The following is a 271,430-nucleotide window of genomic DNA, read 5'->3' on the forward strand; positions in this document are numbered from 1 at the left end:
CTCAGGGCAAACCCCCAGGTACAGTGGGTGCGGGTGTAACCCCAGGGGGGTGCGCAGGACCCCCCCCAGCTCTGCTTTCCCTCACCTCTAACCCCGGGGGCCGCCTGCCCCGGCCCCCACTGCCACCCCCCACCCTTCCCGGGGGGGGGGGGGGGGGGGCAGCACCCCCCGGCAGGGACCAGCCCCGGCCCCCCCCCACCCCCCACCCCCCCGGGCCGGGGACCCAAAGCTGCCACCTCATTAATATGCATTAAAATTTATTTAACAGCCGCCACGCCTGACTGGGGGGAGGCTGGGGGTGGGGGGCGGGGGGGGGGTCCCTCTGCCTGCTCTGGCCTGGCCTGGGGTGGGGGGGGGTCTGTGCCCCCCTCACCCTGTGCTGCCACCGGTGGGGCAGGGGCTGGGGGCACCAGCTCCCTCCCAAAGCTGCTTATTGGGGTGCAAACGGGGGGGCTGTGGGGGGCTGCAGCTGCAGCCCCGGGGCTGGGGGGTGTGTGGGGAGGGGGCTGTGCTGGGGGGGGGCAGGGGAAGGGTCTGCGGTGGGGGGGGGCAGGGGTGTCCCGGGATGGGGGGGGGGGGGGGGCGGGTGTCGGGACTGGCAGCCGAGGTGCCATACGGGTTCCCCCCCCCCCCCCCTCCCCCCGAGGGGCTGCTGGGACCCCCGGCTACACAGCGTGGGGGGAGAGGTCCTCGTCCTCGGCGGGGGGGCTGGTGCCCCCGGGCAGCTGCGGGTGGGGGGCGTCGCGGGCCAGCAGCAGGGCGAAGCCTGGGCAGAGAGAGGGTTGGGGCTGAGCCCGGCGGGGGGGCGCGGGGGGGTACAGGGGTGAGGGGTGGGGTTGGGGGGGTACCTGGCTTGGTTTTGTGCAGGGGCTGCGGCAGGAGGATGCTGTCGCTGGGCTCGTCCCCCTGCAAGATGGGGGGGCCCTGAGGGGGTCCCCACGACCCCCCCAGCCGTGCCCGTCCCCCCACCCAGAGAACACCCCCCCCCCCCAGCCCCATCGCCCAGCCCTGCCCCTGCCTCCAGCCCCGTCCTGCCCCCCAGCCTTGACCCCACCCTGTCCCCCCCGACCTCGGCCTCCAGTCCTGTCCCGTCCCCCCCAGCCCCATCCTGACCCCCAGAACCAATACACCCCCCCCCCCCCAGCCTTGTCCCCCACCCGCCCCCTCCCAACCATGGCCCCCAATCCCAAAACCGTCCTCCCCCATCCTCAGCCCCCAGCCCCGCGCTGCCCCAGCCGGTGCCGTACCTCCCCCGGGGGGGGTCCCGCTCCCAGGGGGCCGGCCAGCCCCCCTGCTCGTGGCCCCCGATGCCGTTGTGCCCCAAATCGCTCCGGGCCGGCTCCCGCCCCGGCTGCCCCACAGGCCCTATGGGGAGAGGGCAGGCTGAGCCCCACGCCAGCCCGGGCAGGGGTCTGGGGTGCGAGACCCCCCCCCCCTCCTCCTCCCCCCCAGCCCCAGGCGGGGTGTCCCAGCCACCCACCTGGCTGCGGTCCCCCGGCTGGGGGGCTGGGGCTGTGTGGGGGGGTCCCGGTCTGGGGCATCGGGGCGGGCGCCAGCCCGGGCAGGGGGGACCCCCCCCAGGGGCTCAGGACCCCCTCGCCCGGCCCCGCCAGCAGCCCCGGAGACCCCCACGCCGGGGGGCTGGGGAGGGGGTAGGTGTCCAGGGGGGACCCGTCCTCATCCTGAGGGGTGCCGGGGGGGCTGGGGGGAGGCAGAGCCACAGCCTCCTTGGTGCCCGGGGGGGCTGCCAGGGGGGGCTGCCGGGGGACCCCAGCCCGGCAGTGCTGCGGGGGAGCAGGGGCTCTGCTCCACAAGTGCTGTCAGGGGACCCCGACCGGGGGGGGGCCGGGGGGGCACCCCGTCCTGGGGGGGCTGGTGGGGGGCAGGGGCCTGGCCCAGGCACGGCGGGGGGGACCCTGCCCTCGCCCCCGCCGGGCTGGGGGGCTCCCAGGTGGCGCAGGGAGGGGTCCCCCTCCCCGTGGGGCTGGTGGGGGTCCCAGTGGTGGCACATTGAGGGGTCCCTGTCCCCAGGGGGCTGGGGGGCTCCCCAGGGTGGCACAGGGAGGGGTCCCCCTCCCCGTGGGGCTGGTGGGGGTCCCGGTGGTGGCACATTGAGGGGTCCCTGTCCCCAGGGGGGTGGGGGGGCTCCCCAGGGTGGCACAGGGAGGGGTCCCCCTCCCCGTGGGGCTGGTGGGGGTCCCGGTGGTGGCACATTGAGGGGTCCCTGTCCCCAGGGGGCTGGGGGGGCTCCCCAGGGTGGCACAGGGAGGGGTCCCCCTCCCCGTGGGGCTGGTGGGGGTCCCGGTGGTGGCACATTGAGGGGTCCCTGTCCCCAGGGGGGTGGGGGGGCTCCCCAGGGTGGCACAGGGAGGGGTCCCCCTCCCCGTGGGGCTGGTGGGGGTCCCGGTGGTGGCACGTTGAGGGGTCCCTGTCCCCAGGGGGGTGGGGGGGCTCCCCAGGGTGGCACAGGGAGGGGTCCCCCTCCCCGTGGGGCTGGTGGGGGTCCCGGTGGTGGCACATTGAGGGGTCCCTGTCCCCAGGGGGCTGGGGGGGCTCCCCAGGGTGGCACAGGGAGGGGTCCCCCTCCCCGTGGGGCTGGTGGGGAGGGGAGGCTGGGGTCGGTGGGGGCTGGGAGGGGGCGCAGCCCTGAACGCCCCGGGGTGGAGGGGTCCGGGCGAGGGCGGGGGGTCCGGCCGGCGGAAGATGAAGGCCGACTCCGTCAGGCTGCGCTGGTACCGCAGGAATGGCCGCCGGGCACCTGGGGGACAGCGGGGGGGGGGGGGGGGTGTCGGGTCAGCAACCGCCCCTGCCCACCCCGGGGGGCAGAGACCCCCACCGCTGCCCCGCACACACACACACACACACCCCCCACACCCCCCCGATGGGCAGCGCCCACACGCCCGGACCCGGCATCGTCACCCCCCGCCGCCACGGGGGCACCTACCGGGCCTGGTGCCGAGGGGGGGGGCGGGCAGCGGGGTGCCAGAGGTGGACCCCGAGCGCTCCCGCTGCCGGAAGAAATCCCGCGGGTTCTGCGAGCGCTGGGAGACCAGGACGGCCGCCTCCTGCCGGCACCCAGAGACCCGTCAGCGGGGCCACGGCACGGCCACGGCCACGGCCACGGCCACGCGGCACAGCCGGGGGGGGGGGGGCACAACGGGGGCGCTCGGCCCCGGGGCACTCACGGCCGCCTTCTCGATGGACTCGCTGCGCCGGCCGCGGTCCCGCATGGCCTCCTCATGCTCCCGCTGCTGCTGCTCCTGCGGGGACAGGGCACGGCCGGGCAGCCCACGGCCCCCCGGCACCCCCCCCTCGGCGGCACCCCCCCCCCCCCCCCAGACCCCCAGACCCCCAGCCCAGCGCCCCGCTCACCCATCGCGCCTTCTCCTTCCTCCGCTCCTCCGCCTCCAGCCGCGCCTGCTCCTTCCTGCGAGGGCAGGGAGCGTCAGGGGGGGCACGGGGGGAGCAGCAGTTGGGCACGGGAGCCTCTGGGTCCTGCTGTGGGTCTCCGTGCCCGGAGCCACGTAGGATGGGGGGCACTGGGATGGGGAAGCTGGGGGTGCAGGGGGCTGGGGGTCCCACCGTGGGTGTCCACGGTGGGAGCCCCCATGGGGCTGGGGGCACTGTGGGGTGCAGGGGGTGGGGGGTCCCACTGTGGGAACTCATGGTGAGAGCGCCCATGGGGCTGGGGGCACTGTGGGGTGTGGGAGGCTGTGGCTCCCACCGTGGGGCTGGGGGCACTGTGGGGTGCAGGGGTGGGGGGTCCCACCGTGGGAACTCATGGCGAGAGCGCCGATGGGGCTGGGGGCACTGTGGGTGCGGGGGGCTGGGGGTCCCATCGTGGGTGTCCACGGTGGGAGCCCCCATGGGGCTGGGGGCACTGTGGGGTGCAGGGGGTGGGGGGTCCCACCGTGGGAACTCATGGCGAGAGCGCCGATGGGGCTGGGGCACTGTGGGGTGCAGGGGGCTGGGGGTCCCATCGTGGGTGTCCACGGTGGGAGCCCCCATGGGGCTGGGGGCACTGTGGGGTGCAGGGGGTGGGGGGTCCCACCGTGGGAACTCATGGCGAGAGCACCGATGGGGCTGGGGGCACTGTGGGGTGCGGGGGGCTGGGGTCCCACCGTGGGAACTCATGGCGAGAGCGCCGATGGGGCTGGGGGCACTGTGGGGTGCGGGGGGCTGGGGTCCCATCATGGGTGTCCACGGTGGGAACCCCCATGGGGCTGGGGGCACTGTGGGGTGCGGGGGGCTGTGGCTCCCACCGTGGGCACCCGTGCCGGGGCCAGGCCCGTGGGGCCCGTCCTGCGCCCCCGCCCTCACCGCTGCTCCTCAATCATCCGCTCCTTCTCCCTGAAGCGGAGCTCGCGCTCGGCCGCCTCCCGCCTCTCCTCCTCCATCCGCTCCCGCTCCCAGCGCTTGCGCTCCTCCAGCGCCCGCCGCCGCTCCTCCTCCTTGCGCTGCTCCTCCTCGCGCTGCGGCCGCACCGCGCTCAGCACCGGGACCCTCGCTGGCCTCGGCACTGGGCTCGGCACCGGGACCCCCACCGGGCTCAGACCCCCGGCACCCCCCACGGCCCGAGCCAGCAGCCGTGACCCCGGTCCCGGGGATGCCGGGGGGGGTCGGGGGGGGGGTCGGGGGGGGGTGTTGCCGGGGATGCACCCAGCACCCGTGCCCACCTGCGCCCCCCCGCCCCTCACCTCGGCCTGGGCCCAGAAGGAATCCCGCTTGGTCCGGCGGATCTCCAGCGCCGGGTTGGTCTTGCGGTAGTTGGTGCCCTGCGGGGACCGAGCCGGGGTCTCAGGGCAGGACCCCCGGGACACCCCCCCCCCCCCCCAACCAGGGACCCCCGGGAGGGCATCAGGAAGGGTGGGCGAGAGCCCCATCGTCCCGCCGGGTGCCCTCCCGGCCGATTCCCATCCCCGCGGGCATGACCCACACCCCCCCCCCCCAGGACCCCCCGCTCACCACCAGCTCCTGGGCATCCGGGGGGGCACCCTCCTGGCGAGGGCGGGGGCGGCAGCGGGAGCCAGCTGTGCCAGCGCCCGGCTCAGCCCCTCCTGCGTCACCTCCTCGGCGCAGCGGGCGCTCAGCACCACGCTGGCCTCCTGCCGCCGAGACAGGACAGCGTCATCCCCCGCCCCGAGCACCCATGGCCCCCCCCCCCCCAGCTCTGCTCCCCCCCCCCAGGACAGATTTGCAGCCTCCCCGGGGAATCCTGGCGCCATTCCCTTGCATGCGCTCGCCGGCTTCAGATGTGGGGCTGGCTCCAGATGTGGGGGCCAGATCCAGATGGGGAGCCGGATCAGATACAGGACCCAGCCGGATCTCCAGGGGCTGGGACATGGGAGCGGGGGGGGACGGGACGGCAGGATCCCACCGAGCAAGGGCAGGATCCGGCTGGGGGGGGGCGGGGGGGGGGGGGGCAGGGAGCCCAACCACAACCCCGGCTTGTCGGCCAAGGCTGGGAACTGGGAACGGCAGCGTCTGAGTCAGCAGAGCCAGGAATGCACCCGGCGCAGCAAGCAAAGGTCGGGGCTGGCCGGGATGGGGGGGAGGACACGGCGGGGGGGGGGGGGGGGGCGTGGGACTCAGTCCCCAGCCCCCATAAACTCACCTTAAAGAAGGCTCTGATGGCGGGCAGATGCCCGGCACACGCCTCACGTTGGGACTCCGGTGCCTTCTCCCCCGACCTGGCACCGGCACACGCTGCTTAAGCTGGCACCCCGCACCACGTCCCTGTCACTCGGGACCCCGGGTGGAGGGGTAGGATGCTCAGAGCCCCCCCACCCCCCCCCGCCCCCCAAGCCCTGCACTCACCCAGCTGATGAGGACGATGCGGTGAGCGCTGGTGCCGGGGTCTTGGACGCGGCACAGCCCGTACATGATGCTGGTGATGGAGAATTTTTCGGCCAGCTCATCCGGACCCCCGGCTACAAGGAGGGGGTGGTCAGGGGGGGTGGGCGCAGTGGGACTCCCCCCCCCCCCCCCCCCGCCGGTACGCCCCCCAGCCGCCCCAGAAGCGGGCCGGCAGCATCGCTCCCCGTTACCTCCGGAGTCCAGGAGCTTGAGGTCATGGTGCTTCTCATAGGCAAAGACGGCCCTGGGGGGGGGGAGAGGGGGGGTCGTGGGGGGGAGCAGCGGAGCGGCACGGGCAGCTGCCCTCATCCTGGCAAGGTCACCTGCGGCAGGCAGCGTGGCCGCCCGGACGTCCCTGGCCGTGGCAGGTGGTGGCCACCGACCCGCTCCGGGCAGCGCCGGTCGGCGGGTGCCCCCCCCCCCCCCCCGCCAGCCCAGGGCAGCAGGGCCGGTGGCAGTGGCTCTCCCGGGGGAGGGAGCTGGGAGCTGCCCCGGGGGAGAGCCTGGGGGGGGGCGGGGGGAGGCAGCCTGGGGACCTGCCAGCTCGGAGGCATCCCCTGTGCCCCCCCGTGCCGCCCGCCCGGGCTGAATTCGTGGAAGTGCCGCCGGCAGCATCCGCCCCGGGGACAATGGGGCCGCGGGAAGCGCCGCAGCGGCACGGCCCCCCCGGCCCCCCGGGCTGCCCCCGGCCCAAGCCCCTCAGGGCGATGCTGGCGTTGCCCAGCACCGGGCTGGCACCGCACACGGTGCCCGGGACCCCCGCCACTGGCCACGCAGACCCCGACCCGCTGGCCCCCGCCGGCCTCGTCCTCCCCCTGCCTGCCCGGAGAGGGGGGAGCAGCCCCGGCCCCCGGCTGTGTCGGGACCCCCTGCCTTGGGGCTGGGGGGCCGGGGGGGGGCTCCGGGGCTGGGGACCCCTCGCTGGCGGAGGCCCTGGCCGGGCATTCCCCACCGGCACTGCTGCCTCTTTGTCTCCGCATGGCTCCGATTACACACGCATGTGGCGGCACGCTGTGCTCCGCGCCAGCCGGGACACGGCGCGGCATGGCGCAGCTCTGGGAGCACGCGTGCAGCATGGCACGGCACAGCATGGCACGGCAGGGGGTATCACGGCACAGCATGGCACCGCATGGCACACCACGGCACGGCACAGCGTGGCGAGACACGGCAGGGCATGACTGGCTGCACGCGGCAGCCTGGCCGGCAGCAGGAACGGGCGCTGGAGCTGGGCCAGCCGAGCTCCGGCACCGCGGCATGCCGGCCGGGACAGCGGTTCGGGGGCAGAGGGCAGTGGCCGGGCGGCCGGCGGCCTTCCGGCCGAGCCGAGCGTGCCGCCGCAGGGCCGCGAGGCGAGGGGCGGCTGCGGGTGCCGGTGCTGGTGCCGGTGCAGCCGCAGTGCCGTCGCCCCCGGTCCCGCCGCCGTCGCCCGCCCCGGGCTGTGCCGGTGATGTCAGCCTGGCGGGGCGAGGCCACACCGGCCCAGGCCGCAGCGCGGGGTTTCGGGGGGAAGCCGGCTCCAGCCCTGCGCCCGCGGGACCGTCCCGGGACAGGCGCCCAGCCCCGGTGGGGCCGGGGACCCCCACGCCCCGGGGGCAGGGCAGGACCCCACTGCCCCCCGCGGGGGGGGGGGCGTGCGGCCACGCACCCCCCTCCAGTCGTGGGGTGCAGCCGGGCGGGGCACCCCGACCGCCCCGGGCACCCATGGGTGCCCCCGGCCCCTTCCTCGGTCCCGGCCCACCCGGGTCCGGCAGCAGGAGCCGGTGCCGGGGCTCGGCTGCCCCCCCCCCTCGCCCCCCCGGTGCAGCCCCCCCGGTGCAGCCCCCCCCCCCGCGCCGCGCCCCGTGCCCCGGGCGGCGGCGCCGCTCCCAGCCCGGCGGCGGCGGCGGCGGGACCGGGCGGGGCGGGGCAGGACCGGGCGCCCGGTTCCCAGCGCGGATCGGCGGGCGCAGCGGCGGGCGGGGCTCAGCCCCGGGACGGCGGGCCCGTCCCGGCACCCCACTCCCCGCGTCCCGGCCGGGACCCCGGTGCACCCCGGACCCCCCCCCCCCGCCCGCCGCGTCCCGGTGCCGGTGCCCGGTGCGTCTCGGATCCCCCCCCCACCCCCGCCCGCGCCCCGCTGAGCCCGGAGCCGCCGCCCGCCCTGCCCGTGCCGGTGCCCGCTGCCCGGCGCCCGTTCCCCTTCCCGGTGCTGGTTCCCGGTGCCGGTGCCTGCCGCCCGGCGCCCGTTCCCGGTCCCGCTGCCGGTGCCGGCGCCCGCTGCCGTCCCCAGCCTCACCAGTTGGTCCCGGCCCGGGGGTTGCCCACGTCCTCCTTGGCCGCCAGCAGCGCCAGCCGGTGCCGCTCCAGCCCCGGGGCCGCCATCCCGCGCCCGCCGCCCCGCAGCCCCGCGGCCCCTGCGCCCGCCCCCGCCCCCGCCCCGCCGCCCACGGGCGGGACCGGGCGGCACCGGGCGGGGCGCGGGGCGGCGGCGGCGGCGCCAGCCGGGCGGGGCGCGGGGACGCGGGGACGTGGGGCGCCGCCGGGGCCGGGGCCGGGGCCGGGGCCCGCCGCCCGGGAGCGACCGGGGCACCCGGCGCTGGGACGTGCTGGGACCCGCACTGGGACGTGGGTGCTGTGCAGGATCCTGCACCGGGACGTGGGTCCCACACCGGGATGTGGGTGCCGTGCAGGGTCCCACACTGTGACATGGGTGCGGTGCAGGATCCTGCACCGGGATGTGGGTGCTGTGCAGGGTCCCACTGGGACGTGGGTGCGGGTCCCAGGGTCCCCTGTGGGTCGTGGGTGCTGTGCAGGGTCCCACACTGGGACATGGGCGCGGTGCGGGATCCTGCACCGGGACGTGGGTGCCGTGCAGGGTCCCACTGGGATGTGGGTGCTGTATTAGGGTCCCACACTGGGACGTGGGTGCTGTGCGGGGTCCCATGCTGGGATGTGGGTGCTGTGCAGGGTCCCACACCAGGACGTGGGACCGGCACGTGGGTGCCGTGCAGGGGTCCCGCTGGGACATGGGTGCGGGTCCCAGGGTCCCCAGCGGGTTGTGGGTGCTGTATTAGGGTCCCACGCCAGGACGTGGGCGCTGTGCAGGGTCCCACTGTGACGTGGGACCGGCATGTGGGTGCTGTGCCAGGGTCCTGCACTGGGACGTGGGTCCCACACCAGGACATGGGTGCTGTGCAGGGTCCCACACCGTGACGTGGGCGCGGTGTAGGATCCTGCACCGTGATGTGGGTGCTGTACCAGGGTCCTGCACCGGGACGTGGGTCCCACACGGGGTCATGGGTGCCGTGCAGGGTCCTGCACCGGGACGTGGGTCCCACACAGGGTCATGGGTGCCGTGCAGGGTCCCACACCGTGACGTGGCACGGTGCGGGATCCTGCACTGGGATGTGGGTGCTGTATCAGGGTCCCATGCCGGGACATGGGTGCCATGCAGGGTCCCACTGGGACGTGAGTGCGGGTCCCAGGGTCCCCAACGGGTTGTGGGCACGGTGCCGGATCCTGCACCAGCACGTGGGTGCTGTGCAGGGTCCCACTGGGACGTGGGTGCAGGTCCCAGGGTCCCCAGTGGGTTGTGGGTGCCGTGCAGGGTCCCACACTGGGACGTGGGCGCGGTGCGAGATCCTGCACCGGGACGTGGGTGCTGTGCAGGGTCCCACTGGGATGTGGGTGCTGTATTAGGGTCCCACACTGGGATGTGGGTGCTGTGCAGGGTCCCATGCTGGGATGTGGATGCCATGTGGGGTCCCACACCGGGACGTGGGACCGGCACGTGGGTGCCGTGCAGTGTCCCACTGGGACATGGGTGCGGGTCCCAGGGTCCCCAGCGGGTTGTGGGTGCTGTATTAGGGTCCCACGCCAGGACGTGGGTGCTGTGCAGGGTCCCACTGTGACGTGGGACCGGCATGTGGGTGCTGTGCCAGGGTCCTGCACTGGGACGTGGGTCCCACACCAGGACATGGGTGCTGTGCAGGGTCCCACACCGTGACGTGGGCGCGGTGCAGGATCCTGCACCGGGATGTGGGTGCTGTATCAGGGTCCCACGCTGGGACATGGGTGCCGTGCAGGGTCCCACTGGGACGTGGGTGCAGGTCCCAGGGTCCCCAACGGGTTGTGGGTGCGGTGCCAGGATCCTGCACTGGGACGTGGGTGCTGTGCAGGGTCCCACGCCGGGACGTGGGTGCGGGTCCCAGGGTCCCCAGTGGGTCGTGGGTGCCATGCAGGGTCCCACACTGGGATGTGGGTGCTGTATTAGGGTCCCACACCGGGACGTGGGTGCTGTGCAGGGTCCCATGCTGGGATGTGGGTGCTGTGCAGGGTCCCACACCGGGACGTGGGACCGGCACGTGGGTGCTGTGCCAGGGTCCTGCACCAGGACGTGGGTCCCACACCGGGACGTGGGTGCCGTGCAGGGTCCCACTGGGACGTGGGTGCGGGTCCCAGGGTCCCCAGCGGGTCGTGGGTGCCGTGCAGGGTCCCACACTGGGACGTGGGCGCAGTGCGGGATCCTGCACTGGGATGTGGGTGCTGTGCCAAGGTCCCACGCCAGGACGTGGGCGCTGTGCAGGGTCCCACTGTGACGTGGGACCGGCATGTGGGTGCTGTGCCAGGGTCCTGCACCGGGACGTGGGTCCCACACCGGCACGTGGGTGCCGTGCAGGGTCCCACTGGGACGTGGGTGCGGGTCCCAGGGCCCCCAGCAGGTTGTGGGTGCTGTATTAGGGTCCCACACGGGGTCGTGGGTGCCGTGCAGGGTCCCACACCGCGACGTGGGCGCGGTGCCGGATCCTGCACCGGGGGGCCGTGGGTGCCGTATCAGGGTCCCACGCCGGGCCGTGGGGCGCCGTGAACGGCACCGCGGGACCGCGGCCAGAGGATACGATGGCCGGGCAGGGCCGTACGGCCAAGACGGGGGTGCTGGGACTGGCGTGGTGGTGGTGGTGGCGGGGTGTGTGGGGGGGGGTCCGGTCCCCCGTCCCGTGTGTGTCCCCCCCCCGCCGGCCGCCAGCTGCCCCGTCCCGGCGGAGCCACGCTCGGCCCGTTCCCTTATTTGGTCACCGCGGCCTCCAAACCCCAAAGCCCCAGAGAGGGAAAAAATTCGCGGCGGCTGGAAAATGGGGCCCTGGGGCTGGGGGGCGACCCCGGCACCCCCCCCCCCCCGCCCGTGGGGGGGGTGCCGGGGTCGCCCCCCAGCCCCAGGGCCAGGCACCCGTCTGCTGCGGCCACCAACCCTCCGTGAGCCCCTGCCCCCAGGGCCTGTGCCCACACCCTCCCCCTGGGGGGTCCTGGGCGGGGGGGGGGGTGGGGTGGGGGGGGTGTCCCCTGGGGGGGGGTCCCGGAGGAGGGCTGTGGGCTTTGGTGTGCGGGGGCTGGCACGGGCTGGGGGTGCTGGGGGGGGGAGCCCCAGGACCTGGCAGCACGTGGGGGGGGCTCAGGGTGGGACCCACGGTGGGAACAACCCGGCTCCCCCCCTCCCCCGGCTCCCGCCCTGGGCCCTGGGGTGGGGGGACCATGGGGCTGGGAGCGGTGCTGGGGGCACGGGGCAGTTTTGGGGGGACACGGGGCAGTGCCGGGGGACATGGGGCGGTGCTGGGGGGTGCACGGGGCAGTGCTGGGGGGGCATGGGGAGTTTTTGGGGGTACAGGGCAGTTTTGGGGACATGTGGCGGTGCTGGGGGGCACGGGGCAGTTTTGGGGGGACACGGGGCAGTTTTGGGGACATGTGGCAGTTTTGGGGGGACACGGGGCAGTTTTGGGGGACACGGGGCAGTGCTGGGGGGGCATGGGGCGGTGCTGGGGGGTGCACGGGGCAGTGCTGGGGGGGCATGGGGAGGTTTTGGGGGTACAGGGCAGTGCTGGGGAACATGGGCAGTGCTGGGGGGCACGGGGCAGTTTTGGGGGGACACGGGGCAGTGCTGGGGGGCACGGGGCAGTGCTGGGGGACATGGGGCAGTGCTGGGGGGTGCACGGGGCAGTGCTGGGGGGCATGGGGAGGTTTTGGGGGTACAGGGCAGTGCTGGGGAACATGGGGCAGTTTTGGGGGGGCACGGGGTGGTTTTGGGGGGACACGGGGCAGTTTTGGGGGGGCACGGGGCGGTTTTTGGGGGACATGTGGCAGTTTTGGGGGGGCACGGGGCGGTTTTGGGGACATGTGGCAGTGCTGGGGGGCACGGGGCAGTTTTGGGGGGGCACGGGGTGGTTTTGGGGGGACACGGGGCAGTTTTGGGGGGGCACGGGGCGGTTTTTGGGGGACAATGGGCAGTTTTGGGGGGGCACGGGGCGGTGCTGGGGGCTGTCGGTGCCGCCGGTGTCGCTGGTACGCACCGGGGCGCTCTGATGTCACCGCTTCCGCTGGCGCGTGCGGGCACCGGGGGCTCCCGCCGGCGTGCACGGGAGTCCCGGCCGGCGCCGGTGAGGCGGGGGCGGGCGCTGGCTGCACCGGGAGTCCGGCCTGCGGGGGTGGGCGGTGCCGCCGCTGCCGCCGCTGTCGCCGGTCTCTGCCCGCCCCGGTCCCCGCTCCCGGTGCCCCCCCGCTCCCTCCCGCCGCCCCCGCCGCGGGTGGGCGGGGCGCGGGGAGAGGGCGTGTCCAGGAGAGGGGCGGGGAGAGGGGCGTGTCCAGGAGAGGGGCGGGGAGGGGGGCGTGTCCAGGAGAGGGGCGTGTCCGGGGGGGCCTCCTCGGGAGGGGCGGGGCCGGCCGCCGGGGGGTGTGTGCGCGCGTCGGGGGGGGGTGTGTGTGTTGGGGGGGGGGGGGGAGGGGGGCGGTCACGTGGGCGCGGCGCCCCCTGGCGGCGCTCCTTTGTCCGCGCGCGGGCGGGGCCGCGGCGGGGGCGGGCGCGGATTGGCGGCGGCGGGGCGCGGCGGGGCGCGGCGAGCCGGGCGGCTCGGTCTCGGATTGGCGGGGCGGGGCGGGGCGGGGCCGGCGGGGCGGGGCCGGCGGGGCGGGGCGGGCGCGGATTGGCGGCGGGGGCGGGGAGGGGCGGGGCGGGGTAACGGGCCCGGGCGGCGGCGGCGGCGGCGGCAGCGGCGGCGGCGGCCCGGGGGGGGGGGGGGGAGGGAGGGAGGGGGGGCGGCGCTGAGCGCGGCCGCTCCCTGCGGGGCCGCTGCCCGGGGCCCGGCTGTCCCGCGCCCCGGCGGTGCCGATGGACCTGGACGTGGACTACGAGCGCCCCAACGTCGAGACCATCAAGTGCGTGGTGGTGGGCGACAACGCGGTGGGGAAGACGCGGCTGATCTGCGCCCGCGCCTGCAACGCCACGCTCAGCCAGTACCAGCTGCTGGCCACGCACGTCCCCACCGTCTGGGCCATCGACCAGTACCGCGTCTGCCAGGAGGTGCCGGGGGGTGGGGGGGGGGGGGGGGCCGGGGGGTGCAGCCTCCCCCGGGGCGGGGGGGGGGGGGGGTCGCCGGGGGTGCGGGGCCGGCGGGTGCGGGGCGCCCCCGGGGGTGTGTGTGTGTGTGTGGGGGGGGGGGGGGGTGGCGGCTCTGGGGGACCCGGTGTCCGCGGCCGTGGCGGTGACGGCGGCGCTCCCTGCCCGGGCAGGTGCTGGAGCGCTCCCGGGATGTGGTGGACGAGGTCAGCGTCTCCCTGCGCCTCTGGGACACCTTCGGGGACCACCACAAGGACCGGCGCTTCGCCTACGGCAGGTGGGAAGGCCGGGGAGCCCCCAGCCCCGCCGCCGGCCCCCCAAACCCCGGCCCTGCCCGCCCCGGGGGGCACGGAGCCGAAGGGGCCCCTTGGGCTCCTGCCAGCACCCGGAGAGCCGCTCTGGCACCCCGAACCCTCGGGGGGGCCGGGACCGCCCTCACCCCACCCCCTCCCCGACCCCCCCCCCCCCCCACACACACACACACCCCCGGCCGGGGGGGGCTGCTTTCGGTGCCCCAGGGGCACCGTGGGCCACGGCTCGGGCAGCAGCGGGGCTGTGCACCCCGACGGCCCCCGGCCCCAGGCAGAGAGCAGCTTCCCCTGGGGGGGGGGGGGGGCAGCCGGCACCACCCGTGCCGGGGCTGCCCGTTTGGGGTAGGGGGGCAGCCCTAGGGTGCTGGTTGGGGTGCCTGCCTCCCTGGGGGGCTGGGGGCTGCGGACCCTGGGCAGGGGTCCCGTCCCGGCAGGCACTGAGCCCCCCCCATGCCGTGGGGCAGAGCCGGGGGCTCTTTCAGCCGAGCAGGGGGTGTCCGGCCCCACAGGGCCCTTCCCTCGGGGGTGCTGGCCCGGCAGCGGGAGAAGTCCCCAGTCACCGGCCCCCCGGCCCCCCCAGGCTCCCCGGGCTGTAAACAGCCCCCCCGCCCCGTGGCCACTGGCACGTCCACGCTCTTATCGCCCGCCGCACCGCGCCAGCACCGCTCGGCAGGCTCTAATCTCCCCTCCGCCGGGGCCGGGGCTGCCCCGCGGGTTGGGGGCACCCCTGGCCAGGGGGATGTGGGGGGCTGCACCAGCCCAGGGTGCCCGAGGTGCTCGGTGCCGCCTGCCCTGCCGGGGCTGCCGGCTCCGTCCCCGCAGGGTGGTGGGTGCTGGGTCCCGGGCCGGCATCGCCCGCGGGTGAGCGGCGGCTCCCGTGCTGGCCGGGGGCCCGCGGGAGGCGGCGGGTGGCGTCTATCTTGGTCCTGACACGGGCCTGGCTCCAAACGTGCCTTGCGGTCACGTCTCGGCAAGGCGCAGACTAAAAACAAACCAGGTCTGGGGCCACGTGGCTGCTCCCAGCCGCCTTATAAGGCCCGGGGGCTGCGGGGACCTGGGCGCTGCTGGCACCTCCCGTGCGTCCCCTGTCACCTTGCCCGGGCAGGCTCCCTGAGCCGCTGGCAGTGCCGGCGCAGGGCTGGGATGGCACCGGCGGCGGGACGGCACCCTGCCGGGCCCGGGGGAGGGAGCCGAGCCACATGCCGGGCGCAGGGAAGGGGCTTGGGGTGGCCGGGCAGGGACGGTCCCTGCAGCCCTGCCCGTGCCGGGGACTGGCACCCGCTCTGGCGTTCGCCCGGCCGCTCTCCGTGGCTTCTCCTCGCACCCGCTCGCGTTTGGTCGCTGCCCCGGTGCTCTGCGGGGGTGTTTCTGGGGCCAGGACAAGCCCTGTGCCGTGCCGTGCCGGTCCTGTGCCGTACCCGAGCTGGGGCAGCCCTCGGCTTGGCTGACTGTGGTGACCCAGAGCCGGGTGCCCTTGGCTGCCTCCTCGGTCCCGGCTGCCCCCGTGCGCGGCCGTGGGGCTCCCCAGGGCCGTGGGGCAGAGCCCCTGCCGGGGCAGGCACGGGGTCCCCGGGGTGGGGGCAGCCGGCTCCAGCGATGGGTGTCCCTGGAGGGGGATGGGACCCCAGTGCTGTTCCCTGAGCAAGGAGGGGTGCAGGGGGTGGCTGGGGACGCAGGGTGACAGCGGGTCATGCTGGGGCAGGGCTGCCCTCACCCTCCTCCTCCTCCTCCTCCTCCTCCTCCTCCTCCTCCTCCTCCTCCTCTTCCTCCCGGCCGCAGGTCAGATGTGGTCGTGCTCTGCTTCTCGCTGGCGAACCCCAACTCCCTGCGCCACGTGAAGACGATGTGGTACCCCGAGATCAAGCACTTCTGCCCCCGGACGCCCATCGTGCTGGTGGGGTGCCAGCTGGACCTGCGCTACGCCGACCTGGAGGCCGTCAACCGGGCCCGGCGCCCCTTGGCCAAGTGAGGCTGCCGCGCGGCGGGCGGGGGGTGGCGGCGGGGCTGGGGGCGGATGGCGACCGGGCCCCTCCGCGCGCGGTGACGCGGCCCCGCTCTGTGTCCCCCCCCCCCCCCCCAGGCCCATCAAGCCCACGGACATCCTGCCCCCGGAGCGGGGCCACGAGGTGGCCAAGGAGCTGGGGGTGCCCTACTACGAGACCAGCGTGGTGGCCCAGTTCGGCATCAAGGACGTCTCGACAACGCCATCCGGGCCGCCCTCATCTCCCCGCCGGCACCTCCAGTTCTGGAAGTCCCACCTGAAGAAGATGCAGCGGCCGCTGCTGCAGGCCCCCTTCCTGCCCCCCAAGCCCCGCCGCCCGTCATCCAGGTCCCCGACCCGCCGGCCAGCCGCGGCTGGGGCCCCGCCGCCCTCTTCTGCACCCCGCTCTGCGCCGACGTCGTCTTCCAGCTGCAGGGCGGCCAGCGGGTCTTCGCCCACCGCGTCTACCTGGCCACCTCCTGCTCCAAGTTCTACGACCTCTTCACCCTGGAGGGGCCGTGGGGGGGCCCAAGGAGCCGGCCGCCCGCACCAAGAGCCTGGACGGGGAGCGGGGGGCCCTGGCCGAGGGCGCGCGCGCCCGCTGCGGACTTCGCAGAGCGACGCCGCCCTGCGGCCGGCGGCGGGGGACGGCGCGGTGCCCAGCGGCAGCCGCGACCTGTCGGCCTGGGGCGCGGCTTCGTCAGCTGCGCTGGAGCTGGTGGCGGACCCGGTGGCCGGGCGGGAGAAGCGGATGTCGGTGGTGTGCATGGACCGGCGGGTGCAGGCAGAGCCCTTCCGCGCCGTGCTGGAGTACCTCTACACCGGCGGGGCTGGACCAGGCTCGCGGGGACATGATGCAGGTGGCCACCATTGCCGAGCTGCTGGAGGTCTTCGACCTGCGCATGATGGTGGCCAACGTGCTCAACAAGGAGAGCTTCATGAACCAGGAGATCACCAAGGCCTTCCACGTCCGCCGTGCCAACCGCATCAAGGAGTGCCTGGGGAAGGGGTCTTCGCAGGTAGGGGGGTCCCTGGCAGGGGGGGAGAGGGCAGAGGGAGGGCCGCGGGCTGTGGGGCTGCCCTGGCCGGGGAGGTCACCAGGCTCCTTCCCCTCCGGCTGGGCGTCCCGGCTCCCGCAGTGCCCTGCGTGGAGCCGGGGTTCCCAGCCACCCCGATCTCCCTCCCTCTGCCGAGGCCATCATGGTCTGGGGTCCCGGAGCCCTCGTCCCTTCTCCGTGCCGTCCCCGGCACCCATGTGGCAGTGCCACAGTCCCCGGCTGGGTCAGCCACGGGGGAGGCTGCAGGCGGTGCCTGGGGTGCGTGTCCCTGGGCCAGCCGTGTCAGGGGCTGGGGTGGCCGAGGGGTGACCGTCCCCGTGTCAGGGGGCTGGGGTGGCTGAGGGGTGACCGTCCCCGTGGCAGGGGCTGGGGTGGCCGAGGGGTGACCGTCCCTGTGTCAGGGGGCTGGGGTGGCCGAGGGGTGACCGTCCCCCCACTAAGCCCGTCCCATTGCCGTCCCAGACGTGGTTTTCCGCGTGGACGACGGGGCCGTGCCGGCGCACAAGCCCCTGCTCATCGCCGGCTGTGACTGGATGATGGCCATGTTCCGGGGGGGCTTTCCGGGAGAGCTACGCCGCAGAGGTGAGGGGTCGCGGGGGGACGGGGACGGCGGGAGGGGTGTCCCCGCTGGCTCTGCCACGAGGCTGCCGGGAGGACGGGTGTCTCTTGGCAGCGCCGGCTCTGCTTGGGGGCTGGGGCTGGCTCGGACCCCCAGCCCTGGCATGTGCGAGTCCTGCTTTCCCTCTTGCCAGAGAGAAAGTGGGGGGGGGGGGCTGTGCCGAGGCGGGGGGAGCTGTGTGGGGCAGGCGCTGCCGGCAGCCGGGCAGGGTCCGTCCTTCCCGCTGAGCCCGTCCCGCTGCCACCGGCGGCTCTGTGGGCCGGGCCCCCCCAGACCCCCCAGACCCCTGTCCCATAGGTCTCCCTGCCCGGCACCAACTGCGCCTGCCTGCGCGCCGTCCTCGACTTCCTCTACACCGGCGTCTTCACCCCCACGCCCGACCTGGACGCGATGGAGCTCCTCATCCTCACCAACCGCCTCTGCCTGCCCCGGCTGCAGGCGCTCACAGGTGAGGCCCGGGCGTCCCCGTCCGTGTGTCGTGTCCGTCCCCGTCCCCCCCCCCCCCCCGGCCCCCATTGACGTCACCTGCCAATATGATGACGGCGCCGCGGGGACAGGGGATCGATGCGTCCCCAGTGTGTCATTAACGGGGTCCTTATGTAAGAGCCGGACGAGCCCAGCTTAGCCCCGGGGCGCAGCCCGGCTGCCGGGGCGCACGTCCCCGGCGTATGTGGCCCCCCCCCCCCCCCGGCGCTGACAGCCCCCCCCCCCCCCCCCCCCGCCCCCCCCAGAGCAGTACGCCGTGGACGAGCTGCTGCGAGCCTTCATGCAGCGGGTGGAGATCGACGAGCAGGTGATCATCTACCTGGAGATGACGCAGGTACGCGGGGGGGGGGGGGGGGCAGCCGCCGGCGCTGCCGCGGTGCGAGCCCTGCGGCTTGGTGGGGAGGGGACATGTGCAAATCCCCCCCCGGGGCAGGCGGTGGCGGGGTGCGGGCAGGCGCCCGTGCAGCCCCGCCGTGCCCCGCTCACCCCCTCTGCCCGCAGTTCCACAACGCCCGGCAGCTGGCCGCCTGGTGCCTGCACTACATCTGCACCAACTACAACAGCGTCTGCCGACGCTTCCCCCGGGAGATGAAGTTCATGTCCCCAGGTACGGCATGGGGGGGGGGGGGGTGAGGGCAGGGATGCGTTTGGGGGTGGTGGTGGGGGGGCTGTGCCACGCTCTCACGCGCCGGTGCCGTTCCCCCCTCCCCTCCTGCAGAGAACCAGGCGCACTTCGAGCGGCACCGCTGGCCCCCGGTCTGGTACCTGAAGGAGGAGGACCTGTACCTGCGCTCCAAGAAGGAGCGGGAGCGGGAGGAGCAGCTGCAGCGCAAGCAGCACACCCGCAGCAAGTGGTGCTTCTGGCGGCCCTCGCCCCCACGTCTCCTGAGACGGGGTCCGGCCCGGGGCTGCCCCGCTGAGGCGGGGGGGGGGGGGGGACGGACGGGACGGGACACGGGACGGGGGCACGGCTGGGCTGGGGGCCGTCCGCTCAGCCCCGAGGGCTGCTGTCCCCCCCCCCCCCCCCTCGGCCGCTGCCCGTTTACACCCCTCCCCGTCCCGGCTGTTTACAGGTGCTGCCCGCCGCCGCTCGCTGGGTCGCGGCCCGTCCTCCCCGCCGTGCCTTTCCCTGGCGCGGGAGCGGGGCCGTGCCGTGCCGTGCCGTGCCGTGCCGGCAGGGCCCCCTCCGCCCCGGCCAATGCTGGTGCTACCTCTGACCAAGCAGTATTGTGGGGCTGGGGGCGGGCAGGGCGCAGGGGCTCTGCCGGCCCCCTTCTCCCCCCCACCCCGTACCGGGTGCTCCCCCGGGCAGGGCTCTCTGGTGCCTGTATTTCCCCCCACACACCCGGCCCTGATGGAGGCGGGGGGGGGGGGGGGGGCCAAGCTGTGAGTGGGGCGGGAGGTGGGAGGGTGGGGTGGGCGCGGGGGTCCCTGGATGCTCGTGTGGCTGTAAGAGCTGCTCCTGCCCAGGGGGAGGGGTCCTCGTCCCCCCCCCCCCCCAAGCTCATCTCTTGTGCCTTGGACGGGCCCCTGCGTGGCCACGGGCTGCGTCCCTGCAGCGGGGGCCATCGTCCCTGGCCCGGGGGGGGGGGTCCCGGGGTCCCGGGCTGAACTGCACAACTGTTTTTACACTTTTTTACCCCCGCCCCACAAGCACACCGGCCCTTGGGGCCCCCGCCCCGGCCGCCCCAGCACTGTGAGCGGGGCTGCCCACGCCTCTCAGCATCGGCTGTTTTAACCTTTAATAAAGCCTTTTGTAACGGGTCTGGACTCTGCCCCCCCAGCCCCCCACCCCAGCCGTGGTGCTCGGCCATCACCCACCTGGCTCTTCAAACCCCTGCCCCCCCCCCCCCGAGGAAGGAGCAACACGGGGGGGGGGGGGCTTAATTCAGGTACATTTATCATGGGTGGGGCGAGGGGTACACAGCATATGGAGGGGGAGGGGAACAGGAATGTGGGGGTCCTGACCCATAGCTGGGGGGGGTGGATACACAAAAGCACACTGGGGGGGGGGTTAGCATGGGGGGGGGCTGACTCCACTTGGGGGGGGGTGGGGGAATGACGGGGATGCAACAGGCACACAGGGTTGGGGAGGTGGGGGGGGGGTCTGTGCCCCGTAGCTTGGGGTTGGGCAGCACAGGGGGAGCCGGATCCCCGGCCACAGCCTGGCAGGAGGGGCTGGGGGGCCGTGGGGGGGGGGGGGGGCAGCCTTTGGGCAGGAGCTCTCCCCCCTCCCAGGCTGAGCTCGCCTCTACGGTGCCAGGGCTGGGGCCCTCTGTGCGCCCCCCCCCCCCCCCCCCCCCAGCCCCGCAGGGCCTTGGCGGGGGGGGAGCTCGTCCCTGGGCTGCATCAGCTCCCGGCCACGGGAAGGGGCTGGGGCAGGGCAGCCCCAGGGGAAGGGGGCAAGTGCTGCTGGGGGGGGGGCCAGGGCAGAGCCGGGGGGAAGCCCAGGAACGGCATCTGCCCCCCCCCTGCTTCCAGCACAGCCTGGTCTGGGCAGGAGGTAGGGTCAAAGCCAGCCGGGGAGGGGGCGCAGGGCGAGAACGGGGGGGGGACGGAGCAGGGGGACAGCACGGCAGGAGCGTGGCTCCGCCGGCGGTGACCCGCGGGACTGTCCTTGGGGTGTCCTGCCTCTGCCTTTTCCAGCCCCGGAGCACAGCTGCGGCCCCGCACATCTGGCCAGCAGCCGTGGGGACGCAAGGTCCCACGGGGACCCCCCCCACGGCTCCCTGGGGAGGGGAAGAGGCTCCTCTCCTCCGCCCGGGTACCCGTGCCGCCCCGGGGGAGGGCGGCCCCGGCTGGGACCGGCTCCCGCGGCTCTCCCGGCCGGAGCAGCGTGTAGGACAGGTTGCCCTGGATCCCTCTCCCGTCTGAACAGAGCTGCCGCGGGGAAGAGGGGAGCCGGTTCTGCTCCCAGCCGCGCTGCCTCCTTCCCTCCAGAGGAAGGGCGGGGGGGCGGGGGACACAGGGGGGAGGACAGCGCCTGGCCCAGGGACCCGCTCGGGGTCCCGTGTAGCCAGGGCAGCTCCGAGCCCACGTGCCCCCACGCGTGGACGTGCCCCGCCGAGGGCAGGTTTGCTTCTGGAGCGAGCTCCGCTTTCGCACTGATTTCTACCCGCTGGGGGCACAGCCCTGTGCCGCTGCTGCCCGGGTCCCAGGGAGCAGAAGTCAGGGGGCTGTGCTGAACCCCCCCCCCCCTTTGCTTACGGTGCCTCGGTGCCGACGCATCGCGGTGCCGGGGTAGCCCGGCTCACCCTGCACGGCCCCGGCGCTGCCCCGGACAGACCCCGCAGCTGGCAGCCTACGCCCGGCTGTAGCGGAAGATCTCGCTTAGGTCGTAGCCGGTGACGGCGAAGGAGTTTCCCTCGGGGTTGCAGAAGCGGGCACCGCAGACCTGGGTGTCGGTCACACACTCGGCGTGGCAGTGCTCGATCTGCAGCGGGGAGAGGAGCCGGAATGGTGGCACAGGCTGAGTAAAGTACAGCCCGGCACAGCCAGAAGTTCGGGGACCCGCCTCGGGTCCCTGCCTGCCCGCAGAGGCGTTACCTCGGGGCAACAGGCAGGCAGGGACCATGGGCGCACGGCTGGGCTAGCGGGCCATTGCTCCAGCTTGCCATTTCATTGGCACAAGAACCACATCTTGGTCAGACGGAGCAGCCTCCCCAGCTTGTACCTCCACCGGTCCCAGGAGAGGAGCGGGGATCCCAGCGGGAGGAAAGAGGGAGCTGTGCCGCCCCGCGGCAGCTCAGACTGGGCCCGGCGGGGTTTCTGCCGAGCAGCAAGCCCCTCTCCGTGGCCACGGCACCTCACCGGAGGCTGCAGGACAGAGCAGCACCCGCGCCGCGGCCCCACGGGGCAGCGATGGCTTGGAGTGCCGCGTACTCGCCCCAGGCTCCCCACCGAGGGCTGCCGCTGCCCAGACTCACCTCGACGTCGTCGGTGTCCGGGTTCCTGCTGAGCTTCCAGACGTGAACAAAGGAGTCCTCCGCGCCCGACAGCAGCTGCAAAGGGAGCGGGACAGGGGCCGTGGGGACCGGGAGGCCGGAGGGATGCCACGGAGGTGGCAGCGCCATGTGCCGGGGCAAGGGAGCAGCCCCTGCCTGGCCATCCACAGGCTGCCACGCTCCAGGCCGGGGGGATGCCGGGGCGGGATGCCACGCGCAGGCCGAGGTGCCCCGGCGCGGCCAGCCGTACCTTTCCCGTCTGCGGCGCCAGGTCCAGGGCGTAGATCCATCGCGCGTGAGCGTTGACCTCGGCGCGCAGGAGGCCCGTCGCCGCCTCGTACAGCCGAATCTGCCCGTTTCCGTAGCCGGCAGCCACGATCCCGTTCCACAGCTTCACGGAGGAGCAGGTGCAGCTGGGCACAAGGGCACGTCTCACCTCCTCCCCTCCCGGCTGCAGACCCGCACGCTGGGGGCTGGTGCCGGGCGTCCCCCCTCCTGCCACCCTCCCATCCCTCGCGAGACGCCGACGCAGCCCGGCCGGCGATGTCCACCACCACCCGCCAACGGGACCCCCCGCTGCGTCGCTCCATCCGCCCCCTCGGGCTTACCCGAAGGCCGGGATTTTGCCGAGCAGGGTGAACTCCTCTCCCGCGCCCCAGACGCAGAGGGTCCCAGCGTCATCGGCGGTCACCAGGTCACCAGCCCCGTCCTGCGAAGCAGAGGCAGGTCAGCCTCCGCACTGGCACCGCTCGCGGGGCAGCCAGCTCCGCCGCCGGCAGCGAGCGGCTGACTCGCACCCGGCAGAAGGTTCTCGCTGCCCCAGTCGCCTGCGCCGCTGAACCTGCCGCGAAGCAAAGCCAGAGCCTGCAGCAGAACAAGCTTAAAGTTTAACGGCTCACAGAAACTGCCGACACGTTTTGTGAGCGAGCGAGGCTCGGCTGTGACCACACACGGGCACCGCAGTTCAAACGCGTTGGCGTTCGGCAGCGCTGATTACACACGGGATAAACTTCTAGGAAGAATCGCTGCGTCCCCTCCCTCTGCGCCCGAGTCTCGGCACTCTTCACCTTACAGGCACCCGGGATTTCACACGCCGGGCCCCGTCTCTCGCTCGCTAGAAAGCCTTTAACAACCCATGGTGCCAAGTCCGAGAGAGGCGCGTTAGAGGACAGTCGCCGCAGACAGAGGTGGATGGCGGAACAGCTTTCACCTAAACAGGCTCCGTATCCAGGCTAATTGGGAACCAGTTCTAAGCCATTAATTGTTCAGGGGAGTCCCAAACGCCGAGAAAGTTAAACGTAACCAACTAGAGAAAGTATAAGAAAGCGTCCTCGGTGGGAAGGAGGCAGCCAGTAACGAAGCAGCCAATTAGCGCGTCGGCAGAGATGTCAACCGGAGTGAGCCGAATGGAAGGAAGCCCCATCCTGGTCCCAGACTGTGCTCTGCAATCGGGTGAAGGTCTCTCATCTGCCACGAGAAAGGTGACCGGTACCGCTGGGTCGGTGACCTCCCTCCACCGGGCAGGGGGAAAGGCTCGTCCCTTCAGCCAGCGCGCAGGCACGGCTCTGCCCTCGGCTTCCTCGTCACCCCCCCCGGGCCTGGCTTGGGGAGGAGAAGCGGGGTCCTGTACCGGCAGCCAGCACCCCGGGACGGCTCCGGCGACACGGGCCATGACGTGTCCCGCGCCCTCCTCTCGGGGTCTGCTGTGGTAACCCACCGCTCTAACGGCGGGAGCGTTAACTTTAGCGTGGGTTTATTCGTGGCCAGTTTTGCTCGTTCGCTCTTGCACCACAACTGGCCTTCAGCTTCCACAGCTCTTCTGTGCTCCGGCACTCAGCCCGAGGGATCACGGGATACTCTGGGCCGGCAACGCGCCGCGCTCCCGCAGCCACGCTGCGTGCCGGGGTGGGGGATCAGCTCCTTCGCCACCTCTGCTTCGGCATTTGCGTCCCCAGAGCCGGGGTGACCAGGACTGAGGTTCAGTCAGCTGAGAAACGTGGTGGAGACCGAGGTGCTAAGGCGGCGGCGACCGGCTGAACGCCAAGGGAAACTGGGGCAGTGGGAAAACTGATGGGGCGGCTGCTCCCAGCTGCCCGGAACGGCCCTGAAATACGGCAGTGTACGAGTGCAGCGTTTTAAACTACATTTGACTTCAGCTTGCCTTAGCTCGAGACGCCACGCCGAGGCGCGGCAGGACGGCTCACAGGCTCTTTGGAGCGGGGGCCGAGGAAGCGGCCACCCCACGCCACCTCCTCCCCCAGACGCATCCCACCCTGACAGGGGAGATGCCCCTCGTGCAGAGACGGCCACAAAAGCCAACGTCCCCGGTGAAGGGAGGGACGGCGGAGCCACCCGCTCTCCTGCACCGTGGAGGGCGGCCAGCTCTGCCACCTGGCAGCCTCCCCAGACCTCGCCTGCAGCGGGGATCGGGCTGACCACGGAGACCACCGGCTCCCAGGCTGAGGGGCTGCACCCCGGGACCGGCTCAGCCACGCCAGGGCCTGGGTAAACCTCAGCTCCCAGAGCCGGCACCTGTGAGGCGTCCCCGAGCCGGCCGCGGGGCGAGGGGACGGCTGGAGTCCCCACCGCACACCCCACCCCTCCCACCCCCCCCTGGCACCAGGGACCCCACCGGCTCCTCTGGCCCAAGCGGCTGCCGGCAGCGCTGACCCCGCACGTACCGGAGCCTGGCCCAGCTCCGCCGCGATGTCGGTGATGGCGTCGCGGTGCTGCTCCAGGACCTCGCTCACCGTGATGTTCGTCCCTTTGGGGGGGATGTCAAACACCAGCACCAGCCCAGAGGACGTCCCTGCGGGCGGGCCGGAGGAGGCATCAGTGGGGGCTTGTCCCGCCCTGTCCCCGGAGCGAGCCTCCGGCGCTCGCCGTGCCTGCAGCCGGGCTCCTCGCTCCCCCCGGGGCCTGCTGCCTACGCGGGGCTGCTCCTCACAGAGCCCGGTCGCAGACCTGCCCCTCCGTCCAGCACAGAGAGCCGCAAGGCAAACCCAGCCCCTCCGGCTGACCCCACGTCGTTACACCGCCCCTGGGCCCCAGCGACGCGTACGCGTCCCCGTCCCCGTCCCCCCTCCAGCACCACCGTCCCTTCACGTCCTTCCCCGAACTCCCGGGCTTGGCTCACCCACGCAGATGAAGCGTCCCCCAGCTGCAGCGATCCCTCGAGCGAACACTGCTTGTGCTGAAAAGAAACCACGAGCTGGTCACGACCTGCGGCAGCTCCCAGGAACCGGGAGACCGTCGCGGCGGGCGTGAGGCACCAGGGTGCCCGTTCGAGTTTCATCTTTAGGGCTGGTCCCGCAGCTGGCCCGCTGGGTCCCTTCCGAGCCCCTTTGCAGCCCCCCGTCGAGCCGGGATCGAGGAGTCAGGGTGACGCCATGACCTTTTCCGGACCCTTCTGCTGAGCTGCCGTGCAGGACTGTCCTGGCTCGGTCCTAACCGGGTCCGGGAGCAAGGCCGCTGGGGGTCTCTAGGCCGGGAGGAACTGGGCCGCGCCACAGGAATCGCGCGCATCCGGGGAAGGAGAGCGGGCAGAGGGGCCGGGGGGCTCCTCGCTGCGCTCCCACCGCGGGATTTACCTGGAGGGTGCTCCGTGACGTCCAGCGCGTGCCAATAAACCATGATGGAGCCGTCGGACTCGTACATCTGGAGGGAGAAAGCAACAGGGCGAGGCCCAAGAGGGTGGGGGAAGTTCCTCTTATGGCTTCAGGCTCAACCGCTGCCCCAAGAGGTCTCCAGGAGGGAGCGACAGCTCTCTGGGTACGCAGCAGGACCTCCAGAAGGTTCCCCGCGCCCCCAGGAGCCCGGCTGTCCTCACAGCGACCTCATCCTCCCGGCTATTGCGACTCCGCTTCCCACCCTCCGCGGAAAACCCCCTCACCTGGATCCCTTTCTGAGAGGTCAGCACCAGCAGGACCCGCGACGGCAGGACGCACCAAGCGGCCTGGAAGGGAAGGAGGCTCGGCAGGAGCCGGGAAGACGGGGCAAAAGCCCTCCCCGCCTTCCAGGGGAGGGACAGTCCGCAGTCGCCCACAGAGGCGTGCGTGTTTCTGGCTCCCGTCAGGGGTTACAGGAGGCGGGTCCCTGCCGTCCTCGGAGACCCCTCCAAGGTCTCACAGACCTTCTCAGGAGGCTCCTTCCCTCTCCCCCTCCCCGTAACCGGCACACCGCGGGCTCCTGCTTCTGTCCCGGCAGCTCTACCGCCGCGTGCCACTCGGCTGGGGAGGCCCTTCCTCCCCGCTCCGCAGCTCCGCTGTCTCCCCCCCGCGCTTGGCAGCCGGCCCCTTTGGGCCTCGCGGTCGATGGGCCCCATCTACCCGGGTCAGAGCAGGCTGGCACCAAAGCACAGGCCTCCGCTGAGGCCAAGACACCCCGCCGGGGCGAACGTCCTCCTCCCTCGGGGCACGGAAAGCCAAAAGCAATAGACCGAGAGACGACGTCAGGGCAAACCCCTGGCGCCCTTTGTCACGCTGCGCTACCCCCCCGTCCCGCTCCCACCGGCCCCGGTGAGCCCGCCGGTGGCACCGCGCTCCGTGCAGCTGTCCCTCCCCGTCGCCACGTCACGCTGGGAGCCGCTTATCGGTTTAGGGGGTCGCCCCGGCCCCACTTTGGAGGCAGCGGGGCGCAGCTCACGGCCCAGGCTGTGGGACCTGCTTTCCGTTAGGCTGCTGGGGGGGGACGGGGGGACGGGGCAGAGCTGTCTAAGCCACCGCGTATCGCGGCCCTGCCGGTGTCGGGTCCGCTGGAAGGCTGGCGGCGGTTAAGGAGCCCGCCGGCTCGCTCCCTCCCTCTCCCCGAGAGCCCGGAGGACCCGTCGGCCCAAGGCGGGTCGCGGGCGGCCCGGCAGCCTTTACCTGGGTGAGGACGGAGGTGCTGACGGCCATCCCGCCCTCCTTCGCCCGCAGCTGGCGGTGGCAGAAGCCCGGCCCGTCATCGTCGGCGCTGACCACGCTCAGGCTGGGGCCGTGCACGGCGCCGAAGCAGGCCAGCCGCCGGCCGGCCGGGCGCAGCACGCTGAGGTTGTTGTACAGCGCCGCGCTGCTGCTCCTCAGCGGGACGCTCTTCTCCTTGCGGTACATCCTGCGGGGGCCACGGCAGCTCCAGGGGGGGCCGGCCGCCCCCCCCGACCCTCCCGCTGCCCTCCCCGCCCGGGTCCCCCCCCGACCCTCCCGCTGCCCTCCCCGCCCGGGACCCCCCCCCCCGACCCTCCCGTTGCCCTCCCCGCCCGGGGCCCCCCCGACCCGCCCGGGACCCCCCCCCCGCCGCTCTCCCACCCGGGCCCCCCCCCGACCCTCCCGCTGCCCTCCCCCCCGGGCCCCCCCCCCCGACCCTCCCGATGCCCTCCCCCCCCGGGACCCCCCCCCCGACCCTCCCGTTGCCCTCCCCGCCCGGGGCCCCCCCGACCCGCCCGGGACCCCCCCCGCCGCTCTCCCCACCCGGGCCCCCCCCCGACCCTCCCGCTGCCCTCCCCGCCCGGGTCCCCCCCCGACCCTCCCGCTGCTCTCCCCCCCCGGGGCCCCCCCGATGCCCTCCCCGCCCGGGACCCCCCCCCCCAACCCTCCCGCTGCTCTCCCCGCCCGGCCCCCCCGCCGCCCCCGGGGCCTCCTCCCCGCTCACTCGCTGTCCGCCGCAGCCATGGAGACGGCGGCGCGGCGTGATGACGCGAGCGGGCGGCGCGGCGGGGGCGGGGGCCGGCGTTGCCGTGGAGACCGGGACGCCTCCCGCCTCCGGGGGAGGGGAGATGGCGGAGGTTGGGGAAGGGGGGGGGGGGGTACGGCCGGGGGGACCGGGGGAACCCCGGGGGGGGGGGGCCGGGGAGACCCCGGGGGGGGGGGCGGGAGGAGCTGGGGTGTGCTGGGGCGTGGTGAGTGGGGATGGGCTGGGGTGTACCGGGGTGTACTGGGATGAACTGGGGTGTACCGGGGTGTATCGGGACGAGCTGGGGTGTACCGGGGTGTACTGGGATGAACTGGGGTGTACTGGGGTGTACCGGGACGAGCTGGGGTGTACCGGGGTGTACTGGGGTGTACTGGGGTGTACCGGGACGAGCTGGGGTGTACCGGGGTGTACTGGATGAACTGGGGTGTACCGGGGTGTACTGGGGTGTACCGGGACGAGCTGGGGTGTACCGGGGTGTACTGGGATGAGCTGGGGTGTACCGGGGTGTACCGGGACGAGCTGGGGTGTACCGGGGTGTACTGGGGTGTACCGGGGTGTACTGGGATGAACTGGGGTGTACCGGGGTGTACTGGGGTGTACTGGGGTGTACCGGGACGAGCTGGGGTGTACCGGGGTGTACTGGGATGAGCTGGGGTGTACCGGGGTGTATCGGGACGAGCTGGGGTGTACCGGGGTGTACTGGGGTGTACTGGGGTGTACCGGGACGAGCTGGGGTGTACCGGGGTGTACTGGGATGAACTGGGGTGTACTGGGGTGTACCGGGACGAGCTGGGGTGTACCGGGGTGTACTGGGGTGTACTGGGGTGTACCGGGACGAGCTGGGGTGTACCGGGGTGTACCGGGGTGTACTGGGGTGTACCGGACGAGCTGGGGTGTACCGGGGTGTACTGGGATGAGCTGGGGTGTACCGGGGTGTACTGGGGTGTACCGGGGTGTACTGGGATGAGCTGGGGTGTACTGGGGTGTACTGGGGTGTACCGGGGTGTACTGGGATGAGCTGGGGTGTACTGGGGTGTACTGGGGTGTACCGGGACGACTACCGGGATGAGTTGGGGTGTGCTGGGGTGTATCGGGTGTATCGGGGTGTACTGGGGTGTACCGGGACGAGCTGGGGTGTACCGGGGTGTACTGGGATGAGCTGGGGTGTACCGGGGTGTATCGGGACGAGCTGGGTGTACCGGGGTGTACTGGGGTGTACTGGGGTGTACCGGGACGAGCTGGGGTGTACCGGGGTGTACTGGGATGAACTGGGGTGTACTGGGGTGTACCGGGACGAGCTGGGGTGTACCGGGGTGTACTGGGGTGTACTGGGGTGTACCGGGACGAGCTGGGGTGTACCGGGGTGTACTGGGATGAGCTGGGGTGTACCGGGGTGTACTGGGGGTGTACCGGGGTGTACTGGGATGAGCTGGGGTGTACTGGGGTGTACTGGGGTGTACCGGGACGAGCTGGGGTGTACCGGGATGAGTTGGGGTGTGCTGGGGTGTATCGGGGTGTATCGGGGTGTACTGGGGTGTACCGCGGTGGGTTGGGGTGTCCTGGGCGTGCTGGGGTACGTTGGGGCGCGCTGGGGTGGGTTAGGGTGATTTGGGATGTACTGAGGTATATCGGGGTGGGCTGGGGCGAGCTGGGGTACGGGGGGGGGGGTGCCGTGGGGAGCACCGGGATGCCGTGTCAGAGACACCCCTGCCTCGGGACGGAGCACGGAGGCTCCCCCCGCTCCCCCCCGTACCCCGGTGTCGCTGCTGGCGTCGGGGAAGCAGGGACGACCCCCCCCCCCCCCCCCGGGGCCGCCCGCGACGGGGGGGGGGTTGTCTTGTCTCCGGTCCCCTTTCAAGCCGAGGGGGTCGGCGGGCCGTACCCACCCCGGGCGCGGCGCGGCCCCGGGGCCGTTCCCGCCTTACCCTGCCTCGGGCTGCGGGGGTGCCCGGGCCGGGGGCTCCCCCCCCCCCCCCCCCCCCCCCGCACGCCCCCCGGGGCACCGCGCGGAGGAGAGGCGGGAGCTGCGAGGGCTGCCGTGTCTCCGTGCAGAAAACGACCCCCCGGGAGCGGGCGGCCCCCTCCAAAGGGACGGGGGAGAAGTCCCAGCCGCCCACCCCGGCCGCCGCCCGAGCCGGGCTCGTCCCCGGGCGCCTGCCGCGGGCGGAATGGCTCTCCGTGCTGGCGGCCGAGCGGGCGGAGGGGGAGGCCGGGGACATCCTCGCAGAGCTCTGGGCCGCCTGATGGACGAGTGCTCCAAAGCCGAGGCGGCCCGGCCAGGTGAGCGCACCCACACCCTGCTTTTTTTTTTTGGGGGGGGGGGGGGGGGGGTGGTGTGTGTGAATCCCGGGCGCCCGGGGGCGAGCGCGGGTCCCCGGCAGCCCCCCCTGCTCCGCGGCGTGGGACGGGGCCGCGGGGTGCCGGGGGGGGGGGGTGGGGGTGGGGGGGGGCTCAGCCCCGGCTCTGCCCGCAGAGCCTGCCCTTCGCCCTGGGCCGGGCGCGGGACGCCCTCCTGCGGATCGTCCGCTGGCGCTTCCCGGCGAGGGACGAGGGGGAGACGGGCCCGGAGGGAGACGGCGCCTGGCGGGAGGACGAGGAGCCCCAGCCCCGCCACCCGGACTCCTGGGCGCAGGGCTCCGTTCCCGTCCTGCGCCTCCGTCCGTCCCCGCGCCCGGCAGAGGTGAGACGTGCCCCCCCCCCCCCCCGCCGTGGGACACCCCCCCCCCGCCCCCAGGCAGCCGAGCTCTTCCCTTCCCCCGCGCCTGGGGCCGGGGTGGGCGAGCCCCGTGGGGAAGGGCTGAGCTGGGGCCGCGGGACACCCGCTGAGCCCGGCGGGGGGGGGGGGGGGGGGTGGGGGGTGGGGGGTGTCCTCCGGTTGCACGGCCCTGGCAGGGCACAGCCTCCCCCGAACACCCCCCGAGGAGACGGGGGGGGTCCGTGCTGAGGTGGGCAGCGGGGGAGCACGCGTGGGAAGGGGGGAAGCGGGGAGCTCTGCCTTGTTCGTTGGGGCTGCCCTGGGAGGCGTTTGGTTGTCGGCGGGATGGTTCCCTGCTCCGGGCGGTGCCGAGGGCCGAGCCGTCGCCTCCCGCGGGTGAGGAGCAGTCCCCGCACAGCTCCCGCGCACCGAGGGGTCCGGAGCTGCACCCTCTGCCCGTGCTGGGCCAGGGCGGGCAGCGCCGCCGGCACAGAGTCACCCCCATGGGGCACCTCGACACCCCTCGCCCACACCAGCGTCCCCCTTTGCCCCCTCCCGGGCAGGTCTCCGGTGCGCGGGACCCGCGCCAGCGCGGAAAGCAGGACACCCCCGCAGCGGCCGAGGCCGGAGGTCCCCCTGTGCCACCCCTGCGTCCCGGCCAGGTCCCCGCCACCGGCGCCGTACTGCCCGTGCCAGGGCCGTCCCGCCCGGAGCTGCTGCTGGACGAGGTGGACATCCCTCCCGGTCCCCCCGATGGAAAACCTCCCCGTGCCCGGCCCCCGCTGCCTCGGCCAGCCCCGCTCTGCCCGGTCAGGCCACCGGCACCCTGCCCGCCCCAGGGCCCAGCCGAGCCCCCGGGGCAGCCGGAGGAGGGACGGCGTCCGCCACGGTCATCCCACGGGGACGTGGAGGGGAGCGGTGCGGCGGGGGTCAGCAGCCACAGGCCGCCGCTGCTGCCTCCCTCCTGCACCAGCCTGGTAAAGATCCGGCCAGGGATGGCCCCGCGCGGCACGGGGGCGAAGCGAGAGGGGTCTGGCACCGTCCTGGGGGTCCCCAGGCTGGGCTCCGGCAGCCGTCCCGAGCGCTGGATCAGGCCCCAGGTGGAGGTGCTGGACCCGGGTGCGGAGGCCAAGCCGCCGGCGTGTCCCCAGGGTGCCCGCTGGCGCAGCCGGGGGCCGGAGCTGGGCAGCTCGCGGTTGCCCCGGGGGCTGGTCACCGTGGCGGGGGGACAGCTCCAGCCGCCCCCCCCGGGGTCCCTGCAGCCCCCAGCCCCGTGCCCTGGCAGCTCGGCTCTCTGCTGGACTCCGCTCGGCTGGCCCCCGGCGTGACCATCAGACAGGGTGGCAGCGTGAAGCACGGGCTCTGCATCCCTGCGCACGGCGAGGAGGAGGAGGAGGAAGAGGAGGAGGAAGAGACAACGGGGGAGGCCAAGCGGGACCTCAGACCCATCCGCCCCGACGTGCCCTTCCCGGCCATTGCGGCCAGGCAGGTCACGGGCGATGGCGAGCGTTGAAGGCAGCGCACCCGCCACACCGCCCCGGGGCCCGTGAGCGGTGTGCGGGGTGAGCCCCCCACTCGGTGCCAGCCCCCCCCCTCGTCCCTGTCGCCCGGGGAAGTCCTGCCTGGCTCCCCGCCGTGTCCCACGCGTTTCCCACGACCGGCCCCGCTGCTCACGGCAGCCCCAGTGTGAGGGCGCAGCCGGGCCGGGTCCCCCCGGGGCTCCCGATGTGCCGTGTCTCCGCTCTGGCAGGGCAGCCACCGCTCCGGGCAGGAGCTGCGGTGCTGTGGGGAGGCTGGCGGTGCCCCGTGGGCTTCCTCCCCGTCCTCCCCCTCGCACCCCGGGGAGCAGACCCGCCTGCTTGGCCCCCGATCCCGGAGCTCATCCGCTGGAAAACCGGCTCCAGCAGCTCCGTGGCTGGGTGCCCGGCTGGGTGCTGCCCTCGCCCTGCAGCTCGGCGCAGCGGCTGGGTGCTCGAGCTCCGGGAGAGACCCCCTGTCCTAGGCTGGCTCCTTGCCCACTGCTTTCGGCACGTTTCCGCCTGACCCTGCATCCCCCGCGAGTTACCGCCGCGAGCGCCAGGTCCGGCCCACGGCAGGGCACCGATGTGGCGCCGCGGGGCAGGGTGGGCTCTCCGGCTGTTGGCGAGGCCAGGAGCTCGGTGCCCTTTGCAAGCTCTGCTAAAGAAGACAGAAATAAAATAGAGAGTTTTCTGTCGCTCGGCTCTCGTCCCCTGCCGAAGACCAGCCCTGTGGCTGTCACACCGCGAGCTCCTGCACCGGAGCAGGGGCCGGGAGCACAGTCCGCAGCAGCCCACGGAGCCGCCAGCCCTCGTCACAATTCACACAACAACCTGCCATCTGTTTTTCGTGCAGCCCGTACCCTGCCGCTGATTTGCCACCAAACAAGAAACGAGAGGGATTTAACGGGGTGAAATGTCTGTGTGGCTTTACCCCGTGAGCTCTCCCTGGGGTCTGCCGCTGCCCCGTGTCCCCAGGCTGCGGCGCTGGCCCAGGTCCCTGCCCTCGGAGGCATGGCCACCTCCAAGCCGCCCTGCCTGCGCAGCCCAGCCCGGGCTGCACCTCGGTGCAGCCAGTGCCTCCGGCTGTGTCCCTGGCGGGTGTCCCCGGCTCTGCTCCCTGCACCCAAAGCCACCGGGGCTGGCGGGGCCGAGCCACCGCAGGGCTGTTCGCCAGCTCCAACAGTGCTCTGGCTGCACAAGCACCCCAGTTTTTTCTATAAAGAACCCATTTTTGGCTGTGACGGTGTGGGGCGATGCTCAGGGACAGCTGAGCTCAGGGACGGCTCGTCCGGGGTGGGAGCCCAGTGCCGGGGAAACACTGGAGGCTTTCGAGGCCGGAGTGGCCAGGGAACGGCAGCAGCTTAGAATCGCAGAATCATTTAGGTTGGAAAAGACCGTTAAGATCATCGAGTCCAGCCGTAGCTTGGGGCCAGTGAAGCTCGTCCAGTGCCGGAGGCTCAGAGGCTGCGGGAGCCCCGGGAAAGCTGGATCCGTTCCTGGGGGAAGCATCTGTTCAGCCGCCGAAACCCCCAGAAGGGGCCGGCCGGGAGCGTGCCCGGGGAAGGGCCGTGCCTGCGTCCCCAGGCTGCCAGCCTGGTCGGGAGGACGGGGACCTCGAGTCGGGGCTGCACCGGCGGGACGTGGTGGGCAGGGTCTGCCTGGACGCCCACCCTGCCGTGAGGCCACCCCCGGGCTGCAGCCTCCTCCGTCTCCCGCGTGCTCTGGGTGCAGCACGGCACCCCGGGGTCCCTCGCTGGGGCTGCCCCCCGTCCCGGTGATCCCCTCCGGCAGGTCCCTGCTCCTGCAGGGCCGTGGCTCCAGCCCTGGCTCGTGGACAAGTGTCCCCGTGCGGCGGGACGGGGACCTTGGGGCTGCCCAGTGGGCATCGCCCCTCCTGCAGCCGCTGCCCCAGGGCTGGCGGGGGGCTGCCTGGCCGGCGTGGGCGAGCAGCCCCGGGGTGGCACAAGGGACGCGTGGCTCAGCCTCCTGCCTGCTCTGTCCCTCCCAAGGTACGAGCCCAGCGAGCCACTTTCCTGCCGGCTGTCCCTCCTCCGCTCCCGGGGGCTCGGGGAGCAGGAGGGGACTGTGCCGTGCCAGGGCTGCCGGGCTGGGCGAAGGTCCTCGGCTGACCTCCGGCCCCAGCTGGACTCTGTCCCCCAGCCACACCCCGGTGCCCCAGCCGGACCCCGCACCCCAGCCATGGAGCTGCTGAGTGCCTGCAGCCACCCGTGCTGGTTCCTGCTCACGCTGCTCTTGGGGCTGCTCCTCTGGGCCAGGAGGAGACGTGCCTGGGACCCCCGCAAGTGTCCCACCGACCTGACGGGCAAGACGGTGATTGTCACCGGAGCCAACAGCGGTGAGCGGGGACTGGTGGCAGGGGAGCGCATGGGCTGCAGGGGTCGGGGTGGGGCTGGGGGGGTTCAGGACCATCCGGCTGCAGGGCTGCGGGGCGGGGGAGATGCAGGACACGGGTGCAGGGCTTGTGGGTCCTGCCTGGCCGTGGGACCCTGCCACCCTTCTTTTGTGTCGGAGCCGGGGGAGGTGGCAGCTCCCTGCTCCCCAGGGATGGAGAAGGGGCCGGGGGCATGTGCGTGGGTGATGGCATGATGCCACCGTGCTGTGGGGCAGCCCACAGGGGACACGGGCCCCCCCTTCTCCAGCGGCTGAACCACAGCCCCTGCTTCGGTGGTGCAAACGGCTGCGGGAGTGGCCGGTCCCTGGGCGTGCACGATGCGCTCCCGGCGCCCCGTGCCCACGGCACATTCACGCCGGGTGCCCTCAGATGTCTTCTGCACCGCACTGACCACCGGCCTCTGTGCCACGTGCTCGGGAGCCGGTCCCTGGCGAGCCACCCCCGCTGGCCGGCGTCCTCTGCCCAGGAGCAGCTCTGCCTCGCTGGGCTCTGGCCAGCCCCGCGCCCGCAGCCCCTGCCCAGCCGCTGTGGCCAGACTCTGCCCCAGCCGGGTTAATGACTGACAGCCAAGGCCACCGCGCTGCCGGCTGCCCCGGGCATCACGTTGTGCCGGAGCTGCACGCCGGGGACGGGGTCGCTGCTCCCACCTGCGTCCTGCTGCAAAGCAACGAGGTCAGGGCCGGCACAGCCGGGGGCAGCGGGGCCCGCGGGGCTGGGGATGCAGCGGGGCCCGTGTGTCAGGGTTGGGGTGTCCCCTTGCATGCAGGGCACTGGGGTGTCCCCCTGTGCGCCCAGGGACAGGGTGGCCCCACATGTGCTGGGTGCCCCCCCCCCCCCCCCGGTGCCCGTCATTTCCCACCGTGCGGGAGCACTGATGCGGAGCGGTGCTGGCACAGCGTGGCTGGGTGGGTTCGGTGGCCGTGGCAGTCGTCCTGCCCGCGTGGTCCGGGCTGAGCCACTGACCGAGCTGCGGTGAGCTGCCACTGCCAGCTCCTTCCCGCACCTTGCGGTGGCCGTCCTGCCTTGTCCCTGTCCCCGCACAGCCACACTGCGCTGCAGAGCCGAGAGCCCGGCCCCGGGGTACCTGCCCCACTGCCCCCCCGCTGCCCTCCCCGGCTCCCTCACTGGGGCACCCTGGGTTCGGCGCTGGGCTCCTGGCAGTGGCTGAGCTGCCCGGGACAGGGTCCCCCTCTGTTGTCCTGCCCTGCTCCCGGGGCTGCCCGGACCCTGGGGACGGGGGCACGGACCCCCGGGGACCTCTTGCCTTGGGGACCCGGCGGGGATCAGCCCATGCCCGCTGCGTCTGCTGCAGGGATCGGCAAGTGCGTGGCCCTGGACCTGGCCCGCAGGAACGCCCGCACCATCCTGGCGTGCCGGAGCCGGGAGCGAGGCCAGGCGGTGGTAGAAGCGATCCGGGTGGCCACCGGCAACCCCGCGGTGCTGCTGCGGCTGCTGGACACCAGCTCGCTGGCCTCTGTGCGTGCCTTCGCCCAGGCCGTGCTGCGGGAGGAGAAGCGGCTGGACGTGCTGGTGAACAACGCTGGCCTCACCGGTACGCACCGGGGTCGGGGTCAGGCGTCTGCCAGCCCCGTCCCAGCCCCGGCCGGGGTCCAGCTCCCCGTCCTGCTGTGGTGGGCGATGCCTGCCTGGCTCCCGGCCCCACGGCGCCCCGTACTCCCCTCTTCCAGGGCTGCCCTTCGCCATCACGCCGGAGGGGCTGGAGCAGACCTTCGCCACCAACTACCTGGGCCCGTTCCTGCTCACCAACCTGCTGCTGGGTGAGCGCAGGGGCTGCCGGGGCCGGCGGGCTGTGGGGACCCCTCCCTGCTCACCCCCCCGCTCCACGCAGACCTCCTGAAGGCGTCGGCGCCCGCCCGTGTCGTCAACGTCTCGTCCTTCCGGCACAGCGCGGGCACCGCCGACGGCCGCTACCTCACCGGGCAGGAGCGGCTCAGCGGCTCCGACGCCACCTACAACAGCACCAAGCTGATGAACGTCCTCTTCACCGCTGAGCTGGCACGGCGCCTGCAGGGCACAGGTGGGTGCCGGGCCGAGCCGTGCCGGGCCATGCTGTGCCTTGCCGTGCCAAGCCATGCCGTGCCATGCCACGCGGTGCGGTGCCGTGCCATACAATGCCCAGCTGTACCCCGCTGAGCCACACTGTGCCATGCCGTGCCGTGCCGTGCAGCTCCCGGGGAGGGCTGCACCCTGGCGCCGTCTGCCCATCCCAACCACCCTGTGCTGCTGCGCCGTGACAGAGGGGCTGCACGATGGGGCTGAGGGGTCTTGGCCCTGGTAGAAACTCCCCGGGACCCCCCCACGTCCCCCGTGGGTGGGAGAGCCCTGGCCAGGGGTGGCCGCGTCCCTTGGGGTGGCCCCGGTGCTGGGGCACAGAGGAGCCCCCGCTCCAAGACTGGGCTCGGGGCTGCTCCCAGTGGGATGGCAACGAGGGATTCGGGCCCCGGAGGCAGGGACCGGGGCGGGAGCAGGGTCCTGCCCGTGCTGGGGCCCCCGCAGCCCCCAGCCCTGCCCCCCGGCGCGGTGCTGACGGTGCGGCTCGGCAGGGGTGACCGCCAACGCACTGAGCCCCGGCGTGGTGAGCACCAACATCATGCGCCACTTCGGCTGGGCCGTCCGGGCGCTCTTCATCCTCATCCGCCCCTTCATAAAGGTGAGTGGGGGCAGGGCGGGGCCGGATCCTGCCTGGACCCCCTGTCCCACGGCCCCAGCGGCGGCGGGGTGGGCGGCTGGGCCCCCTCCTCACCCCCCTTCGCCCGGCAGTCAGCGGAGCAGGGGGCTGCCAGCACCATTTACTGCGCTGTCTCGGAGGAGGTCTCGGGCATCACGGGCAAGTACTTCGACAGCGACTGCGGGCTGGCGCTGCCCTCCGTGTCCGCCCGCGACGCCGGCCTCGCTCGCAAGCTCTGGGAGGAGTCGGAGCGGCTGACGGGGCTCACCGACGGCCCCCGGCACTGAAGCCGGCGGCAGTTCTGCCTGGGGACATGGCGGCGGCTGTGCCACCCGGCGCTGCCAGCCGCTGTGCCGGGGTCCCCACAACTCCCTGGGACACGGAGCCGGACGCTGCCAGGGGGACGCCGGGGCCGGCGCCATGCCAGCGGGGGGCAGCCAGCGCCGGGGTGTGGGGAGCTGCCCCAGCCCCAGTGGTGCCAGCACCCTGAAGCACAGCAGAGGGGGGTGGTCACCCTGCCTGAGCCAGCCCCCGCAGCCCCTTCCCAAAAGAGAGAGCAGCCACGGGGCCCAGCCACGCCAGGACAGCCGCCGGGACGGGGCATAGACCGTGCCGCCGGCGGCAGTGTAACTCCTTTATTAAAGAGCCCGGTGCAGCCAGCGCCGGCTACTCCCAGGCGATGTCCAGGTCCAGCCGCTGCTTCTGCACTGCCTGCAGGAAGCTGTCGTAGTCCCGCCGGTGGATGTCCCGGCAGCGGGACAGGTCCAGGCGGCACAGGCGGCCCTCGGAGGCCAGCAGCAGCCACGCGGTCCGGCTGGACACCCAGCTCTCGGCCAGCGAGAGCTCCTGCAGCTCGAGCAGGGGCGGCCCCGGCACCGCCAGCACCGTCTCGAACACCGAGTCCAGCGGGAACGGGATGCTGAGCAGGTGGAGGGTCTGCAGGCGCGGGGCGCGGCACAGCAGCGAGGCCAGCGTGGCACGCAGCGCCAGCCCGTGCTGGGCCGGGAAGACGCCGGCGGTGCTGGCCAGGGCCAGGGAGAAGCTCTGGAGCTGGGGGAGGCTGTGGGGCAGCAGGTCGGTGTCCCAGCGGAGCGGCTCGGCCGGGGTCTCCCCGTCGGGGTCGGCGTCCGTCGGGGCGTGCAGCTCGGCGCTGAAGGTCTGCAGGCCGGGGCAGCTGGCGAGCAGGGCGGCCAGGGAGAGCTCGTCCTGGCAGCAGAAGCCGTGCAGGGCCAGGGTCTGCAGGCGGGGGCCCAGGCTCCGTGCCAGCGGCAGCACCTCCGCCAGCACCCGGCCCCGCTGCCCGGTGCAGCCCAGGGTCAGCCGGGCCAGGTGGCCCCAGCCCAGCAGCTCCCAGCCGCCCGCCGGGCCCGGGCTGTCCCCCAGCCACACGCCGGCCTCCTCAGCCTGGGGACAGACGGCGTGGACGGCGGCCAGGGCGGGCTCCTCCACCTCCTCCACCCGCCGCAGGGGCAGGGTGAGCTGGGGGCCCCCCGGGGCAGCCCCCTGCCGCCGCGCCAGCTCCTCCAGCGAGGGGAAGCCCTCGGCGTCCCCCGTGCCATCCAGCTGCCGCCCGTGGAGGAGGCGGAGGGCGTCCGGCACGGCGCCGTGGGCCAGGAACTCCAGGCGCGGCAGGGCCAGCAGCAGGAAGGCCAGTGCCGCCACCATGCCGCCGTCCCCCGCGGGCTCCAGGCCACGGGCCAGCAGGGTGCGGAGCGCGGGGCAGCAGAGGGACCGCGCCAGCGGGTCGTAGGCCAGGTGCCGCAGGGCGCGCGGGGACACCTTCTTGCAGCGGGACACGTCCAGCTCCTGCAGGCGCCGGCAGCAGGAGCCCACGGCCGAGAGCACCTGGACGTTGGCCTGCGTCGCCGCCAGCCCCAGCCGGCTCAGCTGCGGCAGCCCCTCCGCCAGGTCCACCAGCACATCCGCCGACAGCCGGCTGCAGCCGTGCAGGTCCAGGGAGCTCAGGCTCTGCCGCCAGCACACGGAGCCCCCCTCAGCAGGGTGGGACGGAGGGGACCCTGACACCCCTCTTCCCCCCCCCCTCCCCCAGCACCCACCCACGGAGGGTGGGTACCCCCAGCCCCACGGGGGCGCGCGCCCCCAGCCCCGCTCACCCAGCCCCATGGGGGTGCACGCCCTCAGCCCCGCTCACCCAGGCCCACGGGGGCACGTGCCCCCAGCCCCGCTCACCCAGCCCCCCGGGGGCGCGCGCCCCCAACCCCGCTCACCCAGCCCCCCGGGGGCATGTACCCCCAGCCCCGCTCACCCAGCCCCCCGGGGGCATGTACCCCCAGCCCTGCTCACCCAGCCCCCCGGGGGCGCGCGCCCCCAGCCCTGCTCACCCAGCCCCCCGGGGGCATGTACCCCCAGCCCCGCTCACCCAGCCCCCTGGGGGCGTGTACCCCCAGCCCCGCTCACCCAGCCCCCCGGGGGCATGTACCCCCAGCCCCGCTCACCCAGCCCCCCGGGGGCGCGCACCCCCAGCCCCGCTCACCCAGCCCCATGGGGGCGCGCACCCCCAGCCCCGCTCACCCAGCCCCATGGGGGCGCGCACCCCCAGCCCCGCTCACCCAGCCCCCCGGGGGCGTGTGCCCCCAGCCCCGCTCACCCAGCCCCCCGGGGGCGCGCGCCCCCAGCCTGCTGACCTGGCAGCGCAGGGCGACGAGCTGTCCGATGGCGTTGCTGACGAGGCCGGGGCAGGGGCGCAGGCTCAGCTCCCGCAGGTGAGGCAGGAGGAGCAGGTGGAGCGCCGCCCGCGTCAGGCGCCGGCTCTCGCCCAGCAGCCGGATCAGGTCCTGCACCAAGCTGCCGGCTGCGGGGGGCCGGGGTTCAGCCGAGAGAGCCCCAGCACCGCTCGCTCGCCCGTCTTCCTCCTCCTCCTCGCGGAGGGTGTCCCCGGACCCTGCGTCTCACCCAGGTCGTTAAAGGGGCCCATGACGAAGCGGAACTGGTACTCGTCCAGGTAGTTCTCGCTGTAGTCCTTCACCCAGACGCTCTGCATGTGCCGGGCCAGGCTATGCAGGCAGAGGCTGCCCAGCGCCGGCACCTCCTTCCTCCTGGGCATCTGGCTGCTGCGGGGGAAAGGGACGGTCGGGCACGGTGCTCCCGGCCAGCCAGCTCGGAGCTGCCCACGGGCCCCAGCAGGCACCGTGACTTGTCAGGGCCCCAGTTTATTTTGGGTGCGCTTTAACCGTTTCCGCAAAATTGGTTGAGAAAATCCCGCCCCAGTGCGCGTGGCCTCAGCCAGCCCGGCTGTGCCGCAGCACGGCCCGTGGCCGGGCGTCTGCTCTGCCCGGGGCTTGTCTGGGGTCAGTGAACTGCGCGGTGCCGGTTTCGGTTTCGCTTGGCTTCGTGCGCCGGCATGGTGGTTTACCCCCCGGGGGAAATCCCACCGCGACCAGAGGGGACTAACCAGCACGGTTCACTGCGGCACCGCGAACCCGCCGGCAGAGCGGAGGAGGGAGCGGGACAAACAAACTACCCCAGCAGCCCCCTCACCAAGGGGGACGCCCCAAACGTCCCGGCAGGCGGGTCGGGCACCGGCAGCCGGCCGCGGCGGCACCGAGGCCGGGAGAACACGGCGCCAGGAAAGGGGCAAGGTGCTGGGAAGCTGGGGAGAAGCGTTAATCGCGGTGCTAATTGGGACTGGCGACACTTGGGTAGCGGCGCTGCGTTAGCATCCCTGCAGTCGGACGAGAAACGAGGGGCCGTATCTCGACGAGACGACGAAAGCGTCGGCCGGACTAACGCCGAATCCCGGTCCCTGGATCCGTAAACTCGGGGAAGACGCCCCGGTGCAGCCAGCGGGCCGGGGAGAGGTTAACGGGGCCGGGGAGGGCTTCGGACGTCCCGGTAATTGGGGAGGCTCCCGAGGACCCGAGAAAGGCAGAGATCGGCCCTGCCCCGCGAGGGGACCGGGAGAAGACCCCCCCGGGAAGCCGCACTCCGGGCGCGCAACGGGCGAACGTGTGCCGGGAGCAGCCGGCACCGATGGACGGCGGGCAAAACCCCCCCACCCCCCCCCGCCCCCTCCAGCCGGTGGACGGCCACGGTGAGCGGGGCAAGGCGGGAGGGCGGGGGGACGCGTCGCACCGTCCTCACCTTAGCAGAGCCCTGGACGCGGCCTCCCGGCGGCAAACCGGCGAGATGCGGGCGAGCTTCGGGGGCAACGGGGGCGGGAAATTCTCCCGGGCTGCCGGGACCGGAGCGTTGTCACCCCACGGGATCCCTCCCGGGATCCCCACCCGCAGGGATCCACAGCGGGGCCGGTCGCCGCCAGCCCGCCGCCTGCTCCGCAACCCCCCGCCCCCGTCGGCGTGGGGCTGCCGGCCGGGCCGACCCGGTGCAGGAGGGGACGGACCCGTCCCTCCGGCGGCACCGGGCCGGGGGGGGGGGGGGGGGGGAGGCAGGCCCCTCTCCGTGGCACCGGGGCCTGGGCCGCCGCCGGGACCAGCCCTCCCGGCTCCCGCGGGCACCGGGCCTGGGCCGCTGCCGGGCCGGGACCACTTACCGGCGGCTCCGCGTCCCGTCCCGCTTCTTCTTCCTCCTCCTCCTTCCTCCTCCTCCCGCCCGGCCCGGCCCAGCCCGGCTCGGCCCGGCCCCACCTCCCCGGCGGGCGGGACCCGGCCCCGCCGTTACAGGCGCCGGCGGCCCCGCCCTGCCGGGCCACAAGGCGCTCCCCCCGCCAGGCCGCCCCGCCGCGCTGCGGCCCGGCCCGGTCCCCGCCGGGACCGGGCAGAGCCCGCTCCGCCTCCCCTCGCCGGCGCCGGGGGCCCGGCCCGCCCCGCCGCCCTCCTGTCCCTCTCTCCCCCGCCATAGCGTGCCCTCCCGTACAGCGCCCGGCCGGCTTCGCTCCCCTCGCTGCGCATGCGCGCTGCCGGGAGGCCCCCTTCCGCCCTTCTTGCCCCCCGGGTGCTGCCCCGTGGCGGTGCCTGACGCCAAGCTCGGCCGGCGGCGCGGCCGGGCGGTGAGGCGGGGCGCGAAGGGCAGCCCGGAGGGGCCTGGAGGGGGCCTCGCGGGCGGGCGGGGGCCGCTGCCTTCCGAGAGCGGGAGCCGGTGAGCGGCGCTGGGGAGCGGCCGGGCGGCAGGTACCGGGCGCGGCCTCGGCCGGGCGGGGGCCCCCCCTTCGGGGGTGGGGGCCGGGGCTCCTGACGCGGGGAGGGAATTCCCTCCGCCCCGGTGCGTGTGTATTTGGGGGTGGGGTTGAGGTGCCGTGTCGGTGCCGGGGTGCGGAGCGTCCCCCCCCCCTCCGTGGGGGTGTGTGTGAGGGGTGGTCGGTGCTTGGGTGGCGGGGGTGTGGCCCCCCCCCCCCGTGGGGTGTGTGTGTGGTTGGGGTTGGTGCTGGGGGGGGGATGGACACACACGTTCCCTCCCCTGGGCTGGGGGCGCTCCCCCACTGGAGCGGAGGCCGAAGGTCGGTGCTGGGGGACCCCCGGCCCCGTGGGGTGTCTGTCGGGGGAGGGCGGTGCTGGGGGACCCCCGCCCCCGTGGGGTGTCTGTCGGGGGAGGGCGGTGCTGGGGGACCCCCGCCCCCGTGGGGTGTCTGTCGGGGGAGGGCGGTGCTGGGGGACCCCCGGCCCCGTGGGGTGTCTGTCGGGGGAGGGCGGTGCTGGGGGACCCCCGCCCCCGTGGGGTGGCTGTCCGGGGGCTGGGGGACCCCTACCCCCACGGGGGGGGGGGGGGGGGCTGTCAGGGGGCGGTCGGTGCTGGGTGGGAGCACTCGCAGGTACGGAGCAGGGCTCGGTCCAGGCTCTGCTGCTCCCCCCCCCCCCCCCCCCCCCGTGGGGTAGCTCAAGGCTCCCCATTGCCTGGGCCCCCACCACCGCAGAGGCAGGGAGCAGCTCTGCGGGGAGGGGGGCGCGCCTGCCCCGGTGGGCGCTGAGCCCCCCGCCCCGGCGTAGCCGGGGGGGGTCCCTGCTGCCAGCACCGTGCTCGCACAGGCAGCGCGGGTCTCGCAGCGGTGCTGCCCGCGGCCTCGCTGCAGGCAGAATCTCTGTTCCCCTTCTCCGCCCTGGAGCCCCCCCGGGCCCCTCGGTGGGCTGCAGCGCGGGCGGGGGAGGCTGGGCAGCCATTTGCAGTGGCACAAGCACCTACGGCCGTGACAGCATTGCCCAGCGGCGGGGGGCTGGGCGGTTTGGAGGAAGGAAACCTTTGCAGGTAACGGCCTCGAGACCAGCGACTAAGCACGCGAGCCCTCTGTAGAAACAAAGATTCTGTTTTATGCAGCTATTTCCAGCAGCAAACGTAAAGACAGACGGGAGCAGGTCCGAGAGGCCAGCGTGCCTTGAGGAACGTCACAGAAGCAGAGCTCTCTGCGTTCAGAGACACTCGCATTAAACACTTTTTTTTTTTTTTTTTTTGGGGGGTGGTGGTGGTGGAAAGTAAGCGTCGTCTTTCACTTTGATCAGCTGCTGTTTGTAGCGACAGGTTTTGGGGTTTGTTTCCAGTGTAATTCACCTTTTTCCTCAGTGTGGTGCTGGAAACCTTCAGTCCGTCTGAGAGGCGGCGGCTGGCTTCCTTGCGCGGGGTGTGGCGGAACAGTTTCGCAACGGGCTGGTGCGGGATGAGGGAATCTGCACCGTAGGAAGAAAATAACACAGTCACTCTGGATTGCCTGCGGAAACTCCTCTGCTAGTACAGTAAAGACAGAACTCGTTTTGCGGTCGTAACGGCGTTAGCTTTAAACGTTCGCCGAGCTGTAGCTTCTTGAGTGGTTAAACATTGGAAGAGGCTGCCCAGGGAAGTGGTGGAGTCCCCACCCCTGGAGGTATTTAAAAGACGTGTAGATGAGGCGCTTAGGGCCATGGTGTAGTGGGCATGGTGGTGTTGGGTCGACGGTGGGACTCGATGGTCTTAGAGGTCTTTTCCAACCTCAATGATTCTATGATTCTATTCTTGTTTGTGAAACACGAGAAGAATCTCGCTTCCGAGCAGAGCGTGGTTTCCACCCCTTCCCGGCAGAAGCTGTTCTGACCTGCGAAGGTTTCCGTGCTGGGGGACGGGAAGTGCGTGCAGAGAACCTGCATCTTCCCCATCCGGACGGGATTTTGGTTCTAAATTAAAGCTTGAGCCAAAACGTTACTAGAAATGAAGAGAAGATTTAAAAAATAGCATTTAGGAAGGACCGTGAGTTGCACAAGCTGAAGGGGTCAGCTATTGGGTTGGAAAAACTTGGATTTGGAGGAGGGGCGGGAACGACTCAGCCTTTGGATAATTGATAAGTGGGCTAATTTGCACGTGTGCATGATGGCTGTTTAGTGGCCAAGAAGGAAAGCAGAATTGTTACGGCCAGATATTTTCTTTCATCTAGTCTAGCGAAGGTACGGTATAGCTCTTCTGGCTAAGAATTCTGTCTGTTGGGTACATGAGAGTGCAAACTGGAGCCCGCAGTTAGTCAGCAGAATATTTGAATAATCAAATTAAGACTGGGCCACGTACCTCGGTTTGTAGTCCGTGATGTTGTAGGTTGTGTGTGAAGAGCTGCGTGTCTGCCCGCGTAGAACACTGGCACTCAGCGTTGCTGTGTTTAATCAGTATCTCGAATTTTTCCGATCAGCGCGTTCGCTTTTGCGTTCGAAGGAATTAATTCTCTCCTCTGCAACGCGAGGGACGCGAGCCCCGCGTTTGGACACAGCTGGAACGCTCGTCCCGAGCGTACCGTGGCTGCGGCGGTACTGCCTCGCTCCGCGCCGCTGGCACTGCCGTGGTGCGGCCCCACGCCTGCGGTGGCCTTGTGCTGGGGCGGCGGACGGCGGCGGACGGCCCCGTGCCCCCGGCAGTGCAGAGAGGTGGATACGGAAAGGGAGAGAGCCGTGTCTTTGCTCCAGGGGTACAGCGGTGCTCCAAGAGGGTGCGAACCCTCGGAGGGGAGACCGGTCCCGGCGCTGCCGTGTTCCCTTCCCGGAGGCACCAGCGTGGCACCCGGAGGCACCCTCTTCCCTTCTCGCCAGCGCCGCTGCCCCCTCCGCCAGCCTCCCCCAGAGGAGCTTCCCAAAACATTTGCCGGGTGCGTGTGAGCTGAGGGCCTGCGCCGGGCTTTCGCTATCGGATGGGCCTTTTACCGCGCCGAGGCGGTAAGTTTCGGGTGGTGACGTGTTGCAGCTGAGCCGTCTGGGGGTCGTCCCCTCCGGCTGCACCCAGCGGCTCTGCCAGACGCGAGCCTCTACGGATTCTAAACCTCTTCTCGATAAAGCAAGTCTGTCTTTGTGGCTTTGCTGACAATAGACTGTGTCAGTAGATCGCGGCTGGTTTCACAGACGGGTTAAGCTCCTGCAACGTGCGTCAAGCGAAACCTCTCTGCGCGTAGACTCGTCGCATTCTGCAGCGTTGCAGAGGCGAGCACGGAACTCGGCACAGCGCTTTTTGTTTTCCCTTTTTGTTGACAAAAACCTCCCGGTCCCTTCGTGTTCGGCACAAGAGGTTCCCTGCGCCTGCCCGGTGGCGCTCGCTGACATTAGCCATTGACTTCACCAGGGAGGGCTGGTCTTTAAATAGGATGCGGGTGTTATGTTTGGGTTTGGTTTTGGGTTGGTTTTTTTTTTTTTAAGATCTTGTCAAGGTCTCGCCGTGTGACCTTGGACCAATTTCTTCTTTCCTTCTCTTTCTCCCTCGGTTCCCGAACGTGAAGCTGAGACTGCCTGTGACCTACTTCTCAGGCGCTCGGGAGGGGGTTCTGCTAAATTGAACGCAAGGCGCTTTTAAGTTCCTTTGAAATGTCTGAGGGGGAGCAACGAGCAATTTTTATTTGTCTGTTTTTAACAGAAGGGAGGCTTCGGGAGCTACAGCAGTGGGAGCTGAGGCTTTCCTTCGGGTGTCGTGTTGTACTGACGCACCGTAAAGCCCCAAATCCCAAGCGGGACGTGCGGAAGCTGCATCGTGTGGGCTGTTGCACCCGTTCCTAAGGAGTTTGCAAGTCTGTCTTGTTTGTTTGAAAAATACCTAAAGGATGCAGAACAGTAGGGCAGAAGATGGACGGTAAACACGCAGGGGCTGTCGTAGCTAGGCACGCGGCTCTTCAGCTTGATCTTCCCCTCGGCACAATGAGGAATGCCCTTCTGCCGGGTTGGTTTTTACGGATTGTGAAATGGCTCGCAGCTAGTGCCACCACAGAGCGGTGAGAGGTGGCGGCGTGCCTCGCTGTGGGTGCCCTCAGCTACCTGCCCTCTGAGGGGAAGGGGGGCTTGCTGGCCAGGAATTCCGTAACAAGTGGAGAAGTTCGTTAAGGACGATACTTGCTCAGGAAAGAAAGCGAAGGCAGCTGTAGAGATGCTGAAATGCACCAGCTGCTTTTCCAGCAGTTGATCAAAGTCTCACAAGGAATAAACGGTTTTGGTTGCTCTCAGTCTTTGAGCAGCAACGCAGAGCGGGCGTATATTTAAATCAGCTTTTCCTGGTACACGTAAACCCAGCGGAGGCTAAATGACATAGACGCACCGATGGCTGGGACTCGGTGGCGGTGGAAGGGTGCTCAGCTGTGAAATAATGAATGAATCGTTTCGATGGAGATGAGCTAAAATCGACTGACCTCCTCCTGCTACCGGGGAGCCGGGGCTGGTCCGCAGCATCCTTCGCTTGTCAGTCCGTTGCCGTGGTTACCGCCTCACGGCAGTGCTGCTGCTGTATCAATTGCAATCCGGCGAGTCGCGGTTTTAGCTAAAAAGAAAATCATTAAATTTGTGGTGTAAGAAACGTCAACCGGAGCGTGCTGCCGCGTCCTGGAGCGGCGGCTGCCTGGCTTGGCTGCGGCTGCAGTGGTGCAGCTGTGCAGGGCGCAGGCTCGCAGCGCCCGCCCGCCGGGTCCTAGTGCCTTGGATCGATCCTCGCTTGGGAAATCGGGGTGGGCGCCCTGCGGCGAGCACGGCGCCGGGCTCGGGCGACGGCTGCGTCCCCTCCTCCAGCGGCCCCGGGGCTGGCGTCTGGTCGGGTTGCACCGGACACCCGCTTCCGACGGCTTGTTTTTAAATAGGCGAGGGGTCCGGAAAACTTTCTCCTGGCGCTTGGGCGGCGGCGTGGCCGGCGGCAGGAGAGCTGCTGTCGTGTCCCGGGTGCCGTGCCAAGCACCGGGGCGCGGGGGCACGAGGTTTGGGTGCGTTCTGCTTTCTCATCCAAGGTGTCGCCTGTCCCTGCAAGCCCCGTCTCTTATCGTCAGGCAGTCGTGGTTCAGGCACCAAAACGCCTTGGTTTATGTTGTTTGCGAGCGACACAGGCTAAGGTGCTTCATTTTAGGTGGTGAACGCCTCTGACGGAGGGAGGGTTGCGTGGCGCTGCGTGGTCAAGCGCCTGCATTTACTGCGGTCTGCAGCAGCCCCAGCTGCGGGCGAGAACCTTCCTGTGCTGTAGGCGTACGGGGACAGGACGAGCGATACTCCGTGCTCCGAAAAGATCACGGTCTAAATATAAAATGGGACACGGGCACGTGGAAAGCATGAAGAATTTATGGGGCGGTACTGGTCAGCGTGGTGGGCTTCAGTCTCGCTATAACGGCACAGTATCTGTCATTCCTTATTGGATGTCATTGCAAAGAAGAACTTTAATTAAGGTTTTTAATGGCTCAGCAGATTTTTCTCTGTATTATTGGCCTCAAATGGGTGGCTCTTGGGAGACAGAACTAAGATTGTACTCCTACTAGCAGTGCTGGAGCAGGAGCTGGAGTTGAGATTTGCTCTGGCTCTTGCACCAGCTACAGGGCTAAGATTTGCCTTTCGTGCGCCTGCCCGTAGCGCTGAACAGCGTCGACGTTCGTAACCCAGAACAAACTTGGAAGAGGAGGGAGCTGGTACAGGTATAACTGGGCAGATCAAGTTCTCCTTGCAGTCCTTCCACTTCTCGGGCGAGAACAGAAAAGAACCCAGGCTGACTTTCAGGTCACCTGGGGGAGTATGCATAGCTTAGAGTTTAATTAAAAAAGTCTTAAACTTGGCAAACTCGGTCTGGATTTATATTGGCACAATACAGACAGAACCCTGAAGTGTCGTTTTTAGAATTTACTTTCTGAACAGAGGTTTGGTGGAAGACTAAGCTGCTTATAAATCAAAAAGAAGCTTTGCTGAAGCAATTTCATGGGGAAATGTGTGTGTATATATTAAAAAAAAAAATATATAAAAATACACTAAGATGGCATTTTCCTCTTCCTAAATAAATAGCGGGGGGTTTTCTGAAGTTTTTTAAACTTCCTGCTCAGTTTTCTTAAACTGAATAAGCTGTTAGTGTTGAAGCTACTTGCCGTGTGGACCGTTTCTTATCCCGGATTTCAGCAAAAAGTCTGAAGGTTTTAAACTGAGTATTCCTTGCCCTTTTTATGATAGTTTATCTGTAATGGTGAGTATCGCTTCGAGAGTTTGGGCAGCTGCCAGGCAATCATTGTGGGTCCTAATAAAGCTATGGCTGCGAACGGCCTGCGGGGTGGCCGGGGTCCCTGGGGAGGAAGGGCGGTGCGGCACCGGTGACGTTCCCGTAAGGGCTGATGCGTGGAGATCCGTTAACGTTTGCCGCTTTTTTTTTTGCAGGTGAATGAAGATTGCCCCAAACTCGGGCAAGAACGACCTTGGTGTGTGAAGTATGCCCCGAGCTGATCTAGTTCAGTCCCCCGTGCGGCTACACGTCTCCTGAGATCCCCTGAATTGGGTTTGTGAACAAACACACAGGCAGCTTTTACGGTACGTGTTATTGCCTAGAAAATTCCTAAATGCCTGAGAAGGGGCAGCGCTGGGGTTACGGCTCGCTGCCCTCGTCCCTTCCCTGGAGTGCCGGCCCCTGCCCAACGCACCACCTTTGCCTGTCCTTGTCCTTGCTCTCGAGTCTTGTCTTTTCAGCACCAAGGGTGCAAGGAGGTCTGCTAGAACCGTCCCTGCTAGGGGCGCACAGTGCCCTTTTATGACAAGAGATTTTCATGTCGGTACTCTGAGAGGTGAGGTTGGGTCCAGAGGCACCTGGATAATCTGCTTGCCCAGCAGCTGATGTTGCTTGGGAATAAACTACGCCCGTGCTCCGTCAGAGGCCTGGGGTTCATCGCGTGCCGTTGTGAGACGAACGGGGCAGGAGCTGCCCTGAGCGCAGCTGGGGATCGGGCAGTACGAGGTGAGACCGTGGTCTGTCTTAAGGCTGACATTTCCTATGATTTGCTAAACTAAATTCGTTAAAGGATGTTAAAACAGTAAATTTATTTCAGAGCTTTAACGTGAATCGGATAATTGGGTATGTTTTTGTGGGAAAGGGGATGCGGTGGCTTCTGGTAGCTGTGGCAGCCTCTGGAAGTGCCAGGAAGATTTATTCATCTTAGGTATTTTGTTTGGTTGGAACAGCAGTTCATCCAAAAATGACGGTGTCTGAGTTTGGGGAAAAAACTAAATTGTTTTCCTCTCTGTAGAGCAGGCTTTGGGCCGAAATCTACTGGCTCTACAGAGGCTGCAGCAGCCAACAGCCAGCTTCACCTTACGGATGTTTTTCTTGTTTGCGCCGATTGCTCAGGACTGTCTCAAAGTGCTTTAATTACGTGTGTATGTAATACGTAGATAAGCTCTACGTATCCCCGTGTAATGCAGTTTCAGTTAACTAATAAAGCTACTGTCTAACCTTGGCTTCTTGTCTTTCCGTCAAGTTTTAATTTTCATCCAAAGTCCGCGTAGTAAATGAGGAATGAGAACGGAAAATGGTGAACGGTGCTGCCTAACTGTTAGGCCATGAAATGGTGCCTCCTTGAGGGTGTCGATATCGTATCCTCCTGGTCGGCAAAGCAGTGATTTTAACGCTCAGCCTACATCTCTTCACAAACTCATTTTCAAAGGCTCTTGCTTTTTTCTTTATGCTTACTTCAGTGTGGGTTTAGGAAATCTCAACGCAAAGGGCTGGAGTTGCTACGTTTTACGTCCTTGTTGTGGTCTGGGGCTGTAAAGACCCTCCAACGCTGCAGCCGAGCAGCCCCCACCTCCTGACCACGGAGTTCCAGCTGTGAGGGTGGGAGGAGGAGGATGGGGAGGCGCAGTGCCTTCGGGCAGACCACAGACCCGCCGGTAGAGTGGGGAGAAGCAGGGGTCCGGGCTCGGAGACGTGTCCTCCGTCGTCGTGTGGGTATGGGAAGCTGGGGTCCCTGAGCGGGAGGGAGCGCAGAGCCCTCGCGTGCTGCGGGGACGGTGGTCCCCGGGTGGGCTGGGATCCTGGCAAGCCCGCTCCAGCAGCGTGCGTTGGCTCCCAGCGTGGTGCTCCCGGCCGGCCGGCAGCCGCAGCAGGAGGGGAGGGCGGCAGCGGCTGCTCCCCCGGGGCCCCGCGGGCTCCGGGTGCTGGGCTCCGGCGCTTTCGGGTGCTGGGCTCCGGCGCTTTCGGGCGCTGCTGTCGGGATCTCTTTCCTGCGTCTTGCCCTCGGAGGGAACAAGCGTTTCTTGCCGCTGTCGCAGCTTTTCCCTGGCGGCCGCCTGGCCGCTGGCTTTGGGGAACAGCCGGTTAGGGTGGCTGGGGGGGTGCTGAAGTTCGGCATCTCTCGAGGGCAGGTGTCTTTGGGCGGCAGAGGTGCTCCGTCGGCACCACGTGCGGGTGGCTCTGCTCTCGTTCTCGACCTGTTTCAATAGCTGTAGGATTTCTGCGTTCCGTGGGAAGCTTTCAAGGGGCTCTGGTGGAGCATCGCTGGCAGTCGTTGCCGTCTGCCATAGTTCCAGCCCTTCTGTAGCGCTGCGTGTTTTAAGAGGCTCTTCTGAAAATGAAGGCAGGTTCCAGCCTTGGCACTGTAGTGACGAGGAGGGAGTGTGCTCTGATCGCTGTGAGCTTGCCCATGCTACAGCAAGTAGCTTGAATGTTCTCTAATGTTTTAATTTAGCTTGAAGTGACCTGAAATTGAGGCTTCTTCCCTTTTCTTTGTTTGCAGCTTTTGTATAGGCTGTGGAGGCTTAAAATTGTCATGGACTTATTGTCCTTGGGGTTAATCACAGGCTTGTTTTTAACGTAAGATGTTTTCAAGTTTTGCATAACTGTTTTTAGATTTCCAGTGAAACTATAACGAGTCCCTAATTGGATATTAGAAATTCAGTATGTGTTCTTACTGGAAATACCTCCCTTGCATACTCCTTCGCGTTGCTTCATTCACCCGGGTTTGATTTCCATCACTGCTGCGTTTGTGGGTGACACTGTGGGGAAATGGGGCAATTTGATGTAAGTTCGTTCACGGATGCCGGCGGCGGGAGCTCAGGCGGGTCTGCGGTGCCCCACCGCCTGCCGGTCATTAGGGTACCGGCTGCTGAGCTGACTGGTGGAGCAGGCTCTGTGGGGACGCTTCGGGGGGAAGAATTGTGTGTGCATGTGGGGAAAAATTCCCTTGCGCTTCAGGTTTAACGTGGAAAACTCTAGGACTGGGGAGGAGGGAGAAATTAGCCGTGTAGCATTTGTAATTTTCTTTTTAAATGAGAAAATACTCTTCCAGCTACAGCTGGTCTTGCTGGGAGGAAAGCCTTCCTGATATTCACTAGTTTTTTGCTTGTTTCAGCATATATCCTGTTATTCCTAGGGCTCTGCAGGAAGAACAGCGGTAAGTTCCCGTCCCTTGAGAGCGGGCAGTGTCCCATGTCACCCGTTCCCAGGCCGCTGCAGGACTGTTCCCCCTTCTGCACTTTCTAAAGTCCCTGTGAAATTCTGTGGCTGTTTCCCAGATTTCTTCGTACTTAGAGGAAGGGTTTCTTTTAACTTGACTTCCCTGTTTGTCGTTCCAGCCCCTCCTTTGAATGTAAACACCGCCGTCGCCCTGCTGGGGTTAGCAGCCTTCAAATATTTGTGCAAGGTGGCTGTGCCCTCTGTTTGGCCAAGGGCTGTGTCCACAGTTCTCGCGCGTCTCGTGCCGCAGCCAGCTGTTCCTCTGCCTCTGCCCCAGCCTCCGAGGCCCAGAGGTCACGCAGGAACGCAGAAAAAACCTTTGCTATTTAGATTCCAGATTTCCTGAGTCTGTCCCGTGCCTTGAACCTTTTTCCCCTCGTATTAAACTAAACGTGGGAAAGCAGCCCGAATCAGCGCTTCCCCCGGGGCTCCTCCCATCCCCCAACACCATTAACAGGTTTCTCTTCGTACCGGGGGCGCAGCTCCGAGTTACCCTGCGATCGTCCCATCCCACGCAGGTGCTGATCTGCTGACCCCCGCGGCGGGCAGCCCCTGTGGTGGGTGACCCCCCCGCGGCGGGCAACCCCCCCGCGGCGGGCAGCCCCTGTGGTGGGTGACCCCCCGCGGCGGGCAGCCCCTATGGCGGGCAATCCCCCCTGTGGCGGGCGACCCCCTGTGGCGGGCGACCCCCTGTGGCGGGCACCCCCCCTGTGGCGGGCGACCCCTGTGGCGGGCGACCCCTGTGGCGGGCACCCCCCCCGTGGCGGGCGACCCCTGTGGTGGGCAACCCCTGTGGTGGGCACCCCCCCCGTGGCGGGCAACCCCCCCGCGGCGGGCGACCCGCGCCTTGCAGGAGCACGGTGGGTCCCCCGTGCTCCAGCGGCCCCGCCAGCCCCCCGGCTCCTGCCCAGCCGGGAGGTTTCCTGCCCCTGCAAGCCCCGGCTGAGCAGGAGGGACGGTTGGCCGTTGGGGCAGCTCGCTGGCAGACCCCTCTCGAGCTCGTTTGCCGCTGTTGCTCCGGGGCAGACGAGGGGCAACCTCTGCTCCCGAGCCGGGGCTGAAGCCGAGCTGTGCGCGGGGCTCTGCGGTCAGGCACCTGCCAGGCTTCCAGTCTCCCGGAGACTCCGAAGTGCGCCGCTGCATCTCCCGGGCTGAGGGAAGAGGTCGGGGCTTGCCTGGCTCTGCAGGGGTGCAGCCAGTAGATAGCTCCCTCGTTGGTAAAATCCAGTGGACCTTGGCTAAAAAGGAAGGGGAAAAAATACCCAACTAAACAGAGCCGATGTAGTCCGTGCTGGAGAAGAGCATGGCGCACTGTCTGTTCTGGGTCAGAGCGAAAGTCCGCCTTGGCCAGGAGCCTGTCTTAACGGTGGCCGGTAGTGGCTGCAGAGGAGAAGGATATTAGAAAAAAGGTGAAACACGGTGATGTTTTCTCCAGCGTAACCTCCCGGGTTCTGGCAGTGAGTTGCTGGAGACTTCTGAAGCCGGAGGGGGTACTTCCACCTGTGGTTAAAAGCACTTGATGGATTTCCTAAAAGGGAAAAATTTGGGTGTAGTATTTATTAGAGAGGAACCAAGAGAGTCGTAGTCTTGGGAGGCCGAGCGGCGTAGGGAGCCCTAACGCCTGCACAGTCCTTGTAGAGGAATGAGGGGAAGTTGACAGAAAGGGTATTTTTAGCCTAGGGATTTTTTTGACCCGCAACTGTTGGATTTGTCTGCGATGTGAATGGGAGACCCCCCCGTGCTCCGAAACCATCTTCACTGCCGGGGGCCGCAGCAGCGATGCCTCCTACCCCTCCTTCGTTTCGTTTATGGATCAGTGCAGGGGGGGGGGTACCGTGATCCTCCTCCCAAAGCGGTCGGCCTTGTTCGTATTACGGTCGGTAGAGAAAGACAGAGTGACCTGATCTGGGACAAACCGCCCGCTTCCGATCAGCCAGCACGTCCCCGTCTGGTCTTTTCCAGCTCTCTTTGGCGCTGCTTTGCATTCCTTCTCCTCTGGTGATCACTGTGGTTTGGCCTGTCCTTCTCCGGGCTAGAGGTTTTCGTGAAGAGCTTTGGGAACCTTCGCCTGGCAGGTCGTGCAGATGCCAAAAATATTTATAACGCGTGGGAAGGCTGATGCTGAGAGAGGCTGGAGGCCGGGCTCCTCCTGCCGCGCTGGCTGAGCCGCACGGGCGCAGGGCTAGCTGAGCTGATGCTAGTCTCGCTTTTTCATTAATTTCATCGTGCTCAACTAATTTTTGGTTGTGTTTGACTTGGGTTTTGTTCAGGTACTGCAGGGTTTGGCATCTGCCGTCCTTGATCTCTCCCAGAGCTGGCAGAGTTGAGGGGAACGGGGAGATACTCTTGCCTTTTTGTAAGTTTCTCGGAGACTTTTGGGTTGGATTTCTGTGTGTGTAACTGTTTCCTTTAAAGCAGCATAGAGAAGGGGAAAAATGACTTCAGCTCAGACATCCATACCTCTGCAGAAGACTGCAGTGACGGACAGGTTCTAACTTTCCCTTCGTGCTGGCCGTCTGGAGTAAGGTGGAGTAGGTTTGTTGACTGCAGCGGGCTTCTCTAATGGATGGTTTAACCTTTGCTTTGCACGAGAAATAGAATTGTCCTTTGACAAAAGGCCTGTAGCTTTTCAAAGCGGGCTCATGGAGCTGCTGGAGCAGTGGCAGGGTTTTCCCGTCCGGCGGGGAGTCCCTCTCCCCGTTTGCCCGGCGGGTGCGGTTATTTTCCCGTTTGCCCACCCCGGGCAGTTTGTAGCCCTCTGGTGATCAGCGGGTGTCTGGGGGTTGCTCTGGTTGAGTTCTTGGTTGTTCCCGTGATTGATAAAGGCCTAGTTTCTAGTTGAGTTTGTTGTTGCTCATCCCCGGGTGCATGCATCTTAAAGTTCGTTCCCTTGAATGCGACCGCTGTATCCTTGAAGGCCACCTACTTCGTTCTGTAAGACGTTCTGGTCTTCCTCTGCCTGACTGTGCCAGCCCCTGGTCAGTGCCATGCTCTGCTTTTTTGGTGTGTATCTGTGGTTTCAAGCTTTTCTGACTTACAGTTCCTAGAGCGAAATTTCAGCACAGGTGCGGGCATTAGGACGGCTGATGCGAAGCTTGCATTTCTTGTTTGCCTTTCGTAGAATACTCGGGAGTCATCCGCAGCCGTGCAGGAGATAAGGGACCAGAGGATACGTTCGTTAATACACGTGTTTTTCAAAACTCAGCCCCCGTATTGACCCATCACGAACGTCCCTAGCAGGTTCCTCTTCACCCTTTCAAAAACTTCCCGATGACGTTGGTTTTTCCCTTCAGGTAGTTCATCGCCTCCTTTGCGGTCGCTGCAATCAGGTGCTACAACAGGATGCAAACAGTCGTAAAAATTCATGGTGCGGCCCCCGTTTCGGAGACGGCCGCGTGCGTTGGCGTCCCGGGGTGGGGGGGGGGACGGGACGGCTGGGCGCAGGGTCCCAGGCTGCTGGTGGGTGCTGGTGTCTCGCAACCGTGGAGGAAGCTGCAGCACAAGGTTGGCTGGGCACGGTGGCTTGCCAAAGCCCCTCCGTTAGCCCCGCTTGCCGTTTCACAGGCAGCAATTAGCGCCGCAGACAGCTCTGAGAAGAGGGGCTGATGACTTTAATTAGACATCTATTCAGATCAACCGGGGAAGGAGCAATTATTGATTTTAAAAAATGCCCCCTGATTAACTCTTTGCTCTCCGTGCCTCCCATCTGCCTGCGCCGCGCGCTGCGGTTGCGTGCGCACCTTTACCTGGCGGTGCCGTACGCGCCGCGGGGTGTTGGGGAGGCAACCTGCATCACGGCGTTATTCTTCCTCAAACTTTGCTATGGAGGGACGCGGTGCCAGGGGAGACGGGAGGAGCAAGGTATGGCTGATGGGGGCAAACCTTGGCGCTAGGCAAGGGGGGGGGGGGGACAGGAGGGAGCGTGGGCGGCATGCCGAGGGGTGGCATGCCGAGGGGCGGCATGCCGAGGGGCGGCACGCCGAGTGCTGCTGCGGTGGTGTCCAGGGGCGTCTTGGTTGGCTCCGGGCGGGAGGAAATTCGGGTGGTCCCTGCCCAGCACCCGGCGGTGGGCGCTGCCCGCGCGGCAGGACAAGGCGGGAGGAGGCTTTGTCCTTCCTGGTGCCCCGGTGCGGGTGGGCGAGCGGCGGCCGTGCCGGGGGCCTTACGGTGGCCCAGCCGAGGCCGGTTGGCTTTCCTCCTGCGGCTCCGGCAGGAGCCGGGTAGCGTTAGGACCCAGCGAGCTGGCAGCGCCGGTGACAAGTCTGGAGCAGCACTAGCGCAGAGTAGTCTCCATCAGCTGGGCTGGATTTTTGTATATCCCTGTATTAAAGAATCCTCTGCCAGAAAAGGGCTTTTTCCCCTTTCTCTGCGACCCCGCGGAGCCTCGCCGGGGGGACACAGGGATGGTTAGATCGGCTGGAACGTGAAAAACCTCTGATGACTTACTGCTGGCCATGAACTGAGACCATTATCTAAAAATAATAAATCTTTAAAATAAAGAGAAAAGCCAGCGGCAGCATGGCCCAGAGCAAGAGACACACATACAGCCGGGTAAGCTGGGGGCAGGGAAACTTATTTACAAACTCCTGGCTATGCTGTTAGATAATATTGTAATGTATCTTAATGCTATCTGTTGCAATGAAAAATATATCTATTTTTATACTGAAATCTAGATTGTGTTTCCTGTGCTTTCGTATTTCTGGAATTTGATATCTTCATCACTAACAATATCTGTTATGATATACGGTGGGTGGGTAAACAGTCTGAATTATATTAGCGGACGTGTCCTTTTGATTTAAGTTAGTCTGTCTTTGCTGTTAATTATCACTGATAATGCAATGAGGCGTCAGCTGAGCCTCCGGTGATGACAGAATCTTTCTAGGGCTTTTCAGCACGAAGATTCGGGGATGTTTTCCTTTCTGCATCGTGTTTTTCCTTCCTCTTTGCTTATTTTCCAGGTTGCATGGTGAGATACTGAGCTTCCGAGTGCCTGAAAATCATTTCCAGGTTTTACCATATTGCAGTTAACCCTGGGCTGTGCGGTGGGCAGCAGAACCGGAGCCGGGCACCGGCCCTACAGCGAGGCCTTTCTTTGGAGTTTCTTTCTTTGTCGTTTTGTTCTTCCTCGCCAGCGTGGTGACATTGTGTCCCAGACACTCGCTGTTTTGGGGACCAGGCAGCGCATTTTCGGCGTCTCTGTTACTCGGTGCTTGCCAACTTGGCAAAGTGCTTTGTAAACTCCCGGGCCAGTTGCAGGGGCGGGAGGGCTGCGCTTCGGCAGAGCCGGGGAGGGCAGACCCCTTCCCACCTCCCCCCTTACGCCAGGTCTGTGTCCAGCCCGGGGGCTGCCCGAAAAAACCCCGAGGAGGAGCGTGACCTGCGACTGCTCTGCCTGCCCGGGCAAGGGCGTTGTGCGAGAGCACCGAGCCCGGAGCCGCCCGTCGCTGGTGGGGTGTGCGTGTGCGAATCGGTCTCTGGCCGGAATGATTTGCTTGCGTAGTCACAGGCTGCTGAACGGAGCGGCTGCCGTTCAGAAAAAGGCTCGGGGCTGCCGGCGATAGCGTGCGGCTGGAAAGTTGCTTTACCCACCCTGTGCAGGGTCAAAGTGTGTTTCCGTGCGGGGATGCGGCTGCGGAGCGCTCCCCTGGGCTGGGAAATGGTGTCTGCGGGCGTACGAAGGCAGACTGCTCTAGCTGCCAGGACTCTGTCTTTGCTAGATGTTGCTGTTTTCAGCGGGGGGGAGCGGGGTGAAGGAGGTGAAATTTCAAACTGAGTCTTGACAATCCTCTCCTGATAGCTGCATTGAATTTCGGTCAGGCAGGACGGCAGCTGTGTCTCCTGGAAGCAAGCAGGCTTATCTGCGTTTTACTGAAATTGCATTTTGAAATGGGTACCGCGGGGACCAGAGCTGCGCCAGCCCTTCTGGCGGGGCTGGACCGGCTGGCTCTCCTGGCGGTGTCCGTACGAGGGTTTCGGGGGCGTGTGGTTGTACGGCAGCACCGTAGTCGGTGTCATTGCAGTCAGAAACACCCGAACCGTTGGCGTTTGACTTCTTGCTCCCCAGCCTTGAGCACGATGAATCCAGTCCCCCGGCGGGGTTTGCACGGTGGGGGCTTCGTCCTGGCTCATCTGCAAGTCTGACGGCGGCAGACCCGCGCCGCTCCGGCTTCTGCTGGGTGAGATGGCAGCCACCCCCACCGTGTCACCGGCTGACGGGTCCGCTCTTAATCCTGGGGTAATCCCCTCCTTTCAATAGGGACGGTATGGCAGCACCACACGCTATCTATTCGGTAATAACTAGACTTAACAGAAACTAGAGTTATTTCCAAGGCTTTCCTTATTCCGGCCGTGTTGGGTCACGTCTTGCATTTGAGGCTAAGAGCGTTTTAGCCTGCGGTTGTGAATCTCGTCACCGGAGCTTTTCAGCGGTGGTTGCTGCATTCAGGGTTCGCCTGAAACTTTTGATCTGTACTTTAAATGACAGTTTGAGGTTCAATTAGTCGTATCTGCACGGAGGGAGGCGTCCCTGTGTGCCGGCGTAACGATGTGAGTCTGGCTTCTGGAAGGAATACAATAAATATTCCTTGGGTTATCCGCTATAATGGAGCGAAACACTGAAACCGTCATGCTCAGATGAAACATGGTAGTGACCCAAATCACGCTGGAATCACAAGCCACTTGGAATTGCATCCATTTTTTCAGTGACTAATAACCAGTATCCTCAAATAACTGAGGAAATGGTCTGTAAACGTGTGTAATAGTTTAAACAGGGGTAAAAATGGGAAAACGCCGTATTTCTGAGGGGTGCCAGGTAGGCAGTTGTGCGGAGCAAAGTCTCCTGTTACTGCAGCAGGCGGGCAGTCGAAGCGCAGCCCGCGTGCCTCGCACCTCGCCTGGAGGAGGTTTCTTCTCCAGCCCTGTCCCTGCCTGTCCGGTGAGCGGGGTGAGGAGCTCCTCCTGGGCCGGTGGCTTCCTCCGAGCCACCCGCCTAAGGACTGTCCTGCCGGAGACCGGCGACGGCTGCTCCGGTGGGTCAGCGTTCCTGGTTGCTTCTCTGGCTGCCCGATCCCCACCGCCTCCCCTGTGCCCCTTCTCGGGGCTCCCGAGCTGGCCGTCGGTACCCTGCGGCGTAGGTTTGGGAGAGTGGGGGGGAGGAACGCTGCCTCCGCTATCAGAGTACGCCGATTTCTCATTTAATGTAATTTAGCAGCTTATTCACCCTTTAGACCATCGCTGCATGGGAGTGATGACTGAGCTGTTACGAATTGCCCGCACTGATGCTTGCACAGATCTCCTGAGGGCTCCTGCCTAATTCGGAGTCTGTCAGTGGGTGAGCGGCCTCGGGGGGGTGACTCTGGCCTCGTGTGCGTACCCCTTTTTCTCTCCTCCCGTGGGCTGGCGTCTCTGGGAGCTTCCTACAGCTCTCTGCTCCTCTGTCCTCTTTACTCACCATCAGCATATCACCACCTTGCCCAAAATTCGGGTGTCCAGAGCACCGGTGTGGCCTGCTGGAAAGGCTGGCGTGACCAGAGAGGATGCTCACGCCTCCTCTGTTCATTGGGCACTGGCAGAAGACGACCCGTTGGTCACTGGTGGCAGGGGAAGAGTTCCCGAAACTCAGCCCCACCTGAAATTTTGTCTGTCGGTTTTCCTGGAGTCGGAGCCCGCCAGAGCCGAGGGCAGACCCTGCAGCGTGTGAGGTGCAGCTCTCGAGACAGGCTCCGCTTCTTGGGAAGCGATCAGCGAGGAGCTGGCACGTTGTGCTCTCTCTGGAGACCCGAGGAAGTTCTGGGTTGCGTCACCAGCTGCTGTGTCGGGCTCTTGTGCCCTGGTGTCCCCAAGGGTGACCGTCCCCAAGTTTGCTGTGTCTCTCGCCCCCGCCTCCTTCCTCCGCAGCTGGTAAGGGACGGTGACCGCAGCCTCCCCGGCCCACCGCCGGCCTGGCTCTGCTCTTCCACCTCTGCTCGGGACGGCCATCGGGTGCCCAGCCCGCGGTCATCTGGCTGGCAAGGTAGATGGGAATGCGCTATTTCCAGCTTGGGCAGTTTCTCTCCTTTTAAAATCTGAAATTGTGGTAATCACGTTGTTTTGAGCCTTCATGAGGATACCGGTCTCGGGTTTAGCCAGGCAGATTAGACGCTGGCTCGTCCGACAACACTGGAGAGCTGAGGCAAGATGGAGTCATCAGAGAAGTCAGCTTGATCCTTGCTTCAGCCTGACATACCGACAGCAGTGCGGGTCACGGCAAGCTGCAACGCGCGAAAAAGAAAATACTGATCCTGGTGCGTGGTCCTGAGGCAGGGACAGCGGCGATCCCCGGCCGGGGAGCTGGCCCCGTGGCTCACCCGGCTCTGCAGCTCCGGGTCCGAGTCGCTGCTTACGGTTTTGGTCAGAGCAAAGCTGTGCGTGTTACCTACGCTGTGCTCCCCGGCACTGGGGGAAGAGCGTGGTGAGCTCCTGAACTTAAGACCATGGAGATGTCGGTGAACGGCGCGCACTGTCGTCCTGACGTTGGAGCAGTGCAACTTGTTCTACTGTCTTACGTCTAGTTAATTAGAAACAAAAGTTAGAGAGCCGTCGCCTTAAGAGCATGAACGTGTTAGAGGCTTATTCTGCGCTCTCCCTTCTGTCCTGGGTGTTAAGGATTCGCGAAATGTTTCTGTTAAAATTAGCGCTGATTGACAAACGGACCTTCAGCGCGTAAGTTTTGATGGATTTCTGTATTGGCCAGATTTAATTGCAGAACGTACAGCGCTACCGTAATGTTATCTGTGCTCTTTAGAGGCATAGTTTGGTGTTAAGCTCAAGAAGAGTTACTGAATTCGAGAATGGATATCGCAGCAGCCGCGTGCGTGTTTAACGGGATATCTGAGCGGGGTGGTTGGTGCGAGATCTGCTTTGATGCCGAGGAGCGCGGTGCTTCTCAGTTTGAACTGCAGCGGGTGGCGCTGGGAGAAGCAGGTGAAGCCCCTGGTGCGACGCTGGTGACCTTGTGGAACGATGGCTGAGATCCTGCCCTAAAAACAAAGACGTGTGGGTGAAGGTCTGCGGACATTCCGTGGGAGCATGCTGTGATAGCGCTGTACTCTGTAGACTTGGCCTTTCTGCTTGAACTCTGTGGTCGTGCAAAGAGCCTTTCCCAGGAGTAGGAGGCGTTTCGGTGTTGATGTGAGCTGGGGGAAATGTTCCGTTTGTTCCCTTTGTAATGGCCGCGACCGTACCCGTCACCCCACCACGGCGTCCGTTCTGAACTGCTCTGCCCCTAGATGGGTGGCAGTCTGTCCTTCCCCTTGAGAGGCGGATGGACTTGGGATGGTCCTGTTTCTGGTGGGTCCTGGGAAGTTGCAGCCGTGGTGCAAAGCTGCCTAGGGTGGACCTCACTGAGCCCCTTCAAGCCCTTTTCTACCCCTCGTGCTGTGTCCCAGCAGGCTCAGGGAGTACAGAATACTCACGTACCTTCACAGGCGTTGTAAAGTAGAGAAACAGACCTTTTTTTTTTTTTCAAGTTAGCACCACGTCCACCCTGCTGACCCACCAGAACTCCCTCGGTTAATGCAGAAGGGCCTTTTGTGTGACCACAGAGTGACGGAAAGATGTTTCATCATTGCATCAAGTTGACCGCATAAGGATGTGTGAGCTCGGGCTCTGCACCCTGATTTATCCACCGTGTGATTCGGAGAAGATCGTAAAACTTGTAAAAACTGCTCGTAGGAGGTGGGGGGCCGAGGTGCTCTTGTGCAGGGGCCGCTCGCTCGCTTCGGGCTGCCCAACTGCCTGGGGAAGCTTGGTGCCTCCTGCTCAGGATGAGGAGGAGGAGGAGGAGGAGGAGCACATCACAGGCAGGTGCTGCGCGTTGCCCGGATCCTCCGAGCCCCATCAACCCCCTGCCCAGCCGGGGCTCACGCTGGCTGTCCGTATGCGGAATGGGAGTGGAAGCGTGTTTGAGCCGGCAGAGGTTTCCTACGAACGGTTTCAGGGAGCTGCACCGATCCGTGCCTCGCGTGCACGTGGCTTTACAGGAGCCAGACCGTGTGCCTCGCGTCTGCCCGTCTAGGAATTTCATTCTCCCCAGTGACGATTGCACCTTCTTTTACAGGCAAGGCTCTGTTCTCAAACTCCCGGGCTGCCCTTAACTTCTCTACCTATTCTTAGCAGACTTATTTTTTTGTTCTTTACTCTCAAGTGGGGCTGAGCAGTAACTTACGTTGGGAAACTTACTCACATAGGGACATGGTTTAGTGGGCACGGTGGTGTTGGGTTGACGGTTGGACTCGATGATCTTAGAGGTCTTTTCCAACCTTAATGATTCTATGAAATGCTTGCTATGAGTGTATATGCAAGTTATGAATTTTCCTTTTTAATCAGTCTTATTGTTGCCATTCTATTCAGGATGGGTTTTGTATTGGTAGGAGTTGTCTTTTAGATTCCCCGAAATCACGATGCGCCAGTGGAGAAGGAGCTTCTGGGCTTTTGAAGTGTGATTTGTACCCTCTCAATTTTGTGAATAGTGAGTGTCCCGGTTTCAGCAGGGATAGAGTTAATTTTCTTCCCAGTAGCTGGTACAGAGCTGTGTTTTGGATTTAGGACCAGAACAATGTTGACAACACAGCGGTGTTGTAGTTCTTGCGGAGCAGTGCTTACACTAGGCAAGGGCTTTTCAGCTTCCCGTGCTCTGCCGACTGAGCAGGCTGGAGGTGCGCAAGAAGCTGGGAGGGGGCACGGCCAGGACAGCTGACCCAAACCGGCCAAAGGGACATTCCATACCATGGGACATCATGCTCAGTACCTAAACTGGGGGAAGAAGAAGGAAGGGGGGAGACGTTTGGAGTGATGGCGTTTGTCTTCCCAAGTCACCGTTACGCATGATGGAGCCCTGCTGTCCTGGAGATGGCTGAACACCTGCCTGCCCATGGGAAGCAGGGAATGAATTCCTCGTTTTGCTTTGCTTGCGTGCGCAGCTTTTGCTTTACCTGTTAAACTGTCTTTATCTCAACCCACGAGTTTTCTCACTTTTACCCTTCCGATTCTCTCCCCCGTCCCACCGGGGGGGAGTGAGCGAGCGGCTGGGGGGGGCCGAGTTGCCGGCTGGGGTTAAACCACGACAGTGAGGTCCCATTTAGGAAGAGGAACTGGGAGACAGGGTTAGGGCGGGACGCCCGCCTGGGGCAGGACACTACTCCAAAAGCTCCTTGGCGAGACGTTGTAAGCAAAGTGTGTTTGGAAAAAGTTATTCTGAAATGCTTTTTTGCTGATATTACAAATTAAGGACTTTCTTGGGAAGGGAGGACGCTCTGCACGAGAATACCATGAAATTAATAAACTTCCTATCTGTTTTTTAAAATGAAACCTTATTTGATAGAATTACAAATTTATAATTTGAGACTGAAAACGTGTGTACCTACTTTTGCCAGATTTAGTTGCATTAACTTTCGTCATTCAGCACTAATGAGATCGCAGACGAGAAGGATGTTAACGACTTGTTTTACTACTTTCTTGTGGTGATGCATACCCATATGTTATTAATTGGCTACTGTGTTAATTATGGCATCTAACTAATGACTTGAGTGACAAACCAACCCTGAGACTGACCCGCGTTCATACAGGCCGAGGGGAGTCACGAGGCAAACGAAGACAGAACTTTTTCGAGATGTCGCTATCGTTAACGAGATCCATTATCTGGAGCTGAAATATCGTTAGACAAACCTATTGTCTGGAGGTGGAAAGAGGCTCGCGGGGCGGCGGGGGCTCGCTCCAGCGACGGAGCTGCAGGTCCCGCGGCCCTCCCTGAGCCTGACAGCCAGGACTCGGGTGACGTTTTGGATTGCGTGCTCACGCCTTTCCTGGAGTACGGAAACGCACGTGGATCCGTCGGCTCTGTCCCTGCACCAGCCTCCCCCGTCCCTGGGCTCGGCACGGGCGGCCGCGGCTCTGGTCGATCGAGGGAGCCTGTCCACGCCGCTGGTGGGACTGCGGGTGCCGGCGCCGCTGGCTTTAAATCCGGCGGACGTGGGCAGCAAAGGTGTCGTGCGTGGACTGCCGGGCAGCTGAGGTCCCAGCTGGGCTTACACAGACCCGGTGAAGTCCTTACTGCGCCCCTTTCGCTGCTGGCCCCACTTGGGTAGGCGAGAGAGCAGCGTTGCTTTGCAAATGCTCTCGCCCCGTTGGGATACAGGCAGTGTCTGCAGGGAGATGCTCTCTTCGGTCTGGGCAGGGCTTTGCTGGGAAAGAAGTAGGGAAGTGAGGGAAAGGAGCTAAGCAATAGCTAACGCTAGTTTGGCTCTCGTTTTTGACCGACGCAGTGTTTCGGCCCTAAGGTACGCTCTTCTTAAGCTTTTTTTTTTTTTTTTAAAGCGGTTTAATAGTGCTTTGCAGACTTTAGTTCTCTCCTTCTGAAGCGTGCAAATGTTAGAGATGGGAACGGATGCCAAGGGCCGAATTTCCTTGGTTTTACTGACCAGCAGCTTTGGGTGAAACTCTGTTGTTCTTGGGACAGAAACACAGCGATGTGCCAAAGCCAGCCGACACACTGCAGGAGCAGGCGGTACGATGGAAAAAGGGTCCTTCGTCCGGGCTCGGACGCGTCGTGCTCATCGCAGCTAAGTGCCTATCAGGATTTCTGGGGACGCAGCAGCTGGGACAGCTATCTATATACGTGTGTGTTTATTTTTTTAGGTCAACACCCCCAGTACTTTAAAGCCGTTTTATGTTTATGACTTGGAGGCTTAGTCCGAAGCTGATGCTGCAGCGACAAATTACCTTCCAGCGCGTACCGAAAGCCATTTATTTACCCAGCGGAGGTGACCTGGAGGGCTGAGCTCGCCTGCGGGCGCCGGGGCGGCCACGCTCACCGGGGTACGGCACCGCCGCCCTGGGGCGAGCAGGGGGCCGGATTGCCTGGGAGGGAGGGAGGGAGGGACGGACAGGCGCCCAAAATAAAGGACAGAAAATACCCGCGGCCCCTTCTCCTGGCTGTCCGTGGGCGCCTCCGGAGAGAAAACTGGGGATCCTAGGGCATTTTCAGTTGTTTTACCATGTGAAAAGTAACCTTCAAATGCTTTGCCTGTGTGACTGTGTGCGTAGGGAAGAAATACAAAGCCCTCTGCCTTATTTGCTAATGAAAATGCTAGAACTCATTTCAAATGAATCTTTAAAAGGGAACGCTACCTGAGTTGGCATTTTTTTTCAGGCTACTCAGCAGATTTACAGTAATTTGCATAATTTTGTGTTTTGCTGTGGTAATGTAAATTATTTTCGTCTACCCTTTCATACCACTGCAGAGAAGAATGCTGTGCTGGGTCGGGAAAATCGCACATCCTGGAGGCTTTTACCTGCATTTTGATTTTTCCAGTTGCTTGACTGCAGAGCAGAGGCTTTCTGGTGCCAGGACGGCTGGGGTGTGAAGAGCTTGCCAGGCGCTGATCTGCATGATGTTTTCACCAGGCTTTACTGAAAGGGAGAGCGTTAGTTACTTTCTGCTGCACTAATTGGGTAGCTCGCTGCAGTCTCAGGGTGGTTTGATGCAGGGAAAAGGTCTTTTCTTTCTGTTAAAGGACTGCTCGCCCCTCTGTAGGCATGGAATGGAGTCACTGTGGCAGAAAATCGGTGCCGGAGCATATTGCGAGTGAAATGTGGTGGGACTTCCAAACAGGGCGATAAGGCGATTCACTCGTTTGACTCCGCTGCTAATTCTTCGGGGATGGGCTCTGGAGACGGTTTGGCAAGGAACAAAGATGTGCTGCTTTCTTTATTGCGCATCTCTGCTTCATAATTTGTAAAACAGGCCCTGAAGAGCTTTTGTAGTTTAAAAAAAAAAAAAAAAAAAATCAGGAAATTCTTCTTCCATGTGAAGTCCCAGTTTTTCTTCCCTGGAGGATTTATGCGACTGCTGGCGAGGAGGAAAGCGGCGCTGAGAAGGCCGGTGGTGCGCTCGTCTGCTGTGGCTCCTCCGGTAATTGCCCCAAACTGGCAAATCTGGCTTAGGAGACTCCTCACCTCCACCTCTGCTGCCTTGTCCCTTCCTTGTGGCGGGCGTCGTCTGCCCGCGGCCGCATCGAGACCTGCTCGAGAGACGGCGTTTTTAAAGTTGGTTGGGGCAGCGCACTGGGGGAGGTCGGCCATCCCCGACGGAGAGCGGGCGAGAGGCTGGGGGGGGAAGGACCTCAGGAGCCTCGTCAATTGGCTTTGCTGTCAGAAAAGCTGTAACGTGGAGCCACGCTGTATCTGATCGCTTAAAACTCTAGGTGTTTTGGTTACTGTTAGTATGTGCTTTTACTCGCATTATGCTTTGGAAAGGAAGCAAGGAAGACGAGCTCTCCCGCAGCTCCCATCCAAGTCCTCTGCAGAAAGCGTTCCCCAGACGCCCACGTGCAGCCCACGACACTAAATGTGATGTTGCTGCAGCAGAAACGGTGAAATACTTGATTTTTTGAGGCCGGCTTATCTGCTGCTGCTCTACAGACTGACGCTATAGAAAAATAAAAATGAAATCATTTGAAAGGCGAAAGCCGGGCAGGGTTTATCTCTGCTCCGAGGCTCTCGTCCCACTCAGCGCAGGCGAGGGGTTGGTTCCTGCAAGTCGTGTGGCTCGTGCTCCGCTCCTCCTGAAACATCCCCCTGGGCTTTTGGCTGCCAGTTCCTGCCCCCGGCTGCCTCCCTGCTCGTGAGCGTCCGCTCCGGCTGGCACAAGCGTTTCTGGGTTTGTCCTGCTTCGCGGTCCGTGCTCCTGTCCTGGCCAGTGCAGCTGTGAGAGGGTGTCCGGGAGCACCTCCAGAAGTTAACCTGGCAGGCGTGCCAGTCTCGTGATTTGGAAAGTCACCCCTGCAAGCTGAGCCTAAGCTGGAACGTGTCGGCATTAAAATAACAAAAATCTAAACGCTGCGATTGGGGGGAAAAAAAAAAGGCTCTGCAGGACTGGAGCTGAACTTAGCCGCAGGACGACAGCGTGACGCTTTGACCTTACGAATTAGCAGTAAACCTGCCTGCTTTCTGTTAAATAGGTACATTATTTACCAAATCGGCCGGAGACGACGCTGTGATGGTACAAGTCCGGCATCTTCAGTTTATAATCTTGCTTCCTTACTTCCTCTGTAAGCACGTTCTGTGTTTTAACCGTAGCCGACCCGTGTTGAAGTCGTGCGTGAACACTCCTAGGATGGATCGTCCGCCATCACGCAGCTGTCAGTACACGTGTCAGAGCCCTTACCCCCGGGGCAGCGCGTGTGCCCGGGGAGCCTGGCCACGAGGAGAGCCGTGCCCCGCTGCCGGCAGGTGGTACCCGCAGGGGTGCAGCTCTGATTTCCAGCCCGTGGCGTTTCACACGCCTGTAGATCTTACCTGGGCCGCAGCCGCCCGCGGCCACCAGAAAGGGAAAATGGCCAGTGTAAACCAGGACGGATAAAAAGGGAAGCGGTTGGTTTTTAAAATCGCTGAGCAGGGAGCTTTCTGTTCAAATGGTGAATCTTGCTTTGCCTTTAGGCTTCTTGTTTTCTTAGAGTTTTGCTCTCATTTTTTATAACAAGGGGGACATGTTGATTTAAAGCTGCAAGTGTTTTGCAGAATGTTGTTGCTAGTCCTTCTGACAGCTGAAAGGATCCAGCATTTTGGTAGACATTTATTTGAGTATGTAGCGTAAGTTTTTAGATTTGAGGTCTTGGTTTTGTTTATTTGCTAGAAAATGGTGATTGATTTTGTTTTTTATGAAAAGCTTATTTTGTGCTTTTCATTTCTGCCAATTGTATTTGGATGACAAGTGGAATTCAGTTTTGTGTGGAAAACTGGCGTCACAAAAGCTCCTGAGCACGACGGGTATATTCTGCCTCCAAACCCAGTACATCAGCATGCAAAGGAAGGCAATAATTTGTTGGTTTGTCTGCTAACAGTGGTGATTCGGGTTTCTGCGTGTGCCAGCCAGAAGCTTTCAAAATACCCTTGGTTCTTCGTGCAGGCTGAAGCCTACCTGCTGCTGCAACTGCTGAAAACCCCGCTTGGCGTCTGGCTGCTGCTGCAACTTCTCTTTGCATCCATCAGCTCGCGAGCACCCTTCCTCAGCTGTTTTCTGCGTCGCGGTTTGGGGGAGTGAAAGCAGCCTTCTGTTCTCATCTGAATAAAGAGTATATTCTTTCACTTAAGCCAAGCCCAGCAGCAATCAAAACAAAATATTTCCTACACAATAAACAGAACTACTGGCAAGCGGGGTGATGTAAATGCCAAACGTGCTTCATTTTAGAGGCCGCTGTAAGGACAATGCCGCAGTGTCGGAGTGAACTGCGGGACTTAAACTGAGCAAGGCAGTCAAACGTCCCCCTCCCTTCTTAACTGTATTTAAAAGCAGTAGCCTTTTAAAGGCGTCAACATTTGAGGAGGGACTATTAGTATAGCATTACTTTTTAAACAATTAAAACTGTATAGTTAATTTAGCTCTATGGCAATATAGCATAAACTTCATCTATTTTACCTGGGCTTATTTCAGAGGAGGAGGCATTGGGGGTGGGGGGAAGATCCCAACGCCTCGCTTGTCTGGCCCCCCCTTATAAACTTCATCGGTCTTTCTTAAATTGTGGTGGTCTCCAGTACCTTAATTGAGTTCCTCACACCCATCACCTTACTGATGCTCTAAAAGAGTTGATCAACGTGGTTAACCGTACCTAAAGAGAGAGGTACGTATCAGGGATGGCAAGCTTGAAATCTAATGACGCACACTGAAATTTAAATGTGGATTAATGTTTACGATGACAATGCCTTGAAAGCTTGATGAATTTACCACCGATATTTTCTGCTCATCAGCATCCCGATGGGAAGCGCTGTTACAATCGGTACCCCGGAGTCCTGGCGCAGAGGGGGGGGTCTCGTGAATGCAGTGGGAAACTGGTGTGGGTGGGTGGTCTAACTCGGGCTGGTGCTGGGCCACCAGGTCCTCTTAAATCCTGGCAATAAAACGGGGTAGGAAAATAAACTGCATCAGAAATGGGTTTTCTGTTCCTGAGCGTGTAATGCAAGAGCCTGGAAAGCTGTGGGCAATTTCTGATGTGGTGAAAAAAGGACGGAGCAAGTATAGCTGAAGGCAAACGTGACTGCGCCAACATCTGCTGCTTCACAGTTTTGTTTTTTATGAGTTTTTTTGGGAAAAAAACCAAACCCAAACTTATAAATTGGGTTTGTGAGTCCAGTGTGTCTATTAGAGCTGAAGAGTGGTAGTTAATGGTGGTTTTGCCACTGTTTGCGATTCCTGTTTGGCAGCTGTAACGGAAGGAATTACCTTTTGCTGGCTCCCGAAAAGAAAGGGCGGCGGAGGTGAATGGGGACCCACCCCTCGGGCTGCGGGTGGCCCCCTGCAGAGCCCGGGGTGTGAGGGGTGCTGGAGGGGACGAGACAGCCGACGTCCGAACCGTGGGTCCGTCTGTCTGCACCAGCTGTGTTTAATTTGCTGTGCTTCTCCTCTCTGTCGTCAGGCATCCAGCACCGGCACCAGGATGAGCGTGGAAGCGAGCAGCAAGCCCCTGAAGGTGGGCTCCAGGGTCGAAGTCATCGGGAAGGGGCACCGCGGTACCGTGGCTTATGTCGGTGCCACCCTGTTTGCCACGGGGAAGTGGGTCGGCGTCATCCTGGATGAAGCAAAGGGCAAGAACGATGGGACCGTGCAGGGCAGGAAATACTTCACCTGTGAGGAAAACCACGGCATCTTTGTGCGGCAGTCACAGGTACGCTTCCCTCTGCGCGTGCCCTGCGATGGCCTCTGCTTGCCGGGCTCGTCTCGGGCATGTGTGGCTCGTGGGTTGCTTGGTTAAATAGAGGAAAATGGCCCTTTGCACCCTGACGGGGAGAGATAAAAGAAGTTCCCTTCGCTCCCAGAGAGAGCAATGTTTCTGGGACTCTCCATCTTCCATCGTGTGAGGGAACAGAACAGCTCCACAGACAGGCAGAAGCCTTGCCCGGAGGCTGTGCTCCTGCCGGAGCTGCGGTTTGTTCCAGTCTGACACGCAGCTTCTCTGCACGTTTCACTGAGTGTTTTGATTAGCCCAGTTTATGGGGTCATCGTGAAATATTTTCAGATTAATTGGGTGAAAAAAAGCTCGGTGAATTCCAGAGAGCGTGGAATGGTTTTATTTTGCCTCCAAAAGGAAGAGTAAAGTCTGCCTGCTGTCTGCTGCCTCAGAGAGTTACCGGCTACATCATCTGTAGGAGTCAAAGTTTGGGACCAATATCTGGGTGTTTACCTGGAAGTAAAGTCAGAGAATTTTAATTAAATAATGTTTACCTCGAAGTATATAAAATGCGTCACTCGGGTTTAGTTGTTGAGCTTTTGCGATTCGTGTACAATAGGTAGGAACTAGGAGCTTGTTTATGTGCAAACAAGTCTCTTCCATTTTAATTTCCTCCGTGTAATCTTCAAACGGCACAAGCGCGGAAAAGCGATGCTGCTCTTGAGTCCCACAGCTTGGTGTGCTCCAAGCACGATGTCACGGTGAGAGATGTTCAGCTCCTCTCCTCCTGCCTCGGCACAAAACGACTGGTTTAGGTTCGACCCTGTAGCATCTCGGCAGCAGAGCGGGCTCCTTTCCACTCCCGCAGACCCTCCTGCTGCCCCACCAGACGTGGTGGCTCGCTTCCAGGACGTTGGCAACGGGCGGCTGAGGAAGCGTGGGGGAAGCTGAACGCGAAATAAGGGGTTTTAGGAGCAGGAGTCCTGGGGGTGGATCCCAGCATCCTCCGTCCTGGCCATCAGAAGGGCCTTCAGGCCACGCGTGGTCAGAGGGCTCACCGATGAGAAGTGAATGCTCTCTGCTGGCTGTTTCGCTGGGACTCACGGACCTGGCTTCCTTGGTCCGTCGCTCAGCCTCGCCTGCCAGCTGGAAAAGTAAATGAGTAGTTTACAATTAAAAGCTTTGGTCTGCAGGACCGGGACGCACGGCTCCCAGACCGGGTGGCTGGAGAGGAGCTCAGCACACAGGGCAGCCTGTTGGCAGGTCTCTGCCCGTCAAGCACTCGTGAAATCCCAGCGCTGGCAGACCAAGGGGGGGGAATACGCAGGCAGCTACTGTGCTCCGGGCGTAGCGTGGCCCTCTGCCACCCATCGGACGTCTGGTGATGTGCAGCGGTACGAACGTGACCCACGGTGCTGGCGTGGGCAGGTCAGCGTTGCTGTGCTCGCCTGGGGCCTTCGGAGGAGCTTCCATCTCGTCTGCTGGCGACGGCAGGGTGGCGGTGGAAAGGTTCCTGTGTACGGCTTCGCATGGGGGTGTTTGCGGGTCAGACTGAAGGGTGCTCGGTAGCGTCTTCTCCTGGGACTCGAAACCTGCTGGGCTGCAGGAGCCGGCCCGAGGGAGCTGTGTGCAGGAGGGCTGGGGCTCGCTGCGGGGTCCGACAGCCGCCTCTCGCTGCGCTTCCCCTTTCTCGCTTTGGTTTTGGAACGGCTGGGGGCTTCGTCTTGCGTGTCCCCAGCTGAGGAGCACACAGTTTGCTTAAAAATAAGCTGCTCTTCCACGGCGATGGTAAGTAGTTTGTCTCTGCCCGCTCTCCCCCGCGAAAGAGCAAATCCCTGGTGTGCACGTGCAGAGAACGTGCACCAGGGCCAGTAGCACTGACCGTCCCTCTGAATCTGAGACCTGTGTGGAAAGGTGAACTTGGTGAGCACAGGGGAGCGCAGTCTTTGAGGAGCATATCCAGCACGGATTGCAAATCGCAGCGGTTCCTGTGCCTGCCTCGTGCAGCAGCCGCCGAACGGGCGCAGGGCCACGGCTCTGCTCTCCGGCCTTTTTCTCAAGCTCTTGCTGCGGAGCACGGCTTCCCAGGGGACTTCCAGCACGAGGGCTTAGCGAGCCGGTCGGTCAGCCTGCACCAAAACAGAGGACCAGCAGAGGTGGTGGAGGAAGCTGCCCAGGCTGTGGGCGGCCGGTCACCTAAGTGACCATTACGGTTTGGGCATTAATTTTTCAAGAACCGGCTTTAAGATATAAATGGAAAACGGCAGGATTCCCTCTCAGCAGAGTTAATGCTCTGCTTGTGCTCTCCGCTGTAAATCTGTCTACTGCTTCCTCCCGTATTTCATTCCTAGGTCTCCCCAGCATAGCGGGTGGCTGTCCTGTGGTTACGCACGGTGTCAGACCACTGGATGTCAATAATACATCATTTTTTTTGGGGGGGGGGGGGGATTTGTAAATGAGAAATGCCTTTCTCATTGCTTATGGAGCGGATCACCTGCATCAGTACAAGCACATCTTGCTAAACACTTGTAAAGTGTTTTTAAGAATTTCCAAGATTAAGTAACTTTCTCTTCTCCCCTGCATTTAAAAGTATATCTCAAAAAATGAGCACCAGTAATACCAGCATCAGTAAAGCCTAGCGGTGTTCTTAGTCTTTTAATTTATTGTGGCGTTTCAGCTCTAAAAATGTACTGATGGGAAAATTTCAAAGATTTTAGGTAAATTTTTTTTTTCCTATTTCGTGCAATCATCAAAGTAGATCCCGCACAGGGATTTGATGCCGTGCTTTAGCTATAACTAAGTGCTCATCTCCTGGGGAAGGATCAAGCCCATGCGATGCATCTGCTCCAGGCCGCTCGGGTTATTGCCAGCTGCGGCGGCGGTGGGCGTCCCAGCAATGCCTCGCCTTGCTGAAAGGGAAGCAGAGAGCCAAAAGAACTGAAATAACCACCAAACCATTTCTCACTGCTACGCCCGTTCGTGAAGCAGCATCCCACGGGGGAGCAGGGTGGGTATCTCCAGCTGAGTCGGCAGAGAGTTTCAGGGTGGAGACCCTTTAAGCGTGGCAGCTCTAGGGACGTTAACGTCTCCTGGTGGAATCGCCGTCCCGTAGCCGTCTCGCACCGTCCCCTCGGTGTCCTGGCCTCCCACCCGCAGCCTCCTGGGTGTCCTGGCCAGCAGGAGGGGAGGGAAGGTGGCTGCGGCAGAGCTGTGACGGAGGCACTCGCCGCCTCGGGCTGCGGGACTGAGCCGGGGGTGTTTCGGCTCGCCGTGCAGAGGGTGGGTGCCGCGGAGGGGCTGTTGCCTCTCTGCTTCTGGCCATCCCCTCCCTGCTTGTCTTCCAGTTGGCAGAGGGCTGGAGCGCTGCTTCGAGCAGCCGTGTCAACACGGACGGGCGTTTCCGACCGAGTGTTTGCTCGATATCTTTTGGCAGCCTTAACATTTTGCTTGCCCGGGACTTGTATTTGGGCTAGTAATTTTGAACGTGAGTGTTCTTTTATGGTGTGTGGAAACATTATCACTGATTTTGACATCAAGTGGAGCTGCTTTTCTGCTCCTGCTTGGCAGAGGAGCTCATCAGCTTAAATCTGCTGCTGCAGGACATCTTGTACCTTGTTGCGCTTCTCCAGCCTGACCCAAAAGCAAGCCCTGTTCTGGTTCCTGCCACCTTCTTCTTGTTAGCCGTCTCCCAGCAAGTCCGGTGTTTCCACCTGAGTCGTACCTGGTGAGGAACCCCGAGACCGCTCAAGATCCCGCCCTCGGTTTGGATAAACTCCTGTGTGTGACCTGGTGCAGCAGATCCCCCGGGACCCCGCTTCCGTAGTCCTGGGGTCTGGTTTTGTCGTGCTGCTGCCTTTAGTGAAAAGTTGTGAAATTCTGTGCGCTGCCGAGTCACTCCGAAGATCGGGTGCGCCTGGCTGTGCCAGATACCCACTTTCAGCAGGATCCGAGGGGCACTCGCCTCGTCCTCACTTTTAAAACCGTGGTTTGAGTATTCTCAGCATTGGTGCGGCTGTCGTGATTCCTGTGGCATAGTCTTGCTCAGTCTCTGTGCTTCTTGTAATTTAAGAGTATGGTCCTGGTACTTGGGCATCTTCCCGAAATGGAAACTGTGGCTGACAGGTTTACAGATTATTTTTATTTTTAAACTGAACTCCCAGGCTTAAGGTTTTCACGGAATGGATCAGGCAAATACCTGTCAGGAAACGATTCAGGCAGTGTTGATCTTCTAAGGTGAAGGGATGGCTCTCAAGAAGTGATCTAATCCTTTCCAGCATTGTTTTCTATATTTATCAGGCAAAAATGTGTGCAAAAATAGGTAACAAAGAGATAGCCCTAAACCTCCAACCCTTAGGTAGCTTAACACGGCTCAAACCTGAAAGTATTCCTGTCTGTGCCTCCTGGGGTTCCCTAGAGAGCTGGGCCGCTTCCAGATTGTAAAACCAAAACAAACCCCCCTCTGTTGGCTGCGCTGCATTTTGAGTCACTGAAGTTCTCTGTTTCGGAGAAAAGCGGTTTTCCTTATGAAGAGAAAGAAGAGTTTTAAAATAATTTTTGCTAAGACCACACACAAAAAAAATAAAAATCGAGCTTTCTGTCAAGTGTCAGTAACTTAAAATAACTGTCAGAGCAGGGTTCGCGAACTGATCGCTCTGTGGAGTGATCATGGAACTGTTGAAGATGTTCTGGGCTGTCGAATCCCGAGTTTTGACTTTATTTACTCCTTACGTGAATATTCTTTATTCCCTATGTGAATAAAGAATATTTTGGTGTTTTCAGGAAGCCTGTGGAAGGAGGATGGTCGGATAGCTGAGCGTGAATGACTAAATTAAAGATCTGTGCCAAAAAAATGCAGTCTGCGCTGTTTAAATCTGCTACCGAAACGGACCTGTTTTCTGATCACATTCTGCTTATGGGTTTTTTTGGTTTGTTTGGGGTTTTTTTGTTTTTTTTTGTTTTTTTTAATGATAGTTGTTATACTTTTTCCAGATCCAGGTCTTTGAAGATGGAGCTGATACAACGTCCCCAGAAACACCAGAATCTGCTGCCTTGAAAGTCCCCAAAAGAGGTACGGCTGGTCCGTTTTGCCCCGAAACCTCCTCTCTCCCTTGGTCTGGACCAGACGAGGTTCCACTGCCGAACGGGCGTCGGGGTCCCCACGCTGGGGAGGTGGGCGCCGGCTGCCGAGGGGTGATAGCCTGTATTCCAGGGCTCTGTCCCTGGTTCGGGTACATGCTCACCTCCCCCTGGCTCACCCGCCTCTCCCGTTGTCCTCTCTGCGAGGTCCTACGTAGTCTTTGGCGATCACAGAAGGAAGCACCGCGTGCAAAAGCTGCTCCAGGCAGTTCTGTCCTTACCGTGAAAGTCTGTCTGGTGGGAAGCAAGTGGGAAATCCTTCCTGGAGGGGTGGGAAATCCTTCCTGGAGGGGTGGGCACGTGGAAGGAAGACTTGAACTGCTCTGTCGCTGTGAAATCGCAGCTTACAGGTCACCGGCCGCTCGAGGCTGTGCCTCGTTCCCACATCTCTGGCAGTGGACGCCTTCCGCTTGGCCTTGAGCATTCCTTCCACTTCTCCCCTTGCCAGGCCGCTCTGCCACAGCTCGCTTTGTTTGGCACCTCATGGGTTGCTCTTTTTTTTCTTCTGACAGGCTTGCCTTCCTTTGAGGTCTGTTTTTGTCGAGTATTTATTTAGTGGTGCGCTTAGGGATCCTAGGAGCTTGCGGAGAAAGCTCTGGTAGCTTCCTGTCCTGGACGGTCCGTTGGCAACGTGTGCCAAGCTGGGGATTTCTTGTGTGCGAAGCGTTTGTTGAACACATGCTTAACGGTTCAGAGTAGGGTTGGGTTTTTTGTTGTTGGTTTTTTTCCCTCTCCTAGCCAGCAGAAGTTAAAATTCCCCTTTGTTTGGCAAAATGAAATCTACCCTTCAGCTGCACAAAACGTGCCCGAAGGCGTCAGAAGGGGGTGATGATTAGCCCGAGAAGCGGGGTGTTCCCATGAGACGTTAATTTTGTCGGTCCCATGAGCGGAAGGGAAATCTGAATTGGCATTCACGTCCCTTGGCATTCTGCCTTCACCTTCTCCTGCAGGGAGCTCCGGGCCTCCAACAGCCCGCTGCCGCTGCGGAGAGCTTGGGTTTGGTACAGCCCAGCCACTTTAATTCATCTCTGCTTTGGATCCGCCAATTAGCGTGTGCAGCTGAACAGGGAAACATTTAAAGCGAGCCAGTTTTAATTTAGGGGTGGGGTTTAATGCAAAAAAAAAAATGGAAACTCTTCTGCTTAGTATACTAGCGTGAGTGGTTTTTTTCCCAGAGTGCTAGAAAGCCCAGCCTTTCATGTGCAACTTCAGCCTGTTCTTTGTATGTACTTGATATCAATAGTAAGTGAAAATATTCCTTCATGTTTATATGATCTTTTCACTTTTTCTCAATTCAGACTTTCCAGCTGAAAATTCGGTTTTCCTTGTCACAGTTCTGTACTCGTTGAGGATAAGGTGCTTGCGTGGAGCTGTGCAAGCATTTTTTTTTCCCCGCTGCCTCTGTAGGTCTGGGCTTTCTGGATGTGTGTTAGTGGACGTCGCCCCTTTGAGCGCTGAACCTGTGCAAAAGCCACAAGCCTTCCAGCGCCGGGAGTCTGCTGTCGTTCTTCTCATCCCTCAGTTATTAGGAGCTAGGGAGAAAAGACAAGTGCTCTTTAGACCCTCACTTAACATCCTGAGAATTCAGTAGCAGCTGGTGCTTCCTTGAGCCGGCAGACGGGAGCGAAGAGACCAGAAATACCTTAACTACATGGAGACGGGGTAGCCTTGGAAAAAGCAACGAACCAAACCTCCGGGTTTAGCGTGGCTCTTCAGCAAATGTTGCTGCCTTTTAATTTCACTACATCTGTGTGTGCCCGTACGATGAATCTTTAAATCCTGTGCCATCTCCCCTCTCGTTATCTGGAAGTCTTTCCAAGGCTCTAATCTCCGCTGTCTACTGCAGCGTTGTCTCTGCTTCTTCTAAAACCCTTGTCTGGGGCGACCAGCAGTGCCTGCAGCATCCGGAGGTGTACGGCTGCTTACAGCGCGCCGCTGCGACACTTTCAGTACCGTCTCTCCTTTCTCAGTACACGCTGAGGTTTGTTGTTGCTGCCCAGCAGCGTTCACTGAACTTCTGCGGTGATGCTCTGGCCCCTTTTCCCCAGCTGCTGTTTCTTCCACTCAAATACAGAAATGAATAAAACACAAGCGGTTCAGGCTGCCCCTCCCGGTGTGCAGCGTCGGCGTTGCTTCCTCTGCCCCTTGCCGCTCAGAGCCCATTTCAGGGCGGGAGCCCGCGAACGCCATGCAGGAGGGGAAACGGGTGCGTTTAGCTCAGGTTTGGGGGTTGCAGGATGGGTGTCACCAGCGTTTCCCACTGCTGTCTGCAGGCAGCAGCGCGGCTGGCCTTGAGTACCATGAAACGCACACACGAGCTGGAGTCAGTCGTTGATGGTTGAAGTGGTGAGCGAAGGGGTCGTGCCAGAGCAGCGCCGGGTCGGGACAGGCAGCAGCGGCGCGGCGGGCGGACGCTGGCCAGGTCCGGGGGGGCCAGCCCCCTCGGGGTCCCGCGGCGGGAGGAGAGGGAGCCCAGGCAGGCAGGCTCGGCGTTGGCCGTGATGCTGGTTGGTAGGGATGCAGGCGCTGGGATGCGGCTGCTTCCAGGGAGTTTCCATGGAAACGGCAGTGCCGGCTGCTGCAGTCTGACTGCGGCGGGTGACGCAGAGATTGCTCTTCCCATAGATCCAGCACCTTCCTCTCCCAGACTAGCAGAGGTGTGAGGTACGCAGTGGAGGCGGCTCCTCTCTTTCGTTTATGAGACGCTTCTGCAGCATTTACTGTTGGGGTGATCAGTGCCACAGCTGGAAATACTGAACGCTGGTGGAATTGCAGCTGGGAGAGGAGGGGGCAAGCAGCCCCCCCCCCGTGGCTGTGAGCTGCTCGTGGACCCACCAGACACCCAGAAATGGAGCAAAGGATGTAATTTAGCCAAACCTGCAGTGGTTACCCGCATCTCTGATGCACATAAGCCAAGATCATGCAATCTGGTTCCTCCACACTCATGTACGTGGCACTCACTGTGCTGTCCAACTGTGCACACCGATAATCCAGAGAGCAAGGGAGGAATCCTGAATTCGGGGGAGGCGGGTTTGTTTGAGCACTGGGGTTTAGCCCGGTGCTGACACCTGACATCCAGGCTCTGTAACGGGGTGCTGCTTCGGTCCTCTGTTGGGATGATGAAATGGGAGCAGCTCCTAACAGCCGGCACCCCCCCCCGAGTTTAGTGACCTGGGGGAGGCCAGCGGCTGAATTGTCGGCAGATGTTCCCGGTGGCCGCCCATGCGTAGGAGGTTTGCTCTCTGAGAAGCGGGAAGGACCTGTCTGCTGAGCTTGAGACCTGTCGGGGCTGTGGGCTTGGGGCTGCGGATGCCCCTCTCGGGGAGGTTTCCTGGGCTGAGGCGGGGAGCAGAGCTGCAGCCGGTCAGTTTGGGAATGTTTCTGAGTGGTCTCGTGTACATCTACCTCGTGCGTGTTCAGATTCCTGACCGCATACGGACCGGGATGGAAACCTTTTATTTTGCTGCCTGAAGTAAATGGTCTCTGGACCTGTATTTCTGTTGATACTCACGTTAGATTCTCATTTGGAATCCAGCTGATCGGATGTGGTCGTATGGACAGCTAGACTGCCGTGCGTTTCCGATAGAGAGCGCGCTCTGAAGGTGACTCAGGGTTCTCTGAATGGCAGTGATTTAACTCAAGAAAAGCAGCGTAGCCTGACCTAGTTCTGATGCGTGTGTCTGAATGTTTGGCTTTCTCAAACTGTGCCAGCGGGTCTAATAAGGGAGTCCCTGTTCCTCCAAACCCGTACCCCATTGTACCACCGTTTCCTGGTGTATCCAGAGCTGCACGGTCTCTGCTTCACGCCCGCTTCCCTAAGAGCATGGGTAAATGGTCCTTTCGCTATGCCTCGACACTTGCTGGACTGCAGAGACACTTGGTGTGCGGGTCGGGCCAGAGGCGTCCTTTGGGCCAAAGCTCATGGTTCTGTTTCTGTTTTCCTTTACAGATTCCCTGGACGCCGCCAAAGCCAGCAAACTGGTGAGTGCTGAGCCTGTGACTCTGCAGGCTGCTGAAACAAATTCCCTTTGCAGCGTATGATTAGTGGAAGAGGCAGACTTGCACGTGCTGCTCTTCATTTTTCTTTTTATTAACTTCTATCACCTCTCTAAAAGCTCCATTTTTCAACCCTGCAGGAAAAGTGCACGGAGACACACGCATACACCGAACGTACAGAAAGGACAGAGTTTTGCCAGCCTGTCTCTTATTTAGTCCTTTTCAGTTCTGTGCTCTGTAACAAAAATGCCCATGGTAAAGTGCATTTCTTCTGAAGCCCGTGGGAAACAAGGCCGTATAAAAAGTAATTTTCAACTAATGACCAGAAACCAGTAAGTTACTGAGGAATAAAACCCCAGCACGGTTTCCTGTATTACACGTTTTATCCAGGTTCAATCAGTATTGCACCATTCACACCCTGCGTGCCCCTTGGCTGTGTTCCTTTAAATAATGACCCTTACATCCTGCAGGAAGAGTCTACTCCTCGGGATATTTGAAATTGGCTTTCTCTGACTTATACGTACGGCTTACAGAGAAACGGTGTATACTTCTGAGTATCTTTATCCAGGAATCTCAATGGCTCTTGAGGCATAAATGGGTACATGTTGTATCCAGAGGTGATGGGTGTTTCCTAAGGAACGGAAGATTGGAGCAGGTACCCATCTTCGAATACTTTTGACCCCAGACAAGCACAATTAAATAAGTACTTAAGGTTAAAAATGCAAAAACGGCCACGCGTGTGTATAGAGACCGAGGAATCCGTGGTGGTGCTGGGCAACACAGTGAGTTTGGTTTGTGCGTGCTTTGGGATAGAAGCTGGATGTTTCTCAGGGACAGACTGGTCCATCTCGCGCACAGGCAGCTGTGGAAAAGAAAACAGCTTACCTGGAGATAAGGGGCTTCTCCACGTTGCGTGACACCTGCGGTTCTGCGTTAGGGCAGCTTGCGAGCCCAGTCTCATGCCTTGAAGTTTCAGATAATTTCCAGGAGCGGGAAGACTTTTTTTCCCCACCTCGACGCAGAGCCGTGCGCTGGGTCCTGGTCAGCCTGTGCGGCGTCGGGATCTGGCTGCAGCTGGAAACGGGCGACGGGCCAGCACTTCGAGGTGCTCCGGGGGGTTAATCGGGCTCAGGTGCCTGGGAGGTTGTGCCTCGCCTGCACTCTGAGTCAAGCTGACTGCCAGAATAGAAGGTGGAGGAGAAATTCCCCATCTCGTACTGAAGGGATTTGGAGAATTTTGCAGGGATTGCCTTTTTCTGCTGAGCGGGGCATGACTTACCCACCAGCGTGTCTGGTCCGATTGGCCTTTTCCATTGCAGGGCCTCTGGCACTGGTGGCATCTTTTCCCCTTGTGTTCTCTGCCTGTGACGCATAAGAGTTAGTCTCCTGGTTTAATTATACGCTGGAATTAATATGCGAGTTGCTAGGTGAAACTGAACAGTGCGCCTTGTAAAGGAGGTCAGACCAGACTACCCTTCCTCAGAATAAAGGCTGCAAAAGGGAGTCGTGAAGCGTTGGAAGAAAGAATTTTAAAATTGTTTTAGAATGTTTGTACTAAAAGACAAATATAATATTTATGAAGTGAAAAAAATCTTAGCGTTCATGAAATCAGGATGCTAAAATAGTAATTGTTCTGTAAATTCTTTATGCTGCTGACATTCTGAGAAGGTTGCAGGAAAGGAGATGAACCAAAAGGGCTTGCACCCAGCACGTTTAAGAAACCCCAGATTAAATATCTAATGGTACCTTCTGCCCGCAAGCATCACATTTTTTTTTCTTCTGCATAAGAGGTTGAGAATTTGGTGCTGGCCACTGTCGGAAGCAAAACGTTTTGGTAGACGGAGCTCCGTGCTGTTCTGGGCTGGGGATGCTGCTGCTTGACATGCTGCTGTGCTGTGGGGCATTCGGTCTGGTTTGTCATCATGGAAAACGCTAGAGTTCAAAATTTAACATCCTGCCACCTTTCAAATACTGATCGAGGTGTGACAGGCTGCCGAAGGTGACTTGAGTGATGCCACTGTGATGGGCATTCGCAGATTTGTCTTCTGCCTTGCGTGTTGGAGACAGGCGAATTCGGGCTTTGCTGTTTGCCTGCCTGGATTACACAGCTCCTCCCAGGAGCTGCTGTGGCTGCCGCGTAGAGGCGTGGAAATTAGGTGCCGGAAAGCGCTTTGAGCCACTTGCCCAGTATTTCAGCCCAAACAGGTATCTTTGTTGAACGTGCGGCTCGCAGGCTGGCCGCCTGTGGAACGCAGGGTCCGCAGAGCGGGTTGGGGTTAGTCCTGCAGGTGACGTGCCGACACCGGTGAAGGGTCCCGGTTTCCTGCGTGCAGGTCTTGATCAAACGCTGGGGAGTCTGGCTTCGAGCCAGCGTAACGGCAGGCTGCAGAAGGGAACAAAAGCAGCTGCCGCCTCTTGAGGCGCTGCCGGTGCCAGGCAGAGAGCCTGCTCCTTCCCGAGAGGCTGCAGTGACGGGAGGCAAACGAACACCCGAGGTTACAGTTTTACCTCGTGCAAAGCCTGAGTTCTGGGGCAAGCGTTCTCCAGCATCGCTTGGTAACCTCAGCGCTCTTTAATAGGTCTGGATATTTGCTGAAGGTGATGCCGAAATGGTTTGTAAGTCCAAGCAGCAAGAGTCTGGGGAGGTTAGGGTGAGTAACTCCGGGGGGGAATCCTGTCTTGTGGTGGGTGAACCCCTCTGCGTGCAGGCTGTGGCGTTAGTGGAGCCTGAGCAGTCCGGAGTGGAGAACTTCACGGCAGCGTGACAGCAGCCTGCCCCTTCCCAAGAAGGGCTATCTCCTGCCCCTCGAAAACCAGCCGAGCTCCCCAGACCCCGAGGTGGCTGCAGGAGAGCGCTGCAGTTGGTTGTGGTCCTCTCGATCCTTTTTTGCCTTATCCATATGTGCGTTGGCTTGACTACATAGTGACCATTGCCACAGTTTGTCTAAAGAAGAGCTGCTATTTTCTCAGAGTAAAACCTCTGCCGCGCAGTATTTTGGGTGATTTCCATCTTGAATGCGTACTGCTGCAAAAGGTTCCCCGCGCCTCCTTCGAGACCATCATCCCTGGCGCCCTCTCCCCCTTCCTCCCGCATCCTGGAAGATCCTGGCAGCGAAACCCCAACTCCTTCACGGCTGGACCCGAGAAGCTGTTACCTCTGCTCCACCGGTGTCGTGGTTTAACCTCAGCCGGCAACTAAGCACCACGCAGCCGCTCGCTCACTCCCCCCCGGTGGGATGGGGGAGAGAATCGGAAGGGTAAAAGTGAGAAAACTCATGGGTTGAGATAAAGGCAGTTTAATAGGTAAAGCAAAAGCTGCACACGCAAGCAAAGCAAAACAAGGAATTCATTCACTACTTCCCATGGGCAGGCAGGTGTTCAGCCATCTCCAGGACAGCAGGGCTCCATCACGTGTAACGGTGACTTGGGAAGACAAACGCCATCACTCCAAACGTCCCCCCCTTCCTTCTTCTTCCCCCAGTTTAGGTACTGAGCATGACGTCCCATGGTATGGAATGTCCCTTTGGCCGGTTTGGGTCAGCTGTCCTGGCCGTGCCCCCTCCCAGCTTCTTGTGCACCTCCAGCCTCCTCAGTCGGTAGAGCATGGGAAGCTGAAAAGGCCTTGACTAGTGTAAGCACTACCTAGCAACAACTAAAACATCGGTGTGTTATCAACATTGTTCTCACCCTAAATCCAAAACACAGCACTGTACCAGCTACTAGGAAGGAAATTAACTCTATCCCTGCTGAAACCAGGACAACCGGGCTGTGGCATCGGGACTTCTGAAAATGGGGAGACGAGCTGCTTTCCCGTGGGTGGAGGGGGCCCTGAGCGGCAAGAAACTGGAGACAGTTTCCAGCGCGCTTTGGATGAAATGCAATTTCTTCCCAGCACGATTGCATAAACTCCCTGCCTCCATGAAAAACCATCCCTAGGGCAGCAGCCGATGCAGGGCTTTGCCTTGGTGTGATCAAGAATTGCATTCTAAAAGCAAAACATCGTGTCACTCTAAGTTGTGAGCAGTCTTCGTGACCTGAGGCGTGGTGGAAGCGCATCCACAAGAAATGTGGAAAGGAAGAAAAAAAACCAATAGTCGGGTACAGCACCTTCTTCCCTTCGCAGTGCCTGATCCAAGGCGGGTCAGCGTGGGAAGAGAGCGGTATTTGTGAGAGCTGGATTTGGGGTGGGATCCCTCCTCCCCGGGGATTCCAGGTTTCAGTCAGCTAAGCACGTTGGTTAACTCTTCTTTGCAAGTGCTGATGGCTACCGTTAAGTGAATTTATTTTCCTTTGAATATGTCCTGGCAACGCAAAAAGATTTTGTGCTGGAGGAGTGGAAAGTGGATCAATCATACTGGAGTAAAGCTCGTAAATCAGAGGGTTGAAAACAAGCTCTGCTGTCTGCTTTCCTCTCTTAAGCCATCTTACGGTTGTTTAACTTTACCTGAATGTATTTTCCTGTCTGATTGTACGTACTTTTGCAGCCCAGTGACTTCACTGAGACACGTTCTCTTCCATGGATAGCTAGCTCTGAAACGTGCGATGTTTGAACAGAAAGCCGATCGCTTCTTATCACCGCTGTCGATATGATGTGAGCTCTAACTCTGTACCCTTTTGTTTCCTCTTCATGCAGCGTGGAGTGAAACCTAAAAAGGTGGTGCTTTTTTTGACAATTAATCTGTGTGTTGCCGAGTCTCCTGGCCGCATGAAAGGCCCTCCAGTGCATCCCAGTTCATTGTCACCCATCGCTGCTGTGCCTCCCATCGCACCGTTGCATGTTTCCTCATTGCATGTGCTCCCCTTCGCCAGCCCCCAGCTTGCTCAGAGGATGGGAGGTAAATGCAGCAAAAGCGATTGCTGCAGAGCCCAGACCACAGCGTGGCGGAAGGAGCTTGCATTGCGGTATTGCTGCCCCGCCGCTGCTCGAGGGAGGCATGGAGGCTGGCAGCCCAGCTCTACGCTCAATTGTGAGGTTTTTCCGCTGTTCCGGTTAGTTGCAGTCGGGTTTCCAAGTCAGCGCTGGGTGCCGGTTACTGCGTTACCCGCGGGCTGCGCCCAGCATCGCTCCCGACACGTCTGCGCAAAGTTCTTGCATCACCTCACTGTGAGTCTCGGACACCGGAGAGCCGGCGCACACGTCGCTGCTTCCGCCCGAAGGACTGACCGGCACACCTCAGCCTGGCTTTCGCCGCCTTCTGCCTCCTCTTTCCTTTAACAAACGTTTTAATGTGGTGTATGTTCCCTGACCCGTGGGTGTGGGAAGCACCAGCTACACGCTAAGTGCTTTACGTGCTGTGGGACGCGTAAGCTGTGCTCCCTCACGCTCGCTGTCTGACGTGGAAACGTTTACAGCTACATTTGTTTCGGTAACCGGGTGTGTTATCACAGGGCCGTTAACGTGGCCCGTTATTGACCAATATATAGCAGTTTCCAAAGCGATACGAGGTGATGCTACATAAAGAATTTCCTCACGAGCGGTTTTAATCTGTCGCTGAGCGGTGGTAAAACAGGGAGCTGCTGCAGCGAAAGAACAAACCCCAAGAGTTTGGAAAAAGATACCGTGCTGCTGAGAAATGCGCTTTGGTGACCCGGAGGCAAGCCAGTGTTTTGCTTATACGTGGTACTTGTCCTCTCCTTGGGCTACGGCTTCCCATGCTTCTCCCAAGGTAAGAGCACCCCACTACCAGCTTGTTTGTAACGCTTACCAAAGCCAAAGATCTTTTGTATCGCTTATTACCAAAGTGAACTAAAACTAGAAAGGTCTTGGCAAAGAATCATCATTTCCTGTAGGCTGTTTGGGGAATATTTTTCTGCCATGGAAATCTTGCCAAGAGAAAAGCAAACCTGGCCACTCGAGACTTGGAACAGGCACAGTACGAGCGCTAGAGGGAAAGTGATACGGTACCTGCTTAGTCCTTGGCGTACACGATGCCAGTCGGTGGTATCTTCAGCGCATCTTTTGTTTCCAAGAAGTTTCGTTTCGATTTTTTTGGGCGGAGAGATGATCCAAACAGCAGCGTTTCTCCACAGAAAGTCCACAGGCGAGGAGCAGTGCAGAAGCGTAAGGAGAAGCTGCTGAGACGCACCGTAGAGGGATGGCCGGGAGCAGCTATTACCGGGTGGCCCCTCTCTCCTGGCCCCCTCCGTGGCCCCTCTGGTCCGAGGTCTCTGCATGTCTCTGAGGCTTTACGGGCGTGCGTGCGTGCATCTGCCCCGCGTCTCGGTCCCGCGAGCTCTCACCGCTGCCGCTCTGCATGCGACTCTTGACTTGTGACCCAGCTGTCTGTCGTGGCTCTGTTAACGTGGATGGGAAGAACTTCCAGTTTTGAATGTTGTGCTTCTTTACTCCCCCGTCCCCGTTCCCCGTGGTTTCCAGGCAGTTAGGTTGATCGCGGGTTGCCGTACGTACGCTGCCACCTGCTCGGAGCTTTAGCTGTGTATTGCTTTTAAGAGGAGTGGTTGTATGACAATAGCTGTCCAGAGAACCCTTCCTGACTAGCGATGTGTGGAGATGGGCTCAGACAGGTACGTCACAACTCTTTTCAGAGGGACAGGCCGGTGCCCTGTTTTTGCTGATGTCACCTCAGAATTTAACTTTTTTGGCCTGTAATAAACTTGTCAGCTCTCCACCCCCCTCCTCTGCAGCTCTGGACCTTGCACAAGCGTGTGAAAATTGCAGTCCCGTTGGTATGATCACAAAATAACTAACATGATTAGCAGATAAATCCTTATTCATGAGATTAAGGTAGCTCTTTGCATGTTAAATATAGATTTTAATCGTATTAAAAGCTGCTGCTGGCTGCTTTTTTGTGCCAGATGGTCCTTATCCTCCCAGCTATTGTCCCCCTCTGTTTGCCTTGGTTTTGCTACTGCCTTTGAGCTCGCCAGGAGCAGTGGAGAGGGCCTCTTGCCGTTGAGGTCGTGGCCGTTCTGGCCTTTGCTGTTGGTCGCGTGGACCGTGCCGTTGCCCGGGGTGGCAGCCCCCGTTGGAGGGACCCCGGCTGTGCCATCTCGGGGGGGGGGGGCTGCACGAAGCCGGGAGGTCCTTCCCGTTAGCTGCGACGCTGCGTAGGGGTGCGGGGTGTCAGGGGGTGTCCTCGTTCCTCATGCAGGCATCTGCCGTGCGTACCTTGCTCAGGCTCTCTGCGGGGTGCCGGGGGCTGCTCAGGGGCCGGCGGTCCGGGCTGTCCCCTGGCACGCAGGGAGCTGCTGGCCTGTCTCGGAAGGGTTTGCCAGCCCCTGCCTGGGCCAGGCTGCTGGTACGCCGGGTGGGGTGGGGAGAACACCAAATGTCTGTTTAAAAAGCAGTAAGAGGGTGTTTCCTAATTTTTGGGGCGAAATGGGTTGCGTGCTCCTTTATCTCCTCTGCGCTACCTGGGTCGACGTTTCACTGGCCCTGTGGTCAGCGAGCCTGTCTCCTCTCTTGCTGAAGTGCCTGGGATTACACCGGCTCACACAGCGTCGCCCTCCAGTGAGACGGAGGTGCCGGGTCTGCTGCCCAGGGCTGTGGTGGGAGCTGCCTCCCCAGGCTGAGAGCGGGCGGAGGGGGGGGACTTGGTCATCCCCGTGAGTGACGAAGCCGTGCCACTCTCGCCCCGGCATGCTGCGGGTGGCAAGGACTTTCAGGGATGCAGAGGAAGGCTGGACAGGTTCTCTAAAGTTAAGTCTTAAGGAATACGAAGTGCACGTGGATTATATTTGGCTTGGGGAGCCCCTGGGCTTGCGGGTGTTTGGAGCTTGGGAGAGCAGCCGGAGCAGAGCGTTCCTCGGGTGTCCTTCCCGCTCTGCCCTGCGGTCGTATCTGCCGTGGCCACTGTTCTGGTGCAGGCTGCCAGCCTCGGCCCGGGTGCGGTGGCTCCGGCTGGCACCGCGGCGGCTGTTTGTTTGTGCGAGGGCTGCCAGCTCAGCCCCGGGGTCCTGCGGCTGTGGGCTGGGAGCAGGGGTCCGGGGGCCCCTTCAGCTGGTCCGTGTTAACGCACAGGCTGGTGGGATGATGGTGGAGAGCCGGCTTCCTTCTACCCGAAACGCACCGCTGGATTCCCCGTTTCACGGCTCCTGCGCCGTGAGCTCTGCCTCGCTGGTGGGGAAATCGGGGGTAGGGTGCCAGTGTCTGAACACACTCTGCCTTATCAGCGGGTCGCCTCTCGTCTGTCTGCTTTATCTAGACTAGTCCCACCTTGTCGGTCTAATGTGGCTGTGCCGGCTGCCTGGCTCGGCCTCCACCGTCCCATATCGGCACAGTTTGGACAGTTGCTCCCCGGGTCCTGGTCCCACTGGGCAGCATCATCCTGCCCCGATTGTGCGGTGGCGGTTGAGTTGTGCAGAGCTCCAGCTGGAAGGGGACGGGCCCCGCAGACGTGTCTGCAGCCCGCAGGTGAAATGGGCTCATCTGCAGTGCCTGGTTGTATCTGGAGACCCTCAGAGACACGGAGCACGGAGAGTCCCAGCTCAGCTGAAGCAGGGAGCAAGGTCTTAACTGGTGGCAGGCTGGTCCCGCAGGGGGTTTGTTGGTTGCGTTCGCGGCGAGCTGCAAGCGTGAGCGGCAGCGAACCCTTCTCTGGAGTGGGAACACGCGTCCAGCACCGTCCCCATACGCCTGAGCTCTGTGACCATAACTCTCTTGTCCAAGGGTGCTGCCTCTCACCACAGGTCACCTATCCTGTGACAGCATAAGCTAAAGCCAGTTTGATGCCTATTTTTTTTTCCCCCCTCTAATGGATTGGCTTTGTCCCAGCTCCAGTAACATTCCCGTTCCTTTCATCATCCCAGCTGGCGTTCCGTGTGCCGGAGCTGGATCTCAAGTGTTTTGTTTTGAGCTCTGTAACGAGCATGGCTTCATCTCCCTCTCTCTTGGGCACCTGATCTCGCTCTGATCCTCTCTTGTCCTCCCGTTTGTCGTTGTGCCCGGCCGTTAGCCGGCTTCGGCGGCAGTGTCTCCGTGGGGGGAGCAGATGGCCGGTTTCAGCCTGCTGAGGGCACGGAGCAATCTGGTTCCACATGGCTTCTTTTTAAAGAAGAGGGGCCAACCCAAGCCCTATTAATCCTTTAAAGGAAAGAGTAATCTGATTATCTCATAAAACGTGCCTTGCCTCTCTGAACTGCCAAAAACACGTCCTACAAAAGGGTCTAAATGAACCTGTGCGCTGATTTTTACGTGGTTAGTATTCCTCTTGGCCGGCTGACAAACTGTCGCGGCAGTTCTTCGTGCCTCTAAGGGACCTTCACGGGAACTTGCGGCAAGGTCCGTGCTGCAGAATGGTGGTTATTTTGCTGTTAACCAAGGGAAGGGCCAGCGAACCTACGGAGCTGTGAGCTGAGCAGCGTCTGGCGCCGCAAGCTGGTGGTACCATGTAAATGAGCCGGAGTTAACCCTGGCAGCATCACAGGCTGCTCCTGCTCCAACCTGAGATAAGACTCAGCAATCTTCTTATCTGTGTTGATGCTAAAAGCTCCTTGTGACTTTGCATGGCTTTAAGATAAATAACATCTCTTACATATCACTGAATGTTTTTAAAGGACGGCTCTAAAGCATCCGACACCTGTTTTTTCCGTTGTGAAATCGCATTTTCTCATCTGCTGCTTCTGCTTAAGAGGGCAGCTCTGGAAGGTGCGTGGCCAGCCCCATGTTGGTGTTCACTGAATGCTGGACGCAGAAAGAATGTATATATTCTAGATTTAGAAAACCGAGGTGTGCGTTAGGAGAGGAGTTGGTTCATTAGAGCAGCTCCTGCCCTGCCCCCCTTACTGTAATATCCTTAATTCTCTTAACTGAATGTTAAATCTGTGTAAGCCTTTCATGTGACTCCTTCGGCAATATATATGTGGCACTTTGTCCACTAAGGGGCTTACAGCCGCGAATTGAGGTTGCTTTCGTCTGAGAACACTTGATACGAAAGTGGGCCTTTTGCCTGATGAGTTTGGGTAACAGTTGGTTGAAATTGGCACAGTGGGGGAAAGCTCCGTCCTCTTGGGCCGACCCGGAGTTGGAGGGAGTTTCTACTGGAGCTTTCGAATGCCTTCAGATAACTTAAAAGCCGCCTCTGTTACCAAATCGGCTCTTGATCCAAAACAGACTTTACTGTGACATGCTCAAACTAATGAAACGCGGTGGTTCTTCATTAACATATGCTATTAGTGCTTTTAAAAATGCCACTTGGAGACCCTTCCCCTGCTAACACCACTAGCCTGTCTGTGGCCAGCGGAGGAGCTGTGGGGGGAGAGGGGATGCTGGTGGGACCCTGACCTCAGCTCTTGAAGGCGTCCAGATTCGTTTGCTACCTTTTACTGTCTGTAGGGGCTCTGCGTAAGAGTCGTAGCCAGTTACAAGGAACCAGAAGGCAGTTAGGTTTGGGCACTGATGTGTTTGTCTTATCCCCAGAATTGTTCTGTGGACGCAGTACCATCCTGTCTGACAGTTCAGCCCTTTGTGGACCGATGGGCTGACTCCGCTGACCCAGAATAAGCTCTTTCTCTGCGAGCCCTGAAGAATCATCGTCAAAGCTGAGGAGGAAGGAGCTGTTTGGCGACGGGGCTGGTGAGCCGCCCCGGTACTGACGGGCTGGGAGTGTAATTTGGCCTCCAGGTTGGTTGTTACCAGGAAGGTGTGAGCCAACTCAGCCGAGCAGGCAGCCCGAGCGTGGAAGGCCAATGCAGATCCCCAAACAGAGCTCTGAGCGTCCCTGAGGAGCAGGATCAAACCCGATGGCGAGCAGATCCTTGCACAAGACTGTCACGGCAGCGGGTGTCTCGCAGAATGGTTTGCCAAGCTCAGGCGTACTCACCAGCAACAGGTTTGGCAGCTGCAGTCTGGGAACAGGGCTGAGAGCGAAAACCCAAGTGCAAGGCGAGAGAGGGGTGACCACAGCCAGCCTGAGAGCGGAGAGCTTGAGACCCATGCTCCCTGCCTCAGTGCCCCAAGTTGGTGAGTGTCTGTAACATCCCTGGACGCTCGAGGATTCGTTATAGGAAAATCTGCTTGGCAGGGGGAGATGGGAGGCACCCCTGGGACTGAGAATAGTCTGTGCTTGGACTGGTGATAAAGTGAGTGCTCAGGGATGGCGCGAGCGGGTGACTGTCCCGACTAAGCCACCTCTGCCCTTCCACAGCTTGTGGCTCCTGCCAGCTCAATGCTTCGTGGCGTATTCGTTGATTTTTCTCATGTGGGCTGTGGTCAAAGCCTTGTAATGTTGAGCTCTGATTTTCCGAGGACAAATCCAGTCGGGCTCCGGGTTCAGTTTGCTTTTGCCGGCGTGGAAGTTGCGGCAGTGTGCCTCTGCACGAGCTGTCGGCTCTGCCTGGAGGCAGATGGTAAATGGCGGAGTCCACATTGCCTTGGGGAGCAGGGCTGTGCTGCAGGACGCCTCCGGTGCGCTGCGGGTGTGCAGAAGGCATAACGTGTCTTTAAATCCCCCTGGGGAAGCCTCGGCAAGCCTGCAGCAGCAGTTTCCTTTGGGGTCACCCACTGCCGTTCTCCTTTGAACAACAGAAAATTGTTAATTGCTTGAAAAGGTTTTAATCTAGGCTTACGTGAAAGATAGTACCGTAAAAAATAGACTAACTTGGTATGTATAGCTCTCTGGATAAATAGAACTGTTCTTAATTAACTTTGCAAATGGGAGCAGCGTCTGTTTGCCTATGAAGATGCATAATGTCCCCCCCCGCCCCCGGCTACCCGAGAGGCAGCACTCTTAGCTCCTCTTCGCTGGACGTTTGCACAGGGCTTTCGCTCCGTGGAGGCAGGGGGCATTCCCTGCCGCCGGAGGGTTCCCACCCCTCGGACATGGCTGGCAAGCTGCTGGGCGGAGGGTTCCCCGCTGGGTCTGGGGCTCAGCGCTGCCTTTGGCACAGCCTGCGCCTCTTTCTTCCCGGCTTTTAGTTACCTGTTGTTCGACACAGGCAAAAACATCTTTGCTCCCGTCCCCGTGCGGGGCACGGTGCAGGTCTGCGCTGCCCGTAGCTGTACCTGCAGTGACGGCGTGGAGTGCTGCGGTGTCGGGACTCCTGAAACCGCTTCTCTTGGTTAATTCCTGAAATCTGCTGGTTTGTCTCAGCTCTTGAGAGCTTGCCTAAGCACTTCCTTTCGGCTCTTGATCTGAATATTTTCCCACCTCTCAGCTCATTAGAACGTTATCTGGCTTGTTTTAACAAATTGCTGTGGGATCAGAGGCGTTTGCTTGAGGATGATAATTTTTTTTTTTAGCCTGTCACGCACAGAAAGTACTAGAGGCCAGTGTTTCCACAGCTGGAAGCCACTCCATGCTGGAGGGGCCAGTCTTTCCTCAGTGTTTATCTTCTGTAGCTGTTTAAAATTTTTTAAAATTATTTTTTTTTTTTTTTTTGCACTTTAGGAATTCTCAAAGGTTGAGGCAGCCCCATGTGTTGGCCAGGAGCACCTTTATATAAACTTATGTCTACAATTCATCTAGAATACAGATGTCACGTACTTTTTGCACCCTAACTTATTTTGCAAAGCTGGCACGTTTTTGCTGTGCGGTTAAAACAGTAGAAGGAACGTTTGTCCCTGCTCCCGGCATCTCTACACGGGGTTACCGTCGCTCGCCCTCCTGGTTCCCCAGGAGAGCCTCATGTCCGACATAGCGGTGGCTGGGTAAGAGGCCGCAACGTGTGGGGGTTTGCTGTTACCAGGATCTGGGATGAACGTTAGGCAGGATTTTTGACAACCATCTTCTGCAGCAGAAGGGGTTGGAGGTTGCTGACCTGACTCTGGCTCTTCAGCCGGGCCAGGAGATCCTACATGCCAAAGACACAGGTCAGCCTTAAATCTGTGATCCTCTTAGATCTGTGATCCTCTCTGCTGTACGAGAGATGCTGCCTAGAGGGGAAATGCCAAGAAGGATGCTTCCAGGCTCGCCAGATACCCAAAAATTCTTGATGCTGATTGAAGAGAGACAGTCTTAACTGCTTGGAGGCTGGTGAAAGCCCGCCTATGCTTTGGGGACAGAAATTGATGGGGAAGTAGAAGTAACTCGCACATGAAGCAAAGCTCGCGTGTGCTCCCTTCCGAACGGCCGGCGCGGCCATTCACCCTCGCTCAGGACGCTCTGCGGCGGCAAGCGAGACGGAAGGACCCTCACCCCCTGCCCAGCTGTGTCACCTGCAGGAGTCGTCCCCTGTCCCCTGCCGAGCACCGCTGAAGTCCTGCCTCCTCCACCCGTGCGTTCGGGCGAGGAGCGCGGCGGATGCTCTGGCAGCCTTCTGGGAGCCGGACGGCCACGTCTAAACCGTGCGAGAGAGAGAGGACAGCAGCCTTCATCCTGAACAGAGGAGTCACCCGCGGGTACAACCGACCGCGTGCGTTATAGAAGATCTTGACTATAAAATGTGGGCAGCTCGGGTCCTGGGGCCAGTAATTCTAGAAGGTCTGACGTCGGGTCGTAGATCAAGAGTCGGTGCGTCGTTGAAGACACCGGTGATCAGTATCAGCTGCTGGTAGAGAAAATGTTTGAAGTATTAGAATAAAATGACATACCTTGCTCCCTACAGTAATTATCTTTCTCGCTCTTTTTGTGGGATATCCACATTTGCTCTATAACTTTAACCCACTGGCATAATCTTTTATCCTGCGGGAAAACCTCACGAGCTGCACCCTTGTTCTGTGTTTGGCACCCAACCGCGTGCTGTTTGAGCTGCCAGTTAAATGATACTTACGGGTCTGGAAGGACTTCACTGGTTAAAACCAAACCAAAAACCAGGACTTGGAGGGTCTTAGAGGAACCGAAGACCCAGACTGACTAACCCCCCCACCGGCGTGGGAGTTGCTGGTTGTAAGTAGCGTGGAGGGGGAGTGGGCTCCCACCGTGGCCAGTGTTTCTGCACCGCATTTACTGGAGCCTTGCACCGTTTATTTTCCTTTTGGGCCTCGGACAGCGTTTCCCCGCGATGGAGATGAACGAAACGGGACTGCATCTGGCCTCAGGGTAGAAGTGCTGTCCAGGTCGGACACGGGGAGTTCTCACCCTTTCTTTCAGCCAGGTAAAATCCAGCAAGACGACAGCTTTCCCCCCGTTAAGCGGAGCAGCCGGCAGCGATCTGTCCCATCAGGCCCAAAGGCTTTTGGGCCGTGCTGGGCGGTCCGGGGGTGTCGGCGTGCAGCCCGTCTCCAGCCAGCGCTAATCAGTTTTAATGTGTAATGAAACCCGGGCTCTGCCGTCCTTTTTAGTTGATCGATTGGAGTGTGTAACCTGAACTCGGCGCGCTAAGTGCTTTTCAGTTACCCCAAGGACTTCGGGTCGAGTCCGAGAATAAAGCGAGGGCGTGGGCTGGTGTGTGTGTGATTCAGCTCCTGGCCGTGCAGCGTGTGCGATGCCATTGCAGACGGTCGCCGTGGTTGGTCTTCACAGCGGTTCGGAGCAGCAGTGACGGAGATATTTTGGGCAAATAGATGATACTCAACTCCCGGGGCGGGTTTTTTGGTGAACTGGCGTGAAATTTGTGCAGACTTTCAGTTAAAGTCTGTAGCAGTCTGTATTTCTGTAGCACAGTTGCAGCCCACTTGCTATGAGACTGGAGGACCCCAGAAGGGTGGATTTTGGAAAGCATCACTGTAGAGGTTGGACGTGCTGTTTTTACTGACAAGTATTGAAATCGCTTTCAGAGCAAAAATACTGTGAGAGTTTTTAGTGTATCAAACAGAATAAAAACCCCGCTCTGCATGTTTCGGGCATGAGCCTTATAGGGTAGGAAATTCCACATGTATAATTAATTACTGAATATTGGGCTATCTGAGGTGTCCCTTGAGTCTCTTACGAAGTGTTCCTGATTCTTGAACTTTGGCTGGAGGGAAAGGGCAGAAAAGTTGGAGGGGAGCCGTGGTCTGCTTGGCCCCTCTCCCCACTCCCCAAACCTTGTCCGCTTGGGATGCGGCTGCGGCGCTCAGACCCCTGTGCTGCGGCCCCTCTTGTCAGCGTGTGCCTGAAACCGGGGTGTCCTGTCCCCACGGCTGCTCTTGGGAGGCTGTCTCCAAACTGTCTCACTCTGCTGTTAAGAAATCTCCTAATTCCCAGCCTAATTACTCCTGGTCAGTCACTACCCGACGTGGTTCATACGCCAAATTGCCCTTTAGCTTAAACAGCTTTCCCCTTTGCTTGTGTCTGCCCCTCGGATGTAATTACAAAGCAATTGAACCTTCACTTAGCCTTTATTTTGCTACCTTGGGCAGGGTGAGTGTTTTTAATCTCTTGTCGAGTCATCCTGGAGGCTTCCTGCGGCGTAAGAGGAACGTAGGGCTGAGGGGAACTGCGAGGGCTCTGCTCTGCCGCTGTGATGGGTTAAATAAGGTGATGCTGTTCCTCCGGCTGCTGGCTGCAGCGGCTGCCACCTTCCCTCCTTGCCCGGGTGCTGCTGGAGTTGGAGTTGCAGCGGGTCCCTGCGCCCGGGGACGCCTCGTGCAGGAGGTGGCTTTCGTGCCGTGGGCTGGCGCCTGCGGGAGCTGCAGCCGTGGGGTGTTTGGGGGGGGGGGGGGGGGGTGTCCTGCAGCAGCGGGGGATGCGGCTGTGCCAGGGGGAGGATGCGTGGCCGGCTGTCCCCCTTGGGTGGGTGGCTGCCGTGCCCCCCCCCGACGCCTCCCCGGAGCAGCGTGGGTCCATTTGGGTCTGCTCAGCCCCGGTTCCCCCTCCCACGGAAACACTCGGGCGCCTGGAGCACACACAGAGTCATCGCAGGGGTGGCAGTTTTCTTCTTCAGCTCTTTCTGATTGACTCCAGCTTCTCTGTCCCAAATGCTACTTTTTAGTCCGAAACTTCCCATCCTCCGTCTCTGGAGAAAATTAAGTTAATGGGCCCTGGGAGGGGGTGGCTTTTGTTTTCTTAGAAGGCTTTCGAGTCTCACAAAACCATAGGTTTTGATTTTTAGAATATGTATTTATACACACACGCACACATATACACATATATCTATATATATTTTAATGCTCTCAACTTTCAAAACCTCAGTCCAGGGAGAACATCTGTGCAAGGCACCACAGGTGTTCATTTTCCTAATTCAGAAGTTATTCAGAAATCGAAACCTGCTGCAGATAATGGCCCTTGCGGTTGGGTGCAGACTGTCCGTGGTATGGCAAACGGTGGGACCGCCTCGAGTCTCCAGGACATTTAACCTGCTGGTGAAAGTTGCCTTTAAGGACTTTTTCCAAGGGATTGCAAGTATTGCACCGAGTGCCCATAACTACTGGAGCTAAACATACGCTTTGTGTGTAGGTGCTTGTGTATGCACCGTGCTATTTAAGGACAGTTGCCGCTGTGGGCGAGCCCGGGTCAGCTTGAGCGCCGCTCCCTCCTGCTGCCTTAGTGTGGAAGTATCGGAAAATAACGGAACCGCAGTGGGAGTTGTCAATATTGGAAAAGAAGGACCGTGTTCACACAGATCTAATGTGACGTACAGAATAAAAGACGTGCGTATATGGAAAAGGAATGGATAGCCGAAAGGCTGGGGTCTCCAGCGTGCGCTGGGGTCAGGGCATTGAGATTCGTAAAGAGTTTGCGGTGAGATCTTGCTCTAAGTGTTGCCGGTTGCTTTGGCGTTTGAACCCCTGTGTTGCAGTTCTGCTGGAGCGTTGGTCCAGGGACAGAAAGGGTGCCAAGCAGGAATTCGGGGTTTGAGCTTGGCGGCGTAGTAAGGCTCGGCCACGGCCGTCTGGCTGATGTGCCGGACGCCGCGCCAGGTGCTAGTGCTCGCCGGCGGGGGGGGTTTAGGGCAGGGGCTTTTTTGGGGCAGGGGTTCTCTGAGGCCGGTCCTGCCGTGGGGGTTTTGCCGGCGTCCTTGGCTGTGCAGGGGTGCATTGAGCTCCTCGAAAATGAATCTCCTCGAAAATAAATCCCCTCGTTGGCAGGAGGCGCGTGGCTGGGGCCGAGCTGGGCGGCTGCGAGGGTGGGAGTCGGGCTGGGTGGTGAACGGCAGCGCCACAAGATGGAAGCAGCTCCGCGTAGACATCTGTCCGTCTGTCCGGGCTTAGCTCCGTCCATCTGTCCGGGCTCAGGGGATTTGCTCGCGAGGTCCCAGCCACCTCTCGGGCCGGCGTGGCCGCGGCGGCGCGTAGGCACGGGGCGGGCTGGGCTGCGGGCAGGAGAGGTTTGTGGGGCACCGCGTGCATGCGTGGATGCCGAGCGGAGGGACGGAGCCGGCTGGACCCGCCGGCGAGGCGGCCGAGCCGGGGTGTTGCTAAGCTACTGAGGACCCCTCGCCCGAGAGGAGCATCGCCCACCGCCGCCGGCTCGGTGCAGCATCCCCGGCGCGCGGCGCGGGGAGGAGAGACCCACCGGTGGTGATGTAATGAGCCGCCGGGGCGGTGGTTGGAGACACCGGCAGAGAGAGGACGAGCGGCCGTGGCTCTGGCGGCTGGCATGGGCCCCCGCGGCCCCGGCGTACCGCAGCCCTGCTGAGCAGCCGCGGCCGTAGCGGCCGGCGCTTCGGGAGAGGCATTCGCTGGATTATCGGGGCGGATGGCGAGCGGATAGAGGGAAGCTGCAGCCATTTGCAAGCGCTGCCGGGCAGCCCGTGCTCCCGAGACAGAGCCGCCGAGAGCCGCATTGTTGTGACCGAGTGTGCTAACAGTCTCTCTCTGCCTCCCTGTTTCCCTTTCTCTCTCTCTCTCTCCGTCTGTCTTTTCTGCAATGATGAGGCAGGCCCCAGCAACACGGAAGGTACAATCTGCTGCTGTATCCACACCGTCATTGCTAATGCTGCTTCTGAACGTACCTTGTTTTGCTCTTTTTTTCCTTTTTTTTCGTATGTTAACGCTGCTGGGCTTTAATTGCGAGTTTGACTCGGTTTCAGGTGCCTGTGGACAGACAGGGTGGGGGGAGGTTGCTGAATGAGAAAGCAGCATCGTTTAACGTCTAGCTTTTTCCTTTCAAGTTTCCGCTCAAGTCATTTCTCCATTTCACCTGTCTGTGCCTGTGTTGCATGCAGCATCTCTGCAGCTCGGCTGGGCTCCGGTGGCTTCCCTGCTGCCGGAGGTGCTGGTGCTTGCCTTGTGGAAGTTGCATGTTAATAACAACAACGTTTTTCCTGCCTTAGCGATGCAAGCCGTGCCGTTGGGTTCTGCCTGCTTTTAACATTTCCAAATGTTTGTCGTATCTGGATTTTCCCTGTCAAGCTGAACGTTTCTGCAGGTTACAGCACGGACTCTGGTTTGTGCTCTGGTAGTGTCCTATATGTTTATTTTTAGTGTAACCAGGATGTCACCGTTCAGCTTACAGAGAAATCCTGAGAATTTTTTGCCTGATCTCAAAGAAGAAGTGAAAATAAAAATAACCAAAGGCACAAACGTGCAACTTCACTGGCCGTGCTGTGTCAGCGAGAAGACTTAGTTTTATTAGCGTTACAGTAAATGCTCCTGGTTTATGTATGTGGTTCCTCGAGCTCACCAAATACAGCGAAGCACTTTGTTACATGGTGATTACTTTAAGAGCTCCTGTTTTAATCCACTTCCAAATGGAAAGTTTTACAAATGCTGATTTCCCTCTGCCTCCAGCAGAAGGGTAGAGCGGTGGGGCCAGCCCAGTGCTCAGCGCCCTGCCTGGCCAGGGAGCTTTACAGATCTGACAGCCGCTTGATTTAATCCTGTTTTTCCTGTTGTTGCTTCCCCTTGCACGTGCTGTCTCTGCAGGGGATCACGCCTGTGAGAGAGTGCGTGTGCAAGGTGTTGCCGGTTGTTTAAAATGCAAAATTTCTTGTAGCGTACGCCCAGCAATAACGCAGGTAACATCGCCCCGGGAAAAACACCCCGAGGGAGCTTGTCCTTCTGCTGGTGGAGTGCCGTGGGGGTCAAGACAGCGTTAGTGCCAACAGGTTTTGTCTGGAGAAGGCTTGGTTCCTCCGAGAGGCCGAGCTCCCTGATGGCGAGCGGGATGGCGTCCTGCCCGCTCGGCTGGGCAGTGCTGACCTTCGCTCGGTTAACGCCTGGGCGTCAACTCCAGGAGCTGCCAAGCCCCGCTCAGGGGGTGCACGCCGGCCCCCTCCACCCGCTGCTGGAAACCCTTGTGGAAACTACGTGGGAAATCTCTGCAGCAGTGGTTGCAGTCTGAGAAGTTCTGCTTTTCTGCATCAGGAGCCCTCAAACTTTGTCCAGCAGAAGCGTTCAGCAATACGGTACCAGTCCTGCCCGGCGTGAGGTGATGTTGATACAAGTGTGCTCGTCCGTACTCACGGCGGTGCCGAGGTTTAGTGCTCCCGGCTGGGTCTGGGTCGAGGCTCCCGTGCTCGGAGCGGAACCGAGCTAGGAGGGACCTGCAGGACCTGCGATCTGCAGCCCCGCGTTCGAGGCGTTCGAGACGGGTGATGCCGGCTCCACCGCAGGCGGTTGTTGGTAGCCAGGAGGACTTTTGCCAGATTTCTTTCTGCTAGAAGTGAAGTTTGTATCTGAGCGTGCCTGTTCTGAGCCCCAGATGCTCTCCTTGCTCCTGAGTGCAGGACCTGCCAAAGGAACAAAGGTTGTGTAATGTCATCAAATATTTATGCAGCAACATTACGCAGCAGAGTTCAGAACTGCCAAATGAAATATTAATAGCCACAGATGGGTGGTGCAGAGCACCCCGGGATCCAGGAGGGCCCAAAGTTTTTGTATTAAGCCACTGAGTGGTCTGGAGCCCGGCAGAAGTTCGACCGTCTGCTCCCAGCTCCCAAGCAGGGCTCCTGGATGCTCCCGCAGCCGTGAAGAGCTTTTGTTGGTGGAGTCCTGCTGCCTCCCTCCTGCGCGCCGTCTCCCCGCCAGCTGGATGCCGTACCCCAACGGCTAGAAGGGGGGAGAAGCCAGTGTCCCAGCCCAGCCGCCTTTCTGCCAGCCGCTTGCGCGTGCTTCGTAGAGCACAGCGGGTGAATTGCTGACACGAGGCATGCTGTGTGACAGCCGGGTGGAGAGGAGGACGGCCGGGGCGGCGGGGAGCCCGGTCACCCTCCGGCCCTGCCGGAGAGCAGCAGAGCATTTCTCTGCCCCCCTCGCCAAGGAGCTGCTCGCCCAGGGGATCTCGGAGCTGACGCTTCAGCTTTTTATGGTCTTCACGCGGCGTTACATGGATGGGGACCGAAATGGCCTTCCACCTTACACCAGAGGAGGCATGAAACCAGGATTAATCTCTGTCATTTAGCGTAGCTAGCTTTTAGAGGAGGTTACCAAGAAGCTTCTCCCTTTTTTTAAGGGTTCGGTATGGTTTGAGTCGGGGAAGATGCTCAGCTTCTCCCCACCCCATAGCCCAGTAGGGAAGGGTTTCAGCGGTCGCTTCTTGAGTATTTCCCCCGATGTCCGGCTGCTGCCACGGGCAGTGTTAAGCTGTAGAGACTTGGTTGCCGGTGTGAAACGCCCCAGCCCTTGGCTGCTTGTGTCTGCCACGCACCGGGGTGCTTTCGGTGCTGACCGCGCAGAGCAGGCAGCAGGACGGCAGGGAGCACCGTGCCCGGCGGTGGGGGCTCTGCTGAGTTCCCCCCCGACGTGCTGCGCTGGGAGCCACATGCTTGGCAAGGAGTGGAAGCGTCTCCCTGCGCGTGGCTTGCAAAGTCCTCGAGGGAGGGTTTTTTTTTGGAGCGGTTTTCAGATTTTTAGTGCCACTCAATGTAATCTTTATTTAGTAGGACTTTTGAAAGATGCTGGAGTATTCCTGAAGAGCTTATACTACTGCTCCTAAATCAGCCCTGTATTTGTCTCAGGGTTTTAAGCTTTTACTGTTGTCATTACGTTTTCCTGGCAGATTTTGCCAAGCAGGAGATGTTATGGAAGATGGGTATCTTCCCCTCAGATTTGAAATGGGCCTCCCGTTGAGTGCAGCCTTTTAGAAAAGGCTGGAAGTGAGCAAATAGGGTTCAGCCTAGGTAATACAATAGATGATCAGCTATTTTGAACTGATAACTGGTCCAGTTATAAACTATATTTAAAAAAAAAAAAAGTAGCTGCAAGATCTCTCAGCTGGTTTCCCAAGGCCTTGGGTGGGAATATGGCCATTGCTTCTGAATATCGGAGAGAAGCTGTAGTGGTGGATGCGATGCTGCGCTGGTCTGAGATGGGGGGGCTGAGCGTTTGCCGACGGGCTTTGCACGACCAGATGTCTCGCTCGTGGCTGCATCCTCGGGGAGTGTCATACGGCAGCGTTTTTATTGATCTTTTTCTGTTCTCGGTTACTTTAAGCTGTGGATTAGGTAATAGAATAAAAAATGAAGCAGAACGTGAGAAGCTTTAAAACGTGCTCCAGTGTTTTAAAGCTGCAGCGGGAGAGCAGATGCCCCTGCCAGCGGTTCCCTCTGCCCGGTCCGATAGCTTCCAGCGCCCGGGGGCTCCCTGCCCGCACCCAGGGCGCTGCCCGTCCAGCTTCCCCCGCTGCCGGCTGGCAGAAGAGTGCTGCCAGCTTCGCTGTTACCTCTGGTTATATCGGTTTGGGGTGGAGTATTTCTTAACGGGAAGATTGTCCTGCTGATGCCTAAGTGCACAGCAAGGACGTGCTGAGATACGCGGTGTGGCCTCCCCACCTTTCGACGTGAGAGCACCGACTGGGTGATGGTTGTGTTACTGCTGTGCTGCATGTGCAAACGGTGGGTGTGTTTGGGGGTTGGGGGGAGATATGGAAGCGTTTATTTCCAGAAATGAAAGGAAAACGTGGAAGTGTTTGAGAAGAAGCTCCACGTTGTCCGTGCGAGTTTTATGACCAAAGAGAAATAGAGCCCGGGGGCTCCAGCATCTCTGTGGGCAGCTGGTTCGGTGTTGCTCTCGTCCCTTCAAAAAAACAAAGGGGTGAGGGGAGGGGGGAAAAAAAATTTTAAAAATAAAACCGCCTCAACCTCACACTCCAGTGACCTCTCGGGAAGGTGTGTTGAGTTAAACCCGCTCCTTGTCAGCAGAACCGGGTGAACCCTGAGCAGCTCTGCAGCAAGGTGGCTGCGCGTTTCCAGGCTGACTCCGGGCAGCCCAGATTTTGCCTTTGAAGCTAAAGGTCTCTCAGACGTAAATGGTGCATCTGCCCCCAGGGTGTCTGCTGGAGTCTGGGGTTGGCTCCAGGTTCGGGACTGAGGCAGTCGGCCTTCTCCCCGGCTCTGTGGTCCTGCACCTTGCTAAAGGGGGAGAAGCGGGGCTGGAGCACGATGAGCGATCTCTGGTCTAGGCGAGAGAACCTGACCGGGGGGCTGAGCTGCCGCCGGGCTCTGTTCCTCTGTTTCCGCAGGAGCTCTGCTAGCAGGGTTCCACCTGGAGCTGCCCTGGGAGCGCGGGTTAATGAGCTCGTACACCTGATGCCATGCACACTAATTGCCGTGATGTCTTTTGTTTCCTTTACCTTGTTCTCTGCTGCATCTGCTGCTGTGCTGCTGCGGTCTGTATCTCTGCTCCTGTCTGTCCCTGTATGAATGTCTCTCCTCCTCTGCCTTCCACTCCCGTTGCCCTCCAGACCACCGCCCGGCGGCCCAAGGTGAGCAGCTGCGGTCAGGGGGCACTGAGCGTCCCCTCTGTGTTAAATATGAACTCGATGAGTGCTAACCCCAGCGTGCGTTTTCTCTTGTCCTTCCATCTGGTCGTGCAGAGCCTGGAGGGGCTCACGGGAGCGATGTGCTCCTCCGGAGTGTGCCTAAATCGCTGGGGAGAACCTACCTGGGCAAAATGTCTATAGAAAAGCTTTGTGCTCTTAGCCGGAGCTCATCTAACAGAGCGGAGCATAAAAGCGGTGTAGTAATGCCCAGTCTGGCTGGCTGGCAAAGCACGCTGCTTGGTGTCCCTGTTAATGTTAACTTGCTTCTCACTGACTGCCATTTTCCTAGCTTATGTGGGGTGCTTTTCAACGGGATCTTGAGGGTGTCTGTTGGAGGAGAGAGGTAAGAGCCAAGAGGTGTCATCCAGGACAGTACTGATTCCAGCACAGAGAATCGCTCACGTTTTGAGGTCTGCCCCTAGCCAGCAGGACTTGCCTTGCAAAGGGGCACATGGTTGGAGGAGAGCAAACAGGGGAGATAAATCCTCAAAGACCTCTATAATAGCCAAGTTATTGGCTAAAAAAACCCAATTTTTTTTCTCTTGTGTGCAGGGGGTACACTGCAGGGAGGGCTTTATTTTCACTGGCTTGTACAAGAAACTCAAACCAGAGCAGCGACGGATTCGTTCAGTCCCAGGCCAACTGGGATCCCAGCTGCCAGGCATCTAGCTTTCCCCTCTGAAAAACATCTTGTTAACTGTCATTTTGGCACTGTAGGGCCAGAGCCCAGGCTGAGGTAGGACCTCATGGGGAAGAAAAAAGAGTGACAGAAGTATATGAGCGCAGTGTGAGGAGGAGAGTCCACCGCTCCTTCTGTAGGGGTAAAATTTCCTCTAAAATGTCTCCTCCCCAAGCGCTTGAGACGCGGCAAGGATTTTGCTGTGAGTCCGTGGGATGCATTTGCGGTGAGGCAGAGAAGTGAGCTCAAGGTAGGCAGCTTTTGCGTGCTGGCGTGGATTTTAAGCCAGTTTCCAATCCCAGCTGGAAGCTTACCCTTTACCAGGGCAAGTCCTGGAGAGCTCTCGGTGGGTCACGTACCATTGCCCTCGGTTTGAACGATGTTCTTGTTCTCTGCAAGCTGTGCTGGAGAGGAGCAGTGAGTGGGTGTCCTACGTGACCTCCTCCTACTCCTTTGGCCTCACATCTACACTGGGCAAGAATTAGATGGGGTTGAAGACACCCCTGCATGCGTGCTGAGGTCAGAGCTGTTGCCAGTATTGACCAGCTGCTCTGGCATTCTGCAGCGTTGAGGGCCCCCCTCGAGCCGTTGCATCCTATTCTGGTCGGGCTCACAGATGCGTCCACATCCGATGGGGTCAGCTGGTAGGCCGCCTTCTCTGGCGGCTGGGACCTTCCTGGGTTCCTGGGAATGGATTTTCAATAGGAACCATCAGTGAAGGTTGTCCAGTAGCTGTGCAGAGGGCTCTAGGGGATGCCGTGCTGCATTTTTGGCCCTTTCTAGAAGAAAGTACGTCCCTTGGACCTTCCCTGACCCTGCCTGCCAAGGCCAAGTTGCGGGTCTCCAAAGGTTTCTAGCGCTTCGGATGCGATAAGCAGTGGAACCGTACCAGGTGTGTCCCTGGCGATGCTGCTCTGTCCCCACAGAAGCTGAAGGCTCACTCTGTGAAGGGTTTTTAATCCCTAAAGCAGCAGGAACAAGAACGACGTCCTTGTTTTCGAGTAGTTTCTTGGAGATAGCGTGTGTGGCTGGGTGCCACGGAGACTGTTCCCAGGCAGGGGCTCACGCCGTCCCTGGGAGAGCCCGGGATCGCACCTGGGAGGGGGAGGCTGAGCTGCCTGCCCGTCCGTGGGGCGTTTTAGCTATTGCAGTCGAGTTAGCTCAGATTTGCCTAAAAGAAGCTAGGAGTCGGCAGGAGATCCGGCTACAGCATGGCAAGTGAGCGCCTGGTTTCTACGTCCTGCTGCCGCTTTAGCAGGCGGGCGCAGGGGCGTAGATGCTGCGCCCGTCTTGGCTGTGTCCGCGCATGTCCCCGGCCAGCCTGGGGTGAGCCATGCGCTTTGCGAAACTGCAATGCACCAAAAAGCCAACCTTGAGGAGTAAAACAAAGAGTCAGGAAATTAATTTACACAGCGTTAGATGCCACAGAGGTGGGTGCTCCAGAAATACAGGTCCGTGAGGACAACAGCAGAGGTTTCTGATGGACCTGGTGCTTTCCTCCAGGCGTCAGCTTCCCTTGGCCACCTGGGTTACATGGCCAGCCTCACTGCCGGGTTCCCAGCCAGCAATTAACAGCCTCATAAGCACTGATGAAGCAGCTCTCTGCTGCTCTGGTTCCTCCAAGCTCCACTGGTTTTTCCCTGGACTCTGGTTAACTCTTGCTACTCTTTCATTTTCTCCTTCTGTTCCCCTAAAATTCGGTGCTTTGTCCCCCCAGCCGGTGTAGTTGCAGACAGAGGGTGCAGGCTCGGGCGCCTGCCGCAGTGTGTCCCCAGCAAGCTGCCGGTGGCACTGGCACGCGTGCGTGGGCACAGCAACACCTGACTCGGATTCCTCCAAATGCTTAGCAGCAGATGTGTCCCGTTGTTTTTCCAGATGTGGAGGATGGACAGGGGCGAAACCTTCCTCGCTCCCGTCTTGGTCTGCTTTCAGGCTTTGCTGTCTCATCCTCTGGAGCTGGAGCACTAAAACCTCGGAGCGTGTTTCCACTCTGCAAACACTACCGAGGACCCGCCTTAGTCCCTGCTCTGATCCCCTCCGACACGCTCACTTGATAGGCAGGGTCTGCCCTCAAGTCCTGGGACCTCGGGGTGTGCGCTGGCCTTGCTGTGAAGAGCAAGGAGATGGGTCTCTACCTGCAGCAGCAGCGTAGGCAGATGTGGTAGCGCAAGGAAATAAATCGGCACGGTTTGTAGGGAGAGGCAATCTTTTATCGTCCCTGCTACTGCAGGAGGGAGGAGAGGGACTCCTCCTGTCTCAGGCCTGAAGCAGGGCTTGTGTGCTCAGAAAAAGACCTGGTTTGGTTTTTTAACTATGTCACTGGTGTAATAAAATTTTACCTTTCCCTTCAACAATTGATTATCTGTGAATTTTGGCCAAGCCAGCGTCCTCCCGGAGCAACGTAAGACCACAGCGTTCATGCTGCCGGGGAGTCTCTGCAGTAGTGCCGGTCCTCGGCACGCTGCAGGTCTGGGTACGGCGAGGGCACGGATGCGCTCCCTCCAGCCAGGGCTGTTTTGCCGTTGATGTCCCCCCTGTCACCGTGCTCTCTGCCAAAACAGAGGGTTGTGCCTGACTCAGCCCTCTCCCGAGGGAAGGTCCCCTGCTGAGGCTGGACCGTGGTCAGTCCCAGCTCCCCTCTGTCCCTATCCCAGCGGGTAAGTACCGACCCTGTGTGAGAGGCTAAAGCACCTCTGGAATTTTACTCTGGGTTTCATTTGTGCTGGAAATGCAAGTCTGGGAGACAGTGGTTGGCCTGGAGAGACACCCTGGTGAAAGGAAAACACAGTGACTGAAGTGGTGTCGATGAGCTCGGGGAGATGGATCGGTCGTGGAAGCGTTGTCTCCCTTGAAACATGCTCATCTGACCTTTCTCCCTTGACGTGTTGTTTCGCAGCCCACCCGGACCCCCAATTCTGCAGCATCCAGCGGCACGGCTGGGCCCTCGGGCTCAGCCTCTGCCTCCGGCGGGGAGATGAGCAGCAGCGAGCCCAGCACGCCTGCTCAGACGCCGCTGGTGGCCCCGGTTATTCCAACTCCCTCCCTGACCTCTCCAGTGGCACCTCCGGTTCCCTCGCCCACAAAGGTAAGCTGTGGGCTCTGCCGGTGTGGAGGGTGGTAGCTCCTAAGGGGAGGAGGAGAGAAAACCTGCCACCAGTACTGGTAGGAGGAGGATGAGGAAAAAGGGAGCTAGAGGTCCTCTGACGGGTCCCGGTGGTGGTCACTGCGCAGGGCTTGTGTGACCGCCCGTAAGGCTGTGCTGGGTTTAGGCACCAGGGTCTGCGGGAGGAGCAGAGCAGCCAGGCGGCCGGGGGACAGAGAGGACCGTGCACGGCTTGGCGGGGAGTTGGCCAGGGACAAATGCAGAGGCCGACACACCAAAGCTGGAAAAACACCTCCAAAGAGAAGAATGCCGTAGCTTAACTTGGTTCCCAATGCACGTTCTGCCTTCATAGAATCATAGAATCATTACGGTTGGAAAAGACCTCTAAGACCATCGAGTCCCACCGTCGACCCAACACCACCATGCCCACTACACCATGGCCCTAAGCGCCTCATCTACACGTCTTTTAAATACCTCCAGGGGTGGGGACTCAACCACTTCCCTGGGCAGCCTCTTCCAATGTTTAACCACTCTTCCAGTAAAGACATTTTTCCTCACGTCCATTCCAAACCTCCCCTGGCGCAACTTGAGGCCGTTTCCTCTCGTCCTACCGCTTGTTACTTGGGAGAAGAGACCGACCCCCACCTCGCTACAACCTCCTTGCAGGTGGTTGTAGAGAGCGATGAGGTCTCCCCTCAGCCTCCTTTTCTCCAGGCTGTCCCGGGTCCCCGTGGGATACACGTGGCATCAGAGCAGTTTGGCAGGTGAACATGCTGGGGGTCGAGGCTCTGAGTCGGAGCTTGAACCTGCCGGTGAGGGGAGAGCTCAAGTGCATTAAATCCGGAGGAGGACCCGAGCACTACCCCCTCCAGCCACTGGTGTTGGACGGACTGGAGCGGAGGGACCAGCGGTGGATGCACTTTGGGAACGCTCCTGCCTTCAGATGCAATAAACCGCTTAGAGAGGTCCACTCTTCCCCAAGCTTGGGTGTTTCTAGTAATTATATCAGCATAGTTATTCCATTTTTGATCTTTAAAATAGTTTTTCATTACTTCCATCCTGCTTTGTATTAATTAGTTACAATTGGAGCTCGTGAAAGATTTAGGGCACGAGGGCAAAGAATTAATAGCATGAGGGGACAAAGAGCTCGCTCTGAGGTTGCGTGTTGAGGAAAAGGCTGGAAAAGCCACCGCCTGGTGGGAAGAAGGGACGTCCCCGCTCCCCCGAGCTGCCCACGAGGACCCTGGTAACCGGTTTATCTAATGGGTGCAAAAACCGTTCGCTTGATAGTATTGGTGGCATCTGTGTGTCCGGGGTTGAGAAAGCAGCAGAGGAGAAATCTGTGTGGTTTTCCTATGCTGCTTGACATCGCGTAGGATTTTTTTCAAAATCTGTTCCTTAACGTCACCCGGCTTCGTGATTTTTAAGCTTTAGTCATGAGGCTGCTTTAACCCTGTGCTGCTGCCAGGAGAGGGGGGGTCGCGTCCCCTTCTCCTGCCCTTGCTCGCAGCCGTTTGCCCAGGTACCGCTGTGCTGGCATCAGCCTTTCTCTAGCCGTGGGAGCTGATCTGGCCAAAAAAGAACCGGCAAGTACAGGATCAGTTTTCCCTGGTGGGAGCTCACTGGGGGATTACGTGGCCGCTGCTGTGGGATCGAGCGGGCACTGGTGAAGAGCACAGGGCCATCTCTGGGGGGGGGCTGTCTGGACTATGCCACTTAAAGACTGAATCGCCCTGGCTTCGGGCAGCTGCCCTGCTCTTCGCGAGGGCTCTCGCGGCAGCTGCGCGGGCTGCAAGCCAGGGGCAGTGGGACCGTAAAGTCCAGGTACCGGGGGCAGCCTGGGGTCTGTTGTACAGCACCGACGCTTATTTACAGAATTAAAAAAAGGTGGGACCTCGGGTGGAACGGGGGTTTTCTTTAAACGGCACGGACACCGGGCTTTCCTCAAAGGCACGTGGTGACGGGGAACGGGGCGACAGGCGTGAGTGGCAGCACAGGACGTTCCGGCTGGTGTTAGGGAAGAGTTCTCAGGGTGAGGGTGGTCAAACACCGGGACGGGTCTAGAGGGGCTGCGGGACCTCGTCCTTGGAGACAACAGAGCTTGACTGGATGAGGCCCCTGATCTACTCAGCACAGCTTCGAGCAGGGAGGTGGACCAGAGACCTCCACTCACCTCTCCCAACCTCAGTTATTCTCCCGTTCTGTAAAACACGAGCGTACTTCAGATGTATGATTTGTGTTCAAGACAGGCCAGTGTAACTGAAGGTATTCTCTGTCTCCAGAACAGCTCGGCAGCATCTCAGTGTCTCCATGAAGGCCAGGTGACCGCTGCCCCGAGGCTCTGGTTTGATGAGCGTGCACGTGGAAATCACCCCGTCACCTCCGTAACGGGGAGCTGAGGGTTTTGCCTCGACCTAACTCACTCTGCAGTAACAGCTCGCGTGTGGCTGTGCGACACCTTTGTGCTGCTTGAGTGGTGTTTCCCTTCCTGCGTGGGCACTTCTCCAGTTACAGCACAGCATTTAGAAACACGGTGCCCACCCTGCCTGTGTTTTAAGGAGAGTCAGGTGTGCCTTTCCCCTTGGAACGTAAGAGGCTTGTGAAAGGGAACCCTTACAGCCCGGGGGGGGGGGGGGGGGGGGAGGGATGCGTTTGCATCTTGCTGAAAATCTCAAGCCTGTGTCCCTTTTCCATGCGCCAGCTTTCATTTCAGCCACCGTTGGCTTTGGTCTCGAGATAACGCTGCAGGACCCAGCTGCAGTGCTGTGTCGCTGTGCAGCCGCTCCTGGACCGTTGCGTACTGGCGTTAGTATCCTCCTCAAGCTGTGCCTTTTACTCCGGGTAAAGCCGGTTTCATGGTGAAGCCCAACCAATGCGGCCCAAATGCACTTAGAGCAGAAGGGGGTGAATTCAGAGGGGTGCTGGTCAGCCACCGGCGCTGCAGGAACAGCCCGAGGCACCCGCCTCTGTGCGGGTAACGGGCTAGAAAAGCCTCGGAGAAGGTCTTGGGCCGCCCGTGCGAGCTGGTCTGGGGTGCACAGCAGAGAGCATTTTAGGACTTGATCTGCCGAGGCAGGAGGATTCCCGGGTTTTAGGCTTGTGCCTGGCTCGCCCTCGTAGAGCTGCACCGGGTCTGATACACCGTGGGTTACAACGCGCGCCGACCCCCCTGGTAGGGAGCGTGGGGGAGACACCCCCCCCCCCCCCCCCCCCCCCCCCCCGTACAAACGTCTGCTGTGCTCTGTAGGGTGGGTACTGGGGGAGGACCGAAGGGGAACAGCTCACCCGGAGCGCAGTGAAGTTGCGGCATGAACGCACGGTTTGAGATGCAGCCTACGTGTGTGTGTCGGCATGTTTCTGAAGTACACGCTAATAACTAAAACCACTGGCCGCTGTAAGCCTGTACCGTCGTGCACGTTGTTTTGATAGAGCCTTTCTGTAAGATCTGGTTCTGTTTATGAAAACGTGTTTCTTGCATGCCATTGCTCTGCTCTGACCCTAGGGGCAGGAGAAGAGTTGCCGAGGGGTGAATTTGGACCTGTTAGTGGTGGGGGTTGTTTTTGTTTCGTTTTTAAGGGATTTAGGCATCCGTGGATCCCAATGAAGTCAAAAGCAAGGTGCTCGGGACCTCTTGCCAGCCGAAAGGTTTTTTGCCAGCGTGTCAAGGAACGTTTATCACATGTTGTATTAAAATGACAGACGGACTCTGTAGCTGCGAGTGTAGAGTGATGTGTTCTTCTAAAACTGCCCCAGTAACGATGCCAAAATACAGGCTAGCTGATGGATCAGGTTCTGTGTGGGTTAAATTAACGTATGTGGAGCTCTCTCCAAAGGATGCCGCTGCTCCTTTTGGTAATTCTTGGTTTGATGTTGTAGGAGGAGGAGAATTTGCGTTCTCAAGTCAGGGACCTGGAGGAGAAATTGGAGACTCTGAAGATAAAGCGAAATGAGGACAAAGCAAAGCTTAAAGAGCTCGAGAAGTACAAGATCCAGCTGGAGCAGGTGCAAGAATGGAAGAGCAAAATGCAAGAACAACAGGCTGATCTCCAGAAACGTCTAAAGGAGGCCAAAAAGGTGAGCATCCCTGGGGAGCTGGGCAGCTCTGGTGCCGGGGCTTGCACAGGGAGACGTGATTCCAGGGCTAATTAAATTGCTGAAAATGTGTGTGGGGTTTTTTTATGCAGTACCAGCTAGCATTAAACTGTGTGCTGTCCTGACTCCTGTCTTCTGAATACACGCCAGGTCCTAAAATGGCCTCTGGCCTCACATATCGCTGTTCTCTCCGATGTAAATACTGATTTAGGTATCGAGCTGCCAGTGCAAATCCCAGATACAGTCAGGCTACGCTGCATGTTTAATGCAGCATGCGAGCGTGGGTCTGGACCGTCATGGCAGTAGCACATGCAGCTTGTCCTGGAGCTGAAGTCACAGCTTCGTTCTCTAAGCGCACTAGATGTCAGAGCAGACAGAGCCTTTGGATGGGCTTTGCACAGTCCTGCCAAGGTACCAGAGATTTTGTGCGTCCTAGGATTTGCTTTGCTTTTTGCTGCCTGCCTGCCCCATCTGTCCGACAGCCTGGCCTTTGGGGCAGGAACGTCTGATCTATCCGTGAGTCGATTCCTCTATCGGTGCAACTCTCAGTCTTGTGCAGGGTAAGACAAGCTGACGTTAGAGGTGGTTTCATTTAATAGATGGGGATGAAGAATGCGATAGTTGAGGAGCAGGTCGCACATCTCAACTTGCAGGATGGGTGTCCGAGTGTGGCAGCAGCCACCTTTCTCCAGTTTAATCTGCTGTCGCGGGTCTGCCAGCGCTGTGGGAGGGCCACCATTCACATTCCAAACCTGCTGATAAACAGCCAGTCCCACCTTCAAAAGCTTAAGTAAAGCTCCTGGAGATCTTGCAACTGACTTCAAAAATCAGTGGACCCCAGCAGCTTTAAGAGCATTGCCGTGTATTGAGGTTTCCGATCCAGCTGGGGGAGCAGCCCTGTAGGAAGAGGCTCACTGGTGATGCCGCGGGATCTGTTCATCTCTCCCGAAGCTGACCGTGCAGCCTAAACCTTCCCGCTGTCCCAATGCCTGGACGTCTTGAACGGGTTTTTTTAAAACCGCCGCACCTGCGCGGTGGAAGTTTTTTTGCCCTGCGCTTGTCTTTGACTCTCCAATATTTGTGAAGCAGCAGCTTGTCCTTCCTCTCGCTTGCTCCTGCGATATGTTAAGAGCAATATACTCGGGAATTGAGCAGTATGTTCCTGTACAGTACTCATGGCTTAAAGCAGTCACATCCCAATGTGGTTTCGTTTTAAATACGGCATTAATATAAGCTTTTGCTTTGTTGGACTGAGTTGATAATCAGCATTGAGTCTATTTGGGAACTGGGCTGAAGCAAGCTGGAACATCTCAGGAGCTGTTCTCCAGCAGCGATTAGATGACCCAGTCCTCTGGAGCCTCGTCTGAGCTAAGTGCGTCGTTAGCTCAGAGGGGGGTTGCGAGGGCTCTCATCGATGTGTATACACACCTGACGGGGGAAGTAAAGACTCTTCTGCGTGGTGCCCACTGAGAGTGCAAGAAGAAAGGGGCACAAACCGAAATACAGGAAATTCGGTTTAAACGTAAGAAAAAGCCTTTTTCCTGTGAAGGTGATCAAACACTGGAGCAGGTTGCTCAGAAGTTTGGAGTCTCCATCCCTGGGGATGTGTGAGACACGACCGGACCGGGTCCTGGGCAGCTGGCTCAGCCGCCCCTGCTTGGGCAGGGGTTGGAGCAGACGATCTGCAGGGGTCCCAGCCCACCTCAGCCCCTGCGGGTGCTGGGCGTGCGAGTCCTCCCTGCTCCGGTGACGGGGGTGTAAGCGGGTGCTCCCTTCCCCACGCGCTGTGTCTTTCCTGGCCTGCTCTGGAGCGGGTTCCTCTCTCCGGTGGCTTCCTGGGGGGGTCCTGATCCTGACTTTCTAATGTAGACTTTAGTTTGTTAAAACTCATCTCCCTTTAGGTAAACTAATGCATTTTGAGTTCCGGCCCTGCAGGGCTGGTTGGTATGAGTCACTGCCAGCGAAAGCCACAGGGCTTTGGAGCTAATGAATCTTAGTGTCGCTCGTTATCGAGAACATTTCTCCTGTGGCCGCTCTGCTCTTGCTGGGCCCTGCCTTTGGGTGTCATTCGAAGTGTCTGCTGCCGGTTGCTGCTCTCCCTCTTTCCCTTCTCCCCAAGGACGGGTTACCTGCTCTTGGCACCCGTGCCTGCTGCTCCCGGGCAGACGGCAGGACTCCAGCCCTGCTGGCAAAAGAGCTTTTGCTTCTCTCTGCCCTGGCTTTCCAGGGTGGATTCTTGGTTTGTTTCCCCAGTGATTTATGTGATTGTCTGCTCCGGTACAAGCCTGCATCTTTTCTGTCTTCGTACCTGTCTCTCCTCACCTGCAGATCGTTTTTCTGCTGGGCTCTTTTGTGGATGGGAGAAGGTGTGAAGCAGGGGAGAGGCCTCAGGGAGCGGAGATGGGCACCCTGGAGCACTGGCAGTGGGCCTTCCCCTCTCAGCTCAGATAAGCTGCTGCTAATTGGACTTGATCCTCCTGTGAGAGAACCATGAGAGACGTAATTGTCCGAGGCTCAGTTTTTCATGAGAGGGGCGTCTCTATCGTTGGCCTTGGGCTTCCAGGGTCTTCTCACTCGTGTGTGCTTGGCTGCAGGAAGCCAAAGATGCCTTGGAAGCCAAGGAGCGCTACATGGAGGAGATGGCAGACACCGCTGATGCGATTGAAATGGCAACCCTGGACAAGGAGATGGCAGAAGAGCGAGCAGAGTCCCTGCAGCAGGAGGTGGACTCCCTGAAAGAGAAGGTGGAATATCTCACGATGGACCTGGAGATCCTGAAGCACGAGATCGAAGAGAAAGGTAGGAAGGCGTCGGCTTTTGGGCGGTCTCAGCCTGGGTCCCACTTCACAGGGGAGCTCCTCGCTGGGGAGCAGAACGCTTGACTGCTTCGGAGCAGTGGTGGCTCCTCGCTGCTGGTTGCGGTAGGGCTGAGGCTTTGCCTCTGCGATTTCCCCCGGCAGCCGTTGGGGCTTTCTGCTGCGTCCCCAGCCCTGCTCGGCAGGCGCAGGTACGACCGCCACACGTGGGCAGGTCAGCAGCAGGCAGCAGCTCAGCTTCGTCTTCACTTGGGTCCCGGCCTCACTGAGAAGGCAGAGATGGAGCTGCTGCACTTTTGAGTCTGGGGACAAGTCTTCCTGTCCTGGGCTTAGAGGAGCTCAGGCTTAGTTTTAATGCTTGTCATTTTCCCTGGGGACAGTGGATCCCACTCCAAAAGATGTTTGACTGGGACAGACTTTATGTGGGAGGTCACGCAGCTGCTTTTGTTGCTTACTGATCCAAGCTCCCAGCTTTGCACTGAGCACAGCTTCAAAACCGGTGCATTACCCTTGTTTTGATTCCCCTGGGGCCTCTCAGCTCTTGCTGTTCAAGGTGAGCTTTAAAAATTGCACACAGCAGGAAACGAGCCAGCCTTTAAACACTTGCAGTATTGGCATTCACCTGAAGAAAATCAAACCTGCGGAAGCCGCGGATGGTCAGGCAGGCAGGCTGAGGGATGTGACAGAAAGGTAGACCTGTCGAGGGGCTGGGAAGAATGTTGGGAGGACAGGAGTGGTCTGCAGGGAGATGTGGAAATTACTGCGATGAGCAAGGTCTTTGATTTGAGTTTGCTTTCACTGAATTGTGAGGGCCGGGAGGGCTGGGAGCTGAGAGCACTCACGGTATCCAGCGACGCGTTGCTCTGCCACAGCCCAGCGGCTGCTCGGGTACAGTCTGCGGGTTGGTACGGTGGCTCTTCATCTGCGCTAACTGGCTTTGGTGGCATCGGGGGGAATCTCTCAGCCTGCGAGCACCAGTGTTACACACCAGGCTTGGGTTTTGCTCAGCTGCAGGAGAGGAACCGATGAGTTTCCCCTTGGTATGATTTAGCTGTCCTCTTGCTGGTGTTTGTAATGTCACTTGGTGTTAAGAGAACTGGATCTGTTTAGCAGCTGCCATTTCTGCACAAGCGGAATAATGCTTCCTTTCTACCGCAGGCTCGGATGGAGCAGCATCGAGTTACCAAGTCAAACAGCTGGAAGAGCAAAATGCGAGACTCAAGGAAGCTCTTGTAAGGTAGGAGACCACTTGTGCTCCCCAAAGGCTGCCGATGAAGTTCTCTCCTACGAGAGCCCATGCTGCCTTGGCCTCATAAGAGTTTGTGTCAGAGCACTGATCCAAATACTTCTTTTCCAGAGCAGCCGATGTAACACGTGCTAGCTGGTCTTGGGTTGTTTCTGAGCTCTGGTGCTCCTTTAAGCATGCAACAGGGAAGGGAGAATCTCTTGTCACTGGAGACCAGTGTAGATCAGGAGAAAATGAGCCGCTTCAGACAGCTTCTGTATTTCATTTCTCTGCGTATGCAGTGCTCTGCTTCTCCAGCACAGCTGCAGGTTTATTCAAGCAGCCTGCACAGGGCAGTTCTCCAGACGCCTCCTGCGCAGGTCCTGCTCGAGGTTTCTTGAGCCTGCTCAGCACTGGGACCTGGTTCCTGCCTTTCCCTGGGCAAGCCCATCTGCCAGGGCTCGGGGCTTTGGGGCTTTTCTTTCTGGAAGCCACATGTGCTTTAGCCTGGAGGTTCAGGTGGGGTCCCTCTGGTAACCACACCACTGCTCACTGTCCCACCTCACTCCTCCCCCGTGGCTGTGGTTCAGTGCGCGCAGGGTGCTGTGTTGCCTTTGGTGCAGAAAACAGCCTGTGCTTAAAGACAATTACTCCTGTAGGCCAGGAACAGGTAGAGGAGGTGGAAGCATCCCCTACTAATAGGAAACACAAGAAACTGCCTTGCGAGGACTCCCAAACCAGTGCATGCTTGGGGTGGGAGGTATAAAGAAGGTCCAAGCGAGAGAACCTCCCAGCACTTGCACTCCCTGGGCAGAGCCCCTTTGGGGCTGTTAGCAGAGCTGGTCACACAGGGGCCTCAATATACACATAAGCAAAGCTCTGTTCTTTGGCGTGCCGAAGCACCTTTCCTTGTCTGTGCTTTGTCTTTTTGTGCTGCTGACCTTCTCTTACACTGTGAAAGGCTGTGAATGTGACTTATTTTTCTTTGCTTACTGGGTTCTTCCTTTCTGTGCTTTAGCCTGTCCCATTTACAGCTATTCTTCCCTGCCTATCTCTGTTGTCTATTTTTCTATGTTCTCCTCTTCTGTTCTCTCCATCCTCTATCGCTCTGATTCTTTCAAAGCAAGGTGCCGTCTCGGGCACCGATTCACGCCCATCCCTCACTGTTAATGAGCTGTTCTCTGGGGACGCTGCTCGTGTCCCCCCCCAGGGAGGGGCTGCCAGAGGCTCCAAAGGAGCTCTGCTCGCGCTGCCGATGGGCAGCCAGCACCAGCGTGGGTGTGGGGGGGGTCTTGACTCTGCTGGTGCCCACCAAGAGCAGTGTCTGGGAAGGGGATGGCTCCTCTTGCTCTGGTACCTGGGTCTCTGCTGGGCTTGTGATGGGTCTGGTTGCTCTGTCAAAGGATGCGGGACTTGTCTGCATCAGAGAAGCAGGAACACGTGAAGCTTCAAAAGCAAATGGAGAAGAAAAACACAGAGCTGGAGTCCCTGCGTCAGCAGAGGGAGAAGCTTCAGGAGGAGGTGAAGCAGGCGGAGAAAACGGTTGATGAGCTAAAGGAGCAGGTGAGTCCACTGGGGGGAGGATAGGCAGGGAGGGGAAGCTTGGGGCCGTTTGGAGCATTGAGCAACTGCTGTCGGGCAAGCTTGGGTCACCCCCTGGCACAGAGCGCTTTCTGTCAGTCACTCTTGGAGAGCCGCGCTCGGTGATACCACTGCAGGGACTAATACTTCTGGGTCCCTGTGCAAAAGCAAACCCTGTTCCAGCAGTGGAACTGTGCTGGCCGTAGGGTGGCTCTTGAACATAGGACATGGATGATATGTCGTGCTTTCCAAGGCTGATCTGTGTTTGCTGCTTGCTTAGTGCTGATCCATCACATCTTCCTGCCTGGGTGATCTTCATGAGGCTTGTTCCTGGCCAGACTGAGACATCGGTGCTGGTGTGGGGCAGCCCTTAGGAAGCCCTCAGGAAGGATCATAGAATCATAGAATCATTGAGGTTGGAAAAGACCTCTAAGATCATCGAGTCCAACTGTCAGCCCAACACCACCATGTCCTAAACCATGTCCCTCAGCGCCTCATCTACTCGTCTTTTAAATACCTCCAGGGATGGTGACTCCACCACTTCCCTGGGCAGCCTCTTCCAATGTTTAACCACTCTTTCAGTAAAGACATTTTTCCTCACGTCCATTCCAAACCTCCCCTGGCGCAACTTGAGGCCCTTTCCTCTCGTCCTACCGCTTGTTACTTGGGAGAAGAGACCGACCCCCACCTCGCTACAACCTCCTTGCAGGTGGTTGTAGAGAGCGATGAGGTCTCCCCTCAGCCTCCTTTTCTCCAAGCTAAACACTTGCGATCTACGTTCGCTGCAGAGCAGCCTGTGCAATTCCTCCGAACTGCTGTTCTGGAGGGACGCTGGCCTCACGCTCTCTGAGCATTAGCCTGAGTTACGTAGAAGGTGGGCTGTTAGCAGAGGTGATGCTTCTTAATGCAAAGAGACTGAAATGCCTATTCCTCCATTAATACTGTAAGTGTATAACCACTCCCCTAGGTCCTCAGGGGGGACAGAGAGCTTGGAAAGCACTGTCACAAGCCTGCGAAGACTCAGCCTGAAGGTCAGCATCGTTTACACTGACCTGAAACTGTTCAACCTTGTGCCCTGATGCTGCAGCTAAAGAGCCAGTACATCTCTAAGAGCCAAAGCCAGGCCTCTCTTTTTCACGTGGGGCTGCTGGCTGTTCTGGTTTGAGTTGTTTGCTCTCCTGAGGCATGCTGTTCTCTGCTACCAGGAGGGAGCTTATGCACTGTCTGGCAAACCCTCACCCCAGGATGGGGAGATGGATTTATCAGCCACGTCCCACAGCTTGCCGGGGTGATCCCACGGTGGTATAAAAGGATTTTTGAGCTGCGTGCTGCAGTGTGTTGAGCTCCAGGTTGGAGCGTGATGTGGTGCGTGCTTGCAGGTGGATGCTGCTTTGGGTGCTGAAGAGATGGTGGAGACTCTGACGGAGAGAAACTTAGACCTGGAGGAGAAGGTCCGGGAGCTGCGTGAGACTGTTGGGGACCTGGTAAGACGGACTCCTCTGGAGTAAGGGCTGGTACTGGAGGGCTTGCGCCACTTGCTTCGTGCCTGCTGTGCGGCTGGGCTGATGCGAGGGCTGGTCCAGCCGACTGCCTGGCAGTGAGGCTGCCCGAGGCACCGGGAACTGCCTGGCAGCGGTGCCAGAGGGGACTGGGGAACCTCTCTAGAGGCATTGCACTCGGTGCCGCTTCCGAGCGGTGCACTCTTCCGCTCTGCAGAATATGCCCCTTACACCCTGGGGTGCTGTCGTGGTTTAACCTCAGCCGGCAACTGAGCCCCACGCAGCCGCTCGCTGGGTGGGATGGGGGAGAGAATGGGAGGAGTAAAAGAGAGAAAACTCGTGGGTTGAGATAAGAACAGTTTAAGAGTTGAAATAAAATAAAAGAGTAACAATAATAGCAACAATGATAAGAAAAGAATATACAAAGCAAGCGATGCACGATGCAGTTGCTCACCACCCGCCGACCGATGCCCAGCCAGTCCCTGAGCAGCGGCCCCCCCGGCCAGCTTCCCCCAGTTTAGGTACTGAGCATGATGTCCCATGGTATGGAATGTCCCTCTGGCCGGTTTGGGTCAGCTGTCCTGGCCGTGCCCCCTCCCAGCTTCTTGCGCACCTCCAGCCTGCTCAGTCGGCAGAGCACGGGAAGCTGAAAAGCCCTTGCCTAGTGTAAGCACTGCTCCGCAAGAACTACAACACCGCTGTGTTGTCAACATTGTTCTGGTCCTAAATCCAAAACACAGCTCTGTACCAGCTACTGGGAAGAAAATTAAAAATATACCAGCCAAAACCGGGACAGGTGCCCCTCTGCCCTGCTCCGAAAATGCCCAACTGCTCTCGCTTGCTCGGCTGTGGTGTAACCGCGTGCCGTGCTGCCTCCTCCTTGCCAGGAAGCCATGAACGAGATGAATGACGAGCTGCAGGAAAACGCCCGGGAGACAGAGCTGGAGTTACGGGAGCAGCTGGATATGGCGACGGCGCGGGTCCGCGAGGCAGAGAAGCGCGTGGAGGCTGCGCAGGAGACCGTGGCCGACTACCAGCAGACCATCAAAAAATATAGAGAGCTGACCGCACACCTTCAGGTGCGGCCCTTCGGTGCTCCTCGCGTGGCAGCGGGGCAGTTCCCGCTGGAGCCGTGCTCCTCCGGGAGCCCACCTCGGCGACGAGGAGACCGAGGGTGTGTAGGCAAGGGCATTCCCAGAGGAGGTGGGCCCTGGGGGCAGGGGCAGCACGCCGCCTCCCGCTCTCGCGGGAGATGGGCATGGCAGAACACAGGCGGCGGGTGCCTGGAGAGCGGGTTCCTAACTGAGCTTTCCTGGGGACCTCCAGCAGTGCCAGACTGCACGTGCTTCTCGTGACCTCTGACAGCCCTGCCTTGTCCTGCCCGTATCCGGATGGGGCTCGCTGGCAGAGCCCCCGCTGAAGTCAGCACTGTAAATACTTCTGAACACGTGGCCGTTTCGGCCTTTTACTGCGCTGTGCTGCTTGTGCTCCAGGCTTGGGAACCGAGTCCTGGAAAAGACGGAACAGTGTGGGGTTGTTCCAGCACTGGGCTTGGTTCTCCTGGGCTTTGCTGGCGGTGAAAGGAGATGGGTAATGAGTCCGTGTGGATTCCTTGGCTTTAATACAGCCTGCTGTCAGCTGAGCGTTTGGGAAGCACTTGCATTCCTCTTCCTTACTTTCATCCATCATTGTGCATGTTGCACAAAGAGCCCCTGGTGCTCCCCCCCCAGCCCTCCCCGAGGAAGGGGGCATTTGGAGGTTAGGTGCGGATGTACTGCAGAGGGTGTGGGATTACAGAACTCCTGTGTCCCGGTTTTCTGTATAGAATCATAGAATCATTAAGGTTGGAAAAGACCTCTAAGACCATCGAGTCCCACCGTCGACCCAACACCACCATGCCCACTACACCATGGCCCTAAGCGCCACATCTACACGTCTTTTAAATACCTCCAGGGGTGGGGACTCAACCACTTCCCTGGGCAGCCTCTTCCAATGTTTAACCACTCTTCCAGTAAAGACATTTTTCCTCACGTCCATTCCAAACCTCCCCTGGCGCAACTTGAGGCCCTTTCCTCTCGTCCTGTCGCTTGTTACTTGGGAGAAGAGACCGACCCCCACCTCGCTACAACCTCCTTGCAGGTGGTTGTAGAGAGCGATGAGGTCTCCCCTCAGCCTCCTTTTCTCCAGGCTGAACAACCCCAGTTCCCTCAGCCGCTCCCCATAAGACTTGTTCTCCAGACTCCAGAGTATGTCTCATCGCAGCTTCTTTCCCTGCTCAGGACGTGAACCGAGAACTCATGAGTCAGCAAGAAGCATCTGCCGAGAAACAGCAGCAGCCTCCTCCCGAGATGTTTGACTTCAAGATTAAATTTGCAGAGACGAAAGCCCATGCTAAGGTAGGGCCAGCAAGAGAGCTGTGCACCAGGCGTGTGAACTGAACGGGGTGCGTTCGTTCCCGTGTGCGGGGCTCCTGAAGCAGTGGCACCGAGGCACGGCACCGGCACGGGGGTGCCGGGCTCGGGGCGGGTGTTCCCCGCGCCGTGGGGCTGACCCTGGGGCGCAGCTCTCGGGAGCTGGCCTGCGGTGCTCGTGCCAGCCGTGGAAACAGGCTGAGGCGACTGTCAGGGTGTTTCTCTCTCCTAAGAGAAACATCAAAGTTCAAATACTGCTGTGCAAAAAGGGATGTTTTCTTGTGAAAGAGCCTGCTCAGAGCTGACAGCGTAAGCCTTGTTTTTATCACGCTGTGAACACTGGCTGGAAAGAAGGAATGCTTTTGAGCACAGATACATGGTGTACTCTGTACCGGGGGTTAGACCAGAGCTCCAGACCAGTCCCTGGGCACCTCCGCAGAGCACTGGTTGGTCATAACGAGAAATGTTTCCTGTGACAGCCAGGGAGCGAGGTGTTAGCTGTGTCCCAGGAGGAAAGAGGTTCCGACTTTTTAAAATACTGAACGGGCTGGGATGCGCTGGGCTGGGGAGGGGACCGAGCGGGCTGCCCTTGACCGTGTGTCTCCTGCAGGCCATCGAGATGGAGCTGCGCCAGATGGAGGTGCAGCAGGCCAACCGACACGTCTCCCTCCTCACCTCCTTCATGCCCGACAGCTTCCTGCGCCACGGAGGGGACCATGACTGCGTCCTGGTGCTGCTGCTCATCCCTCGGCTCATCTGCAAGGTGGGACGGGTGCCTCGGCCCCCGCCTGCCTGGGGGGAGTTAGGCCTCGTCAAGAGCTTGTGTTAATTCTTCCTTTGAAGCTTTGAGCTGGGGCTGTCTCCTGAGCTGGGCTGTCGGGGCTTCGTACGCGCTGTGCCACTTGGGCCAACCAGGAGTTCAGTGGCTGTGCCGCGGCTCTGTGGGAAATACAGCTTTTCTTTCTGCCCCAGCTGAATTTGGGATTTTGAATGTTTACTTGTTTGAGAACTTTCAAAATTGCCTGGGAGGAGGAGGAAGCGGGAGTCCGGGCCCGCAGGTGGTGGTAGGTCAGCGGTGGGAGCACTCAGCTGTGGTACGGGTGGGTCAAGCCTGCCAGTTCGGGCAGGGCAGGCGTGTGAGCCTCGGTGTCTTGCAGCACTGACCGGGGGGTTGGCGCTCTGCTGTCCCTCTTACTCCCCTTCTGTTCCTTCAGAAATCTTTCCCAGGAAAGCTTGCTTTTTGGAGGTGAGGGTGAGGGGGGGTGTTTGGCTGGTCTGTGGCTAAGCAGAACAGATCAGAGCGAGCGTAGGAGGACTCTGAAGGTTTGCCCTCTTCCCCAACAGGCTGAACTGATCAGCAAACAGGCTCAGGAGAAGTTTGATCTGAATGAAAACTGTGCGGAGCGCACCGGCCTCAGGGGTGCTGCGGGAGAGCAGCTGAGCTTTGCTGCCGGGCTGGTCTATTCCCTGAGCCTCCTGCAGGCTACGCTGCACAAATACGAACAGTGAGTACCCAGCCCTTCTCCTCACCCTTGATTCCCGCCCGCTTCACCCTCTGGAAGCACGGAGGACCTCTGCAGCCTCGCAGCAGGGCCTGGTCCCTCTGGAGTTAAAGCTATTTTGGCAGCTAGGCTGGAAGAAAGCTGAGGGACCCCATTTATTGCCTTGTGACGGGGGTATTCACTTCTCTTGTAACTCCTTCCTTGTTTCCCTCCCAAGAATTGACACGTGAAGGGATCCAATTCTCTAGCACGTGTTGCTCATTCTTCAGCTGTGACCGTGTCTTGAGGACAGAAGTAGCCTTGCTGCACTGATTTTTCCATCTATCCTGCCAGGAGATGCATCACAGTCTCTTGCTGAGCTTGATTGCATCTGGGGTTGACTCTGGGCTTCAGTCCCCAAGAGCAGGCTCTCCCCTGCAGCCCAGTGCCCTCTTCCATGAGTGCCCAGCGCTTAGACCTGTGCGGAAGGTTTCACGGAGCGTCAGCCTGAACGCTTGATCAGTGTGAGCCCGTCACTGGGCGGTGCCCTGACAGCACCGCGGAGCCAGGGCTTTCCTCGGAGACTGGGAAATGCCGTCGGGCACCAAGACGGCTGTGGCAGGGTACTCGCCTTGAGGCTTGCTCAGCTTTGCTCCCAGGAAGGTGGCTCGGTTTGAAGCAGGGCGCTGAAAGATCCCTTTGCTCCTGCACCAGCATGGCTGATGAACTCGTTAGATCACCTGGTGTACTGCGGGTGCTGGGCGGCAAGTCTTCCCCTGCCGCCGGCACTGAGTTCTGGCCTAGAGAACTGAGTGTTTTTCTCTTCTGAGGTTCCCTTTCCTGTAGCTCCCAGGCAGCCTATTTCATGCCGTGGTTTTCTACAGATGGTTTGACCTTCGTTAACCGCTCTCTAGCTACGGCGCTCCTGGGGGTCCAGCTGGTGGTCCCGGGGGGTTCCAGTGGTCTGAGATTGGCACCCAGAAGCAAAGCCCTGTATTGATGCTGTCTGCAGCATGTGCCTGTCCCAGCCAAGCCAACTGCGTCTGCGTTCCCTTACCAGGGCCCTGAACAAATGCAGCGTGGAGGTGTATAAGAAGGTGGGGATGCTGTACCCCGAGATGAGCGTCCACGAGCGCTCACTGGACTTCCTGATCGAGCTGCTGCACAAGGACCAGCTGGACGAGACGGTCAACGTGGAGCCGCTGACCAAAGCCATCAAGTACTACCAGGTGGGTCTGCGGAGCCGAGAGCGACGGGCTCTTGGCCAAGCTCGGAGCGTTTCTGACCTGCAGGACGGGGAACTGGTGCAACCTTGCCAGTGCGTGCCACAGCTGGAAATCGTGCCCTTGGATACATCGTTCACAGGGCACCCTGATAAGCTGAGAATAAGCTCGTCGGTAGCACTTTCTTCTGGATGTTTTTCACCTCCAGAGCACGCAGGACTGGAGCCTGCGCCTGTGTCCCTTGGGGGCTGTGTTCTCTGCTCTCTGTCCCTGGGAGGACGCAGGCAGGAAGGACGCGGTTCTCCCATCCTACGTTTCTGCACCTCTGTGCTGCAAGCCAGGGCTGCTGACCCTTTGAATTGAGGGCCACCAGCTCTTTTGGAGGGCGGAGCGTTCAGGGGGGATCTGGTGGGGGTCACTGCAAGAGTTTTCACTTCCAGTTAAAAATTAGGCCAAACCCTCAACGTTTGGGGTTTTTTGTTATGTATTTCCTTAGTCGGTTTGTTTGCTTGCGTGTGTGGAGACATTTGAGGGGTGCTGATCTCTGCTGATCTCTCTCCACCTAGCACCTGTACAGCATCCACCTGGCTGACCAGGCTGAAGACTGCACGATGCAGCTGGCTGACCACATCAAGGTGAAGTGGGGGAAAATAACCTGACTCTTTCCTTGTTGCGCGTTTTCTGCCTTTGCTCTTTCTGCTCCCCCCGAGATCATTTTGTGAGTTGAAGTGCCTCTTCTCCCCCTCTCCCCGTTGCAGTCGCTTTCCCCCAGCTCCCGCTGCCTGTGGTGGCGCAGAGGTGATGAGGGCTCCCAGGTCAGGGAAAGGGGGAAGATGATGCGGGGCCATTTGCCCTGCAGATGTCTGGGTAGAAGGAGAAGAGCAGCAAGGAGAGTGCGGAGAACCTAGTGCCTGAGGGGGAGTGTTGTACTGCCCTGAGCTTCTAAGGGAAGTACCAGTGTCCCGTGCCCCACGGAGTAAAACAAAAATTGGCTGAATGCCTCAACCTGTTTTCCTGCTCCTGTAAATCCTGCGGTCGTGGCAGGGTGGCGTACAGAGGGTCCGTCCTGAAATGCCCGAGACCAAAGCCGCAGTTTGCCCTAGTGCAGCCGTCTTGCCTGGTCTCTGCTTTGCCCCGAGCTGACGGTACCCGTGTTTGTGCTCTGCAGTTCACCCAGAGTGCCTTGGACTGCATGGGGGTGGAGGTGTGCCGGCTGCGATCCTTCCTCCAGGTAGGACGTGCTCGGGGTGGCTCTGCAGGGTTGCGCTGGGTTCCCCTCGCCGATGATCCCTTCGTCAGTTTTTCTGAGGTCCTTTCTCTGCACCCTAGGCTGGGCAGGAGGCGTCTGACCTTGCCATCCTCCTCAAGGACCTGGAGACCTCGTGCAGTGACATTCGCCAGTTCTGCAAGAAGATCAGGCGCCGCATGCCTGGGACGGACGCTCCGGGTATCCCTGCGGCACTGGGCTTCGGGCAGCAGGTGAGCTGGTGCGAGCTGAGATGGGATGGAGCGTCTCTGGGCTTTGTGTTTCTAGCTGGGATGGAGACACGGACTTTGTAACCTACTTTTCTCTAGCCTTCAGTTTCTTTCTGTCTTTCCTGGTGCTTCCCATCTTCCTAGTGATGCTTCAGAAGCAAGTTAAAGTCTCACTAGTTGTCAGACTAGGGTGAGGCAAGTGGTGTGCAGCCAGGAGCTTCCCCAGTGCCTGGGAAGCGAGCCGGAAAGCAGCCCCTTTGTCCGCTTTTCCCAACCATCCTGTTTCTGCCCGACTTTCAGGTGTCGGACACGCTGCTGGACTGCCGCAAGCACCTGACGTGGGTGGTGGCCGTGCTGCAGGAGGTGGCCGCTGCTGGGGCGCAGATGATTGCTCCTCTGGCGGAGAACGAGGGGCTGCTGGCGGTGAAGCTGGAGGATCTGGCCTTCAAAGCGAGCGAGCAGGTGGGAGACCCCCTTCTCGACTGCCCTTCGTTCCCTGCTGCAGCGGGGTAAAGCCGGGACCCGTCTCACTCCAGCGCTACAGACCTGCCCGTGAGCAGCTCTGGATGGGAGAGCCTTGTGGAGGCTGGGAATGAACTCCTGGGAATATCATAGAATCACAGAATAGTTTGGGTTGGAAGGAACCTCCAAAGGTCATCAAGTCCAACCCCCCTGCAATGAGCAGGGAATCGCCAGGGAATGCCAAAATGCGGAGGGCTTTGTGGTCCCCTGCTCTCTGCTGTCCTTCCCCCCAGCTGGCCTTGCTCCGCAGCCGCACCAAAGGGACTGCAGCCTCTGAAGGCCTGTGGCACGTTGTGGGGAGTCGGGAGGGGGCTGTAACAGCGGCTGTGAGCCCAGCCCAGGGGCACCTGCCACTTTCTTCCCGTCCTTTGCAGATCTACGGCACCCAGGGCATCAACCCCTACGAGTGTCTGCGTCAGTCTTGCAGCATCCTCATCGCGACCATGAACAAGATGGCCACGGCTATGCAGGAGGGAGAGTACGACGCGGATAGGCCACAGACCAAGGTGGGCTCCGGCTGTGGCAGGGGCCTCAGGCAGAGCCGGAGCATCTGGGTTGCTCTGTAATCTCCCGCAGTCCTGCTGCTGCCGCCCCTGGAAGGAGACTGTCTTCTGGGTGTGATGTGGGGCAGAGAGCTGGGGAGGTGCAGCAGTTGCCTGCGGGATTCAGGGAGGCCGGGGACGGTCCCCCTCTTGCCGTCTGGCCCCATCTGCAATTACTGGAATTCTTCGTAAAATACCAATTTTGCATCTTGTTCCTCTGGTCTCCATTGCAGCCCACCCCACCTGCTGACCTACGGGCAGCGGCTCTTCGGGCAGAGATCACTGACGCTGAGGGGCTGGGGCTTAAGCTGGAGGACAGGGAGACAGTCATCAAAGAGCTGAAAAAATCTCTCAAGATCAAGGTAAGCTGTCCTTCAGTCGATCTCTGCCTTCCTGGCTGGTCAGTGAAGAGCTGAAGTGCTGCTGTAGTGGTCACGTTCGTGCTCAATTGACACTTGTTGCCTGTGGAGCTGTCTCGAGTCCCAGCCAGGTCTCTCCCTGGAAATACTGTTCCAGTTGTCAGGGAGGTGCTGTCTGCCTGGTGCCTCCCTGCCAGAGACTGGCCTGGCTTTTCCCCCCCACCGTGTTCTGGGATGGCGAGTGTTTGGTGATGGGCGCGTGTGTCTGGGTACCAACCGTAGGTGCAGGTGGGTAGGAGTTGTGATTTCTGGGCAGGCTCCCACCAGGCGCTGCGAGGAGCTTTTCCTACTGCCCACCGTCCCCAGGGCCCCGGAGCTCTCTGATTTCTTTCCTGCCTCTCCAGGGCGAGGAGCTCAGCGAAGCAAACGTGCGGCTCAGCCTCCTGGAGAAGAAGCTGGACAGCGCGTCCAAGGATGCAGATGACCGCGTGGAAAAGATACAGACAAAGCTGGATGAGACCCAGACGCTGCTCAAAAAGAAAGAGAAGTAAGCGTGAGATGGGGCTGCTGTTGGAGGGTCTCTGATGAGGACTGGACAGCCAGCGGTCCCTCGGGCTGGCTGGGAGGGTTTGTGGGTTAGTGGAGAGGGATGATGTTAGTGGAGGATCCGCAGGGGAACCAGCACGTTTTAATGGTGCACAGCAGGGCGCAGGCTGATGGAGCGGTCCTGGGAAAGGTCCTCTTCAAATGCTCTCGTGGAAAGGGACGTTGTCCTGCCGTGTTCTTACTACCATTGCTGTGCTCCAAGCGTCTCTTGCCACACGTGGTCTGTTGGCAGAGCGAGCCTGTGGACAAGCAGGGAGCTGCAACCTGCAGGGTGGCGGGAGGACTGTCTTGCAGTGTAAAAGCTGGGCAAAAGCTAAGGAGATGTTGGGTTCAATATGGATAAATACTTCCTTCGTGTGCTATGCTGCAGTCTGCAGTGGAGGCTGGTGGGGCTCCAGCTCCTGGATCAGCAGGGTTGTGCTTGAAGCACAGCAGCAGCAGGAGCCATGACAAAGCCAGGAGCTCTCGGGTCCTGGACTGCTTGCCTCGTTCCTCCAGAGGAGCGTCCCCGGCTACACCCGTGACTCTGTGTGCTCTTCCCAGGGAGTTTGAGGAGACCATGGATGCTCTTCAGGCAGATATCGACCAGCTGGAATCGGAGAAGGTGGAGCTGAAGCAGCGCTTGAACAACCAGTCAAAGCGAACCATCGAGGGCCTGCGCGGCGCCTCTGCCTCTGGAGTTGCCTCCATCGTGTCTGGCATCGCTGGAGGTGCGTACCCAGCGTCCCCAGAGCACTCAGACGCTTCTGCAGCTGGTGTAGGGTATTTGCAGGCTGGAAAGGGAGCCTGGCACGTCCTCCCGACACGGAGTCCGGGAGCCGTGCAGGGGAATGCCCTGCAGTGTCTGTGTAATGTCCCGGGAGGCAGTGCGGGAGCTCGGACTGCTGGCAGGAGCGAGCAGCTCTTGGGAATGGTGCTCCAACGGTCCGCTGCTCTGCCTGCCCGGCCCTCCCGCAGCGAGCCAGAGCCCCTGGCGCGGCTGGCAGGGGAGAGGACAGGAGGCATTCGGGCTGTAATGACAGCTGGGAAGTGCGGAGAGCCTGCAGCTCCCCAGCGGTGTCCAGCAGCTCCGTGCTTGGGGCGGGCAGGGCGGTGGTGGTGCCTCCTCCTCTGAGGAGCCAGCCTGGGGCATCCCCGCAGCTGGCTGGGGCTGGGGGGCCCTTGGTGGCGGGGCACCCTGCTCCGGCTGGCGTGGGCAGGCGAGTGCCGGTACTGCCCGGCCCAGCCCGTGGGCCCGTCCTCCCACCGGGATGCTCCCGTGGAGACGCAGCAGTCTGTGCCTGCCCGCTGGCGTGTCCTTGCTGCTGCAGGCAGCGTCCGCCTCTGCTGCCGTGCCTCTTCAGGGCAGGGACGGGGCTGTTGGGGCTCTGCTGCTCTGAGCTGGCTGGCTCGGAGAATGAGAGATCCGATTTCTCCGTGCCTCCTGGGCTCTCCTGAAGCCCAGCAGCAAGGGGTGGGTGATGGTGAGGGACGGGTGCTTGCTGAGGTTGCAGGTCCTCGTGCTGGCTAGCAGGGGTGTTAGCACCTTCCTTGTCACTCTGTTTGGAGGACATGTCCTACAAGAAATGCCTGGTGGCAGGTAGGGTGGCAAAGCAGGGGCGTGGGGTGATGGAAATGCGCTGGCGTCTTTGTCAGGAGCTCTGGCTGTACGACAGCGTGTGGCCTCCTGAACTCTGAGTGCTCAGGTGTCCTTTAGGACTGTGACCAGGGCGGCTGTGGAGCAGCCTGGCCCTCTGGCCCCAGCGTGGCAGTGATCCGGTGGGTCCAGTTGCCTGATCCTTTTGGCCTGATCTGGGCTGGGTAACACCTGGACGCAGCCTGGCTCCTGGATGCAGCAGCTCCTGGCCCTCGTGGAGCTGCAGCCTCTCCCCGAGTCACTGTGGCCACGAGCTCTGGCTCTTGGGGATGCTGACAGCGTGTTCTCGGTCCAGAACAGCGTATGCAGCGCTGTGAGCGCTGTGCCATCACCAGCCCGCTCACGAGCGCTGCGTTTCAGAGGGGGGAGCGCAGGCTGAGGGGACCCCAGCTCTCAGGGGTGTAGTGCACGCCGGGTGCAGCGGGGCAGTCTGCAGGAGCTGCTCCTCCGCCCCTGCATGGGGAGGCTCAGACGGAGCACCTTGGAGCAGGTCGGCAGGGATCACCGTGCCTTCAGACCCACAGCAAGAGGCGGCTGTTGTGGGCCGGCTCTGGAGGAGCCATGCCGTGGGTGTGCGTGTCCTGCTTGGGTTGCTCACAGCCGCGCACGCGGTCGGGGCTCGCCGGCTCCTGGCCGGACCCTGTAGCAGCGGCACACGGAATCCCACTGCCCCAGCGGGGCTGCTGGGACGGTCGCTGTTCCCTGAGTCAGGGGACAGGGATCAGCACAGGACACAGCCGTGGGTGACCAGAGCTCCTCTGGCCGTGGCTCCTCTCCAGCTTCATCCTCGGCTTTAATTCTGCTTCTTCTTGTCTTTCCTCTGGCTCCTCTCCTTGTACTGCAGAGGAACAGCAGAGAGGTACAGTACTGCACCCCAGCATGCCAGTGCTCCCCGCCTCCTCCGGCCCCCAGAAGTGCATGCCGGGGGGGGACTAGCGTCCCAAGGCACCCAAGCATGGCCCTGGGACAAGGCTTGGTTTGGGAGCAGGGGGAAGGGCGCAGGTCCTGCTCGAGGGCAGTGCTTGGCTCCGATGCCGAGCAACTTGTGGCGCAGGGGAGCTCGTGGCTGGTGCACTCCTGGGCAGCACCGGGCGTCCAGGAAGGGAGTGACGAGCATGAAACCGCTACGGGTGCAGCGTGGTGCGAGTCCCGCAGCGGAGAGACGGGTCCCCGGAGTGCCCAGAGCTCAGCACGGCCCCGCGTCTTTGGGAAGGGGCCACTGGGAGTGCCTGGTGCCGGGCTGCCGAGGAGGCGTGGGGGGGGTGTGTGTGTGTGTGAGGTGCTGCCCTGGCCAGCTGGCGTCTTGCCCTTCTCCGCGGGAGCAGGACGGGAGGTGCCGCATGTTCGTGATGGCTCCGTCGGTGCCTGGGCACACACAGGCAGACGCTGCTTCCCCCGGCGCTGCAGACGCTTGTCCCTTTGCTGAGCCTTCCGCATGTCCAGCGCCGCTGTAGCAGTCCTGCCCCGCGCTCGCGTGTGACGGTTGCTGATGCTGCTGCCGTTCGTGCCCGTCTGCAGGTGTTGGTGCCGGCCAGGTGACAGGAGGCGGCTCAGGACCCGTCCAGGTGAAGGACTCGCCTCTTCTTCTCCAGCAAATTGATGCCCTGCAGCTTTCCATCAAGCACCTCAAGAACGAGAACAACCGGCTCAAGGTGAGGTGCGGGGAGGTGCCTCGCCCTGTGGCGCGTCCCCGGGCGCCCGCAGCACTGAGCGGGTCCTGGTGCGCTGGACCCCGGGGCTCGGACGTGCCGTATGTCGGGAGGTCGAGCAGGGGAAGAGGGAGGGCGAGGCGTGGGGTGGCTGGGGGGTGCGTGGTGCCACGGTGCAGGGCACGGCGATTGCCCCGGGGCCGGGCAGAGCAGCCTGAGGCTTCGGCTGCTGCCAGCGCTGCAGGCGGTGACGTGCTCCCTCCAAAGCCGCAGAGCAGCTCTGCCCTCCGCGCTGTGGGTGTCCTCGAGAAAAGAAACAGGGGAGTGGCGAGAGGCGTGTCGGACTCTTGCTTTACGGAGAGGGGCTCTGTGAAGAGCCCAGCCGGGGCACGGCTGCGCCGTTCCTGTTCCTGGGGCGGGAGGCTCGGGCTCTGCCCTGGGAGCACAGCAGCCCGAGGGAAGGGTCGTCCTGCAGCGCTGCTCGGGGGCGTTCGCCTTCCTCCGGCGGCAGGCTCTGGGCTTGCGCTGGGTTGGTGCCTGCCTTCGGCTGATAGTCTTGGACAAAGTCATGTCCCAAGAGGCCAGGAAGGGCCAGGGAGGGAGGTCCGCGTGGGATGCGGTCCGCGTGGGATGCGGTCCGCGTGGGATGCGGTCCGCGTGGGATGCGGTCCGCGTGGGATGAGCTGGAGGAAGGGCGCTTAGTCCACCGCATCTGGTGATGGTCAGGAGCACGGCTCTGCTGCGGGGCTCGCGGCGAGCTCTCCGCTAGTGACGGGCTTTGGCTCCTTTGGGGAAGGGGCCAAGCCCTTGGTCCGAGCGCAGGGTCGGCGGCTGGGAGCCGGAGCGGCCGGCAGAGCCGGGGGTGCTGGTGGTGTCACTGCCCAGCCTTGGTCCCCTCTTCAGACGGGGGACTTCAGATGCCGGCTGATGCCGGCTGATTAAGGCATTTATTGATTAACGAACGCACTATGAGGAAATTGGCAAAGCAGCAAATAATCTAATTAACTGAATAACATTCCACTAATATTAATTCACAGACATGTAATTATGCAGATTATTATGCACAACTGTGAAGCTGTTAATGATAGCTCTTAAATCTAATGAGTCACATACGTGGCCACTGTCCAGTTACGGTTCTGTAAATACTGAGGTGCTGACCTTGTTTCCCCCTCCCCAAGCCTTACGCGTGCTCAGCTGGTTGTCCAAGGGCTTCCCTCCGGCGTCCTGGTGTGTTTGGGACATCACTGCTGTCCGTGGGCATCCGTGCTCCCACCCTTGGAAGGTCCACCCTCTGGTGGTTTGGGCTATATTTTTATGCCCTCTGTTTTTTTGTTTGGGCTCTCCTTTTTGCTGCCTTTACGCCGCATTTTCTCTGCTCAATTCCTCCCAAATAAACGCCCTGCCCCTAATGACCTTCTCCCCGTCGGTCCCAGGGAGACCAGATGAAGATGGAGCTGGCCAGCCTGACGCCTCTGCAGGTACCCAAGATCTCCCTCCCCAAGAACAAGCAGGGAGAAGGTCTGGCCACACACATGCTGTATCGCAAGACCAGCCAGCTCCTGGAAACCCTCTATCAGATGAGCGCCAACGCCAAGGTTGTGGACATGAAGCAGACCAAGTCGGGTAGGTCCTACACAAACGTTCCTTGGCTGAAGCGTCTGGGGAGCAGGGGAGTCACGGGCAGCTGTGAGTCGGAGGGAGCTTGGCCCACGGTCTGTGAGCAACCTCCACGTCTTCCCTCTGCCCCGGGGAGGGACCGGCACTTCCTTCCCACCCAGCCAGCATCCAGAGCAGGCTTTGCTCCAGGGCAGAGCTCCAGCTTACCCGTTTAGACCTGCCTGCGAGGGATCTGCTCTGGTGGCAGTAATCCCGGGTGGCTCGCGCTGACCGGGTTTCCCTGTGCAGCAGGGAATGGCCTCGTGCCCCCAGGAGGCGGCCATCCCCGTCCCCCTGCCTGCGGGCGTTCACGTGTCAGGGGACAGCGTGGCACCGGACCAGCGCGCAGGGGCCGAGGTTGCTCCCTGGAGTCGGTGTGGCTCAGCCTCTTCCCTACAGCGCTGCTGGCTGAGCCGGGAGCCTCTCGTCCCCCCGAAACCTCCTCCGGTAACAAAGAACCTGAGCTGGCCGAGCTGGCGCTCTGCACACGCTGGATCGTGCCCCGCAGCTTGTGGCTGGCTGGATCTCGAGCCCCGGGGGGGACACCTTCCTTCTCCTCCCTCCTGTAAACCTCCCTCTCCCCTGCGTCGGCATTCGGATGAGCCGGCACGGCGGTGGCCGTTGCCTTGCTCGTGCTGCGGTGCTGATCTGCGCCCAGCCGCAGGGCTCGCCGTCCGTCAGGGCTGCGAGGCGGGCCCCGGTGCTCCGCGTTTGGGGGCGTTTGGGGTAAAGAGCACTGGACAAGTGCCGCTGCTGCCGTTACGCCCGCGCAGCCTTGGCCCTGCTGGGGACAGCCCCGCGGGTGCCCGCGTTTCTCACCTCCCGTCTTCTGCAGCAAGGAGCTCGTCAGCGCGGCTGCTGGAACAGACGGCACGCCTGTGGTCTCTCAAAAACAGCATTGACACGCTGAGGGTAAGGCAAGCTCCGTCCCTGCCGCCTGCACCCGCGCGGGCTGCAGGCACCTTTCCGGCTGCTGCTGGGGCGGGGTGCTGGCGTGGGAGGGTGGGTGTCCCGGCAGCACCCCCAGGCACAGCCCTCCTGTCCCCCCCAGCTGGTGGGGGAAACGAACGTGCGCGTCTCAACGCGGGCACCGTAGCTGGTGCTGTCGGCACCTCGGCGAGCCCTAACGGCACCTCCGGCTGCGGCAGCGGGGGCCGAGGTGCTGCACCCTTCCCCTTCCGAAGCAAAGCCGGGTTTGAGCCCTCTGGCTTGTCCCGGGGATGCGGGGCGGCGAGGGGCTCTGCGGGGCGGCGAGCCTGCGTCCAGGGGCAGGAGCGGCTGCGGGGCAGCGGTGCGGCTCTGGAGGTGACCTTGTCGTGCTCTTCCTCCCCCCCCCCCCCCGTCCCCCCAGGACGACACGATGAGAGAGACGGTTCAGCAGCAGCTGGGTGCCAGCGTCCCCACCAACTTTGGCATTTTCCCCTCTTCCTCCTTCCTGAAGGTGAGACCCCCTGGGGTGTCCGGGGCCCTGGGGGCGACGGCCAAAGGACGGGGCGGAGCAGGACCCTCCCTGCTCCATCCCGTTTTGCTCCGGTGTGGTGCTTGGGGCCCCAGGACCGGTGGCAGCCGTCGCTGGCTGCAGGAGGCGGGGGCGGGAGGGGGGAGGCGCCGTCCCGGTGCTGTGCCGGCCAGGTCCCCGCTGGCACGGGGGTGGGGGGGGGTGGGGGGCCGGCCGCTTCCCCCCCCCCCCCAACGGCTGCTCTGCTCTTGCAGGCCAAGCAGGAGAAGGAGGAGGGCATGGCGTACTACGGCAAAGTGACCTTCCCCTGCCAGCCCGGGCACAGCCAAGCGCACAGGCTGCTCCTCACCCCGGAGCTGCTCCACGAGCTGCGGCACCACTTCGTCTCCTAAGCCGGGAGCCCCCCCCCGGCCCCCCGCACAGACTGAGGTTCATTGCACACACCGCCCCCCCCCCCCCCCCCAGCCGGAGCCCAGTCCTAAACCCGGAGCCCGGGTCTCGGCACCCCCCGCGGGTGCCGCCGCCCCCCTCACTGCCCTCCTCCGGGGGGCACCCGGCCGCTTCCCCCCCCCGGTGGTCCCTGCCGGGAGCCGCAGCTGCTTTCCCCCGGGGCGAGCCGGGCCCTGCCGGGGGCTCCCCCCCCCCCGCCGCCGCCCCCCCTCCCTCTCTCCCGCTGCTGCCAGCGCTGTCAGACACTACGGGCCGCCCGTCAAACCGCCGCCGGTCCCCCGGGACCCCCCGCGGCCTGGGCTGCACCGGGGGGGGCCGGAGTCCCGTCCCGTCCCGTCCCGTCCCCCCGCCCCGGCCTCGGCACTCGCGCTCTCGAATAAAGCTGTCCTGAACCTGCCCGCGGCCCCGCGCCTTCCTGCACCGGACCGGGGGGGGGAACCGGGGGGGGAACCGGGGGGTCCCGCCGCGGGGGGCGGGGGAGGCGGCGGCGGGAACGGCGCGGCGTGGGGCGCGGAGCGGAGCGCGGGAAAGGGCGGGAGGCGCGCGGGCGGCCCCCATTGGCCGGGGGGCGGGAAGGGGCGGGCGGCCGCGGCGCTTCCTGGGCCCGATTGGTAGAGGCGGCAAAGGGAGGCGGGACCGCCCCGTCCTCTATCTGATTGGCTGGCGGCGGCCCCGTCGAGGACGGCCTGCGCTGATTGGTGGCGGGGCGCGGAGGGGTGGCCGCTGATTGGCTGCGGGAAGGCTGGGCGGGCTTCCGGCGGGGCGCTGCCAGTTCCGGGCGGCGGCGGAGGCGGCGGCGGCGGCAGGATGGTGAGTGTCCGCCGGGCCGGGCCGGGCCGGCCGCATCCGCCCGCATCGGGCCGGGCCGGGGCCGGCGGGGGCCGGGGATGGGCGTGGGCGGGCTCGGGGCGCCGCGGAGCCCGGGCTCGGGGTTCCTGTGCCGGGGCGGGCCGGGAGCGGGGCCTGCGGCCGCCCCGAGCCCCCGGTGACCGGTGCCGGCGCAGGTGCTGCTCCACGTGCTGTTCGAGCACGCCGCCGGGTACGCGCTCTTCGCCGTGCGGGAGGTGGAGGAGATCAGCCTGCTGCTGCCGCAGGTACGGGGCCGGGGCCGGGAAACCGGGGGGGGGGCGGAGAGGGGCCGGGGCGGGGGGGAGCGGGGCCGGGGCCGGGAAACCGGGGGGGGGGGGCGGAGAGGGGCCGGGGCGGGGGGGGAGCGGGGCCGGGGCCGGGAAACCGGGGGGGGGCCGAGAAGGGCCGGGGGGGGGGGGGAGCGGGGCCGGGGCCGGGCGCGCTCGTTCCCTGACGCTGCCGACCTCCCCGCCGTCCGGGGGCCGTTCCCTGGGGGCGGCCCCGCTTCCCCGTCCCCGCGGGGGCCGCCCCGTCCCGCCGGGGCCCTCACCGGCCGCCCCGTCCCCGCAGGTGGAGGAGAGCGTCCTCACCATCGGCAAGTTCCACAACGTGGTGAAGCTCGCGGCCTTCGCCCCCTTCAAGTCGGCCCAGAGCGCCCTGGAGAACATCAACGCCGTCTCCGAGGGTGAGCGGGGCAGGGGGCGCCAGGGGTCCCCCCCATGGGGAACCGCGCGGGCCTGCTGACCGCCCCCCCCCCACCGCAGGGATCCTCCACGAAGACCTGCGGCTCCTGCTGGAGACCTCCATGCCGGCCAAGAAGAAGAAGGCGCTGCTGGGGGTCGCCGACGCCAAGATCGGGGCCGCCATCCTGGAGGAGCTGGGCTACCAGTGCCAGACCGGGGGGGTGGTGGCCGAGATCCTGCGGGGTGAGTCCGGCAGCCGGGGGGACCCGCTGCCATCGGGGACAGCGCTGGGGGCCGGGCCGGAGCCGCGGGCGGTGACGGCGACGGCTCGGTCCCCGCGCAGGGATCCGCCTGCACTTCCACGCGCTGGTGAAGGGCCTCACCGCCCAGTCGGCCTCCAAGGCCCAGCTGGGCCTCGGCCACAGCTACTCCCGGGCCAAGGTGAAGTTCAACGTGAACCGCGTGGACAACATGATCATCCAGTCCATCAGCCTCCTGGACCAGCTGGACAAGGACATCAACACCTTCTCCATGCGCGTGCGGTGAGAGGGGGGTCCCCGGGGCGGGAGGGCGGCGCGGGTCCGTCTCCCCACGCTTACCGCAGGCAGCTGCCCCCTCCGGCTGCCTGTACAGAACGGGGAGGGAGAGCAGCGACTCCAGCACAGCCCGGCCAGGGCGACGGTGCCGTGGCTGGACCGTGCCCGGGGGGACACGCGGGGCAGGAGGGGCCGGGCTGCGGCGCTGACGCTGTCCCCGCAGGGAGTGGTACGGGTACCACTTCCCCGAGCTGATCAAGATCGTCTCCGAGAACTACATCTACTGCCAGCTGGCCAAGTTCATCGGGAACCGCAAGGAGCTGAGCGAGGAGAGCCTGGAGGGGCTGGAGGAGATCGTCATGGACAGCGCCAAGGCGCAGGCCATCTTGGAAGCTTCCCGCTCCTCCATGGGTGAGTGGGGACGGGCGGCGGCGGCTCCACCGGAGCGCTGCACCTCCCGGGGGGCTCGCGGCGGCAGGAGCGGTCCTGTCTGCCCTGGGAGGTGCTGCTCAGCCCCCGACGCCCGTCTCGCTAGGGATGGACATCTCCCCCCTTGACCTCATCAACATCGAGAGCTTCTCCAGCCGCGTCATCTCGCTCTCCGAGTACCGCAAGGGTCTGCAGGAATACCTCCGCTCCAAGATGAGCCAGGTGGCTCCCAGCCTCTCGGCCCTCATCGGGGAGGTGGTGAGTGCGAAGCGCGGGTGCGCCCCGGGCTGCCCCAGGCCGCGGAGATGATGTCCAAGTGAATCTGTCAATCCACTGAGCTGTCCTGCTGACACCGCTCACTGCTGATCCCTGGCCTGGGGGCTGCGCGCGGCCTGGAGCCGAGCCGAGCTGAGCTGAGCTCCTGGGGTGGGGGCAGCCGTAACCCCCCACTCCCTTCCGTCCCAGGTGGGCGCCCGCCTCATCTCCCACGCCGGCAGCCTGATGAACCTGGCCAAGTACCCGGCTTCGACGGTGCAGATCCTGGGGGCCGAGAAAGCCCTCTTCAGGTACCGCTGCGGGGTGGTCGCGGTGATGGCAGGCCCCTGGGCTGCTGGCTGCGACGCGCCGGGCCCCCGCAGCCTTGGCCGCGTGTGATCAGCCAGCCCCAGCCTCTGAGCGACCACCGTGGTTTGCCGTCTGGCCCGGCGGGGCCTTGCGGGTGCCCGACGGCGGGGCCATGCCCCGGGGCACCCACGGAGGTTAGCAGGGCCGTGGGGGGGGGAAGGAAGGCGTCTGTCCTGTGGGTCGCGCTGTGCCGCCTGCGGGCAAGACTTGGGGCTGCTGGTGGAGGGGGGGGCAGCCGGCGGCGGCTCCGGTCCGGGCGTGCCCTCGGCCCCGGGCGCTCCCGTGCCGCCCCTGACAGCTCCGCTGGCCGGTTCCAGGGCTCTGAAGACGCGAGGGAACACCCCCAAGTACGGGCTCATTTTCCACTCCACCTTCATCGGGCGAGCGGCCGCCAAGAACAAGGGGCGCATCTCCCGCTACCTGGCCAACAAGTGCACCATCGCCTCCCGCATCGACTGCTTCTCAGGTGCCCGCGGGGCCGGGGCGGGCGGGGGGACGGGGTCCCGGGCGGCCTCTGCGATGATGGGAAATATTTTTCGTCAACAGCATCTCACTGCGTGAATGGTGACGCTTGTGGTCTGAGCAGAGCGCGGGGCGGGGGGGGGAGGCGGGTGCCGGGGCGGGCAGGGCCGGGGGGTGCTGAGCCCCTCTCCTCTCCCCGCAGAAGTCCCCACCAGCGTGTTCGGGGACAAGCTGCGGGAGCAGGTGGAGGAGCGCTTGGCCTTCTACGAGACGGGGGAGCCGCCCCGCAAGAACCTGGAGGTGATGAAGGAGGCCGTGGTGGAGGTGAGGCTGCTGGGGGCCCGGGCGGGCAGGGCCCTGCTGTCGGACATGATGTCAAACCACCATCCTGACCTGCTGTGGAGGGAAAAGACTGATTTAATGAGGCTGATCCGACGGGTGCCGCTGGGCGGGGACGGGTCCTGGGCTGGGAACCTCTCCTGCGCTGATGAGCTCCCTCTCTCCTCCGGCAGGCGAACGAGGTGGTGGCTGAGGTCAAGAGGAAGCAAGAGAAGAAGGAGAAGAAAAAGAAAAGGAGGGAGAAGCGGCAGCTGGAGGCCCTGGCTGCGGCCGCGGAGGTGGAGAACTCGGTGCTGGAGACGGAGGTGAAGGCAGGGGGCTGCGAGGCTGTGAGGGGGCTCGGCCCTGTCCTGCTGCGTGCTAGGCTGGCGGAGCAGCGGGTCCCGGTTATTCCTGGCCCGGCCGTCCCGCAGCCGAGCGGGGTTTGTGGGATGGTGCCTGGGCTCCAGCCCCCCCAGGGGTGAGGGGAGGCAGGACCTGGGGCAGCCACCCAGCTCCCCGGGTCGGGCACGGCTCCCGCTGACCCCTGGGTTTCCCCTCAGGAGAACAATATAGAGCCCAAGAAGAAGAAAAAGAAGAAGCAGCAGGAGCTGGAGGCTGAAGTGGAGCTGGAGGAGAACGGGCTGGAGGAAGAGGCCTTACCCAAGAAGAAAAGGAAGCTAACGGTAGAGGCTGACCAGGAGGAGGAGGAGGAGGAGGAGAAGAAGAAGAAAAAGAAGAAGAAGAAGGAGAAGGAGAGGGCCAGGGACTCGGAGGAGGACTAGGGGAGCAGGGAGGAGCTGGAGCCGGGCCGTGCTCCAGCAGTACGGACTCACGGACTGGCAGGTCAGCTTGGCGTGGCCTCGTGCACGGCCCCTCCTCTGGCCGCCGCTATTTCATGGCAGCTGCGTGCCCGGCAGTGTAATGGGGCAGGGCGGCCGCATTAAACACGGTTTTGGCACCTGGTGGTCTCGAGGAGTCCCTTTGGCCCAGCCGAGCCTCGCTGTGCCTCGCACAGCGTTGCCTCCTCGAGCCCCCCCCCCCTTGCCCCCGTGGCCCCTTCCCGTGGGGCGCCTCGGGCTGCGCGTGGTGTCTGTCGCGGGGCCGTGCCCACAGCCTGCGTGGTGCAGGAGACCGCTCGGTGTGACTGAACCTCAATAAAGGGCTGAGGTTGCTGTTGATCCTCTTCTGTCTTGTGTTGTTGCAGCCGACGTGGCTGAAGGGGTACGGGCAGGAGCCCGGGAGGGGCTGCAGGGCACCCCAGCGTGGCTTTGCCTCCCCTCGCCTGGGCGGGAGGTGACCACGCTCTCCCCGCTCCCGGCACGGGGGCTGCCACCATCCTTCCCCGGCTCGGCCGGGTGAGGAGGGAAGAGGTGCCGCGCGTGTTCGGAGCGCTCCTGGCAGACCCCTGTCATGCTGCAGAGGCCACGTTTATTAGAGGGAAGCAATAAATTACCGGGCGGGAGCAGGGAGGACGAGGTGAGGGGCCCTAGACATCCAGGGCGGCTATCACGGCTTGGGTGAAATCCAGGGACGTGGCGTAGCCCCCCATGTCCGCTGTGCGCACCTGCAAGGAGAGGGGAGCGTTAGCGAGGAGGGAGGGGGTCCCCGCAGCACGGCGAGGACCCCCCCGGCCCCATGCTGGGTGCTTGTCACTGCAGGATCGGGCTCCCCACTCCCCAAGGCCCTTTGCAGCTCCTGCTGGGGGGGAGGGGGGTCCCCGAGGAGTGTCCCCGTGCCCCAGCGAGGAGGAGGGGGAGTGGGGACAGCCTGCAGGAGCTGAAGGCCCGTCCTGCCCCACGCCAGCCGAGAGGGGCATCGGCCACCCCGAGCTCCGTTGCACCCCGTCTGCGCTTGGGCGTGTGTCAGGGCGTGTCCGTGGGTGTGCACAAGCGCTGGGCCCTTGCCTCTGGTTCCAGCACAGGTGTCCCAGCCACCTCGGCCCCACGGGGGTGTCTCAGCAAGCCCCCGCCACAGGAGGTGGTCAGTAACTGCGGGGGCTGCCGGCCCCTCTGCCGGTGCCTGCTTCCAGGCAGGCTTTGATGGGAGCAGGAATTGAAGCGGCAGAGGATTTCATGGCAGCCCCTTCCCGGGCAGAGAAGTTCCCCCCGGGGCTCACCTACCCCAGCAGGCTGGAGGGGACGGTGAGGGGCTGGCAGCGGTGGTGCAGGACCGGTGCTGAGCCCTGGCTGAAGCCCAGCTCCCACTGCTGCAGGCAGGGCCCGGCCATGGCCCTGCGCTCGCTGCCAGCCCGGCTTCTGGCCCCAGCCAAGCGCCCTCAGCAGTTGTCCTACAAGCTGCCCTGGCCCCCCACTCCCCCCCCGGGCTTGGGCCCACCCTGAGCCGCCCCGGTGCGGTGCAGGGGGCACAGCCAGGTGGGGAACAGCACCTGGGCCGGCCAGGGGTGCAGGGAAGCGTTGGACCCTTTATTTGCAAACATGAATACACAGCACAGCATTAAATACATGTCCCAGTCGTGCTCTCTCTCTCTCTCACACACACACACACACACACACACACACACACAGAGACAGCCACAGCGCCCTGCCCCGGCCACAGCAGCCACCTTGCCAGGGCAGAGCTTCCGTGGTCCCACCAAGCACTTCGGGAGCCCAGCCCCACACCGCTGCTGGTCCCCCCCCCCCGGGAGCCCCACGGGCTCCAGGGGCTCACACCGCTGGGCGAAGAGCTCGGGGTGCCGCCGTGAAGGAGTGCAGCGGTTTGGATGGTCCTGGGCTCTGCCTGCCGCGGGGGTGAGCATTCGCCGCGCACAGAGGGGCTGCCCTAGCCGGGGTGGCTCAGCCGGGAGCCCTGTGCTCACCAGGCAGTTCCCCCGGCTCTCAGAAACCAGCCACAAACTCACAGTGGGGCCAAAGAGAGCAGCCCACCCCCACCCCCCCATCCTGCACCGGTTCCCAGCAGGCAGGAGGTGACGCAGCCTCACGGCCTCTCCCTACACACGGGATTGTGCCAGAAAGGGGAACCTCACTCTGGGCGAGCAGCTCGCCCTTGCGCGTTCCTGGATGGGGGGACTCGGCCCTGTGGTCCCATTTATTGCTAAAGCCTCTGCGGGCAGACAGCTCCTCCAGTAACCGTGGTCCCGCTGTCCCCGGGAGCTGCCTGCCAAGCTCGGGGCGCTGCCCGTTCACCCCCGAGTCTCCCCAGCAGGCCCCGAGATCCGCACTGCCCTCATCGCGGGGAGGGCACAGCGGAGACGCTGCCTACGCGAACCGGAGGGACCCCGGGGATCCTCACTCCGAACGGAGCCCTGCCCTGGGTTCCTCCAGCAACCCCCGCTGGCGGGGACTGGGGGTGGTTACTGGGTTCTGGGCTGGGCAGGAGGAGAGCCGCCCTCCTCCTCCTCCTCCTCCTCCTCCTCCTCCCCCAGGGCACCAGGGAACCTCGGCCAGGGCGAGCTGCGCTGGGTGGGGAGGGGGGAAGGACGCGCTGCTGGGCCATAAGCTACGGGAAGCTGCTGCAGGGTGCAGTGAAGTCCCCGACTCCCCGGGGCGAGCGGGGTTCCTAGGCACCATAGTGGGGGTGCAGGCTGTCAATCACAGACTTCACGAAGTCAGAAGTGGTGGAGTAACCGCCCAAGTCCCGTGTCCGAACCTAAAAATCCAACACAGGGAAGGGGAGAAACAAGGGAGAAACGTGATCGTGAACGGAGTGAAACGACTGCGAGAAGGGAGAGGAGAGCAGCTTCCCTCCACGCACCCTGCCAGAGACCCCAGCGGGGCGGCACGTGAGAAAGGGGCCATCTGACGTCCCCCAGCCCTGCCAGACCTTCCCTAGCCAGCAAGCACCGCTATGGGCAGCAGGAGCAATCCCCGAGACAAGCGCAGAGGGGCCGACTGCAGCCGACTACAGCCACAGCTGCACGCACGCAGGTTTCTGAGCTGGAAACGGGCGAGGAGGTCCGAGACTCGCACTTGTCCGTCAGGGAGGACGCCAAGCAGCTCGCTACCACGAACACTCACGCAGCTACAGACACGCGGCAAGGCCGGCTGCCCAACACTCACTTTTCCAACTTTGATCACCTTCTTCACCGCATCCGCGATCAAATTGGAGTGAAATTCCAAGCTGGTGAGAGGAAAGGAGCCGCGGGTCAGTCCCTCCGTCAGCTCCGGCTGCCCACACGCCCCGGCAGGGCCGAGGCAGCGCTGCCCACCCCACCGCACCCCCACGTGAAAGGCACCTACTTGAGATGCCGCAGCATGTTGGTGGCCGAGAGCAGCATGGCGGTGGGATTGGCGATGTTCCTGCCCACGGCCTGGGCGAAGGGGTGGCGGGCGCCCTGTGGGAGGAGAAGCCACGGTGATGGACCATCTTCCACACCCCTGTCCCCAGCAGCCCCCCGGATAACCCGGGGTGCTGGTACGGCACAGCAGCCTCCGGGGGAGCCAAGGCTCCTCACCATCTCGAACACGGCGTACTCGGCGCTGTAGCTCTCCCCGGGAACCACGCCGGCACCGCCCACCAAGCCGGCCGCCAGGTTATCGATGATGTTTCCGTAGAGGTTCGGCATGACCAGGACATCGAACTGGTAGGGGTTCTGCACCAGCTGCACAGAGGGAACAGGAGGACGTGAGGCCCTGCACACCTAACACGGGCTGCAGGCAGCTCGACAGCCCTCGGGACAGGGCAGGGTACACGAATCCGGTGGAGCAGCAGAACCCACCGTGTCTGAAAACATCCCCAAACTGTGCTCAGGTGACAGCCGGGAGCACGGGGAGCCCTGCCGAAACGGCTCGGGAGCCACAGACCTACGTCACCTGGCAGAGTTTTGCAAGCCCAGATGAGACATAGTTGTGCCAGGGGAGGTTTAGATTGGATGTTAGGAAAAATTTCTTCACTGAAAGGGTTGTCAAGCACTGGAAGAGGCTGCCCAGGGAAGTGGTGGAGTCACCATCCCTGGAGGTATTTAAAAGACGTGTAGACGTGGCACTTAGGGACGTGGTTTGGTGGTGGGCTAGGCAGTACTAGGTTAACGGTTGGACTCGATGATCTTAAAGGTCTTTTCCAACCTAAACGATTCTGTGATTCTATGATTCTACGTGCCCCTGCCACCTTCGATCCCTGCAGCTCCTGCCCTCACCTGCAGCAGAGCAGGGAGAAGGATCCTGCCTTGTGCAAGGAGCAAACCTCGGGCCAGGGCGGCCGCAACCTGTCAGCGGCAGCAGCTTTTCAGGTTTCGGATCTTTATGGCTCGGCTCAGCAGGCCCAGCAGCAGCAGGCGGTGCAGAGCAGCTCTGGGGCAGGGAAACGGGATCCTCACCTGCATGCAGCAGTTGTCGATGATCATGGTGTCAAATTTGATCTTGGGGTACAGTTCTGCCACTTCTTCACAGCAGTGCAGGAAGAGCCCATCGCCTAATTTCCTGCAAGAGAAGAAACGCATCAAAGGGTTTGCAGGACAGCAGTGAAATCATTACAGCAGCGAAATCATTACAGCAGCAGGTAATCCAAGAGCAACTGGAGTCCCACCACAGCAGGGCAGGGGAAGGCAGGCAACCCTAGGGCACCCCGCACCACTGCACAGCCACAGCCGGAGAAATCGGGGCCCAGGGGGAGCAACGAGGGATGAGCTTTCAATGCCAGAGCTTTTCCCCTTCTCAGCTGACAGCCTCTGAGACCACACAGAGAGGAAAAAACACTGTTCCCAGGGAAAGCCCAGCCTCTCTGGAACCAGACCGGCATTGCTCCGATCGGGATCAAAAGCTGAGAGCAACAAGGTCCGAGACGTGACAGCGGTCGCGTGTCTGACAATCAGACAGCGCTGCAAACCCGCTCCTGGGGCACTCACATAATGTTGGCTTTGTGCACGGCCGTGACCTTAGAGCGCCCTTTTTTGGTGGCGTAGTCAAAGGCGAACTTGGCAATGCGCTGCGACTTGGCCCGGGTGATGATCTTCAGGCACTCGATGACTCCCTTTGCGCTCTGGACAGGAAAGGGAGTGTGAGCAGCCGCCGCATGCGCCATGCAGCCCAGCACCCTGCCTCACCAACCCACACCACGCTGACAGTCCCGGCACTTCATAGAATCATAGAATCACTAAGGTTGGAAAAGACCTCTAAGACCATCGAGTCCCACCGTCGACCCAACACCACCATGCCCACTACACCATGGCCCTAAGCGCCTCATCTACACGTCTTTTAAATACCTCCAGGGGTGGGGACTCCACCACTTCCCTGGGCAGCCTCTTCCAATGTTTAACCACTCTTCCAGTAAAGACATTTTTCCTCACGTCCAATCTAAACCTCCCCTGGCGCAACTTGAGGCCCTTTCCTCTCGTCCTACCGCTTGTTACTTGGGAGAAGAGACCGACCCCCACCTCGCTACAACCTCCTTGCAGGTGGTTGTAGAGAGCGATGAGGTCTCCCCTCAGCCTCCTTTTCTCCAGGCTAAACAACCCCAGTTCCCTCAGCCGCTCCTCATCAGACTTGTTCTCCAGACCCCTCACCAGCCTCGTTGCCCTTCTCTGGACACGCTCCAGCACCTCGACGTCCTTCTTGGAGTGAGGGGCCCAAAACTGAACACAGCGTTCGAGGTGCGGCCTCACCAGGGCCGAGTACAGGGGCACGATCACTTCCCTGCTCCTGCTGGCCACACTATTTCTGATACAGAGATTCTTCGAGACAGAGATGAGGTGTCTTTGCCTGACGCTGGATCACCCCCCATCAAGAGGTTCCTTAATATCCATGTCCCCTTTTTCTGGCATTATCCCTCCTGCAGCCCATCACTGTCCTCGTTGGGTCTGCGTGTATTCACATCCCTAAATACCCTCCTGATTCCATCACTGTCACTCAGAGCACCCGCGCGCCGGAGGGAGGCTCCCGTACCTCGTGTTCCAGAGAGCTGTACTCCCCCTCCGTCTGCTCACGAATGATCACGAGGTCCAAGTTGTTGTGGCGTGTTTTATAGCCTGGTAAGCTCTTCACATGGACAACATTTGCAAACAAGTCTAATTTGCGCCTGCGGGAGAAGCAGCAGCAGAGTCAGCATTTCATCATAAGCTATTTCTGGGGCAGTGACTGTTCCCTACATGTACTGGGGGTAACAGTTGGTGATGGTGCAAACAGCTCCCCACCTCCTAAGATGCCTTCCCATTGCTATCTGTCTGTCTATCCATCTACCTTTCCCCTCACAGATCACGAGCCAGCCACACCTCGTCACAGCACGGCTTCGACGACCCTCTGTCGAGGCAGGCCACCACTGTCCGTCTTCCAGCCACCCACACCCTCCTCCCCAGGGCCCCCGAGGAAGCAGCAGCAGGATCACACTCGACAGGCAGCTCCTGGCCACAGACAGTCCCTCAGGGTCTTTTGCTTCCCGATAACATATTCATTTCCCACCTGCCCTGGACTCGCTTCCTTCAGCCCCCGGTTCAGCGGCAGAACACCACGACCAAGTGCGATACGGTTTTCCCAGCGACTGACATGTCAGTGCCCAGCGCTGGCAGCTGAGCAGGGGAGCGGGCTTACCTCAGCCTCATGTCGTAAGAAGCCAGCTCTCCCTTGTACTCCATGGGGGTGTGGATCTTGCCTGCGGGACAACACCGAGCGGGAGTAAGAACACACGGAGCGCGCTGACAGCCGCTAAGGACATCGCCTGAACCCAGGGGACAGGGCAGCAAGGGTTGGGACAGGGGGTGCTTCAAGAGGACGTCAGCCGAGCATGCAGACTGATCTCTCGCTCTACAGGACGCTGAGGAGGCCCTTTGCTTCTCTGGGCCGTACTAGGAGGTCTCGTTTCAAAAGCAGAAGCCGGGTATAACCTCCCCTTTCGTAAGCTCCATAAGTACTTCAGTAATTCGCTGCTTAGCTTAAAGACAGCATGCTTCCTTCTCCAGGCCCTGACCGCAGAAATTCCTGCCTAATGGCGTTTGAGATAAGGCAACATTTCCCGCAGGCAGAGCAGAGACAGGCAGCTAGCGCGGGTCCTTACCTATAAGGGCCACTTTACTTTCCTTCATAGAGTCAACCACCTGATCCAGTTTTTCTTCCGACGCCATGTTCTGCACCTCACTCAGGTGATGCTCGTCGAAGACCACAGGCACGCTGGCAGCCTGCGCGAGAGATGCAGAGAAAGAGCCGCCGCCCCGTCAGGCCAGAGGCTCGCCAGGGAAGTTAGCCTACACGTTACAGAGGGCCGCTGACGGGGCGGGGGGGGGGGCTCGGAGAGCTGGGACATGACGCCTTAAACCAGCCAGACTGCCTGCTCAGTGAGAAGAGGGAACCTGGACCTCTGGGTCACTCCAGTTCCAACTGAACAATGATGTTTTCTGTCACTTTTAACAGCGGGACTCCCCCTCCTTACTGTAATTATAGTTTCGGCTGCGTAACTGGTATCGCGGCAGACAACCCCACGTTTGCAGCCTTTGATGTGACAGAACTTGCGTGTTAGAAGACAGAACCATTAACTACTGACTTCCTCCCCGAGTTCTGACGTTGCTGCCCGAGAGCAGGGCTCATCACAGATTAGGAAGGAGGTCAGAAGGACATAAAGGGTTCTGGACAGCTGGACAACAACAGCCCTGCGGCCACGTTCCCGACAGGAGCAGCGAGGACGGCCCGTGTCCTCCCCGTCACCAGCCCGGACAGCATCAGTGCTTGCTGCTGCCTCAGCAGAGGGAGAAGGACCGAGCGGGCGGTGGACCCAGAGTCTGCTGGCTCCAGGACGCAGCCCCAGGTTGGGAATATTTTCACACTGAAGAATGAGACAGTTTGCAAGACTGCTGCTCAAGCCGAACCTATTTACGGAAAGGGCGAGATCCCAGGGTTTTCACAACCGGCTCTCCTCTGCACCGGAGGAGACAGACAGGTTGGTCCCGGAGGGTCTCCGGATCAGCAGCATCTTTAACCAAGTCTGCAGCTGCTGCTCCTCCCTTCTCCGTCCACCCCGTCCCACCGAGGGGCAGGAGCCGTTACCTTGAACACCTCCTTGACGGCGTGCATGAGCTCCGGGCCCACCCCGTCTCCGGGCAGCATGGTGACCTGGAACGCGCCCTCAGACTTCGCGTTTTCTGACTGCGCAGAAAGCAAAGAACAGTCAGACCTTCTGCTGCACCCCAGAGCCGAATCATAGAATCATAGAATCATTGAGGTTGGAAAAGACCTCTAAGACCATCGAGTCCCACCGTCGACCCAACACCACCATGCCCACTACACCATGGCCCTAAGCGCCTCATCTACACGTCTTTTAAATACCTCCAGGGGTGGGGACTCAACCACTTCCCTGGGCAGAACCAGGCAGAATCCAAACAGGACCCCTAACCTGCAAGCAGCGAACCAGAGGAAGGTTACCTACAACGTGAAGAATATCCGCACCCATAGCCTAGTTTTTAGCAACGAAAATTTACTGCAGTGCTAACAGTGAGCTTCAACTTAAAGAGCTCCTGCCCCCGTGTTGTTATGAACGCACCCCGCAGCAGAGACACCCGATATCCTGTGAGCCACTGGCAACCGAAGACCCTTTCCTCAAACAGCATTTCCAGGTACAAGCTCTCAAACAGCATTTCCAGCTACGAGCTCTCCCTCTGTACAGCAGAAATCCCTACTGGGAGCCAAGAGCGCTTGGCCCATTTCTACTTCACGTCCTCAGGATCTCCTAAGCCTTCCTGTGCAACAGCCTCGTCTTCCCGTTGCATTCACGCTGCCTCACGGCTTTCTGTTGAGCGTGCTTTTTTTTCCGGTCCCGAAGACAAAATCAGTCTCAAAAATAATTCTTGAGACGTTCCACAGGCGATCCACCTCCAAATCAACGCTGCCTGCTCCCCCACCGTGGCTGCCTCCTATTTTCACACAGTCCTTTTTACTAATGCCCGTCTTCTTTCGCAAGTAATTCCCTGCACAGAGCTGACCCCCAGGCAAGAGATTTCACAGAACCAGCCTCAGGGACTAGACAGTCACGGTCAGAGACAAGAGCTGCACCCAACAATTTAATCGGACAACAAAAGGAGTAAACACGCAGCAACGCCACGTGATGTGGGAAATCCACGTGTGTCAGTGACGTGCAGCGTAGGCAAACGGTGATCACGGAAAGGCAAAATGAAAGAGCACGTGGGAAAAGAAAGGCGAGATGGTCTTTATTTCTGATTTTTAGTATCTCGGAATCAAGTTCCAGGGCAGAAAACCTCGCCTACCTAAATCTCAAGAAGCAGCAAAGCATCTGCAGAGGGAACCGCAGCACGGGCCCCAGCTCACGTGCTGAGCCCTTCCCTTCAGTCTCTTCAATAATAACGTAAGACATTTTCGCTTGGAACACGCCATCCTGTCGGTCTGAACGTGACAAACACGATGTCAGTTGGCTACCTGGCACTTGGGTTTTTTTTCTTCCACCCTTAGTTCCACAGAAAGCAACTCATCTCTCCACCACAACTCTTCTCTCCTGACCGCGGAGTCTGAGTAACGCTCGTATGTGCTAAGCTACCACTCGCTCTTACCTTATCCAAGCTCTAGCAATTATCGCGTTATTTCCCGTATTATTCTATGTTAATTACTACAGGTAGCTACAGTAAATTCAGGATCAAATGGCAAGGACTGGATGAAAAGGATTTTCGCTACTGCGACCAACCCTGCACTCTGGCTAGTGGTTTTAGCTGCACCAGCAGAAAAACACTCGCCATCGCAACCCTGCCGGCAACCCTCTGCACACAGGCGAGGCCGAGCCGGGAGCCAGGGGGCCGGAGAGGAACCTCCGAGGAAGGAGGGAGCGAGGCCGGAGAACGCGCTGCTCCGAGAGCGAGAAAAGCTGCTTCCACCGAGCGGAGCCTGCCCCGGGAGCGTTTCCACCGCCCAGGGACCGCCGCCGCCCGTCCCTCGCTCTCCCCCGTTCCCCTGCTCCCCACAGCAGCTCCGTGCCCTGCTGCGCTGGGGGCTGACCGCGCTCAGGGTGGGCCCGGGGGCTCCGGGACCCCCGCTCTCACCTTGGCCCGCGGGATCTGCTGGAGGGCGGCGGAGGCACGCAGGCCCCTCCACGCCCCGAGGCTCTGGGCGCGCAGGAGACCCTGGGGCGGAGGCAGTGGGAAGGTGAGACACCCCAGCCTGGACGCGCCCCCCCAAACCCAGACCGACCCCTGGGTCTGGGTTGACCCCCACCCCCACCCCCTGCACATCCCCCCCCAGCCCAAACTAACCCCCCCTGGCCCCGCAGCCCCCTGCCCGAACACCCCCCCAGCCCGGACCCCCCCATGAGACCCCCACAGCCCGGACTGACCCCTCCCATCCAGACCGACCCCTCACCCCTGGAGCCCACGCCTTACCCCCATCGTCCCAGATCGATCCCCCCCATCCAGACCGACCCCTCATCCCCCAGCCCGGACCCCCCCATGAGACCCCCACAGCCCGGACTGACCCCCCCCCCCCCCCATCCAGACTGACCCCTCATCCCTCAGCCCGGACCCCCCATCCAGTCTGACCTCCACAGCCCGGACTGACCCCCCCCATCCAGACCGACCCCCCATCCAGTCTGACACCCCCCCCCCCCCCCCCCCCATCCAGACCGACCCCTCACCCCTGGAGCCCACGCCTTACCCCCATCGTCCCAGATCGACCCCTCGCCCCCCAGCCCGGACCCCCCCCCCCACACCCCCAGTCTGACCCTCCCAGCCCGGACCGACCCCCTCACCCCGGCTGCCGCCCGCCCCACGCTGAGCGCCGCCATCTCGCCGCCCCACAATGCACCGCGGCTGCGGCAAGGCGGGAGCACGCGGGGCGGAAGGGGCGGGGCCGAGGCGAGCCCTGCGGCGCCCCCTGGCGGACGGGCGGGGCACGGAGGGGACACACACCCCCCCCCCCGAGACCCCCCCCCCCCAAGGATCCGCCGGAGGGTCCCAGACACCCGCCCAGGGTCCCCCAGGGCACCCTGGGGACATCCAGGGATCCCCCCCTTCCAGACCTCCCCAGGGCCTTCTCCGGGCCCCCTGGGACACCAACACCCCCCCCCCCCCCAATGCCCTACAGCCCCCCCCCCCCAGTAACCCTGCCCCGGGGACCCCCGCGCTGGGGGTGCCGAGCAGGCTGGGGGTGCCCCTGGGGGCGCTGAGCATTCCCCACCAGGAGACGGGACAGCGAGCTCTTCTCTTTATTGAACAAGAAGGGAGGGGGGTGGGGGTCCGGCTGCCGTATGTCGCAGCCGGCGAGGAAGACCTCGGCCTCGTACCAGCTGCGAGGGGGACGCTGCCAGGGTGACCCCCAGCCCTGGCGCAGGACACGGACACCCCTCTGCCACCCTGCCCTCGTCCCCGGGCACAGACACCCCGCGGCAAGGGGGAGGCGTGGAGGGCTGAGAGGAGGGGGGGGCAGCGAGCCTGGGCTGGGGGGGACAGGGCTGAGAAGCCCAGAGTGGCCCCAGTGGCAGGGCGGGGGGCTGGAGCACCCCCCCCCCCCCCCGAGAGTGCATGGTCAGGGCAGGGCGCCCCACGGCTGGGGCTCACTTCTTCAGGAGCTGGGCTCGGGCCCGGTTCAGCTTCTCTGCCACGGCGGCGTCGGTGCTGGCGGTGCACTTGGACAGGACAAAGTTCATCTCCGTCTCGTTCTTGTGCTCGATGGCAGCATCGGCCGCCTGGTCCAGGTCCCTGCGGCAGAGCGGGGGAGCTGGGGGCGGTGTGGGGACAGGAGGGGGGCAGCAGCCCCAGCCTCCCAGCCACCGTTCCCCCACGTCCTGGAGGCACCAGCCCCAGCAAGGGCAGGCACCCCACGCAGCCCTCACCGGCTGCAGAGGACGAGGCTCAGGGTGCCCCCCCAGCACCACCCACGTGCTCCCAGGGGTCTCATCCACCTCTGGTTCCCCCGGAGGCCCCCAAGTCCCCAGCCATGCTGCATGAGGAACCAGCTGCTCCTGCGGGCTCCGACCCTGCTCCGTGCACCCCCAGCTGCCCCCGGGCTGGGGCCAAGCCGACGCACCCCACCAGGACGAAGGCCTTGACGCGCTGCTCGGGGGTCACACGGGGCGCGTACTTCTTGGCCTCGTAGCGGTTGTGGTGCTTCACCGAGATCTCCACGAAGGGCTGGAGAGGAGAGGAGCGGGGTAGGAGGGAACGGGGGGGCTGGCTGCTGGGCCCTCCAGGCCCCCGGCTTCAGCCCTTGCCCCACGCCAGCCCGCCCAGGCTGCTGCTCCATGCCGTGCCCTCCTGCTGCCCCACGCCGTGGCCCAGCCCCACAGCCACCCATGGGGCAGGCCTGCCCCCCCTCCGGCAGGGAAATCTCTTACCAGGTACCCGATGGGCGACTTCTTGCTCTTGGAGAACTTCTCCATCTCCTCCCAGTCCCCGCGGTTGGCCAGGGCGCTGATCTTCAGCCACCAGTACCTGGGGATGCAGGTCAAGCCTGCTCCTCTAGCTGCCAGTGCCCTGCAGCCCCAGAGCATGGCTCCTACCCGGGGTGAGCCCCCAGGGCTGCACAGAGGAGCCCCCCCCCCCCCGGAACCGACCTCTTGTCAGGGATCTTGAACTCCCGGTAGAGCTGCTCGGCTCGCTTGCAGTGGCCGTCCAGGATGAGGTTGGAGACAGTGTCGTGCAGCGAGAGGTCGAGATAGGGCTTGTCAAAGTCCTCTTGGAGGTGTCGCTGGAGCCGCAGGAGCTTGATCTGATCCTCTGTGGCCTGGGGAGCAAAGCGCCAGCTAAAGGGTCCCCGTCCCAGCTCTGCCCACGGGGCTCAGAGGGTCCCTGCCCCAGCAAGTGATGGCAGCAGCCCACCCAGCCTCGGCTGCAGAGCAGGGCAGGGGGACCTGTGGTGCCACGTAAAGCGGAGGTGGCCCAGCCGAAGCCCTGTGCCCGCCAGCAATGCCCAGCTCTGCTCCTGCCCAGCCCCAGGAGAGCAGGGGCCCCCCGCGGCACCTCCCCGGACCCGGCTGCACTCACCTTGGCAGCAAACTCGTTCTTGGCTTTGTAGTACTCGTCCAGGGCGTTCTGCAGAGCTCCTACTCGCCCTTCGATGCGCTGAGGACAGAGAGCACGGCCACTTCAGCCCCTGCCAGCACGGGTGCCATGCTGCAGGGCCGGGGCAGCACCCTCAAAGCCCCACAGGTGGGGCAGGAGGGGTGTCTCGTGCTGAGACACGGCCAAGGTGAAGCTCCGGCTCTGCGATGCTTTGCTTTGATCCCCAGAGATGGGTTTAGGGCTGGGCCCTGCCTAGCCCTGGGTGGGATCCTTACCTCCCCCCGGCACACGCGGGACGGGCTGGGTGTCTGCTACCACAGACCCCCGAGGGGACGATGGCCCCGGGGTATGAGGTGGGGAGCTCCCTTCCCTCACCCGCAGCCCACCCTGAGCGTGGGGAGGGTGGAAACCCCCCTGGCTGCAAACACCCGGCTGGTGCCGCTGGGCTGCGTGGGGCAGAGGCAGCCATCAGGCATGATATCCCCCCCTGCCCCTTCCCCAGCACACTGTCTCTCCCCGGCCACGCGCCTCCCTGGGTGAGGAGGAGTCAGCCCGGAGCCCGCCAGCCCTTCCTCCCCGCTCCTCCCGCCGCTGCTGGGCACAGACCTTCTCCGAGTAGCTGGAGTGGACGTGGAAGTTGCCGAGCTCCTGGTGATTGTCATCCTGGTTATACAGGTCCTTCAGCGTCTCCCGCTCCTGGTGCTTGCAGAACTGGGGAGCGATGGGGGGGGGGTGGTTAGGGCATACGGGGATGGACACCACGGTGGCTCCCGGGGGCCGGGCGGGCGGTGGCAGCCCCTACCTGGCGGTACAGGCTCAGGGCCACCGGCTGGTTCTGCAGCGTCATGAAGAAGGTGCCGCGATTCAGCTCGTTCTTCAGGTGGAGCACGACGGTGTAGACTGGGGCAGGCAGCGCGGTTCAGGAGGGGGGGATGGGGACCCTGCCCCCTGCATGGCTGGCCCCGGGGAGCAGCACCGGGAGGGGAGTGAGGGGACGTCCAGGCGCAGGGCAGAGCCCCGTGCTGAGGGCAAGCACTGCCCCGTAGGGCTCAAGCAGCTCCCACCACCCCCATCCCACAAGGCACAAAGCCGTGAACGGGCTCCCCCAGACCCCAAAACCCCTCCCCTCCGCTGCAGAGCCCCTCCTCTGCCCAGCCCTGACCCTTACCCAGGTCGGTGTCCCCGCTCTCGATGGCTTTGCTGAGGGCCAGCTTGCTCCGCTTCATCTTCAGCAGCAGCGGGACCTGCTCCCCGGAGCGCGGCTCATACTCCAGCAGCTGCAGGCGGCAGAGGGGTCGTCAGTGTGTGGCCACCACGTCTGACCCCCTCCCCCAGCCATCCCACCGCCCAGCCAGATATGCCACGGCCAGAGCCACGAGACCTTGATGGCCAGCTCCGTCCTGCCGCAGTCGTAAGCCCGGGAAGCGATCTCCGAGTAGGAGATGCCCGGCGTGTCACCCAGCTTCTGGTTGATGGCGTGGGCCACCTCCTCATCGGACTTGTCCTTCTGCTGCACCTGGAAGGGCACGAGCGGAGAGGTCTCCACACGCCCCACCTGGGCAGAACCCTCCGAGCTGCCTCCTTACCTTGTAGCAGGCCCAGTGGGCCAGGATGCGGCTGACGCCCTGGATCTCCGAGAGGCGCAGGTACTCGCAGATCCTGATGGCCAGGGGGTAGAGCCGCCGCAGGACCAGCCTGGTGTGGCACACGGTGGGGTCAGCGGCACGGCCCCACAGGGGTCCGAGGAGTCGAGCAGCTCGGCCGGCCTCGCGGGGGACCGAGCTCACTCAGCGCCCGGCCAGGGGGACGGAGACCGTGGGGATGGGGACTGCAGCGTGGCCGGACGCTGCCTTGGCCCAGGCTGCTCGGGGACGGGGCTGTCATGCCCAGCTCATGGGGACCCTTACCTGTCCAGCAGGACCTCGATGGTGAGCCGCTTGTATCTGTGGGGACAGTCAAGGGACCACAAAACCCCACGGAGCACAGGCAACGCGTGCTGGGCGCCCACCCCCCGTCCTGGCAGCGTCCCCGAGCCAGCTGGGCCAGCACCCGGTGCATATGGCTATAGGGCCAGCTCGGCTCTGCAAGCACCGCAGGCCAGCTCTGCGGGGTGTGATGAGCGTAGAGGCCTCAGCTACAGACCCCTGCCACGGGGCCCAGGGCATAGCTGGTGCCCGAACCCTGCGGGGCTAGCAGCTAACCGGCTCTGCAGCTCTCTCCTCCTATGAGGCGGCCGCCCCAGCAGGGCCTGGAGCCCCAAACGGCACTGATCCTGCCTGGGCCAGATCCTGCACCCGCCCCAGGGTCATGGCTCATGCACTGTCCCACGCAGGATACTGGGTGAAGGTGAGGGGGATGCCGATCTGGTAGTCTCGGATGGCGTTGAGCACCCGCAGGTCCTGGCACATGCGCACGAAGCTCTCCGGGGGAAACTTGTCGATGAAGCACTTCCCGAAGGAGGCTGCCTGTGGGAAGAGGCGTGCGGCGCTGGGGCTGTGCCGGCCGCAGCACGACCACCAGCCGGGAGGGGGACGCTTTCAGCCGCAGCCAAAGCCTCCCTGCGCCTCGTTTACCCTCAGCAGCGACTTCTGGGTGTCCGGCTCGTGCTCGTAGCCAGCTGCCTCGATGCACTGGCTCACCGCCTCTGGGAGCAGCTTCTGGTCCTTGATCTCCCGCAGGTACTCGTCTGCCTTCTGGCTCTCCTTCTGCAGGGGAGCGCAGCCCGTGGGGGAGAGCGATGGGGTGCTCACCGGCCAGGGTGAGCCCTGGGAGCCCCAGCACCCCTGGGACTGGGGGCCAAGGGAGCCCTCGCCCCCGGCAGGGACCTCCGGGATCTCCCCCTTCCCATCACCGCAGGATAACGCCGGCAGCGGTTTGCATCAGAGACACCCCAACCTTCCCAGGGGCAGGCAGGACCCGGAGTGGGGCAGCGGGCCGTACCTCGTACTCCTTCTGTGCCTCCAGCAGGAGTGCCCCTGGGGCCATGGAGGCGATCTTGAAGATCTCCTGGCTGGCCTCTGCAGAGACGGGGAAAAAAAATACGTGGGACGCTGCCCCAGCCCAGGCGCGTCACCTGCACCCGCTGCAACCGGCTCCGCCACTGTCCCTGCCTGCAGCTCTGGACCGCAGGAGAGCCCGTGCCGGCACCGTCCTTCGGCGGGGTGGGAGCACGGCCACCGCCGGCCTGAGGAGCTGGGCAGAGCCGTGCCGATGGATGGCTCGGGGCCGCTCTTCCAGCCCTCGCAACTGCAGCCCCCAGTAAACATCGACCCAAGGGTCCAAGAGACGGAGGCAGGGGCAGCTGCCAGGACACGCGGGTCCCAAGGAGCTATTCCCCCGCGCAGAGCCACGGCGGCTCCGCTCTGGAAGCGCGAGGGTGGCAGCAGTACAGGAGGTGAGGAACAGGCGTGCCGAGCTGTGCCGGGCCTCGGCTCAAAGCACGGGTGCTCTGGCAGCAGGAGGGGGAGGTGGCAGCCTGCAGGGCCCCACTCAGGGGACAGGGGCACAGCAGAGCTGGCAAAGCAGGGGACCAGAACTGGTGCGGTGCTGGGGAAGGAGGGAGCCCGGGGCCGGGCGAGGGACTGGGTTCAGAGCCCTGCACTAGACGGCTGGTGGGGCTCAGGGCATGGCTCTACTCGGCTGTGGGGCTCTCACCACCTCCTGAGCCTCCAGAAAGGGCTGGGCAGGCCGGACCCCCGCACACAGAGCTGGGCAGAGTCACGGGCCGCGTCCTGGGCACCGAGCGGTGCAGGAGAGACCTGCCTGCCCGGGTGCGGGGGGGGAGGTCCCCACTTAGCCTCGCCACCTGGCGCCATCTCACCTGGGATCTCGTGCAGGAACTCGTGGGATGTGCGAGACAAGATCCGGACCCCGTCCAGCTCTGGCACCAGGTAGGAGTCCTCATCCAGGACAAACCTGCGCTCCCCGCTAAGGGCTCGCGGGAAGCAAGATGCTCTGGGTGCAGCCCAGCCCTGCTGAGGGCCGGCCCCAGCGATGCTGAGGAGCAACCTCCTGGACCCCCCGTCCCCCCCGGCTCATGACCCCCCTTTCCGCAGAGAGGGCATGGGATCAGCACTTGGGAGGGACAGGAATCCCCCCACCCATGGCAGCCCTCGCCCTTGGGGAATCGGGACTGGACCTCGGCAGGGACAGTGCTCCCAGCCGCGGGGGCTTTGGTGGCTCCCAGCACCACCGCTGCTCTCGGAGCCGAGGGGGAGTGGGATCCCCTCAGCAGGAAGGCTCGGAGGAGGGGGCCAGGGAGGCAGACAGGAGGGGTTTTCGCTGCTGTACAGGACTGGGTTGGCCGGGACCAGGCAGTGGAGATCGTGACAAAACTGCAGAGGAGAGGAAGAAGTTCAGCCGCCTCTGACTGTCCTGGGGGGCCACTTGACACCACTGGTGTTCCTGGAGCACCCCTCGCCCATGACAGAGACGGCGGTGGCCCACGGAGGGCCCACAGAGGCCCGCAGTTTGGGCTGGCCTTTGGAAATGACACCTCTTCCCCAAAGGATACCGGATGCACTCCGTGGAGTTCCCCACCACCATCAGCTGCCGGTCCCAGGCCACCACCACGGCACGCTGCCGGCTCCGGGGACGCATGCACCTGCCAGGGAGCCCCAGCCCCGGCTTAACCCCAGCCCAGCTGCAGCCCCCCACGCCTGGAGCGGGGACACGAAAGGCTCCCGCTCATCGCGGGGAGGCAGCAGGGTGGCCGCAGAGCCGAGCAGACCCCAGCAAAGGCTCAGGGTACCGGAGGAGCGTGGGTAGGCACGGTCGGGGGCAGAGGGGGCTGGCGGGGAGACCACTCACCAAACCATCTGCTTGGGCGGAGATCGGACGCTGCTGTTGAACTCGCAGAGCTTCTCCTGCAGCAGGAGAGAGCTGGGTCAGGGGGACGGCGGCGCAGGGACGGGTGGCATCGCCTGCGTTGCCGGGGCCACGCGCTGAGGGCAGCTGCTGGGGGATGAGCAGCACAGACCAGGCTGCGCTGGGCACCGGGAGCGTGGGTGCCGCGCCATGAGCGGGTCCTGCGGGAGCAGCCGGCCCCATCTCTAGCTCTGGAGGCAGCTAGGGCTGCGGCCGACGCAGCTGAAGGGCAAAGATGCTGCGCGAGCACTTAAGCCGAGTGTGAGAAACATTCCTCCATTGCTGCGGCACACAGCTTGCCTGCACATAGAGCAAGAAGCTGCTTGTGCTCGACTGAGACCCGGTAAGTGAACGAAGGCGAAAGGAGCAGGATTGGTCTCGGAGACCACAGAAGGCAACCAGCACCTCACCAGCACGAGCCCCACAACGTGGGGGAATTTGCAGGGCAGAATCAAGACTCGCAAGCAAGGCCCCTACGCCGAAGCGACCACACCAGCAGCGGCGATAAGGCTGAGACTGCCTAAGAAACAGTACTAGAACCACCAAACTTGGGTAAGGACTTAACAGAACTGTGACCGGTGGGGAAAAAGCAATTAGTGGGGGGCTGTTTATCTGCAGGGGGGGTGGTTTGGACAGAGAAAGGCAGGTGCAAGGCCAGCAAAAGGGTAGGTTCGGAAATAGAAAAAGTGGGGAGTAAGGTATAAAAATCAGGTGAAGAACAAGAGGGTGGATCTCCCGAGGACAGGAGTGCAGACACGGGCGGGCGGCAGCGAGGCTGACCTGCAGACCTCAGTCTGTGGGGACCCTGAGGGTGCCCCCTGCGTGGACACCCCACCCTGCCAGATCTGTCTGCCAGACAGGGAGAGGAGGGGTGGGCTGACACCCTAATGCCCCGCGACGGGGAGGGAAGGGAGATGCTCACCTTCAGCGTGGCCAGCCCCATCCAGATGTAGCCGGTGTCGGTGAAGAGTGCCAGGCAGCGGTAGTTGAAGGACACGGCCATCTGCAGATAGGCGCCGGCGGAGGGGCTCATGCCAGGGGGGGTCTGGGACAGGGAAAAGGAGAGGGTCGCACCTGGGGGCCACGGGACGTGCCACACGCTGGCACCGATGCTGTGTAAGGGGCTGAGGACTGGTCAGAGCGGGGCTGTCCCTTCCTACCCCGCACCCACTCAATCCTCACCTCTTTGCCCCTGGCCAGGATGGGGCCAGGTGTCCCTGCTGTACACGCCTGCCCATGGGACAGCAGGGGAAAGGACCTGCCAGCGAGTGCTGGAGGCTGGAGAGCAGCCCGTGGGACAGCGGGGGGACAAGGGAAGGGACCTGCCAGTGAGTGCGGGGGGCTGCAGACCGCCCTGCTCCCCTCAGACACCCGCCGCGGCTCACTCACCACCACGGAGCAGGAGGTGTTGTCCAGGAGGTAGAGGTCCTGTCCGACCGCCAGCAGGACGATGGTGACTCTGTCCTGGGACAGCACGGCCCAGCAGGAGGGCGGCTTCTGCAGACCTGCCGGGCACCGGCGTCAGGCCCCTGCGCTTGGCCGGAGCCCGGGGCAGCGGGGAAGGGACGCACCGGGAACCTCGGGCATCCTGCGCAGCTTCAGGTCGTCGATGTTGGTGGTCAGGGAGAAGCGGTGTGCCCCGGTGAGGATGGCCACGCCGGTGCCGTACTCCGTGTGGAAGACCTTCGCCTCCAGCACGTGGTTCTGCAGCACCTCCTGTGCCATGGAGAAAGAGCTGGGCCCAAGCCGGGGCAGCCGGGGCTCAGCACTGCGCCGCCGCTGCTCTGGGAAGGAAACTGCCTCGGCGAGGAGTGAGCCCAGCCCTGTGCTGCGCTGCTGGCAGGTGTCCCAGTGCAGACAGGCCTCACTCCTGCAGCGAAGAGGGGATCACTCTGGCCCCAGGGGCCATGGGGACGGTTGCCAGCTCATTCCTGAAAGCAGGCAGCCCTGCAGTGAGGCTGGGAGAGCCCCAGGCTCCCCACTGTGCCCCACGGGGCTGGGGGAGCGCTCAGGGAGGCCTCACAGCGTTTCACTTCTCCGTTGCACAAACCCAACCCTGGGCACCTCTTGAGCTCCCCATCCTGCTCCACTCACGTTGCCCATGCTGAAATGGCGCTTGAACTCGCAGAAGAGGTTGTAGATGAGAACGGTGCCGTCCTCCTGGATGCACAGCAGGTCCTCACTGGCCGTCCAGCCCAGCTGCACCAGCTGGCCGCTCTTCCACTGCGGGCAGGAGACACGTGAGCGCACCACGGGGCTGCTCACCTCCCGGCCGGCCCAGCCCCAGAGACGTCCCTCCAGGAGACGTACGTGAAGCCAAAGGCCACGGTTGGGCATCCGCAGCTCTGATGCCCCCGGCTGCCATGGCTCTGCAGGGCCCTGCCGTCGCAGCAGCTTTCCCTGTCCCTCCACATCCTCACTGCCCTGTGTCCGCCCCAAGCCCCGGACAGCGGGGAAGGGAGAATGCTCCCGTGGCGCCAACGCTGCTGCTCCCGTCCCCCTCTCCCAAGGCTGGGCAGCCTCCCTCTCCCTACGGCTCTCCCCATTTCCCCCTTGCACACGCCACCGCTCCGGAGCAGCTTCTCCAAAGCTTTCAGGGGACTGAGGGAGCTACATGGAGCCATCGCTCCGGAGACCTTAGGGTAGTGCCAAGGACACGTGGCAGCATCCTGCTTCCCCGTGGAGAGACCAGAGGAGCTGCCCAAGGGCACGCAAGCGAGTGGCACAGGCAGAGGTGACTGCCGGCCTCGCAGCCCGGTGATTCACCTGCAACACCCAGCTGGTAACCCAGCCATACAGCCTTCGGTGTCACCAGTGAGCCCTTCTACAGTTCCCCTGCCCGCGGGCTTATTGTTGCAAGGGGCACAGAGCTACAGCCTCCGGCGTCCTCCGAGGGGCAGCTGGGACTGTCCCAAGCTCCCTGGCACATCACAGACCTCCACGGAGCACTCGGGGTGCAGCTTAAAGGAGGGGGCGGCCGACCCTGGGGCGGCTCACCGGGATGCAGGCCAGGAGAAGCCCTGAGGCCGAGTAGATCTCCAGCAGCGGGCGGGCGCTGGGGGATTTCTCCTTCCGGGCGTTGTTCTTCAGCAGAGCTGCGGGCGGGATGGGACAGTCCGTCTGAGCCGTGGCCCCTCTGCCGTCACCACCGGGGGTCCGGGACAGCCCCTCTCCCGTGGCTCCTGCCCCAGCGCAGGGTCCCGGGGGGCCGGGGCCCGGCCCTACCTACGGGCCCCCCGTACGGGGCGGCTGCCACCAGGCAGTCCCGCAGGTCCTCCTTCAGGCTCCACTCCATGGCGTACAGCTCGAACTTCCTGCAGGCGACGGACAGACGGATGGACAGTCGGCAGACTGAGGGATGGGGGAAGGGGGGCTAGGGACGGCGCCCACCCCCCCCCAACCGGCCCTGGGACCCACCCGCCAGCCCCAAGACCCATGGCCACCGCGGGACCCGCCGACCAGCCCCGGGACCCCCCCAGCCAGCCCCAAGGCCCATGATCAGCCCTGAGAACCCCCGAGCAGCCCCAAGGCCGGCCCCAGGACCCACACGACCGGCCCCGGGACCCCCTGGCCGGCCCCAGGGACGGGGAGGGGCTGCCTCTGGCCGGTCCCGGTCTCGGTCCCGGTCCCGGGCCGCCCCTCACCGGTAGAAGGCCTCCTCGCCCAGCGGGTTCCAGTTGGCCGTGTAACAGTCCATGGTGCCGGGACGGGACGGGACGGGACGGAACGGGACGAGCCGGGCGCTGCCGGCGGCTCGGCCTCTGCCTGCGCTTCCGCCCGCCTCGCCCCGCCCCGCCCCGCCGCGACGCCGGCTTGGCCGCCGCCATCTTGAGTGAGGGCACGGGGGGGGGGGGGGGGGGGGGGACCGCCGCCATCTTCGGTGAGGGCACGGCGGGTCGGCGCCGGCGCCATCTTCAGTGAGGGCACGGCCGCCCGCCCGCTCCCGGGCCCCGGGGTCCCTTGTCCCCGGGGCGTCCCCTGCCGCCATCATCCCAGGATGACACCCCCTCCCCCCCCCCCCCAGAACCCCGGGGGTCCCTGGTCCCCCCTGTCCTCAGCACGGGGGTCCTCCTGCCCCGGGCACCCGCGATGCCCTCGTCCCCCAAGGTGTCCCCCGGGACGGCCCCGGGACGGCCCCGGGCCCCCCCCGCGGGCAGAGCGGGCATTACCCGGGTTGTTCACAGCCCCGCGGCCAGGCCGGCGGTCGGGGGGACGACGGGGAGGCGTGTGCTGGCACACATGGCGGTAGAGGCACGCTGACATGCGTGCACACACGCACACGGGCGCGCGGGCCACGTGCAGGCGCATGCACGCACGCAAACTTGCACGCGCGTGCACGCACGGCCACGCAACACAGACTCGCGCACGTGCACACCCCGTGCACGCGCATGCGCACACGCGTGCGTGCAGGCGCGCGCATACCCACATACGTGCCCCACGGCGGCTTTCCCACAGGTCTCTCTTTATTTCTCGGGGCTGGAAAACCGGGGAAGGCCCCCGGCAGCCTGGCCAGGCACAGCCTCCGTCCCCCACTGCCGACCCCATGCGGGTGCCGCGGCGGTGCCTAGTGTGCCGGGGTCAGGTGTGCCGCAGTGGTGCCTCGCGTGCTGGGGCCGGGGATGCTGCAGTGGTGCCTAGCGTGCCGGGGTCAGGGGTGCCGCAGTGGTGCCTCGCGTGCTGGGGCCGGGGATGCTGCAGTGGTGCCTACCGTGCCGGGGTCAGGTGTGCCGCAGTGGTGCCTCGCGTGCTGGGGATGCTGCAGTGGTGCCTACCGTGCCAGGGGCCAGGGTCAGGGGTGCCGCAGCGGTGCCTCACGTGCCGGGGCTGGGGACATGCGTGCCGTGGCAGTGCCTCACGTGCTGGGGTTGGGGTGCCGTGGCAGTTGCCTAGTGCGGTGGGGCTGCGGTGCGGCCGGGCAGGTTGCAGCGGTAGTGGAAGATCCGGAAGCAGAGGAGGCTGCCGAGCAGCGAGGGGCTGAAGGCACCCACCTTCCTGAAGCCCTGGCCCTCGTAGAGCCGCTGGGCCGCCACCTGCACCATGGAGGTGGAGAGGACCACCGCCCCGTACCCCCGCGCCTGCGCAAAGCGCAGCACCTCCCCGCAGAGCGCTTTGGAGATGCCCAGGCCCCGGTAGTCCTTGCTGACCGACATTCGCTTCAGCTCCAGGGCCACCCCTCTCTCGGACGGATCCTGCGGTGGTGCCACAGCCACCATGCCCACCACGGACCCCCCGGCCTCCGCCACCCAGAAGCAGGAGTCGGGCGCCCGCAGGTAGCTGGCGGGGATGTCACAGAGGTCGGTGCTCAGTGCCTGGCGCACGTAGGAGGTGCTGAAGGAGCGGACCAGGAGCCAAGTGGCCGCCAGCGCCAGCGCCACGGCCCCCAGCCCCAGCACCCAGTAGCCGGCAGCTGCCCGCACTGCTGCAAAGAGGACCAGCAGCCCCAGCTGCGCCCACGCCAAGCGCAGGACGTGGCGGTAGCCGGCTGGCACGTGCTCCAAGATGCCGCGGGCGAAGAGGGTCCGCACAGCGTCGTAGTCCTGGTCCCGGTACTGCCGGATGCGGTAGGATGCCATGGGCTGCCGGCACCTGCGGCACGGCACAGGGGTGTCAGGGCAGTGCCTGCCTCGGATGGGGACCCCCAGAGCATCCCCAGACCCCATCGCCGGGACGGCACAGCCGGGGAACGGGCAGGAATCGCTGTCCGAGCACGGTGCAGCCGTGTTAGCTCCCATCGGCTGGGCACCAGCCTGCGCTTTGCATTGCCCCGCCGGTGTAATTACCCTCCTCTCGCTAAAAGTCAGCATCACCAGCTTTGCCTAGGGTGGACATTCTGGGAATCCCATCCCCTCGGCCCCTTGCGGGGTTCCTGCCCTGACACCCCCCCACCTCCTCGTCTCACACCCCTCTTTCCCCTTGGGGATCCCGTGAACCCCTCCAAGCATCACCCCTCTCATCCCGTTTCTCCCTGCTTCCCCCAGGGCTGGAGCAGCAGCCGTGCTGGGGGCTGGTCCCACACGGGGGTCCCTGTGAAGGCAGGGGCGAAGCGGGCTGGGGGCTCCCGTCTTCTCCCTTGATGGGGCCTCAGAGATTCATCCCACCCGCCCCAGGCTGCAGGGAGCAGGTTCGGGCTGGGATGCCCAGGAGTGGGGAGCAGAGCCTGGGGGGGGGGGGAATGAAGGGAAGATCAGGAGGATCTGGGGATGCCTGTCGCCCCCCCGATCCCTGAACTGCCCCAGCACCCTGGCACTCACTGGCAGCAGCGTCGGCTCCCCAGGAGTCGTGGCACAACGAAACCCGGGTAGAGGCGGGCAGCTGCCTGGCTGCCCGTCCTTTGCCCCGTGGTGCCGTGGCGGGAGCAGGGCAAAGGGACATGGTGAGGGGGGGGGAGTGATGGGCACAGAAACCCCCGGGGGCTGCTTGGGACATGCAGTGGGCTTGCGCTCCTGCTTGTGAGGGGTGCTGAGCCACCCTGGGCACGGGGACCCTGAGTGGGGATGGCTCTCCCTGCCCCGGGGAAGGGACTGGGGACCCCAAGCTGCCGAAAACCCCGCAGGGGTCTGCACTGGCCTCATTACTGGGGGCTAAGGGGGAGCATGGCCTCAGCCCCCCCCCCCCCCCCGGGGTCCCGGCACCCCCCCCCCATCCTTGGCAGACTCCTGGTCCCCCCCCACCGCCTGCTGCTCCTCAAACCGGGGACCGCGGCTGCGCAGGTCCTCGGGGCAAAGTGGGGGAGTCCCTCGCCAGACCCTGGGGGGCCAGCAAGCCCCCCTGCACGGGGCGGGCCTTTGTTTCCCACAGCCCCGGCACTGCCCTGCGCCGGTGGCTCCCACTGCTGCCGCAGAAAGATGCAGGCTCCGTTCAGCCCATCGTCCTGCAACCCTCGGGGGGGTCTCACCCAGCCTGGGGGGGGGGGGGGCTCCGGTGACAGCACCGGGATGTACCCCCAGCTCGGCCCTTACCCGGGCTGATGGCGGCTCCGGGGACACGGCAAGCGCAGGCGCCGAAGGGGAAGTGCCGCCCCCGACGATGCCGAGTTGCTGCCATAAACCAAGCCCTGAGAAGGTTACGGAGTCATGCTCAGCCTCCGCCGGGTGAATGGTGGGGGGCCCACTTCTGCGTGGGGACGGGGGACCCAGGCAGTGCCTGGGTCCCCTGCCCCCACCAAATGGAGGGGATGCTCCGGCACTGGACCCCCACGGTGGGGGAAGCCTCGCCGGGGGGTGTGTGTGGGGGTGTGCGTCCATCCATCCGTCTGTCTGTGTCCAAGCACATTTAACCCCTTTGCCAGCCCCTGAGGGCTGCTGTAGCCCCCAGCTCCCTCCACCCCCAGCTCCCCTTGGGGTGGGGGGGGGCAGGCTGAGCCCCTCAGGGACCCCGTGCCAGCACAGGAAGAACGACCCAGCCCAGCGCTGCGGACAGTCCTTTATTTCTCCACCCTGTGTGGCGGCAGCGCCTGACCCGCAGGCTCCACGGAGCGGCCGTGGGGGGACACACCACACGGCCAGGGGTCTCCCTCAGGCAGCCACGTGCCCCCCCAGGGGACACAGAGGAGTCAGGGCCAGGCAGGACACAGCCTCCCCCCGGGAAATCCCTCCTGGCAGGCTGAACCCCCCGGGCAAGGTTTGGTGGGGAGCAGGGCGGCACCTCCACCTCCTGGTGGGGTGGTGGCGGTTGCCCCGGCCCCTCCTCTGCACCCCACAGACACCCCCCCCCCCCACCGCGTGTGGCACGAGGGTCCCTACCCCCCCCCGTGCTGCCTCCTCACCGGCGTGCAGCACACTCCCTGAGAAGCAACACCCGTGCGGCTCCGTGGCAAGGCACGAGCCCGGGGGGAGACCCAGCGCCCCGCGGCAGCACCGTGTCCGGCAGGCACGGTCAAGAGCAGCAGCCCATGGCACAGCCAGCGCGGCAGGGCTCTGGGCACGGGCTCCCCCCCGTGCACCTTGGCCCCACGCAGGGCTCACGCCTGGCCGTGCCGGTGCCAGGGCGCGATGCCCGCCCTCCCCGGGGCTGCAGCGGGGCTCAGGGCGCGCCGGACAGGTCGTAGCGGTAGGTGGTGATGGTGCAGTTGGCCAGGCGGCCGTAGGCGGTGGGCAGGACGTAGAGGCGGTGCCGGCGGAAGCCCAGGCGCTCGTAGAGGGCGCGAGCCTCGTGCTGCAGCATCAGCGTGTTGAGCACCACGGCCCGGCAGCCGCGCTGCCGCGCGAAGGCCAGCGCGGTGCGGCCCAGCGCGGTGGCGATGCCCAGGCCCCGGTAGTCCTTCCGCACCGACATCCTCTTCAACGCCAGCTCCCCGTCGGCGCCGCCGCCGTCGTCGGCCGGCCGCAAGCCCACCGTGCCCACCACCCTCTCGTCCGCCTCCGCCACCCAGAACTGGGCGCCGGCGCTCTCGGCGTAGGCGGCCCTGATGTCCCGCAGGTCGTCCCCGAGGCAGCGGTCAATGTAGGTGCTCCAGGCGCAGCCCAGGAGGTGCCGGGCCAGGGCCAGCAGCAGGGTGAGGGCCAGGACGGGCAGCAGCAGGGAGCGGGCGCTGGCCAGAAGCAGGCAGAAGGTGCAGCCCAGCACCAGCAGCGCCCAGGGCTGCCGCAGCACGTGCAGGCACAGCGCCGGGGCGTACTCGCTCATGCCGGTGGCGAAGACCTCGCGCACCGCCTCGTAGTCCTCGTCGCGGTATGGCCGGATCCGGTACTCCACCATGGTGCGCGCTGGGGCGGGATGGGGGCAGGGGGGGGGTCAGCTCCGGCAAGTGCCCCCCCGGTGCTGGGGCAGGCTCAGGGGTCCTGTGGAGCCCGGGGACAGCGTGGTGCCAGCGAGCACCCGCTGCCTGCGGGGCCAGGCTGGTGCGGGCAGGGAAGCGGCCGCCCCCAGCCCCCCGGACCCCCCCCCCGACTCCCCCTTGCCCCCCTCCATCCCCCCAGGGACCCTTCTATCCCCCCGGACCCCCACACCCCCCCCCCCGACTCCCCCTTGCCCCCCTCCGTCCCTCAAGGGACCCGTCCCTCCAGGGACCCTTCCCCCCCTCCCCCAGCCCCACGGACCCCCCCACCCCAGACTCCCCCTTGCCCCCCTCCGTCCCCCCAGGGCCCCTTCTCCCCCCCCCCCCCGGGAGCGACCCCGCACGCCTCCCCACAAGTCCACCCTCCTCGCACCCCGTGGGCCCCCTCAGGCCCCCCCGCGGGGGCCCTCCCAGCCCCCCCCGGACCACCCCTCCGCGGGCCCCCCGGTGCCCCCCTGCTCCCAGCACCCCCCGGACTCCCCCCCCGCTCCTCCCGCACCCCCCGGCCCCGGCCCCGCCCCCGCTCACCGCGCCCTCCGCCCGCACCCGCGCCGCCGCCAGCGCCCGCCTGACGCTGACAGGGCTCGCGGCTCATTGGCCGCCGCGCCTTCCGGGGGCACGCCCCTCCCGCCGCCACGGGCCAATCGGCGCCCAGCGAGGGGCGGCGGGGACGCCGGACCCGCGGAGGGGACGGGGTGACGCCCGCGGGCGGGGCAGCTGGTCACGTGGCTTGGACCGAAGAAGGGAGGGCGCGCGCGGCCGGGGCGGAGCCGAGGGGCGGAGCCAGGGCGCGGGAGGCGGGACCTCCGTCTGCGGAGGCGCCGTTGACTTTCAGGGCGAGGGCGGGGCGAGGGGTGGGCGGGTCCTCCTGAGGGGCGGGGCTTGCTGGAAGCCCCGGGCTGGGGCGGGATCGGGCCCCGTCCCCGTCCCCGTCCCCTCGTGGCGGGCCGGAGCGGGCCCCGTCCCCGCGGCAGAGGCCCGGTCGGCGGCAGGCGCAGGGGCGGCAGGCGCGGGAACGGCACAGCCAACTTTACTGGGAGGCGTCCCGCACAGCGGCGACGCGGGGAGCACCCGCTCCGGATCCGGCCCCCCCGCGGGCCCCCGCGCCTTCCCGGCCCCGCCGCCGGCTCCGAGCCCCCGGCCCCCGCGCCGAGCCCGCGGCCCCGGGCCGTCGTGTCGTCTCCCGTTCCCCCCCCCCCCGTCCCCGGTCCCCGGTCACGGCGCGCGGCGGTGGGCGCGCAGGCGGCGCAGGCGCTGGCGCCGCAGCCGCAGCGGCAGGTCGGGGGGCGGGCGGGCCCCCCCCCCGGGCAGCCGCCCCCGCAGGCGCTGCCGCCGCTCCCGGGCCAGGCGGAAGCTGCAGGGGGTGGGCACGTTCTCGTAGGAGACGCGGCAGGGCTGCGTGGCCGCCTGGTAGCCCTCGGCCCGCGCCGTCACCTCGTACTCCCCCGGGTTCAGCAGCCGCCAGTAGTCCCCGTCGAAGGCTGCGACAGCGGGGCGGGGGTCAGGTGGGGCGTTGGTGCTGCCACACGCCTGTCACCATCCCCAGCCCCGTCCTCATCCCCATCCACATCCCCAGTCCTTTTCCTGTCCCCATCCCATCCCCATCTCCATCCCCAATCCCACGCCTGTCCCCGTCCCGTCCCCATTCTCATCCCATTTCCATTCCCATCCCACCCCATCCCCATCCCATTCCTGTCCCTGTCCCCATCTCCATTCCCATCCCCAGTCCTTTTCCTGTCCCCATCCCATCCCCATTCCCAACCTCATCCCATCCCATCCCCATCCCATTCCTGTCCCTGTCCCCATCTCCATTCCCATCCCCAGTCCTTTTCCTGTCCCCATCCCATCCCCATTCCCAACCTCATCCCATTCCCATCCCCTCCCTGCCCCATCCCCATCTCTATTTCCATCTCCATCCCCTCCCCAATCCCATTCCTGTCCCCACCCCACCCCTATTCCCAACCTCATCCCATCCCCATCCCCATTCCCTCCCAGTCCCCTTCCCCATTTCCATCTCCATCCGCTCCCCAATCCCCTCCCCATCCCCAAATCCCATCCCATCCCCATCCCATCGTACCCGTCCGGACGTCGTGGTTGATGCCGTCCACAGAGATGATGGCGTTGGCGATGCCCTGCTCCGTGTCCCTGTCCCGAACCACCCCCTTAATCCCGCGGTGCACCTGGGGACCGCGGGCCGGAGCGGGTGTCAGTGGGGCGGGCGTGCAGGTGGCACATACGTGCGCACACCCACGCACGTGCACACACAAACACGTATGTGCACACCCACGCATGCCACCTTCAGCGCTGTTTGTGCCCAGACCCCGGTGCGGGGCACGGCGCCACGGCACACGCGGCAGGCAGCGCACACCCACGGCACAGGCGTGCTACGGGCGGCACTGGCACACCAGGCACATGCGCCCTGCACCCACGAACCCTCACAGGGAGCGCGCACACCCCGCGCATGCGGACCTGCCACACGCGGTGTGCATGACCACGGGCGCCCTGCGGGCTGCACACACGTGGAGGCGCACGTCCACACTGCGTGTGGCACACGCCTGCCCTGGGCACGGGGGCACACGCCCCTCCCGCGCGGAGCGCACACGTGCTGCAGGTCGCACATGTGCCTCGCACGCCGAGCCCGCGCTCCGTGCCCGTGGAGGTGCCCGTGGGGGGCACGGGGACACGTGGAGCTTCGGGGGTGTTTGGGGACCCCCAAGCCGTGACCTGCTGCCATCTGCTCAGCCCCTGCCGAAAGCCCGACCCTTCAATGCCCACGCTCCCCGTGGGACCCCACAGCGTGTCCCCCCACCCAGGACCGCGGGGCCACCTGGGGGGTCCCCGTCCCCGACCTGCTCCATGTAGAGCAGCAGGGACTCCCGGTTGTTCTCCCACTCGGCCGGCAGCTCAGAGGCATGCGGGAACTTGTCGCAGGAGAGCTCCACCGTGATCTCGAAGCAGTTGGTGTGCAGGTAGCTGAAGTCGTTCATGCCTGTGCAGGATGGGGAGGGGCGGTGTCGGGGGGGGGTGGTCCCTGGCTGCCCACCCGCCCTGCCCCAGCCCCCCACTCACTGCCGGGCACCGTGTGCCAGTTGGCCCCGTTGATGATGTTGCCGAAGCGGGTGAAGTCGTCGTAGTGGCAGAGGCGCCGCTCCTCGCTGGCCATGGCCAGGTTGGAGGTGGCGTAGACGGTGGCCAGCCAGCGGAAGACCCCGTCGTCGGCGGTGGGGGTCAGCTCCTGCGCCTTCCAGTAGGTGCGGGTCATGTCGAAGGGGTAGGTGACCACCAGCTCCCCCCCATGCAGGTTGGCGCTCAGCACGAAGGGGTACCGCTGCATCCAGTCAATCACCGCCCGCGTCTCGGGGGCCACCTGGGGGGACCCCGTATCAGAGGGGGCCGTGGCGGGTCCCAGCGGTGAACCCCCCGCCGGGCCGGAGGAAAGGATCCCGTCGCCCCCTCCTTAGGGTGCATGGCTGAGACCCCGTGGGTCTGTCCCCGGCGCAGCCCCCCCACGGGCGGGCATCACCCAGGCGCGCTGGGGCAGGAGGAGGGGTGGGTTTCGGGATGCCCACGGGGCCGGGCTCACCGTGGCGTTGGCAAAGGTGTAGTACTCGGGGATGGGGATGTAGTGGTTGGGGAACTCGTGTGGCACCAGGTCGTTGTCCTCAGCGTCCCACAGCGCTGTGTTGAGGTCGGCAAAGTTGTGGTTGAGGTCGATGCCCTCGTAGGTCCAGCGGCCCATGGCCCAGCCCGACAGCTCCGAGCCCTGCCGGGGGATGGGGTCATCGGGGACCGGCGCCAAGACAGCCCCGCTGTGGGTCGGTGTTCAGCACCCCGGGGCCGGGCGGCCCAACCCTACCAGCTTGTAGGCAGTCTCGTAGCCGTCGGGGTTCATGGAGGGCAGGAGGTGGATGCGGGTCTCGGTGACCAGCTGCACCACGCGGGGGTTGCCCAGCCGAAACTCCCGGCACAGGTACTCCATCAGGTTGAGCAGCAGCTCCCGGCCCAACACCTCATTGCCGTGCATCCCTGCCACGTAGCGGAACTCCGGCTCGCCTGCCGGGCACAGCGCACAGTGACAGCGGGCGCCCTGGCCGCCCCGGTCCTCTATGCTCCATGTCAGCCTGGGCATCCCCGGCCACCCCGTCCCCATCCTGTATCAGCCTGGGTGTCCCTGGCCACCCCAGCTGTCACCGCCTGTCCCAGAGCCACAGGGCACCTACCCACTTCGTGCTGCCCGGGGTTGTCGGAGATCTCCATGACGTACATCTTGAGGCCCAGGTAGCTCTTCCCGATGCTGTAGACGCGGGTGATGTCGGGGCACTCGTCGTTCACCCGCTTCATCAGCTGGGGAGGCCACAGTGCTCTGGGTCAGGGTCCGGGGGCACCCTGGGGGTGCGGAGACCCCCTGCCCCATGCCAGGGCTGCCCCCAGGGGTGCAGAGACCCCCATTGCCCCACACTGGGGTGTCCCCAGGGGTGCAGAGACCCCCTTCCCCATGCCGGGGCTGCAGGGAGGGCACCTTTCTCATCTCCTTGTAGTTGTGATGGCGGAAATCCAGCTTGTCGGTGGGCAGGGGCTGGCTGTGCCAGGAGTAGATGTTGTTCGGGTCTGTGAGGAGCCGGACAGGCAGAGAGGGGACGAGGGGGGACACGGTCAGAGATCCCGGGACGCGGGAACAGCCCAGACCCCAACCCCGGGGACAGCCCCGGCAGAGCGTGCCCGTCCTGGGCGCTCGCGGGTGGGGGCGAGGGGTGGCGGGCAGCAGGCAGCGGGCACCCACCTGGCAGCGGGCAGCCCAGGACCTCTGCCCGCAGGCAGATGGTGCCGTTCTGGAACCAGGTCTGGGGGTTGATGCGGAGGTAGCGTGCCACCACCGGCGAGGGCAGCAGGTTGAGCACTGGTGTCTCGGGGTCCTTGTTCCCAGGGAAGACCTGGGGAGGGGGGCGGGGGAGGGATGGATGCAGCCCTTTGTGGGTCCCTGTGCTGGGGGGGGGAGGGGGGGGACCCAGCCGGGGGTCGCGGGGATGGGGGGACTGCAGCAGAGCCGCCTGCCGGGGCCCAAAGGGTTACAGGCACCGCAGCCGCCTCCAGGCCTGGCCTCCCCTGGCCCCCCTCCAGCCCCTAATGAGGAGCAGACACACGGCTGGGGGGGGGGGGGGGGGCGCGCTGAGCCCGGCACTGCCAAGGAACCAAAGCCCCAACCGTGACACAAGGCCTGGGGTGCCTGTGCTGCTCTGCCCCCCAAACCCACCACCCCAGCACCCAGAGGGGAGGGTCCCCAGCACGGTCCCCAGGAATGAGCACAGGGACCCCCAAACCTGCCCCTGGCACAGGGACCCCCAAAGCCGCCCTCGACACAGCCCTGGCACAGGGATGCCCAAAACTGCTCTTGGCACAGTCCTGGCACAGGGACCCCCAAAGCCGCCCCCGACACAGCCCTGACACAGGGATCCCCAAAACTGCTCTTGGCACAGGGACCCACAAACCCGCCCCGGCACAGCGCTGGCACAGGGACCCCGAGCGCTGGTACCTGGTCTGGCCGTGGGAGCAGCGTGGCCGGCTCTGGCAGCCCCCACGTCTCACGCCTCCCTGCACACACGCGTGCACACCCCGGGGTGCTTGCGCACCCCCTCCGTCCTCACACACACGTGTGACCCTGCGTGCGCAGCACTCACATGCGCGCCCGAGCACCAGGCTGCCGTGTTCGCCTTCGGGCACAGCCAGCCGTGCCACACAGCGCCGCGCACACCTGCGCGTGCCCCCACCACGCTCACGCGCATGCACCGGGGGGGGCCTGGCAGGCGGCCGGGGCGGCAGCCGGGGACAAGCAGCCTTTGTGCCTGGTGCCCGGGGGGGAAGTGCTGGAGGATGCTCACGGGTGGGGAGGCCAAAGGCAACAGAGCCGGGTCCCAGCCCAGCGCCAGCCGGCACGGTTAACCCCCCTCCCATGGCTAACCACCCTGGCACGGATAACGCTCCGTACCCTCACTCTGCTCGGGGAGCCGGGCGGGCTGGGGGTGCCAGGGGGGGTCCCCGCTCCCACCACCCCTGCCCAGGGCTGCTCCCCGTGGGCACCTACCGCCTCCTTGGTGCCGTTGCGGCATGGCTGCCACGTGTGCGTGTCGTTGCTGACCTGGACTTTGTAGGACGTCACCCAGTCGTACCTGTGTGGGGGAGAGGTCAGCAGGGTCCTGGCCCCCTGCCCGGCCCCTTGGCACTGGCCCTGCCCTTTGCCTTACGTCCAGATGGAGTTGAGCCCCTGCGTGATGATGCCGGTGAAGTTGGTGAGCCCGCGGGTATCCACCTCCAGCCACTGCTCCGTGTTCTCCTGCCCTGCGCACCAGCCGCCGTCGTAGAAGTCCCCATCGTAGAGCCCTGACTGCGGGGGAGGGCGCGCAGGGCCGTGAGGGGGACGCAGGGCCCTGACTGGGGCACGTCCCCACCACCCGTGCACCCCCGGTCCCCATGGTCCCGCGAGGAGATGTGCCCACGCGGCAGTGGCACAGCAGCCGGCACCAGGACAGCGCTCTGAGCTGCACGGCACCACTTGGCTGGGGGACCAAGTCCTGGGTTTAATGGGACCCTCCGAGGGGCCGTGGCTGAGCCCCCGCCCCGTCCAACGAGCAGATGAACCCGGCACTGCTGGCAGGCCTGGCTCCCACCGGCCACGGCGAGGCTGGGGGGGGGGGTCCATGCTCGAGAGCCCCTGTGACATGTGTGCCATGCACACGCCACGCACATGCCATGCACACGCCATGCGTACAGTGCACACGCCATGCACACACCATGCATACAGTGCACACACACCATGCACACGCCATGCAAACATGACACACACACCATGGCACGTGCCATGCGCACACTGTGCATGCTGCACATGCCACACACACGCCACGCACACGCGCATCCTACCTGGATGTTGAGGCGCCCGCGGTGGGCACCCAGGCCGTAGTGCTTGTCACTGGAGGCTCGGAGCTGGGAGTCCAGCACCCGCAGGGACTCCAGCCCCAGGGGGGGGCACTCTGGGGGCAGAGCAGAGGGGGCCGGGCTTGCTCAGAGACCCCTGTGCATGGCTGCCCCCACGCAGGGGTCCCTCCCCCAGGGCTGCCCCCACCCTATGCGCCTCTCCGTGTGCCTAGGGGCAATGCCAGGCAGGTCCTGTGCCGTGCCATGCCGTGCCGTGCTGCAGGACGTGTGCCCGCCTGGTGAGGCACGGCAGCCCTGCCTGCACCGGCTCCCTGACCACCGCCGCCCACCCTGGCCCCGCTCCCAGGCTCTGCAGGGCCAGACAAGAACGCGCGGGCGAGACCCCAAGCTCCAGCCCCCAGCGCAGGAATGCAGCCGGGCCCCACAGCCGTGGCCACGACCGCAGCCATGAACGCAGCCAGGGCAAACCCTGCTCCGTGTCATGCAAACCCCACTCTGCGTCATGCAAACAACCCCGCTCCCCGTCACGCAGAGGGGCAGGGAGGCCAGCAGAGGTGTGGGGGGGGAGCCCTGCCAGCATCCCCCATCCCCACTGCAGGATGGGTGTGCGTCCGCACACGCGTGTATGCCCGCAGGGAGTGTTTCTGTGCCATCACACGCAGGGCGCATGCACAGGATGACGGCTGTGCGTGTGCAGGGTGTGCACGTGTGACAGCGCAGGAGCCACGCGTGTGTGATGGCATGTCCCTGGCCAGGGCGGTGGCTGTGCCCCCCCCCCAGCGCAGGGGAAGGGCTGGGGCCGTTCCCCACATGCGTGGGCGCACGTGCTGAGGCGTGCGGGTGTGTACCCCAGCGCCGAGCACCCAGCTCGTGTGCATGGTGCGGAGGTGTGTGCATGGTGCGGAGGCGTGTGCACACGCGTGTGTGCCTGTGCAGCCCCGCAGGCCCCTCTGCCCCATCCCCTGGTGCTAAGGGTACGTACGAGGGTCCTGCAGAGCAGCCGCGTCCTTGGCCGGAGCCTTTGGCTTCTTCTTCACCACTTTCTTCTTCACGACTTTAACCCGCACCAGCTTCTTCTTGGGCGCCGGGACTGGAGACGGGCAAAGGGACCCCCAAGGCGGTGGGGTCCGGGGCCACCCATGCAGCACCCCGGGGCAGAAGCGTGCTTGCCCTCGGGGACCCACGCACACTTGCACCCCATCACCCACCCCCCCACCCCCCCGCACACAGCCCCCAGCGCTCACAGGGACACCCCGGGGCACCCCCCCCCCCCCCCCCACAGGCTGCAAGCACAGCCCCAGAGGTGTGCACGGCCCCCAGTGCACGCGTGTGCGTGCACACACATGCACACATCTGCACATGGACACATGCCACACAAACACACAAACGCAAGTCACGCGCACGCAGAAACAGCACAAATGCAGACACACACACACACACACAGAGTGCACACTCACATGCGCCGATGCACAGATATACACACAAACCACACACATGTCCATACTCGCATGCACACGCACCGCTGTGCACGCACACTTTAAGCCACTCCCCTCCACACGCACACATCCCTGTGCACACAGCCACGCACACACACTGGTGCACACACATCCCTGCACACATCCTTGCACACACACACACACACACACTTGTGCACAAACATTCCTGCACACATCCCTGCGCACACACACTTGTGCACAAGCATTCCTGCACACATCCTTGCACACACACACACACACTTGTGCACAAACATCCCTACACACATCCCTGCGCACGCGCGCACACACACACATTGTGCACGCACATCCCTGCACACACACACACACTTGTGCACACACGTCCCTGCACACATCCCTGCACACACACACATTGTGCATGCACATCCCTGCACACACACACACACACACACACTTGTGCACACACGTCCCTGCACACGGAGCCGTGCACACGGGTGTGTTCACACGCACTCACAGCTCATGCAACCCCCAGTTCCCCCCCCCCCCCGCAGCCCCCCGCGGCTCCTACCTTTGGCCCCGGGGCCCCCCTCCTTCGGCCGCCCGTGCTCGGGGGGGCCGGGGCTGGAGGGGGCTGCGCTGCCCGGGCCCCCCCCCGCCGCCGCGCCTTTCGGGGGGGTGGCCGTGGTGCTTTTTGAGGTGCTCGCCTCGGTGCCCTTCGGGGGGGTCGCCCCGGTGCCTTTGGGGGGCCCCGTCGCGGTGCCTTTGGGGGGGCCCGTTGTGGTGGCCTTCGGGGGTGTCGCTGCCGTGCCTCTCGGGGGGGCCGCCCCGGTGCCTTTGGGGGGTGTCGTCGCGGTGCCTTTGGGAGGGCCCGCCGTGGTTGGGGGGGGCCTCGGTGCCGTGCCTCTCGGGGGGGCCGCCCCGGTGCCTTTGGGGGGTCCCGTCGCGGTGTCTGCCGGGGCAGCCCCCGCCGTGCCCCCGGGGGTGCCCATCTCCGTGGCGCCGGGGCGGCCGGGCTCGGCGGGGGCGGCCGCCAGCCCCCGGGGGCGGGGGGGGCTCCCGGGGGGCGCCGCCCGGGCGGGGGGCGGCGGGGGGGCCAGCAGCAGCAGCAGCAGCAGCATCGGGGCGAGGGGCAGCCTCAGCATGGCCGCGGCGGAGCGGAGCGGAGCGGCCCCCGGCCCTGCCTGCCCCGTCGCTGCCTGCCCCGTCGCTGCCTGCCCGGCCCTCCCCCGCCGCTCTCGCCGCCCCTCCCCGCCCCCCCCCCCCCCCCCCCCCCCGCGCCCCCCGCCCGCTCCCGCCTGGCCGGGACCCCCGGGGCGGGGGGGGAGGTGTGGGAACCGGGCGCTCGGGGCCGTGGCGGAGCCGGGCCGGTCACGCACGCTCCCACCCCCGCGGCCCCGCGTGGGCTCCCACCCCCGCGGCCCCTCTTCCCTCCCGCTGAGCCCGTCGCTGCCCCCCCAACGGGCAAAGTGCCTCTGCCCGCACCTCTGCCCGCACCTCTGCCCGCACCGCTCCGCCGGGCTGGGCAGGGCGGCAGGGCAGGGCAGGGGTCCCGCCGGGCTGCCCGGGGGTCTGCGGAGGTGTTGGGTAAAACTGTCCCCACCCCCCGTGTGACCAGCTGCTCCGAGAGCCCCCTTGAACAGGGGGCACCGGGTCAAGCCTGCTCATCCTGCGGCCCTTGCACCGTGTCCCCACCGTGTCCCTGCAGTGGCCCCGCCACCCTTGCACTGTGTCCCCACTGTCCCCAGCACCATTCAGTGTCCCCACTGTCCCCAGCACCATGTTCCCACTGTTCTTGCACCATGTCGCCACTGTCCCCAGCACCCTGCAGTGTCCCTGCTGTCCTGGCACAGCCGACGGCTGACCCTGCTCCTGGAGCTGAAGGGGAGCAGCTGCTTGGCACCCCAGGACCAATCCTACCGCCAGTCCCCGGCATCGCTGTGCAGGGGAGAGGGCTGCTGGGAGCCGGCAGGATGAGGCCCCGGAGGGATGGATCCTGCTGGGTTGTGGCCGCTCGCTGGCCCCAGTCCCACGGGAAACCCACAGTGCAGCAATGTGCCGGGGTGCTGGGCTGCGGCCGGGCAGCTGTGGGGCGGCCAGGCACGGGGCTGGTGGGTGCCCACCGTCCCCCGGCGCTGCCACCTGGCCCCAGCACAGCCCATGCCTCTGCCGGGGAATGCTCCCCGGCTCTGCGGGGCTGTTCCCGGAGCAGTGCCTGCACATGGGATTTCGCTGCCGCCCTTGCAGGAACGCCTGAGCTGATTACACAGCAGTTCTGGGAGCAAAACCCTCCCAGGCTGGGATCAGCTGCTTGGCGTGTCCCCCCCAGACCCCTCCCGCTCCCCCCTGGGCCGTCCTGGGGTGGCTGCGGCTGCACCCCGTGCCAAGGGGGTGCACTGGATGCCCTGTGGGCCCTGTGCCGTGGTCCCCTGGCGCCCAGCTGCTCCCGGCCCCGGCTGCCCCCTGCCAGGAGACCCCGAGCGCTTCCTGGCTGAACCCGGCCATGCTCACCGCCAGCGCGGCTGGAGGCAGCCGGAGCAGCTCAGCCCTTTCTGACAGTGAGGGCAGGGAGGGCTGTGGGGGGCTCTGCCATCCCCGCCTTGCCGCAGCTGTCAGTGCCGCCGGCCGAGCCCGGGGACCCGGGAGGCCCCGTGAGCCGCCTGCGCGGAGCAGAGCCTGCCCGGGCTTCGCAGCCAAGTCCCGGTGCAGAGCAGGCGCCGAGCAGCGAGGATCCAGCCCAGGGCCCCAACCCTGCCAGGCAGCGGGGATGCCCTGCCCGGTGCTCTGCCTGGGAGGGACCCCAGGGAAGGTGGTGCCCGCAGTGCCCAGCGCCCCAGGGTATCCCCAGTGGGACCGCGGGAGCGGGGCACTGGGCACGGGCACTGCCGAACGGCTGTGCCAGCACCGTGGCAGGTGTGAGTGGGCCCTGCCCCTGCCCCAGGTCACCTCCCTGCCGTGCCTCCCCTGGCAGCTCCATCTGAAGCCTGCGGTGAGGTTTGGGGTGTGCACGGTGCCAGAGCTGCTGGCCGGGCAGCACTGGACTCGCTTCCCCACGCTACCCGGAGAGCCCGGACGGCACAGGCAGTGCCAGGCTCAGCGCTGCCTGGGCTGCCATTGTGGGGAAGGAGCGAAGCACTGCAAGGACGGAGGCGCAGGCAGGGGCCGGCAGCCCGGTGGGGTGCCCAGGGTGGGAGGTGGGGGTCTGGGTCAGGGTTCCCACAGGCCACCGTCCCACCGAGGGGGAAGATCTCTGGGTCCTGCCTCTCCGCCCACCCTGAGCGGGATCCTCCAAAAAGCCATGACACTGCTGCTCGCGCTGCCGCCAGCCTCCCATGAGCTCATTTTCCACCCCAAAAGGAGTTTCCCAGCCTGACTTTTACTTCTTTTATTGGGATTTTCTACAGCCTCCAGCCGCAGGGCTGGGCCGAGGGGGTGGGAGGGAGCGGGCTGGGCTTGGGCCACTGGCACCCTTTGGTGGCAGCTCTGCATTCACCTGGCTCGTGCCCAGCTGGAGTGGGCAGGTGAGCCAAGCTGGCAGCTCGGGGCGCTAGCCCCATCCCCATCTCCGTTCCTGTCCCCATCCTTATCCCCTCTGCCAGGTCCCTGCGGGGCTGTCCCAGAGCCCGCCACAGCCTGTGGCACTTGCAGCCAGCCCAGGATCCCCGGATCCCTGCGCCCAGGGACCATGGAGGCAGCGCAGGACTCGGGGTGGTGCAGGAGGCTGTGTGGCCACCCAGCTGCAGCATGGCTGCGCGTTCCTCCCAGCTGAAAGCAGCCACCCTGGGATGGACCAGCACCAAGCGAGGCTGTGCTTGGCTGAGGGGGGAGTGGGACGGGGTTCTCCAGCCTTGCAACACCCAGGGATGCTCCTGTGGGATGGGGTCCTCCGGCCCTGTATCACCCAGGGATGCTCCTGTGGGATGGGGTCCTCCGGCCCTGTATCACCCAGGGATGCTCCTGTGGGATGGGGTCCTCCATCCCAGCAGTGCCTGGGGATGTTCCTTCCCCATCACTGGCCGAGAGCAGTGGACGGCTGGGGCTGGCGCTGGTGCTGGCGTGGGGCCCAGACATCTGGCATGCAGGATGATGCTTTGTTTCATGCCCATCTCTGGAGGCTGGATGGTGGGAAGGGTTTTGCTATGAGCTGAGGCATCTTCCACATCCTGCTGAGGGCTCTGGAAAAGGTCCAGGAGGGGAGGCCGCCCTCGCTGGCGTGACTCAGCCCCCATGTGATGGGACTTTCTAGGTTTGCTGAAGACCTGGCACCTCTCCGCACCCTCCCGGCCGGGGTGCTGGGCACAGCGCCTGGCTCCGGGGCAGGAGAGGCCAGCTGGGCTGGCCCCACTCCTGGTTCCCCGGGGCCAAGGCACACAGCTCGGCAGGCTCCGGCGCTCCGATTCAGCTCCGCTCAGCACTTCCAGGGATGTTATGAATTTCCCCATGCAGCTTGGCTCGGAGTCAAGCCGGCCGCGTCCGCACTGCCGGCAGCTGCCAGCTCCTGCTGCAGGAGATGCCTTAAAGGCGCCGTAGCCTGTCTGGGCAGGGGTACTGCTGGATGGCTGCCGCACCCCCCCGCCCCAGCACCCTGCAGCTGGAGCGGGGGCAGCAGTGGGGCCAAACCCACCAGCTTGGTGTTGGAGCTGATGGCACCACTGGTGCCGGTGCTCCTGGGAAAGTCTGCTGCTCTCCATAGGTGTGGAGAAGCCCCCCCGGGATCCCTAGTGCCGGGGTGTCCCAACAGGGGGGTTCTCCCTTGGGGTGGAATGGCTGAGCCCCGTGTTCCCATGCTGGGTCCCACAGCGCCCTGCCCCCGGGGATGCCGGTGCCCTGCACCCGGTGCTGGTGCTGCCGCCTGCCTGGCTCGCTGCCCCAAGCTGCCCTGGCACGGGAACTGCGGGCTGCAGCCGACGTCACGGCTGCCAGCCAAGGCAAATGCCGGGCTGGCCGCCGGGCTTATGCCCAAACAGCCCGGCAGTGCCACATCCACCCGGTGGTGCCTGGGCGGGTGGCTAAGCGCGCGGGTGCATGGACCAGGTGAGGAGTCCCAGGGCTGGGCGAGGGGTCCCCGGGCCAGCCTGGCCCCATCTTTCCTCGTCCCTGTCCTGTGAGCGCCGCATCCCACAGTGGGGGGACATGGGCTCTGTGGGCGGGCAGCATGGGACAGAGCCCTTCTGCGTCCCCCGTGCTGGCAGGGATGGAGGCAGTGGCTGTGGGGAAGGGGGGGGTGTCACTGTGGTCTGGGGAGGGACGAGGGACTCCGAGGTGCTTTGCAAGGGCTTCTCCGGCTGCTCGGGGCTGTCCCCGGCCACTGCTGCCCTGCACCAAGTGCCAGAGCCCTCTGCCCATGGCTGCTTTGCAGAACCTCGGCACCGGGGCAAGAGGGGCTGGCAGCCATCCTGGGTCTAGCCCCGGGTCCTGCCACAGCCCCACGGCCCCAGGGAGGCCGGGCTCCAGGGCTGTCCACTCCCCAGGGACAGCGTCACCCCAGAAGCCCCGGTTATGACATTGCCCTCCCTGCTGCCCTAGCCAGGACCTGGCTGGGGGGACGCCGCCAGCCACAGGATTGGCCCTGGGACCCTGGTAGGAGCAGAGCTGCACGTGTATCAGTCTGAGCAGTGGCTGGTGGTGCCGGGGGGGGGGTCTCAGGTGCTGGACACCCTCTGGGAGCATCCCTGGAGGGCTTCCCAGCTGCAGCGCGGGCACTGCTCCACGGCTTGGTGTCTCTGCAGGATGGACGTGGCTCCCCGGGCTGCGCAGGGACAATGGACCTGCATGGCAAGAACCAGCGGCTCCTGGAGGCAGTGGCCTGCGTTGTCCTGGCCTGCTGCCTCTGCCAGGCAAACCTCTTCTTCTTCTACTTGCTCCTGCCCCTCATCTTCCTCTTCGAAGAGTCCATCGGAGGATGAGGATGGCCCCAGATCTTGCTCGTGCTGCTCAATAAGGAGCCCTGCCCTTGCCAGCGCAGTGCCTTTGCTGGGCATGGGTGGAAGGGTGGATGTAGGCACCCGGCCCTGGCAGCAGCTCCATGCCCCCTCTGCTCCTCCCTGCAGCCCTTCCTGCTCCCCTGCCCGCGGCGCCAGTCCCCTCGCCCTGCAGTGCAGCACCGATGGCAGGGAACAGGTCCATCCCAGCCCTGCACGCTCCCAGCAGCAGCCCCTGCCCAAAACAGGCACCCTGCCCGAAGGCGAAAGGGAGGAGCTGGCCCCTCTGGGCAGGCCGTGCTGACCCCAGGGACAGGGTGGGGTGCTCTGCCACCAGCACAGTGGGGGGGTCCTGTGGAGGCCCCATGGCCAGGTTCAGCTCCCAGGGCTTTGTGTTGGATGGAGGCAGCATCCCGCTGTCACCTGCCCACCACCTCCCACCCATGTCCATCCAGGACCCTGGTCCTGGGACAGCCCGGGGACCCGGGACCATCCCCTCCACCTCTGCAGTGCCGGGGCAGCAGCCGGGGACGGGACCTGGTGCTGATGGGGTCCTGCCTGGGGATGGTCTGAGCGGGGCCGGCTCCAGAATCGGTTCGTCCAACCCCCCTGGGCTCTGCATGGCCCCATCCTGCTCCCCATGGGCAGCTGCAGTGGGCGATCCCCACAAAAGCGGCTGTTGCATGCGGCTGGTGGGGGTCCATGAGGGGAGAGTCAGGGGAGCGGCAGGGTCCTGCCCAGGGACCTGTTGGAGGGGCCAGGCAGCCCCCCAGGCGCAGGGGGGTAGCCCCCTGCCCAGCCTCTGCCCCTCACAGCCCTGGCGGTGCCGCAGGAGAGGGCACGAGGCCCTGAGTGCTCTGCTCTGTGCAGGCTCTGCTCTGGACCCCTGGGACCCCGTGACAGGAGGGTCCCAAAAAGGGAGCCCAAGGGACCAGTGGCAGGAGCAGGGGACATCCACGTGGCCTTGGTCATGTGCACCCTCTGGGCATGCACAGCCACTGGCCCCAGACAGATGCACACCCCATCCCAGACACGTGCACCCCTGGACATGCACATCTCAGGACATGCATAGACATGCACGTCCCGGCCATGCACAGCCAATGGACATGCACACTGGGTGCACAGGGATGTGCACACACGGTCCAGGACATGCACAACTGTTGGGGACACACACTTGGTGGCCCAAACACTCCCACCCGTTGGACATCCACAGCTGGTGGACATGGACGCGCTCACCCATGGGCCACCCACAACCCTGGGACATGGATGGACACCAGCGGACACGCACAGCCAGCGCACAGGGATGTGAGGGATGTGCACACCCCTCGTGCGATGCTTTGAGCTTTACTGACGGTGTTGCTGCTGGAGGAGCCGGGGCCACAGTGGTGCGGCAGTGCACAGGCGGTGGTGGCTGGGGGTCTCGAGAGCGCTGGCTTTGCAGATCCCCGGTGCTGGGGTCAGCTCAGCGGCGGCGGCTGCGTGTCCCATGCTGGCATCGGCGCCTCCCATACCAGTGATGTCGGCTCCACAGTGCATGGGGCCACCAGTCCCCGCATCCCCGGGGCTGGCGGGGAGCCCTCTCCTGTGATGGGCTCAGGCACCGGGGGCCGGGGCAGGGCTGGGGGGCGAGTGGGCAGGGGCTGGCAGCGCCTGGAAAGCTGGAGGCGATGGTGTGGGGTGACATGCGGGGGCTTTAATGACAGGCGTGTCCCTGGGAGCCTGGCGGACCACGGTGGGGGTGGGTGACGACGGCGCCCATGGGTGTCCCCGGGGTGCAGCTGTGGCCAGGCTCACGGGACCCTCCTGCAGTAGTAGATGGTCCTGGCTATGACACCTGGGGGAGAAGCGATGATGAGCGGCTGCGCCCGTCGCCGCACCCAGCCCCGGCTGTGGGGACCGAGAGCTGGGACCCCTCGGCCATGGGGCCAGCCGGCACCACCGCTACCGCCACCAACATAGGCACCGGCACCTCTGCCCAGTGCCACCTCCTCCTGCCAAGCCGCCTGCACTGCCAGCCGGCCCGGGGGCTCCTCTTGCGTCTCCTCTGCCGGGGCGGTGACAAGCGGACCCGCCGGCACATGGTGGTGGTGACGCGGGGCCGGTGGTGACGCTGGGCGGCCACCCTCCTCCTGCGGGCTGGGGCCGGCCCGTAGCCATGGCGCCTGTGTGCAGCCGGGCGGCACCGTGGGGACATTGTGATGCCGCTGGTGATGCTGGCCCTGTAACGCGCCTCTGTCACAAAGGGCCTCGCCCCGGCACCCCTATAAAAACCCATCTCCATGTCCCAGCCCATCTCCATGTCCCAACCCATCTTCTCGTCCCCAGCCCATCTCCATGTCCCAGCCCATCTTCATGTCCCAGTCCACCTCCACGTCCCCAGCCCATCTCCATGCCTCCCGGGCACTAGAATCAGAGAATCGTAGAAGCATTACGGTTGGAAAAGACCTCTAAGACCATCGAGTCCCACCATCGACCCAACACCACCATGCCCACTACACCATGGCCCTAAGCGCCTCATCTACACGTCTTTTAAATACCTCCAGGGGTGGGGACTCAACCACTTCCCTGGGCAGCCTCTTCCAATGTTTAACCACTCTTCCAGTAAAGACATTTTTCCTCACGTCCATTCCAAACCTCCCCTGGCGCAACTTGAGGCCCTTTCCTCTCGTCCTACCGCTTGTTACTTGGGAGAAGAGACCGACCCCCACCTCGCTACAACCTCCTTGCAGGTGGTTGTAGAGAGCGATGAGGTCTCCCCTCAGCCTCCTTTTCTCCAGGCTGAACAACCCCAGTTCCCTCAGCCGCTCCTCAGAAGACTTCTTCTCCAGACCCCTCACCAGCCTCGTTGCCCTTCTCTGGACACGCTCCAGCACCTCGACGTCCTTCTTGGAGTGAGGGGCCCAAAACTGAACACAGCGTTCGAGGTGCGGCCTCACCAGGGCCGAGTACAGGGGCACGATCGCTTCCCTACTCCTGCTGGCCACACTGTTTCTGATACAGGCCAGGATGCCATTGGCCTTCTTGGCCGCCTGGGCACACTGCCGGCTCATGTTCAGCCGGCTGTCGACCAGCACCCCCAGGTCCTTTTCCGCCGGGCAGCTTTCCAGCCACTCTTCCCCAAGCCTGTAGCGCTGCATGGGGTTGTTGTGGCCGAAGTGCAGGCCCCGGCACTTGGCCTTGTTGAACCGCATACAATTGGCCTCGGCCCATCGATCCAGCCTGTCCAGGTCCCTCTGCAGAGCCTTCCTACCCTCGAGCAGATCAACGCTCCCGCCCAACCTGGTGTCATCAGCAAACTGACTGAGGGTGCACTCAATCCCCTCATCCAGATCATCGATAAAGATATTAAACAAGACCGGCCCCAAAACTGAGCCCTGGGGAACACCGCTCGTGACTGGCCGCCAACTGGATTGAACTCCATTCACCACAACTCTCTGGGCCCGGCCGTCCAGCCAGTTTTTGACCCAGCGCAGAGTACACCTGTCTAAGCCGTGAGCCGCCAGCTTCTCTAGGAGAATGCTGTGGGAGACGGTGTCAAAGGCCTTACTGAAGTCCAGGTAGAGCACATCCACAGCCTTTCCCTCATCCACTAGGCGGGTCACCTGGTCATAGAAGGAGATCAGGTTGGTCAAGCAGGACCTGCCTCTCATGAATCCGTGCTGGCTAGGCCGGATCCCCTGGTTGTCCCGCTCATGCCTTGTGAGCGCCCCCAAGATGAACCGCTCCATCATCTTCCCCGGCACCGAGGTCAGGCTGACAGGCCTGTAGTTCCCCGGATCCTCCTTCCGGCCCTTCTTGTAGATGGGCGTCACATTGGCAAGCCTCCAGTCGCCCGGGACCTCCCCCGTTAACCAGGACTGCTGATGAATGATGGAGAGCGGCTTGGCAAGCTCCTCCGCCAGCTCCCTCAGCACTCTCGGGTGGATCCCATCCGGCCCCATAGACTTGTGAGCGTCCAGGTGGTGTAGCAGGTCATTGACTGCTTCCTCTTGGATTACGGGGGGTTCATCCTGCTCGCTGTCCCTGTCTTCCAGCTCGGGGGGCCGAGTACCCTGAGGATAACTGGTCTGCCTGTTAAAGACTGAGGCAAAGAAGGCATTGAGGACCTCAGCCTTCTCCTCATCCTCGGTGACAATGTTCCCCCCCGCATCCAGTAAGGGATGGAGATTCTCCTTGGCTCTCTTCTTGTCATTAATATATTTGTAAAAGCTTTTTTTGTTGTCTTTAACGACAGCGGCCAGATTGCGTTCTAGCTGGGCTTTTGCCTTTCTCATTTCTTCTCTGCACGACCTAACGAGATCCCTGTACTCTTCTTGAGTCGCCTGCCCCTTCTTCCACAAGCGGTAAACTCTCCTTTTTTTCCTGAGTCCCAGCAAGACCTCCCCGTTCAGCCAGGCCGGTTGTCTTCCCCGCCCGTTCTTCTTACCGCGTACAGGGACAGCCTGCTCCTGCGCCTTTAAGGCTTCCTTCTTGAAGAGCGTCCAGCCTTCCTGGACCCCTTTGCCCTTCAGGACCGTCTCCCAAAATTAAATTGCTTATTAACCTCGGACAAAACCGAAACAATATTCCCGAGAAGTACCAAGAGCACTATCTTAACTACCCAAGGATGTTCAAGATACTGAAAAGTGACTGTGATGGAGGAGGAAACACCATAGAAGAAGGTAGCGGCGCTGCCATGCTGTACCTCCTCCATAAAAAACCTCTCAGAGGAAGAACTGTAATTGCTAATTGTCCCCACGCAGTGGTACCCGAAGGACAGGAATGGCTTCAGTACAAAGCTCAAATACCAGGTTAAGCTCAAGGCCGGTGCTTTAATAACAAACCTCCCGGGCAAAACATCACTAATCACCGCAGGCCACAGCAAACTGCAAAACCCAACACTAATCTTTAACGTGTACAGCCAAGAAAAGGGCATGGCGCAGATCACACAAACCAATATCGAGAACAGATGAATCAATGTTGTGACCCGCAACTGCTAACGGGTATAAATTCCTTAATGCGCTCTGGTTAATCTGTCGTTATCTCAAACCCTTCGGGCCCCACGTTGGGCGCCAAAAAGGACTGTCGCGGTTCAACCTCAGCCGGCAACTGAGCCCCACGCAGCTGCTCGCTGGGTGGGATGGGGGAGAGAATGGGAGGAGTAAAAGAGAGAAAACTCGTGGGTTGAGATAAGAACAGTTTAAGAGTTGAAATAAAATAAAAGAGTAACAATAACAACAACAATGATAAGAAAAGAATATACAAAGCAAGCGATGCACGATGCAGTTGCTCACCACCCGCCGACCGATGCCCAGCCAGTCCCTGAGCAGCGGCCCCCCCGGCCAGCTTCCCCCAGTTTAGGTACTGAGCATGATGTCCCATGGTATGGAATGTCCCTCTGGCCGGTTTGGGTCAGCTATCCTGGCCGTGCCCCCTCCCAGCTTCTTGCACACCTCCAGCCTGCTCAGTCGGCAGAGCACGGGAAGCTGAAAAGCCCTTGCCTAGTGTAAGCACTGCTCCGCAAGAACTACAACATCGCTGTGTTGTCAACATTGTTCTGGTCCTAAATCCAAAACACAGCTCTGTACCAGCTACTGGGAAGAAAATTAAAAATATACCAGCCAAAACCGGGACAGATGCGCCCGAAGGAGGCTGTGACCCCGTGGGAAGCCCGCGCTGGAGCAGGCTCCTGGCAGGACTTGTGGCCCTGTGGAGAGGAGCCCGCACTGGAGCAGGTTTGCTGGCGGGACTTGTGACCCCGTGGGGGACCCACGCTGGAGCAGTCAGTTCCGGAAGGACTGTGCCCCGTGGTGAGGACCCACGCTGGAGCAGACGCCCGTGGGAGGGACCCCACGCTGGAGCAGGGCAAGAGCGTGAGGAGGACGGAGCGGCAGAGACAATGTGCGATGAACTGGCCGCAAGCCCCATTCCCCGTCCCCCTGCGCCGCTCGGGCGGAGGAGGTGGAGAATTTGGGAGGGAAGTTGAGCCTGGGGAGAAGGGAGGGGTGGGGGGAAGGGGTTTATAGATTTGTTCTTATCTCTCATTATCCTACTTCCTTGTTAATTGGCAATAAATTTATTTAATTTCCCCGACTCGAGCCTGTTTTGCCCGTGATGGTACTTGCGGAGTGATCTCCCTGCCCTGACCTCCACCCACGAGCCTTTTGTCGTGTTTTCTCCCCCTTGAGGAGGGCAGTGACGGAGCGGCTGGGTGGGCACCAGCGCCCAGCCAAGCTCAACCCACCCCAGTGTCACCGCCGGCTGCACCGGAGCCATCGGCATCATCCTCCGGTCACGGCGGTGCACATCGTCCCCCACCACCGGCTCCCCGCTGCCCTCCACGCCCTCCCTGCCCCCTGCCCGGTGGGGGCAGCAGACCCCGGTTGGGAGCGTGGCTGGGAGCGGCCCCTGCCCGGCACAGAGCCCTGTGTGTGCCTGGGCTGCGTGTCCGGGGCTCCTTTCCGGGCTCCACCCTGGGGGTCCATCGCAGGGGTCCATCGCGGGGACCCCTGTGGGGACAGCCCATCCCCAGGTGCGCGGGACGTGGGCAGGGGCATGGGCAGGGCTCGGCTCAGCCCCCCGTCCCCGAGCCCCCAGCCCCAGCGCTGACGGCCCTTGTGCAGCCCATGGGGCCACTGGTCCCGCATCCCCGGGGCTGGTGGGGAGCCCTCTCCTGTGACGGGCTCAGGCACCGGGGGCCAGGGCAGGGCTGGGGGGCGAGTGGGCAGGGGCTGGCAGCGCCTGGAAAGCTGGAGGCGATGGTGTGGGGTGACATGCGGGGGCTTTAATGACAGGCGTGTCCCTGGGAGCCTGGCGGACCACGGTGGGGGTGGGTGACGACGGCGCCCATGGGTGTCCCCGGGGTGCAGCTGTGGCCAGGCTCACGGGACCCTCCTGCAGTAGTAGATGGTCCTGGCTATGACACCTGGGGGAGAAGCGATGATGAGCGGCTGCGCCCGTCGCCGCACCCAGCCCCGGCTGTGGGGACCGAGAGCTGGGACCCCTCGGCCATGGGGCCAGCCGGCACCACCGCTACCGCCACCAACATAGGCACCGGCACCTCTGCCCAGTGCCACCTCCTCCTGCCAAGCCGCCTGCACTGCCAGCCGGCCCGGGGGCTCCTCTTGCGTCTCCTCTGCCGGGGCGGTGACAAGCGGACCCGCCGGCACATGGTGGTGGTGACGCGGGGCCGGTGGTGACGCTGGGCGGCCACCCTCCTCCTGCGGGCTGGGGCCGGCCCGTAGCCATGGCGCCTGTGTGCAGCCGGGCGGCACCGTGGGGACATTGTGATGCCGCTGGTGATGCTGGCCCTGTAACGCGCCTCTGTCACAAAGGGCCTCGCCCCGGCACCCCTATAAAAACCCATCTCCATGTCCCAGCCCATCTCCATGTCCCAACCCATCTTCTCGTCCCCAGCCCATCTCCATGTCCCAGCCCATCTTCATGTCCCAGTCCACCTCCACGTCCCCAGCCCATCTCCATGCCTCCCGGGCACTAGAATCAGAGAATCGTAGAAGCATTACGGTTGGAAAAGACCTCTAAGACCATCGAGTCCCACCATCGACCCAACACCACCATGCCCACTACACCATGGCCCTAAGCGCCTCATCTACACGTCTTTTAAATACCTCCAGGGGTGGGGACTCAACCACTTCCCTGGGCAGCCTCTTCCAATGTTTAACCACTCTTCCAGTAAAGACATTTTTCCTCACGTCCATTCCAAACCTCCCCTGGCGCAACTTGAGGCCCTTTCCTCTCGTCCTACCGCTTGTTACTTGGGAGAAGAGACCGACCCCCACCTCGCTACAACCTCCTTGCAGGTGGTTGTAGAGAGCGATGAGGTCTCCCCTCAGCCTCCTTTTCTCCAGGCTAAACAACCCCAGTTCCCTCAGCCGCTCCTCAGAAGACTTCTTCTCCAGACCCCTCACCAGCCTCGTTGCCCTTCTCTGGACACGCTCCAGCACCTCGACGTCCTTCTTGGAGTGAGGGGCCCAAAACTGAACACAGCGTTCGAGGTGCGGCCTCACCAGGGCCGAGTACAGGGGCACGATCGCTTCCCTACTCCTGCTGGCCACACTGTTTCTGATACAGGCCAGGATGCCATTGGCCTTCTTGGCCGCCTGGGCACACTGCCGGCTCATGTTCAGCCGGCTGTCGACCAGCACCCCCAGGTCCTTTTCCGCCGGGCAGCTTTCCAGCCACTCTTCCCCAAGCCTGTAGCGCTGCATGGGGTTGTTGTGGCCGAAGTGCAGGCCCCGGCACTTGGCCTTGTTGAACCGCATACAATTGGCCTCGGCCCATCGATCCAGCCTGTCCAGGTCCCTCTGCAGAGCCTTCCTACCCTCGAGCAGATCAACGCTCCCGCCCAACCTGGTGTCATCAGCAAACTGACTGAGGGTGCACTCAATCCCCTCATCCAGATCATCGATAAAGATATTAAACAAGACCGGCCCCAAAACTGAGCCCTGGGGAACACCGCTCGTGACTGGCCGCCAACTGGATTGAACTCCATTCACCACAACTCTCTGGGCCCGGCCGTCCAGCCAGTTTTTGACCCAGCGCAGAGTACACCTGTCTAAGCCGTGAGCCGCCAGCTTCTCTAGGAGAATGCTGTGGGAGACGGTGTCAAAGGCCTTACTGAAGTCCAGGTAGAGCACATCCACAGCCTTTCCCTCATCCACTAGGCGGGTCACCTGGTCATAGAAGGAGATCAGGTTGGTCAAGCAGGACCTGCCTCTCATGAATCCGTGCTGGCTAGGCCGGATCCCCTGGTTGTCCCGCTCATGCCTTGTGAGCGCCCCCAAGATGAACCGCTCCATCATCTTCCCCGGCACCGAGGTCAGGCTGACAGGCCTGTAGTTCCCCGGATCCTCCTTCCGGCCCTTCTTGTAGATGGGCGTCACATTGGCAAGCCTCCAGTCGCCCGGGACCTCCCCCGTTAACCAGGACTGCTGATGAATGATGGAGAGCGGCTTGGCAAGCTCCTCCGCCAGCTCCCTCAGCACTCTCGGGTGGATCCCATCCGGCCCCATAGACTTGTGAGCGTCCAGGTGGTGTAGCAGGTCATTGACTGCTTCCTCTTGGATTACGGGGGGTTCATCCTGCTCGCTGTCCCTGTCTTCCAGCTCGGGGGGCCGAGTACCCTGAGGATAACTGGTCTGCCTGTTAAAGACTGAGGCAAAGAAGGCATTGAGGACCTCAGCCTTCTCCTCATCCTCGGTGACAATGTTCCCCCCCGCATCCAGTAAGGGATGGAGATTCTCCTTGGCTCTCTTCTTGTCATTAATATATTTGTAAAAGCTTTTTTTGTTGTCTTTAACGACAGCGGCCAGATTGCGTTCTAGCTGGGCTTTTGCCTTTCTCATTTCTTCTCTGCACGACCTAACGAGATCCCTGTACTCTTCTTGAGTCGCCTGCCCCTTCTTCCACAAGCGGTAAACTCTCCTTTTTTTCCTGAGTCCCAGCAAGACCTCCCCGTTCAGCCAGGCCGGTTGTCTTCCCCGCCCGTTCTTCTTACCGCGTACAGGGACAGCCTGCTCCTGCGCCTTTAAGGCTTCCTTCTTGAAGAGCGTCCAGCCTTCCTGGACCCCTTTGCCCTTCAGGACCGTCTCCCAAAATTAAATTGCTTATTAACCTCGGACAAAACCGAAACAATATTCCCGAGAAGTACCAAGAGCACTATCTTAACTACCCAAGGATGTTCAAGATACTGAAAAGTGACTGTGATGGAGGAGGAAACACCATAGAAGAAGGTAGCGGCGCTGCCATGCTGTACCTCCTCCATAAAAAACCTCTCAGAGGAAGAACTGTAATTGCTAATTGTCCCCACGCAGTGGTACCCGAAGGACAGGAATGGCTTCAGTACAAAGCTCAAATACCAGGTTAAGCTCAAGGCCGGTGCTTTAATAACAAACCTCCCGGGCAAAACATCACTAATCACCGCAGGCCACAGCAAACTGCAAAACCCAACACTAATCTTTAACGTGTACAGCCAAGAAAAGGGCATGGCGCAGATCACACAAACCAATATCGAGAACAGATGAATCAATGTTGTGACCCGCAACTGCTAACGGGTATAAATTCCTTAATGCGCTCTGGTTAATCTGTCGTTATCTCAAACCCTTCGGGCCCCACGTTGGGCGCCAAAAAGGACTGTCGCGGTTCAACCTCAGCCGGCAACTGAGCCCCACGCAGCTGCTCGCTGGGTGGGATGGGGGAGAGAATGGGAGGAGTAAAAGAGAGAAAACTCGTGGGTTGAGATAAGAACAGTTTAAGAGTTGAAATAAAATAAAAGAGTAACAATAACAACAACAATGATAATAAAAGAATATACAAAGCAAGCGATGCACGATGCAGTTGCTCACCACCCGCCGACCGATGCCCAGCCAGTCCCTGAGCAGCGGCCCCCCCGGCCAGCTTCCCCCAGTTTAGGTACTGAGCATGATGTCCCATGGTATGGAATGTCCCTCTGGCCGGTTTGGGTCAGCTGTCCTGGCCGTGCCCCCTCCCAGCTTCTTGCGCACCTCCAGCCTGCTCAGTCGGCAGAGCACGGGAAGCTGAAAAGCCCTTGCCTAGTGTAAGCACTGCTCCGCAAGAACTACAACATCGCTGTGTTGTCAACATTGTTCTGGTCCTAAATCCAAAACACAGCTCTGTACCAGCTACTGGGAAGAAAATTAAAAATATACCAGCCAAAACCGGGACAGATGCGCCCGAAGGAGGCTGTGACCCCGTGGGAAGCCCGCGCTGGAGCAGGCTCCTGGCAGGACTTGTGGCCCTGTGGAGAGGAGCCCGCACTGGAGCAGGTTTGCTGGCAGGACTTGTGACCCCGTGGGGGACCCACGCTGGAGCAGTCAGTTCCGGAAGGACTGTGCCCCGTGGTGAGGACCCACGCTGGAGCAGACGCCCGTGGGAGGGACCCCACGCTGGAGCAGGGCAAGAGCGTGAGGAGGACGGAGCGGCAGAGACAATGTGCGATGAACTGGCCGCAAGCCCCATTCCCCGTCCCCCTGCGCCGCTCGGGCGGAGGAGGTGGAGAATTTGGGAGGGAAGTTGAGCCTGGGGAGAAGGGAGGGGTGGGGGGAAGGGGTTTATAGATTTGTTCTTATCTCTCATTATCCTACTTCCTTGTTAATTGGCAATAAATTTATTTAATTTCCCCGACTCGAGCCTGTTTTGCCCGTGATGGTACTTGCGGAGTGATCTCCCTGCCCTGACCTCCACCCACGAGCCTTTTGTCGTGTTTTCTCCCCCTTGAGGAGGGCAGTGACGGAGCGGCTGGGTGGGCACCAGCGCCCAGCCAAGCTCAACCCACCCCAGTGTCACCGCCGGCTGCACCGGAGCCATCGGCATCATCCTCCGGTCACGGCGGTGCACATCGTCCCCCACCACCGGCTCCCCGCTGCCCTCCACGCCCTCCCTGCCCCCTGCCCGGTGGGGGCAGCAGACCCCGGTTGGGAGCGTGGCTGGGAGCGGCCCCTGCCCGGCACAGAGCCCTGTGTGTGCCTCGGCTGCGTGTCCGGGGCTCCTTTCCGGGCTCCACCCTGGGGGTCCATTGCAGGGGTCCATCGCGGGGACCCCTGTGGGGACAGCCCATCCCCAGGTGCGCGGGACGTGGGCAGGGGCATGGGCAGGGCTCGGCTCAGCCCCCCGTCCCCGAGCCCCCAGCCCCAGCGCTGACGGCCCTTGTGCAGCCCATGGGGCCACTGGTCCCGCATCCCCGGGGCTGGTGGGGAGCCCTCTCCTGTGACGGGCTCAGGCACCGGGGGCCAGGGCAGGGCTGGGGGGCGAGTGGGCAGGGGCTGGCAGCGCCTGGAAAGCTGGAGGCGATGGTGTGGGGTGACATGCGGGGGCTTTAATGACAGGCGTGTCCCTGGGAGCCTGGCGGACCACGGTGGGGGTGGGTGACGACGGCGCCCATGGGTGTCCCCGGGGTGCAGCTGTGGCCAGGCTCACGGGACCCTCCTGCAGTAGTAGATGGTCCTGGCTATGACACCTGGGGGAGAAGCGATGATGAGCGGCTGCGCCCGTCGCCGCACCCAGCCCCGGCTGTGGGGACCGAGAGCTGGGACCCCTCGGCCATGGGGCCAGCCGGCACCACCGCTACCGCCACCAACATAGGCACCGGCACCTCTGGGCACTGCCCAGTGCCACCTCCTCCTGCCAAGCCGCCTGCACTGCCAGCCGGCCCGGGGGCTCCTCTTGCGTCTCCTCTGCCGGGGCGGTGATAAGCGGACCCGCCGGCACATGGTGGTGGTGACGCGGGGCCGGTGGTGACGCTGGGCGGCCACCCTCCTCCTGCGGGCTGGGGCCGGCCCGTAGCCATGGCGCCTGTGTGCAGCCGGGCGGCACCGTGGGGACATTGTGATGCCGCTGGTGATGCTGGCCCTGTAACGCGCCTCTGTCACAAAGGGCCTCGCCCCGGCACCCCTATAAAAGCGGGGTGGGGGCGCAGAGCCAACCCGCGGCAGGGCAGGGCGGCTGGCCACCCCACTCGGCCAGCCCCAGCATGGCCCGGTCCCGGCGCAGCAGGTCCCGCAGCAGAAGCCGGCGCCGCCGCCGCAGCCTGGGCCACCAGAGACGCCCTCGCCGCCGATATGGCAGGAGCCGCCGCCGGCCTGCGGCACGCAGCCGCAGGTATGGAAGCAGCCGCCGGCGGCCTGGGGCACGCAGCCGCCGGTCCGGAAGGAGCCGGCGGCGGCGTGGGGGACACAGCCTTCGCCGCTGAGTAGACGCCAGCACTGGGCGTCTGCGGAGCCAGTGTCCCCGAGACCCCCGGCCGCCGCAGCACCGCGGCCCTGGCTCCATCAATAAAGCTGGAATGATTGAATGAGAGGTGTGCGTGTCCTTGGTGTCCCTGTGCGCCGGCTGCATGTCCCCTGGTGTCGTGTCCCACGGGTGGGCGTCCGTGTCTGCTGGGGGTGGGGGGGGGTGTCCCATGGGTGCGCGTGTCCAGGACCAGCACACATCTCCGGGGATGGAGATGCCCCAGCCTGACTGCTCCTGTGCTGGCTCTGACCCCCATCTCCACGTCCCCAACCCGCCTCCACGTCCCCAACCCATCTCCATGTCCCAGCCCATCTCCATGTCCCAACCCATCTTCCCGTCCCCAGCCCATCTCCATGTCCCAGCCCATCTTCATGTCCCAGTCCACCTCCACGTCCCCAGCCCATCTCCATGCCTCCCGGGCACTAGAATCAGAGAATCGTAGAAGCATTACGGTTGGAAAAGACCTCTAAGACCATCGAGTCCCACCGTCGACCCAACACCACCATGCCCACTACACCATGGCCCTAAGCGCCTCATCTACACGTCTTTTAAATACCTCCAGGGGTGGGGACTCAACCACTTCCCTGGGCAGCCTCTTCCAATGTTTAACCACTCTTCCAGTAAAGACATTTTTCCTCACGTCCATTCCAAACCTCCCCTGGCGCAACTTGAGGCCCTTTCCTCTCGTCCTACCGCTTGTTACTTGGGAGAAGAGACCGACCCCCACCTCGCTACAACCTCCTTGCAGGTGGTTGTAGAGAGCGATGAGGTCTCCCCTCAGCCTCCTTTTCTCCAGGCTAAACAACCCCAGTTCCCTCAGCCGCTCCTCAGAAGACTTCTTCTCCAGACCCCTCACCAGCCTCGTTGCCCTTCTCTGGACACGCTCCAGCACCTCGACGTCCTTCTTGGAGTGAGGGGCCCAAAACTGAACACAGCGTTCGAGGTGCGGCCTCACCAGGGCCGAGTACAGGGGCACGATCGCTTCCCTACTCCTGCTGGCCACACTGTTTCTGATACAGGCCAGGATGCCATTGGCCTTCTTGGCCGCCTGGGCACACTGCCGGCTCATGTTCAGCCGGCTGTCGACCAGCACCCCCAGGTCCTTTTCCGCCGGGCAGCTTTCCAGCCACTCTTCCCCAAGCCTGTAGCGCTGCATGGGGTTGTTGTGGCCGAAGTGCAGGACCCGGCACTTGACCTTGTTGAATCTCATCCAGTTGGCCTCGGCCCATCGATCCAGCCTGTCCAGGTCCCTCTGCAGAGCCTTCCTACCCTCGAGCAGATCAACGCTCCCGCCCAACTTGGTGTCATCAGCAAACTGACTGAGGGTGCACTCAATCCCCTCATCCAGATCATCGATAAAGATATTAAACAAGACCGGCCCCAAAACTGAGCCCTGGGGAACACCGCTCGTGACCAGCCGCCAACTGGATTGAACTCCATTCACCACAACTCTCTGGGCCCGGCCGTCCAGCCAGTTTTTGACCCAGCGCAGAGTACACCTGTCTAAGCCGTGAGCCGCCAGCTTCTCTAGGAGAATGCTGTGGGAGACGGTGTCAAAGGCCTTACTGAAGTCCAGGTAGAGCACATCCACAGCCTTTCCCTCATCCACTAGGCGGGTCACCTGGTCATAGAAGGAGATCAGGTTGGTCAAGCAGGACCTGCCTCTCATGAATCCGTGCTGGCTAGGCCGGATCCCCTGGTTGTCCCGCTCATGCCTTGTGAGCGCCCCCAAGATGAACCGCTCCATCATCTTCCCCGGCACCGAGGTCAGGCTGACAGGCCTGTAGTTCCCCGGATCCTCCTTCCGGCCCTTCTTGTAGATGGGCGTCACATTGGCAAGCCTCCAGTCGCCCGGGACCTCCCCCGTTAACCAGGACTGCTGATGAATGATGGAGAGCGGCTTGGCAAGCTCCTCCGCCAGCTCCCTCAGCACTCTCGGGTGGATCCCATCCGGCCCCATAGACTTGTGAGCGTCCAGGTGGTGTAGCAGGTCATTGACTGCTTCCTCTTGGATTACGGGGGGTTCATCCTGCTCGCTGTCCCTGTCTTCCAGCTCGGGGGGCCGAGTACCCTGAGGATAACTGGTCTGCCTGTTAAAGACTGAGGCAAAGAAGGCATTGAGGACCTCAGCCTTCTCCTCATCCTCGGTGACAATGTTCCCCCCCGCATCCAGTAAGGGATGGAGATTCTCCTTGGCTCTCTTCTTGTCATTAATATATTTGTAAAAGCTTTTTTTGTTGTCTTTAACGACAGCGGCCAGATTGCGTTCTAGCTGGGCTTTTGCCTTTCTCATTTCTTCTCTGCACGACCTAACGAGATCCCTGTACTCTTCTTGAGTCGCCTGCCCCTTCTTCCACAAGCGGTAAACTCTCCTTTTTTTCCTGAGTCCCAGCAAGACCTCCCCGTTCAGCCAGGCCGGTTGTCTTCCCCGCCCGTTCTTCTTACCGCGTACAGGGACAGCCTGCTCCTGCGCCTTTAAGGCTTCCTTCTTGAAGAGCGTCCAGCCTTCCTGGACCCCTTTGCCCTTCAGGACCGTCTCCCAAAATTAAATTGCTTATTAACCTCGGACAAAACCGAAACAATATTCCCGAGAAGTACCAAGAGCACTATCTTAACTACCCAAGGATGTTCAAGATACTGAAAAGTGACTGTGATGGAGGAGGAAACACCATAGAAGAAGGTAGCGGCGCTGCCATGCTGTACCTCCTCCATAAAAAACCTCTCAGAGGAAGAACTGTAATTGCTAATTGTCCCCACGCAGTGGTACCCGAAGGACAGGAATGGCTTCAGTACAAAGCTCAAATACCAGGTTAAGCTCAAGGCCGGTGCTTTAATAACAAACCTCCCGGGCAAAACATCACTAATCACCGCAGGCCACAGCAAACTGCAAAACCCAACACTAATCTTTAACGTGTACAGCCAAGAAAAGGGCATGGCGCAGATCACACAAACCAATATCGAGAACAGATGAATCAATGTTGTGACCCGCAACTGCTAACGGGTATAAATTCCTTAATGCGCTCTGGTTAATCTGTCGTTATCTCAAACCCTTCGGGCCCCACGTTGGGCGCCAAAAAGGACTGTCGCGGTTCAACCTCAGCCGGCAACTGAGCCCCACGCAGCTGCTCGCTGGGTGGGATGGGGGAGAGAATGGGAGGAGTAAAAGAGAGAAAACTCGTGGGTTGAGATAAGAACAGTTTAAGAGTTGAAATAAAATAAAAGAGTAACAATAACAACAACAATGATAATAAAAGAATATACAAAGCAAGCGATGCACGATGCAGTTGCTCACCACCCGCCGACCGATGCCCAGCCAGTCCCTGAGCAGCGGCCCCCCCGGCCAGCTTCCCCCAGTTTAGGTACTGAGCATGATGTCCCATGGTATGGAATGTCCCTCTGGCCGGTTTGGGTCAGCTGTCCTGGCCGTGCCCCCTCCCAGCTTCTTGTGCACCTCCAGCCTGCTCAGTCGGCAGAGCACGGGAAGCTGAAAAGCCCTTGCCTAGTGTAAGCACTGCTCCGCAAGAACTACAACACCGCTGTGTTGTCAACATTGTTCTGCTCCTAAATCCAAAACACAGCTCTGTACCAGCTACTGGGAAGAAAATTAAAAATATACCAGCCAAAACCGGGACAGATGCGCCCGAAGGAGGCTGTGACCCCGTGGGAAGCCCGCGCTGGAGCAGGCTCCTGGCAGGACTTGTGGCCCTGTGGAGAGGAGCCCGCACTGGAGCAGGTTTGCTGGCGGGACTTGTGACCCCGTGGGGGACCCACGCTGGAGCAGTCAGTTCCGGAAGGACTGTGCCCCGTGGTGAGGACCCACGCTGGAGCAGACGCCCGTGGGAGGGACCCCACGCTGGAGCAGGGCAAGAGCGTGAGGAGGACGGAGCGGCAGAGACAATGTGCGATGAACTGGCCGCAAGCCCCATTCCCCGTCCCCCTGCGCCGCTCGGGCGGAGGAGGTGGAGAATTTGGGAGGGAAGTTGAGCCTGGGGAGAAGGGAGGGGTGGGGGGAAGGGGTTTATAGATTTGTTCTTATCTCTCATTATCCTACTTCCTTGTTAATTGGCAATAAATTTATTTAATTTCCCCGACTCGAGCCTGTTTTGCCCGTGATGGTACTTGCGGAGTGATCTCCCTGCCCTGACCTCCACCCACGAGCCTTTTGTCGTGTTTTCTCCCCCTTGAGGAGGGCAGTGACGGAGCGGCTGGGTGGGCACCAGCGCCCAGCCAAGCTCAACCCACCCCAGTGTCACCGCCGGCTGCACCGGAGCCATCGGCATCATCCTCCGGTCACGGCGGTGCACATCGTCCCCCACCACCGGCTCCCCGCTGCCCTCCACGCCCTCCCTGCCCCCTGCCCGGTGGGGGCAGCAGACCCCGGTTGGGAGCGTGGCTGGGAGCGGCCCCTGCCCGGCACAGAGCCCTGTGTGTGCCTGGGCTGCGTGTCCGGGGCTCCTTTCCGGGCTCCACCCTGGGGGTCCATCGCAGGGGTCCATCGCGGGGACCCCTGTGGGGACAGCCCATCCCCAGGTGCGCGGGACGTGGGCAGGGGCATGGGCAGGGCTCGGCTCAGCCCCCCGTCCCCGAGCCCCCAGCCCCAGCGCTGACGGCCCTTGTGCAGCCCATGGGGCCACTGGTCCCGCATCCCCGGGGCTGGCGGGGAGCCCTCTCCTGTGACGGGCTCAGGCACCGGGGGCCAGGGCAGGGCTGGGGGGCGAGTGGGCAGGGGCTGGCAGCGCCTGGAAAGCTGGAGGCGATGGTGTGGGGTGACATGCGGGGGCTTTAATGACAGGCGTGTCCCTGGGAGCCTGGCGGACCACGGTGGGGGTGGGTGACGACGGCGCCCATGGGTGTCCCCGGGGTGCAGCTGTGGCCAGGCTCACGGGACCCTCCTGCAGTAGTAGATGGTCCTGGCTATGACACCTGGGGGAGAAGCGATGATGAGCGGCTGCGCCCGTCGCCGCACCCAGCCCCGGCTGTGGGGACCGAGAGCTGGGACCCCTCGGCCATGGGGCCAGCCGGCACCACCGCTACCGCCACCAACATAGGCACCGGCACCTCTGCCCAGTGCCACCTCCTCCTGCCAAGCCGCCTGCACTGCCAGCCGGCCCGGGGGCTCCTCTTGCGTCTCCTCTGCCGGGGCGGTGACAAGCGGACCCGCCGGCACATGGTGGTGGTGACGCGGGGCCGGTGGTGACGCTGGGCGGCCACCCTCCTCCTGCGGGCTGGGGCCGGCCCGTAGCCATGGCGCCTGTGTGCAGCCGGGCGGCACTGTGGGGACATTGTGATGCCGCTGGTGATGCTGGCCCTGTAACGCGCCTCTGTCACAAAGGGCCTCGCCCCGGCACCCCTATAAAAGCGGGGTGGGGGCGCAGAGCCAACCCGCGGCAGGGCAGGGCGGCTGGCCACCCCACTCGGCCAGCCCCAGCATGGCCCGGTCCCGGCGCAGCAGGTCCCGTAGCAGAAGCCGGCGCCGCCGCCGCAGCCTGGGCCACCAGAGACGCCCTCGCCGCCGATATGGCAGGAGCCGCCGCCGGCCTGCGGCACGCAGCCGCAGGTATGGAAGCAGCCGCCGGCGGCCTGGGGCACGCAGCCGCCGGTCCGGAAGGAGCCGGCGGCGGCGTGGGGGACACAGCCTTCGCCGCTGAGTAGACGCCAGCACTGGGCGTCTGCGGAGCCAGTGTCCCCGAGACCCCCGGCCGCCGCAGCACCGCGGCCCTGGCTCCATCAATAAAGCTGGAATGATTGAATGAGAGGTGTGCGTGTCCTTGGTGTCCCTGTGCGCCGGCTGCATGTCCCCTGGTGTCGTGTCCCACGGGTGGGCGTCCGTGTCTGCTGGGGGTGGGGGGGGGTGTCCCATGGGTGCGCGTGTCCAGGACCAGCACACATCTCCGGGGATGGAGATGCCCCAGCCTGACTGCTCCTGTGCTGGCTCTGACCCCCATCTCCACGTCCCCAACCCGCCTCCACGTCCCCAACCCATCTCCATGTCCCAGCCCATCTCCATGTCCCAACCCATCTTCTCGTCCCCAGCCCATCTCCATGTCCCAGCCCATCTTCATGTCCCAGTCCACCTCCACGTCCCCAGCCCATCTCCATGCCTCCCGGGCACTAGAATCAGAGAATCGTAGAAGCATTACGGTTGGAAAAGACCTCTAAGACCATCGAGTCCCACCGTCGACCCAACACCACCATGCCCACTACACCATGGCCCTAAGCGCCTCATCTACACGTCTTTTAAATACCTCCAGGGGTGGGGACTCAACCACTTCCCTGGGCAGCCTCTTCCAATGTTTAACCACTCTTCCAGTAAAGACATTTTTCCTCACGTCCATTCCAAACCTCCCCTGGCGCAACTTGAGGCCGTTTCCTCTCAAGGTCAAGCAGGACCTGCCTCTCATGAATCCGTGCTGGCTAGGCCGGATCCCCTGGTTGTCCCGCTCATGCCTTGTGAGCGCCCCCAAGATGAACCGCTCCATCATCTTCCCCGGCACCGAGGTCAGGCTGACAGGCCTGTAGTTCCCCGGATCCTCCTTCCGGCCCTTCTTGTAGATGGGCGTCACATTGGCAAGCCTCCAGTCGCCCGGGACCTCCCCCGTTAACCAGGACTGCTGATGAATGATGGAGAGCGGCTTGGCAAGCTCCTCCGCCAGCTCCCTCAGCACTCTCGGGTGGATCCCATCCGGCCCCATAGACTTGTGAGCGTCCAGGTGGTGTAGCAGGTCATTGACTGCTTCCTCTTGGATTACGGGGGGTTCATCCTGCTCGCTGTCCCTGTCTTCCAGCTCGGGGGGCCGAGTACCCTGAGGATAACTGGTCTGCCTGTTAAAGACTGAGGCAAAGAAGGCATTGAGGACCTCAGCCTTCTCCTCATCCTCGGTGACAATGTTCCCCCCCGCATCCAGTAAGGGATGGAGATTCTCCTTGGCTCTCTTCTTGTCATTAATATATTTGTAAAAGCTTTTTTTGTTGTCTTTAACGACAGCGGCCAGATTGCGTTCTAGCTGGGCTTTTGCCTTTCTCATTTCTTCTCTGCACGACCTAACGAGATCCCTGTACTCTTCTTGAGTCGCCTGCCCCTTCTTCCACAAGCGGTAAACTCTCCTTTTTTTCCTGAGTCCCAGCAAGACCTCCCCGTTCAGCCAGGCCGGTTGTCTTCCCCGCCCGTTCTTCTTACCGCGTACAGGGACAGCCTGCTCCTGCGCCTTTAAGGCTTCCTTCTTGAAGAGCGTCCAGCCTTCCTGGACCCCTTTGCCCTTCAGGACCGTCTCCCAAAATTAAATTGCTTATTAACCTCGGACAAAACCGAAACAATATTCCCGAGAAGTACCAAGAGCACTATCTTAACTACCCAAGGATGTTCAAGATACTGAAAAGTGACTGTGATGGAGGAGGAAACACCATAGAAGAAGGTAGCGGCGCTGCCATGCTGTACCTCCTCCATAAAAAACCTCTCAGAGGAAGAACTGTAATTGCTAATTGTCCCCACGCAGTGGTACCCGAAGGACAGGAATGGCTTCAGTACAAAGCTCAAATACCAGGTTAAGCTCAAGGCCGGTGCTTTAATAACAAACCTCCCGGGCAAAACATCACTAATCACCGCAGGCCACAGCAAACTGCAAAACCCAACACTAATCTTTAACGTGTACAGCCAAGAAAAGGGCATGGCGCAGATCACACAAACCAATATCGAGAACAGATGAATCAATGTTGTGACCCGCAACTGCTAACGGGTATAAATTCCTTAATGCGCTCTGGTTAATCTGTCGTTATCTCAAACCCTTCGGGCCCCACGTTGGGCGCCAAAAAGGACTGTCGCGGTTCAACCTCAGCCGGCAACTGAGCCCCACGCAGCTGCTCGCTGGGTGGGATGGGGGAGAGAATGGGAGGAGTAAAAGAGAGAAAACTCGTGGGTTGAGATAAGAACAGTTTAAGAGTTGAAATAAAATAAAAGAGTAACAATAACAACAACAATGATAATAAAAGAATATACAAAGCAAGCGATGCACGATGCAGTTGCTCACCACCCGCCGACCGATGCCCAGCCAGTCCCTGAGCAGCGGCCCCCCCGGCCAGCTTCCCCCAGTTTAGGTACTGAGCATGATGTCCCATGGTATGGAATGTCCCTCTGGCCGGTTTGGGTCAGCTGTCCTGGCCGTGCCCCCTCCCAGCTTCTTGTGCACCTCCAGCCTGCTCAGTCGGCAGAGCACGGGAAGCTGAAAAGCCCTTGCCTAGTGTAAGCACTGCTCCGCAAGAACTACAACACCGCTGTGTTGTCAACATTGTTCTGCTCCTAAATCCAAAACACAGCTCTGTACCAGCTACTGGGAAGAAAATTAAAAATATACCAGCCAAAACCGGGACAGATGCGCCCGAAGGAGGCTGTGACCCCGTGGGAAGCCCGCGCTGGAGCAGGCTCCTGGCAGGACTTGTGGCCCTGTGGAGAGGAGCCCGCACTGGAGCAGGTTTGCTGGCAGGACTTGTGACCCCGTGGGGGACCCACGCTGGAGCAGTCAGTTCCGGAAGGACTGTGCCCCGTGGTGAGGACCCACGCTGGAGCAGACGCCCGTGGGAGGGACCCCACGCTGGAGCAGGGCAAGAGCGTGAGGAGGACGGAGCGGCAGAGACAATGTGCGATGAACTGGCCGCAAGCCCCATTCCCCGTCCCCCTGCGCCGCTCGGGCGGAGGAGGTGGAGAATTTGGGAGGGAAGTTGAGCCTGGGGAGAAGGGAGGGGTGGGGGGAAGGGGTTTATAGATTTGTTCTTATCTCTCATTATCCTACTTCCTTGTTAATTGGCAATAAATTTATTTAATTTCCCCGACTCGAGCCTGTTTTGCCCGTGATGGTACTTGCGGAGTGATCTCCCTGCCCTGACCTCCACCCACGAGCCTTTTGTCGTGTTTTCTCCCCCTTGAGGAGGGCAGTGACGGAGCGGCTGGGTGGGCACCAGCGCCCAGCCAAGCTCAACCCACCCCAGTGTCACCGCCGGCTGCACCGGAGCCATCGGCATCATCCTCCGGTCACGGCGGTGCACATCGTCCCCCACCACCGGCTCCCCGCTGCCCTCCACGCCCTCCCTGCCCCCTGCCCGGTGGGGGCAGCAGACCCCGGTTCGGAGCGTGGCTGGGAGCGGCCCCTGCCCGGCACAGAGCCCTGTGTGTGCCTGGGCTGCGTGTCCGGGGCTCCTTTCCGGGCTCCACCCTGGGGGTCCATCGCAGGGGTCCATCGCGGGGACCCCTGTGGGGACAGCCCATCCCCAGGTGCGCGGGACGTGGGCAGGGGCATGGGCAGGGCTCGGCTCAGCCCCCCGTCCCCGAGCCCCCAGCCCCAGCGCTGACGGCCCTTGTGCAGCCCATGGGGCCACTGGTCCCGCATCCCCGGGGCTGGCGGGGAGCCCTCTCCTGTGACGGGCTCAGGCACCGGGGGCCAGGGCAGGGCTGGGGGGCGAGTGGGCAGGGGCTGGCAGCGCCTGGAAAGCTGGAGGCGATGGTGTGGGGTGACATGCGGGGGCTTTAATGACAGGCGTGTCCCTGGGAGCCTGGCGGACCACGGTGGGGGTGGGTGACGACGGCGCCCATGGGTGTCCCCGGGGTGCAGCTGTGGCCAGGCTCACGGGACCCTCCTGCAGTAGTAGATGGTCCTGGCTATGACACCTGGGGGAGAAGCGATGATGAGCGGCTGCGCCCGTCGCCGCACCCAGCCCCGGCTGTGGGGACCGAGAGCTGGGACCCCTCGGCCATGGGGCCAGCCGGCACCACCGCTACCGCCACCAACATAGGCACCGGCACCTCTGCCCAGTGCCACCTCCTCCTGCCAAGCCGCCTGCACTGCCAGCCGGCCCGGGGGCTCCTCTTGCGTCTCCTCTGCCGGGGCGGTGACAAGCGGACCCGCCGGCACATGGTGGTGGTGACGCGGGGCCGGTGGTGACGCTGGGCGGCCACCCTCCTCCTGCGGGCTGGGGCCGGCCCGTAGCCATGGCGCCTGTGTGCAGCCGGGCGGCACCGTGGGGACATTGTGATGCCGCTGGTGATGCTGGCCCTGTAACGCGCCTCTGTCACAAAGGGCCTCGCCCCGGCACCCCTATAAAAGCGGGGTGGGGGCGCAGAGCCAACCCGCGGCAGGGCAGGGCGGCTGGCCACCCCACTCGGCCAGCCCCAGCATGGCCCGGTCCCGGCGCAGCAGGTCCCGTAGCAGAAGCCGGCGCCGCCGCCGCAGCCTGGGCCACCAGAGACGCCCTCGCCGCCGATATGGCAGGAGCCGCCGCCGGCCTGCGGCACGCAGCCGCAGGTATGGAAGCAGCCGCCGGCGGCCTGGGGCACGCAGCCGCCGGTCCGGAAGGAGCCGGCGGCGGCGTGGGGGACACAGCCTTCGCCGCTGAGTAGACGCCAGCACTGGGCGTCTGCGGAGCCAGTGTCCCCGAGACCCCCGGCCGCCGCAGCACCGCGGCCCTGGCTCCATCAATAAAGCTGGAATGATTGAATGAGAGGTGTGCGTGTCCTTGGTGTCCCTGTGCGCCGGCTGCATGTCCCCTGGTGTCGTGTCCCACGGGTGGGCGTCCGTGTCTGCTGGGGGTGGGGGGGGGTGTCCCATGGGTGCGCGTGTCCAGGACCAGCACACATCTCCGGGGATGGAGATGCCCCAGCCTGACTGCTCCTGTGCTGGCTCTGACCCCCATCTCCACGTCCCCAACCCGCCTCCACGTCCCCAACCCATCTCCATGTCCCAGCCCATCTCCATGTCCCAACCCATCTTCTCGTCCCCAGCCCATCTCCATGTCCCAGCCCATCTTCATGTCCCAGTCCACCTCCACGTCCCCAGCCCATCTCCATGCCTCCCGGGCACTAGAATCAGAGAATCGTAGAAGCATTACGGTTGGAAAAGACCTCTAAGACCATCGAGTCCCACCGTCGACCCAACACCACCATGCCCACTACACCATGGCCCTAAGCGCCTCATCTACACGTCTTTTAAATACCTCCAGGGGTGGGGACTCAACCACTTCCCTGGGCAGCCTCTTCCAATGTTTAACCACTCTTCCAGTAAAGACATTTTTCCTCACGTCCATTCCAAACCTCCCCTGGCGCAACTTGAGGCCGTTTCCTCTCAAGGTCAAGCAGGACCTGCCTCTCATGAATCCGTGCTGGCTAGGCCGGATCCCCTGGTTGTCCCGCTCATGCCTTGTGAGCGCCCCCAAGATGAACCGCTCCATCATCTTCCCCGGCACCGAGGTCAGGCTGACAGGCCTGTAGTTCCCCGGATCCTCCTTCCGGCCCTTCTTGTAGATGGGCGTCACATTGGCAAGCCTCCAGTCGCCCGGGACCTCCCCCGTTAACCAGGACTGCTGATGAATGATGGAGAGCGGCTTGGCAAGCTCCTCCGCCAGCTCCCTCAGCACTCTCGGGTGGATCCCATCCGGCCCCATAGACTTGTGAGCGTCCAGGTGGTGTAGCAGGTCATTGACTGCTTCCTCTTGGATTACGGGGGGTTCATCCTGCTCGCTGTCCCTGTCTTCCAGCTCGGGGGGCCGAGTACCCTGAGGATAACTGGTCTGCCTGTTAAAGACTGAGGCAAAGAAGGCATTGAGGACCTCAGCCTTCTCCTCATCCTCGGTGACAATGTTCCCCCCCGCATCCAGTAAGGGATGGAGATTCTCCTTGGCTCTCTTCTTGTCATTAATATATTTGTAAAAGCTTTTTTTGTTGTCTTTAACGACAGCGGCCAGATTGCGTTCTAGCTGGGCTTTTGCCTTTCTCATTTCTTCTCTGCACGACCTAACGAGATCCCTGTACTCTTCTTGAGTCGCCTGCCCCTTCTTCCACAAGCGGTAAACTCTCCTTTTTTTCCTGAGTCCCAGCAAGACCTCCCCGTTCAGCCAGGCCGGTTGTCTTCCCCGCCCGTTCTTCTTACCGCGTACAGGGACAGCCTGCTCCTGCGCCTTTAAGGCTTCCTTCTTGAAGAGCGTCCAGCCTTCCTGGACCCCTTTGCCCTTCAGGACCGTCTCCCAAAATTAAATTGCTTATTAACCTCGGACAAAACCGAAACAATATTCCCGAGAAGTACCAAGAGCACTATCTTAACTACCCAAGGATGTTCAAGATACTGAAAAGTGACTGTGATGGAGGAGGAAACACCATAGAAGAAGGTAGCGGCGCTGCCATGCTGTACCTCCTCCATAAAAAACCTCTCAGAGGAAGAACTGTAATTGCTAATTGTCCCCACGCAGTGGTACCCGAAGGACAGGAATGGCTTCAGTACAAAGCTCAAATACCAGGTTAAGCTCAAGGCCGGTGCTTTAATAACAAACCTCCCGGGCAAAACATCACTAATCACCGCAGGCCACAGCAAACTGCAAAACCCAACACTAATCTTTAACGTGTACAGCCAAGAAAAGGGCATGGCGCAGATCACACAAACCAATATCGAGAACAGATGAATCAATGTTGTGACCCGCAACTGCTAACGGGTATAAATTCCTTAATGCGCTCTGGTTAATCTGTCGTTATCTCAAACCCTTCGGGCCCCACGTTGGGCGCCAAAAAGGACTGTCGCGGTTCAACCTCAGCCGGCAACTGAGCCCCACGCAGCTGCTCGCTGGGTGGGATGGGGGAGAGAATGGGAGGAGTAAAAGAGAGAAAACTCGTGGGTTGAGATAAGAACAGTTTAAGAGTTGAAATAAAATAAAAGAGTAACAATAACAACAACAATGATAATAAAAGAATATACAAAGCAAGCGATGCACGATGCAGTTGCTCACCACCCGCCGACCGATGCCCAGCCAGTCCCTGAGCAGCGGCCCCCCCGGCCAGCTTCCCCCAGTTTAGGTACTGAGCATGATGTCCCATGGTATGGAATGTCCCTCTGGCCGGTTTGGGTCAGCTGTCCTGGCCGTGCCCCCTCCCAGCTTCTTGCGCACCTCCAGCCTGCTCAGTCGGCAGAGCACGGGAAGCTGAAAAGCCCTTGCCTAGTGTAAGCACTGCTCCGCAAGAACTACAACACCGCTGTGTTGTCAACATTGTTCTGCTCCTAAATCCAAAACACAGCTCTGTACCAGCTACTGGGAAGAAAATTAAAAATATACCAGCCAAAACCGGGACAGATGCGCCCGAAGGAGGCTGTGACCCCGTGGGAAGCCCGCACTGGAGCAGGTTTGCTGGCAGGACTTGTGACCCCGTGGGGGACCCACGCTGGAGCAGTCAGTTCCGGAAGGACTGTGCCCCGTGGTGAGGACCCACGCTGGAGCAGACGCCCGTGGGAGGGACCCCACGCTGGAGCAGGGCAAGAGCGTGAGGAGGACGGAGCGGCAGAGACAATGTGCGATGAACTGGCCGCAAGCCCCATTCCCCGTCCCCCTGCGCCGCTCGGGCGGAGGAGGTGGAGAATTTGGGAGGGAAGTTGAGCCTGGGGAGAAGGGAGGGGTGGGGGGAAGGGGTTTATAGATTTGTTCTTATCTCTCATTATCCTACTTCCTTGTTAATTGGCAATAAATTTATTTAATTTCCCCGACTCGAGCCTGTTTTGCCCGTGATGGTACTTGCGGAGTGATCTCCCTGCCCTGACCTCCACCCACGAGCCTTTTGTCGTGTTTTCTCCCCCTTGAGGAGGGCAGTGACGGAGCGGCTGGGTGGGCACCAGCGCCCAGCCAAGCTCAACCCACCCCAGTGTCACCGCCGGCTGCACCGGAGCCATCGGCATCATCCTCCGGTCACGGCGGTGCACATCGTCCCCCACCACCGGCTCCCCGCTGCCCTCCACGCCCTCCCTGCCCCCTGCCCGGTGGGGGCAGCAGACCCCGGTTCGGAGCGTGGCTGGGAGCGGCCCCTGCCCGGCACAGAGCCCTGTGTGTGCCTGGGCTGCGTGTCCGGGGCTCCTTTCCGGGCTCCACCCTGGGGGTCCATCGCAGGGGTCCATCGCGGGGACCCCTGTGGGGACAGCCCATCCCCAGGTGCGCGGGACGTGGGCAGGGGCATGGGCAGGGCTCGGCTCAGCCCCCCGTCCCCGAGCCCCCAGCCCCAGCGCTGACGGCCCTTGTGCAGCCCATGGGGCCACTGGTCCCGCATCCCCGGGGCTGGCGGGGAGCCCTCTCCTGTGACGGGCTCAGGCACCGGGGGCCAGGGCAGGGCTGGGGGGCGAGTGGGCAGGGGCTGGCAGCGCCTGGAAAGCTGGAGGCGATGGTGTGGGGTGACATGCGGGGGCTTTAATGACAGGCGTGTCCCTGGGAGCCTGGCGGACCACGGTGGGGGTGGGTGACGACGGCGCCCATGGGTGTCCCCGGGGTGCAGCTGTGGCCAGGCTCACGGGACCCTCCTGCAGTAGTAGATGGTCCTGGCTATGACACCTGGGGGAGAAGCGATGATGAGCGGCTGCGCCCGTCGCCGCACCCAGCCCCGGCTGTGGGGACCGAGAGCTGGGACCCCTCGGCCATGGGGCCAGCCGGCACCACCGCTACCGCCACCAACATAGGCACCGGCACCTCTGCCCAGTGCCACCTCCTCCTGCCAAGCCGCCTGCACTGCCAGCCGGCCCGGGGGCTCCTCTTGCGTCTCCTCTGCCGGGGCGGTGACAAGCGGACCCGCCGGCACATGGTGGTGGTGACGCGGGGCCGGTGGTGACGCTGGGCGGCCACCCTCCTCCTGCGGGCTGGGGCCGGCCCGTAGCCATGGCGCCTGTGTGCAGCCGGGCGGCACCGTGGGGACATTGTGATGCCGCTGGTGATGCTGGCCCTGTAACGCGCCTCTGTCACAAAGGGCCTCGCCCCGGCACCCCTATAAAAGCGGGGTGGGGGCGCAGAGCCAACCCGCGGCAGGGCAGGGCGGCTGGCCACCCCACTCGGCCAGCCCCAGCATGGCCCGGTCCCGGCGCAGCAGGTCCCGTAGCAGAAGCCGGCGCCGCCGCCGCAGCCTGGGCCACCAGAGACGCCCTCGCCGCCGATATGGCAGGAGCCGCCGCCGGCCTGCGGCACGCAGCCGCAGGTATGGAAGCAGCCGCCGGCGGCCTGGGGCACGCAGCCGCCGGTCCGGAAGGAGCCGGCGGCGGCGTGGGGGACACAGCCTTCGCCGCTGAGTAGACGCCAGCACTGGGCGTCTGCGGAGCCAGTGTCCCCGAGACCCCCGGCCGCCGCAGCACCGCGGCCCTGGCTCCATCAATAAAGCTGGAATGATTGAATGAGAGGTGTGCGTGTCCTTGGTGTCCCTGTGCGCCGGCTGCATGTCCCCTGGTGTCGTGTCCCACGGGTGGGCGTCCGTGTCTGCTGGGGGTGGGGGGGGGTGTCCCATGGGTGCGCGTGTCCAGGACCAGCACACATCTCCGGGGATGGAGATGCCCCAGCCTGACTGCTCCTGTGCTGGCTCTGACCCCCATCTCCACGTCCCCAACCCGCCTCCACGTCCCCAACCCATCTCCATGTCCCAGCCCATCTCCATGTCCCAACCCATCTTCTCGTCCCCAGCCCATCTCCATGTCCCAGCCCATCTTCATGTCCCAGTCCACCTCCACGTCCCCAGCCCATCTCCATGCCTCCCGGGCACTAGAATCAGAGAATCGTAGAAGCATTACGGTTGGAAAAGACCTCTAAGACCATCGAGTCCCACCGTCGACCCAACACCACCATGCCCACTACACCATGGCCCTAAGCGCCTCATCTACACGTCTTTTAAATACCTCCAGGGGTGGGGACTCAACCACTTCCCTGGGCAGCCTCTTCCAATGTTTAACCACTCTTCCAGTAAAGACATTTTTCCTCACGTCCATTCCAAACCTCCCCTGGCGCAACTTGAGGCCGTTTCCTCTCAAGGTCAAGCAGGACCTGCCTCTCATGAATCCGTGCTGGCTAGGCCGGATCCCCTGGTTGTCCCGCTCATGCCTTGTGAGCGCCCTCAAGATGAACCGCTCCATCATCTTCCCCGGCACCGAGGTCAGGCTGACAGGCCTGTAGTTCCCCGGATCCTCCTTCCGGCCCTTCTTGTAGATGGGCGTCACATTGGCAAGCCTCCAGTCGCCCGGGACCTCCCCCGTTAACCAGGACTGCTGATGAATGATGGAGAGCGGCTTGGCAAGCTCCTCCGCCAGCTCCCTCAGCACTCTCGGGTGGATCCCATCCGGCCCCATAGACTTGTGAGCGTCCAGGTGGTGTAGCAGGTCATTGACTGCTTCTTCTTGGATTACGGGGGGTTCATCCTGCTCGCCGTCCCTGTCTTCCAGCTCGGGGGGCCGAGTACCCTGAGGATAACTGGTCTGCCTGTTAAAGACTGAGGCAAAGAAGGCATTGAGGACCTCAGCCTTCTCCTCATCCTCGGTGACAATGTTCCCCCCCGCATCCAGTAAGGGATGGAGATTCTCCTTGGCTCTCTTCTTGTCATTAATATATTTGTAAAAGCTTTTTTTGTTGTCTTTAACGACAGCGGCCAGATTGCGTTCTAGCTGGGCTTTTGCCTTTCTCATTTCTTCTCTGCACGACCTAACGAGATCCCTGTACTCTTCTTGAGTCGCCTGCCCCTTCTTCCACAAGCGGTAAACTCTCCTTTTTTTCCTGAGTCCCAGCAAGACCTCCCCGTTCAGCCAGGCCGGTCGTCTTCCCCGCCCGTTCTTCTTACCGCGTACAGGGACAGCCTGCTCCTGCGCCTTTAAGGCTTCCTTCTTGAAGAGCGTCCAGCCTTCCTGGACCCCTTTGCCCTTCAGGACCGTCTCCCAAAATTAAATTGCTTATTAACCTCGGACAAAACCAAAACAATATTCCCGAGAAGTACCAAGAGCAGTATCTTAACTACCCAAGGATGTTCAAGATACTGAAAAGTGACTGTGATGGAGGAGGAAACACCATAGAAGAAGGTAGCGGCGCTGCCATGCTGTACCTCCTCCATAAAAAACCTCTCAGAGGAAGAACTGTAATTGCTAATTGTCCCCACGCAGTGGTACCCGAAGGACAGGAATGGCTTCAGTGCAAAGCTCAAATACCAGGTTAAGCTCAAGGCCGGTGCTTTAATAACAAACCTCCCGGGCAAAACATCACTAATCACCGCAGGCCACAGCAAACTGCAAAACCCAACACTAATCTTTAACGTGTACAGCCAAGAAAAGGGCATGGCGCAGATCACACAAACCAATATCGAGAACAGATGAATCAATGTTGTGACCCGCAACTGCTAACGGGTATAAATTCCTTAATGCGCTCTGGTTAATCTGTCGTTATCTCAAACCCTTCGGGCCCCACGTTGGGCGCCAAAAAGGACTGTCGCGGTTCAACCTCAGCCGGCAACTGAGCCCCACGCAGCCGCTCGCTGGGTGGGATGGGGGAGAGAATGGGAGGAGTAAAAGAGAGAAAACTCGTGGGTTGAGATAAGAACAGTTTAAGAGTTGAAATAAAATAAAAGAGTAACAATAACAACAACAATGATAATAAAAGAATATACAAAGCAAGCGATGCACGATGCAGTTGCTCACCACCCGCCGACCGATGCCCAGCCAGTCCCTGAGCAGCGGCCCCCCCGGCCAGCTTCCCCCAGTTTAGGTACTGAGCATGATGTCCCATGGTATGGAATGTCCCTCTGGCCGGTTTGGGTCAGCTGTCCTGGCTGTGCCCCCTCCCAGCTTCTTGCGCACCTCCAGCCTGCTCAGTCGGCAGAGCACGGGAAGCTGAAAAGCCCTTGCCTAGTGTAAGCACTGCTCCGCAAGAACTACAACACCGCTGTGTTGTCAACATTGTTCTGGTCCTAAATCCAAAACACAGCTCTGTACCAGCTACTGGGAAGAAAATTAAAAATATACCAGCCAAAACCGGGACAGATGCGCCCGAAGGAGGCTGTGACGCCGTGGGAAGCCCGCGCTGGAGCAGGTTTGCTGGCAGGACTTGTGACCCCGTGGGGGACCCACGCTGGAGCAGTCAGTTCCGGAAGGACTGTGCCCCGTGGTGAGGACCCACGCTGGAGCAGACGCCCGTGGGAGGGACCCCACGCTGGAGCAGGGCAAGAGCGTGAGGAGGACGGAGCGGCAGAGACAATGTGCGATGAACTGGCCGCAAGCCCCATTCCCCGTCCCCCTGCGCCACTCGGGCGGAGGAGGTGGAGAATTTGGGAGGGAAGTTGAGCCTGGGGAGAAGGGAGGGGTGGGGGGAAGGGGTTTATAGATTTGTTCTTATCTCTCATTATCCTACTTCCTTGTTAATTGGCAATAAATTTATTTAATTTCCCCGACTCGAGCCTGTTTTGCCCGTGATGGTACTTGCGGAGTGATCTCCCTGCCCTGACCTCCACCCACGAGCCTTTTGTCGTGTTTTCTCCCCCTTGAGGAGGGCAGTGACGGAGCGGCTGGGTGGGCACCAGCGCCCAGCCAAGCTCAACCCACCCCAGTGTCACCGCCGGCTGCACCGGAGCCATCGGCATCATCCTCCGGTCACGGCGGTGCACATCGTCCCCCACCACCGGCTCCCCGCTGCCCTCCACGCCCTCCCTGCCCCCTGCCCGGTGGGGGCAGCAGACCCCGGTTCGGAGCGTGGCTGGGAGCGGCCCCTGCCCGGCACAGAGCCCTGTGTGTGCCTGGGCTGCGTGTCCGGGGCTCCTTTCCGGGCTCCACCCTGGGGGTCCATCGCAGGGGTCCATCGCGGGGACCCCTGTGGGGACAGCCCATCCCCAGGTGCGCGGGACGTGGGCAGGGGCATGGGCAGGGCTCGGCTCAGCCCCCCGTCCCCGAGCCCCCAGCCCCAGCGCTGACGGCCCTTGTGCAGCCCATGGGGCCACTGGTCCCGCATCCCCGGGGCTGGCGGGGAGCCCTCTCCTGTGACGGGCTCAGGCACCGGGGGCCAGGGCAGGGCTGGGGGGCGAGTGGGCAGGGGCTGGCAGCGCCTGGAAAGCTGGAGGCGATGGTGTGGGGTGACATGCGGGGGCTTTAATGACAGGCGTGTCCCTGGGAGCCTGGCGGACCACGGTGGGGGTGGGTGACGACGGCGCCCATGGGTGTCCCCGGGGTGCAGCTGTGGCCAGGCTCACGGGACCCTCCTGCAGTAGTAGATGGTCCTGGCTATGACACCTGGGGGAGAAGCGATGATGAGCGGCTGCGCCCGTCGCCGCACCCAGCCCCGGCTGTGGGGACCGAGAGCTGGGACCCCTCGGCCATGGGGCCAGCCGGCACCACCGCTACCGCCACCAACATAGGCACCGGCACCTCTGCCCAGTGCCACCTCCTCCTGCCAAGCCGCCTGCACTGCCAGCCGGCCCGGGGGCTCCTCTTGCGTCTCCTCTGCCGGGGCGGTGACAAGCGGACCCGCCGGCACATGGTGGTGGTGACGCGGGGCCGGTGGTGACGCTGGGCGGCCACCCTCCTCCTGCGGGCTGGGGCCGGCCCGTAGCCATGGCGCCTGTGTGCAGCCGGGCGGCACCGTGGGGACATTGTGATGCCGCTGGTGATGCTGGCCCTGTAACGCGCCTCTGTCACAAAGGGCCTCGCCCCGGCACCCCTATAAAAGCGGGGTGGGGGCGCAGAGCCAACCCGCGGCAGGGCAGGGCGGCTGGCCACCCCACTCGGCCAGCCCCAGCATGGCCCGGTCCCGGCGCAGCAGGTCCCGTAGCAGAAGCCGGCGCCGCCGCCGCAGCCTGGGCCACCAGAGACGCCCTCGCCGCCGATATGGCAGGAGCCGCCGCCGGCCTGCGGCACGCAGCCGCAGGTATGGAAGCAGCCGCCGGCGGCCTGGGGCACGCAGCCGCCGGTCCGGAAGGAGCCGGCGGCGGCGTGGGGGACACAGCCTTCGCCGCTGAGTAGACGCCAGCACTGGGCGTCTGCGGAGCCAGTGTCCCCGAGACCCCCGGCCGCCGCAGCACCGCGGCCCTGGCTCCATCAATAAAGCTGGAATGATTGAATGAGAGGTGTGCGTGTCCTTGGTGTCCCTGTGCGCCGGCTGCATGTCCCCTGGTGTCGTGTCCCACGGGTGGGCGTCCGTGTCTGCTGGGGGTGGGGGGGGGTGTCCCATGGGTGCGCGTGTCCAGGACCAGCACACATCTCCGGGGATGGAGATGCCCCAGCCTGACTGCTCCTGTGCTGGCTCTGACCCCCATCTCCACGTCCCCAACCCGCCTCCACGTCCCCAACCCATCTCCATGTCCCAGCCCATCTCCATGTCCCAACCCATCTTCTCGTCCCCAGCCCATCTCCATGTCCCAGCCCATCTTCATGTCCCAGTCCACCTCCACGTCCCCAGCCCATCTCCATGCCTCCCGGGCACTAGAATCAGAGAATCGTAGAAGCATTACGGTTGGAAAAGACCTCTAAGACCATCGAGTCCCACCGTCGACCCAACACCACCATGCCCACTACACCATGGCCCTAAGCGCCTCATCTACACGTCTTTTAAATACCTCCAGGGGTGGGGACTCAACCACTTCCCTGGGCAGCCTCTTCCAATGTTTAACCACTCTTCCAGTAAAGACATTTTTCCTCACGTCCATTCCAAACCTCCCCTGGCGCAACTTGAGGCCGTTTCCTCTCAAGGTCAAGCAGGACCTGCCTCTCATGAATCCGTGCTGGCTAGGCCGGATCCCCTGGTTGTCCCGCTCATGCCTTGTGAGCGCCCTCAAGATGAACCGCTCCATCATCTTCCCCGGCACCGAGGTCAGGCTGACAGGCCTGTAGTTCCCCGGATCCTCCTTCCGGCCCTTCTTGTAGATGGGCGTCACATTGGCAAGCCTCCAGTCGCCCGGGACCTCCCCCGTTAACCAGGACTGCTGATGAATGATGGAGAGCGGCTTGGCAAGCTCCTCCGCCAGCTCCCTCAGCACTCTCGGGTGGATCCCATCCGGCCCCATAGACTTGTGAGCGTCCAGGTGGTGTAGCAGGTCATTGACTGCTTCTTCTTGGATTACGGGGGGTTCATCCTGCTCGCCGTCCCTGTCTTCCAGCTCGGGGGGCCGAGTACCCTGAGGATAACTGGTCTGCCTGTTAAAGACTGAGGCAAAGAAGGCATTGAGGACCTCAGCCTTCTCCTCATCCTCGGTGACAATGTTCCCCCCCGCATCCAGTAAGGGATGGAGATTCTCCTTGGCTCTCTTCTTGTCATTAATATATTTGTAAAAGCTTTTTTTGTTGTCTTTAACGACAGCGGCCAGATTGCGTTCTAGCTGGGCTTTTGCCTTTCTCATTTCTTCTCTGCACGACCTAACGAGATCCCTGTACTCTTCTTGAGTCGCCTGCCCCTTCTTCCACAAGCGGTAAACTCTCCTTTTTTTCCTGAGTCCCAGCAAGACCTCCCCGTTCAGCCAGGCCGGTCGTCTTCCCCGCCCGTTCTTCTTACCGCGTACAGGGACAGCCTGCTCCTGCGCCTTTAAGGCTTCCTTCTTGAAGAGCGTCCAGCCTTCCTGGACCCCTTTGCCCTTCAGGACCGTCTCCCAAAATTAAATTGCTTATTAACCTCGGACAAAACCAAAACAATATTCCCGAGAAGTACCAAGAGCAGTATCTTAACTACCCAAGGATGTTCAAGATACTGAAAAGTGACTGTGATGGAGGAGGAAACACCATAGAAGAAGGTAGCGGCGCTGCCATGCTGTACCTCCTCCATAAAAAACCTCTCAGAGGAAGAACTGTAATTGCTAATTGTCCCCACGCAGTGGTACCCGAAGGACAGGAATGGCTTCAGTGCAAAGCTCAAATACCAGGTTAAGCTCAAGGCCGGTGCTTTAATAACAAACCTCCCGGGCAAAACATCACTAATCACCGCAGGCCACAGCAAACTGCAAAACCCAACACTAATCTTTAACGTGTACAGCCAAGAAAAGGGCATGGCGCAGATCACACAAACCAATATCGAGAACAGATGAATCAATGTTGTGACCCGCAACTGCTAACGGGTATAAATTCCTTAATGCGCTCTGGTTAATCTGTCGTTATCTCAAACCCTTCGGGCCCCACGTTGGGCGCCAAAAAGGACTGTCGCGGTTCAACCTCAGCCGGCAACTGAGCCCCACGCAGCCGCTCGCTGGGTGGGATGGGGGAGAGAATGGGAGGAGTAAAAGAGAGAAAACTCGTGGGTTGAGATAAGAACAGTTTAAGAGTTGAAATAAAATAAAAGAGTAACAATAACAACAACAATGATAATAAAAGAATATACAAAGCAAGCGATGCACGATGCAGTTGCTCACCACCCGCCGACCGATGCCCAGCCAGTCCCTGAGCAGCGGCCCCCCCGGCCAGCTTCCCCCAGTTTAGGTACTGAGCATGATGTCCCATGGTATGGAATGTCCCTCTGGCCGGTTTGGGTCAGCTGTCCTGGCTGTGCCCCCTCCCAGCTTCTTGCGCACCTCCAGCCTGCTCAGTCGGCAGAGCACGGGAAGCTGAAAAGCCCTTGCCTAGTGTAAGCACTGCTCCGCAAGAACTACAACACCGCTGTGTTGTCAACATTGTTCTGGTCCTAAATCCAAAACACAGCTCTGTACCAGCTACTGGGAAGAAAATTAAAAATATACCAGCCAAAACCGGGACAGATGCGCCCGAAGGAGGCTGTGACGCCGTGGGAAGCCCGCGCTGGAGCAGGTTTGCTGGCAGGACTTGTGACCCCGTGGGGGACCCACGCTGGAGCAGTCAGTTCCGGAAGGACTGTGCCCCGTGGTGAGGACCCACGCTGGAGCAGACGCCCGTGGGAGGGACCCCACGCTGGAGCAGGGCAAGAGCGTGAGGAGGACGGAGCGGCAGAGACAATGTGCGATGAACTGGCCGCAAGCCCCATTCCCCGTCCCCCTGCGCCACTCGGGCGGAGGAGGTGGAGAATTTGGGAGGGAAGTTGAGCCTGGGGAGAAGGGAGGGGTGGGGGGAAGGGGTTTATAGATTTGTTCTTATCTCTCATTATCCTACTTCCTTGTTAATTGGCAATAAATTTATTTAATTTCCCCGACTCGAGCCTGTTTTGCCCGTGATGGTACTTGCGGAGTGATCTCCCTGCCCTGACCTCCACCCACGAGCCTTTTGTCGTGTTTTCTCCCCCTTGAGGAGGGCAGTGACGGAGCGGCTGGGTGGGCACCAGCGCCCAGCCAAGCTCAACCCACCCCAGTGTCACCGCCGGCTGCACCGGGGCCATCGGCATCATCCTCCGGTCACGGCGGTGCACATCGTCCCCCACCACCGGCTCCCCGCTGCCCTCCACGCCCTCCCTGCCCCCTGCCCGGTGGGGGCAGCAGACCCCGGTTGGGAGCGTGGCTGGGAGCGGCCCCTGCCCGGCACAGAGCCCTGTGTGTGCCTGGGCTGCGTGTCCGGGGCTCCTTTCCGGGCTCCACCCTGGGGGTCCATCGCGGGGGTCCATCGCGGGGACCCCTGTGGGGACAGCCCATCCCCAGGTGCGCGGGACGTGGGCAGGGGCATGGGCAGGGCTCGGCTCAGCCCCCCGTCCCCGAGCCCCCAGCCCCAGCGCTGACGGCCCTTGTGCAGCCCATGGGGCCACTGGTCCCGCATCCCCGGGGCTGGCGGGGAGCCCTCTCCTGTGACGGGCTCAGGCACCGGGGGCCGGGGCAGGGCTGGGGGGCGAGTGGGCAGGGGCTGGCAGCGCCTGGAAAGCTGGAGGCGATGGTGTGGGGTGACATGCGGGGGCTTTAATGACAGGCGTGTCCCTGGGAGCCTGGCGGACCACGGTGGGGGTGGGTGACGACGGTGCCCATGGGTGTCCCCGGGGTGCAGCTGTGGCCAGGCTCACGGGACCCTCCTGCAGTAGTAGATGGTCCTGGCTATGACACCTGGGGGAGAAGCGATGATGAGCGGCTGCGCCCGTCGCCGCACCCAGCCCCGGCTGTGGGGACCGAGAGCTGGGACCCCTCGGCCATGGGGCCAGCCGGCACCACCGCTACCGCCACCAACATAGGCACCGGCACCTCTGGGCACTGCCCAGTGCCACCTCCTCCTGCCAAGCCGCCTGCACTGCCAGCCGGCCCGGGGGCTCCTCTTGCGTCTCCTCTGCCGGGGCGGTGACAAGCGGACCCGCCGGCACATGGTGGTGGTGACGCGGGGCCGGTGGTGACGCTGGGCGGCCACCCTCCTCCTGCGGGCTGGGGCCGGCCCGTAGCCATGGCGCCTGTGTGCAGCCGGGCGGCACCGTGGGGACATTGTGATGCCGCTGGTGATGCTGGCCCTGTAACGCGCCTCTGTCACAAAGGGCCTCGCCCCGGCACCCCTATAAAAGCGGGGTGGGGGCGCAGAGCCAACCCGCGGCAGGGCAGGGCGGCTGGCCACCCCACTCGGCCAGCCCCAGCATGGCCCGGTCCCGGCGCAGCAGGTCCCGCAGCAGAAGCCGGCGCCGCCGCCGCAGCCTGGGCCACCAGAGACGCCCTCGCCGCCGATATGGCAGGAGCCGCCGCCGGCCTGCGGCACGCAGCCGCAGGTATGGAAGCAGCCGCCGGTGGCCTGGGGCACGCAGCCGCCGGTCCGGAAGGAGCCGGCGGCGGCGTGGGGGACACAGCCTTCGCCGCTGAGTAGACGCCAGCACTGGGCGTCTGCGGAGCCAGTGTCCCCGAGACCCCCGGCCGCCGCAGCACCGCGGCCCTGGCTCCATCAATAAAGCTGGAATGATTGAATGAGAGGTGTGCGTGTCCTTGGTGTCCCTGTGTGCCGGCTGCATGTCCCCTGGTGTCGTGTCCCACGGGTGGGCGTCCGTGTCTGCTGGGGGTGGGGGGGGGTGTCCCATGGGTGCGCGTGTCCAGGACCAGCACACATCTCCGGGGATGGAGATGCCCCAGCCTGACTGCTCCTGTGCTGGCTCTGACCCCCATCTCCACGTCCCCAACCCGCCTCCACGTCCCCAACCCATCTCCATGTCCCAGCCCATCTCCATGTCCCAACCCATCTTCTCGTCCCCAGCCCATCTCCATGTCCCAGCCCATCTTCATGTCCCAGTCCACCTCCACGTCCCCAGCCCATCTCCATGCCTCCTGGGCACTAGAATCAGAGAATCGTAGAAGCATTACGGTTGGAAAAGACCTCTAAGACCATCGAGTCCCACCGTCGACCCAACACCACCATGCCCACTACACCATGGCCCTAAGCGCCTCATCTACACGTCTTTTAAATACCTCCAGGGGTGGGGACTCAACCACTTCCCTGGGCAGCCTCTTCCAATGTTTAACCACTCTTCCAGTAAAGACATTTTTCCTCACGTCCATTCCAAACCTCCCCTGGCGCAACTTGAGGCCGTTTCCTCTCAAGGTCAAGCAGGACCTGCCTCTCATGAATCCGTGCTGGCTAGGCCGGATCCCCTGGTTGTCCCGCTCATGCCTTGTGAGCGCCCTCAAGATGAACCGCTCCATCATCTTCCCCGGCACCGAGGTCAGGCTGACAGGCCTGTAGTTCCCCGGATCCTCCTTCCGGCCCTTCTTGTAGATGGGCGTCACATTGGCAAGCCTCCAGTCGCCCGGGACCTCCCCCGTTAACCAGGACTGCTGATGAATGATGGAGAGCGGCTTGGCAAGCTCCTCCGCCAGCTCCCTCAGCACTCTCGGGTGGATCCCATCCGGCCCCATAGACTTGTGAGCGTCCAGGTGGTGTAGCAGGTCATTGACTGCTTCCTCTTGGATTACGGGGGGTTCATCCTGCTCGCCGTCCCTGTCTTCCAGCTCGGGGGGCCGAGTACCCTGAGGATAACTGGTCTGCCTGTTAAAGACTGAGGCAAAGAAGGCATTGAGGACCTCAGCCTTCTCCTCATCCTCGGTGACAATGTTCCCCCCCGCATCCAGTAAGGGATGGAGATTCTCCTTGGCTCTCTTCTTGTCATTAATATATTTGTAAAAGCTTTTTTTGTTGTCTTTAACGACAGCGGCCAGATTGCGTTCTAGCTGGGCTTTTGCCTTTCTCATTTCTTCTCTGCACGACCTAACGAGATCCCTGTACTCTTCTTGAGTCGCCTGCCCCTTCTTCCACAAGCGGTAAACTCTCCTTTTTTTCCTGAGTCCCAGCAAGACCTCCCCGTTCAGCCAGGCCGGTCGTCTTCCCCGCCCGTTCTTCTTACCGCGTACAGGGACAGCCTGCTCCTGCGCCTTTAAGGCTTCCTTCTTGAAGAGCGTCCAGCCTTCCTGGACCCCTTTGCCCTTCAGGACCGTCTCCCAAAATTAAATTGCTTATTAACCTCGGACAAAACCGAAACAATATTCCCGAGAAGTACCAAGAGCAGTATCTTAACTACCCAAGGATGTTCAAGATACTGAAAAGTGACTGTGATGGAGGAGGAAACACCATAGAAGAAGGTAGCGGCGCTGCCATGCTGTACCTCCTCCATAAAAAACCTCTCAGAGGAAGAACTGTAATTGCTAATTGTCCCCACGCAGTGGTACCCGAAGGACAGGAATGGCTTCAGTGCAAAGCTCAAATACCAGGTTAAGCTCAAGGCCGGTGCTTTAATAACAAACCTCCCGGGCAAAACATCACTAATCACCGCAGGCCACAGCAAACTGCAAAACCCAACACTAATCTTTAACGTGTACAGCCAAGAAAAGGGCATGGCGCAGATCACACAAACCAATATCGAGAACAGATGAATCAATGTTGTGACCCGCAACTGCTAACGGGTATAAATTCCTTAATGCGCTCTGGTTAATCTGTCGTTATCTCAAACCCTTCGGGCCCCACGTTGGGCGCCAAAAAGGACTGTCGCGGTTCAACCTCAGCCGGCAACTGAGCCCCACGCAGCCGCTCGCTGGGTGGGATGGGGGAGAGAATGGGAGGAGTAAAAGAGAGAAAACTCGTGGGTTGAGATAAGAACAGTTTAAGAGTTGAAATAAAATAAAAGAGTAACAATAATAGCAACAATGATAAGAAAAGAATATACAAAGCAAGCGATGCACGATGCAGTTGCTCACCACCCGCCGACCGATGCCCAGCCAGTCCCTGAGCAGCGGCCCCCCCGGCCAGCTTCCCCCAGTTTAGGTACTGAGCATGATGTCCCATGGTATGGAATGTCCCTTTGGCCGGTTTGGGTCAGCTGTCCTGGCCGTGCCCCCTCCCAGCTTCTTGCGCACCTCCAGCCTGCTCAGTCGGCAGAGCACGGGAAGCTGAAAAGCCCTTGCCTAGTGTAAGCACTGCTCCGCAAGAGCTACAACATCGCTGTGTTGTCAACATTGTTCTGGTCCTAAATCCAAAACACAGCTCTGTACCAGCTACTGGGAAGAAAATTAAAAATATACCAGCCAAAACCGGGACAGATGCGCCCGAAGGAGGCTGTGACGCCGTGGGAAGCCCGCGCTGGAGCAGGTTTGCTGGCAGGACTTGTGACCCCGTGGGGGACCCACGCTGGAGCAGTCAGTTCCGGAAGGACTGTGCCCCGTGGTGAGGACCCACGCTGGAGCAGACGCCCGTGGGAGGGACCCCACGCTGGAGCAGGGCAAGAGCGTGAGGAGGACGGAGCGGCAGAGACAATGTGCGATGAACTGGCCGCAAGCCCCATTCCCCGTCCCCCTGCGCCACTCGGGCGGAGGAGGTGGAGAATTTGGGAGGGAAGTTGAGCCTGGGGAGAAGGGAGGGGTGGGGGGAAGGGGTTTATAGATTTGTTCTTATCTCTCATTATCCTACTTCCTTGTTAATTGGCAATAAATTTATTTAATTTCCCCGACTCGAGCCTGTTTTGCCCGTGATGGTACTTGCGGAGTGATCTCCCTGCCCTGACCTCCACCCACGAGCCTTTTGTCGTGTTTTCTCCCCCTTGAGGAGGGCAGTGACGGAGCGGCTGGGTGGGCACCAGCGCCCAGCCAAGCTCAACCCACCCCAGTGTCACCGCCGGCTGCACCGGGGCCATCGGCATCATCCTCCGGTCACGGCGGTGCACATCGTCCCCCACCACCGGCTCCCCGCTGCCCTCCACGCCCTCCCTGCCCCCTGCCCGGTGGGGGCAGCAGACCCCGGTTCGGAGCGTGGCTGGGAGCGGCCCCTGCCCGGCACAGAGCCCTGTGTGTGCCTGGGCTGCGTGTCCGGGGCTCCTTTCCGGGCTCCACCCTGGGGGTCCATCGCGGGGGTCCATCGCGGGGACCCCTGTGGGGACAGCCCATCCCCAGGTGCGCGGGACGTGGGCAGGGGCATGGGCAGGGCTCGGCTCAGCCCCCCGTCCCCGAGCCCCCAGCCCCAGCGCTGACGGCCCTTGTGCAGCCCATGGGGCCACTGGTCCCGCATCCCCAGGGCTGGCGGGGAGCCCTCTCCTGTGACGGGCTCAGGCACCGGGGGCCGGGGCAGGGCTGGGGGGCGAGTGGGCAGGGGCTGGCAGCGCCTGGAAAGCTGGAGGCGATGGTGTGGGGTGACATGCGGGGGCTTTAATGACAGGCGTGTCCCTGGGAGCCTGGCGGACCACGGTGGGGGTGGGTGACGACGGCGCCCATGGGTGTCCCCGGGGTGCAGCTGTGGCCAGGCTCACGGGACCCTCCTGCAGTAGTAGATGGTCCTGGCTATGACACCTGGGGGAGAAGCGATGATGAGCGGCTGCGCCCGTCGCCGCACCCAGCCCCGGCTGTGGGGACCGAGAGCTGGGACCCCTCGGCCATGGGGCCAGCCGGCACCACCGCTACCGCCACCAACATAGGCACCGGCACCTCTGGGCACTGCCCAGTGCCACCTCCTCCTGCCAAGCCGCCTGCACTGCCAGCCGGCCCGGGGGCTCCTCTTGCGTCTCCTCTGCCGGGGCGGTGACAAGCGGACCCGCCGGCACATGGTGGTGGTGACGCGGGGCCGGTGGTGACGCTGGGCGGCCACCCTCTTCCTGCGGGCTGGGGCCGGCCCGTAGCCATGGCGCCTGTGTGCAGCCGGGCGGCACCGTGGGGACATTGTGATGCCGCTGGTGATGCTGGCCCTGTAACGCGCCTCTGTCACAAAGGGCCTCGCCCCGGCACCCCTATAAAAGCGGGGTGGGGGCGCAGAGCCAACCCGCGGCAGGGCAGGGCGGCTGGCCACCCCACTCGGCCAGCCCCAGCATGGCCCGGTCCCGGCGCAGCAGGTCCCGCAGCAGAAGCCGGCGCCGCCGCCGCAGCCTGGGCCACCAGAGACGCCCTCGCCGCCGATATGGTAGGAGCCGCCGGCCTGCGGCACGCAGCCGCAGGTATGGAAGCAGCCGCCGGCGGCCTGGGGCACGCAGCCGCCGGTCCGGAAGGAGCCGGCGGCGGCGTGGGGGACACAGCCTTCGCCGCTGAGTAGACGCCAGCACTGGGCGTCTGCGGAGCCAGTGTCCCCGAGACCCCCGGCCGCCGCAGCACCGCGGCCCTGGCTCCATCAATAAAGCTGGAATGATTGAATGAGAGGTGTGCGTGTCCTTGGTGTCCCTGTGCGCCGGCTGCGTGTCCCCTGGTGTCGTGTCCCACGGGTGGGCGTCCGTGTCTGCTGGGGGGGGGGGGGGTGTCCCATGGGTGCGCGTGTCCAGGACCAGCACACATCTCCGGGGATGGAGATGCCCCAGCCTGACTGCTCCTGTGCTGGCTCTGACCCCCATCTCCACGTCCCCAACCCGCCTCCACGTCCCCAACCCATCTCCATGTCCCAGCCCATCTCCATGTCCCAACCCATCTTCTCGTCCCCAGCCCATCTCCATGTCCCAGCCCATCTTCATGTCCCAGTCCACCTCCACGTCCCCAGCCCATCTCCATGCCTCCTGGGCACTAGAATCAGAGAATCGTAGAAGCATTACGGTTGGAAAAGACCTCTAAGACCATCGAGTCCCACCGTCGACCCAACACCACCATGCCCACTACACCATGGCCCTAAGCGCCTCATCTACACGTCTTTTAAATACCTCCAGGGGTGGGGACTCAACCACTTCCCTGGGCAGCCTCTTCCAATGTTTAACCACTCTTCCAGTAAAGACATTTTTCCTCACGTCCATTCCAAACCTCCCCTGGCGCAACTTGAGGCCGTTTCCTCTCAAGGTCAAGCAGGACCTGCCTCTCATGAATCCGTGCTGGCTAGGCCGGATCCCCTGGTTGTCCCGCTCATGCCTTGTGAGCGCCCTCAAGATGAACCGCTCCATCATCTTCCCCGGCACCGAGGTCAGGCTGACAGGCCTGTAGTTCCCCGGATCCTCCTTCCGGCCCTTCTTGTAGATGGGCGTCACATTGGCAAGCCTCCAGTCGCCCGGGACCTCCCCCGTTAACCAGGACTGCTGATGAATGATGGAGAGCGGCTTGGCAAGCTCCTCCGCCAGCTCCCTCAGCACTCTCGGGTGGATCCCATCCGGCCCCATAGACTTGTGAGCGTCCAGGTGGTGTAGCAGGTCATTGACTGCTTCCTCTTGGATTACGGGGGGTTCATCCTGCTCGCCGTCCCTGTCTTCCAGCTCGGGGGGCCGAGTACCCTGAGGATAACTGGTCTGCCTGTTAAAGACTGAGGCAAAGAAGGCATTGAGGACCTCAGCCTTCTCCTCATCCTCGGTGACAATGTTCCCCCCCGCATCCAGTAAGGGATGGAGATTCTCCTTGGCTCTCTTCTTGTCATTAATATATTTGTAAAAGCTTTTTTTGTTGTCTTTAACGACAGCGGCCAGATTGCGTTCTAGCTGGGCTTTTGCCTTTCTCATTTCTTCTCTGCACGACCTAACGAGATCCCTGTACTCTTCTTGAGTCGCCTGCCCCTTCTTCCACAAGCGGTAAACTCTCCTTTTTTTCCTGAGTCCCAGCAAGACCTCCCCGTTCAGCCAGGCCGGTTGTCTTCCCCGCCCGTTCTTCTTACCGCGTACAGGGACAGCCTGCTCCTGCGCCTTTAAGGCTTCCTTCTTGAAGAGCGTCCAGCCTTCCTGGACCCCTTTGCCCTTCAGGACCGTCTCCCAAAATTAAATTGCTTATTAACCTCGGACAAAACCGAAACAATATTCCCGAGAAGTACCAAGAGCACTATCTTAACTACCCAAGGATGTTCAAGATACTGAAAAGTGACTGTGATGGAGGAGGAAACACCATAGAAGAAGGTAGCGGCACTGCCATGCTGTACCTCCTCCATAAAAAACCTCTCAGAGGAAGAACTGTAATTGCTAATTGTCCCCACGCAGTGGTACCCGAAGGACAGGAATGGCTTCAGTGCAAAGCTCAAATACCAGGTTAAGCTCAAGGCCGGTGCTTTAATAACAAACCTCCCGGGCAAAACATCACTAATCACCGCAGGCCACAGCAAACTGCAAAACCCAACACTAATCTTTAACGTGTACAGCCAAGAAAAGGGCATGGCGCAGATCACACAAACCAATATCGAGAACAGATGAATCAATGTTGTGACCCGCAACTGCTAACGGGTATAAATTCCTTAATGCGCTCTGGTTAATCTGTCGTTATCTCAAACCCTTCGGGCCCCACGTTGGGCGCCAAAAAGGACTGTCGCGGTTCAACCTCAGCCGGCAACTGAGCCCCACGCAGCCGCTCGCTGGGTGGGATGGGGGAGAGAATGGGAGGAGTAAAAGAGAGAAAACTCGTGGGTTGAGATAAGAACAGTTTAAGAGTTGAAATAAAATAAAAGAGTAACAATAATAGCAACAATGATAAGAAAAGAATATACAAAGCAAGCGATGCACGATGCAGTTGCTCACCACCCGCCGACCGATGCCCAGCCAGTCCCTGAGCAGCGGCCCCCCCGGCCAGCTTCCCCCAGTTTAGGTACTGAGCATGATGTCCCATGGTATGGAATGTCCCTCTGGCCGGTTTGGGTCAGCTGTCCTGGCTGTGCCCCCTCCCAGCTTCTTGCGCACCTCCAGCCTGCTCAGTCGGCAGAGCACGGGAAGCTGAAAAGCCCTTGCCTAGTGTAAGCACTGCTCCGCAAGAACTACAACATCGCTGTGTTGTCAACATTGTTCTGGTCCTAAATCCAAAACACAGCTCTGTACCAGCTACTGGGAAGAAAATTAAAAATATACCAGCCAAAACCGGGACAGATGCGCCCGAAGGAGGCTGTGACCCCGTGGGAAGCCCGCGCTGGAGCAGGTTTGCTGGCAGGACTTGTGACCCCGTGGGGGACCCACGCTGGAGCAGTCAGTTCCGGAAGGACTGTGCCCCGTGGTGAGGACCCACGCTGGAGCAGACGCCCGTGGGAGGGACCCCACGCTGGAGCAGGGCAAGAGCGTGAGGAGGACGGAGCGGCAGAGACAATGTGCGATGAACTGGCCGCAAGCCCCATTCCCCGTCCCCCTGCGCCACTCGGGCGGAGGAGGTGGAGAATTTGGGAGGGAAGTTGAGCCTGGGGAGAAGGGAGGGGTGGGGGGAAGGGGTTTATAGATTTGTTCTTATCTCTCATTATCCTACTTCCTTGTTAATTGGCAATAAATTTATTTAATTTCCCCGACTCGAGCCTGTTTTGCCCGTGATGGTACTTGCGGAGTGATCTCCCTGCCCTGACCTCCACCCACGAGCCTTTTGTCGTGTTTTCTCCCCCTTGAGGAGGGCAGTGACGGAGCGGCTGGGTGGGCACCAGCGCCCAGCCAAGCTCAACCCACCCCAGTGTCACCGCCGGCTGCACCGGGGCCATCGGCATCATCCTCCGGTCACGGCGGTGCACATCGTCCCCCACCACCGGCTCCCCGCTGCCCTCCACGCCCTCCCTGCCCCCTGCCCGGTGGGGGCAGCAGACCCCGGTTGGGAGCGTGGCTGGGAGCGGCCCCTGCCCGGCACAGAGCCCTGTGTGTGCCTGGGCTGCGTGTCCGGGGCTCCTTTCCGGGCTCCACCCTGGGGGTCCATCGCGGGGGTCCATCGCGGGGACCCCTGTGGGGACAGCCCATCCCCAGGTGCGCGGGACGTGGGCAGGGGCATGGGCAGGGCTCGGCTCAGCCCCCCGTCCCCGAGCCCCCAGCCCCAGCGCTGACGGCCCTTGTGCAGCCCATGGGGCCACTGGTCCCGCATCCCCGGGGCTGGCGGGGAGCCCTCTCCTGTGACGGGCTCAGGCACCGGGGGCCGGGGCAGGGCTGGGGGGCGAGTGGGCAGGGGCTGGCAGCGCCTGGAAAGCTGGAGGCGATGGTGTGGGGTGACATGCGGGGGCTTTAATGACAGGCGTGTCCCTGGGAGCCTGGCGGACCACGGTGGGGGTGGGTGACGACGGCGCCCATGGGTGTCCCCGGGGTGCAGCTGTGGCCAGGCTCACGGGACCCTCCTGCAGTAGTAGATGGTCCTGGCTATGACACCTGGGGGAGAAGCGATGATGAGCGGCTGCGCCCGTCGCCGCACCCAGCCCCGGCTGTGGGGACCGAGAGCTGGGACCCCTCGGCCATGGGGCCAGCCGGCACCACCGCTACCGCCACCAACATAGGCACCGGCACCTCTGGGCACTGCCCAGTGCCACCTCCTCCTGCCAAGCCGCCTGCACTGCCAGCCGGCCCGGGGGCTCCTCTTGCGTCTCCTCTGCCGGGGCGGTGACAAGCGGACCCGCCGGCACATGGTGGTGGTGACGCGGGGCCGGTGGTGACGCTGGGCGGCCACCCTCTTCCTGCGGGCTGGGGCCGGCCCGTAGCCATGGCGCCTGTGTGCAGCCGGGCGGCACCGTGGGGACATTGTGATGCCGCTGGTGATGCTGGCCCTGTAACGCGCCTCTGTCACAAAGGGCCTCGCCCCGGCACCCCTATAAAAGCGGGGTGGGGGCGCAGAGCCAACCCGCGGCAGGGCAGGGCGGCTGGCCACCCCACTCGGCCAGCCCCAGCATGGCCCGGTCCCGGCGCAGCAGGTCCCGCAGCAGAAGCCGGCGCCGCCGCCGCAGCCTGGGCCACCAGAGACGCCCTCGCCGCCGATATGGTAGGAGCCGCCGGCCTGCGGCACGCAGCCGCAGGTATGGAAGCAGCCGCCGGCGGCCTGGGGCACGCAGCCGCCGGTCCGGAAGGAGCCGGCGGCGGCGTGGGGGACACAGCCTTCGCCGCTGAGTAGACGCCAGCACTGGGCGTCTGCGGAGCCAGTGTCCCCGAGACCCCCGGCCGCCGCAGCACCGCGGCCCTGGCTCCATCAATAAAGCTGGAATGATTGAATGAGAGGTGTGCGTGTCCTTGGTGTCCCTGTGCGCCGGCTGCGTGTCCCCTGGTGTCGTGTCCCACGGGTGGGCGTCCGTGTCTGCTGGGGGGGGGGGGGGGTGTCCCATGGGTGCGCGTGTCCAGGACCAGCACACATCTCCGGGGATGGAGATGCCCCAGCCTGACTGCTCCTGTGCTGGCTCTGACCCCCATCTCCACGTCCCCAACCCGCCTCCACGTCCCCAACCCATCTCCATGTCCCAGCCCATCTCCATGTCCCAACCCATCTTCTCGTCCCCAGCCCATCTCCATGTCCCAGCCCATCTTCATGTCCCAGTCCACCTCCACGTCCCCAGCCCATCTCCATGCCTCCTGGGCACTAGAATCAGAGAATCGTAGAAGCATTACGGTTGGAAAAGACCTCTAAGACCATCGAGTCCCACCGTCGACCCAACACCACCATGCCCACTACACCATGGCCCTAAGCGCCTCATCTACACGTCTTTTAAATACCTCCAGGGGTGGGGACTCAACCACTTCCCTGGGCAGCCTCTTCCAATGTTTAACCACTCTTCCAGTAAAGACATTTTTCCTCACGTCCATTCCAAACCTCCCCTGGCGCAACTTGAGGCCGTTTCCTCTCAAGGTCAAGCAGGACCTGCCTCTCATGAATCCGTGCTGGCTAGGCCGGATCCCCTGGTTGTCCCGCTCATGCCTTGTGAGCGCCCTCAAGATGAACCGCTCCATCATCTTCCCCGGCACCGAGGTCAGGCTGACAGGCCTGTAGTTCCCCGGATCCTCCTTCCGGCCCTTCTTGTAGATGGGCGTCACATTGGCAAGCCTCCAGTCGCCCGGGACCTCCCCCGTTAACCAGGACTGCTGATGAATGATGGAGAGCGGCTTGGCAAGCTCCTCCGCCAGCTCCCTCAGCACTCTCGGGTGGATCCCATCCGGCCCCATAGACTTGTGAGCGTCCAGGTGGTGTAGCAGGTCATTGACTGCTTCCTCTTGGATTACGGGGGGTTCATCCTGCTCGCCGTCCCTGTCTTCCAGCTCGGGGGGCCGAGTACCCTGAGGATAACTGGTCTGCCTGTTAAAGACTGAGGCAAAGAAGGCATTGAGGACCTCAGCCTTCTCCTCATCCTCGGTGACAATGTTCCCCCCCGCATCCAGTAAGGGATGGAGATTCTCCTTGGCTCTCTTCTTGTCATTAATATATTTGTAAAAGCTTTTTTTGTTGTCTTTAACGACAGCGGCCAGATTGCGTTCTAGCTGGGCTTTTGCCTTTCTCATTTCTTCTCTGCACGACCTAACGAGATCCCTGTACTCTTCTTGAGTCGCCTGCCCCTTCTTCCACAAGCGGTAAACTCTCCTTTTTTTCCTGAGTCCCAGCAAGACCTCCCCGTTCAGCCAGGCCGGTCGTCTTCCCCGCCCGTTCTTCTTACCGCGTACAGGGACAGCCTGCTCCTGCGCCTTTAAGGCTTCCTTCTTGAAGAGCGTCCAGCCTTCCTGGACCCCTTTGCCCTTCAGGACCGTCTCCCAAAATTAAATTGCTTATTAACCTCGGACAAAACCGAAACAATATTCCCGAGAAGTACCAAGAGCAGTATCTTAACTACCCAAGGATGTTCAAGATACTGAAAAGTGACTGTGATGGAGGAGGAAACACCATAGAAGAAGGTAGCGGCGCTGCCATGCTGTACCTCCTCCATAAAAAACCTCTCAGAGGAAGAACTGTAATTGCTAATTGTCCCCACGCAGTGGTACCCGAAGGACAGGAATGGCTTCAGTGCAAAGCTCAAATACCAGGTTAAGCTCAAGGCCGGTGCTTTAATAACAAACCTCCCGGGCAAAACATCACTAATCACCGCAGGCCACAGCAAACTGCAAAACCCAACACTAATCTTTAACGTGTACAGCCAAGAAAAGGGCATGGCGCAGATCACACAAACCAATATCGAGAACAGATGAATCAATGTTGTGACCCGCAACTGCTAACGGGTATAAATTCCTTAATGCGCTCTGGTTAATCTGTCGTTATCTCAAACCCTTCGGGCCCCACGTTGGGCGCCAAAAAGGACTGTCGCGGTTCAACCTCAGCCGGCAACTGAGCCCCACGCAGCCGCTCGCTGGGTGGGATGGGGGAGAGAATGGGAGGAGTAAAAGAGAGAAAACTCGTGGGTTGAGATAAGAACAGTTTAAGAGTTGAAATAAAATAAAAGAGTAACAATAATAGCAACAATGATAAGAAAAGAATATACAAAGCAAGCGATGCACGATGCAGTTGCTCACCACCCGCCGACCGATGCCCAGCCAGTCCCTGAGCAGCGGCCCCCCCGGCCAGCTTCCCCCAGTTTAGGTACTGAGCATGATGTCCCATGGTATGGAATGTCCCTCTGGCCGGTTTGGGTCAGCTGTCCTGGCTGTGCCCCCTCCCAGCTTCTTGCGCACCTCCAGCCTGCTCAGTCGGCAGAGCACGGGAAGCTGAAAAGCCCTTGCCTAGTGTAAGCACTGCTCCGCAAGAACTACAACATCGCTGTGTTGTCAACATTGTTCTGGTCCTAAATCCAAAACACAGCTCTGTACCAGCTACTGGGAAGAAAATTAAAAATATACCAGCCAAAACCGGGACAGATGCGCCCGAAGGAGGCTGTGACCCCGTGGGAAGCCCGCGCTGGAGCAGGTTTGCTGGCAGGACTTGTGACCCCGTGGGGGACCCACGCTGGAGCAGTCAGTTCCGGAAGGACTGTGCCCCGTGGTGAGGACCCACGCTGGAGCAGACGCCCGTGGGAGGGACCCCACGCTGGAGCAGGGCAAGAGCGTGAGGAGGACGGAGCGGCAGAGACAATGTGCGATGAACTGGCCGCAAGCCCCATTCCCCGTCCCCCTGCGCCACTCGGGCGGAGGAGGTGGAGAATTTGGGAGGGAAGTTGAGCCTGGGGAGAAGGGAGGGGTGGGGGGAAGGGGTTTATAGATTTGTTCTTATCTCTCATTATCCTACTTCCTTGTTAATTGGCAATAAATTTATTTAATTTCCCCGACTCGAGCCTGTTTTGCCCGTGATGGTACTTGCGGAGTGATCTCCCTGCCCTGACCTCCACCCACGAGCCTTTTGTCGTGTTTTCTCCCCCTTGAGGAGGGCAGTGACGGAGCGGCTGGGTGGGCACCAGCGCCCAGCCAAGCTCAACCCACCCCAGTGTCACCGCCGGCTGCACCGGGGCCATCGGCATCATCCTCCGGTCACGGCGGTGCACATCGTCCCCCACCACCGGCTCCCCGCTGCCCTCCACGCCCTCCCTGCCCCCTGCCCGGTGGGGGCAGCAGACCCCGGTTCGGAGCGTGGCTGGGAGCGGCCCCTGCCCGGCACAGAGCCCTGTGTGTGCCTGGGCTGTGTGTCCGGGGCTCCTTTCCGGGCTCCACCCTGGGGGTCCATCGCGGGGGTCCATCGCGGGGACCCCTGTGGGGACAGCCCATCCCCAGGTGCGCGGGACGTGGGCAGGGGCATGGGCAGGGCTCGGCTCAGCCCCCCGTCCCCGAGCCCCCAGCCCCAGCGCTGACGGCCCTTGTGCAGCCCATGGGGCCACTGGTCCCGCATCCCCGGGGCTGGCGGGGAGCCCTCTCCTGTGACGGGCTCAGGCACCGGGGGCCGGGGCAGGGCTGGGGGGCGAGTGGGCAGGGGCTGGCAGCGCCTGGAAAGCTGGAGGCGATGGTGTGGGGTGACATGCGGGGGCTTTAATGACAGGCGTGTCCCTGGGAGCCTGGCGGACCACGGTGGGGGTGGGTGACGACGGCGCCCATGGGTGTCCCCGGGGTGCAGCTGTGGCCAGGCTCACGGGACCCTCCTGCAGTAGTAGATGGTCCTGGCTATGACACCTGGGGGAGAAGCGATGATGAGCGGCTGCGCCCGTCGCCGCACCCAGCCCCGGCTGTGGGGACCGAGAGCTGGGACCCCTCGGCCATGGGGCCAGCCGGCACCACCGCTACCGCCACCAACATAGGCACCGGCACCTCTGGGCACTGCCCAGTGCCACCTCCTCCTGCCAAGCCGCCTGCACTGCCAGCCGGCCCGGGGGCTCCTCTTGCGTCTCCTCTGCCGGGGCGGTGACAAGCGGACCCGCCGGCACATGGTGGTGGTGACGCGGGGCCGGTGGTGACGCTGGGCGGCCACCCTCTTCCTGCGGGCTGGGGCCGGCCCGTAGCCATGGCGCCTGTGTGCAGCCGGGCGGCACCGTGGGGACATTGTGATGCCGCTGGTGATGCTGGCCCTGTAACGCGCCTCTGTCACAAAGGGCCTCGCCCCGGCACCCCTATAAAAGCGGGGTGGGGGCGCAGAGCCAACCCGCGGCAGGGCAGGGCGGCTGGCCACCCCACTCGGCCAGCCCCAGCATGGCCCGGTCCCGGCGCAGCAGGTCCCGCAGCAGAAGCCGGCGCCGCCGCCGCAGCCTGGGCCACCAGAGACGCCCTCGCCGCCGATATGGTAGGAGCCGCCGGCCTGCGGCACGCAGCCGCAGGTATGGAAGCAGCCGCCGGCGGCCTGGGGCACGCAGCCGCCGGTCCGGAAGGAGCCGGCGGCGGCGTGGGGGACACAGCCTTCGCCGCTGAGTAGACGCCAGCACTGGGCGTCTGCGGAGCCAGTGTCCCCGAGACCCCCGGCCGCCGCAGCACCGCGGCCCTGGCTCCATCAATAAAGCTGGAATGATTGAATGAGAGGTGTGCGTGTCCTTGGTGTCCCTGTGCGCCGGCTGCGTGTCCCCTGGTGTCGTGTCCCACGGGTGGGCGTCCGTGTCTGCTGGGGGGGGGGGGGGGTGTCCCATGGGTGCGCGTGTCCAGGACCAGCACACATCTCCGGGGATGGAGATGCCCCAGCCTGACTGCTCCTGTGCTGGCTCTGACCCCCATCTCCACGTCCCCAACCCGCCTCCACGTCCCCAACCCATCTCCATGTCCCAGCCCATCTCCATGTCCCAACCCATCTTCTCGTCCCCAGCCCATCTCCATGTCCCAGCCCATCTTCATGTCCCAGTCCACCTCCACGTCCCCAGCCCATCTCCATGCCTCCTGGGCACTAGAATCAGAGAATCGTAGAAGCATTACGGTTGGAAAAGACCTCTAAGACCATCGAGTCCCACCGTCGACCCAACACCACCATGCCCACTACACCATGGCCCTAAGCGCCTCATCTACACGTCTTTTAAATACCTCCAGGGGTGGGGACTCAACCACTTCCCTGGGCAGCCTCTTCCAATGTTTAACCACTCTTCCAGTAAAGACATTTTTCCTCACGTCCATTCCAAACCTCCCCTGGCGCAACTTGAGGCCGTTTCCTCTCAAGGTCAAGCAGGACCTGCCTCTCATGAATCCGTGCTGGCTAGGCCGGATCCCCTGGTTGTCCCGCTCATGCCTTGTGAGCGCCCTCAAGATGAACCGCTCCATCATCTTCCCCGGCACCGAGGTCAGGCTGACAGGCCTGTAGTTCCCCGGATCCTCCTTCCGGCCCTTCTTGTAGATGGGCGTCACATTGGCAAGCCTCCAGTCGCCCGGGACCTCCCCCGTTAACCAGGACTGCTGATGAATGATGGAGAGCGGCTTGGCAAGCTCCTCCGCCAGCTCCCTCAGCACTCTCGGGTGGATCCCATCCGGCCCCATAGACTTGTGAGCGTCCAGGTGGTGTAGCAGGTCATTGACTGCTTCCTCTTGGATTACGGGGGGTTCATCCTGCTCGCCGTCCCTGTCTTCCAGCTCGGGGGGCCGAGTACCCTGAGGATAACTGGTCTGCCTGTTAAAGACTGAGGCAAAGAAGGCATTGAGGACCTCAGCCTTCTCCTCATCCTCGGTGACAATGTTCCCCCCCGCATCCAGTAAGGGATGGAGATTCTCCTTGGCTCTCTTCTTGTCATTAATATATTTGTAAAAGCTTTTTTTGTTGTCTTTAACGACAGCGGCCAGATTGCGTTCTAGCTGGGCTTTTGCCTTTCTCATTTCTTCTCTGCACGACCTAACGAGATCCCTGTACTCTTCTTGAGTCGCCTGCCCCTTCTTCCACAAGCGGTAAACTCTCCTTTTTTTCCTGAGTCCCAGCAAGACCTCCCCGTTCAGCCAGGCCGGTCGTCTTCCCCGCCCGTTCTTCTTACCGCGTACAGGGACAGCCTGCTCCTGCGCCTTTAAGGCTTCCTTCTTGAAGAGCGTCCAGCCTTCCTGGACCCCTTTGCCCTTCAGGACCGTCTCCCAAAATTAAATTGCTTATTAACCTCGGACAAAACCGAAACAATATTCCCGAGAAGTACCAAGAGCAGTATCTTAACTACCCAAGGATGTTCAAGATACTGAAAAGTGACTGTGATGGAGGAGGAAACACCATAGAAGAAGGTAGCGGCGCTGCCATGCTGTACCTCCTCCATAAAAAACCTCTCAGAGGAAGAACTGTAATTGCTAATTGTCCCCACGCAGTGGTACCCGAAGGACAGGAATGGCTTCAGTGCAAAGCTCAAATACCAGGTTAAGCTCAAGGCCGGTGCTTTAATAACAAACCTCCCGGGCAAAACATCACTAATCACCGCAGGCCACAGCAAACTGCAAAACCCAACACTAATCTTTAACGTGTACAGCCAAGAAAAGGGCATGGCGCAGATCACACAAACCAATATCGAGAACAGATGAATCAATGTTGTGACCCGCAACTGCTAACGGGTATAAATTCCTTAATGCGCTCTGGTTAATCTGTCGTTATCTCAAACCCTTCGGGCCCCACGTTGGGCGCCAAAAAGGACTGTCGCGGTTCAACCTCAGCCGGCAACTGAGCCCCACGCAGCCGCTCGCTGGGTGGGATGGGGGAGAGAATGGGAGGAGTAAAAGAGAGAAAACTCGTGGGTTGAGATAAGAACAGTTTAAGAGTTGAAATAAAATAAAAGAGTAACAATAATAGCAACAATGATAAGAAAAGAATATACAAAGCAAGCGATGCACGATGCAGTTGCTCACCACCCGCCGACCGATGCCCAGCCAGTCCCTGAGCAGCGGCCCCCCCGGCCAGCTTCCCCCAGTTTAGGTACTGAGCATGATGTCCCATGGTATGGAATGTCCCTCTGGCCGGTTTGGGTCAGCTGTCCTGGCTGTGCCCCCTCCCAGCTTCTTGCGCACCTCCAGCCTGCTCAGTCGGCAGAGCACGGGAAGCTGAAAAGCCCTTGCCTAGTGTAAGCACTGCTCCGCAAGAACTACAACATCGCTGTGTTGTCAACATTGTTCTGGTCCTAAATCCAAAACACAGCTCTGTACCAGCTACTGGGAAGAAAATTAAAAATATACCAGCCAAAACCGGGACAGATGCGCCCGAAGGAGGCTGTGACGCCGTGGGAAGCCCGCGCTGGAGCAGGTTTGCTGGCAGGACTTGTGACCCCGTGGGGGACCCACGCTGGAGCAGTCAGTTCCGGAAGGACTGTGCCCCGTGGTGAGGACCCACGCTGGAGCAGACGCCCGTGGGAGGGACCCCACGCTGGAGCAGGGCAAGAGCGTGAGGAGGACGGAGCGGCAGAGACAATGTGCGATGAACTGGCCGCAAGCCCCATTCCCCGTCCCCCTGCGCCACTCGGGCGGAGGAGGTGGAGAATTTGGGAGGGAAGTTGAGCCTGGGGAGAAGGGAGGGGTGGGGGGAAGGGGTTTATAGATTTGTTCTTATCTCTCATTATCCTACTTCCTTGTTAATTGGCAATAAATTTATTTAATTTCCCCGACTCGAGCCTGTTTTGCCCGTGATGGTACTTGCGGAGTGATCTCCCTGCCCTGACCTCCACCCACGAGCCTTTTGTCGTGTTTTCTCCCCCTTGAGGAGGGCAGTGACGGAGCGGCTGGGTGGGCACCAGCGCCCAGCCAAGCTCAACCCACCCCAGTGTCACCGCCGGCTGCACCGGGGCCATCGGCATCATCCTCCGGTCACGGCGGTGCACATCGTCCCCCACCACCGGCTCCCCGCTGCCCTCCACGCCCTCCCTGCCCCCTGCCCGGTGGGGGCAGCAGACCCCGGTTCGGAGCGTGGCTGGGAGCGGCCCCTGCCCGGCACAGAGCCCTGTGTGTGCCTGGGCTGTGTGTCCGGGGCTCCTTTCCGGGCTCCACCCTGGGGGTCCATCGCGGGGGTCCATCGCGGGGACCCCTGTGGGGACAGCCCATCCCCAGGTGCGCGGGACGTGGGCAGGGGCATGGGCAGGGCTCGGCTCAGCCCCCCGTCCCCGAGCCCCCAGCCCCAGCGCTGACGGCCCTTGTGCAGCCCATGGGGCCACTGGTCCCGCATCCCCGGGGCTGGCGGGGAGCCCTCTCCTGTGACGGGCTCAGGCACCGGGGGCCGGGGCAGGGCTGGGGGGCGAGTGGGCAGGGGCTGGCAGCGCCTGGAAAGCTGGAGGCGATGGTGTGGGGTGACATGCGGGGGCTTTAATGACAGGCGTGTCCCTGGGAGCCTGGCGGACCACGGTGGGGGTGGGTGACGACGGCGCCCATGGGTGTCCCCGGGGTGCAGCTGTGGCCAGGCTCACGGGACCCTCCTGCAGTAGTAGATGGTCCTGGCTATGACACCTGGGGGAGAAGCGATGATGAGCGGCTGCGCCCGTCGCCGCACCCAGCCCCGGCTGTGGGGACTGAGAGCTGGGACCCCTCGGCCATGGGGCCAGCCGGCACCACCGCTACCGCCACCAACATAGGCACCGGCACCTCTGGGCACTGCCCAGTGCCACCTCCTCCTGCCAAGCCGCCTGCACTGCCAGCCGGCCCGGGGGCTCCTCTTGCGTCTCCTCTGCCGGGGCGGTGACAAGCGGACCCGCCGGCACATGGTGGTGGTGACGCGGGGCCGGTGGTGACGCTGGGCGGCCACCCTCTTCCTGCGGGCTGGGGCCGGCCCGTAGCCATGGCGCCTGTGTGCAGCCGGGCGGCACCGTGGGGACATTGTGATGCCGCTGGTGATGCTGGCCCTGTAACGCGCCTCTGTCACAAAGGGCCTCGCCCCGGCACCCCTATAAAAGCGGGGTGGGGGCGCAGAGCCAACCCGCGGCAGGGCAGGGCGGCTGGCCACCCCACTCGGCCAGCCCCAGCATGGCCCGGTCCCGGCGCAGCAGGTCCCGTAGCAGAAGCCGGCGCCGCCGCCGCAGCCTGGGCCACCAGAGACGCCCTCGCCGCCGATATGGTAGGAGCCGCTGGCCTGCGGCACGCAGCCGCAGGTATGGAAGCAGCCGCCGGCGGCCTGGGGCACGCAGCCGCCGGTCCGGAAGGAGCCGGCGGCGGCGTGGGGGACACAGCCTTCGCCGCTGAGTAGACGCCAGCACTGGGCGTCTGCGGAGCCAGTGTCCCCGAGACCCCCGGCCGCCGCAGCACCGCGGCCCTGGCTCCATCAATAAAGCTGGAATGATTGAATGAGAGGTGTGCGTGTCCTTGGTGTCCCTGTGCGCCGGCTGCATGTCCCCTGGTGTCGTGTCCCACGGGTGGGCGTCCGTGTCTGCTGGGGGTGGGGGGGGGTGTCCCATGGGTGCGCGTGTCCAGGACCAGCACACATCTCCGGGGATGGAGATGCCCCAGCCTGACTGCTCCTGTGCTGGCTCTGACCCCCATCTCCACGTCCCCAACCCGCCTCCACGTCCCCAACCCATCTCCATGTCCCAGCCCATCTCCATGTCCCAACCCATCTTCTCGTCCCCAGCCCATCTCCATGTCCCAGCCCATCTTCATGTCCCAGTCCACCTCCACGTCCCCAGCCCATCTCCATGCCTCCCGGGCACTAGAATCAGAGAATCGTAGAAGCATTACGGTTGGAAAAGACCTCTAAGACCATCGAGTCCCACCGTCGACCCAACACCACCATGCCCACTACACCATGGCCCTAAGCGCCTCATCTACACGTCTTTTAAATACCTCCAGGGGTGGGGACTCAACCACTTCCCTGGGCAGCCTCTTCCAATGTTTAACCACTCTTCCAGTAAAGACATTTTTCCTCACGTCCATTCCAAACCTCCCCTGGCGCAACTTGAGGCCGTTTCCTCTCAAGGTCAAGCAGGACCTGCCTCTCATGAATCCGTGCTGGCTAGGCCGGATCCCCTGGTTGTCCCGCTCATGCCTTGTGAGCGCCCTCAAGATGAACCGCTCCATCATCTTCCCCGGCACCGAGGTCAGGCTGACAGGCCTGTAGTTCCCCGGATCCTCCTTCCGGCCCTTCTTGTAGATGGGCGTCACATTGGCAAGCCTCCAGTCGCCCGGGACCTCCCCCGTTAACCAGGACTGCTGATGAATGATGGAGAGCGGCTTGGCAAGCTCCTCCGCCAGCTCCCTCAGCACTCTCGGGTGGATCCCATCCGGCCCCATAGACTTGTGAGCGTCCAGGTGGTGTAGCAGGTCATTGACTGCTTCCTCTTGGATTACGGGGGGTTCATCCTGCTCGCCGTCCCTGTCTTCCAGCTCGGGGGGCCGAGTACCCTGAGGATAACTGGTCTGCCTGTTAAAGACTGAGGCAAAGAAGGCATTGAGGACCTCAGCCTTCTCCTCATCCTCGGTGACAATGTTCCCCCCCGCATCCAGTAAGGGATGGAGATTCTCCTTGGCTCTCTTCTTGTCATTAATATATTTGTAAAAGCTTTTTTTGTTGTCTTTAACGACAGCGGCCAGATTGCGTTCTAGCTGGGCTTTTGCCTTTCTCATTTCTTCTCTGCACGACCTAACGAGATCCCTGTACTCTTCTTGAGTCGCCTGCCCCTTCTTCCACAAGCGGTAAACTCTCCTTTTTTTCCTGAGTCCCAGCAAGACCTCCCCGTTCAGCCAGGCCGGTCGTCTTCCCCGCCCGTTCTTCTTACCGCGTACAGGGACAGCCTGCTCCTGCGCCTTTAAGGCTTCCTTCTTGAAGAGCGTCCAGCCTTCCTGGACCCCTTTGCCCTTCAGGACCGTCTCCCAAAATTAAATTGCTTATTAACCTCGGACAAAACCGAAACAATATTCCCGAGAAGTACCAAGAGCAGTATCTTAACTACCCAAGGATGTTCAAGATACTGAAAAGTGACTGTGATGGAGGAGGAAACACCATAGAAGAAGGTAGCGGCGCTGCCATGCTGTACCTCCTCCATAAAAAACCTCTCAGAGGAAGAACTGTAATTGCTAATTGTCCCCACGCAGTGGTACCCGAAGGACAGGAATGGCTTCAGTGCAAAGCTCAAATACCAGGTTAAGCTCAAGGCCGGTGCTTTAATAACAAACCTCCCGGGCAAAACATCACTAATCACCGCAGGCCACAGCAAACTGCAAAACCCAACACTAATCTTTAACGTGTACAGCCAAGAAAAGGGCATGGCGCAGATCACACAAACCAATATCGAGAACAGATGAATCAATGTTGTGACCCGCAACTGCTAACGGGTATAAATTCCTTAATGCGCTCTGGTTAATCTGTCGTTATCTCAAACCCTTCGGGCCCCACGTTGGGCGCCAAAAAGGACTGTCGCGGTTCAACCTCAGCCGGCAACTGAGCCCCACGCAGCTGCTCGCTGGGTGGGATGGGGGAGAGAATGGGAGGAGTAAAAGAGAGAAAACTCGTGGGTTGAGATAAGAACAGTTTAAGAGTTGAAATAAAATAAAAGAGTAACAATAACAACAACAATGATAATAAAAGAATATACAAAGCAAGCGATGCACGATGCAGTTGCTCACCACCCGCCGACCGATGCCCAGCCAGTCCCTGAGCAGCGGCCCCCCCGGCCAGCTTCCCCCAGTTTAGGTACTGAGCATGATGTCCCATGGTATGGAATGTCCCTCTGGCCGGTTTGGGTCAGCTGTCCTGGCCGTGCCCCCTCCCAGCTTCTTGTGCACCTCCAGCCTGCTCAGTCGGCAGAGCACGGGAAGCTGAAAAGCCCTTGCCTAGTGTAAGCACTGCTCCGCAAGAACTACAACACCGCTGTGTTGTCAACATTGTTCTGCTCCTAAATCCAAAACACAGCTCTGTACCAGCTACTGGGAAGAAAATTAAAAATATACCAGCCAAAACCGGGACAGATGCGCCCGAAGGAGGCTGTGACCCCGTGGGAAGCCCGCGCTGGAGCAGGCTCCTGGCAGGACTTGTGGCCCTGTGGAGAGGAGCCCGCACTGGAGCAGGTTTGCTGGCGGGACTTGTGACCCCGTGGGGGACCCACGCTGGAGCAGTCAGTTCCGGAAGGACTGTGCCCCGTGGTGAGGACCCACGCTGGAGCAGACGCCCGTGGGAGGGACCCCACGCTGGAGCAGGGCAAGAGCGTGAGGAGGACGGAGCGGCAGAGACAATGTGCGATGAACTGGCCGCAAGCCCCATTCCCCGTCCCCCTGCGCCGCTCGGGCGGAGGAGGTGGAGAATTTGGGAGGGAAGTTGAGCCTGGGGAGAAGGGAGGGGTGGGGGGAAGGGGTTTATAGATTTGTTCTTATCTCTCATTATCCTACTTCCTTGTTAATTGGCAATAAATTTATTTAATTTCCCCGACTCGAGCCTGTTTTGCCCGTGATGGTACTTGCGGAGTGATCTCCCTGCCCTGACCTCCACCCACGAGCCTTTTGTCGTGTTTTCTCCCCCTTGAGGAGGGCAGTGACGGAGCGGCTGGGTGGGCACCAGCGCCCAGCCAAGCTCAACCCACCCCAGTGTCACCGCCGGCTGCACCGGAGCCATCGGCATCATCCTCCGGTCACGGCGGTGCACATCGTCCCCCACCACCGGCTCCCCGCTGCCCTCCACGCCCTCCCTGCCCCCTGCCCGGTGGGGGCAGCAGACCCCGGTTCGGAGCGTGGCTGGGAGCGGCCCCTGCCCGGCACAGAGCCCTGTGTGTGCCTGGGCTGCGTGTCCGGGGCTCCTTTCCGGGCTCCACCCTGGGGGTCCATCGCAGGGGTCCATCGCGGGGACCCCTGTGGGGACAGCCCATCCCCAGGTGCGCGGGACGTGGGCAGGGGCATGGGCAGGGCTCGGCTCAGCCCCCCGTCCCCGAGCCCCCAGCCCCAGCGCTGACGGCCCTTGTGCAGCCCATGGGGCCACTGGTCCCGCATCCCCGGGGCTGGCGGGGAGCCCTCTCCTGTGACGGGCTCAGGCACCGGGGGCCAGGGCAGGGCTGGGGGGCGAGTGGGCAGGGGCTGGCAGCGCCTGGAAAGCTGGAGGCGATGGTGTGGGGTGACATGCGGGGGCTTTAATGACAGGCGTGTCCCTGGGAGCCTGGCGGACCACGGTGGGGGTGGGTGACGACGGCGCCCATGGGTGTCCCCGGGGTGCAGCTGTGGCCAGGCTCACGGGACCCTCCTGCAGTAGTAGATGGTCCTGGCTATGACACCTGGGGGAGAAGCGATGATGAGCGGCTGCGCCCGTCGCCGCACCCAGCCCCGGCTGTGGGGACCGAGAGCTGGGACCCCTCGGCCATGGGGCCAGCCGGCACCACCGCTACCGCCACCAACATAGGCACCGGCACCTCTGCCCAGTGCCACCTCCTCCTGCCAAGCCGCCTGCACTGCCAGCCGGCCCGGGGGCTCCTCTTGCGTCTCCTCTGCCGGGGCGGTGACAAGCGGACCCGCCGGCACATGGTGGTGGTGACGCGGGGCCGGTGGTGACGCTGGGCGGCCACCCTCCTCCTGCGGGCTGGGGCCGGCCCGTAGCCATGGCGCCTGTGTGCAGCCGGGCGGCACCGTGGGGACATTGTGATGCCGCTGGTGATGCTGGCCCTGTAACGCGCCTCTGTCACAAAGGGCCTCGCCCCGGCACCCCTATAAAAGCGGGGTGGGGGCGCAGAGCCAACCCGCGGCAGGGCAGGGCGGCTGGCCACCCCACTCGGCCAGCCCCAGCATGGCCCGGTCCCGGCGCAGCAGGTCCCGTAGCAGAAGCCGGCGCCGCCGCCGCAGCCTGGGCCACCAGAGACGCCCTCGCCGCCGATATGGCAGGAGCCGCCGCCGGCCTGCGGCACGCAGCCGCAGGTATGGAAGCAGCCGCCGGCGGCCTGGGGCACGCAGCCGCCGGTCCGGAAGGAGCCGGCGGCGGCGTGGGGGACACAGCCTTCGCCGCTGAGTAGACGCCAGCACTGGGCGTCTGCGGAGCCAGTGTCCCCGAGACCCCCGGCCGCCGCAGCACCGCGGCCCTGGCTCCATCAATAAAGCTGGAATGATTGAATGAGAGGTGTGCGTGTCCTTGGTGTCCCTGTGCGCCGGCTGCATGTCCCCTGGTGTCGTGTCCCACGGGTGGGCGTCCGTGTCTGCTGGGGGTGGGGGGGGGTGTCCCATGGGTGCGCGTGTCCAGGACCAGCACACATCTCCGGGGATGGAGATGCCCCAGCCTGACTGCTCCTGTGCTGGCTCTGACCCCCATCTCCACGTCCCCAACCCGCCTCCACGTCCCCAACCCATCTCCATGTCCCAGCCCATCTCCATGTCCCAACCCATCTTCTCGTCCCCAGCCCATCTCCATGTCCCAGCCCATCTTCATGTCCCAGTCCACCTCCACGTCCCCAGCCCATCTCCATGCCTCCCGGGCACTAGAATCAGAGAATCGTAGAAGCATTACGGTTGGAAAAGACCTCTAAGACCATCGAGTCCCACCGTCGACCCAACACCACCATGCCCACTACACCATGGCCCTAAGCGCCTCATCTACACGTCTTTTAAATACCTCCAGGGGTGGGGACTCAACCACTTCCCTGGGCAGCCTCTTCCAATGTTTAACCACTCTTCCAGTAAAGACATTTTTCCTCACGTCCATTCCAAACCTCCCCTGGCGCAACTTGAGGCCGTTTCCTCTCAAGGTCAAGCAGGACCTGCCTCTCATGAATCCGTGCTGGCTAGGCCGGATCCCCTGGTTGTCCCGCTCATGCCTTGTGAGCGCCCCCAAGATGAACCGCTCCATCATCTTCCCCGGCACCGAGGTCAGGCTGACAGGCCTGTAGTTCCCCGGATCCTCCTTCCGGCCCTTCTTGTAGATGGGCGTCACATTGGCAAGCCTCCAGTCGCCCGGGACCTCCCCCGTTAACCAGGACTGCTGATGAATGATGGAGAGCGGCTTGGCAAGCTCCTCCGCCAGCTCCCTCAGCACTCTCGGGTGGATCCCATCCGGCCCCATAGACTTGTGAGCGTCCAGGTGGTGTAGCAGGTCATTGACTGCTTCCTCTTGGATTACGGGGGGTTCATCCTGCTCGCTGTCCCTGTCTTCCAGCTCGGGGGGCCGAGTACCCTGAGGATAACTGGTCTGCCTGTTAAAGACTGAGGCAAAGAAGGCATTGAGGACCTCAGCCTTCTCCTCATCCTCGGTGACAATGTTCCCCCCCGCATCCAGTAAGGGATGGAGATTCTCCTTGGCTCTCTTCTTGTCATTAATATATTTGTAAAAGCTTTTTTTGTTGTCTTTAACGACAGCGGCCAGATTGCGTTCTAGCTGGGCTTTTGCCTTTCTCATTTCTTCTCTGCACGACCTAACGAGATCCCTGTACTCTTCTTGAGTCGCCTGCCCCTTCTTCCACAAGCGGTAAACTCTCCTTTTTTTCCTGAGTCCCAGCAAGACCTCCCCGTTCAGCCAGGCCGGTTGTCTTCCCCGCCCGTTCTTCTTACCGCGTACAGGGACAGCCTGCTCCTGCGCCTTTAAGGCTTCCTTCTTGAAGAGCGTCCAGCCTTCCTGGACCCCTTTGCCCTTCAGGACCGTCTCCCAAAATTAAATTGCTTATTAACCTCGGACAAAACCGAAACAATATTCCCGAGAAGTACCAAGAGCACTATCTTAACTACCCAAGGATGTTCAAGATACTGAAAAGTGACTGTGATGGAGGAGGAAACACCATAGAAGAAGGTAGCGGCGCTGCCATGCTGTACCTCCTCCATAAAAAACCTCTCAGAGGAAGAACTGTAATTGCTAATTGTCCCCACGCAGTGGTACCCGAAGGACAGGAATGGCTTCAGTACAAAGCTCAAATACCAGGTTAAGCTCAAGGCCGGTGCTTTAATAACAAACCTCCCGGGCAAAACATCACTAATCACCGCAGGCCACAGCAAACTGCAAAACCCAACACTAATCTTTAACGTGTACAGCCAAGAAAAGGGCATGGCGCAGATCACACAAACCAATATCGAGAACAGATGAATCAATGTTGTGACCCGCAACTGCTAACGGGTATAAATTCCTTAATGCGCTCTGGTTAATCTGTCGTTATCTCAAACCCTTCGGGCCCCACGTTGGGCGCCAAAAAGGACTGTCGCGGTTCAACCTCAGCCGGCAACTGAGCCCCACGCAGCTGCTCGCTGGGTGGGATGGGGGAGAGAATGGGAGGAGTAAAAGAGAGAAAACTCGTGGGTTGAGATAAGAACAGTTTAAGAGTTGAAATAAAATAAAAGAGTAACAATAACAACAACAATGATAATAAAAGAATATACAAAGCAAGCGATGCACGATGCAGTTGCTCACCACCCGCCGACCGATGCCCAGCCAGTCCCTGAGCAGCGGCCCCCCCGGCCAGCTTCCCCCAGTTTAGGTACTGAGCATGATGTCCCATGGTATGGAATGTCCCTCTGGCCGGTTTGGGTCAGCTGTCCTGGCCGTGCCCCCTCCCAGCTTCTTGTGCACCTCCAGCCTGCTCAGTCGGCAGAGCACGGGAAGCTGAAAAGCCCTTGCCTAGTGTAAGCACTGCTCCGCAAGAACTACAACACCGCTGTGTTGTCAACATTGTTCTGCTCCTAAATCCAAAACACAGCTCTGTACCAGCTACTGGGAAGAAAATTAAAAATATACCAGCCAAAACCGGGACAGATGCGCCCGAAGGAGGCTGTGACCCCGTGGGAAGCCCGCGCTGGAGCAGGCTCCTGGCAGGACTTGTGGCCCTGTGGAGAGGAGCCCGCACTGGAGCAGGTTTGCTGGCGGGACTTGTGACCCCGTGGGGGACCCACGCTGGAGCAGTCAGTTCCGGAAGGACTGTGCCCCGTGGTGAGGACCCACGCTGGAGCAGACGCCCGTGGGAGGGACCCCACGCTGGAGCAGGGCAAGAGCGTGAGGAGGACGGAGCGGCAGAGACAATGTGCGATGAACTGGCCGCAAGCCCCATTCCCCGTCCCCCTGCGCCGCTCGGGCGGAGGAGGTGGAGAATTTGGGAGGGAAGTTGAGCCTGGGGAGAAGGGAGGGGTGGGGGGAAGGGGTTTATAGATTTGTTCTTATCTCTCATTATCCTACTTCCTTGTTAATTGGCAATAAATTTATTTAATTTCCCCGACTCGAGCCTGTTTTGCCCGTGATGGTACTTGCGGAGTGATCTCCCTGCCCTGACCTCCACCCACGAGCCTTTTGTCGTGTTTTCTCCCCCTTGAGGAGGGCAGTGACGGAGCGGCTGGGTGGGCACCAGCGCCCAGCCAAGCTCAACCCACCCCAGTGTCACCGCCGGCTGCACCGGAGCCATCGGCATCATCCTCCGGTCACGGCGGTGCACATCGTCCCCCACCACCGGCTCCCCGCTGCCCTCCACGCCCTCCCTGCCCCCTGCCCGGTGGGGGCAGCAGACCCCGGTTCGGAGCGTGGCTGGGAGCGGCCCCTGCCCGGCACAGAGCCCTGTGTGTGCCTGGGCTGCGTGTCCGGGGCTCCTTTCCGGGCTCCACCCTGGGGGTCCATCGCAGGGGTCCATCGCGGGGACCCCTGTGGGGACAGCCCATCCCCAGGTGCGCGGGACGTGGGCAGGGGCATGGGCAGGGCTCGGCTCAGCCCCCCGTCCCCGAGCCCCCAGCCCCAGCGCTGACGGCCCTTGTGCAGCCCATGGGGCCACTGGTCCCGCATCCCCGGGGCTGGCGGGGAGCCCTCTCCTGTGACGGGCTCAGGCACCGGGGGCCAGGGCAGGGCTGGGGGGCGAGTGGGCAGGGGCTGGCAGCGCCTGGAAAGCTGGAGGCGATGGTGTGGGGTGACATGCGGGGGCTTTAATGACAGGCGTGTCCCTGGGAGCCTGGCGGACCACGGTGGGGGTGGGTGACGACGGCGCCCATGGGTGTCCCCGGGGTGCAGCTGTGGCCAGGCTCACGGGACCCTCCTGCAGTAGTAGATGGTCCTGGCTATGACACCTGGGGGAGAAGCGATGATGAGCGGCTGCGCCCGTCGCCGCACCCAGCCCCGGCTGTGGGGACCGAGAGCTGGGACCCCTCGGCCATGGGGCCAGCCGGCACCACCGCTACCGCCACCAACATAGGCACCGGCACCTCTGCCCAGTGCCACCTCCTCCTGCCAAGCCGCCTGCACTGCCAGCCGGCCCGGGGGCTCCTCTTGCGTCTCCTCTGCCGGGGCGGTGACAAGCGGACCCGCCGGCACATGGTGGTGGTGACGCGGGGCCGGTGGTGACGCTGGGCGGCCACCCTCCTCCTGCGGGCTGGGGCCGGCCCGTAGCCATGGCGCCTGTGTGCAGCCGGGCGGCACCGTGGGGACATTGTGATGCCGCTGGTGATGCTGGCCCTGTAACGCGCCTCTGTCACAAAGGGCCTCGCCCCGGCACCCCTATAAAAGCGGGGTGGGGGCGCAGAGCCAACCCGCGGCAGGGCAGGGCGGCTGGCCACCCCACTCGGCCAGCCCCAGCATGGCCCGGTCCCGGCGCAGCAGGTCCCGTAGCAGAAGCCGGCGCCGCCGCCGCAGCCTGGGCCACCAGAGACGCCCTCGCCGCCGATATGGCAGGAGCCGCCGCCGGCCTGCGGCACGCAGCCGCAGGTATGGAAGCAGCCGCCGGCGGCCTGGGGCACGCAGCCGCCGGTCCGGAAGGAGCCGGCGGCGGCGTGGGGGACACAGCCTTCGCCGCTGAGTAGACGCCAGCACTGGGCGTCTGCGGAGCCAGTGTCCCCGAGACCCCCGGCCGCCGCAGCACCGCGGCCCTGGCTCCATCAATAAAGCTGGAATGATTGAATGAGAGGTGTGCGTGTCCTTGGTGTCCCTGTGCGCCGGCTGCATGTCCCCTGGTGTCGTGTCCCACGGGTGGGCGTCCGTGTCTGCTGGGGGTGGGGGGGGGTGTCCCATGGGTGCGCGTGTCCAGGACCAGCACACATCTCCGGGGATGGAGATGCCCCAGCCTGACTGCTCCTGTGCTGGCTCTGACCCCCATCTCCACGTCCCCAACCCGCCTCCACGTCCCCAACCCATCTCCATGTCCCAGCCCATCTCCATGTCCCAACCCATCTTCTCGTCCCCAGCCCATCTCCATGTCCCAGCCCATCTTCATGTCCCAGTCCACCTCCACGTCCCCAGCCCATCTCCATGCCTCCCGGGCACTAGAATCAGAGAATCGTAGAAGCATTACGGTTGGAAAAGACCTCTAAGACCATCGAGTCCCACCGTCGACCCAACACCACCATGCCCACTACACCATGGCCCTAAGCGCCTCATCTACACGTCTTTTAAATACCTCCAGGGGTGGGGACTCAACCACTTCCCTGGGCAGCCTCTTCCAATGTTTAACCACTCTTCCAGTAAAGACATTTTTCCTCACGTCCATTCCAAACCTCCCCTGGCGCAACTTGAGGCCGTTTCCTCTCAAGGTCAAGCAGGACCTGCCTCTCATGAATCCGTGCTGGCTAGGCCGGATCCCCTGGTTGTCCCGCTCATGCCTTGTGAGCGCCCTCAAGATGAACCGCTCCATCATCTTCCCCGGCACCGAGGTCAGGCTGACAGGCCTGTAGTTCCCCGGATCCTCCTTCCGGCCCTTCTTGTAGATGGGCGTCACATTGGCAAGCCTCCAGTCGCCCGGGACCTCCCCCGTTAACCAGGACTGCTGATGAATGATGGAGAGCGGCTTGGCAAGCTCCTCCGCCAGCTCCCTCAGCACTCTCGGGTGGATCCCATCCGGCCCCATAGACTTGTGAGCGTCCAGGTGGTGTAGCAGGTCATTGACTGCTTCTTCTTGGATTACGGGGGGTTCATCCTGCTCGCCGTCCCTGTCTTCCAGCTCGGGGGGCCGAGTACCCTGAGGATAACTGGTCTGCCTGTTAAAGACTGAGGCAAAGAAGGCATTGAGGACCTCAGCCTTCTCCTCATCCTCGGTGACAATGTTCCCCCCCGCATCCAGTAAGGGATGGAGATTCTCCTTGGCTCTCTTCTTGTCATTAATATATTTGTAAAAGCTTTTTTTGTTGTCTTTAACGACAGCGGCCAGATTGCGTTCTAGCTGGGCTTTTGCCTTTCTCATTTCTTCTCTGCACGACCTAACGAGATCCCTGTACTCTTCTTGAGTCGCCTGCCCCTTCTTCCACAAGCGGTAAACTCTCCTTTTTTTCCTGAGTCCCAGCAAGACCTCCCCGTTCAGCCAGGCCGGTCGTCTTCCCCGCCCGTTCTTCTTACCGCGTACAGGGACAGCCTGCTCCTGCGCCTTTAAGGCTTCCTTCTTGAAGAGCGTCCAGCCTTCCTGGACCCCTTTGCCCTTCAGGACCGTCTCCCAAAATTAAATTGCTTATTAACCTCGGACAAAACCAAAACAATATTCCCGAGAAGTACCAAGAGCAGTATCTTAACTACCCAAGGATGTTCAAGATACTGAAAAGTGACTGTGATGGAGGAGGAAACACCATAGAAGAAGGTAGCGGCGCTGCCATGCTGTACCTCCTCCATAAAAAACCTCTCAGAGGAAGAACTGTAATTGCTAATTGTCCCCACGCAGTGGTACCCGAAGGACAGGAATGGCTTCAGTGCAAAGCTCAAATACCAGGTTAAGCTCAAGGCCGGTGCTTTAATAACAAACCTCCCGGGCAAAACATCACTAATCACCGCAGGCCACAGCAAACTGCAAAACCCAACACTAATCTTTAACGTGTACAGCCAAGAAAAGGGCATGGCGCAGATCACACAAACCAATATCGAGAACAGATGAATCAATGTTGTGACCCGCAACTGCTAACGGGTATAAATTCCTTAATGCGCTCTGGTTAATCTGTCGTTATCTCAAACCCTTCGGGCCCCACGTTGGGCGCCAAAAAGGACTGTCGCGGTTCAACCTCAGCCGGCAACTGAGCCCCACGCAGCCGCTCGCTGGGTGGGATGGGGGAGAGAATGGGAGGAGTAAAAGAGAGAAAACTCGTGGGTTGAGATAAGAACAGTTTAAGAGTTGAAATAAAATAAAAGAGTAACAATAATAGCAACAATGATAAGAAAAGAATATACAAAGCAAGCGATGCACGATGCAGTTGCTCACCACCCGCCGACCGATGCCCAGCCAGTCCCTGAGCAGCGGCCCCCCCGGCCAGCTTCCCCCAGTTTAGGTACTGAGCATGATGTCCCATGGTATGGAATGTCCCTCTGGCCGGTTTGGGTCAGCTGTCCTGGCTGTGCCCCCTCCCAGCTTCTTGCGCACCTCCAGCCTGCTCAGTCGGCAGAGCACGGGAAGCTGAAAAGCCCTTGCCTAGTGTAAGCACTGCTCCGCAAGAACTACAACATCGCTGTGTTGTCAACATTGTTCTGGTCCTAAATCCAAAACACAGCTCTGTACCAGCTACTGGGAAGAAAATTAAAAATATACCAGCCAAAACCGGGACAGATGCGCCCGAAGGAGGCTGTGACGCCGTGGGAAGCCCGCGCTGGAGCAGGTTTGCTGGCAGGACTTGTGACCCCGTGGGGGACCCACGCTGGAGCAGTCAGTTCCGGAAGGACTGTGCCCCGTGGTGAGGACCCACGCTGGAGCAGACGCCCGTGGGAGGGACCCCACGCTGGAGCAGGGCAAGAGCGTGAGGAGGACGGAGCGGCAGAGACAATGTGCGATGAACTGGCCGCAAGCCCCATTCCCCGTCCCCCTGCGCCACTCGGGCGGAGGAGGTGGAGAATTTGGGAGGGAAGTTGAGCCTGGGGAGAAGGGAGGGGTGGGGGGAAGGGGTTTATAGATTTGTTCTTATCTCTCATTATCCTACTTCCTTGTTAATTGGCAATAAATTTATTTAATTTCCCCGACTCGAGCCTGTTTTGCCCGTGATGGTACTTGCGGAGTGATCTCCCTGCCCTGACCTCCACCCACGAGCCTTTTGTCGTGTTTTCTCCCCCTTGAGGAGGGCAGTGACGGAGCGGCTGGGTGGGCACCAGCGCCCAGCCAAGCTCAACCCACCCCAGTGTCACCGCCGGCTGCACCGGGGCCATCGGCATCATCCTCCGGTCACGGCGGTGCACATCGTCCCCCACCACCGGCTCCCCGCTGCCCTCCACGCCCTCCCTGCCCCCTGCCCGGTGGGGGCAGCAGACCCCGGTTCGGAGCGTGGCTGGGAGCGGCCCCTGCCCGGCACAGAGCCCTGTGTGTGCCTGGGCTGTGTGTCCGGGGCTCCTTTCCGGGCTCCACCCTGGGGGTCCATCGCGGGGGTCCATCGCGGGGACCCCTGTGGGGACAGCCCATCCCCAGGTGCGCGGGACGTGGGCAGGGGCATGGGCAGGGCTCGGCTCAGCCCCCCGTCCCCGAGCCCCCAGCCCCAGCGCTGACGGCCCTTGTGCAGCCCATGGGGCCACTGGTCCCGCATCCCCGGGGCTGGCGGGGAGCCCTCTCCTGTGACGGGCTCAGGCACCGGGGGCCGGGGCAGGGCTGGGGGGCGAGTGGGCAGGGGCTGGCAGCGCCTGGAAAGCTGGAGGCGATGGTGTGGGGTGACATGCGGGGGCTTTAATGACAGGCGTGTCCCTGGGAGCCTGGCGGACCACGGTGGGGGTGGGTGACGACGGCGCCCATGGGTGTCCCCGGGGTGCAGCTGTGGCCAGGCTCACGGGACCCTCCTGCAGTAGTAGATGGTCCTGGCTATGACACCTGGGGGAGAAGCGATGATGAGCGGCTGCGCCCGTCGCCGCACCCAGCCCCGGCTGTGGGGACCGAGAGCTGGGACCCCTCGGCCATGGGGCCAGCCGGCACCACCGCTACCGCCACCAACATAGGCACCGGCACCTCTGGGCACTGCCCAGTGCCACCTCCTCCTGCCAAGCCGCCTGCACTGCCAGCCGGCCCGGGGGCTCCTCTTGCGTCTCCTCTGCCGGGGCGGTGACAAGCGGACCCGCCGGCACATGGTGGTGGTGACGCGGGGCCGGTGGTGACGCTGGGCGGCCACCCTCTTCCTGCGGGCTGGGGCCGGCCCGTAGCCATGGCGCCTGTGTGCAGCCGGGCGGCACCGTGGGGACATTGTGATGCCGCTGGTGATGCTGGCCCTGTAACGCGCCTCTGTCACAAAGGGCCTCGCCCCGGCACCCCTATAAAAGCGGGGTGGGGGCGCAGAGCCAACCCGCGGCAGGGCAGGGCGGCTGGCCACCCCACTCGGCCAGCCCCAGCATGGCCCGGTCCCGGCGCAGCAGGTCCCGCAGCAGAAGCCGGCGCCGCCGCCGCAGCCTGGGCCACCAGAGACGCCCTCGCCGCCGATATGGTAGGAGCCGCCGGCCTGCGGCACGCAGCCGCAGGTATGGAAGCAGCCGCCGGCGGCCTGGGGCACGCAGCCGCCGGTCCGGAAGGAGCCGGCGGCGGCGTGGGGGACACAGCCTTCGCCGCTGAGTAGACGCCAGCACTGGGCGTCTGCGGAGCCAGTGTCCCCGAGACCCCCGGCCGCCGCAGCACCGCGGCCCTGGCTCCATCAATAAAGCTGGAATGATTGAATGAGAGGTGTGCGTGTCCTTGGTGTCCCTGTGCGCCGGCTGCGTGTCCCCTGGTGTCGTGTCCCACGGGTGGGCGTCCGTGTCTGCTGGGGGGGGGGGGGGGTGTCCCATGGGTGCGCGTGTCCAGGACCAGCACACATCTCCGGGGATGGAGATGCCCCAGCCTGACTGCTCCTGTGCTGGCTCTGACCCCCATCTCCACGTCCCCAACCCGCCTCCACGTCCCCAACCCATCTCCATGTCCCAGCCCATCTCCATGTCCCAACCCATCTTCTCGTCCCCAGCCCATCTCCATGTCCCAGCCCATCTTCATGTCCCAGTCCACCTCCACGTCCCCAGCCCATCTCCATGCCTCCTGGGCACTAGAATCAGAGAATCGTAGAAGCATTACGGTTGGAAAAGACCTCTAAGACCATCGAGTCCCACCGTCGACCCAACACCACCATGCCCACTACACCATGGCCCTAAGCGCCTCATCTACACGTCTTTTAAATACCTCCAGGGGTGGGGACTCAACCACTTCCCTGGGCAGCCTCTTCCAATGTTTAACCACTCTTCCAGTAAAGACATTTTTCCTCACGTCCATTCCAAACCTCCCCTGGCGCAACTTGAGGCCGTTTCCTCTCAAGGTCAAGCAGGACCTGCCTCTCATGAATCCGTGCTGGCTAGGCCGGATCCCCTGGTTGTCCCGCTCATGCCTTGTGAGCGCCCTCAAGATGAACCGCTCCATCATCTTCCCCGGCACCGAGGTCAGGCTGACAGGCCTGTAGTTCCCCGGATCCTCCTTCCGGCCCTTCTTGTAGATGGGCGTCACATTGGCAAGCCTCCAGTCGCCCGGGACCTCCCCCGTTAACCAGGACTGCTGATGAATGATGGAGAGCGGCTTGGCAAGCTCCTCCGCCAGCTCCCTCAGCACTCTCGGGTGGATCCCATCCGGCCCCATAGACTTGTGAGCGTCCAGGTGGTGTAGCAGGTCATTGACTGCTTCCTCTTGGATTACGGGGGGTTCATCCTGCTCGCCGTCCCTGTCTTCCAGCTCGGGGGGCCGAGTACCCTGAGGATAACTGGTCTGCCTGTTAAAGACTGAGGCAAAGAAGGCATTGAGGACCTCAGCCTTCTCCTCATCCTCGGTGACAATGTTCCCCCCCGCATCCAGTAAGGGATGGAGATTCTCCTTGGCTCTCTTCTTGTCATTAATATATTTGTAAAAGCTTTTTTTGTTGTCTTTAACGACAGCGGCCAGATTGCGTTCTAGCTGGGCTTTTGCCTTTCTCATTTCTTCTCTGCACGACCTAACGAGATCCCTGTACTCTTCTTGAGTCGCCTGCCCCTTCTTCCACAAGCGGTAAACTCTCCTTTTTTTCCTGAGTCCCAGCAAGACCTCCCCGTTCAGCCAGGCCGGTCGTCTTCCCCGCCCGTTCTTCTTACCGCGTACAGGGACAGCCTGCTCCTGCGCCTTTAAGGCTTCCTTCTTGAAGAGCGTCCAGCCTTCCTGGACCCCTTTGCCCTTCAGGACCGTCTCCCAAAATTAAATTGCTTATTAACCTCGGACAAAACCGAAACAATATTCCCGAGAAGTACCAAGAGCAGTATCTTAACTACCCAAGGATGTTCAAGATACTGAAAAGTGACTGTGATGGAGGAGGAAACACCATAGAAGAAGGTAGCGGCGCTGCCATGCTGTACCTCCTCCATAAAAAACCTCTCAGAGGAAGAACTGTAATTGCTAATTGTCCCCACGCAGTGGTACCCGAAGGACAGGAATGGCTTCAGTGCAAAGCTCAAATACCAGGTTAAGCTCAAGGCCGGTGCTTTAATAACAAACCTCCCGGGCAAAACATCACTAATCACCGCAGGCCACAGCAAACTGCAAAACCCAACACTAATCTTTAACGTGTACAGCCAAGAAAAGGGCATGGCGCAGATCACACAAACCAATATCGAGAACAGATGAATCAATGTTGTGACCCGCAACTGCTAACGGGTATAAATTCCTTAATGCGCTCTGGTTAATCTGTCGTTATCTCAAACCCTTCGGGCCCCACGTTGGGCGCCAAAAAGGACTGTCGCGGTTCAACCTCAGCCGGCAACTGAGCCCCACGCAGCCGCTCGCTGGGTGGGATGGGGGAGAGAATGGGAGGAGTAAAAGAGAGAAAACTCGTGGGTTGAGATAAGAACAGTTTAAGAGTTGAAATAAAATAAAAGAGTAACAATAATAGCAACAATGATAAGAAAAGAATATACAAAGCAAGCGATGCACGATGCAGTTGCTCACCACCCGCCGACCGATGCCCAGCCAGTCCCTGAGCAGCGGCCCCCCCGGCCAGCTTCCCCCAGTTTAGGTACTGAGCATGATGTCCCATGGTATGGAATGTCCCTCTGGCCGGTTTGGGTCAGCTGTCCTGGCTGTGCCCCCTCCCAGCTTCTTGCGCACCTCCAGCCTGCTCAGTCGGCAGAGCACGGGAAGCTGAAAAGCCCTTGCCTAGTGTAAGCACTGCTCCGCAAGAACTACAACATCGCTGTGTTGTCAACATTGTTCTGGTCCTAAATCCAAAACACAGCTCTGTACCAGCTACTGGGAAGAAAATTAAAAATATACCAGCCAAAACCGGGACAGATGCGCCCGAAGGAGGCTGTGACCCCGTGGGAAGCCCGCGCTGGAGCAGGTTTGCTGGCAGGACTTGTGACCCCGTGGGGGACCCACGCTGGAGCAGTCAGTTCCGGAAGGACTGTGCCCCGTGGTGAGGACCCACGCTGGAGCAGACGCCCGTGGGAGGGACCCCACGCTGGAGCAGGGCAAGAGCGTGAGGAGGACGGAGCGGCAGAGACAATGTGCGATGAACTGGCCGCAAGCCCCATTCCCCGTCCCCCTGCGCCACTCGGGCGGAGGAGGTGGAGAATTTGGGAGGGAAGTTGAGCCTGGGGAGAAGGGAGGGGTGGGGGGAAGGGGTTTATAGATTTGTTCTTATCTCTCATTATCCTACTTCCTTGTTAATTGGCAATAAATTTATTTAATTTCCCCGACTCGAGCCTGTTTTGCCCGTGATGGTACTTGCGGAGTGATCTCCCTGCCCTGACCTCCACCCACGAGCCTTTTGTCGTGTTTTCTCCCCCTTGAGGAGGGCAGTGACGGAGCGGCTGGGTGGGCACCAGCGCCCAGCCAAGCTCAACCCACCCCAGTGTCACCGCCGGCTGCACCGGGGCCATCGGCATCATCCTCCGGTCACGGCGGTGCACATCGTCCCCCACCACCGGCTCCCCGCTGCCCTCCACGCCCTCCCTGCCCCCTGCCCGGTGGGGGCAGCAGACCCCGGTTGGGAGCGTGGCTGGGAGCGGCCCCTGCCCGGCACAGAGCCCTGTGTGTGCCTGGGCTGTGTGTCCGGGGCTCCTTTCCGGGCTCCACCCTGGGGGTCCATCGCGGGGGTCCATCGCGGGGACCCCTGTGGGGACAGCCCATCCCCAGGTGCGCGGGACGTGGGCAGGGGCATGGGCAGGGCTCGGCTCAGCCCCCCGTCCCCGAGCCCCCAGCCCCAGCGCTGACGGCCCTTGTGCAGCCCATGGGGCCACTGGTCCCGCATCCCCGGGGCTGGCGGGGAGCCCTCTCCTGTGACGGGCTCAGGCACCGGGGGCCGGGGCAGGGCTGGGGGGCGAGTGGGCAGGGGCTGGCAGCGCCTGGAAAGCTGGAGGCGATGGTGTGGGGTGACATGCGGGGGCTTTAATGACAGGCGTGTCCCTGGGAGCCTGGCGGACCACGGTGGGGGTGGGTGACGACGGCGCCCATGGGTGTCCCCGGGGTGCAGCTGTGGCCAGGCTCACGGGACCCTCCTGCAGTAGTAGATGGTCCTGGCTATGACACCTGGGGGAGAAGCGATGATGAGCGGCTGCGCCCGTCGCCGCACCCAGCCCCGGCTGTGGGGACTGAGAGCTGGGACCCCTCGGCCATGGGGCCAGCCGGCACCACCGCTACCGCCACCAACATAGGCACCGGCACCTCTGGGCACTGCCCAGTGCCACCTCCTCCTGCCAAGCCGCCTGCACTGCCAGCCGGCCCGGGGGCTCCTCTTGCGTCTCCTCTGCCGGGGCGGTGACAAGCGGACCCGCCGGCACATGGTGGTGGTGACGCGGGGCCGGTGGTGACGCTGGGCGGCCACCCTCTTCCTGCGGGCTGGGGCCGGCCCGTAGCCATGGCGCCTGTGTGCAGCCGGGCGGCACCGTGGGGACATTGTGATGCCGCTGGTGATGCTGGCCCTGTAACGCGCCTCTGTCACAAAGGGCCTCGCCCCGGCACCCCTATAAAAGCGGGGTGGGGGCGCAGAGCCAACCCGCGGCAGGGCAGGGCGGCTGGCCACCCCACTCGGCCAGCCCCAGCATGGCCCGGTCCCGGCGCAGCAGGTCCCGTAGCAGAAGCCGGCGCCGCCGCCGCAGCCTGGGCCACCAGAGACGCCCTCGCCGCCGATATGGTAGGAGCCGCTGGCCTGCGGCACGCAGCCGCAGGTATGGAAGCAGCCGCCGGCGGCCTGGGGCACGCAGCCGCCGGTCCGGAAGGAGCCGGCGGCGGCGTGGGGGACACAGCCTTCGCCGCTGAGTAGACGCCAGCACTGGGCGTCTGCGGAGCCAGTGTCCCCGAGACCCCCGGCCGCCGCAGCACCGCGGCCCTGGCTCCATCAATAAAGCTGGAATGATTGAATGAGAGGTGTGCGTGTCCTTGGTGTCCCTGTGCGCCGGCTGCATGTCCCCTGGTGTCGTGTCCCACGGGTGGGCGTCCGTGTCTGCTGGGGGTGGGGGGGGGTGTCCCATGGGTGCGCGTGTCCAGGACCAGCACACATCTCCGGGGATGGAGATGCCCCAGCCTGACTGCTCCTGTGCTGGCTCTGACCCCCATCTCCACGTCCCCAACCCGCCTCCACGTCCCCAACCCATCTCCATGTCCCAGCCCATCTCCATGTCCCAACCCATCTTCTCGTCCCCAGCCCATCTCCATGTCCCAGCCCATCTTCATGTCCCAGTCCACCTCCACGTCCCCAGCCCATCTCCATGCCTCCCGGGCACTAGAATCAGAGAATCGTAGAAGCATTACGGTTGGAAAAGACCTCTAAGACCATCGAGTCCCACCGTCGACCCAACACCACCATGCCCACTACACCATGGCCCTAAGCGCCTCATCTACACGTCTTTTAAATACCTCCAGGGGTGGGGACTCAACCACTTCCCTGGGCAGCCTCTTCCAATGTTTAACCACTCTTCCAGTAAAGACATTTTTCCTCACGTCCATTCCAAACCTCCCCTGGCGCAACTTGAGGCCGTTTCCTCTCAAGGTCAAGCAGGACCTGCCTCTCATGAATCCGTGCTGGCTAGGCCGGATCCCCTGGTTGTCCCGCTCATGCCTTGTGAGCGCCCTCAAGATGAACCGCTCCATCATCTTCCCCGGCACCGAGGTCAGGCTGACAGGCCTGTAGTTCCCCGGATCCTCCTTCCGGCCCTTCTTGTAGATGGGCGTCACATTGGCAAGCCTCCAGTCGCCCGGGACCTCCCCCGTTAACCAGGACTGCTGATGAATGATGGAGAGCGGCTTGGCAAGCTCCTCCGCCAGCTCCCTCAGCACTCTCGGGTGGATCCCATCCGGCCCCATAGACTTGTGAGCGTCCAGGTGGTGTAGCAGGTCATTGACTGCTTCCTCTTGGATTACGGGGGGTTCATCCTGCTCGCCGTCCCTGTCTTCCAGCTCGGGGGGCCGAGTACCCTGAGGATAACTGGTCTGCCTGTTAAAGACTGAGGCAAAGAAGGCATTGAGGACCTCAGCCTTCTCCTCATCCTCGGTGACAATGTTCCCCCCCGCATCCAGTAAGGGATGGAGATTCTCCTTGGCTCTCTTCTTGTCATTAATATATTTGTAAAAGCTTTTTTTGTTGTCTTTAACGACAGCGGCCAGATTGCGTTCTAGCTGGGCTTTTGCCTTTCTCATTTCTTCTCTGCACGACCTAACGAGATCCCTGTACTCTTCTTGAGTCGCCTGCCCCTTCTTCCACAAGCGGTAAACTCTCCTTTTTTTCCTGAGTCCCAGCAAGACCTCCCCGTTCAGCCAGGCCGGTCGTCTTCCCCGCCCGTTCTTCTTACCGCGTACAGGGACAGCCTGCTCCTGCGCCTTTAAGGCTTCCTTCTTGAAGAGCGTCCAGCCTTCCTGGACCCCTTTGCCCTTCAGGACCGTCTCCCAAAATTAAATTGCTTATTAACCTCGGACAAAACCGAAACAATATTCCCGAGAAGTACCAAGAGCAGTATCTTAACTACCCAAGGATGTTCAAGATACTGAAAAGTGACTGTGATGGAGGAGGAAACACCATAGAAGAAGGTAGCGGCGCTGCCATGCTGTACCTCCTCCATAAAAAACCTCTCAGAGGAAGAACTGTAATTGCTAATTGTCCCCACGCAGTGGTACCCGAAGGACAGGAATGGCTTCAGTGCAAAGCTCAAATACCAGGTTAAGCTCAAGGCCGGTGCTTTAATAACAAACCTCCCGGGCAAAACATCACTAATCACCGCAGGCCACAGCAAACTGCAAAACCCAACACTAATCTTTAACGTGTACAGCCAAGAAAAGGGCATGGCGCAGATCACACAAACCAATATCGAGAACAGATGAATCAATGTTGTGACCCGCAACTGCTAACGGGTATAAATTCCTTAATGCGCTCTGGTTAATCTGTCGTTATCTCAAACCCTTCGGGCCCCACGTTGGGCGCCAAAAAGGACTGTCGCGGTTCAACCTCAGCCGGCAACTGAGCCCCACGCAGCTGCTCGCTGGGTGGGATGGGGGAGAGAATGGGAGGAGTAAAAGAGAGAAAACTCGTGGGTTGAGATAAGAACAGTTTAAGAGTTGAAATAAAATAAAAGAGTAACAATAACAACAACAATGATAATAAAAGAATATACAAAGCAAGCGATGCACGATGCAGTTGCTCACCACCCGCCGACCGATGCCCAGCCAGTCCCTGAGCAGCGGCCCCCCCGGCCAGCTTCCCCCAGTTTAGGTACTGAGCATGATGTCCCATGGTATGGAATGTCCCTCTGGCCGGTTTGGGTCAGCTGTCCTGGCCGTGCCCCCTCCCAGCTTCTTGTGCACCTCCAGCCTGCTCAGTCGGCAGAGCACGGGAAGCTGAAAAGCCCTTGCCTAGTGTAAGCACTGCTCCGCAAGAACTACAACACCGCTGTGTTGTCAACATTGTTCTGCTCCTAAATCCAAAACACAGCTCTGTACCAGCTACTGGGAAGAAAATTAAAAATATACCAGCCAAAACCGGGACAGATGCGCCCGAAGGAGGCTGTGACCCCGTGGGAAGCCCGCGCTGGAGCAGGCTCCTGGCAGGACTTGTGGCCCTGTGGAGAGGAGCCCGCACTGGAGCAGGTTTGCTGGCGGGACTTGTGACCCCGTGGGGGACCCACGCTGGAGCAGTCAGTTCCGGAAGGACTGTGCCCCGTGGTGAGGACCCACGCTGGAGCAGACGCCCGTGGGAGGGACCCCACGCTGGAGCAGGGCAAGAGCGTGAGGAGGACGGAGCGGCAGAGACAATGTGCGATGAACTGGCCGCAAGCCCCATTCCCCGTCCCCCTGCGCCGCTCGGGCGGAGGAGGTGGAGAATTTGGGAGGGAAGTTGAGCCTGGGGAGAAGGGAGGGGTGGGGGGAAGGGGTTTATAGATTTGTTCTTATCTCTCATTATCCTACTTCCTTGTTAATTGGCAATAAATTTATTTAATTTCCCCGACTCGAGCCTGTTTTGCCCGTGATGGTACTTGCGGAGTGATCTCCCTGCCCTGACCTCCACCCACGAGCCTTTTGTCGTGTTTTCTCCCCCTTGAGGAGGGCAGTGACGGAGCGGCTGGGTGGGCACCAGCGCCCAGCCAAGCTCAACCCACCCCAGTGTCACCGCCGGCTGCACCGGAGCCATCGGCATCATCCTCCGGTCACGGCGGTGCACATCGTCCCCCACCACCGGCTCCCCGCTGCCCTCCACGCCCTCCCTGCCCCCTGCCCGGTGGGGGCAGCAGACCCCGGTTCGGAGCGTGGCTGGGAGCGGCCCCTGCCCGGCACAGAGCCCTGTGTGTGCCTGGGCTGCGTGTCCGGGGCTCCTTTCCGGGCTCCACCCTGGGGGTCCATCGCAGGGGTCCATCGCGGGGACCCCTGTGGGGACAGCCCATCCCCAGGTGCGCGGGACGTGGGCAGGGGCATGGGCAGGGCTCGGCTCAGCCCCCCGTCCCCGAGCCCCCAGCCCCAGCGCTGACGGCCCTTGTGCAGCCCATGGGGCCACTGGTCCCGCATCCCCGGGGCTGGCGGGGAGCCCTCTCCTGTGACGGGCTCAGGCACCGGGGGCCAGGGCAGGGCTGGGGGGCGAGTGGGCAGGGGCTGGCAGCGCCTGGAAAGCTGGAGGCGATGGTGTGGGGTGACATGCGGGGGCTTTAATGACAGGCGTGTCCCTGGGAGCCTGGCGGACCACGGTGGGGGTGGGTGACGACGGCGCCCATGGGTGTCCCCGGGGTGCAGCTGTGGCCAGGCTCACGGGACCCTCCTGCAGTAGTAGATGGTCCTGGCTATGACACCTGGGGGAGAAGCGATGATGAGCGGCTGCGCCCGTCGCCGCACCCAGCCCCGGCTGTGGGGACCGAGAGCTGGGACCCCTCGGCCATGGGGCCAGCCGGCACCACCGCTACCGCCACCAACATAGGCACCGGCACCTCTGCCCAGTGCCACCTCCTCCTGCCAAGCCGCCTGCACTGCCAGCCGGCCCGGGGGCTCCTCTTGCGTCTCCTCTGCCGGGGCGGTGACAAGCGGACCCGCCGGCACATGGTGGTGGTGACGCGGGGCCGGTGGTGACGCTGGGCGGCCACCCTCCTCCTGCGGGCTGGGGCCGGCCCGTAGCCATGGCGCCTGTGTGCAGCCGGGCGGCACCGTGGGGACATTGTGATGCCGCTGGTGATGCTGGCCCTGTAACGCGCCTCTGTCACAAAGGGCCTCGCCCCGGCACCCCTATAAAAGCGGGGTGGGGGCGCAGAGCCAACCCGCGGCAGGGCAGGGCGGCTGGCCACCCCACTCGGCCAGCCCCAGCATGGCCCGGTCCCGGCGCAGCAGGTCCCGTAGCAGAAGCCGGCGCCGCCGCCGCAGCCTGGGCCACCAGAGACGCCCTCGCCGCCGATATGGCAGGAGCCGCCGCCGGCCTGCGGCACGCAGCCGCAGGTATGGAAGCAGCCGCCGGCGGCCTGGGGCACGCAGCCGCCGGTCCGGAAGGAGCCGGCGGCGGCGTGGGGGACACAGCCTTCGCCGCTGAGTAGACGCCAGCACTGGGCGTCTGCGGAGCCAGTGTCCCCGAGACCCCCGGCCGCCGCAGCACCGCGGCCCTGGCTCCATCAATAAAGCTGGAATGATTGAATGAGAGGTGTGCGTGTCCTTGGTGTCCCTGTGCGCCGGCTGCATGTCCCCTGGTGTCGTGTCCCACGGGTGGGCGTCCGTGTCTGCTGGGGGTGGGGGGGGGTGTCCCATGGGTGCGCGTGTCCAGGACCAGCACACATCTCCGGGGATGGAGATGCCCCAGCCTGACTGCTCCTGTGCTGGCTCTGACCCCCATCTCCACGTCCCCAACCCGCCTCCACGTCCCCAACCCATCTCCATGTCCCAGCCCATCTCCATGTCCCAACCCATCTTCTCGTCCCCAGCCCATCTCCATGTCCCAGCCCATCTTCATGTCCCAGTCCACCTCCACGTCCCCAGCCCATCTCCATGCCTCCCGGGCACTAGAATCAGAGAATCGTAGAAGCATTACGGTTGGAAAAGACCTCTAAGACCATCGAGTCCCACCGTCGACCCAACACCACCATGCCCACTACACCATGGCCCTAAGCGCCTCATCTACACGTCTTTTAAATACCTCCAGGGGTGGGGACTCAACCACTTCCCTGGGCAGCCTCTTCCAATGTTTAACCACTCTTCCAGTAAAGACATTTTTCCTCACGTCCATTCCAAACCTCCCCTGGCGCAACTTGAGGCCGTTTCCTCTCAAGGTCAAGCAGGACCTGCCTCTCATGAATCCGTGCTGGCTAGGCCGGATCCCCTGGTTGTCCCGCTCATGCCTTGTGAGCGCCCCCAAGATGAACCGCTCCATCATCTTCCCCGGCACCGAGGTCAGGCTGACAGGCCTGTAGTTCCCCGGATCCTCCTTCCGGCCCTTCTTGTAGATGGGCGTCACATTGGCAAGCCTCCAGTCGCCCGGGACCTCCCCCGTTAACCAGGACTGCTGATGAATGATGGAGAGCGGCTTGGCAAGCTCCTCCGCCAGCTCCCTCAGCACTCTCGGGTGGATCCCATCCGGCCCCATAGACTTGTGAGCGTCCAGGTGGTGTAGCAGGTCATTGACTGCTTCCTCTTGGATTACGGGGGGTTCATCCTGCTCGCTGTCCCTGTCTTCCAGCTCGGGGGGCCGAGTACCCTGAGGATAACTGGTCTGCCTGTTAAAGACTGAGGCAAAGAAGGCATTGAGGACCTCAGCCTTCTCCTCATCCTCGGTGACAATGTTCCCCCCCGCATCCAGTAAGGGATGGAGATTCTCCTTGGCTCTCTTCTTGTCATTAATATATTTGTAAAAGCTTTTTTTGTTGTCTTTAACGACAGCGGCCAGATTGCGTTCTAGCTGGGCTTTTGCCTTTCTCATTTCTTCTCTGCACGACCTAACGAGATCCCTGTACTCTTCTTGAGTCGCCTGCCCCTTCTTCCACAAGCGGTAAACTCTCCTTTTTTTCCTGAGTCCCAGCAAGACCTCCCCGTTCAGCCAGGCCGGTCGTCTTCCCCGCCCGTTCTTCTTACCGCGTACAGGGACAGCCTGCTCCTGCGCCTTTAAGGCTTCCTTCTTGAAGAGCGTCCAGCCTTCCTGGACCCCTTTGCCCTTCAGGACCGTCTCCCAAAATTAAATTGCTTATTAACCTCGGACAAAACCGAAACAATATTCCCGAGAAGTACCAAGAGCACTATCTTAACTACCCAAGGATGTTCAAGATACTGAAAAGTGACTGTGATGGAGGAGGAAACACCATAGAAGAAGGTAGCGGCGCTGCCATGCTGTACCTCCTCCATAAAAAACCTCTCAGAGGAAGAACTGTAATTGCTAATTGTCCCCACGCAGTGGTACCCGAAGGACAGGAATGGCTTCAGTACAAAGCTCAAATACCAGGTTAAGCTCAAGGCCGGTGCTTTAATAACAAACCTCCCGGGCAAAACATCACTAATCACCGCAGGCCACAGCAAACTGCAAAACCCAACACTAATCTTTAACGTGTACAGCCAAGAAAAGGGCATGGCGCAGATCACACAAACCAATATCGAGAACAGATGAATCAATGTTGTGACCCGCAACTGCTAACGGGTATAAATTCCTTAATGCGCTCTGGTTAATCTGTCGTTATCTCAAACCCTTCGGGCCCCACGTTGGGCGCCAAAAAGGACTGTCGCGGTTCAACCTCAGCCGGCAACTGAGCCCCACGCAGCTGCTCGCTGGGTGGGATGGGGGAGAGAATGGGAGGAGTAAAAGAGAGAAAACTCGTGGGTTGAGATAAGAACAGTTTAAGAGTTGAAATAAAATAAAAGAGTAACAATAACAACAACAATGATAATAAAAGAATATACAAAGCAAGCGATGCACGATGCAGTTGCTCACCACCCGCCGACCGATGCCCAGCCAGTCCCTGAGCAGCGGCCCCCCCGGCCAGCTTCCCCCAGTTTAGGTACTGAGCATGATGTCCCATGGTATGGAATGTCCCTCTGGCCGGTTTGGGTCAGCTGTCCTGGCCGTGCCCCCTCCCAGCTTCTTGTGCACCTCCAGCCTGCTCAGTCGGCAGAGCACGGGAAGCTGAAAAGCCCTTGCCTAGTGTAAGCACTGCTCCGCAAGAACTACAACACCGCTGTGTTGTCAACATTGTTCTGGTCCTAAATCCAAAACACAGCTCTGTACCAGCTACTGGGAAGAAAATTAAAAATATACCAGCCAAAACCGGGACAGATGCGCCCGAAGGAGGCTGTGACCCCGTGGGAAGCCCGCGCTGGAGCAGGCTCCTGGCAGGACTTGTGGCCCTGTGGAGAGGAGCCCGCACTGGAGCAGGTTTGCTGGCGGGACTTGTGACCCCGTGGGGGACCCACGCTGGAGCAGTCAGTTCCGGAAGGACTGTGCCCCGTGGTGAGGACCCACGCTGGAGCAGACGCCCGTGGGAGGGACCCCACGCTGGAGCAGGGCAAGAGCGTGAGGAGGACGGAGCGGCAGAGACAATGTGCGATGAACTGGCCGCAAGCCCCATTCCCCGTCCCCCTGCGCCGCTCGGGCGGAGGAGGTGGAGAATTTGGGAGGGAAGTTGAGCCTGGGGAGAAGGGAGGGGTGGGGGGAAGGGGTTTATAGATTTGTTCTTATCTCTCATTATCCTACTTCCTTGTTAATTGGCAATAAATTTATTTAATTTCCCCGACTCGAGCCTGTTTTGCCCGTGATGGTACTTGCGGAGTGATCTCCCTGCCCTGACCTCCACCCACGAGCCTTTTGTCGTGTTTTCTCCCCCTTGAGGAGGGCAGTGACGGAGCGGCTGGGTGGGCACCAGCGCCCAGCCAAGCTCAACCCACCCCAGTGTCACCGCCGGCTGCACCGGAGCCATCGGCATCATCCTCCGGTCACGGCGGTGCACATCGTCCCCCACCACCGGCTCCCCGCTGCCCTCCACGCCCTCCCTGCCCCCTGCCCGGTGGGGGCAGCAGACCCCGGTTCGGAGCGTGGCTGGGAGCGGCCCCTGCCCGGCACAGAGCCCTGTGTGTGCCTGGGCTGCGTGTCCGGGGCTCCTTTCCGGGCTCCACCCTGGGGGTCCATCGCAGGGGTCCATCGCGGGGACCCCTGTGGGGACAGCCCATCCCCAGGTGCGCGGGACGTGGGCAGGGGCATGGGCAGGGCTCGGCTCAGCCCCCCGTCCCCGAGCCCCCAGCCCCAGCGCTGACGGCCCTTGTGCAGCCCATGGGGCCACTGGTCCCGCATCCCCGGGGCTGGCGGGGAGCCCTCTCCTGTGACGGGCTCAGGCACCGGGGGCCAGGGCAGGGCTGGGGGGCGAGTGGGCAGGGGCTGGCAGCGCCTGGAAAGCTGGAGGCGATGGTGTGGGGTGACATGCGGGGGCTTTAATGACAGGCGTGTCCCTGGGAGCCTGGCGGACCACGGTGGGGGTGGGTGACGACGGCGCCCATGGGTGTCCCCGGGGTGCAGCTGTGGCCAGGCTCACGGGACCCTCCTGCAGTAGTAGATGGTCCTGGCTATGACACCTGGGGGAGAAGCGATGATGAGCGGCTGCGCCCGTCGCCGCACCCAGCCCCGGCTGTGGGGACCGAGAGCTGGGACCCCTCGGCCATGGGGCCAGCCGGCACCACCGCTACCGCCACCAACATAGGCACCGGCACCTCTGCCCAGTGCCACCTCCTCCTGCCAAGCCGCCTGCACTGCCAGCCGGCCCGGGGGCTCCTCTTGCGTCTCCTCTGCCGGGGCGGTGACAAGCGGACCCGCCGGCACATGGTGGTGGTGACGCGGGGCCGGTGGTGACGCTGGGCGGCCACCCTCCTCCTGCGGGCTGGGGCCGGCCCGTAGCCATGGCGCCTGTGTGCAGCCGGGCGGCACCGTGGGGACATTGTGATGCCGCTGGTGATGCTGGCCCTGTAACGCGCCTCTGTCACAAAGGGCCTCGCCCCGGCACCCCTATAAAAGCGGGGTGGGGGCGCAGAGCCAACCCGCGGCAGGGCAGGGCGGCTGGCCACCCCACTCGGCCAGCCCCAGCATGGCCCGGTCCCGGCGCAGCAGGTCCCGTAGCAGAAGCCGGCGCCGCCGCCGCAGCCTGGGCCACCAGAGACGCCCTCGCCGCCGATATGGCAGGAGCCGCCGCCGGCCTGCGGCACGCAGCCGCAGGTATGGAAGCAGCCGCCGGCGGCCTGGGGCACGCAGCCGCCGGTCCGGAAGGAGCCGGCGGCGGCGTGGGGGACACAGCCTTCGCCGCTGAGTAGACGCCAGCACTGGGCGTCTGCGGAGCCAGTGTCCCCGAGACCCCCGGCCGCCGCAGCACCGCGGCCCTGGCTCCATCAATAAAGCTGGAATGATTGAATGAGAGGTGTGCGTGTCCTTGGTGTCCCTGTGCGCCGGCTGCATGTCCCCTGGTGTCGTGTCCCACGGGTGGGCGTCCGTGTCTGCTGGGGGTGGGGGGGGGTGTCCCATGGGTGCGCGTGTCCAGGACCAGCACACATCTCCGGGGATGGAGATGCCCCAGCCTGACTGCTCCTGTGCTGGCTCTGACCCCCATCTCCACGTCCCCAACCCGCCTCCACGTCCCCAACCCATCTCCATGTCCCAGCCCATCTCCATGTCCCAACCCATCTTCTCGTCCCCAGCCCATCTCCATGTCCCAGCCCATCTTCATGTCCCAGTCCACCTCCACGTCCCCAGCCCATCTCCATGCCTCCCGGGCACTAGAATCAGAGAATCGTAGAAGCATTACGGTTGGAAAAGACCTCTAAGACCATCGAGTCCCACCGTCGACCCAACACCACCATGCCCACTACACCATGGCCCTAAGCGCCTCATCTACACGTCTTTTAAATACCTCCAGGGGTGGGGACTCAACCACTTCCCTGGGCAGCCTCTTCCAATGTTTAACCACTCTTCCAGTAAAGACATTTTTCCTCACGTCCATTCCAAACCTCCCCTGGCGCAACTTGAGGCCGTTTCCTCTCAAGGTCAAGCAGGACCTGCCTCTCATGAATCCGTGCTGGCTAGGCCGGATCCCCTGGTTGTCCCGCTCATGCCTTGTGAGCGCCCTCAAGATGAACCGCTCCATCATCTTCCCCGGCACCGAGGTCAGGCTGACAGGCCTGTAGTTCCCCGGATCCTCCTTCCGGCCCTTCTTGTAGATGGGCGTCACATTGGCAAGCCTCCAGTCGCCCGGGACCTCCCCCGTTAACCAGGACTGCTGATGAATGATGGAGAGCGGCTTGGCAAGCTCCTCCGCCAGCTCCCTCAGCACTCTCGGGTGGATCCCATCCGGCCCCATAGACTTGTGAGCGTCCAGGTGGTGTAGCAGGTCATTGACTGCTTCTTCTTGGATTACGGGGGGTTCATCCTGCTCGCCGTCCCTGTCTTCCAGCTCGGGGGGCCGAGTACCCTGAGGATAACTGGTCTGCCTGTTAAAGACTGAGGCAAAGAAGGCATTGAGGACCTCAGCCTTCTCCTCATCCTCGGTGACAATGTTCCCCCCCGCATCCAGTAAGGGATGGAGATTCTCCTTGGCTCTCTTCTTGTCATTAATATATTTGTAAAAGCTTTTTTTGTTGTCTTTAACGACAGCGGCCAGATTGCGTTCTAGCTGGGCTTTTGCCTTTCTCATTTCTTCTCTGCACGACCTAACGAGATCCCTGTACTCTTCTTGAGTCGCCTGCCCCTTCTTCCACAAGCGGTAAACTCTCCTTTTTTTCCTGAGTCCCAGCAAGACCTCCCCGTTCAGCCAGGCCGGTCGTCTTCCCCGCCCGTTCTTCTTACCGCGTACAGGGACAGCCTGCTCCTGCGCCTTTAAGGCTTCCTTCTTGAAGAGCGTCCAGCCTTCCTGGACCCCTTTGCCCTTCAGGACCGTCTCCCAAAATTAAATTGCTTATTAACCTCGGACAAAACCAAAACAATATTCCCGAGAAGTACCAAGAGCAGTATCTTAACTACCCAAGGATGTTCAAGATACTGAAAAGTGACTGTGATGGAGGAGGAAACACCATAGAAGAAGGTAGCGGCGCTGCCATGCTGTACCTCCTCCATAAAAAACCTCTCAGAGGAAGAACTGTAATTGCTAATTGTCCCCACGCAGTGGTACCCGAAGGACAGGAATGGCTTCAGTGCAAAGCTCAAATACCAGGTTAAGCTCAAGGCCGGTGCTTTAATAACAAACCTCCCGGGCAAAACATCACTAATCACCGCAGGCCACAGCAAACTGCAAAACCCAACACTAATCTTTAACGTGTACAGCCAAGAAAAGGGCATGGCGCAGATCACACAAACCAATATCGAGAACAGATGAATCAATGTTGTGACCCGCAACTGCTAACGGGTATAAATTCCTTAATGCGCTCTGGTTAATCTGTCGTTATCTCAAACCCTTCGGGCCCCACGTTGGGCGCCAAAAAGGACTGTCGCGGTTCAACCTCAGCCGGCAACTGAGCCCCACGCAGCCGCTCGCTGGGTGGGATGGGGGAGAGAATGGGAGGAGTAAAAGAGAGAAAACTCGTGGGTTGAGATAAGAACAGTTTAAGAGTTGAAATAAAATAAAAGAGTAACAATAACAACAACAATGATAATAAAAGAATATACAAAGCAAGCGATGCACGATGCAGTTGCTCACCACCCACCGACCGATGCCCAGCCAGTCCCTGAGCAGCGGCCCCCCCGGCCAGCTTCCCCCAGTTTAGGTACTGAGCATGATGTCCCATGGTATGGAATGTCCCTCTGGCCGGTTTGGGTCAGCTGTCCTGGCTGTGCCCCCTCCCAGCTTCTTGCGCACCTCCAGCCTGCTCAGTCGGCAGAGCACGGGAAGCTGAAAAGCCCTTGCCTAGTGTAAGCACTGCTCCGCAAGAACTACAACACCGCTGTGTTGTCAACATTGTTCTGGTCCTAAATCCAAAACACAGCTCTGTACCAGCTACTGGGAAGAAAATTAAAAATATACCAGCCAAAACCGGGACAGATGCGCCCGAAGGAGGCTGTGACGCCGTGGGAAGCCCGCGCTGGAGCAGGTTTGCTGGCAGGACTTGTGACCCCGTGGGGGACCCACGCTGGAGCAGTCAGTTCCGGAAGGACTGTGCCCCGTGGTGAGGACCCACGCTGGAGCAGACGCCCGTGGGAGGGACCCCACGCTGGAGCAGGGCAAGAGCGTGAGGAGGACGGAGCGGCAGAGACAATGTGCGATGAACTGGCCGCAAGCCCCATTCCCCGTCCCCCTGCGCCACTCGGGCGGAGGAGGTGGAGAATTTGGGAGGGAAGTTGAGCCTGGGGAGAAGGGAGGGGTGGGGGGAAGGGGTTTATAGATTTGTTCTTATCTCTCATTATCCTACTTCCTTGTTAATTGGCAATAAATTTATTTAATTTCCCCGACTCGAGCCTGTTTTGCCCGTGATGGTACTTGCGGAGTGATCTCCCTGCCCTGACCTCCACCCACGAGCCTTTTGTCGTGTTTTCTCCCCCTTGAGGAGGGCAGTGACGGAGCGGCTGGGTGGGCACCAGCGCCCAGCCAAGCTCAACCCACCCCAGTGTCACCGCCGGCTGCACCGGAGCCATCGGCATCATCCTCCGGTCACGGCGGTGCACATCGTCCCCCACCACCGGCTCCCCGCTGCCCTCCACGCCCTCCCTGCCCCCTGCCCGGTGGGGGCAGCAGACCCCGGTTCGGAGCGTGGCTGGGAGCGGCCCCTGCCCGGCACAGAGCCCTGTGTGTGCCTGGGCTGCGTGTCCGGGGCTCCTTTCCGGGCTCCACCCTGGGGGTCCATCGCAGGGGTCCATCGCGGGGACCCCTGTGGGGACAGCCCATCCCCAGGTGCGCGGGACGTGGGCAGGGGCATGGGCAGGGCTCGGCTCAGCCCCCCGTCCCCGAGCCCCCAGCCCCAGCGCTGACGGCCCTTGTGCAGCCCATGGGGCCACTGGTCCCGCATCCCCGGGGCTGGCGGGGAGCCCTCTCCTGTGACGGGCTCAGGCACCGGGGGCCAGGGCAGGGCTGGGGGGCGAGTGGGCAGGGGCTGGCAGCGCCTGGAAAGCTGGAGGCGATGGTGTGGGGTGACATGCGGGGGCTTTAATGACAGGCGTGTCCCTGGGAGCCTGGCGGACCACGGTGGGGGTGGGTGACGACGGCGCCCATGGGTGTCCCCGGGGTGCAGCTGTGGCCAGGCTCACGGGACCCTCCTGCAGTAGTAGATGGTCCTGGCTATGACACCTGGGGGAGAAGCGATGATGAGCGGCTGCGCCCGTCGCCGCACCCAGCCCCGGCTGTGGGGACCGAGAGCTGGGACCCCTCGGCCATGGGGCCAGCCGGCACCACCGCTACCGCCACCAACATAGGCACCGGCACCTCTGCCCAGTGCCACCTCCTCCTGCCAAGCCGCCTGCACTGCCAGCCGGCCCGGGGGCTCCTCTTGCGTCTCCTCTGCCGGGGCGGTGACAAGCGGACCCGCCGGCACATGGTGGTGGTGACGCGGGGCCGGTGGTGACGCTGGGCGGCCACCCTCCTCCTGCGGGCTGGGGCCGGCCCGTAGCCATGGCGCCTGTGTGCAGCCGGGCGGCACCGTGGGGACATTGTGATGCCGCTGGTGATGCTGGCCCTGTAACGCGCCTCTGTCACAAAGGGCCTCGCCCCGGCACCCCTATAAAAGCGGGGTGGGGGCGCAGAGCCAACCCGCGGCAGGGCAGGGCGGCTGGCCACCCCACTCGGCCAGCCCCAGCATGGCCCGGTCCCGGCGCAGCAGGTCCCGTAGCAGAAGCCGGCGCCGCCGCCGCAGCCTGGGCCACCAGAGACGCCCTCGCCGCCGATATGGCAGGAGCCGCCGCCGGCCTGCGGCACGCAGCCGCAGGTATGGAAGCAGCCGCCGGCGGCCTGGGGCACGCAGCCGCCGGTCCGGAAGGAGCCGGCGGCGGCGTGGGGGACACAGCCTTCGCCGCTGAGTAGACGCCAGCACTGGGCGTCTGCGGAGCCAGTGTCCCCGAGACCCCCGGCCGCCGCAGCACCGCGGCCCTGGCTCCATCAATAAAGCTGGAATGATTGAATGAGAGGTGTGCGTGTCCTTGGTGTCCCTGTGCGCCGGCTGCATGTCCCCTGGTGTCGTGTCCCACGGGTGGGCGTCCGTGTCTGCTGGGGGTGGGGGGGGGTGTCCCATGGGTGCGCGTGTCCAGGACCAGCACACATCTCCGGGGATGGAGATGCCCCAGCCTGACTGCTCCTGTGCTGGCTCTGACCCCCATCTCCACGTCCCCAACCCGCCTCCACGTCCCCAACCCATCTCCATGTCCCAGCCCATCTCCATGTCCCAACCCATCTTCTCGTCCCCAGCCCATCTCCATGTCCCAGCCCATCTTCATGTCCCAGTCCACCTCCACGTCCCCAGCCCATCTCCATGCCTCCCGGGCACTAGAATCAGAGAATCGTAGAAGCATTACGGTTGGAAAAGACCTCTAAGACCATCGAGTCCCACCGTCGACCCAACACCACCATGCCCACTACACCATGGCCCTAAGCGCCTCATCTACACGTCTTTTAAATACCTCCAGGGGTGGGGACTCAACCACTTCCCTGGGCAGCCTCTTCCAATGTTTAACCACTCTTCCAGTAAAGACATTTTTCCTCACGTCCATTCCAAACCTCCCCTGGCGCAACTTGAGGCCGTTTCCTCTCAAGGTCAAGCAGGACCTGCCTCTCATGAATCCGTGCTGGCTAGGCCGGATCCCCTGGTTGTCCCGCTCATGCCTTGTGAGCGCCCTCAAGATGAACCGCTCCATCATCTTCCCCGGCACCGAGGTCAGGCTGACAGGCCTGTAGTTCCCCGGATCCTCCTTCCGGCCCTTCTTGTAGATGGGCGTCACATTGGCAAGCCTCCAGTCGCCCGGGACCTCCCCCGTTAACCAGGACTGCTGATGAATGATGGAGAGCGGCTTGGCAAGCTCCTCCGCCAGCTCCCTCAGCACTCTCGGGTGGATCCCATCCGGCCCCATAGACTTGTGAGCGTCCAGGTGGTGTAGCAGGTCATTGACTGCTTCTTCTTGGATTACGGGGGGTTCATCCTGCTCGCCGTCCCTGTCTTCCAGCTCGGGGGGCCGAGTACCCTGAGGATAACTGGTCTGCCTGTTAAAGACTGAGGCAAAGAAGGCATTGAGGACCTCAGCCTTCTCCTCATCCTCGGTGACAATGTTCCCCCCCGCATCCAGTAAGGGATGGAGATTCTCCTTGGCTCTCTTCTTGTCATTAATATATTTGTAAAAGCTTTTTTTGTTGTCTTTAACGACAGCGGCCAGATTGCGTTCTAGCTGGGCTTTTGCCTTTCTCATTTCTTCTCTGCACGACCTAACGAGATCCCTGTACTCTTCTTGAGTCGCCTGCCCCTTCTTCCACAAGCGGTAAACTCTCCTTTTTTTCCTGAGTCCCAGCAAGACCTCCCCGTTCAGCCAGGCCGGTCGTCTTCCCCGCCCGTTCTTCTTACCGCGTACAGGGACAGCCTGCTCCTGCGCCTTTAAGGCTTCCTTCTTGAAGAGCGTCCAGCCTTCCTGGACCCCTTTGCCCTTCAGGACCGTCTCCCAAAATTAAATTGCTTATTAACCTCGGACAAAACCAAAACAATATTCCCGAGAAGTACCAAGAGCAGTATCTTAACTACCCAAGGATGTTCAAGATACTGAAAAGTGACTGTGATGGAGGAGGAAACACCATAGAAGAAGGTAGCGGCGCTGCCATGCTGTACCTCCTCCATAAAAAACCTCTCAGAGGAAGAACTGTAATTGCTAATTGTCCCCACGCAGTGGTACCCGAAGGACAGGAATGGCTTCAGTGCAAAGCTCAAATACCAGGTTAAGCTCAAGGCCGGTGCTTTAATAACAAACCTCCCGGGCAAAACATCACTAATCACCGCAGGCCACAGCAAACTGCAAAACCCAACACTAATCTTTAACGTGTACAGCCAAGAAAAGGGCATGGCGCAGATCACACAAACCAATATCGAGAACAGATGAATCAATGTTGTGACCCGCAACTGCTAACGGGTATAAATTCCTTAATGCGCTCTGGTTAATCTGTCGTTATCTCAAACCCTTCGGGCCCCACGTTGGGCGCCAAAAAGGACTGTCGCGGTTCAACCTCAGCCGGCAACTGAGCCCCACGCAGCCGCTCGCTGGGTGGGATGGGGGAGAGAATGGGAGGAGTAAAAGAGAGAAAACTCGTGGGTTGAGATAAGAACAGTTTAAGAGTTGAAATAAAATAAAAGAGTAACAATAACAACAACAATGATAATAAAAGAATATACAAAGCAAGCGATGCACGATGCAGTTGCTCACCACCCGCCGACCGATGCCCAGCCAGTCCCTGAGCAGCGGCCCCCCCGGCCAGCTTCCCCCAGTTTAGGTACTGAGCATGATGTCCCATGGTATGGAATGTCCCTCTGGCCGGTTTGGGTCAGCTGTCCTGGCTGTGCCCCCTCCCAGCTTCTTGCGCACCTCCAGCCTGCTCAGTCGGCAGAGCACGGGAAGCTGAAAAGCCCTTGCCTAGTGTAAGCACTGCTCCGCAAGAACTACAACACCGCTGTGTTGTCAACATTGTTCTGGTCCTAAATCCAAAACACAGCTCTGTACCAGCTACTGGGAAGAAAATTAAAAATATACCAGCCAAAACCGGGACAGATGCGCCCGAAGGAGGCTGTGACCCCGTGGGAAGCCCGCGCTGGAGCAGGTTTGCTGGCAGGACTTGTGACCCCGTGGGGGACCCACGCTGGAGCAGTCAGTTCCGGAAGGACTGTGCCCCGTGGTGAGGACCCACGCTGGAGCAGACGCCCGTGGGAGGGACCCCACGCTGGAGCAAGGCAAGAGCGTGAGGAGGACGGAGCGGCAGAGACAATGTGCGATGAACTGGCCGCAAGCCCCATTCCCCGTCCCCCTGCGCCGCTCGGGCGGAGGAGGTGGAGAATTTGGGAGGGAAGTTGAGCCTGGGGAGAAGGGAGGGGTGGGGGGAAGGGGTTTATAGATTTGTTCTTATCTCTCATTATCCTACTTCCTTGTTAATTGGCAATAAATTTATTTAATTTCCCCGACTCGAGCCTGTTTTGCCCGTGATGGTACTTGCGGAGTGATCTCCCTGCCCTGACCTCCACCCACGAGCCTTTTGTCGTGTTTTCTCCCCCTTGAGGAGGGCAGTGACGGAGCGGCTGGGTGGGCACCAGCGCCCAGCCAAGCTCAACCCACCCCAGTGTCACCGCCGGCTGCACCGGGGCCATCGGCATCATCCTCCGGTCACGGCGGTGCACATCGTCCCCCACCACCGGCTCCCCGCTGCCCTCCACGCCCTCCCTGCCCCCTGCCCGGTGGGGGCAGCAGACCCCGGTTGGGAGCGTGGCTGGGAGCGGCCCCTGCCCGGCACAGAGCCCTGTGTGTGCCTGGGCTGCGTGTCCGGGGCTCCTTTCCGGGCTCCACCCTGGGGGTCCATCGCGGGGGTCCATCGCGGGGACCCCTGTGGGGACAGCCCATCCCCAGGTGCGCGGGACGTGGGCAGGGGCATGGGCAGGGCTCGGCTCAGCCCCCCGTCCCCGAGCCCCCAGCCCCAGCGCTGACGGCCCTTGTGCAGCCCATGGGGCCACTGGTCCCGCATCCCCGGGGCTGGCGGGGAGCCCTCTCCTGTGACGGGCTCAGGCACCGGGGGCCGGGGCAGGGCTGGGGGGCGAGTGGGCAGGGGCTGGCAGCGCCTGGAAAGCTGGAGGCGATGGTGTGGGGTGACATGCGGGGGCTTTAATGACAGGCGTGTCCCTGGGAGCCTGGCGGACCACGGTGGGGGTGGGTGACGACGGTGCCCATGGGTGTCCCCGGGGTGCAGCTGTGGCCAGGCTCACGGGACCCTCCTGCAGTAGTAGATGGTCCTGGCTATGACACCTGGGGGAGAAGCGATGATGAGCGGCTGCGCCCGTCGCCGCACCCAGCCCCGGCTGTGGGGACTGAGAGCTGGGACCCCTCGGCCATGGGGCCAGCCGGCACCACCGCTACCGCCACCAACATAGGCACCGGCACCTCTGGGCACTGCCCAGTGCCACCTCCTCCTGCCAAGCCGCCTGCACTGCCAGCCGGCCCGGGGGCTCCTCTTGCGTCTCCTCTGCCGGGGCGGTGACAAGCGGACCCGCCGGCACATGGTGGTGGTGACGCGGGGCCGGTGGTGACGCTGGGCGGCCACCCTCCTCCTGCGGGCTGGGGCCGGCCCGTAGCCATGGCGCCTGTGTGCAGCCGGGCGGCACCGTGGGGACATTGTGATGCCGCTGGTGATGCTGGCCCTGTAACGCGCCTCTGTCACAAAGGGCCTCGCCCCGGCACCCCTATAAAAGCGGGGTGGGGGCGCAGAGCCAACCCGCGGCAGGGCAGGGCGGCTGGCCACCCCACTCGGCCAGCCCCAGCATGGCCCGGTCCCGGCGCAGCAGGTCCCGCAGCAGAAGCCGGCGCCGCCGCCGCAGCCTGGGCCACCAGAGACGCCCTCGCCGCCGATATGGCAGGAGCCGCCGCCGGCCTGCGGCACGCAGCCGCAGGTATGGAAGCAGCCGCCGGTGGCCTGGGGCACGCAGCCGCCGGTCCGGAAGGAGCCGGCGGCGGCGTGGGGGACACAGCCTTCGCCGCTGAGTAGACGCCAGCACTGGGCGTCTGCGGAGCCAGTGTCCCCGAGACCCCCGGCCGCCGCAGCACCGCGGCCCTGGCTCCATCAATAAAGCTGGAATGATTGAATGAGAGGTGTGCGTGTCCTTGGTGTCCCTGTGTGCCGGCTGCATGTCCCCTGGTGTCGTGTCCCACGGGTGGGCGTCCGTGTCTGCTGGGGGGGGGGGGGGGTGTCCCATGGGTGCGCGTGTCCAGGACCAGCACACATCTCCGGGGATGGAGATGCCCCAGCCTGACTGCTCCTGTGCTGGCTCTGACCCCCATCTCCACGTCCCCAACCCGCCTCCACGTCCCCAACCCATCTCCATGTCCCAGCCCATCTCCATGTCCCAACCCATCTTCTCGTCCCCAGCCCATCTCCATGTCCCAGCCCATCTTCATGTCCCAGTCCACCTCCACGTCCCCAGCCCATCTCCATGCCTCCTGGGCACTAGAATCAGAGAATCGTAGAAGCATTACGGTTGGAAAAGACCTCTAAGACCATCGAGTCCCACCGTCGACCCAACACCACCATGCCCACTACACCATGGCCCTAAGCGCCTCATCTACACGTCTTTTAAATACCTCCAGGGGTGGGGACTCAACCACTTCCCTGGGCAGCCTCTTCCAATGTTTAACCACTCTTCCAGTAAAGACATTTTTCCTCACGTCCATTCCAAACCTCCCCTGGCGCAACTTGAGGCCGTTTCCTCTCAAGGTCAAGCAGGACCTGCCTCTCATGAATCCGTGCTGGCTAGGCCGGATCCCCTGGTTGTCCCGCTCATGCCTTGTGAGCGCCCTCAAGATGAACCGCTCCATCATCTTCCCCGGCACCGAGGTCAGGCTGACAGGCCTGTAGTTCCCCGGATCCTCCTTCCGGCCCTTCTTGTAGATGGGCGTCACATTGGCAAGCCTCCAGTCGCCCGGGACCTCCCCCGTTAACCAGGACTGCTGATGAATGATGGAGAGCGGCTTGGCAAGCTCCTCCGCCAGCTCCCTCAGCACTCTCGGGTGGATCCCATCCGGCCCCATAGACTTGTGAGCGTCCAGGTGGTGTAGCAGGTCATTGACTGCTTCTTCTTGGATTACGGGGGGTTCATCCTGCTCGCCGTCCCTGTCTTCCAGCTCGGGGGGCCGAGTACCCTGAGGATAACTGGTCTGCCTGTTAAAG

At 62.5% G+C, this 271,430-nt stretch overlaps 13 protein-coding genes and 2 non-coding genes across 29 annotated transcripts; 7 read left to right on the forward strand and 8 right to left on the reverse strand.

Moving 5' to 3' along the window:
• Window positions 1-656: 656 nt before the first annotated feature.
• Window positions 657-8,236, reverse strand: LOC143173306 (uncharacterized). The gene is given in 17 exon segments (XM_076363509.1): window positions 657-766; window positions 849-910; window positions 1,251-1,365; window positions 1,481-1,738; window positions 1,741-1,944; window positions 2,045-2,758; window positions 2,945-3,065; window positions 3,186-3,260; window positions 3,373-3,427; window positions 4,321-4,472; window positions 4,698-4,775; window positions 4,966-4,985; window positions 4,988-5,105; window positions 5,615-5,706; window positions 5,814-5,930; window positions 6,048-6,100; window positions 8,132-8,236. Coding segments are annotated over 17 exon segments (2,421 nt in total). The 5' UTR covers window positions 8,218-8,236; the 3' UTR covers window positions 657-665.
• Window positions 8,237-12,939: 4,703 nt separating this feature from the next.
• On the forward strand, window positions 12,940-18,891 carry LOC143173302 (rho-related BTB domain-containing protein 2-like). The gene is given in 15 exon segments (XM_076363504.1): window positions 12,940-13,183; window positions 13,393-13,496; window positions 15,310-15,495; window positions 15,611-15,837; window positions 15,840-16,025; window positions 16,028-16,108; window positions 16,111-16,337; window positions 16,339-16,525; window positions 17,026-17,120; window positions 17,122-17,151; window positions 17,486-17,636; window positions 17,920-18,008; window positions 18,176-18,281; window positions 18,393-18,595; window positions 18,748-18,891. Coding segments are annotated over 15 exon segments (2,208 nt in total). The 5' UTR covers window positions 12,940-12,991.
• A 1,077-nt stretch (window positions 18,892-19,968) lies between these two features.
• WDR54 (WD repeat domain 54) lies at window positions 19,969-27,267 on the reverse strand. The gene is made up of 10 exons (XM_076363503.1): window positions 27,247-27,267; window positions 26,484-26,709; window positions 25,511-25,573; window positions 25,209-25,275; window positions 24,755-24,811; window positions 24,300-24,427; window positions 22,227-22,327; window positions 21,869-22,031; window positions 21,601-21,675; window positions 19,969-21,107 (listed from the first exon to the last, which is right to left on the reverse strand). Exons 1-10 carry the CDS (start codon window positions 27,264-27,266, stop codon window positions 20,976-20,978), a joined length of 1,032 nt encoding a protein of 343 aa, XP_076219618.1. The 5' UTR covers window position 27,267; the 3' UTR covers window positions 19,969-20,975.
• Window positions 27,268-27,286: 19 nt separating this feature from the next.
• CUNH2orf81 (chromosome unknown C2orf81 homolog) lies at window positions 27,287-32,198 on the forward strand. Its single transcript, XM_076363505.1, is given in 5 exon segments — window positions 27,287-27,379; window positions 29,341-29,523; window positions 29,762-29,968; window positions 30,547-30,744; window positions 30,747-32,198. Coding segments are annotated over 5 exon segments (1,431 nt in total). The 3' UTR covers window positions 31,497-32,198.
• Window positions 32,199-33,699: 1,501 nt separating this feature from the next.
• On the forward strand, window positions 33,700-37,201 carry LOC143173314 (retinol dehydrogenase 13-like). Its single transcript, XM_076363519.1, has 6 exons — window positions 33,700-33,859; window positions 35,229-35,468; window positions 35,605-35,694; window positions 35,766-35,954; window positions 36,481-36,587; window positions 36,698-37,201. The coding sequence occupies exons 1-6, from the start codon at window positions 33,703-33,705 to the stop codon at window positions 36,890-36,892; spliced, it is 978 nt and encodes a 325-aa protein (XP_076219634.1). The 5' UTR covers window positions 33,700-33,702; the 3' UTR covers window positions 36,893-37,201.
• LOC143173313 (uncharacterized) lies at window positions 37,180-41,152 on the reverse strand. The gene is made up of 4 exons (XM_076363518.1): window positions 41,116-41,152; window positions 39,519-39,676; window positions 39,251-39,417; window positions 37,180-38,573 (listed from the first exon to the last, which is right to left on the reverse strand). The coding sequence occupies exons 2-4, from the start codon at window positions 39,667-39,669 to the stop codon at window positions 37,272-37,274; spliced, it is 1,620 nt and encodes a 539-aa protein (XP_076219633.1). The 5' UTR covers window positions 39,670-39,676; window positions 41,116-41,152; the 3' UTR covers window positions 37,180-37,271.
• Window positions 41,153-41,646: 494 nt separating this feature from the next.
• On the forward strand, window positions 41,647-130,923 carry DCTN1 (dynactin subunit 1). 13 transcript variants are annotated; one of them, XM_076363526.1, is made up of 34 exons: window positions 41,647-41,692; window positions 48,110-48,259; window positions 68,624-68,872; window positions 73,865-73,943; window positions 77,961-77,992; window positions 82,641-82,661; window positions 95,647-95,664; window positions 100,390-100,410; window positions 104,043-104,231; window positions 106,532-106,570; window positions 108,126-108,323; window positions 110,936-111,140; window positions 112,316-112,394; window positions 113,786-113,945; window positions 115,343-115,447; window positions 116,350-116,541; window positions 117,742-117,858; window positions 118,484-118,636; window positions 119,218-119,378; window positions 120,415-120,583; window positions 121,144-121,212; window positions 121,746-121,808; window positions 121,907-122,056; window positions 122,354-122,515; window positions 122,950-123,081; window positions 123,351-123,479; window positions 123,881-124,023; window positions 124,626-124,792; window positions 126,563-126,577; window positions 127,237-127,370; window positions 128,801-128,990; window positions 129,859-129,935; window positions 130,375-130,464; window positions 130,737-130,923. In XM_076363526.1, the coding sequence occupies exons 3-34, from the start codon at window positions 68,645-68,647 to the stop codon at window positions 130,872-130,874; spliced, it is 3,825 nt and encodes a 1,274-aa protein (XP_076219641.1). In that variant the 5' UTR covers window positions 41,647-41,692; window positions 48,110-48,259; window positions 68,624-68,644; the 3' UTR covers window positions 130,875-130,923. The 13 variants fall into 13 exon arrangements, with proteins under 13 accessions (XP_076219641.1, XP_076219642.1, XP_076219635.1 ...); XM_076363527.1 differs by lacking the exons at window positions 41,647-41,692; window positions 48,110-48,259 and adding an exon at window positions 48,557-48,680; XM_076363520.1 differs by lacking the exons at window positions 41,647-41,692; window positions 48,110-48,259 and adding an exon at window positions 55,447-55,727.
• Window positions 130,924-131,712: 789 nt separating this feature from the next.
• On the forward strand, window positions 131,713-136,012 carry NOP56 (NOP56 ribonucleoprotein). Its single transcript, XM_076363534.1, has 12 exons — window positions 131,713-131,742; window positions 131,937-132,026; window positions 132,352-132,466; window positions 132,546-132,707; window positions 132,808-133,006; window positions 133,224-133,411; window positions 133,536-133,687; window positions 133,895-133,995; window positions 134,371-134,519; window positions 134,718-134,839; window positions 135,028-135,159; window positions 135,397-136,012. The coding sequence occupies exons 1-12, from the start codon at window positions 131,740-131,742 to the stop codon at window positions 135,616-135,618; spliced, it is 1,635 nt and encodes a 544-aa protein (XP_076219649.1). The 5' UTR covers window positions 131,713-131,739; the 3' UTR covers window positions 135,619-136,012.
• Window positions 134,568-134,639, forward strand: LOC143173318 (small nucleolar RNA SNORD56). Its single transcript, XR_012997526.1, has one exon. It is a non-coding gene; the product is annotated as a small nucleolar RNA SNORD56 (small nucleolar RNA).
• Window positions 134,880-134,948, forward strand: LOC143173317 (small nucleolar RNA SNORD57). The gene has a single exon (XR_012997525.1). It is a non-coding gene; the product is annotated as a small nucleolar RNA SNORD57 (small nucleolar RNA).
• A 216-nt stretch (window positions 136,013-136,228) lies between the features above and the next one.
• On the reverse strand, window positions 136,229-146,499 carry IDH3B (isocitrate dehydrogenase (NAD(+)) 3 non-catalytic subunit beta). 2 transcript variants are annotated; one of them, XM_076363511.1, is made up of 12 exons: window positions 146,462-146,499; window positions 145,761-145,841; window positions 143,764-143,862; window positions 142,781-142,901; window positions 142,318-142,378; window positions 141,676-141,808; window positions 140,640-140,773; window positions 140,112-140,214; window positions 139,251-139,397; window positions 139,036-139,130; window positions 138,856-138,916; window positions 136,229-136,400 (listed from the first exon to the last, which is right to left on the reverse strand). In XM_076363511.1, exons 1-12 carry the CDS (start codon window positions 146,495-146,497, stop codon window positions 136,323-136,325), a joined length of 1,149 nt encoding a protein of 382 aa, XP_076219626.1. In that variant the 5' UTR covers window positions 146,498-146,499; the 3' UTR covers window positions 136,229-136,322. The 2 variants fall into 2 exon arrangements, with proteins under 2 accessions (XP_076219626.1, XP_076219625.1); XM_076363510.1 differs by lacking the exon at window positions 136,229-136,400 and adding an exon at window positions 137,239-138,445.
• A 395-nt stretch (window positions 146,500-146,894) lies between these two features.
• VPS16 (VPS16 core subunit of CORVET and HOPS complexes) lies at window positions 146,895-157,336 on the reverse strand. The gene is made up of 24 exons (XM_076363514.1): window positions 157,223-157,336; window positions 156,804-156,892; window positions 156,576-156,673; window positions 155,673-155,801; window positions 155,150-155,294; window positions 154,968-155,083; window positions 154,501-154,623; window positions 153,522-153,577; window positions 153,226-153,315; window positions 152,533-152,627; window positions 151,653-151,729; window positions 151,286-151,417; window positions 151,050-151,177; window positions 150,620-150,655; window positions 150,299-150,407; window positions 150,094-150,228; window positions 149,881-149,989; window positions 149,515-149,612; window positions 149,319-149,423; window positions 148,695-148,772; window positions 148,265-148,434; window positions 148,046-148,142; window positions 147,739-147,842; window positions 146,895-147,410 (listed from the first exon to the last, which is right to left on the reverse strand). Exons 1-24 carry the CDS (start codon window positions 157,273-157,275, stop codon window positions 147,266-147,268), a joined length of 2,517 nt encoding a protein of 838 aa, XP_076219629.1. The 5' UTR covers window positions 157,276-157,336; the 3' UTR covers window positions 146,895-147,265.
• A 684-nt stretch (window positions 157,337-158,020) lies between these two features.
• Window positions 158,021-160,625, reverse strand: LOC143173305 (putative N-acetyltransferase family 8 member 5). 2 transcript variants are annotated; one of them, XM_076363508.1, is made up of 2 exons: window positions 160,538-160,625; window positions 158,021-159,164 (listed from the first exon to the last, which is right to left on the reverse strand). In XM_076363508.1, exon 2 carries the CDS (start codon window positions 159,149-159,151, stop codon window positions 158,465-158,467), a length of 687 nt encoding a protein of 228 aa, XP_076219623.1. In that variant the 5' UTR covers window positions 159,152-159,164; window positions 160,538-160,625; the 3' UTR covers window positions 158,021-158,464. The 2 variants fall into 2 exon arrangements, with proteins under 2 accessions (XP_076219623.1, XP_076219621.1); XM_076363506.1 differs by lacking the exon at window positions 160,538-160,625 and adding an exon at window positions 159,830-160,124.
• A 716-nt stretch (window positions 160,626-161,341) lies between these two features.
• On the reverse strand, window positions 161,342-162,949 carry LOC143173309 (putative N-acetyltransferase camello). The gene is made up of 2 exons (XM_076363512.1): window positions 162,883-162,949; window positions 161,342-162,283 (listed from the first exon to the last, which is right to left on the reverse strand). Exons 1-2 carry the CDS (start codon window positions 162,947-162,949, stop codon window positions 161,601-161,603), a joined length of 750 nt encoding a protein of 249 aa, XP_076219627.1. The 3' UTR covers window positions 161,342-161,600.
• A 620-nt stretch (window positions 162,950-163,569) lies between these two features.
• CPXM1 (carboxypeptidase X, M14 family member 1) lies at window positions 163,570-171,877 on the reverse strand. Its single transcript, XM_076363513.1, has 14 exons — window positions 171,304-171,877; window positions 170,264-170,371; window positions 169,267-169,376; window positions 168,594-168,733; window positions 168,434-168,518; window positions 167,135-167,285; window positions 166,874-166,962; window positions 166,575-166,698; window positions 166,211-166,407; window positions 165,938-166,117; window positions 165,424-165,721; window positions 165,204-165,343; window positions 164,432-164,534; window positions 163,570-163,835 (listed from the first exon to the last, which is right to left on the reverse strand). Exons 1-14 carry the CDS (start codon window positions 171,875-171,877, stop codon window positions 163,570-163,572), a joined length of 2,565 nt encoding a protein of 854 aa, XP_076219628.1.
• Between the last annotated feature and the right edge of the window lie 99,553 nt (window positions 171,878-271,430).

Source organism: Aptenodytes patagonicus, unplaced genomic scaffold, assembly GCF_965638725.1.
Source record: "Aptenodytes patagonicus unplaced genomic scaffold, bAptPat1.pri.cur scaffold_60, whole genome shotgun sequence".
In the NCBI taxonomy this organism is placed as follows: domain Eukaryota; kingdom Metazoa; phylum Chordata; class Aves; order Sphenisciformes; family Spheniscidae; genus Aptenodytes; species Aptenodytes patagonicus.

Bases quoted from the DNA above. Each gene is read 5' to 3' on its own strand.
- WDR54 (XM_076363503.1), bottom strand. From the start codon at position 27,266: ATGGCTGCGGCGGACAGCGA. The intron at 25,574-26,483 runs GTAAAGGCTGCC...CTTCCCTTCCAG, and splicing joins GCACCTCCGTCCTCACCCAG to GCCGCTTGGTGCGTCCTGCC. The intron at 24,812-25,208 runs GTAAATCCCGCG...GTTTCTTTTCAG, and splicing joins CGTCACGGAGCACCCTCCAG to CACAAGCAGTGTTCGCTCGA.
- LOC143173314 (XM_076363519.1), top strand. From the start codon at position 33,703: ATGGAGCTGCTGAGTGCCTGCAGCCACCCGTGCTGGTTCCTGCTCACG. The intron at 35,469-35,604 runs GTACGCACCGGG...CCCCTCTTCCAG, and splicing joins GAACAACGCTGGCCTCACCG to GGCTGCCCTTCGCCATCACG. The intron at 36,588-36,697 runs GTGAGTGGGGGC...TTCGCCCGGCAG, and splicing joins TCATCCGCCCCTTCATAAAG to TCAGCGGAGCAGGGGGCTGC.
- LOC143173313 (XM_076363518.1), bottom strand. From the start codon at position 39,669: ATGCCCAGGAGGAAGGAGGTGCCGGCGCTGGGCAGCCTCTGCCTGCAT. The intron at 39,418-39,518 runs GTGAGACGCAGG...GGCCCCCCGCAG, and splicing joins GGGCCCCTTTAACGACCTGG to CCGGCAGCTTGGTGCAGGAC. The intron at 38,574-39,250 runs GTCAGCAGGCTG...TGCTGGCGGCAG, and splicing joins TCGTCGCCCTGCGCTGCCAG to AGCCTGAGCTCCCTGGACCT.
- DCTN1 (XM_076363520.1), top strand. From the start codon at position 55,695: ATGGCCCAGAGCAAGAGACACACATACAGCCGG. The intron at 111,141-112,315 runs GTAGGAAGGCGT...TTTCTACCGCAG, and splicing joins GCACGAGATCGAAGAGAAAG to GCTCGGATGGAGCAGCATCG. The intron at 112,395-113,785 runs GTAGGAGACCAC...GCTCTGTCAAAG, and splicing joins CTCAAGGAAGCTCTTGTAAG to GATGCGGGACTTGTCTGCAT.
- NOP56 (XM_076363534.1), top strand. The intron at 132,027-132,351 runs GTACGGGGCCGG...CCGTCCCCGCAG, and splicing joins TCAGCCTGCTGCTGCCGCAG to GTGGAGGAGAGCGTCCTCAC. The intron at 132,467-132,545 runs GTGAGCGGGGCA...CCCCCACCGCAG, and splicing joins CATCAACGCCGTCTCCGAGG to GGATCCTCCACGAAGACCTG.
- IDH3B (XM_076363510.1), bottom strand. From the start codon at position 146,497: ATGGCGGCGCTCAGCGTGGGGCGGGCGGCAGCCGGG. The intron at 142,379-142,780 runs GTAAGGACCCGC...GTTGTCCCGCAG, and splicing joins AAGTAAAGTGGCCCTTATAG to GCAAGATCCACACCCCCATG. The intron at 138,446-138,855 runs GTGAGTGTTGGG...TTGGATTTTTAG, and splicing joins AGGTGATCAAAGTTGGAAAA to GTTCGGACACGGGACTTGGG.
- VPS16 (XM_076363514.1), bottom strand. From the start codon at position 157,275: ATGGACTGTTACACGGCCAACTGGAACCCGCTGGGCGAGGAGGCCTTC. The intron at 153,316-153,521 runs GTGAGTGGTCTC...GCTCCCTGGCAG, and splicing joins CCGCCCAAGCAGATGGTTTG to GTGCATGCGTCCCCGGAGCC. The intron at 150,408-150,619 runs GTAAGGGTCCCC...GTGCCACACCAG, and splicing joins ATCGAGGTCCTGCTGGACAG to GCTGGTCCTGCGGCGGCTCT.
- LOC143173305 (XM_076363508.1), bottom strand. From the start codon at position 159,151: ATGGCATCCTACCGCATCCGGCAGTACCGGGACCAGGACTACGACGCT.
- LOC143173309 (XM_076363512.1), bottom strand. From the start codon at position 162,949: ATGAGCCGCGAGCCCTGTCAGCGTCAGGCGGGCGCTGGCGGCGGCGCG. The intron at 162,284-162,882 runs GTGAGCGGGGGC...ATCCCGCCCCAG, and splicing joins GGGTGCGGGCGGAGGGCGCG to CGCGCACCATGGTGGAGTAC.
- CPXM1 (XM_076363513.1), bottom strand. From the start codon at position 171,877: ATGCTGAGGCTGCCCCTCGCCCCGATGCTGCTGCTGCTGCTGCTGCTG. The intron at 168,519-168,593 runs GTAAGGCAAAGG...TCCCCCACACAG, and splicing joins GGGCTCAACTCCATCTGGAC to GTACGACTGGGTGACGTCCT. The intron at 167,286-168,433 runs GTAGGTGCCCAC...CCCCCTCCCCAG, and splicing joins GCAACGGCACCAAGGAGGCG to GTCTTCCCTGGGAACAAGGA.